Source organism: Ahaetulla prasina, chromosome 7 (assembly GCF_028640845.1).
Source record: "Ahaetulla prasina isolate Xishuangbanna chromosome 7, ASM2864084v1, whole genome shotgun sequence".
NCBI classification, from domain to species: Eukaryota; Metazoa; Chordata; class Lepidosauria; order Squamata; family Colubridae; genus Ahaetulla; species Ahaetulla prasina.
The window spans coordinates 33,179,318-33,467,675 of record NC_080545.1 but is presented as its reverse complement, the minus strand read 5'-3'; positions in this window follow the sequence as shown (position 1 = coordinate 33,467,675).

Here is a 288,358-nt window from a genome sequence, read left to right as displayed (position 1 = left end):
AACATATCTCTTTATTCGCGCGGGGCTGGCTTGAATGGAATTTTAAATTCAAATTTTTAGCAATTTTAATGGGGTTTTTGGTTTTATGGTAAATTTCTTAAATTTTTTCAGGCTCATTTAATAAGTTTTTAACTGATTTTAACTTTGTATATTGTATATTGTTCTTTGTTGGTTTTATTTTGCCTGTACACCGCCCTGAGTCCTTCGGGAGAAGGGCGGTATAAGAATCGAATAAATAAAAATAAATAAATAAAATAACAGAACCCATAGAAATGATAATGGGAGACCATCGAGAGATCCTAAACTTTATAGTAGCCCCAGGGATGGACCAACCCCTGTTGCTAGGGTTGTCATGGCTACGGAAGAGGAACCCCCATATCAACTGGAGGACGGGAGTTTTACGTTTCCGCTCTAGGACACTAAGAGGGGAGAAACGGGAAGCCAAAAGGGATCTACCGTGGCCATGTTCCAAGATACGATGGGGGCAATGATCGAACGGATAGAAGGGGAGGAAAGGATACCTAAGGAATATTGGAATTTGCGAGAAGTCTTTAGTGAGAAAGCATCAGATGTTCTACCTCCCCATAGGCCTATTGACTGTGCAATAGACATCCTTCCAGGGGTAAAGCTTCCAAAACCAAAGACTTACCCCATGACCCAAAAGGAATTGGGGAAGCTACGTAAATTCATAGACAAAAACTTAGAGCGGGGGTTTATCCAACTGGCTAGGCCTCGTGTGGCTGCACCAGTGAAGTTCCGAGAAAAGAAAGATGGCTCTTTTCGTCTGATAGTTGACTATAGGAATCTTAACGCCGTGTGCGCCGAAAACGTATACCCCATGCCGCTCATGAAAGACATGTTAGCACATCTAGCAAAAGGAAAATTTTTCACCAAATTAGACCTACGAGAGGCTTACTACAGAGTTCGTATAAAGGTGGGGGACGAATGGAAAACTGCTTTCAATTGCCCACTAGGGTGTTTTCAGTTTCGAGTTTTACCATTTGGACTGCAGGGAGCACCTGCAGTTTTCATGCAACTGATAAATGAAATACTCCATCAACATTTGTTTAAAGGAGTTCTAGTCTACCTTGACGATATACTTATCTATACAGAAACAATGGAAGAACATATTAAACTAGTAAGAGCAGGTCTTAAAAAGTTATTATCTGCAGAACTTTATTGCAAACTATCCAAATGTGATTTCCATCAAACTAAAATAGACTACTTAGGGTATTGCATATCGGCGGATGGACTAGAAATGGACCCAGAGAAAGTGAAAACTGTCTTAGAATGGGCCCCCCCACGCACATGCAAACAGTTGCAAAGTTTCTTGGGATATGTAAACTTTTATCGTCAATTCATCCCTTCCTTTGCTCAAATTGCTTTGCCTATCACCAACCTCTTAACAACTAAAGGAGATACAAAACCCAAACCATCATTACTTCTTGAATGGACAATGGAATGTCAAGCAGCGTTTGAGAAATTAAAAAGATTGTTTGCCGCTGAACCTATCTTAAAACACCCAGACATGGATGTTCCTTTTGTGATACAAGCTGATGCAAGTGATGTAGCAGTCGGTGCCGTTTTACTCCAAAACAATTCCGATGGTAAACTACAACCCTGTGCTTTCACTTCTCGAAAATTAACTGAAACGGAAAGACGATGGGCTATTTGGGAAAAAGAAGCATTCACTGTCCACTGGGCTCTTTGCACATGGAGACAATTCTTAGAGGGTTCTAATCATCCTTTTGAAGTTTGGACTGATCACAAAAATTTAGAAGCACTAAAAACTCCTAGAAGACTTTCTCCCAAACAAACCCGGTGGGCTCAATATTTTAATCAATTAAAGATAATCAATTTATCTTCTCCTTACATTACATTCCTGGAGGGAAAAACTTTTTGGCAGATGCTCTCTCACGTTTGCCCCAATACAATGGTACTCGTTCCGAGGTGGTTCGGCCAATACTTCCCATTCAACAGTTAGCAGCTCCAGCTATAACCCGAAGCCATACCAAGACCGAATCATCCCTACCAGATGAACTAACTAACTTGTTTAAGGAAGCTTTGAAAACTGATGACTGGTTCTTAACACATTCGCATGAATGCATACTCCGTGATGGACTAGCTTGGATAGGACCGAAACTGTATGTTCCTTTATCACTTAGAGAAACCATCCTACAACGATGCCATGATGCCAAAATGGCAGGACATTTTGGACTTGTAAAAACCCTACATCTTCTTAAAAGACAATTTCGGTGGCCAAGTCTGAAAAAAGACATTCAATCATATATCTCAAGTTGCCCTACTTGCGCATCATCTAAAAAGCCTCCAGGAAAACCCCCTGGACTCCTTCAAAAAGTAGCCCGACCAGGAGCTCCATGGAAAGAAATATCCATGGATTTCATAGTAGAACTACCCGAAAGTGCTGGCAATACTGTGATTTGGGTAGTGACAGACCTTTTCTCCAAACAAGTTCATTTTATTCCATGTTCAAAGATACCCTCCTCAAAGACTCTAGCAAAGTTGTTTGTGCAACACATTTATAGACTACACGGTGTCCCTGATCGCATCATCTCAGATCGCGGAGTTCAATTCACTTCTCAATTTTGGAAAGAATCATATCTTTCCTAGATATGATCAGAGGTAGCCTGACAGTTAACCTGGGCGATGACTGAGCCGGTATAAGCTTCATTCTGTTGTGTTTCACCATGAATCATTGCATGGGTTGTTGGGTGCACTCAGTTGTGCTCCTTGGCCTAGACCTCCCTGGCATGGTTGGACCTGCTGGTAGTTTACACTACCACCAGCACAGGTCTCAGCTTCATTGGAGCAGTTAAGCCCCCCGCCACGTCAAGGTGGCACCCATATATATATATATATATATATATATATATATATATATATATATATATATATATATATATATATATATATATGATAAATAATATTTATACATAAAATCATCATCATCATCATCATCATCATCTGTGCCACTTCCTCTTCTATTTGAAACTCATCTTCATATTGCTCACCCTGGGGTTTTCCCTAAGAGAGATTTCTTTTGGAAATGGGGCACTGGATGGGTTGTTGGGATTTTGGAATCCCAGGGAATTTCCTCTACAATCTCACCTGAACTGTCCAGTGGTGGGTTGCTACCAGTTTGCACCGGTTAGGGAGAACCGGGAGTAAAAAAAATGTAGTCACTTGCAGAACTGGTAGTAATGGCTGGCTGGCCACACCCCTGAACCAGTCACTGGTCGCTTGCCCCAGCCGCCATTTTCATTGCCTCCATGTTCTTGCAAATCCAATGGGATGCACATGCGCAAAGAACATGGCGGTGATGGCAGCAGCTTTTTCTGTTGGTACTTTTTGGCAGCCTGCGGAGAAAGCTGCTTTGCAGCAGTGGCTGAAAACTCTGATCAGTTTCCCAGGACCGCTGGGAAGGGTGCATGGAAGGCAGGCAAACATGTTGGGGGCCCCCGGCTGTCGGAAAGGCAGCTAACAGCCTATTCCCTTCCCTGCAGCCCTAACATGTTTGCCTGCTTGCCGATGCCTGCCATGTCAAAAGCCGCACAGGAAAACCCCTGGGATGGTCCGTTGCAGATGCTGCTACCTGCCATGGCAAAAGCCATGCAGGAATAGTCCCTGGGAACCAGGACGCCCCACCACTGCTGCCCCTACTGCTGCTACCATCACCCTGCAGGAAAAGTCCCCGGGGTCCGGGACGCCCTGCCGTCGCTGCGGCCACCGCTGCCGCTTGCTGTGGCAAAAGCTGCACATCCTGAAGTTCCTGTTTCAGCTGCTGCTGCTGCCACAGCCTGAAGCTCCCATTTTGGCCCCCACCTGAAGCTCCCATTCTGGGTGCCATCACTGCTACTAGACACTTTCTCTCAGGCCCCCTAATCTCACTCTCCTAGACTTTGAAGGAGGGAGGGAGGGAGAGGGAGAGAGAAAGAGAGAAAGAGAGGGAGGGAGGGAGGGAGGGAGGGAAGGAAGGAAGGAAGGAAGGAAGGAAAGAGGAAATGAGTGAAAGAGGAAAAAGAAAGAAAGATGAAAGGAGAGACAAGAAAGAAAGAAAGAGAAAGAAAAAAGAAAGAAAGAAAGAAAGAAAGAAAGAAAGAAAGAAGGAAAGAAAGAGGAAGGGAGAGAGAAAGAGAAAAATAATGAAAGAAAAAGAAAGAAAAAGAGAAAGAAAGGAGAGACAAGAAAAGAAAGAAAAGAAAGAAAGAAAGAAAGAAAGAAAGACAAAGAGAAAAGAGAAAGAAAGGAGAGACAAAGAGAGAAAGAAAAGAAGGAAGAGAGAGAAAGAGAGAAAGAAAAGAAAGAAAGAAAGAAAAGAAAGAAAAGAAAGAAAGAAAGAGAAAGAAAGGAGAGACAAGAAAAAGAAAGAAAGAAAGAAAGAGAAAGAAAGAAAGAGACAAAGAAAGAAAGAAGGAAAGAGGGAGAGAGAAAAAAAGAAAGAATGAAAGAAAAAGAGGAAGAGGAAGAGGAAGAGGAAGGGAGAGACAAGAAAAAGATAAAGAAAGAAGAAAGAGAAAGGAAGGAAGGGGGAGGGGGGGGAGAGAGAGAAGGAAGAGAAAGGAAGGACCACAAACCCTGGCACTAGACGTGGCTTCAGAAGACACTTTGAAACAAGACAGCAATCTAGGGCTGGAAGGGACCTTAGAGGTCATCTAATCCAACCTCCTGCTCCAGCAGGAAACCTTACATTGTCTGGATTATTTTGGTGCCTCTAACATAGAGGAAAATTGCCAGAAAGAAGGAGTTTACTAGGACAAGGCTGCCATGCATGACCAGAATTGAGCCCAAAATTTTGATTGCTAAGCAAGAATGTTGTTAAGTGAGTTTCACCACATTTTACTCAATCCATGATTTCTCCTGGCTCTAACAGTCACGTGCAAGTTATGGAATAACATCTGAAGGTATGTGTAATGTTTTAAATGTACAGAAGTTATAGTTAAATGTGTGGCAGAAAGTGGATTCTGGGTGTGTTTTTCCAAATGTAGTAAGTGAGGTTGAATGTGTATAGTTTTAGAAGAGGTATGTGTGTGTTTGTTTGTGTGTGTACATACAGTATATATATAGTAGATAATGTATCTTTTTGTGTGCCTATACACACTATACTATGTAATATGTATGTACACATATGGCATATGTACATAGGATTTAATAGTATATTTTGGATGTTCAGTACTAGTAAATAAATAGACAGGGAAATTGTATCTCGTTGAGACCTTTGAGGCAAGGAGAGGTCAGGCACCCTAACCTTTGACATGAGTGACATCAAGTTGGCCACACCCACCCAGTCACACGATTACCCAGCTACGCCCACCCAGTCACATGACCAGCAAGCCACGCCCACCCAGTCACATGACCTGCAAGCCATGCCCACTTTCACATGACCATCAATTACGCCCACAAAATAAGCCACGCCCACAGAACTGGTAGTAAAAAAAATTAGAACCCACCCCTGGAACTGTCCTTCCCTACCACACCTGTGACAATGCCAGCATCTTCCCTTAGGGCCAGCCTTCCTCTACATACCACTGGCATTTCGGCCATCTGTCAAAAGATCAGTGGTTTGATGTGCTTCCTATTGTTGTTCAGGTTGCTGCAAATGCCTGCAGATCTTCTCTTCGCTCTGCTCTCCTTCTGTCCCTTTCCTTTTCCTTCTCCAGTTCTTTCCTTTCCTTCTCTTCCTCTTTTAATTTCTCTCTTTGGTCAAAGATGAAGTTTGTGATTCTGTGCAACTCTGAAACTTCCAAAGTGGACCAATTTTAGATGATCCTGTGAAAATGCCCTCTGATATTGCCAGTCGACTGGTTGTCAAAGGCAACAGGGAGGTTCCTCTGGTCCTTGGGGCAATTTAAATCTAAATGGGAATATACCATCCCTGCCTCTAGGAGTTGGACCCAGAAGGCATTGGGTGTTTCTTTTTCCCTCTGAGTGGTCTGTTGGAATTCTGACTAATCAAGGCATTTCCTTCCTATCTCTTGTGAGGCTTCTAACAAATTGTCTTTTGCATGATTATATTTCTCCCAGTGATTGGTGTTCTGGATAGTTTAGTGGCCAGGTGACTTTCACAGGGGCTCTTTGCCCTGACATTATGATTATTGATCACCTGGCAACCTCCTCTGTTTCTTCAAACATTTTCAGTAACTTGCCTTTTGTGTGGAATATGTGCAGTAGCTGGGTCCTAATTCTCCACGATGGATTGCGACTATATAATTGATTTTAAGGTCAGTATCACTGCTTCAGGATCTGACCTAAAGGAGGGACTTCCCCTTTCCAAATAACTAGATTGGACAGGGAGAAGGATGTATGGATCAAAATGTACTCCAACTGGCCCCTCCTCCACCCAGTTATGGGCTTGCTCAGTAGGGGGATCAACAGTTTTGACTCTTGCTTATCAGGAGAGGGAGGGGGATCAGTGCTGACTTGGGGTTTCTTTTGAACTAGATCCTTTGATTTGGAGAGCTCAGCCCAGCAAATAAGGTATTTAGACTGGTTTTAACTTGGGTCTAAATGCCTTTAGTATATGATAATTGAAAGTACCACTTTCAAGCCATATTTGTTTCCTGGTTTCATCCCTAAGCGAAGTCCTCTCCTTACAAACTTCCTTGCTTGTTTTTCCTTCATACTATCCAGGACAGGCAACCTCCTCTTGTCCCAGGCATTGAGCAAGTCTCCTAGAGGGGATCCTACCAAGACCCTCAAGCTAGAGCTTCCCCTAATTCTGAATGTAGGGGTTCAATTGGCTCTGTGTCTCCCTTGTGGCCAAGCTTCCTTACAAGCTTCTTGTAAGCTGAAGCTCAGAAAAAGCTCAGCTTTGCTGCTGAGCTAGTCTTGAAGTACCCAAACCCACATGAGTCTTTTGTGATCCAGGTGGATCCCAGCAATGTGGCAGTAGGGACGGTTTTACTCAAGAGGAACAAAAAGGGAAAGAATAGAATAGAATAGAATAGAATTTTTTATTGGCCAAGTGTGATTGGACACACAAGGAATTTGTCTTGGTGCATATGCTCTTAGTGTACATAAAAGAAAAGATACGTTCATCAAGGTACAACATTTACAACACAATTGATGGTCAATATATCAATATAAATCATAAGTTGCAACCATATACCTGCATGTCTCACAAGTTGTCTGATAGTGAGAGGTGGGCCTCTCAGATGGTGGGCCATCTGGGAGAAAGAGACTTACATGGTCTGGTGGGCTCTTCTCACCTAGAGGGAGTTCTTAGAGGGCAGTAAGATTCTATTTGAAGTGTGGATGGACCACAAGAACCTGAAGGCATTAAAGGCCCCAAGGAAGCTATCCGCTAAGTAGGTCTGATGGGCTCAGTATTTTAACTGCTTCAATTTCACCCTTCCCTACTTGCTGGGTGGGAAGAATTTCTTAGCCGATGCCCTCTATCACATGCCCCAGTACAGAAGTACCTGAGAGGAGGTAATTAACTCTATTATCCCATCCAGGCAGCTCGCAGTGCCAGCACTCGTGAGGCAGCAGAGAACAGTTTCCCTGCAGTCAGCTGGGGACCCAGTGATACAGCCACTGAAATACACCTTGAGGATGAATGAATGGTTCCAGAGCTATAAAGGTGACCTATTGATGAAGGATGGCTTGGTGTGGAAGGGCAGTAAAGTGTACATCCCAGCCAGCCAGAGTACCTTGATCCTGCAGAGAAGCCATGATGCAAAATTTGGGTTTGTAAAGACCCTTCACCTGGTAAAGAGACAGTTCTGATGGCCAAAGATGAAAAAGGACATAGAAGCCTATGTGGCAAGTTGTCCTGTGTGTACCTCAATGAAATGCTTACCTGGGAAGCCTCTAGGCTTGCTATGGTTGGTAGCCAATCCAGCTAGCCCATGGGAAGAGATATCCATGGACTTTATTGTGGAGTTGCCTGAGAGTACAGGGAACACAGTAATTTGGACTGTCATCAACCTGTTCTCAAAGCAAGCACACTTTGTGGTATGTCCAAAGATTCCTTCAGCCCAGGCCATAGCTGAGATGTTTGTGCAACACATTTACGCTCCTAATGTTAAAGCAGGGAGGTTAGATAAGAAGTTTCACAATAGGTACCCTCAACAGCTCCAATAAGAAATGCAGCAGTAGTTGGGTTGTAAGTAATAATGTGTATGTATCTTTATTGTTGTTTCAGCTTTACCCTTCTTCTGGAAGGTCAGCATGTCAAGACTGAGTTGAACTTTCACCTATGTTCCACATTGAAGTGTTCTACAAGAAGATGACAAAGAATAGGGAGTGGTGGATTGGAATTGGACTTCCTGTGAGACATTGGTTTCCCCCCACCCCAAGGACACCCAGAGCAGATGTCCCAGCATGGCCAGCCAATTCCCATAACAAAATGAACAGAAGAGATTGGTGGACATAATGGACTGTGGGTGTCCTGTGGGGAAAGGGGGAAATGAACTATGCATGCTTTTGAGCAAGAAGCCCAGAACTGATTTTACTTCTTCTGTGCCAATGTGGATTTATTCAGTAAAGTTTGTACGCTTGGTAAAATAATGTCTCGGGAGTATTTTTTTTTTCTGGATTCTCCAACTGTTATCAGAATGAAACCATTTCTGTACATCTTCACAGATGTTGTCTAAGCATACAAAAGAAAACCTTGATGAGCCTGAAGTGTCTTGGAATAAAGAGTTTTGGACTGATGAAACAAAATGGAACTGTTTAATCAAAACCCCAAAGGATATATTTGAAGAAAAAAAGATGAAGCATTTTAAGAAAATAATACCTTGATAACTATTAAGCAGAGGATGGTTTTTTTATGCATAGAGGTTATATGGCACCAGTGGTGGGGGAAATATCATATAAGTGGACTGGAGAATTCATTCAATTAAATGTCATCATAGACTAGAAGTCAATGTCCCACAGTTGGTAAAGAAATTGAAAGAGGTTTTCAATAAGACAATGATCTGAAAAACAATTCCAAATCAACTATGAAGATTACAGGAAAGAGAGATAAAGATTTTGAGTGGCCTTCACAATTCTCAGAATTGAATCTTATTGAAAATCTTTGGGCTTACCTCCAACATGCAGTGTATTCAAGAAGATTTAACAATATTCTGAGCTGGAAAACTTCTGCAAGGGACCAGAGAAAAATACTCAGAAAGCAAGAATACAACTGGCTGTAAGATTTATTTGGAAGCTGTTATTTCTGGAGGTACAAAGTATTGATTGATTTATTTATTTATTTATTTATTTTATCACATTTATATACCGCCCTATCTCCCAGGGGACTCAGGGCGGTTCACAGGCAAGTAAAAAGCACATATAAATACAGACTAAAAGGTGTCCAAATTTTTTGCATGTGTCATGTTCAATGTTCTCTTGTGTATTTTGAATCTGAATACAACACTAATAATGTATTCACAGATGCAGAAAGATCCTGTTTTTAACTTTGTTCCAAGAAAACTTCAACAAAATGGCTTTTTTAGCAAGACCTTGAATTTTTTGTTTGTTTTAGTGACCTCATATTGATGTTGATACCAACTATTCTAATCCCTTGATATAATGATGTTGTTTGCCTAATCTGGTAGTTATATTGTTATTGATGTTATTATTTTAATTCTTGTTCTAATAAATATTTCTAGTATTTGTAATATATTATGTGACAATTAGAGACACATGAATTATGTAATTAATACTTCTGATTTGGGAATAATAGATATTAGGTGACTCCATGCATTAATTTATTGTTATCTTGTTGGATTGGATCTTTTAAAAAAATCTGTTCCAGATTTGTTTTAGTTTGTTTCTCTCATATTGCTAAAGCAGGCATGTAGACACATGCAGAAGCATTACTCCAAATTGTTGACAGATGCCTTCCCTTTCCATAGACCAACATTACAGAATGAACAAAGAACCTCCAAATCTCTTTGGAATTTAGGAAAGTCATCAAGACCTGCTTGTCCCAAGATGCTTTTGAGAATGGTTCCCTGGAACATTATGACTGTGAGGTTGCCCTAATTAATTCATGAACCTTGAGCCAATGCTTTACGAGTTGACAACGACTTTATATTGGGAAACATTTAAGAATTGTTTAATTATCATTAGTGATTATGATTGGTATTGTTTTAACCCTGGATAAGGAATGGAGAATACCCCACTCAGGCAGTCAGAAAGCTTGAATAATTAATTGCTAATTGAAATCCAGCTATTATTATTATTTTATTTACACAAAATGACAGTATACACACCAAACGAGATACCTATGCTGGATTTTGTATCACAGATCACTAGTCAAACACTTCCCAAGCGTTTAGGACTGTGTGATGTATCGGCGAATTATGCGAGCAGATCCCAGTAAGGTGGCCTTCTGCAGCTGACCAATGGTGATCTTGTCAGTGCCAATTGCTTTTAAGTGCTTGCCTAGGTCTTTAGGCACAGCTCCCAGTGTGCTGAGTACCACTGGAACCACCTGCACTGGTTTATGCCAGAGTCTCTGCAATCTGATTCCCAAATCTTGATATCTGGTGACTTTTTCAAGTTGTTTCTCATCGATTCTGCTGTCACCAGATATAGCAATGTCGACTATCTTTTTTCTTTTCCACATTCATTATTAATCATGATATCTGGGGTATTATTATTATTATTATTATTATTATTATTATTATTATTATTATTATTATTATTATTATTATTATTATTATTATTATTATTATTGCCAGCTAGAACCAATTTGCTACATGATGAATGCCTCTTCATTGAAGGACGTGGGCCATGATCTACCATGCTGATCCAGTGCAAGTTAGCTGATAGATGTTTTCTGACTTCCCAGTCTAGAACTGAGAAGGAGTGACTGGCCAGATTTTGTGGCTAAGGTGGTAGTAGAACCTGGGTCTCTCCGATTCTAGTTTCCATCTTAGGTTTACTACATCAGCTCCCAAATGCCCAGTTATATTTCCATAGAAATAGATAGTATATGTAGTAACCATAATCTTTCTGCAATTTCATACGTACACAATTTAGCAACACAAATCAATCATGTTGTCGAATTAGAACAACATCTAAGGTTTCTGACATAATGAGATAATCACTGCAAATGAGTTACATTCCTGCTTACGTTCTTCTCTGATATATATGAATATTTGTATATGTATGTGGGAAAAATATTTTGCATGTGGGTGGAGACACATGGCACACTTATATATGTGTTTTCCAGAAGAAAGGGTAACCTACAAAGCATTTGCTTTTATGAACCTATAAAAGCAATTCAAACCAAGCAAAAATGTATTTTTGCCATTCCACAATTTAACAGACTTTGCTCTTATGATTTTGGCATATATTCTAAATGTGCCATTAGTAGTGAATTTAGGAAAATTACCTGAAGCTGTGTGCTTTTATTCTCTGGTCAGTCTTGCCCCTTTTGTCTGAACCGTGTGCTCCTGTGGAGGATAAAGCTGAGAAAACACATAATGTATTCAGCTTTGGTATAATTATATACTTTCCGAGAAATGTACATTCTAAGATTACCCTCATATGCATTTAAATCAAAGCATTAAGCTGCTAATATTTTGCTTTCAGACTGAGCTTTAGAATGGATGCATCATCCAGTCTGTCATTCAGAATAAAAATAGAATAACAGAGTTGGAAGGGACCTTGTAGGTCATCTAGTCCAGTGGTGACCAACTGGTGGTCCGTGGACCGCTGGTGATCCGCGAGAAAATTTTGGTGGTCCATGGAGAAATTTTCGCACCTGAACGGCTGCCCCAGGGGGGCGGGATGCAGGTTCAGCTGCCTTTGGGACCGGCCATGTGGGAGGTGGAAATTTGTGCACAAAAAGACAAAACAACAACAACCCAGCACCATTATTTCATTCCTCGTCATCCAGAATGAAATAATGGTGCTATTGCAGCAGCAGGGGAGGGGACGGTACAAACGAGCCGAAGTCCTTGAGCTCTCACAACTTCTGAAGGCAAGCTGCTCTATTGGTTGATTATTCTCACTGTCAGAAAAATTATCCTTATTTCTAGGTTGAATTTCTTCCTGATAAGTTTCCATCCATTATTCCTTGTCTAGCCTTCAGATGCTTTGTAAAATAGGTCGACCCTTTCGTCTCTGTGACAGCCCCTCAAATTTTGGAACACTGCTATCATGTCTACCTTGGTCTCACAAAACTAACCATGCCCAGTTCCTATAACCGTTCTCCATATGTTTTAGCCTCCAGTCCCCTAATCATCTTTGTTGCTCTTCTCTGCACTCTTTCTAGGGTCTGACATCTTTTTTATAGTGTGATAACCAAAACCATTGTGTTACTACACCAAAACTGCAGTATTCTAGGTGTGGTCTTACTAAGGCTTTATAGAAGACCTCACATGTTCTTGATTGAATCCCTCTGTTTATGCAATTTAGGATTGCATTGGCTTTTTGGGCTGTCACTATACACTATGGGCTCATATTTAACTGGTTGTCCACTAAGACTCCAATATTCCTCTAACAATTACTGCTATTAAGCTTGGTTAATCCCACTCTATATGAGTACTTTTGATTTTTCTTTCTAAGTGTGAGACTTTACTTTTCTCTACATTAAATTTCATTTTGTTAGTTAGGGCCCAGTGTTCAAGTTAGGGCTCAGTGTTCAAATCTGTCAGAATTGATTTGGATCTTGAGCCTATCATCTATTTTATTTATTTATTTATTTATTTTGTCACAAAATTATATACAAGCACATATATTGAAAGGAAACAATATGACAGGAACGGTAGGCACTTTAGTATCATCTGCAAATTTGGTAAATTCCCCTTCTATTCCCTCATCTAAATTGTTTATGAAGATATTGAAGAGTACTGAGCCTAAGACAGAACCTTGTGGTATTACACTGCTTACTTCCCTCCATGTAGAAATAGTACCATTAAGGACTATACATTAAATACGGTTTGTCAGCCAGGTAAAAATCCATCTGATGGTGATACTATCTAATCCCACTTTTTTGTAATTTACCAAGAAGTAGGTTGTAGTCTACCTTGAATGCCTTGCTGAAGTCTAAGTATACTATGTCCACAGCATTTTGCTGGTCTACTAATTGTCATTATGTCAAAATATGAAATAAGTTTGGTTTGGCATGATCTGTTTTTAACAAACACATGCTGACTTCTAGTTATTATTTTACTCGTTTCTAGATATTTGCAGATCTGTTTTTTTATTATCTTTTCCAGTATCTTCCTCGGGTATTGATGTTAGGCTGATTGGTCTGTAGTTTCCTGAGTCTGGCTTTTTTTTCTTCCTTTTTTGAAAATGGGAACCACATCAGCTCTTTTCCAATCCTCTGGTAGTTTCCCAGTACTCCAGGATTTTTGAAAGATATGGTACAGTGATTCTGACAAATTCTTCTTTGTTCAGTCCTTGGTAAAACATGACATTCTCTAATTTAGATTCTAAATATACACATATATATACCCATATATACACTTAGACATACACATACATACATTCATGATTCTGAAACATTGGCCTCTGAAGAAATGTGAAGATTTGAATGTTTGAATTTCCAGAAAGTTAGTACTATTAGTTACTTCAACAAAAATTGTAAGAACCATGTTGTATCTTAGATAAACATAATTTATAATGAGATAATATTACATGAAAAAGATATATTGATTTTTTAATAAATATTTTTTCTATGGGAGAAAGAATCCTGTGAGTTAACCAGCCTGTCCAAGCAATCCTATAATCCATCATTATTTGCTTACACTGATCACCACTGACCAGCATGTAACCAGTTTTGTCATGCCCCTGTTGGAGCCTGAATCTGTGGAGGAAGAAGAGCTGGAACTGGAGCTGACCGAGATTGAGGGGGCAGCTTCGTTAGCTTCAGAGGAAAATGGGAAGGAGCAGGCTGAGTCAGGCCAGGGCCTTTCAGGATTGGAATGGCTTGTAGGCAGGGAGGAAGTGGGGAAGGATGACTAAGTGGGGAAGAGAGGCTAAGCAGTGAACATAAGACACAGAGCTCAGGCGATGAGCAAGGATCGCCCCCTCCTGATCCTCGAGTATAGAGAGTGGAGAGAAGGCGAGAACAGCGCAGACTGACCTGACTACTCGGGAGGAGAGCACCCCATCCCTCTTTACAAGACATACCTGGGGACTGAGGAGATGCTCTGGGGAGGGGCATTTGTTGAGAACAAATGCTGAATTCATGGAATCTTGAGTGCTGATGTTTGAACTTTCCTGGATTCCTTGCATTCTTTCGGGCTTTCTGGATTAATTGCCTTGTTCCTTTGCTTCCTTGACTTGCCCTGCTGGACTTCTTGCTTTGCAGCTGTGGTGCTCACAATGGGGATGGACTATTTGCAGCCAGAGGGCTGCTGAAGGGGTAGGGGTGTGTGTGTGTGTGTGTGTGTGTGTGTGTGTGTGTGTGATCACTTTGCTCTGGGACTAGGCTGAAAAGTGGGAGCGTTTGGGGAAATTGGAGCAATAAAGGGGTGGCTTGAACTACCAGCTGCCTGGGTTACCTCTGTGCCATGCCCTAGGTCATCACAAGTTTCATCCTTACTGGAATTCCTCAGACACGGATAGCCAGATGTTTTTTTTAGGTTTGGACAACTAACACCCAAAGAGCCCTCGTAAGGATGAAATTGGTTATGTGATGGCTCCTGAAAATTTCACACAAAGTATACACTGTGCACTATACACTATACATCTTGTAGATGTTGGAAGACTTTATAACTCTGTATGTAGGGGCCTGACATAATGCAACATCTATATATTCTTCTCTACTCTGAGGACAGGGAAAATGTATATACCATTATGGTAGCTTCTATCACTATTTTTATATGTTAGAGAAATATGCCAAAAGAAATAGTCAAGACTTTCCCCAAACAGTACTTCTCCAAAATCTACTGGAAAATAATGGTGGGAACAATCAACTTCTTTAGAGAATCAAACATTCCTAGATACCTTCTGGAGAGAATGATTTCAGAGAAAGGTCAATATCAAAGTTAGATGTGGACAGCTCTCTGGCTACATTTGCTCCTGGGCCAGATATTTCCACTTCTGGAATGGACAAATGAGCAACATGGGCCAATGTTCTGACTTGATAGCCAAGTCCCTTGTCATCTGATAAAATATAAATTATTCCTTTTGTTTCTTCTCCTTGTTTTTAGTCTGGCCAAACAAGACTTTGTTGCTTTGCCATTTAATTGCCTTCTGGCTTTCTTATATCCCTGAGGAAAATATTTGGTCTAATAAGCAGGAAGAATCCTGGCATTTTTCTCCCTCTATTTCTCATTATAGTTTTTAGCCCAGGTCTTGTAGTTCCAGAGGATTGTTGATAGAGAAAACAGTTTGTTTGATTTTGCCATTTTTGTACTACACATCTTGCCCTGCTGAATTGACTAGGTGTACACTTATATTCTGTTAAACTTAATGAGCTTTCAGCAATTAATAACCCTCTTAAACAGAAACAAAACAATTCCAGCCAAGAATAATATAATAGCATTATCATTTACAAGTTTTTTTTAATTTATCACGTGTACATAACTCTGGAAATGAGCTATTGATGGAAATATTAGCATTTTTTGCTTCTGATTAGAAATGCAGAGAAATCCAGAAATATTCTCCACTCTGTCTGGCAAGCCAATATATGCAACTGCTTCTTCCAGATTATCTATCACTAAAAGCACCTCACTTGTGCATTACTTTGATAGGATTACAGGTAAGCACATTTTTATTTATAGTTGCTAATCAAAAATACAGAAATCACGATTAGTTAAATTACATACGTATTTTGCATATTTGTATTTTGCTCTTTCTTCTCTATCTTATCTTGGAGGAAAAATAAAATATCTACATAACTAAAGACCATTTCTCATTAGTACTTTGATACAATGTCTTGTCTAGAATCCCTTTATCTGACATATTTTCTTCCTGCTCAGATAAAACTTTGAAATGATTACATTTCACTGCACATTGGTTGACTGGATAATTTGAACATCAAAGGAAACTTTCATTTAATTTCAGCCCATAAAGTTGTCTTTTGCTTTATTAACTTTCGATCAATAAACAAGCAATTTGGAAATGTAATCAGGAAATGCTTCCAATGGCTGACAATGTATCAAAGCCACTGCTTGAAGGCAAGAATGAGCTGTAACAAGCAGTTTATTACCAGTAGCTGTTACTGACATTAGTCAAAACCAAGAAAGATAAAATGGAATAAGAAATGTAATGCTGGAAGAGCCTTGGGCGCTCTGTTCCCGTCTTCCTTTTGAAAATTGCAAGCCTGTCTTTGATATGATAACAAATATAAACTGTTTAAAAACACCAAATATAGAAAAACTCAGAGTAGACAGTCATGGCATTAATATATTCTAAAGTGACATACAAATAGTGCAACATCTAGTGGGTGCATGTTATGGAAATGTTTTCAATTGAATTTAGAAATGGAGAGTAAATAGAAAGTTTTGATTTTTTAGAAAATATAATCAGGCACTTGCTCTCATATTCATATTCATTTAATCCTGTTTAAAGCTGCAAGTTTTCAATTGGGTCTGCAATTTGAAGCTGCAGAAAAATACATTAGACTTTAATGAATGAGCATAATTTGTACAGGAATATTTGGGAAGGACAAATTCAAGAAATAGTGTACCAGCTTTGTGAATAGTGTAGAAGCTTTGGTTCGATTGCCAATTAGAAGTTATGACAAATGGTGTTTCTTCTTTCCTCTTCTTTTGGTAATAGAAGAGGCAATGACAGTTAAAAAAATTGAGTTGATGGGTGTGACCATGCAATCAAAGTCCACCCCTTTTTTCTATACATCTCAAGGAACTGCCTTCCAGCTAAATAATGCAGAAGTGACCATTTTTGGGATACTCACATAGATGCCCCTGGTTAATAGGATATGTATAGGTTAGCCATTAATCTAAACATACTTAAAGTTACTGATGGTTAGAAGCAAATGTTTCCACTAATCATTTAAAATATTCTGTACTATTCCTAGTACTGCTGCATTGTTACCCTTTTTACAAATTTATATTCTTACAGCATAGCTTTGAGCCTATGCTTCTAATCATCAGAAAAATCTTAGAATGATGGCAGGTCACATTTAAGCTTGCTTTTTAGGCAAGAAGGCCACAGTGGTTGGGCTAAGGAGCTTTCATCACACATCTGTAGGAACAACCTTTTCTGGTTTTAAGAGAGGGAAGGACATTTATCTTCTTCTTCTTCTTCTTCTTCTTCTTCTTCTTCTTCTTCTTCTTCTTCTTCTTCTTCTTCCTCTTCCTCTTCCTCTTCCTCTTCCTCCTCCTCCTCCTCCTCCTCCTCCTCCTCCTCCTCCTCCTCCTCCTCCTCCTCCTCCTCCTCCTCCTCCTCCTCCTCCTCCTCCTCCTCCTCCTCCTCCTCCTCCTCTTCTTCTTCTTCTTCTTCTTCTTCTTCTTCTTCTTCTTCTTCTTCTTCTTCTTCTTCTTCTTCTTCTTCTTCTTCTTCTTCTTCTTCTTCTTCTTCTTCTCATGGAAGACTAATTTAAATTTGATTAAATTTTATTTTAGAGAACCAGTTAAGACAACAGGCTAGAATTCATGAGACTATGAGTTCTAGTCCCACTTTAGGCTCAAAGTCAATGGGCTAGTTCCTTTCTCTCAGCCCTAGGAAGGAGGCAAGAACAAACCAGTTATAAAATCCTGCCAAGAAAACGACAAGGACTGTCCAAGCAATTGACAGGACTTAATAGGACTTAAGTTTTTACAAAAGTATCATATTTTTTCATAATCATTGTGATTCAAATGTGATCTTCAGCTATATTTTTCAGAGAATCCTCAATATGAGAGAATGGCAGCTAGGTAGAAGAGAAAATATAGAAATATAGCTAATTTAATATATCATTTATTATATATCAAAAATCTTTTGTTTTCATGTATTTTTATCCAGATACATACCCTGGTATGAAGAGACAACTCTGTCTCACACATTGAACTTTAAATGGTTAATTTTATTCATGTATTATAATTGCTGTACTTTGTGGTTTTATGGCTTTTATTTGGAAAGAGGTATTTTCCTATTGTTTATAATAACACACACACACACACACACACACACACACACACACACACACACACTTCTTTTTACTAAAACTATAGACATTTCTAAAATTCTGTTTTCACTTTGTCATTATGGGGTACTGAGTGCAGATTAATGAGAAAAAAATGAATTTCATCATCTGTGGAATCAGGCTGCAGCATAACAAAGTTGACAATAGTCAAGGGGATCCGAATACAGTTTATTATTTTATTATTCATTTACTGAATGTTATTTCTCATAAAAATGAATGAATATATTGTAACTTTATTGAATCTGATACCCATGAAACAGGAGGTAAACCTGAGTATATAAAAATGGATTTTAAAATCTGGGTAAGAAAGAGCTGCTTAAAACCTCCATGTCATATGAAAGATAATGTTATTTTTATCAAGAATAATTTACCTGCTTTTTTACCTAGTCAAAAACCACCATTTTAAAAGTCAAGGGAATTCCCAGCCATTTGCATTAACAAAAATGAAAAGCAATTCTTCAATGGAAATCCTTCTCATGTGCAGAATGGAAGAATAATGTGGTGCAGCACAATATGTAACCTTTGGAAATAGGTCATCTCTGTGAAGTGAATGTGGAAGTATATTTATCAATGAAATAAAAATGCAGAGTTTTGGAGATGGGAAGATGGAAGCTGTGTCTGTAATAACTGCCTTTCTATCCTTCCCAATTTCTCTGTCACTAAAGATTATGGCAATTATATACCACTAAAACTCTCATGTCTGTAATCTTTAACTAGACAAAATGGTACATTGTAGGGCAATAGTTTTTCAATCAAGGTACCACAAATGAACTAATTTACAGAATATCAGGTTCCATTACTCCCATGGGAATGAAATTTTGAAAAGTTCCTCACTGCACGGCAGCTGTTCAGCATTGCTGCTGCTATGACCTCATTTGCACCTTTCCATAAATCATTGGGGAACCCTGGGAAGCTGCAGGGAGAAAGTCAATGGGGAACCTTACAGGGAAAGGTGTAGGATGCTCAGGTAAGTCTCCCACATTTGTGTAATCTCCATCAATCCCTCTACACTCACTTATATGTCTAAAAGGATGACCCATTGGATTATAAATTGTCTAGTTGTATCACAAAGTCTCTCATGTTCTTCGGCACCATTGCTGCTTTTCTTCTCTTGTGGCTTCAAGTCCCTGCTCTCATCCGTACTTCTACCATTAAAGCTCTTAAAATGTTTTTTCAACTTCTCTTTTTAATTTTGCACCTATTGATCCTGAATAAAGTCCTCCGCAGTGTTCTGACTTTGCTCTGCTCATTCTCTATGGTTTGTGATTTCAAGCCCATTAATCTTTTTCTCATTCCCCATGTCTTTCTAACTATGTTCTCCTTTGTGGTACCACCAGCATTTTCAGACTTTTAAATTTTCTCTCCCTTTTTCAAATTTTACTTTTTCTGATGGTTTTTAACTTTTCTGTGCCTAAGACTTCATTCTAGTACTAACATTTTTTTCTTCCTCAGGACCAAAATGGCTTATTAAAATGGATGCAAAAACATGTGACTCTCAATAAAAGAGAATATTAGTAGCTCAGGGTTGAACTGTGGTGTCTTTCATTGTTTTCTAGATATTTCATTACCCAGCTAGTCAACATCAGTGAAGAAGGGAATGGGGTTTGATCTCTGATTATACACAAATGGTTGCCTGGTCAGTGTTGGTGGGAATGTTTCTTATTAGGCTGTTTGTTGTTAATCTAATATTAATTTTGCTTAATCTCTGCTTGTCTGACTGTTGATTGCTGACCAGAAGTTTCTTTTCAGTGGTGTGTAGTTGTGCCTGTTGATAGCTGATTTGTCTGAGTGCCAGGCCCTCTAGTGTTTTGGACTTAGCTTGATCTAGGTTGCTCACAGTTTCACAACTGAAACTATGGTAAAGTCTGTCCATGTGTTGTGAAATTAAGGAGTTTTCATCATGACTTCTGTCTGGTAGTTGGAATTCATGGATGTGCTCCACTAGTCTTCTGTCTGCTTGTTCTACATAGTGGTTGCACAATCCTTACACTGTATGTTGTAGATGGCTCCTGTTTTTCCTTCTAGGGCCACTGGATCTTTTGGTTTACTTAAGTTGTTTTGGTTCATTTTAATGGTTTGTGTGCTACATTGATGCCATATGATGCCATTCTTAGTCTGCTGGTTGTTTCTGAGATGTATGGCCATGTTATCATTTTCTCTATCCTTTACCCTGGGCTCTGTGGCTCAGACTGGTAAGACAGTCTGTTATTAACAGCAGCTGCCTGCAATTACTGCAGGTTCAAGCCCCACCAGGCCCAAGGTTGACTCAGCCTTCCATCCTTTATAAGGTAGGTAAAATAAGGACCCAGATTGTTGGGGGCAATAAGTTGACTTTGTATATAATATAGAAATGGATGAAGACTATTGCTTGACATAGTGTAAGCCGCCCTGAGTCTTCGGAGAAGGGCAGGATATAAATGCAAATAAGTTAAGTTTTCACAGCTTGTGTTGGACATTCATGTGCCTGACCACATTCATGTGCCTGACCACTGAACTCACTTTAGCACAACTAACTCAACCTGTGAAAAAGATACACAGCAATATATCAAAAACATCTCAGAAATAAATACAGACTATTACATTCCCACTTTCATGGCACAGAACTGGGTTATTTGTGTAATAGCCTGTGTAGAACTTAAAAAAGAATGCCTCTTGTATCACAGTGCCTGCTTCTTGGAAAAGCATATTCCCTCAAGAAGGGCCCTGACAAATGTTAGTCATTTGTAAAGCCTTGAAACATTGTCTTTCCCCTGGATATTGAGTCAAAAAATTATATGAGGCCATCCTGGAATAATTCCAAATTGCCTCAGTTATGCTATACCAAGGGGATTTTTTGTATTATTATGGGTATTTTGTTTTATGTTTTTAACTATAGGTAAGCCACAAAGAGTTGCTCCTGCTTATGTGGTAAAATAAACAAAAACTAAATAAATTGCAGATCAGTTGAAAAAAAATACTTCGTAGCAAAGCTTTGCTTCAACAAAACATGTTTTTCCCAAAGCTTTTACATAATCTTAACTCAAGATTCTGAATGTTTATTATGCAAGAGACTACCCAAAGTTCCCTTAATTGTTTTCCCATACTTTATCTTAACGTATAAAACAAGACATTTTGTAAAAATTTACCATGAAATAAAATGCTTTATTTTTAAAATAAATTTGTAGAAAACAAGAATGAAATATTAGAACTACATTTAAGTAACATTGGAAGGACTATTTGTCATTATGGCAGCAACAACAGCTTAAAGTAATTGCTTTGGTTCATTCTGTGAGGATGGAACTGATCTGTGGCTTAAGATGATCCTATATAAAATTATGAAGAACCACATAAGTGTGGTTTTACAAGGATACCCTAAAATCTAGGTAAACTCCATTCTTATGTTGAAAATCTGTGTAGACTTTGAAACTGATATCTTGACATCTGTTTTGAGTATGCACAGGTGTTTTCAGTTTGAAATAGGGCCTTTCTGAAGTTTCTGAAATGTGTCAGAACCCTTCCAATTAAATCAAGACAGCCCATGTGAAATTCAAAAATTACTGACTTGAATATTGAACTCAAAACTGAATATCTCCACTTTTGCAAACTTCAACTTGTGTCCCACCTATAGTATGAAATCTCCTACCAAGTTATGTAACATGCCATTTCAGGCCCTAAATATTCACAGAAGGATGTAGCTCTGGCAATGTATTTCATTTTATTTTTATTTATTTATTTATTTATTAAATTTTTATACCGCCCTTCTCCCGAAGGACTCAGGGCGGTGTACAGCCAAAATAAAAACAAAATATATACAATTTAAAACAACATTTAAAAAGAGCAAATTTTAAAGGCTGATTATTAAAATTAAAATTTAAAAATTTAAAAATATTAAGAATACCCAATTAAAATTCATCACTAATTATGCCAGTCCCGCTTTAATGAATAAATATGTTTTGAGCTCACGACGGAAGGTCCGAAGATCAAGCACTTGACGCAGGCCAGGGGAAAGTTCGTTCCAGAACGTCACTGCCCCTACAGAGAAGGCCCTACTCCTGGGGGCCGCCAGCCGACACTGTTTGGCGGACGGCACCCTGAGGAGACCTTCTCTGTGAGGCGTCTGGTCGGTGGGAGGCAAAGGGTAACAGCAGGCGGTCTCGTAAGTACCGGGTCCTAAGCCATGGGCGCTTTAAAGATAGTTACCAAAATCTTGAAGCGCACCCGAAGACCACAGGAAGCCAGTGCAAGCTACGGAGCAGCGATGTCACGTGGGAGCCACGAGCGGCTCCGTTACTACTCGCAGCCGCATTCTGGACTAACTGGAGCCTCCGGGTGCACCTCAAGGGCAGCCCCATGTAGAAACATTGCAATAATCCAGCCTAGGCGTAACCAGGCGTGGTGACCGTGCATAAGGCATCCCGGTCAAGGAAGGGGCGCAACTGGCGAACCAAGCGAACTTGGTAAAGGCCCTCCTGGCGGCCGCCAGGTGTTCATCAAAAGACAGCCGTCCATCCAGGAGGACGCCCAAGTTGCGAACCACCTCCTTTGGGGCCACTAACTCGCCCCCAACAGTCAGCTGCGGATGCAGCTGACTGTACCAGGATGCCGGCATCCACAGCCACTCCGTCTTGGAGGGATTGAGCTTGAGTCTGTTTCTCCCCATCCAGACCCGTACAGCTTCCAGACACCGGGACAGCACTTCGACCGCTTCGTTCGTTTAGAATGAGGATAATGAGGTTGTTCTTACTCCAGAACAATAGCAGCTTAGTGAATGAACATAGATTATGAGAAGTCCGAGCTGGTTAATACTATGTTTTTCATAAATCTTGGGGAGACAAGGTTGTATTCAAACAGCTTTTTGAGAGATGGAGGAAAGTTCATGTAGGTGATACAAAAAGATTCCTTAGGGATTACATTACAGTTTCCATGTATTTCCCTTTAAAAACACCAGGAAAATATGCTGCTAATTTTAAGCAATTGTAGTTTGAAGCATTTCTGGAATGTTCAAAAAGTGGTTGTTAGATCCGATGATATGATAGAAGAGACGGACACAGCTCTTTCAGTAACAACAGCTCTTTAATAGTACAACCCAACAACTTGCTTGTCTGGCAGTGTCCTCTTTTATAGGACAGGTGGTTTAATCAATGAGTATTTTCCTGCTGTTTTGGAAGACCTGAGTGAAGCCTATAGCTCATTCCTTATATGGCCCATAACAGTGGTTTCAGGTCCACCCTATGGCTTCAGGATGCTGATAATTGTAGAGCTTCAAAAAGATTGTGTTAGTGTTTCTTACTGTAACCTTGGCTATGTATCACTAGAGAACTGTTACTGGTTAGTAAGTGGAATGGGCTCAGCAAGATTTCCAAGAACAAATATACAGAACTGAATAATTATAGAAAGGCAGGGCTGGGGGAGTGGTTTATCCTTTTAAATACCCAGACAAGAATGAGATTCTAGATCCAAATGTTTCCAGAAGAAAAGCTTTGTTTAGAAAACATAATGGCTTTTTAACTTTTTCTCCTTGTTATGGTCACAGCATGCTTGATCTCTTGAAGGATCAATTTGCTTCCCTTTCTAAACAGAAAATAACAAAGCCATTTGCCTTGCCTCTCTTTTTTGCAGTTTCTGTACTTTTTTGCATACACCATGAGCAAAGCAAAGCAAAGGCACCATTCAGGGATAGTTAATAATCTTCCTCTGCAGAGTGAACTTCAGCAGGTACCAGTATGCTGATTGCTAACATTCACCTTGTTTGGGTCAGCAGTCACATTTACTTAGAGAAGCTATTTTAGATTGTAGCTGTCAACAGCATGAGATTAGCAGTTTCCAGAGATTCTCCATTAAATTAAATCAGCATAAAAATGTTTTAGATTGGTAGCAATTCCATGTGATCATCAAATCTCAGGAGATCTCTGCAATCTCCAAGACAGCTGAAAACTCAATATCAGGAGACCTTTAATGTTATTAAATAAAAGGCTGTGGGTCAGTCATGCTTAGGATATTTCAATATCATGTCTTGATTTAAGATATAAACATGTTCTGTAGCACATGTTGAAAAAAGTACAAAAAGATAATAAATGGAAATCCCAAAAGTGCCTTTTCAAATGGCAACTGAGCTTTCTTTGTTTTTCCTTGAAGACATTTCGCTTCTCATCCAAGAAGCTTTTTCAGTTCTGACTAAATGATGGAGAATTCCATATTTTTTTCTGTAATTCTTTTAACATGTGTTATAGAACATGATTATCAGACATGATATTGAAATATCCTAAGCATGACTGACCAACAACCTTTTATTTAATAACATTAAAGTCTCCTGAGATTGATATGTCAGCTGTCTTGAAGATTGTGGAGATCTCCTGAGATTTGATGATCACATGGAATTGCTACCAAGAAGCTTCTTCAGTTCTGACTGAATGGTGGAGAATGTTCTTCTTCTTCATTATTTAGTCAGAACTGAAGAAGTTTGTTAGATGAGAAATGAAATGTCTTCAAGGAAAAACAAAGAAAGTCCAGTTGCATTTTGAAAAATCACTTTTGGGACAACCATGATGTGAGTGATTGGGAATCTCATAGACATTTAATAAATGGAAAGTGCTTTTCAAAGTAAGCAGCCATAAATAAATTTTAAAATAAATATATTGACTTTAATATTAGCAAAAAGTATGTTTCACAAAGTTTGAATTCAATAGGTTGATGTACCAAATAATTGTACAAAATGTGATCCAAGAGTAAGTAAATCGATGTGGTCATCCAATAAATAGCTTTGTCATCTAGGCAAAAATAACATTTTATAATCAGTAGCTATGAAGTAAACATAAGGATAACATCTTCAATCAGAATAGATCTGGAAGGGACCTTGGAGGTCTTCTAGTCCATCTCCCTACTCAAGCAGGAGACCTATACCATTTCAGGTAGGTGTTTGTCCAATCTTTTCTTAAAAACTTGCAGTGATGAAGCACCTACAACTTCTGAAGGCAAGTTGTTCCACTGGTTAATTGTCCTCACTAATAGGAACATTCTCCTTAATTCCAAGTTACTTCTCTCCATTATTAATTTCCATCCATTGTTTCTTGTCTTGTCTTCTACCACTTTGGAAAATAAGTTGACTCCTTCTTCTTCGTGGCAGCCCCTCAAATACTGGAATACTGCTATCATGTCACGCCTAGTCTTTCTTTTCTCTAGACTGGCCATACCCAATTCCTGCAACAGTTCTTCATATGTTTTTGTCTCCAGGCTCTTAATCATCTTAGTTGCTATTCTTTGCACTTTTTTCAAAGCCTCAACCTCTCTTTTGTAAGGTGGTGACCAAACTGGATGCAGTGTTCCAGGTATGGTCTTACTAAGGATTTATGAAGTGGTACAAATACTTCACATGATTTGATTCTATGCCTCTGTTTATACAATCAAGGATTGTATTAGCTTTTTTGGCTGCTGCCACATACTGCTGGCTCATGTTTAAGTGATCATCCACTGGGATTCCAAGGTCCCTCTCATAGTTACAGTTTTTAAGCCAGTTTTCACCTAATCTATACTTGTACCCTTGGATTTTCCTCCCTAGGTGAAGTATTAGTACATGAAGACAGATATGATATAGTTGTCATTATTGAAACTTGGTTGGGAAATTGTTTACATTTTAGACCAAGCCAAATCCAAAAATACTAGGGAATTCCTAGAAGCTTGACATTCAGAAATGCATTCTATTTAAACCAGTATGGTAAGGCATAATTTAACATGAATGGTAAATCATAGTATTGTACAACCATCCCTTGGCATCAAAGTAGCATAATCTATAGTTGTTGAATAAAGTGTATGAATGTTTCAGCTGATTCTGGGACTATTATTTAAGAGTATGGTAAATCATGTAGGACTCTCATGTCAGAGTATCAAGTGATATGCAGATGAGTGTCTATGCAAATACAGTGCATGTAACATCAGATTTTGCTGTTAGTACCTTCTTTTCGTTCTCCCATCAATTCTCCTATTTCATCTTTCAAATACATATGTGACATACAGACACAAATATAAATACTTCATTCTTATATCAAAAGAAGCCATGGAAGCATACAAGGGATGGCCTCGAGGTAACATAATCTGTATATGTGTGTGTGTGTGTGTGTGTGTGCGCGTACACACACACGCATTTATATGAATAAGTCCTAAAAAGCATGAGAGAATGACTTCCTGTCACTCTACCTAAAGCACCCTCAAAAGCATGACAAGTTCATCCCCCAGTAATAAAAAAAAAAACCCTTTTGAAAACATCATGCCCAGTCTGAACATTTCATTTCTCTAGTCTCCTGTTTATAACAGTTAGGACCCATTATTTATCAAAAGCAGCAAGAGGGTAACAACAACATTTTTTAAAAAAATGCCAGCAACCAGTTTTAAAAGTAAATTTTTCTTTGTTTCTCTCATTTTCTGTCTGTCTTCAAGTACACCTTTCCAGCTCATTACTGCAAATCATTTGAATTCCAGCACACAATGTAACCTGAACTGTAATCTGATTACTTTATGGAGGAATTAATATGTATATTTAATGTAGAAGGGTTTTAATCTTGATGAAAATAATCCTAAGAAACTGTGATAGGGCTGCTCACATGTCTGGCAGATATGCCAGTAACATGCTAATAAATGACAGTTGATTTATGCATCTGGATTCTTTTATTTATAAAAATAGCAAGTGGACTGATTTTTGATATTAATAATACAAGTGAATCCACTTTGATTAGACTTCTGTGGAGAGCTGCACATATTCAGCATTACAATTAAATCTTATGATGTGGAATGGGAATGACATGCTAATGAAGCAAGTCAGTGAGCCTGAACCAAGAATGTCCAACATCATTATGGGATATCTTAGATGAAAAGTAATTATAAGAGGAGCACTGAAATGTCATTAAAAATCTTCAGTAAGAGATTTAACTTGCTATTTCTTACTAATGTTGGATTTTTCTTTTCTCTCTCTTAAAAAACCCCCAGCATAACTGAACACAAAGTTCCTTTTCAGAATTTACAGAAAGGGGTTTAAATCGGTCTGGTTTTAAGAAAAAGATATAATCTAGTGTCCTAATTTAATTTGGTACATCAAAATTCAATGGTGGGATTTAATTGAAATCTCTTTTTAATAATTTCAGATGAATTAGCAATTAGGACTTGATCCGATTTCCATGAGATTTATCAAAATTGAGAGGAAGCCCTTGAAATTTTTTATTCTGTTCACTCCATTAGCACAATACATTTCGTCTAAGAGACTGTCAGTTGGTAGAATGCGGTTCTTGTTTATTTATGAGAATTTGGTTCAAGACAGTTCAAAAGAGGTAACCTTATGCATATTCATTATGGACTAACTCATAATACATGAATCAAGAAAAGGTTTCAGAGCTTAGATTTCTGAGTTTAGATTTCTCTTTGTTTCCAAAGAAGTTTACAACTCTGACAATGCCATAGTTTTTGATCCTTTTTTTCTACTTAATTTGACTGTACATAGCATCTTCAACAGGATGAAAACAATTTGCAAGGAATAAACATAATGGCTGCAGTGTAGTACATAATTATACCCACTTCCATGCATTATATAATGTAATTGTACATTACTATGTGTTAAATATTATCCAGTATTGCTGTTTATTATATCAAGCTACCAGAGTCCAATAGAAATGAGGCTCTTAAATGACTAACCTATGACATAATATAATAGTATGTGCAGCCCAAGGTAAGCTTATTGCTTTTACATTATTACCATATTTTGAATAGTTAAGCATGGAAGGGGAAAGATATATAACTTCTCCTTTCCAAACGCCAACACTCCTGAATAGCTTGATAGTTAATGCCAGTTATGGAAAAAAAAAAATAGAAAGCTAGTAGTTACATAGCACCAGACTCTTCCATCACTGCTGCCAGATCATCCTACTTGTAAGATTACAAAAAGGGAAATAGAAAATTGGCAATAGTATCCACCAGTTGGGCCAAAAATATGTATTGTGAAATGAAAGTCAGACCTGGGGAGACCAAGAATTATATACTATACCAGCTTCCCCAAATCTAAGGTAAACAGATCAGTTTCCATGTTAATTTTCATGTTGATTATGTCAAAGATGAAGAGCAGTTCAGAGTCAAAGTGAATAAAATCAATACTAATTTAATAAAATTAATAGAATTAAAGACTTTAAGGTTTAGAAAAAACATTGACTGGTTATCTAGTCCAAGTCAAACAAAAGTTCAAATTCTAAAAGGAAGAGTTTATCCACACAACTTCCTCTGTGTTTTGCCAAGCCAAATTTTAAAGACATCCTGAACTTTGTGAGTCAATTGATGTGGTATTCACTATCTTGTGACACTCTTGAATACCAATTTCCATATATGACAATATTGTATTTGTGCATACTTAAGAGTGGCTGCTGCTAGAAATTCTACTTTACAAACTTTATATTACAAAGGTTGACAATTCATTGTAAATTGTTTCCAATCATATACAATGAATTGTACTAAGAATAAAGCTGGTACAAGCTGGTGTAGCTTCATAATATCACAGATAATCAATCCTAATTATCCTGTAATTCTATTTATTTATTTCTAAATTTTAAATCCCTAGCTAAAACAAGTGTAAACAAATATAAAAAGGCAACATAATTAGTAACACAATAAAAAGGAAAAAAATTGAAAAATATGAGCATATCACTTGTATATCTCAATATATCAATTATTAAAATACATAAACATTTCAAATTTAAAAGAAAATTATTCCAGTGCATTATATTTTCATTAGTTGAAAAAACTGGCTTTTTAAAAATAGATAACATATACATCTTTTTTTTTTAATTTGCATTTATATCCCGCCCTTCTTTGAAGACTCAGGGCGGCTTACACTATGTTAGCAATAGTCTTCATCCTATTTGTATATTTATATACAAAGTCAACTTATTGCCCCCAACAATCTGGGTCCTCATCTTTGGAATTTAGACCCATTTTCACTTATTTTTTAGTGTAATACAGTACTTAACCTTAAATTGGCAGAATAGAAAAGCAAGTTATAAATCATTATATATTTAATCAAATTACCGTATATACTCGAGTATAAGCCGAGTTTTTCAGCACGTTTTTTGTGCTGAAAAACGTCCCCTCGGCTTATACTCGAGTATATACGGCTTATACTCGAGTTTTTTTTTTCTTCTTCACATTATACCGGATGGTGCAAACTTGGCGGGCTTTGCATTAGCGGGAAGCCCTGCCGGTGCAGTGAGAGGCGGGCGGGGAGCCGCCAGCCTTCTCGGCTGAGGGAGGGAGGCTTTCCCTGACCGGTAGCTGCCTCATTTCCCTCCCTCGGCTTATACTCGAGTCCCCAGTTTACCCCAGTTTTTTGGGGTAAAATTGGGGACCTCGGCTTATACTCGGATCGGCTTATATTCGAGTATATACGGTATATATATATCTATATCTATATATCTATATATCTATATATCTATATATCTATATATCTATATATCTATATAATATAATATATAATATTATATATATGTTGGCCTTTGGTTATTCGGGTTTTCTCCCGCGTAAAATTGGAAGTGTCTTGGCGACGTTTCGACGAAGTCTCATTCGTCATCTTCAGGCTTCAGCTTCGTGCTTCTGGGAGCAATGTGTGATTGCAGCTGTTTCTTCCTTTTTAACTGCTAGTGGGCGTTTGAACTGATTGGGTGGGAGCTTGGCTGTGCTCTGATTGGATGGGGATTTTTTTGTGCTCTCATTGGCTGGGGGTGTGTCCTGTTTGGGTGGGGGCTTGGTTGTGCTCAGATTTGTCTGAGTTGCAGGGGGATTTGAGCTGGTGAGCTGCATTGCTGTTGTTTGGCTTCGTGTTCGTGGTTGTGCTACATCTTCATAGTGGGTGTCTGTCTGCTGCATGTATGGATTGGAGGGGTTTGAAATGGCTAATGTTGCAGCTGCGGTCTGGCTTCTGGTCCTTGGTCGTGCTTCATGATCAGTGTGGGTTTGGGTCTGCTTTCTGGGTGGATGTGTGGTGGTGACATCCTGTGTGGACCTCATGAGTGTGGGTCTGGTGTCATTCCTCATGTTAGGGACTCGTTTGTCAATAAGGGCGGGTTTCCAAATGGCTGGTAGGCGGGAGGTATCATCTCGTTTGTTCATGCTGTGTGGGCGTTTTTCTATCTCGATGGCTTCTCTGATTATTCTGTTGTTAAAATGTTCCGTTTTGGCGATAGTTCTGGTCTTTTTAAAGTCAATATCGTGTCCTGTGGCTTTAAGGTGTTGGACCAGGGAAGAAGTTGGTTCCTCTTTTTTGACTGAGTTCTTGTGTTCTTCAATGCGTGCACTTATTCTTCTGTTGGTTTGTCCAATGTATGTGTATGTGTATGTATGTATGTGTACAATGTATGTGGTATCTGAGTTCTTGTGAAGATATATATATATATATATATAGGTCTTTGGTTGTTCGGGTTTTCTCCCTGTAAAATTGGAAGTGTCTTGGCGACATTTCGACGAAGTCTCATTCGTCATCTTCAGGCTTCAGCTTCGTGCTTCTGGGAGCAATGTGTGATCGCAGCTGTTTCTTCCTTTTAACTGCTAGTGGGGGTTTGAACTGATTGGGTGGGAGCTTGGCTGTGCTCTGATTGGATGGGGTTTTTTCTGTGCTCTGATTGGCTGGGGGTGTGTCGTGTGTTGGTGGGGGCTTGTTTGTGCTCAGTCTAATCTGTGCTGCAGGGGGATTTGAGCTGGTGAGCTGCATAGCTGTTGTTTGGCTTTGTGGTCGTGCTACATCTTCATAGTGGGTGTCAGTCTGCTGCATGTATGGATTGGAGGGGTTTGAAATGGCTAATGTTGCAGCTGCGGTCTGGCTTCTGGTCCTTGGTCGTGCTTCATGATCAGTGTGGGTTTGGGTCTGCTTTCTGGGTGGATGTGCGGTGGTGACATCCTGTGTGGACCTTGTGAGTGTGGGTCTGGTGTCATTCCTCGTGTTAGGGACTCGTTTGTCAATAAGGCGGGTTTCCAAATGGCTGGTAGGCGGAGGTGTCATCTCGCTTTGTTCATGCTGTGTGGGCGTTTATCTCAATGGCTTCTCTGATTATTCTGTTGTTAAAGTGTTCAGTTTTGGCGATAGTTCTGGTCTTTTAAAGTCAATATCATGTCCTGTGACTTTAAAGTGTTGGACCAGGAAGAAGTTGGTTCCTCTTTTGAATGAGTTCTTGTGTTCTTCAATGCACTTATTCTTCTGTTGGTTTGTCCAATGTATGTGGTGGGGCAGGCGGTGCATGGGATTTCATATACTCCTTGATTTTCTAACTCAATTTTGTCTTTGGGGTTTCTTAGGATGGTGGATATTTTTCTGTTTGTGCAGAATGCTGTCTTGATGTTGTGTTTGTGGAGGATCTTGCTGATTCTGTCTGTGGTGCCTTTTATATATGGGAGGAGGGCTGTGCCGTTTTCTTGTTCTCTGTCTTGGATTTTAGTGGGGGGTTCTTTTGGATTAGCTTGGTAATCTTATTTGTTTGGAATCCATTGGATGTTAGTACGTTAGTGAGAGTGTCTAGTTCGGGTTTTAGGTGTTGTTCATCAGCTAAGCATTTTGTTCTGGAGATGAGTGTCTTGGCTACGGAGTTGATCTGTGCTGGGTGGTGGTGTGAGAGTGCGTGCAGATAGCGGTTTGTGTGTGTTTTCTTCTGGTAGATGGTGTGTCCTAGGGAGCCATTGGGTTTTCTGTAGACTAAGACATCCAGGAAGGGAAGTTGGTTATTAACTTCTGTTTCCATGGTGAACTGTATTTTGGGGTGTAGGCTATTGAGGTGTGTGAGGAAGTTGTCAAGTTTTTCTTTCCCGTGTGGCCAAATTATGAAGGTGTCGTCTACATATCTGAGCCAGAGTTTGGGTTTGTGATCAGATTTTTCTAGAGCTTGGGTTTCAAAGTGTTCCATGTAGAGATTGGCAATGACAGGTGAGAGGGGTGATCCCATGGGTGCTCCTTCTACTTGTTTGTATTTTTGTCCATTGTAGATGAAGTATGTGTTGGATAGGCAGTGGTTGGTCAGATCTAGGATGTGCTTGGGGGGGTTATATTTGTTTTGGATAGCTGTCAAGGCTTCTTTGATTGGCACTTGGGTGAAGAGGGATATGACATCCCTCTTCACCCAAGTGACATATATCCCACTTCACCCAAGTGACATATATATATATGATTTTAAGTAAAATTTTCTGTAAGTCCACTCAAAAGAAGGACTTAATGTGAGTAAAAGATGCCAACCCTTTGAATGGAAAATTAACAATTTAAGTTTTTATTGCTTTTTAAATACATGTGCACACATATACACAGACACAAGTATAAAATAATGTTATTTATATTATGCTCCTTGCAGTTTTGATTGCACAACACTAGAAAAGTAGGTTTAATTCAGCCAATAAAAAAACAAAAAACAAAAAAAATGAGAATTTAAGTATAAATACAAATTTGGAAAAATCAATCAATGGAATAAGAAAAACAAAAGCAAAATCATTCCTTATGCTTACACATAACTTTACCAATGAAAGTAATCCACCCATCGAAAATAAGGGATATATTTTATTTTCATGGTCACTTGAACAAGGTTTCCTTTTCAGTGTTTAGTTATTAGGATTTTATATTGGAATACAGGTGTAGTCAAGAAGCTTCGATTTCCCCATTTGTTAGGTCTTCCTAAAGCTCAGTAGAGGCTGACAGCAAACAAAAGTATTATGAAGACTTTATTTTTATTATCTACCTCCACCATTGCCTGTCATTTTTTGTCGATGACAGTCTCCCATAAAGGAAGCAAGAAGAGATTGACAAGGTATTTTCCATTTCAGAGTGCCCTGAAGAAAAGCAGTTTGCAAAAATCATAATCTTGGATCCCAACTGTTCTCACATTCCTTGACTTCTTCTCTCCCACCATGTCATTAAATATAGGAATGCCATGGAAGCTTAGCTCTGTCTGCACCACCAGAACCCACCAGTCTATAGGTGTAAAGTGTGAAATGATCCTCAAGGCAGACAAAAGTTATTTAACTAACAGTCCACAAGCTGGTAGGCAGAAAGATATGATATCCTTTGGACTGATTTCTGAAGAACAAAAAAAAAGAAGGCATAAGATATCGGAAGAGTTGGATAAACCAATAAGGATTAATTTCAGAAGATGTTATATACAGTTCAATATTTTATTAGTAACAATTTTATAGAATTTAAAATAAATTAGAATTTAAAATAACAAGTTTTCATATCCAATGATCTAAGTGCCAAAGCCCACTGCAACTACATCACAAAAAGGGCTTTAAGAGTTGTAAACCTAATCTTACTGTTCTGTTTCCCTTCCCCCAATACTCCCAGCAAAGAGTCAGTCAGAGGCCTCCTTTTCTGATTTATTTACATATATATAAATGTCCTGGCTACGTCTACCCACGGGCCTGCCAAGTTTCTGGAGATAACAAGGAAATTACAGATAAGGCCAGAATTACTCACGAATATATTCTTCCCTCCGTTGATACAGATTGCCCGCCCAAATTCATTACTTTGTCCAAGACAAAAAACCAGGAAGTCCCGCCTCCTATTTATAGTCTCTGCAGATGTCACTGCATGACAATTATGACTTGGCTTTGTCCCAACTCTTCCGCTGCTGCGCACGCCGATCACGTCTACGTAACCTTGCGTCACTCCAAAACTGTTCTTGGGGCGTTGCCAAATCAGAAGGAGGCTCCATGGAATCAGGCTTTGCCGGCCCCTCCTCCTCCCTTTGAGTGGGTGCCAGGGAGGGAAAGGGCTCAAGAGAAGCAGGGCTGGCCAGGTCTTCTCCCTCACTTTCTGAATCATCCGAGTCCAGGAGTCCGGGTCCAGGAACCTGGGTCACAACACTTACCTAGCTTCTTCTCCAGAAACACTACACTACTAACCAGAGCTTATAAAACATTTGCTAAACCAATTCTTGAATACAGCTTGCCTGTCTGGAACCCATATCACATTTCAGACATCAATACAATTGAACGTGTCCAGAAATATTTTACAAGAAGAGTTCTCCACTCCTCTGAATACAACAAAATACCTTATGCCACCAGACTTGAAATCTTGGGTTTAGAAAACTTAGAACTCTGCCGCCTTCAACATGACCTGTGTTTAAGTCATCGAATCATCTATTGCAATGTCCTTCCTGTTAAAGATTACTTCAGCTTCAATCACAACAATACAAGAGCAAACAATAGATTTAAACTTAATATTAACCGCTTCAATCTTGATTGCAGAAAATATGACTTCTTGATTGCAGAAAATATGAGAATTGTTAATGCTTGGAACACACTACCTGACTCTGTGGTCTCTTCTCAAAATCCCCAAAGCTTTAACCAAAAACTGTCTATTATTGACCTCACCCCATTCCTAAGAGGTCTGTAAGGGGCGTGCATAAGAGCACAAACGTGCCTACCGTTCCTGTCCTATTGTTTCCTTTCATTATATCCAATTAATATAGTTATTACATACTTATGCTTATATATATATGCTTATATATTATATAGTTATTTTCATGCTTATGCTTATATATACTGTTGTGACAAAATAAATAAATAAATAAATAAATAAATAAATAAATAAAATTGATGTAGATTTATATGAAAATTCATATAAAACTACATCAATTGCAGTTTATCTCCTATAAAGAAATAAGCTTTCTTTAAGCCTTTGGAAGGGCTGAAAATTAATGAATTCTGTTTGTGTGCAGTCAGCCCTGCAGTGGCACTGTAATTTTAAATGGATTTGATCTATTGCTTCCTGTAGCACTAGAAATGGTGCTGATAGGTATAAGATAGATCAGTGCATATTGCAATATAATGGGGCACTATTAATAAAGTAGTTAAGATAAAAGAAACAAACTTTAATGCTGAATTCAGTCAACTACTGTCCGAAAACTGCTTAAAAATAGCTTGAGTTTGGTGTTTTATAGTTCATATGCAACTATGTATAACACAGTAGAGGGGAATTGGGGAAAATGATGAGTTGTGAAAGTGTGTTTGTCAGATCCCTAATGTGATACTGCCATTCAAACAGAGGGGAGGGGGGGAAATGGAGATAAGCTGTATTTTTATAACCTTTTTCCTGGCTCTAAGCACCCTGCAGTATTCTTTTTATTTTTATTTATTTATTTTATTTGTCACAAAAGTATATATAAGCATAAGCATGAAATAACTATACGATATATAAGCATAAATATAATCATAAGTATGTAATGACTATATGAAATTGGATACAATCAAAAGGAACATTAGGACAGGAACGGTAGGCATGTTGGTGCTCTTATGCACGCCCCTTACAGACCTCTTAGGAATGGGGTGAGGTCACCTTCTTTGGAATGTAATAAAGAGGAAGGGCCATGTGGATTTTTTCAGTTTGCTGAAAGTGGAAGAAGATCCTGGGAACGGCTCCTTATCTGTTTCTCAAGATGGCCGTTACAATAAGCATCTTCATACCTGTGGATTGGCTAATTCCACATTCGGAGGGGAGGAAGGGATTCTAAAGCCATAATTCTAACTATGTAGTTTGGGAGGTAATTTAGAGTCTGCTTCACTTGTTCTGCTATAATTTCTTCTCAATAAAAGGTTCCTTTTGAAATACCATGTTTTAAGAGTCTATACTTTCTTGGGAAAGGCGGAGAGATAGGTCTTTACAGTATTTGACTGTAGAAGAGTTAATTTGAAGCAATGATATGTAGATGTGGATGGTGAGGACAAAATTCTTTTAGAGAATTTTGGAGAAGACGCCTAGAGAGTTCTTGGAGGTCCAGCCGTTCAGAGGCTGATCGGACACTAGTTAGATCCTATACTAGGACCTACCTAGTGGCACTGAGGGAAGCGAGGCATTGCTACGCCTCCTCCCTCATTGCGTCGGCAGATAACCGCCCAGCTGCCCTGTTTCGGGTGACCCGCTCCCTCCTTCACCAGGGGGAGCGAGATGACCCGTTGCAGGGACGTGCTGAGGAGTTTAACGGTTATCTATACGATAAAATCGTTCAGCTTCGGGATGGTCTGGACCAAAATTGTGGCGATTCGGACGGGGCGTCTGAGGGCGGTCTTGGTGATATTGTCTGGGATGAGTTTGACCCTGTGGCTCCCGAGGACATGGACAGGTTGCTGGGTAGATTGAATGCCACCACGTGTTTACTGGACCCGTGCCCCTCCTGGCTGGTGCTGGCCACTCAGGAGGTGACACGAGGCTGGCTCCAGGTGATTACGAGCGCTTCCTTGTTGGAAGGAGTCTTTCCTGCCGCCTTGAAAGAGGCGGTGGTGAGGCCCCTCCTCAAGAAGCCTTCCTGACCCGCTGTTTTAGGTAATTATCGTCCGGTCTCAACCCGCTTGCGGCGAAGGTTGTAGAGAGTATGGTGGCATACCAGTTTCTGCACCTGGAGGAAACTGTCTATCTAGACCTGCTCCAGTCCGGCTTCCGGCCCGGTTACAGCACTGAGACGGCTTTGGTCGCGTTGGTGGATGATCTCTGAGGCCAGGGATAGGGGTTGTTCCTCTGCCCTGGTCCTATTAGACCTCTCAGCGGCTTTTGATACCATCGACCATGGTATCCTGCTGCGCCGGTTGGAGGGATTGGGAGTGAGAGGCACCGCTTATCGGTGGTTCTCCTCCTATCTCTCCGACTGGTCGCAGACGGTGTTGACGGGGGCAGAGGTCACCCGCGCGCCTCACTTGTGGGTGCCGCAGGGTCGATTCTTCGCCTTCTGTTCAACATCTATATGAAGCCGCTGGGTGAGATCATCAGTGGCTTCGTGTGAGGTACCAGCTGTACGCTGATGACACCCAGCTGTACTTTTCCACACCGGGCCACCCCAATGAAGCTATCAAGTGTTGTCCCGGTGTTTGGAAGCCGACGGGTCTGGATGGGGAGAAACAGGCTCAAGCTCAATCCTCCAAGACGGAGTGGCTGTGGATGCCGGCATCCCGCACAGTCAGCTGAGTCCACGGCTGACTGTTGGGAGCGAGTCATTGGCCCGATGGAGAGGTGCGCAACTTGGGCGTTCTACTGGATGAACGGCTGGCTTTGGAAGACCACCTGACGGCCGTCTCCAGGAGAGCTTTCCACCAGGTTCGCCTGGTGCGCCAGTTGCGTCCCTTCCTAGACCGGGATGCCTTGTGCACAGTCACTCACGCCCTCGTGACGTCTCGTCTGGATTACTGCAATGCTCTCTACATGGGGCTCCCCTTGAGGGGCATCCGGAGGCTTCAGTTAGTCCAGAATGCGGCTGCGCGGGTGATAGAGGGAGCCCCTCGTGGCTCCCGCGTGACACCTATCCTGCGCAGACTGCACTGGCTACCTGTGGCCTTCCGGGTGCGCTTCAAGGTTTTGGTGAACGTCTTCAAAGCGCTCCATGGCATAGGGCCGGGCTATTTACGGGACCGCCTACTGCTACCGAATACCTCTCACCAACCCGTGCGCTCTCACAGAGAGGGACTCCTCAGGGTGCCATCGGCGCGACAGTGTCGTCTGGCGACGCCCAGGGGAAGGGCCTTCTCTGTGGGGGCTCCCGCCCTCTGGAACGAACTCCCCCCAGGACTCCGTCAACTTCCGGACCTCTGAACCTTTCGTCACGAGCTTAAAACTCACTTATTCATCTGCGCAGGACTGGGTTAGTTTTTTAAATTTATGGGTTTTTAATGGGTTTTTTATTATTTATCCTAAATTTTTAATCTCGGCCAATTGAATAAGTTTTTTAATTGTATTTTAATTGTATTTATATTGTAATATTATTGTGTATTTTTATCTGGCTGTGAACCGCCCTGAGTCCTTCGGGAGAAGGGCGGTATAGAAATTTAAATAATAAATAAATTAAATAATAAGAAGTATTTATTCATTCATTCATTCATTTATTTATTTATTTAAATTTTTATACCGCCCTTCTCCCGAAGGACTCAGGGCGGTGTACAGCCAAAGATAAAAACAATAAAGTATACAAAGTTAAAATATCAATTTAAAATACATATTCAATAATGGCCGAATTAAAACCGTCAATTGACCCAACCTAAAATACCCCATTAAAATTACAAAAAATTAAAATTTAAAAAATTTAAAAAAATTAAAAATCAGGCCAGTCTATTGCAGAGTTGGGGATGAACTACATTGCTTCTGGCTATTATTTAATGTTTATAAATATTTTTACTTTGCACCTTCGGTTATGGGAAAATAGCAGCCCTGCAGATATTGCTAAAAACTCCCACAAAACCTAGTTAGCATAGCCAATGGCCAGAGAATATGTAGACGTGCACTCAATGCTATCTCATGATGCTTTTAGAATACAGGATGCTCTACAGAGCAATATCAGCAAGATTACAAACTAAATTTGGACAGGCAATAAAGGCAACAAAATAAGATTCCCCATTCTTGGTTTACAAGTCTACTATGCAATACCATGGGTGCTTCTTGAACAAACATGTGAGCTGCAACTAACTATACTTGTAGTTACACAACAACTTTCACAGCTTGGTCCAATGCACTTTGTTACAAGTAGCTCTCAATGTGTCTCACTTCCATGAGTGTAGGACATAATACCTTTGACAATGGATGCATATAAAGCAAAATGTTCATAATTCAATACCAACATACTTGGGTTGTTAAATTCCATGTGGCTGATAAGGAATTGGGAAAGGGAAGTAAAATAGAATAGACCTGGAAGGGACCTTGGATATCTTCTAGTCCAGCCTCCTGCTCAAGCAGGAGTTCCAATACCATTTCAGACAAGTGGCTGTCCAGTCTCTTCTTAAAAACCTCCAGTGACGAAGAGCCAACAATTTCTGTTCCACTGGTTAATAATAATAATAATAATAATAATAATAACAATAACAATAACAATAACAATAATAATAATAATAATAATAATAATAATAATAATAATAATAATAATAATAATAATAATAATGTTTTAATTTGTATACTGCCCTTCTCCCGAAGGACTCAGGGCGGTGAACAGGCAAATAAAATACAAACAGAAACATACACCATAATTAAAACAACCCTTAAAAAACTGATTCAAATTTGCCAAAAAATTTAAAATAACATTACTCCCCATAAAAATTACAAAATTTAAAACCCACAATTAAAATTTAAAATTTAGAATTTAAAATCAAGCCAGTCCAGCCAAACGGAATAAATAGGTTTTAAGTTCGCGGCGAAAGGTCCCAAGGTCAGGTAGTTGTCAAAGCCCGGGGGGAAGCTCGTTCCACAGGGTAGGAGCCCCCACAGAGAAGGCCCTCCCCCAGGGGCCGCCAGTCCACATTGTTTGGCTGATGGCACCCTTAGGAGTCCCTCTCTGTGGGAACGCACCGGACGCTGGGAGATAGAGGCCGGCAGTAGACGGTCCCGTAAGTAGCCCGGTCCTAAGCCATGGAGCCATGGAGCGCTTTAAAGGTGGTAACCAATACCTTGAAGTGCACCCGGAAAACAACAGGTAGCCAGTGCAGTCTGCGCAGGATAGGTGTTACGTGGGAGCGCCGAACCGCTCCCTCAATAACCCGCGCAGCCGCATTCTGGACTAGCTGAAGTCTCCGGGTGCTCTTCAAGGGAAGCCCCATGTAGAGAGTATTGCAGTAGTCCAGACGAGAGGTAACGAGAGCATGAGTGACCGTGCATAGGGCATCCCGGTCCAGGAAGGGACGCAACTGGCGGATCAGGCAAACCTGATAAAAAGCTCTCCTGGAGACGGTCGTCAAATGATCTTCAAAGGACAACCAACCATCCAGGAGCACGCCCAAGTTGCGTACCTTCTCCATCGGGGCCAACGACTCACCCCCGATAGACAGCCGCATCTGCAGCTGACTGTACCGAGGTGCCGGCATCCACAGCCACTCCGTCTTGGAGGGATTAAGTTTGAGCCTGTTCCTCCCCATCCAGACCCGTACGGCTTCCAAACACCGGGACAGCACTTCGACAGCTTCACTGGGGTGGCCCGGGGTGGAAAAGTACAGCTGAGTATCATCAGCGTACAGTTGGTATCTCACCCCAAAGCCACTGATGATCTCACCCAGCGGCTTCATATAGATGTTGAACAGGAGGGGTGAGAAAATCGATCCCACACATGAGGCACCTCGGAGTCGATCTCTGCCCCCCTGTCAACACCGTCTGCGTCCGGTCAGAGAGGTAGGAGGAGAACCACCGATAAACGGTGCCTCCCACTCCCAACCCCTCCAACCGGCGCAGCAGGATACCATGGTCGATGGTATCAAAAGCCGCTGAGAGGTCTAATAGGACCAGGGCAGAGGAATAACCCCTATCCCTGGCCCTCCAGAGATCATCCACCAGCGCGACCAAAGCTGTCTCCGTACTGTATCCGGGCCGAAAGCCGGACTGGAACGGGTCTAGATAGACAGCTTCATCCAGGTACTGGGGTAGCTGACATGCCACCACACTCTCTACAACCTTCGCCGTAAAGCGAAGATTGGAGACTGGCCGATAATTCCCTAAAACAGTTAATTGTTCTCACTGATTTAATTGTTGGTTAATGGTTAATTGTTCTCACTGATAGGAATGTTCTCCTTAATTCCAGGTTGCTTCTCTCCTTGATTAGTTTCCAAACATTCTCTCTTGTCCTACCGTCTGGTGCTTTGGAGAATTATTTGACTCTCTTTTCTTTGTGGCAGCCCCTCAAATATTAGAATACTGCTATCGTATCACCCCTAGTTCTTCTTTTCTCTACTAACCAAACCCAAATCCTGCAACCAAGTGGTGAAATGCCACTAGTTCACACCAGTTCAGGCAAACTGGTAGTGATAAAAAAAACTGGTTCAGGCAAACTGGTAGTAAAAAAAAGCTACCGGTTTCTCCGAACTGGTATTTCTGATGATCAGCTGTGCCAGACAATTTAAAATCGCTAGAAAGCAGGAAATTCTGCTTTCTAGTGAATCTAAATCACAGGGCACAGCTGATCCCCCTCACTGTTCTACTTACCTTCCCAAGCCTCCTTTTTCCGCTGTTTGGCATGTAGTGTACATGCGCACATTCACATGCACTCAGTGCATGCTTGGCACACATTGCGCATGTGCAGCCAGCGAACCGGTGGCAAACCGGTTCAGATTTTACCACTGCTGCAACCGTTCTCCATATATTTTAGTCTCCAGGCCTTTGATCATTTTAGTTGCTCTTCTCTGAACTTGTTGTGCCTCGCTCGCTCCCCCTGCCGCAGCCGGGCCCCTCTTATCTCCTGCCGGACGCTGATAGTGCGGAAGAATGTCCTGGCATGCCTCCAGCCCCCAGCCCTGGCACCATGGCCAGACAGGCCGAGCAAGACGAATGGCCTGACGTGCCTCCAGCCCCCAGTCCTGGCACCATGCCCAGACAAACGGAGCAACTAAACCCCTCCCCCACAGCATGTGAGCCTGAAGAATGTGAAGCCAATCATGAGCTAAGATTACCAACAGCTGGAGGCCAGAGAGATCCTCACTTCCAGAGAATAGAGAGGCGACGTCAGCAAAAGGAAGGGAGGGGCAGGCCTGGATAAGTGCTGAGTCATGGAGCCACACCCCATGGCCTATATAAAGGATCTGCTTTCTGGCATTCTCTGAGTCAGGCAAAGTCTAACTTGGATTGCTGAAGTCACACCTTGGATTCCTGCCTGCCCTGAGGACTCTGATAGGACTTTGGCAGAGCTGCAGAGGCACGCTTGATACGGACTTCTCCGACCCGGCCGTCAGAGGAGGAGTGGGACACGACAGAACTTTTTCCAAAGTCTCAACATCTTTTTTGTAGTGTGGTGACCAAAATTGGTTGCAGTATTCCAGGGTTACTAAGGTTTTATACAGTGGTACTAACATTTCACGTGATTTTGATTTTTTGCCCCTGTTTATACAACTCAGGATTGTATTAGCTTTTCTGGCTGCTGCTGCACATTTCTGACTCATATTTAAGTGATCATCCACTAGCACACCAAGGTCCTTCTCACTGTAACTGTTTTTGAGCCAGGTTTCGCCAAATCTGTACTTGTACCTTTGTTTTTTCCTGCCTAAATCTAAAACTTTTAACAAACCTGTGCTGGCTACTAGTTATAATTTTATTTGTTTCTATATGTTCACAGATTTGTTTTTTATTATCTTTTCCAGGATCTTCCCAAGTATTGATGTTAGGCTGCTTGGTCTGTAGTTTCCTGGGTCTGTTTTTTTCTTTGTTTCTTGAAGAAGAGAAACACATTAGCCCTTTTCCAATGCTCAGGTACTTCCCCGATGCTCCAGAGTTTTTGAAAGATTTGGTACAATGGTTCTGAGATACATTTGCCAGCTCCTTAAGAATTCTGGGATGTAATCTGTCAGGTCCAAGTAACTTATATTCCTCAAAATCAGATAGGTGTTCTCTTACCATTTTCTTGCTTGTTTTAATTTTTATATCTACTCTGTCTTTTGGGGTAGGTTGGGCTATAGTTTCTTTTTGTGTGAAGACTGATCAAAGAATGAGTTAAACACCTCAGTTTTCTCTCTACTGCTGTTACTTCCTTGCCATCTTCTCTCTTTAGTGGACTGACTTTTTCCTTGTTATTTATATGTTGAAAGTAACTTTTTTATTATCTTTGACTTTTGTTGCAAGTCTTTGTTCATTCCGAGCCTTTGTTTTCCTGACTTCATCTTTGCAGGTTCTGTCTATCTGTTGATATTCTACCTTAGTTATGTGTTCCTCTTTCCATTTTTTTGTACGTCTCCTCTTTATCTTTGTTTACCAGAGAGATATTTGTGCAGCCATGCTGGTTTCTTCTTGAATTCCTTGGTTTTTTTCAGTGGTATTATGCTGGACTGAGCTTTTATGATCGCATTTTTCAGAGTTTCCCATGCTTCTTAAGTTGTTTTCCCCTTTAGGATTTTCATCCATGGAATCTTTCCTTGGCTTTCTCTGAATTTGTTAAAATTGGCTCTTTTAAAGTTTAAGACACTGGTTGGGTTATGTTTTATTGTTTGTGTTTGCATTATATTGAATTCCAGTATGATGTGGTCACTCTTGCCCAAGGTTCCGGCAACTTCAACTCCCTCTATCACTTCCTCTTTATTAGTAAGAATTAGGTCCAGTATAGTTTTTCTTCTAGTTCCCTCCTCTACCTTTCGGATGACAAAGTTGTCAGCTAGGTTGGTTAGGAAGTGGTGGGATTCAGCCAGTTCGCACCAGTTCTAGTGAACTGGTAGTTAACTTTCTGAGCAGTTCGGCAAACCAGCTGTTGGAAGAAATCTCCTTCCAACTTGCCTTTCATTTTTCCCACTTAACGGGATTAATCCTGTCAGGAAGGCAGGAAGGAGGCATTCTGGTGTCCCTGTGTATTGTTTCTAACCTGCTTAAGTGTTTTCCAAAACTGCCTCTGGGTTAAGCTTTGTAAACAGCTTTTAATGATTCTAGGCAGTATGCCCAGACTTTCTATAGCCTAAGTTTCTCTGGAGTTATTTTTTCTTTGCTGGTACTTTTATTCTGGGGCTTGGGAGGAAGGACTGGTTGGATTAAGAGCTATTTACGTAAGGGTTGGCATAGCCATAGAAGAAATAGCTGGATGCAAGCTTGGCACTCTGTCTGATTTTTTTATTGCCTTTCTGGAGGCATGCGATCTTTCTTTAAATCTGGATGATTTCTTTAGGATATCTTATGAGGTGTGTGAGACCACCTGGTATCTTTAAGTGGTGCAAATGGATCAAAGGATTGCTTCTCCTGGGTGGGAAAGGGTGCTTTGTTAGTTCACTAAGCACAGGAGTCTCTTGTCTTTGGGGATTCTTCAGTCATCCAGGTCATGGTTGTCCCAAAGGTGCCTTTTTCAAGAGACAACTGGACTTTCTTAGTTTCCAGAAAGTTCAGTTGCCTCTTGAAAAAGCACCTTTGTGACAGGAGTCTCTTGCATTTCTTTGGAGTGGCCAAGGCATATGATTGCTCACTGATAGTAAGTAGATCCTCCTTCCAATTTGTTTTAGTTTTCTCTTGTGATAATAAGGCTTAATAACATGGCACCAATTGTAGAAAGTTAGCACCCATCCCTCACCTAGAAGAATGAAATATTTTGAGAAATATTAAAAAGGAAGAATACATTTCCCTGGATGAGAAATGGAGAAACATGTTTTCTTAGCGGGAGAAAGCAGTCCCCACCTTCCTTAATAGCCCAAAGCTGATGTCAGCACTTAAGAGATAAAGAGATAGGTAGCTTTATTCATAGGCAAAAATTCCCTGCAGCAAAGGCAGAATGGCATTAGCCCTCACTCAAGATCCAAAAGAAGGAGGAAAGACACAATAGGAATTGCTTAATCCCCTTTCAGGACACAAGCTTCTTCATTACATCATCTCAGGGCGATGTGGTTTTGCTTCATAATTAAAACATCTTTCCAATCAGCCTCCATATTTCCAGTGCCTTTCTCCCAGCTTGGAACTGAACCAGATGGATAATTCTTCCAACACAGGCTTCAAGTTTATGTAGATATCTGTGGCATGTACTAATTTTATTATCTTCCTGACAAGCTTGAGAGGGCAAAGACTTGAACCTGGGCGCCCTATATACTTTATTAATTTGCCTCTTTAGCTTGGCATTTTGTAGCCCAAATATGCCCACTTTCTGGAGAGCTTAAATGACCTCTCTGCTAAAGGCTTTCACTTTATGAGCAAGAGTTGGCTGCTGGTAGTTATCACTGCATTTTAACTATTTTAATTCCTCAAGGTGCTCTGGCACCCTGCCTGATTTGTAACTCTGGGTTGCAGGTGAAAAGGAAAGTATTCAGACAGAATGGTTTAGGTTTCCATGATAGCTGTGGCTGTCATTGATCTTCAGTGTGTATTCCCCCATTTCTAATCTAATGATTGGTATTTAGGGCAGCTTTTTGCAAGCAAAGAAGCTTTTTGTATTTTTGTACAGGTAATCCTTGACTTACAATAGTTTATTTAGTGACCATTCAAAGTTACAATGGCACTGAAAAAATAATAATTTATGACTGTTTTTCACACTCATGACCACACTTATGACCATTGCAGTATCCCCACAGCCACAAGAGGCAGGGCAAGGCGAAGTGATGTTGAGTTGGCCATGCCCACCCAGTCACATGACCACACAACCATGCCTATCCAGCCTGTCATTAGGGCAGAGAACCAGTTATTAACTTATTTGAATCCCACCACTGATTAGGAATCTGTTTTATCTCCCACTTGCTGCATAGTTTGTCTCCCAGTTGATATCAGGGTAGTTAAAGTCTCCCATTACTACTGTAGTATGTTTCCTACATACATTTGTTAACTGATTGGCAAAAAGTTCATCTATTTCTTCTGATTGGTGGGGTTGCCTGTAATATATACCTTTGGCAATGTCACTTTTTCCCCCTTTTATATTGACCCATATACATTCTAGATTGTTTTTTTCTTTGATCATGTGCTTTTCTGTAGCTATATACATATAGATCTCTTACATATAGTGCAACTCCATCTCCACTTTTTGTAGATCTGTTTCTTTTGAACAATTTGTATCCATACATCCATACATTCCAGTCATGGGTTTCATCCTACCAGATTGAATGGCAACTATGTCATACCTTCCCTCGTATACTGTTGCTTCTAATTCACCCTGCTTGTTCCCCAAGCTTTGAGCATTTTTATATAAGCATTTAAAACTTTTATGCTCATCTGTGAGTATGTTTTCTACATGAGCTGTGGTGGTGCAGTGGTTAGAATGCAGGAGTGCAGGTTATTTCTGCTGACTGCTCGCTGCCCACAATTTGGCAGTTCAAATCTCACCAGGTTCAAGGTTGACTCAGCCTCCCATCCTTCTGAGGATCCAGATTATTGGGGCCAATATGCTGTAAACCACTTAGAGAGGGCTGTAAAACGCTGTTGAGCTGTATATAAGTCTAAGTGCTATTGTTATTTATATCTCCTACTTGTTGTTTGAGTTTTTCTTTTTTCTCATCACTCCATACCTCATTGTTTTCTCGGGATTTATGATTGGTTTTGTGTTTTGATATTCTGAAGATTGGTCATCCTCCCCACCTCAATTTTAATTTAAAATCCTTCTGATGAGTTGGGCCAGTCTTTTTCTGACTACATTTTCCCCTGTTTTTGTGAGATGCAGCCCATCCCTTGCCAAGAGTCCTTCGTGTAGGTAATGCAGACCATGGTCTAGGAAACCAAAATTCTCTTGGTGACACCAACCCTTTAGCCAGTGGTTTATTTCTATAATTCTTTTTTTCGCAAATGGGTATTTGTATTAGTATTACTCATATAACCCAATTTGACATGATTCCACATTAGGTTGCATCAAATTGTTAGCTAAGTTACCAGTTTTTGCACATTCACGTGTTAGGCACACATTAGCTTTCTGATAAAAAGTATCAGATATTGTTCTGAACAGTTTTGATTAAGATAGCATCCCCATTTCAATACATCTGGTCTCACCATAGCAAAGCCATAGAATCCTCTTTCATATCATAACCACTGGATCCAAAAGGGAATAGGTCAGTTATTATTGGAATCAGTAGAATCATTTCTTTTCATTTTAATAGATCTGGACTATACTGCAGATTTATTAACATAACACATTTAATGAATAAAAGAAATAACTTCATGACATAAATTTCTATAATGAAAATTATCACTAAGATACTGACATAGTTCTACAGGGTTCTAGGTGGGTATGTAAGTAAAAAAACACATCTATCCTTATATTAATCAATTCCCATTGTTCTTGCCTGCTTTAACAAAAGGCAATCAAGTGGTAAGGCCCAAAGGCTCAAAATTATATTTAAGTATTAATACTTAAGCATTTATTTATTAGCATAATATGAAATAGCTCCTAAATTCAGTGTTAACATTTCATGGGAATATCAGCATAGTTATCTTGATATTCTATCGATATAAAATTCAGACAAAAGCCCTACTGAGTTAGTGGCGCTAACACCAACATTTATATGGATGGGATTGTAGCCTAAACTAGAGACATGTTTGGGGAATGTTTTTTTTTCTTCAATTTGGTACCCAAGTAACAAAAACTTAACAATGATAATGGAATATAATAGAAATCTATAATTCTCATGAATGAGCTGAAAGATTTCTAAGAAGAACATGATTAAAATTTAGAATAATTGTGTGTGTGTTTTGTGGGTGGGGGGAGAGAGAAAGAGGGGGGGACGACAACATATTTTAAAACTAATCATTCCTTAATTTTCATGTTGAAATTCTATTTCCTATTAATTTGCAAATGTAAAATATGAATTTGTAATTTCTGCAAGCATCATTTTGTCAGTAATGTGAGCAATTAACATTTCACACTGAACTAATAAAATCAGTTTAAATGATATATGATCCATTTATGTTCAACACTGAGTTTGCTTTATCAGAAGGAATTATAAAGGTACAAAGAATTCTTTAAAATGCTTTTCCCATTTTAACAGCTATCTGGATAGCAGCAGAACCTGAAGCAGCTGCATAAATCACACACTGTTTCCAGATTAGGTGCCTAAGAGCTGAGTCATGGAGTATAGGTGCAGAGAGAAGCAAAATTTAGTGGATAAATATGATGGTTTGCATGTTGCATTCCAGGTTTGTCCTCCAGGATCTCTGGTTAGAAGAAACAGAGAGCAAATGACAACCACCAAGCAAATGAGCTTCTATTTGGTTAAATTATCAAATTGCCTGAATGGATATGGGGCAGCCTCTTATTCACACTTAATAATGTTAAGTGTAACATTTCCTATACATTATAGGCAAGAAAGCTTCAACACTTTTGACAAAAGTTCGTCAATGGTTTTTTCAGACTTGTCCCAATTTGATCTCTTAAGAAAGAAAGACCCTTGGCTACATTTGGTTGAAGCAAAATATTCTTTTACTAAGAAATGTTGACTGCAGTAAAGTCAGGTGAGCTCTGGGTTTCCCATGCCCAAAAGATACAGAAAGGTTTCCCCTCATCCCAGCCCTCCTTTCGTGACCAGTCTGCCTTTAGCCAATCAGAACTCACTGAGATGTTTTGGGGGAATCCACATACTTTCTCAGGGCGGTTGGCCTTGGATGCTGGTACAAACTGGTTCCAAGCTTCTCTGGTCTTTATCACCTGTCATTCCCCCCCTCCCTATTTTCCTTCACACAGCTTTATTGCCCATCTAACATCCCCTGACACTAGTCTTTGATGGCAGGGTGCCTGTGAGGCACCAAGCTGAGCTTGAAAGACCTGATAGGTTTTCTGATTTTCATTTTTTCAGACAACTTCAGAACTATTACAGCTTGTCAGCTGCCAGCAGAGCTAGCAGCAAAGTCACACAAGGAGGAGGTTGAGGGACAGCCTGGGCCAGCTTCGGAGCCTTTGGAAGGTTCTGATAAGGAAACAGCATCAGAGACAGAGGCAGAGTTGGGGCCTTCCATTCTCCCCCAGGTGGAGAGGCAGCTGTCTTTGGGGCCTGAGCTCAGTGAGGGTGAGGAACACATGAGGTCAGATGTGCATATGCATAGAGAGGAAAGGAGAGGAGAGTAAAGGAAAGCAATAAGCTGGCTCTCAGGGAAAAGCAGATGTAGACACTAGGCAGCCCCACTCTGGCTGGGAAATAAATAGTAGGGGTTTGGGAGTGTCCGGTTGTCACAGACAATTGTTTGTTTTCTATTATATAGCAAGCAATTCAGATTCCTTAGCCAGAACCAGGTTTGTTGGGACTAATTACATTTGTTTTTTGTTTATCTGCATGAATAAAAGACTGTTCCTGCCCTTTGAAAAGGGGTTTGTTTTATTCGCGAGTAAGTGACTTATCATTGGTTGCAAAGGCTGGGCCAGAACAAGAACTGACTCAGGGTATAGCTAGAATGCTAAATAATACAGCAGATAGAGTGGGAAACTGACCCTTCAAAATATGGCAGTGTATCCTGTCCAAATATTTAGATAAATTTCCAGTTATTCCACCACTATGCGTAAGGTGAAGACTAAGGGATTCTAGGAAATGCAACATATACAGGAACCAAAACAAAAGCTTGTGCACCATTGTATCATTAATTCCCATTGATTTCAATGTGCTTAATCTCTCTTCCATATAATAAAAGAGAATGAAATATATGCACACTATAACTTTTATTTGGTTTTACTTAAATGTACAGTAGTATCAAAAGATCAGCGGCTTTTACAGGCATGGATAAGAAACAGTTGAATTCTGAATGCCAAGCAAATACAGGCTACTTCGGAAATTATAGTTTTAGATGGAAAATCTAAAGAAACTAAGTTAAATTGACAACTTTCACAATCCTGCAAAAAAGAGACAGAGTACATGTCTGCAATTGCTATTTCAGTTGTTTATGTTCTATGCTCCTGCCACCTTTCTCTAAGACAGTATAATTTTTTTTTTTGTTTAGACTGAAACACTTTGCAAGATGTTCAGTCCAGACTGTAGGCTACAATGTTCTTCCATTGCACAATACCAATTTAATTGTGGTTTTAATATTTTTAATTTTGTGACCCACCAGTGTAATAAATTTGAGATAGGTGTCCACATAAATCAAATAAATAAATCCCATTGCTTGTGCCTTTCCACCAGGAAACCAGTAACTAAAAACTTTTCTTTCTATAAGTAGGGTATACTTGAAGAGAGAGATGGGAAATTCTTGTATGTGAAATGTGTTGTTTATATTTATTTAATTCAACAATTTTAAAAGCATTAAAGCACAAAATAATGAAAGTAAAACAGCTTATTTTTAAACAAATATTTCTTACTTGCTCTTTCTTTTTTTTTAAGATCTGACCTTAACACCAATCCTATAATAGGAAAATGGCTATAACTCTTGTCTTGTAAATAGAAGTCTTAAACTTAGTAGCAGTGGTGTGCAGCATTACCATTTTTCCAGCCACTCCTAAAAACCTACCTAGCCTAAGGGTTGACAGTGAGGAGGGCCAAAAGCAAATCAGAGAGGGGTGTGAGAGGGGGAATGTCCATAGGGAAATTATCTGCTAAATATATGCGAGTTGCCATGTAAAGTATGTCCACTAATGCAAAGGACATGTTTGAAAGAGCACATTATAAGCACCATCTATGAAAATAGCACCTGATTAGAACGATTTAGTGATTTGATGCCATATAATTACAGACAATCCATATTCTATGGTACATAAAAATCTGAACAATTATTTCTCTGTGCATTCAGTAATAATGTGGTATCTAAAGCAACACATACATTTAGCCATCTTATTACAAGTTAAGGATAAAATAAAATTGAAAAAGTGGAGTACCACAGTGATACAAAGATTGTAGTTATTCACAAAAATGAGATAAATATGAGTCTCTACTCTGTTGGAAAAAAGAGCAGTTGAAGAGAATGCTTCAGTGATTCACTGTTTTTGAAAACAATAAGCAAAACAATTTTTTTAAAAAAACTTTCAAAGCGATGCCTACAAGTCTGTCTGAACTCAGGTCAAGCACCAGTGATAAAGACTTAAAACTTTGGCACTATCAGTTTAAATGAATAAAGTTTCCAAGTAAAAGAGAAATAACAATCTGGAATAAAATTGGAATACTAGAAAATCACATTTAATTTGAAGATTCTTTACTCTCCAAGCACTGGACCCACCACACTATAGCACATCTGTACAAGATACTTTATTGAAACACATGGTTTCCCCAACACAGGCTATTGCTCTGATCAACTCCATTCTTCTAGGACTTTGCAAGGTGATCTTGTCACATGGATATGTCTTCAATATTCAGTCCTTTAATACTTACCGTTTTAATACTCATTTCAAACAAGATTCTCAAAGTCTTTAACCTACAACCTTTTCTTTTCCCAAACGTTCTTGCATTAGTTGAGATGAGGTACTGTTTCAGTGTCATTGCTCCTTTTCTAGTTGCTACTGAAGTCCAGACAAAGCCCCAAGCTCCATGCAGGATTCCAACCAAGATACGCTGCTTACTGTAGCTTATAGTTCTGGCAGTTGAATGAAAGTCGTCTTGTCTGCTTATAAGAATCTGCAAGTGTCACCTCCACTTCCTGCCTGTAAGCCATTGACTTTTCTCTTTCCTGCTGTATACACCCCTTTCCCCACTCTGTCTTAGTATTTGCTTCTGTAACAAAAGACTGGGTGAAGTAAGGCTGCTTCTAGATGTCACCACATTCTTGAAAACATCAGATTGTGATTCAGTTAGCCAGGCTGTTTGATCATTGGCTTGAATGCCTGTGAGAACAGTTTGGAAGGAATGGATGAAGGTTTGAGGGGTGGGTGAGAGGGGATAGACTTGTCTGTGTGACTACAGCTGCTTTCCAAATGAACACATAGCCACCCTGATTTCAATCCTTCACATTGATGTATGTCAAATATGCTACCTCTTTAAAATCAATAGTATTGTGATTGTTCTGGGCAAGTTTACAGAGTCTGTTCAGACAACCAAGCTTTTCAGTTCCAAGTCATAGATATAAACAGAAGCCATGATGTTGAAAATACAATTTTCACTAAAGTAATATTCTAAATAGGACCCTTAAGGCTAGCTATGTACTGGCATTGCCTATTAATATTGTAGAAAGTTGCCAAAACTGGATATAAAGAATTATTTCCATATTTAAAAAGTGTATTCTGCTTCTGTGCCAGATATTCTCTACTTGCTAAACTGTTTTACTAGATAAATCCCAAATCTTTCTCCCGAATGTATGTTGACCTGCACATCCTCTTGGAAAAACAAAAGCATCCTGTCTGTTCAATTACGACACTGCAAGATCTCATTCAAGCTTTTATATGAAGATTTTCAATAGCTACTATTTGCTTTCCACACAATTCTTTGGAGTCTAACCATTATGAATCTTAATCCTGAGCCTATTTTTAATAAGGATTTAGACATAACAGAAGTGCATTGCTGCAGAAATGATATAAGGAAACTATATCTCAACAGCATTTATGAAAAATAAGTCCACCATTGTGCCAGACTTTATAGCATTCATACCTTTATAATGGTCTGGTGACCATTATACTGTAGCCTTGTTACCTGTAACTTCATTTCCATCTATAAATTTGTGATATCATCAGTATTTCTAAATATGAAATATTTAGATTACGCTGAAATATTCAATGGAAAAGAAATGACAGTCATCTTATTGTCAAAGAAAAATATTAGGCAAATTAACTGATAGCATATGGGTATATTTAAAGTGCTAAGATTATAGGCAGAAAAAAATGGAATTGGATTTAAAAGCATTAGCATTTCCTTGTGCTTGGAGTTTTATAAGTATCAAAAGAGAAACAGCAAGTCCAGACTAGGGAGGTAACAATTGTTTCAAAGATCACAAAAATACATTGAAAAATACCTGCATTGGTCAGAGATTGGGAGCATAATTATGATATTTTAGATTCCAGATTTAAAATATCTCTTATCTTCCATCTTCTTTAATTAGGGAGAGTTAATAAGCAAGCCACACCCACAGAACTGGTAGTGAAAAAATTTGAATCCCACCACTAGTTTTAAGCAGCATCTTATGTTATAGAATTATAGAATTATAGAATTATAATTATAATTATAGAATTATAATTATAATTATAGAATTAGAAAATTATAGGGACACGGTGGCTTAGTGGCTAAGACACTGAGCTTGTCAATCAAAAGGTCAGCAGTTCAGTGGTTCGAATTCCTAGCGCCGCATAACGGGGTGAGCTCCCATTACTTGTCCCAGCTTCTGCCAACCTAGCAGTTCGAAAGCACGTAAAAAATGCAAGTAGAAAAATAGGGACCACCTTTGGTGGGAAGGAAACAGCTTTGAGTGCGCCTTTGGTGTTGAGTCATGCCGGCCACATGACCACGGAGATGTCTTCAGACAGCGCTGGCTCTTCGGCTTTGAAATGGAGATGAGCACTGCCCCCTAGAGTTGGGAATGACTAGCACATATGTGCCAGGGGAACCTTTACCATTTTATAGAAAATTATAAAAATTTCTGATCAGTTCTCAACTGTAACTATTAAATAGCTCTTTCTGGATGATCATAGAAATTAGTGATATGTAACAAAATCGCAAAGCAATTATAAAAGGAATCAGTGGATGCTAGCATATGGAATAGTAAGAAAACCAGATCAATCATTTGGTAACATCAGAATTTCCACTAAACTCTCTTCAGACCAAGACTGAAAAGTCTTTGATTAATTAAAGAAGAAGAGTGGTTCTGGCAGGAGACAGGAGAGATAAGCTACAACGTGAAAAGAGTGAAGGGGTGGCAAGAAGAGAAGAGTTTATGGTGCTGATAAAGGGGTACAGTCACCAAAAGGGTCACATTCACATCTAAGATTGTTAGAAAGTATAAAAGAGGAGATGGTTCCCAAAAACATAACAATCCCAGAGGAAGAAACAGAAGCCTATTGAAAGAGTTATATCTTTTAAATGGTCTCACAGTAAATGGAATACCCCATGTTTAAAGGCTTTGAGGGCTTATAATAATCTTCTAGCAAAATAAATAACGGGGCATTTCCATGTTAAAGACATAACCCTATACAGAAACATCACTCCTTACACATATAGGCAGAGGTTTAGGACTTATATATACAGTGTATGACAAATGTGAAGGGATTTGTGAATTATAGCAGGATTGGAAGACTTAGGCAGGAAATGGTTGAAGCCAGATGAAAGGAGCAAAGAAAAAGTGGTAGAGGAAGTAACTTTAAAACAGTTTCTACAGGAACTCCCTACCAAAGTGAAAACAAGAACACGACCCAAAAACAGATCAAAGGGCAGCTGAGGATTAACTGGCAGAAACAAGGTCAGAAGATATTAGAAAGGAAGATGCAGAAAGAGAAAAGAGAATAAGAAATCCTAGAAGAATAGAATAGAATAGAATAGAATAGAATAGAATAGAATAGAATAGAATAGAATAGAATAGAATAGAATAGAACAGAACCTTGGAGGTCTTCTAGTCCAGCCCCCTGCTCAAGCAGGTGAACCTATATCATTTCAGATAAGTGACTGTCTAGTCTCTTCTTAAAAACTTCCGGTGATAGAGTGCCCACAATTTCTGAAGGCAAGCTGTTCCACTGGTTAATTGTCCTCACTGTTAGGAAGTTTCTCCTTAATTCCAGGTTGCTTCTCTCTTTGATTAGTTTCCAACCAGGGGTGGGTTCTAATTTTTTTTACTACCGGTTCTGTGGGCATGGCTTGATGGTCATGTGACACTGGATGTGGACTGGCAGTCATGTGACTGGGTGGGCGTGGCCAATAACAATAAATAATAAAAATAATAAACAAAGTATACAAAACAATAAGAGGTACCAAAAACCAACTTTCACACTTTACACACACACAACATAACAGAACTGACTCACCCACAATGTAAAAGCAGCTGCACTTCACCCAAAATGGCCTCTACAACAAGCAGGAACTTCACACAGCCACAAAAAGCTCAAAAATCAACTTTCACACTTTACACACACACAACATAACAGAACTGACTCACCCACAATGTAAAAGCAGCTGCACTTCACCCAAAATGGCCTCTACAACAAGCAGGAACTTCACACAGCCACAAAAAGCTCAAAAATCAACTTTCACACTTTACACACACACACACACACACACACACACACACACACACACACACACACCACAACACAACTGATTCACACAATGTAAAAGCAACTGCACTTCACCCAAAATGGCCCCTGCAACAAGCAGGAACCTCACACAGCCACAAAAAGCTCAAAAACCAACTTTCACACTTTACACACACATAACACAACACAATACAACTGACTCTCTCTCTCTCTCACACACACACACACACACAATGCCACATACAGCTTTGTGAGATTTTGTGTGTTTGTGTAGTTAGAGTGAAACACTACAGAAACACACCAAATCTCAGAAAGCTGCACAAATATTTTATTTTATTATTTTATTTTATTTATATTTTTTAGATCAGGGGTCTCCAACCTTAGTAACTTTAAGGTTTGTGGACTTCAACTCCCAGAGTTCCTCAGCCAGGAAAGCTGGCTGGGAGTTTAAGTCCACAAGCCTTAAAGTTACTAAGGTTGGAGACCCCTGTTTTAGATAAAAGCAGCTAAATTTAAAACTTCCTTAACTTTAAATTGCTGTCTAAAAAAACCCAACTCCTAAAAAAAAACCAATTAACTATTTTTTAATAGTTTACTTACCCAATTGAGGCAGGCAGATTGAGTTGCTCACCAAGGAGATGGATTGCAGGCAGGCAGATTCAGTTGCTAGCTGAAGCAACTGATTGCAGCAGTCGAAGCCGATTGCAAGCCTAAAAGAAGCAGCAATTAGGTAAGTGAGGAGGGGGCGATTGGGTGGGCATGGGCGGGGCTGTTGTAAGAGGTTGTAAAAAAGTGATTTTAAAAGCCTGTGATGATGAGGCAACTCATCTGGGATCGCCAGAGGAAAAAAAGATTTTAAACTTGGAACTCCGTCGCCTTTGACAGGACCTGGGTTTAACTCACAGAATCATTTATTGTAATGTCCTTCCTGTTAAAGACTACTTCAGCTTCAACTGCAATAATACAAGAGCTACCAATAGATTTAAACTTAATGTCAACCGCTCCAATTTGGACTGCAGAAAATATGACTTCTGTAACAGAGTTATCTGTGCTTGGAATGCATTACCTGAGTCTGTGGTCTCTTCTCATAACCCCAAAAGCTTTAACCAAAAACTATCTACTGTTGACCTCACCCCATTCCTAAGAGGACTTTAAGTGGAGTGCATAAGAGCACAAACGTGCCTACCGTTCCTGTCCTATTGTTTCTTTTCCTATATATATATATATATATATGCTTATACGTCCTTGTTTCTCCTCATATATATGTTTATATATTATATAATCTTTTTGTGTGATGCTTGTGTATATTGTTATGACAAAATAAAATAAATAAATAAATAAAAAGGCTGCTCTGACAATCCTAGCTGAAGTTGCCTATTCACAGCCCAGAACTTCTTAAAAGGATTGTTTTAACAACCTCTTTGGCTGAAGAGCTTGTAGAAAACATGTTTTTTAAAGGTTCTGGTGATCAGGCTACTCAGCTGGGATTGCCAGAAGAGCCTTTTAAAACCTTTTGTTTTTACAACCTCTTCGGTCAAGGGAACCGGTTTGGGGGCGTGGCCAGCTGGGCTTCGTTACCGGTTCTGCGAACTTGGCCAGATTTTTGCAAACAGTTCTTGTGAACTGGTCCAAACTGGTAGCAACCCACTACTGTTTCCAACCATTGTTTTTTGTCCTGCCCTCTGGTGCTTTGGAGAACAATTTGACCCCCTCTTCTTTGTGGCAGCTCCTCAAATACTGGATTACTGCTAATGTTACCCCTAATTCTTCTTTTCTTTAGACTAGCCAAACCTCAAATCTGTAGACATTCTTTGTATGGTTTAGTCTCCAGGCCTTTGATCATCTTAGTTGCTCTTCTCTGAACTTTTTCCAAAGTCTCAACATCTTTTTTGTAGTGTGGTGACCAAAATTGGTTGCAATATTCCAGGTATGGTCTTACTAAGGTTTTATAACTAATACTTCATGTGATCTTGATTATATGCCTCTTTTGATGCAACCCAGGATTGTATTAGGGTTTTTTTGGTGGCTGCTGCACACTGCTGGCTCATATTCAAGTGATCATCCACTGGGACTCCAACGTCCCTTTTACAGTTCCCTTTTTTGGTCTCACCTAATCTGTACTTATACCTTTGATTTTTCCTGACTAAATATAAAACTTTGTTTTTCTCCACATTAAAATTCATTTTGCTGGATAGGGCCCATTGTTTAAGTTTGCCAAGATCTTTTTGGATCATGAACTTGTCTTCTGGTGTGTTGGCTATTCCTACCAGTTTAATATCATCTGCAAATTTGATGAGTTCCCCTTCTATCCCTTCATCTAAGTCATTAATGAAGATATTGAAGAGTATTGGGCCTAAGACAGAGCCTTCTGGTACCCCACTGATACATACAACTCCATGTGGATGTTGTACCATTAAGAACTACTCATTGAATATGGTTTGTCAGCCAGCTACAAATCCATCTAGTGCTGATGCTGTCTGTCCCACATTTTTCTAGCTTAGAAAAAAGTTTTCTGATCCAGAAAACTGGAACTCCAAGGAGCTGGAAGGGATAAAGGTGACAGAAGTTTTTTTACTGCCTTTAGTTCCTGCCAAAATGAAAGGAGGGGATTGGGAAGTCAAAGAGAGACCCATAGTTGTTACAACTGTGAGAAATTTTGACATTTGTCACAAGATTGTAAAAAACAAAAATTCCCAACAAAAATGGGAATTCCTGAAAAAAGAATGCAAGTGTAAGGTCTTGCCTCTCCAATCTTCCCAAGAAAGCAGGACCCTTGAAAGTTGTTCCAAAAAATAAACCTTTTATTGAAAGGTTTGTGATAACAAGAGATCTAGGCAAGCACTGAAGCTTCTCACTTAAAACCAGCTATTTAAAGCAATGCTAACCAAACCCCTCCAACACTACATTATTGCAGGGAAACGGAAACAGAAACTTCATATACTGTAGAGATTAACACAGTAATGCAGAAAACAGACACAGAAACTTCATATACAGATCACTCCATTCCTACCCCCTTCCTCCCACCAAAATGCCAGCCCTGTAGAAATATCTAGGACCTGACATTAAGCCTCTTTAGGGATAAAAGTTATGATCCCACCAAAAGTTAATGAAGTCACTTTTAGAGGCTTAGTAGATACTGGGAGTAGATGAATGTTAGTACATCCTCATTTAGAAAAAAAAGTATCTAAGGGGAAAGAGCCTTTTACAAGTATGTTTGGGCAGATTGGAATGGTCCCATCAGTTAAAGTCAGAGTACAGGCAAAGGGAAATGAACAGGTAATGATGGTAGGAACTTTGTGTTAGATTTTGTATTGGAATGGAAGAAATGCAGAGTGATCTTCAATAAAGCTCTTTATTCAATACAAGAAACAACCAGCAAAAGCTCTGGCTGACTGCTCCTTTTATAGAGAGTTGTCAGCCAGGCAACCAATTAATTTAAACCAATTCTCCTGCTTAAACAGCAGACCTGATTGAAGATTTCAGCTCTCAGTTTCAGTAACTAGTTACAATAAGTAACACCCCTCCCCACCAAGACAAGACATTATTCTTTCTAACAACGTAATCACATAGGTAGGTGGGGCAGCAGTGTGTCCATCCCGACCTGCGCAGTTCATTTGGAGCAGTGTTTTGACCAGGCAGGTTGACTGCTGCTGCTGCTCCTGGATTGCTTGCGGCCTCATCAGGTACTCAGCCTCTAGCATCTCTGGCATGGGTGGAACCAATTCTACAGGGACTTCGCACTGACGGGATCCCTGTTGTCCAGGTACCCATGTAGTGTCATCATCTCAGTTTGTCACTGGTTCTGATCTTTACATGTCTCTGATGGCGAGTTGGTTTCAGCTGGAGTCCTCTCTGGCTGACAGTAGACAGAGGTGCCCAAATGGCCGTGCACTTGGTCAATGTGCTGACACCAGATGCAGCCATCCTCCAGCTCTATTCTGTATGACTGCAGTCCAGTGACTGCTACAATTTGGCCAGGAATCCAGAGGGCATCCCCAGCATAGTTGTGGGTGTAGACTATACCTCCCACAGAAAATGACCAGAGTTGGCTGGTTGAGTCGGTGTATGTGTGTCTCTCTGAAGAATATTCAGGGTGTAGCCAGTCTAGATCCATTCATAGATAGCAGCCCATTAAAAGTTTGGTTGGACTCCAGTTAGTCGTGGCACTGGGTGTAACGTGCTAGACTAACAAATATTTGGCACTTTGAGCTTGCCAGTCCCCAGGGCCCATTTGAGCAAGTGTCTCTTCGGCTGATTGCACCATTCTCTCTGCCTGTTCATTACTTGTTGGGTGGAACGGTGCAAGCAGGGCATGGTGGATGCCGTGACTTGCCAGGAATGTCTCAAACTAGTTGGCTGTGAATTGTGGTCCGTTATCAGATGCCAGGACGTCTGGCAGTCTGTGGGACATGAACATGTGATGAGTGACAATGGTCTGTGCCTCTGCTGTGGCATTGTCAACAGGCAATTGTTGACCTGTGTGGACAAGGTCCAGCTTCGTGAAAACCTTTCCTACTCCCAGGGAGTGCAATAGGTGTTGCATGACTGGCACTGGATAAGCATTCTGCTGTAGTGCTTTGTTTATTCCACGCAAATAGACACTGAGGCATCTGGCTTGACAGGCGTCACTATGGGTATCTTCTATTTGGCATGGTTGACGGGTTCCAAGATTCCTTGAGCAATTAGTTTGTCTAATTGCTTGTCAATCTTGGAATGTTGAGCAAAAATTGAATGGCTGATGGAGTGAGAAGAGCTATGGCAATCTCAAAAATGTCTGGGCCACAGTAGCTAAGGAAAAATACTCTCTTCCAATTGTCCAAAATGCTACTGAAATTGTTGGCTTCGAGGAAACACTCAAATCACACTATACAAGAGTCCCACATCTCTGAGACTGGGTTGAATGGGGAGAATGGCATTAGTGCAGCCATTTCTAGAATACCAATGTGAGCCAGGCAATCTGAAGCTGGTGCGTCGATCATTGAAAAATGGTGCTGCAGTGAATGATAAATCATCTCCAGCATTCAGCTCTTTGAGGTGATCAGCTCTTTTTTGGTCTTAATTCCCATTCGATCCCACCTTCGTCGCCAGTGTTAGATTTTGGGTTGGAATGGGAGAGACGCAGAGTGATCCTCAGTAAAGCTCTTTATTCAATACAAGAAACAACCAGCAAAAGCTCTGGCTGACCATGTTACTTTCATAGAGAGCTTTCAGCCAGACAACCAATCAATTTAAAGCAATTCTCCCACTTAAACAGTGGACCTGAGTGAAGACTTCAGCTCTTGGTTTCAGTAACTAATTACAATAAATAACACCTTGTATCTCCCTCAACACCTGAAGCTGTAAAAGAGGAAGTAAAGAAGATGATTTATGGTAGGAGTAATCCTTAATTTACCATGTAACCTGAAGATTAGAACAGATTTTCCACTTCCTGGGGGTTGGACTGAAGGAAAGAAGAGTTCAAGAAGGAAATGAAGATAGTGGGAGTAATCACAAGAATCCAATCTAAGGAAATAAAGTTCTATAGAGAGAGTGTTTTTAATCCCTATTCCATTCTGTAGTATAGCTATGAACACTGTAATCCCTTTGTCATGACCTAGTAAAGGAAAAGGGTATATTCTAGTTGTCTGTCTAAAGCAGTTCTATAAAGAAATGTGATGGCCAAAAGAAAAACAGAGGAACTGGTTAAGATTTTTAGTAGGATAGGCATACCAAATGAGATCAGATTAAGGATCCAATTTCCAAACAACACTGCTAAAATATTTATATGCAGATATGAATAAAAGGGTTGCATACCTTATAGTCCACAAGCAGATTCTTATGGAGACAATGAACCAGACCCTAAAAGCTGTGCTTAAAAAATATACCAAGCCAAGCCTCAAAACATTGGTATACATGGCTGCCTATTGTTTCTGGATAGGGAAATTCCCCAGAGAGCCTTGAGACTCAGTGTCAGCCTCCACTCCAATCTTCATATCTCTTTGTACTCCTTATATTCCGTTGTTAGATAGCATAGGATTTTATTTCTAATGTAAATAGCTCTTGGATTCAAGTTAAGTAGAGAGGGCCCTTTAAGAGTGTCAGTCTGACATAATTAAGGGGGGAGGGAAGATTAATGTTTTGAATTCAACAGGAATGTTTGAGTGCGAACTCTAACGGACATTGCATTCCTGATATGATTGACAGCCAGAGACCTGCGGAAGAAGATTACCACGGGACCCCGGGAAGGAGCTGGCATTGGACCAGACTTGATGACCTCTTGGGGAAGAGGAGGGAGAAATAGGGGGGATATAGATTGTTAGCCATATTTTGTCTCAGATTCAACTTAATACTGCTGCAATCAAGATGTACCTAGTAAAAGTACTTTTCTTTATTTTCAAATGAAGTCAAGGTGTATTCTTTCCTAGATAAAATCAGAGGCAGCCTGACAGTAAGTTGAATCTCACAGCATGTCGACCAACTAGGATTTTAACCAAAATACCGAGGGGGTTGACAGAAAAAAATTGATGGGAAGCCAGCCGACTGCTGAACTGGGGGAGGTGTCCGGAAGATTTCCTTCTGACAGTTTTAACCCTGAACTGGAGGATTGCAGAGCCCGGTGGATGGAGCAATTACAGCTGGAAGAAAAAGGGTGGAAACCAGACCCTGAAGGGTTTCCTTCTGGAGTGACTAAAAGGAAAAAAAAGGGGAAAGTAAGACTTTCAGACTGGAAGGAAGAACAGGAGATCAGAGACAAGCTACAGTTGGACGAGGCATTGCGTCTTTACCGTGAGGTGAAAGTAAGGCAAGCAGCACGCCAAAGGTATGAATCTCCTGTTCGGTCCTCCAGGGGGGAGGGAGAAGAGGAAGAAGAAATTACCAGGGGATCAACTGGGGAAATTCCCAATGCATAGAGATTTTGGAACAACCAGAGCCAGAAATCCCGTTCCCAGAGGCAGAGGAGTCGTATGGAGGGCGAACGCCACCTATTGGCCAAGCAAAGTCACGCAGAGAAAGGGAAAAACCTAAAATCCCCCCCATATCAGGGAAATTTGATGGAAATGCCAAGGAGCTAGGGCTGTTCCTGGCGTTAGTGAATAACCATATGATGGACTGGGGGGAAGATTATTGGTCACAGGCAGCACAAGTTAGAGCTGTGACCCAAAACCTAACAGGAAGAGCAGCTGCATGGTTTGTGTCACTATATACCAACCACTCCTCCTTGCTGCAAAACTGCGAGCATTTTATGACTGCACTGAGGAGGAGGTTCGAGGACCCCCTGGCAGAGCAGAAGGCCAAAGGCCGGATGAAACCCATCAGGCAAGGGAGGAGACCGGTGGCTGATTACAGCCACAAGTTCAGTGATTTGGTTCCCCTGATGAGAGGATGGTCGGAGGTGACCCTTGTGGACATCTACAAAGATGGACTGAATGGAGATCTCTATGAGTTGTGCCGGGCACGGGCCTCTCCAACCACGTTGTACAGCTGGTACACCCTGGCAGCAGAGATGGAAATCGAGCTAGCGAAGGATCGTGGCAGAAGAGAGTGCAATGGAAGGCCATACCCTGCCCATGCTCCTAGAGGCCTCCCTAAGGACGCTCTTACGTCGGAGAGTGGGAGGCGACACTCGACTGCGTGCTACAGATGTGGAAAAGAAGGCCACCGAGCAGCCGACTGTCGGGTGAAGCTGGTGCCTAAGTCGACCCCTGGTGGTGAAAAAGAACCAGTGAAACCAGCTGCTAAGGCACGAAAGCCGGCAAAGGTGGGAGAAGGCGCCGCCAAGAAGGCCACTCCCATCAGGGAGGAGCGTGAAACGCTGACCGAATTCGATGACAGCAAAACCACGTCAGAGTCCGATGAAGATCTTCTGGTGAGTTGGACACGGGGTCCCTTGGACATTCCAGTCAAACTGCATGTCCCCTCTTCGGGTAATAAGGGGGAAATGCTAGCGCTACTAGACCGGTCTGACATAATTAAGGGGATAGGGAAGATTAATGTTTTGAATTCAACAGGAATGTTTGAGTGTGAACTCTAACGGACATTGCATTCCTGATATGATTGACAGCCAGAGACCTGCGGAAGAAGATTACCACGGGACCCCGGGAAGGAGCTGGCATTGGACCAGACTTGATGACCTCTTAGGGAAGAGGAGGGAGAAATAGGGGGGATATAGATTGTTAGCCATATTTTGTCTCAGATTCAACTTAATACTGCTGCAATCAAGATGTACCTAGTAAAAGTACTTTTCTTTATTTTCAAATGAAGTCAAGGTGTATTCTTTCCTAGATATAATCGGAGGCAGCCTGACATTCAGTCCTTTTGAGTTACTTTATGAGAGACAATTTCAAATGCTTTAAGACATTATTAAGAAAGGCTGGTTTGAAAACATAGAAGGACCTAAGAACTTAATCTAATATATATTAATGGAGACGAATATGTTAAAAACCCTAGGACATATTGCCCAGGAACATTTAAGGATAGCCAGAGAACCCCAGAAAGAACATTATGATGAAGATTTAAAGACAAAGCAATTGAATATAGGATAACAAGTTCTGTTATTATTGTCTACTAAAAAAAAGCAAATTGCAGGCTAAGTAGCATAGTAGAACTCACAAGAAGTAGTTGTAGCAGTGGGGAAGAATGGAGTAGTGATGAGTAATGAGTAGTAGTTTGGAATGCTTGTGTGTGCATTGTGTTCTTGGCTCTTTTGTGTTTGGAGTCCATTAAATTGGGTATAGTTAAAAGAAGCTGTGACAGTGACTGAATTCAAAATGCACTTTTATTAGGAGATTCTTGGTTTTCAGTAGAATGTTCCATATCAGTTTTCAGTAGAATGTTCCATATCCATTATCTCAAACAAAGAATATCAAGTCTATCGATCAGATTGTGAAAACCGAAGAGGTGGTGGAGTGGCTATCTTTTACAAAAAGTCACTGAATCTAAAAAATATCCAAGTAGCACATAAACTTTCACTTCCTGAAACTATTGTATGTGACCTATCCCTTAACACTACTCTTCGATTCTTACTATGCTACAGAGCCCCTGACTATGACATTGCTCATGCAAATATGTTAACCTCACTGCTAACATGGGCTACCTCTTGCCCATATCCTCTCATCTTCCTGGGTGACCAAAATCTACCTCTCATTAACTGGATAACTAATGAATGTACAACTGACCCAATCCATACTACACTATACAACGCTGTTACAAACCTAGGTCTTGAACAACTTGTAACTAACAATACAAGACTCAACAACTGCCTTGATCTCATCTTCTGCAACAACTCAAATTTAATTTACGGACTACAAATTAAAGAATCTTTTTCCAACAGTGACCACTGCATGATTGATTTATGTCTCAATATACGTCCATACTTAAATTGTCATAACAATAGTATTCCCAACTACAACTTCAAAAAAGCCAATTACAACCTTATAAACAACGATCTTTCATTTCTGGACTGGCAAAATCTGTTTGCAACCTGCATAACCGCTGAAGACCACTATAGAGTCTTCCTACTTGAAATCAATAAAGTCATTAAACTATATGTACCACAAATGACCACCATGACCAGGAAAAGCAAACTACCCATATCAATAAAAAAGCTCCAATCAAAAAAAAAAAATCCCTCTGGAAAAGAAACAAAAAAGGCTATGTTGCAAATTTCAAAATCCGCTACAGAAATATATGCAACCAAATAAAAACTGAATGCACAAATTACCACACCAAACAAGAAGAGAACCTTCTGCACACAATTCCAATCGTGCCTTTTATAATTTTGTTAACAATAAACTTAAAGACTCAAGATCCATCCCACCACTAAAAGATTCTAACAACAAAGAATGCAATGACGAAACAGTTAAAGCAAATCTCTTCAACATTTTCTTTGGCTCAGTTTTTGTTAACTCCGATAACACATATCCGACATTCCACAAATGTACCAGCAATGATTATGATGACTTAACTCATATAGATTTCACAGAAAAGCTCTTCATAACTTAAAACCATCGCTATCTATTGGACCTGATGGACTATGTACATACTTCTTAAAAAAACTTTCCATTAATATAGCAGAACCCCTAAGCATTATCTTTGATAAAGCTTTCACTACTAGTTCCCTTCCCAAACTTTGGTCACTCGCCACTATCTTCAAAAAAGGAGACCCCAGCTTAGTCGAAAATTACAGACCGATCTCTCTGTGCTGTGTCACCTGCAAAGTCATAGAATCAATCATCAACCAATCCATTACCTCACACTTAGAAACTAACAACCTACTCTCCAATAAAAAATTTGGTTTCAGGAAAAAATTATCATGTAACTTACAACTTCTTCACTGTAAAAACATATGGACTACAAATCTTGATCAAGGCAAAACAATAGATGCAATCTACATAGTCTTCTGCAAAGCTTTTGACTCAGTAGTACACGATAAACTTCTCCTAAAACTAAAATCCTATGGCATCTCAGGACCCCTTCACAAATGGATATCTGCTTTTCTGTCTAACAGACAAGTGGTCAAAATTGGCAATGCTCTATCAAATCCTGTTCCTGTCAAGAGTGGCGTTCCTCAAGGCAGCGTCCTTGGACCAACACTCTTCATACTATACATTAATGATCTTTGTGACCATATCTCAAGTAATTGTGTTCTCTTTGCTGATGATGTCAAACTATTTAACACCACAGACAATACATCTATCATTCAAAAAGACCTTGATCATCTAACCGCTTGGTCTAAAACTTGGCAACTCCAAATCTCAACCAGCAAATGCTCAGTCTTACATATAGGAAAAAAGAACCCAAACACTAAGTACATACTAGATAGACATTACCTTACAGATGACCCCCATCCCGTTAAAGTCCTTGGAGTTTTCATGTCAAATGATCTAAGTGCCAAAGCCCACTGCAACTACATAGCAAAAAAAGCTCTAAGAGTTGTAGACCTAATCTTGCGTAGCTTCTTTTCCAAGAACACCACACTACTAACCAGAGCATATAAAACATTTGCTAGACCAATTCTAGAATACAGCTCGCCTGTTTGGAACCCTCACCACATCTTTGACATCAATACAATTGAACGTGTCCAGAAATATTTGACAAGAAGAGTTCTCCATTCCTCTGAAAACAACAAAATACCTTATCCCACCAGACTTGAAATCCTAGGCTTAGAAAACTTGGAACTCCGTTGCCTTCGACAAGACCTAAGTTTAACTCACAGAATCATCTATTGTAATGTCCTTCCTGTTAAAGACTACTTCAGCTTTATTTGCAATAATACTAGAGCAACCAATAGATTTAAACTTAATGTCAACCGCTTTAATCTAGACTGCAGAAAATATGACTTCTGTAACAGAGTTATCTGTGCTTGGAATACTTTACCTGACTCTGTGGTCTCTTCCCATAATCCTAAAAGCTTTAACCAAAAACTCTCTACTATTGACCTCACCCCATTCCTAAGAGGACCATAAGGGGCGTGCATAAGCGCACAAACGTGCCTACCGTTCCTGTCCTATTGTTTTTCTTTTCTTCTTCCTATATACATATATGCTTATACCTCCTTATATTTACTCATATATGTGTTTATATATTATATAATCTTTGTGTATGATATCTACATATATTGTTGTGACAAAATAAATAAATAAATAAATCTTGTGACTACTTCATTTCTGTTTCATTATATTTGTTTATCCAATTTCTAGATTTTTCAAATCTGAAAACAGCAGTTTCATGACATTCAAAAAGTAAAATATGATGTAAGGTAGCTAGAGCATAATCTCTGCTCAAATGTTTTCCATGGTGCTGTGCCTCTTTTACTTTTCAAACCAGCATTCTTTGTTGTATGATAACATTCAGATGAGCAGTCACAGCTGCCTAACTTTGCCACAAGTTCCTTGCCATTTTTGTGGCTATAAACACAAAAAAGGTAGAATAAAGTCTAAAACAACCTTATTATACTTTTAAGAATTATGAAAAGTGGGGGCAGGAAACCCAAATTAAACAAAAGAAAAAAAAGAAAAGAAAAATATTTCATGTACGTGTGAGGTTGCTTCATTCATTTCGCAAAATCACCTGCGTGACTGGAGAGTTTTTCTTCCAAAAAAGTGGATTGCAGCTCTTCTAAAAAGTTGCAGTCCCAGGTTGATTTTCTTGATTCAAATGGTGCTGCTTCCAATGTATTCTCTCTTCTCCATGGAGTTGCTCTTTGTTCCTCTGTCAGGCTGAACTAGCCCAAGTTATCTCTTCCCCTCCCTTCCAAAGAATGCTTCATTCCCAATTCTGTTACAGCAGCAAGTGTCAATTCCATCCCACAGTTTCATTTTCTGTGACATGTCTGTCGTAAAGAAGAACCTTTCCAAACCCCATTTTGGAAACCCCATGTCCAAAGGAGAACAGGAAAAAATGTAGTCGTTGTCGTCGTCATCATCATCATCATCATCATCATCATCATCATCATCATCATCATCATCATCATCATCCACTGACAATCCAAACTGCCAACTTTGCAATGACAAAGTTGAAACTGTTTCACATTTAATATGTTAGCGCAGCAAAATTGCACAAACTGATTACAAAGCTAGACATGATCGAGTTGCTAAATTAATCCACTGTTCATTATGTAAAAAATATGACTTACCTGTATCCGAAAAGTCATGGGAACATAAAATGGAAAAAGTTGTCGAAAATGAGACGGTGAAGATCTTGTGGGACTTTCAAATAGAGATGGATTGTCATTTGGAACACAACACACCAGATATCACAGTTGTCAAAAACCAAACTGTTTGATTTATTGATATCACTGTACCGGGAGACACCAGAATCAAAGAAAAAGAACTGGGGAAAAATCAGGAAATATTGTGACCCGGCCATTGAAACTATGTAAGTATGGATGAAACATGTAACAGTGATACCCATTGTCATCGGGGCACTTGGTACCATGTCCAAGAATTTTATAAGATACATCAAGAAATTGCAGCTTCTTGCAATAACACCAGCGGAACTGCAAAAAACCTGTGCTACCTAGAACATCGTACATCTTAAGAAGGTACTTGGTTGATACCTAAATGCTGGCAGCAACCCATATTATTATTATTATTATTATTATTATTATTATTATTATTATTATTATTATTATTATTATTATTATTATTATTATTAATAATAATAATAATAATTGAATTTTTATACCGCCCTTCTCCCGAAGGACTCAGGGCGGTGTACAGCCGGAGATAAAATACAAAATATGTACAATTAAAACAAATTAAAACATATCAAAATTACAAAATCAACCATAAGCACCAGTCAATGGTATTTGTAATGCCTTTTTGAATGTTCAGTTGACTGAGTTTCATGTTTAATGAATAAAGTAAATAATAATAATAATTACATGGATAGATTACAAGAAGGCATTTGACTCATTACCCCACAGCTGAATTAACATCTATCTGGAAAACTTTGAAATCAGCAAAAATATTTGTACATTTTTGAAAGCAAATATGCAAAAATGAAAAACAGTTCTAACTTCAAATGGGAAGAACATTGGTGAAGTCAACATCAGATGAGGAATCTTCCAAGGGGACTCTCTTTTGCCACTACTGTTCAATATCACATTAAACTCACCAGATTTGCATCTCACTCCTCTCCCTGAGGTTAAGATTAACCTTTTTCCTTCCTGTATGGCCAGACTAGGAAAGATTATCCCACCAAAGAACACACCAGCTGGCCTGGTTGCTCAGTGCTGTTGTCACTACAGACTTTGGCTTCAGATATTAAGCTCAACTTTCCAGCAGCTCACTTCTCTGTCTATTTCTTCTCACGCCCCATCTATAGTGTCCCTTGTGTAGAGGTGAACCAGCAAATTTTTCTTCCAACAATTTGGCAACCATGAAGAGACTCCTAGCTAACCCAGCCACTGAAGTGGGTCTGGAAGATTCACCACCCTGCCAGCAACAGATCCTTTTGTCTGTGGGTAAACTCCACAGACCTTGCCTGGTTGGGACATGGTAGTAAAGGGAGATTTTGAGTTTTGCACTCAACAACTGCCTGGAAAGGGGGTAAATACTGCTTAAATTGTAATTTTAAGATCCTGAAGAGTGAAAGCTAGCGTGAGTGTATGCATGTAAGGAGCTTCTCCTCTCTGACCACAGCTGGATCCTGCTATCTTCATACCTTTCCCAGCCACCCCCAGATTCACTGTTAGTTTCACCGGACCATGGCTGGCAAATTCTCACAAGCAAGGGGGGTTGACCGGAGTGCAGGATCTTCATGAGGAGGAAAGCTGGGCAGGTAACAAAAAGAAGAAGGCACAGTATAACAGTAAAGCAGGATCCCGCTAGAGATTAATAAGCAAAGCCCTGTGGAAGGAGGTGCCGGTACTCAACTGCTGAGAGAGAGCAACAGGTCCTCCCAGACTCTCTGGTCTGAAAACAATGTGGCAAAGAAGGCTGTGGAAGGAAGTGCCCATATTCACCTGGAGGGGCAAGAGGAAAGGGAGAAGTGAGGAAAGATGGGGGGGGGGGAGAAAAAGAAGTATTGACTTCCAACTCTCCAATTCCAAGTCATTCTATAAAGATGTAATCTGTAAAACCCAAAGTCAGAGTTACATTATTTTCCACATCAAGCACGAAATTCAGAATCAGTTTCCATATGGAAACAAAAGTACTTATGTTTCTTTTCTTTAATCAAAGTAGTCAATTTTGCCATTTCATCCAACTTCTGCAACTATTCTTCCATGGTAGGAATCGAGGTGTCCTTCCATTTTTGCGCATACAATAGTCTTGCTGCTGTCAATATATATAGCAGGGGTGTCAAACTCGATTTCATTGAGGGCCACATCAGGTTGTGTTTGACCTCAGGGGGCAAGGGTGGGCATGGCCAAGGTGGGCATGACCAGCTTGACATCACTCGTTTCGGGGGCAACTGTGGTGGCCACAATGCTCTGCCAGCAAAAACAGGCTCCTGAGCTCCATTTTTGGCTGCAACAGCCTCCTGCAACAGTACCAGAGAAAATGGAGCTCAGGAGGGCCGCTGGTAGAGGCACCATGGGCCAGTTTTCAGTTTCTAGGGCAGCTCTGTGAGCCAGATCTAAGCATCCCGCAGACCAGATCTGGCCCCTGGGCCTTGAGTTTGATATCCCTGATAATAGTAACAAAGTTCCAATTTTTTTCTCCAGTTCTTTTTCCATTAGACTCCAAAGGAAAAGTTCTGGTTTCATTTTTATCTCCATTTTCAGAACTTTCTATATTAAAATACAATTCACACTCCAAAATTTTTTGCTTTATCACATGTCCACCATAGATGATTAAAAAGTCCCTTCTTTATTTTTACACTTCCAACATTCATGTGACATGCCTTTATACATCTTGGATAACTTATCTGACATTAAATACCAATGATACATCATCTTATAGAAATTCTCTTTTAGATTATAATTTAATGTAAATTTTAAACCCTTCATCCACATATTTTCCCATTGTTCAAGTATCACATTATATCCAAAATTCCTTGCCCACTGAATCATACAATGTTTTACATGTTCATTTTCCAAATTCAATTTCAATAACGTTTTATAAATCTTAGCAATAATATGTTCATTGTTGCCATATAATAAAAGTTCCAATTCATTTTTAACAAAGTCACTTTTTATTCACTTTGAACCTTTCTTTCACTTGCTGATAAGTAAACCAGTGGCAAATTTAACCTTCTAATTGAAATTCTTCCCTCTGCTTTAGTATTGGGTCACCAGAATTAAAAGATAAAATTTTACCATATGTCAGCCAATCTGCCTTTGCCACCATATCTTTTCTAAAAAAAGCTTCCTGTGATGACACTCAAAGAAGCAGCTTTGTAGAGAGCCTTGTTTTATATTTATTCCAAACTCTTAGTATAGCACATCTAACAAAATGCTTATTAAAATCAACATTAACTTTTCTTTTGTCATACCATAAGTAACCGTGCCAGCCAATTCATGGCCCTCTAATTCGAGTAGCCTCTTGTTCTGGAAACTCACCCATTCTTTTGCCCAGGTCAAACAGCATGCATCAAAATACAGTTTCATATCTGGTAGACCCAACCCCCCTTTTTTCTTGGCATCTTGCAATAGCTTATATCTAATTCTTGTTTTCTTCCTTGCTATCTGAACTTAGAGATATCCTTCTGGCATTGTTTAAATGGGTTGTCAGTTTTGACTATTGGTAATATCTAAAATTTAAAAAAAGCATTTTTGGTAAAACATTCATCTTGATTACAGAGATTCTTCCCAGTAGTGATAAATATCCCATCTTTGTAAATCTTGTTTAATATCCCTCCAAAGAGGAACGTAGTTTTATATTTGTATTTGTCAACATAACCCCTAAATATTTCAACTTTTTCTCAATCCTAAAACCTGACTTTTTATTCAATATATCACTATCCTAAGAAGCCATATTCTTAATCAGCATTATTATTTTCTGCTTATATGTTTTGAAACCTTCCAAAGCCCTAAATTCATTCAGTTTCCTCAAAAGTTCTATATTATTTTTTGGATCTTATAGAAATATAACCAAATCATAAGTGAAAGCTCTCAATTTATAAACTTCTTTTTTAATACTTATACCCCTTATTTTGTCATCCTGTCTAATATCTCTATTTAAGACTTCCAAAACCAAAATAAACAGCAGAAGGGACAAAGGGCATCCTTGTCTTGTACCCTTTTGAATTTTACATGAATTAGTTAAATCACCATTTATGACAATTTTTGCATTCTGTGATGTGTAGGTAGCTTTAATTCCTTGAATAAAACTTACTCCAAAGTCCACTTCTTCCAGCACCTTAAACATAAAGCCCCAATTCTGGTTGTCAAAAGCCTTTTCAGCATCTAAAAAAATTAAGGTAGCCTATTTCTCATTATGATATTGTAAATATTCAATAATATTTAAGACAGTCCTCACATTATCTCTTAGCTGTCTTTTTGGCAGAAAGCCTGCTTGGTCTTCATGTATATATATATATATATATATACCTGTAAAATCTTCTTTAGTCTTCATGCCAAAATAATGGCAAAGAGTTTATAGTCTTTATTTAGTAATGAAATTGGTCTTAATTCATTGCCTTTATAACATCTTGACCCTCCTTTGGGAGCAACAAAATATTGGCTTTTTCCATGTCTGGGGTATATCCCTCCCCCATAGTATATCATTCATTGTGTCTTTTAGTAGTTGAAGAAGTTCATCCTCGAAACATTTATAGTATTGGCTTGTAAGACCCTCTGTACCTGGGGCTTTGCCCAGCCTCATTTTTTAAATAGCTTCTGATATCTCAGAAGCTGTTATTGGGTCATTCATAGGTTGTCTCTGGGTTTGTGATAATTTAGGTAACTGTCATTTTAAAGATATTCATTTATTTATAATATATCAATCTCCTTTTTTAATAGAAATTTGAATAAAAATTATGACAGGACTTTTTAATGAGTTCATTTTCTGTTATTATATTATTTCTTTCACAAATTTTTCCAATTATTGCTTTTCTCTTTCTTTTCATAATTTATTTTTTCTATTTTTTTATTTATTCAAAAAGTTTTACAAAAATTTCCCCCCCACCCCCCTCCCCCCCCGACTTCCCGGAACGAACACAAGGTATAGTTAAAAATAAAACAAACATATGCTAAAAAATTTTCATCCCAACTTAATTATACCCCTACAATCATCAATTCCTAACTTCCCCCGAAAACAATCAAAAATAATACATCATAATCATTCAAAAACAGTCTGATAACTCTTAGTCTGATATCTACGTTGAATATAGTCAATCCATTTTTTCCATTCCTTTAAGTATCTTTCTTGCGTATTGTCTTTCAAAAAGGCTGATATCTTCGCCATCTCAGCCAAATTGGCAACTTTCAATATCCATTCTTCTATTGTAGGTACTTCTTTTTTCTTCCAGTATTGTCCTATTAGTAATCTTGCTGCTGTTATTAGATTTAAAATCAATTTAGTCTCAATTACTGTACAATCCGTAATAATTCCCAACAAAAAAAATTGCGGCAGGAACTTTATCTTCTTTTTCAAAACATTTTGTAAGATCCACCAAATTTTTATCCAAAAGGCCTTTATATCCTTACAAGTCCACCAAATGTGAAAATATGTAGCGTCATCACAATTACATCTCCAACATTTTGCTTGCATATCTGGATACATACACGATAATTTTTTAGGATCTAAATGCCATCTATAAAACATTTTATAAAAAATTTTCCTCAGATTCTGTGCATCTCTTTATATGCTCCTGAGACTGATTTCTAATTTGCTTTACCAAATTTCCCTATATACCAACTGCTCTATACCAATTTTCTGATCTTCCTTCCATCTAGCACGTAGTTGCTCATATTGAAACCAAGTATAATTTTTCCCTTCCTCTTTTAATACGTGCAGAGATTTAAATTGCAAATTACCTCTTTCAGTATACAAAAGATCTTTATATGTAATCATTTCCTGATTCTGTTCTATATTTATATTCTCTATTGTATGTCTAGGACTTGCCCATATAGGAACCTTATAATTTAGTTTATAAGAGTATTTTTTCCAAACACGCAGAAGAGCAGTTCTTAGCACATGATTTTTAAAGGCCTTATCCACTTTTTTGTCATAAATTAAATATGCATGCCATCCATATAGCAAGTCATAACCTTCTATATTCAAAATTCTTTCCTCCGTTAATTTCTTTTCATAATTTATATGCTAACTAACTGTCTGGTTTGTTAGCAAATTCAAAATGTCTTTGTTTTGCATAGTTCAATTTTGTTTCTATTTCTTGTACAGTTAAGATAGATAATTGTTGCCATAACAGTTTAATATAGTGTAGAATTTTAGTGTCCATCGGTGTCTTTTGCAACTGGATTTCTTTCTATCTAATTTTGTCCAATATTTTTGAGTCTTTTCCTGGGATTTTTTTTTCTCTCTAAGCGATTGTACTGTATGAAATAGTCCCTCATAACTACTTTACCAGCATCCCATACTGTCGTTAAGCTTGTCCCTTTTCCCAGATTATTCACAAAGTATTCCCACAATTTCTTTTTGCAGTCTTTTACAGTCCTTTCCTTTTGCAAAATAACTTCATCATTATAGTCTCCATTTGAAACTCAAGCTCTTTCCTCTTAAAACCAAAAGTACCAGATTATGGTCTGAGAAATATTTGGGCAGAGTGTCTACTTTCAGAATTTTATTTGCAAGATTTTTATATATCCTTGAAAAAGATTTATGTCTTTCAGAGAAGAAGGTATATTCTCTGGCGTTTCTATTTTTATATCTCCACAAGTCTATTAATGCTAGATTGTCCATCACCTCAAAAAAGGTCTTAGACAATTTACCTTTTGATGGTTTAACCCCTTTGGTGGATGTTCTATCCAAAGCTGGTGTAATCGTTCCATTCCAGTCCCCCAATATAAACCAGTTACCATATGAGAAAGGCAGTAACTGGTCCAATAAATGATCAAAAAATGTGCTTCTATCATCATTTGGCCTTTACATGCCTACCACTATTCATTTTATCCCACTAGGTTCTATTACCACTGCTATAAATCTACCATGATCATCTGCTATAAGTAGCTTAGGTTTAAATTGGGGTTTTATACATAAAACAACTCCATTAATCTTTTTATACCAGTTGATATAAACTCCTCTTCTAATCATTTGTTTATCAAATATTTCTTGTCTTGTTTCTTAATATGTGTGTCAGATATGCCTCCATTCAGTACATTTTCATAGAGAAAGGTACTTTTACTGAGCATGAACTGAATACAATCAAAGAAAAGCAAGGCCTGAAGCAATAGGCGTGAAAATCACATATAGGAAACATCCCCAAAATCCTCCCCCCAGGGTCCAGCCAGGATTATCCAATCCACATTCTTCCAGGGGGTCATGTGGGGTGCAGCTTCAGAGGGCCCCATCCTTCTGGTATGCCCAGATGGTTGACCTTGACTGGTAATCAGCATGCCTCCCAGCTGCAGAGAAAACACTGAGGGAAAGTTCCTCCAATTTTCTCCCTGTTACAAGACATCTCCACCAGCTTGCTTCCCCCCTCCTCCATAACCAAGGCAACTCCCCCTTCCCCCTGTTACAATGGCAGCCTTAGCAAGCAAAGCAAACAATCAATAAGAAGCGGAGGCTGACAAAGTATTTCTTGAAGACAGACTATATCCAAATTAAGTTTTCTAAAATAGTAAAATATTTTTTTACTCTTCAATGGAGCATCTTTATGCACCATAATGGATTCCTGTACAACTACCTTCACCACTTCTTCTTTGTTTCTTTTTCTCGCTGCCACATTTCTTCAATGCCAACTTGCACAACCACTTTTTTTAAAATCTTGGTCGGTCATTAACTTCTTTTCTATATTTCTCCACATGGATCAGGGATTAATTTATATCTGATCAAAAAATCCTTAGCTTTTTCTATGGAATTCAGCTTAAATGTTTGCTCATGGTGGGTAAGTATCATCTCCTCCAATCTATCCCAATGAAATAAGATTTTTCTCTGCTTGAGGATATCAGTAATTTCTCAAAATTATAACTGGAATTTCCTTGAAAACAATAATATCTCTATTTTCCACTTTCAACCTGTACTTAAAATGGGAATCCAGAACCAGACCCCTTGCTATTTTTCTTGCAAAGTGAACTAGAACATCCCTTGATAGCTTTCTTGTGGTGGCAAATCTGGAGTTTATTCTTTACGTCTAGGTCAAAATCCATTTCCCCTTCCCCTTTATTAGTTAGCTGAGCCAAGGCCTTCACCATCTTTGATCTGATATCTTCTCCTGGTTATTCAGGTATTCCATGAAATCTTAATTGAAATTCTTTAATCCAAGCTTCCGTATCTGAACGTACTTCCCAGTTCTGAAGTTCCAACTGTTTGGGCTATAGCAAACCAGGATTTTTGCTTAACAACAAAGACAACAACAATTTGTTTAACCACAGCAGTATTTGCTTAGTGACCATTGTAACAATGTTCATAAAATGGTTGAATGGTCCTGTTTGACAATTGTCTCATTATGTGACCATCAGAGGGAGGTTGTGTGAAGGATATATGATCTTCTGTACAGTGCAATTTTAGGTACAGACATACTACATCATCCAAGGATGGCCGTGATGGTCGTAAGTCAAGGACTGCCATCAAATTGGAAAACAGTACAGAAAATGATTAAGAAGTTGAGAAAGACTCCTCCTAGAGCATTTTTTACAATGGCAGATGAATTGAGCTTGGAGAAGAAGATATCCAAAAGAAAAGCAGTACACAATTGGTACTGCTTTTCAAACAGACACCTGTGGTGGTCAAGAATAGATATGATGTAGATGTCAACAGAATTAATATCTAAAATACACAAGATTGATATAGAAACAAATACATTGGCAGACCACAATCCAATAATAATGACATGGAAGGGGCAGAGGAAAAGAATAAGATGGTCATTGAATCAACAACTATTAAATGAAAAGAAATTTCAGCAGTATATGGAAAAAAATTGACCTATTTCTTTTTTTAAAAAAAGAGGATACATCATTACAAAATGTATGTAATATCAGCAAAGCGTATATTTGAGGACTGACAATGACTTATCTAGGAAAACAGAATAAACAGAATAGACAAATATAAAAGAAACTGGAAGAAGAGTATAAGAAGTTGGAGATGGAACTACAGAAAAATCCACATGATAAAAAGACTAAGAATTTATGCAAAAACATAAAATGAATTTAATGGAAAATGAAGATTTGGTGAATAAAATAAAATCAACAAAGCAAAACTTTTTTGAAAATGCAACTAAACCATGATGATGGTTGGCATATAAAATGAAAAAAGAGAAAGAAAAGAAGTTAATAAACCAACTAATAGATCAAGATGGGAATATATGCTACCAAAATGAGGAAAAGAAAAAAGTAATTGAGAAATATTACAAATGACTATACCAGCAAGAGACAATTGCGGAGGGAAAGATAGAACAATATCTAGAAAAAGCTGGAATACCCAAGATTCCTGAAAAATTTAAAAAGTTATTTGAAGAAAGAATAACAATGATGGAACTAATAGAGGGAATTAAGAGACAAAAGAATGGTAAAATACCAGGACCAGATGGATTACCAGCAGAGTTATACAAAATGTTGCAAGATGTATTAAGTAATGTAATGTTGCAGGTATTTAACGACTTATTATTAGAAGCTAAGATCCCGGACTCATGGATGGAGGAATACATAACTCTTATACCGAAAGAAGAATCAGATCTTCAACACATAAAGAATTACAGACCAATTTCCCTATTAAATGCGGATTACAAAATTTTTGCATCAGTCATGGCTGAAAGACTAAAGAGACTGCTAAATGAATTTATACACACAGATCAGAATGGTTTTTTACCTAAAAGGCAGATTAGAGACAATATGAGAATTATATTGAATACATTGAAATACTATGAAGCGTATCCAGAGAAACAAATGGCATTGTTATTTTTGGATGCACAGAAATCATTTGATAATGTGAATTGACAATTTATGATAACACAATTGTAAATGATGGACTTTGGGGATAGGTTTCTAAATAGAATAGAATAGAATAGAATTTATTGGCCAAGTGTGATTGGACACACAAGGAATTTGTCTTGGTGCATATGCTCTCAGTGTACATAAAAGAAAAGATACGTTCATCAAGATACAACATTTACAACACAATTGATGGTCAATATATCAATATAAATCATAAGGATTGCCAGCAAAAAGTTATAGTCATACAGTCATAAGTGGAAAGAGATTGGTGATGGGAACTATGAAACGATTAATAGTAGTGCAGATTCAGTAAAAAGTCTGACAGTGTTGAGGGAATTATTTGTTTAGCAGAGTGATGGCCTTCGGGAAAAAACTGTTCTTGTGTCTAGTTGTTCTGGTGTGCAGTGCTCTATAGCGTCGTTTTGAGGGTAGGAGTTGAAACAGTTTATGTCCAGGATGCGAGGGATCTGCAAATATTTTCACGGCCCTCTTCTTGATTCGTGCAGTATGCAGGTCCTCAATGGAAGGCAGGTTGGTAGCAATTATTTTTCCTGCAGTTCTAATTATCCTCTGAAGTCTGTGTTTTTCTTGTTGGGTTGCAGAACTGAACCAGACAGTTATAGAGGTGCAAATGACAAACTCAATAATTCCTCTGTAGAACTGGATCAGCAGCTCCTTGGGCAGTTTGAGCTTATAAATCCTTATGATTTATATTGATATATTGATCATCAATTGTGTTGTAAATGTTGTACCTTGATGAACGTATCTTTTCTTTTATGTCCCCTGAGAGCATATGCACCAAGACAAATTCCTTGTGTGTCCAATCACACTTGGCCAATAAAATTCTATTCTATTCTATTACTGAGTTGTCGCAGAAAGAACATTCTTTGTTGTCCTTTTTTAATGATGTTTTTGATGTTAGCTGTCCATTTGAGATCTTGCGTTATGATAGAATCCAGAAATTTGAAGGTTTCTACTGTTGATACTGTGTTGTCAAGTATTGTGAGAGGTGGAAGTATGGAAGGGTTTCTCCTAAAGTCTACCACCATTTCTACGGTTTTGAGTGTGCTCAGTTCCAGATTGTTTTGGTTGCACCACAAGGCTAGTCGTTCGACCTCTTGTCTATATGCGGATTTGTCATTGTCTCGAATGAGACCAATCAGTGTTGTGTCATCTGCGAACTTCAGTAGCTTAACAGATGGATCATTGGAGATGCAGTCATTGGTATACAGAGAGAAGAGAAGTGGGGAGAGCACACAGCCTTGGGGGGGCCCTGTGCTAATTGTACAGGTATTTGATGTGATCTTGCTTAGCTTCACCTGCTGCTTCCTGTTTGTTAGGAAGCTTGTGATCCACTTACAAGTCTGTTCCGGTACCTGTAGCTGGTTTAGCTTAGTTAGAAGAATGTCTGGAATGATGGTATTGAATGCTGAACTAAAGTCTACAAAAAGGACCCTTGCATAGGTCTTTGGAGACTCAAGATGTTGTAGGATGTAGTGCAGAGCCATATTAACAGCATCATCTGTTGATCTATTTGCTCGGTATGCAAATTGCAAGGGGTCTAACAGCGGATCCGTGATGGTTTTCAGGTAGGAAAGCACTAGCCTTTCAAAGGTTTTCATGACTACAGATGTTAAAGCAACTGGTCTGTAGTCATTCAGTTCCTTGATGGTGGGCTTCTTCGGCACTGGGATGATGGTAGAGCGTTTGAAGCAAGAAGGAACATAACACATCTCTAGTGATTTATTGAAAATATGGGTGAAGATGGGGGCCAATTGGTCAGCACAGACTTTTAAGCAAGAAGGAGTTATCTTGTCTGGGCCTGGAGCTTTTCCTGGCTTTTGTCTGTGAAATAGGTCCTGCACTTCCTTTTCTGTGATCACTAGGGGTTGTGAACCCAATGAAATGGGGTCAGTTGTAGGAGGCTTGGCTGTTGGTGTGTCTGAGATGGGGGTTGTGGAGATAGGTGGCTGTAGTTTCCTTTCAAACCTGCAGTAAAACTCATTCAGGTAATCTGCCAGTTGTTGATTACCTTCAGCCTGGGAAGGAGGTTTGCCATAGCCGGTGATATTTTTAAGAGTTTTCCACATGTTTGCTGGTTCATTTGCTGACAACTGATTCTTTAGCTTTTCAGAGTAGCTTCTTTTTGCTGCTCTGGTCTCCCTTGTTAGTGCATTTCTGGTCTGTGGTCAAAATATGGTCAAAACTATATACAAAGGACAATCGGCAAAGTAAATGATGAAATGAGAGAAATAGTGGATATTAGAAAAGGAACCAGACAAGATAAATCAAATTGAAAAAGACTTGGAGAAATTTGCAATTATCATTAATGGAAAGGATAAAAGGATAGTGTTAAATAAGATGAATATATTACCAAGAATCTTATTTCTCTTCCAAACGATACCAATACAGATCGAGAAAAAGTACTTTGAAAATTTGAATAGGACAATGTGGAAATATATATGGCAAGAGAAAAAAGCAAGAATCAATATAAAAATGTTACAAGATTCTAGAATTAGAGGTGGGTTTGGACTTCCAAATTGGGAACTGTATTACCAAGTGGCAGTGCTAACATGGATTAAAGAATGGATCTTATTGAGAAATACAAGACTATTGACTTTGGAGGGACATTTGCAATTAGGTTGGCACACTCTCTTATGATATGGGAAAAACAGAATACATGGATACTTCCAGAGACATTATGTAAGAAATGGTTTATTAACAGTGTGGGAGAGAGTGAAAGAAAAACATTATATGGAATACCAATGTGGCTTTCAACGATGGAAGCTTTGACACATCCAAATATTATTAATATGAAAAATATTGTTAGTTATAAGGATATTTTAACAGAAAAGGGAGAACTAAAACAAAAACAAGGGTTGGAAAAGCAAGGGATTGAGACAAATTGGTTTACATGATTGCAAATACAATCAAGATATGAAAAAGATCTTAAATAGTATGGTTTTAATATGGGTAAATCAGAATGGGATGAGATATTGATGGGAACAGATGAAAAAATGATTAAGAAATTATATAAGTATCTACTGCAAATAGATACTTCAAAGATGAAGAAGTAAAAGAAACGATAGTGTGGGCAAAATATTTTGGCTATACAAATGAATTAGAGAAATGGCAACAAACTATGGGAAAGGAATTATAAATTAACAATGGCAACAGCATATAAAGAAAATTTATATAAAATGTTTTATAGATGGCATATGCCACCAGAAAGGTTAGCAAAACTATTTAAAGACAAATCAGCTAAATGTTGAAAATGTCATCAGTCACCGGAATCATATTATCATATGTGGTGGTCATGTAAGGAAGCAAAGAATTATTGGGTTAAAATACAAACATGGTTAGAAGGAATGCTACACCAGTGTATAGAGTTAAGACCAGAGACATTTTTATTGGGAATTTTACTGGAGAAATATGGCAAAGAAGATACATATTTGATTAATTAGCGTTTGAACTGACCACCTCTTTCCCCCGTCCCCAAGAGATCCCTTTGGCTTCTGAGGAGCTGCTCATGAAACTGTTTGACTAGTCTGTCAGCTTTTACATTCCAGCTTTTTACCCATGTGGCTTCAGAGAGGGGCTATCCCTTCCACTGTACTAAGTATTGTAGCCTCCCTTGAATCTAAGATTTTCTTCACTTTGTAATGCATCTCCCCTTGCACTATAATTGGTTTGAGGGCTGGTCTGTCTACTGGTCTCAGCTGGGAGCCTACCACTGGCTTCAGCAAGCTGCTGTAAAAAAACAGATGCACTTTCCCTAGTAGTCAGGAAAGCTTCAGCTGTACTGTAACCAGATTAATCATTTTCACTGGTCCTATGAATTTTGGTCCCATTTTCTTGCAGGGGAGTTTCAGCCTTAAGTATTTGGTTGAGAGGTACACTTTGCTCCCTACATGGAAAGGCTTTGGAGGCCCCTCGATGCTTATTGGATTGCACTTTATGGGTTTTTGCCACTTCCCGAAGGCCCATTTTGTATTTTCTGAGGCTTTCTTTAGGGACTCCATCCATTCGGTTAGTGACATGGATGAGGGTGGCTCCTTAGGGAGTTCAGGCATGGGGACAAATTCCATGCCAGTGGTGACCTGGAAAAGGGGCAAACTGGTGCATAGTAGCACTATGCACCATGTTGTTCTATGCCACCTCAGCAAAAGGCAGAAATTCTGCCTGGTTGGGCTGTTGATAGTATACATGCCACCCCAAATATTGCTCTACCATTGCATTCACGTGTGCCATGGCCCTGTTAGTGCTTGAATGGAATGCCAAACTGAGTCCTTGTCCATGTAAATAGACTTTACAAATTGCCTCCAGAACTGTGAACTGGACCCCTCTGTCAGAGAGAATTCTTTGGGGAACACAGTGCAGTCTATAGAGGTGCTTTACAAATAGTTTAGCTAGCTCGTGGGTTGATGGAAGACCTGAGCAAGCTATAAAATGGCTTTTTTGGAGAACAGGTCTATTACAGTCCAAATGACCGGAGGCTTACCTGGTCTCTTCTTGATGGCTGTGCATGTTGCACAGCTTTTGACATAGTTTTCAGTGTTTTTTTTCATCTTTGGCCACCAAAATTGCCTTCTTGCCAGGTGTCTTTAAGTAGCCGAAGTGCCCCACCTGCTTGGAATCATGGCTTCTTTGGAGTATTTTAGAGTATTTTGGGGAGTGCAGGCTATTGGGGATGTTTAATTTAGAACCCTTCCACACTAGCCCAGCTCTGAGGTTTAGCAACCCTGTGTTGTCTTTGTAATCAAAGGTTGTTTGAAAGTTTGTTTTTTAGCTTTTGGGTTAGGGCTTCATCATCTCCAGCTCTTTGACATTGCACTTGCCTACAGGTGGTGGCTTGAGAGGCCTGCTTGGGGGGTGGGGGAAGCATGGCATGGATCATCTCCTCACATTTGCTGTTGTATTGAAGCTTTCATGACAGTGTGTCTGCTAGAAGGTTTTTCCCTCCAGAGATATAGTTCAGTGTAAAATTGAAATGATTGAAATATTGTGCCCACTGGACTTGTTTCGGGGAAAGTTTCCATGGGGTACTAAGCACCTCCAAGTTTTTGTAATCTGTCCATACCTCAAATGGGACTTGCTTTGTGGAGTCCCAGATCTCTTGGAGGGGGATCGGAAGGAAGAGGCACTCTGCAGTGTAGCTCTGGGCAGTGGTAGAGAAAGTGAGTGACAGGAAAGCCTCAGAGAAGCTGATTGGGGGAAGGAGATAGCCTGTAATGGAGGCTGCAAGGAAGTAACAGTAGACAGTTGGACAATGATAGCGGTGGAATAGCAGGACAACGGCAAGACTGATCTGGTTAAAAGTGCTTTTGGCAACTTTGAAAGAGTGATCCAGGGTGTAAGATCGACTCGGAAGATTTCTAAGAAAGAAGAGAACGAAAGGCCCCAGGAAGGAAGAGGACACATGCAGCCTCCTCCAAAAGATAGTGGCAAAAGGCAAGTTTGGGCATAAAAGATATTGCTGCATTTTGACAGATTGGATTGGCAGAGAAGGACTAAAGGATTAAAGAGTTTCTTTTTCTGATTGCTACTAATTTGGAAGTAAAATAGATGATTAGGAGGCAGAGACTTAGAGTAAAGAGCTGATAAATTGAGGTTACTGACAGCATGAAGAGACTCTAAATGCTGATATAAATATAAAAGGAGGCAAGGGAGATGTCTGATGGCTAAGAAGGAAATAGGAAGTCCTATGGAAAAGAAGGTATAAGAAGGACTAAAAAAATTATATTTAAGAAAGAAGGAAAAAAAACATGGGAAATAATTTGTTACTAATTAATTTATAAGTTATAGTGAATATAATTGTGGTTGTGGTTGTATTTATAACTTCATAGTTTAGTATTTAAATATAAATTGGAAATTGTCCTTATCATTACTCTCATTAACTATTGATATTATTGATATTATTAATGCTATAAATGATGACTCATATATGTTATTGCTAATGAATTCTTGATATTGATTTATGTGTTAGATTGATAATTTTGAACTATGGATTGATATAAGTATTTAGAAATTATAAGTTATTGACTTTAGTGTGTTAAGAGTGTGTACAACAGATATAAAATTAGAATAGAATAGAATAGAATTTTTTATTGGCCAAGTGTGATTGGACACACAAGGAATTTGTCTTGCTGCATATGCTCTCAGTGTACATAAAAGAAAAGGTACCTTCATCAAGGTACAACATTTACAACACAAATGAATGTGTTAAGAAAATTAAGAAAATAGACTTGGAGATAAATTAGAAAGGAATAAATTAAGTGATAGTTAGGTTGTGCTGGAGGGAAACAAGAGGATTGTAAATAAGTGGAGAGGTTGGTTTAAGTTGATTGCAGAGATGACAAGTATACCTAACTTAATGAGGATTGGTACAGGAAAGAGGCAGGTAGCCCAAACTATGACAATGGAATTGAGTCCAGCAAGGCAAAGATCCATAGAAGAAATGATGCAAAGGGATGAAATGATGCAAATTCATTTAAGGATTTACAATTAATGCTGCAATCCATGCAGGATGTAATGTTGAAAAATCATGAAGACTTGAAAATAGAGATAGGAGAAGTGAGGAGTGATACCAGAGAACTTAAAGAAAAGATAAAATCGATAGATGGTAAATTTGAATGCTTCCAACAGCAAATTATGAAAAATGAGCAAAAGTTACGAGAGATGGAAGAAAGAATAGGAAGGGAAGAAAACCGCATAGATGAAATGAACATGAAATTAATACAAGGTAATAAAGATCTTGAAATTATGGTTATCCAGTTAGAAATGGAAAAAGCAGCCCACTATTTACGATTCCAGAATGTGAAGGAAAATAAAGGTGAATATTTACCAGAAATAATGGCAGACCTGCTGGCAGGAGCCCTAGGAATTGGCAAAGAGGAAATGGCAAATGAAATGGATGAAATCTATAGAATCCACACCAATTATGCGCGGAGGCATAATTTACCGAAGGAAGTACATATTAGATTTGTAAAAAAGTCGATTCGTGATGATATATTGCATAGGACAAGGGATGATCCGCTGGAGTACAGAGGGAGACATTTGGTGGTTCTCAAGCAAGTTCCTGGGAGAGTGAGAGAACTTAGAAGACCCTACCCAATTCTAACTTTTAAATTAACACGATTAAATATTAATTTTTGATGGCTGATACCAGAAGGTATCATAGTAACATGCAGGAAAAAAGATTTAGGCTTGATACAATAGACAAAGTGGAAGAATTCTATAGGCAAAATTTTGGCAGTGATGATGAAATAGAGGGAAGAGAATTAAGATAAGAGGGTGAATAAAAAGAACAGACATTGGAAGTGACAGAAGATCCAATAAAAGAAAGAGAAGATGGGAAGAAAGAAAGAACGATACAGAAAGATATGATGAAAGCAAACACAAAGAATACAAAGAACTTAGACAGATGAGGGTGCCAAGATCCTGAGAGAAGTAGAGATGTACAAGAGGAAATAATGCTTCCAACATTAAATGTTAATGGCTTAAATGCTCCCACTAAGAAGAAAAACTACTTCAAAAAATTGAGTAAGATGCATTTAGATATAATAGTGTTGCAGGAAACACATAAAGAAGTCATATCAACATGTACTAAACATGTACTAAACATGTACTAAAACATCCTAAGCTGGGGAATATGTTTACAGCTCTATCTCAACAAAAGAAAAGGGGAATTGCAATATATATTAAGGAAGGAATTTTAGCTAAGCAGATTTAGTACTGCTTTACTAAGCAGTAAAGATGAGAAGGGCAGAATATTAATAATAGAGATAATATTAAATTGGAAGAAAGTGATTCTGGTGGGACTATATGCGCTGAATGAGTGCCAAATGATATTATATAAAAATAATATAATAAATAAAAATAATAAAAATAATAATTTATAAATTATTTGTAAAATTTGTACATTTTGTACATTTGTAAAAAATTTGTAAAAAAAATAATTTGTAAAGATGAGAAGGGCAGAATATTAATAATAGAGATAATATTAAATGGGAAGAAAGTGATTCTGGTGGGACTATATGCGCTGAATGAATGCCAAATGAAATTATATAAAAATTACATAATATGTTTGGCGAATTGGAATATGACAATATCTGCATAGGTGGGGATTTCAACGCAATAGTAGATAGAGAATTAGATCATAAGAGTGACAAAATGAGGAAAAGTATTAGAATGATATTGCCCAACATGTTTTTTTTTTTTAAATGGTGGAGGAGCTATGTATTAAAGATAGTTGGAGAGAAAGGAATGGGAAAGAGAAACAATACACATATTATTCGGGCGGACATAGTACGTGGTCCAGGATCAACATAGCATGGGTATCAATAGAACTCGATTTGGAAATTGAGGAAATTAAAATCAATATAAATTCATGGGCAGATCATAACTCTATTGGAATCAAATGGAAAGGACAAAAGAAGATTAAAAGATGGACTCTGATTCAATTTTGAATCAGAATGAGTTTAAATTGAGAATGGATGAACAAATGGGCTTATTCTTCCAAGATAACAAGAAAGAAGACATAAACAACCAAAATCTCTGGGATACTGCAAAAGCATTTATGAGAGGAGTTGTGATAGCATATATGGTCAAGGAAAATAAACAACAACAAAAAAACAAAGACAAAAAAGTCTAGAAGAAGAATTGAGTAGAGTAGAGATGGAATTACAAAAAGAGCCACAAAAACAAGAGCTGAAACAGTAAATGGGAAAATTAAACATAAATTAAATATTATTGAGAAGGAGGGGTTGGCCCAGCAAATAAACTGTATTAAACAATTTTTTTTGAAAATGTAAATAAGCCAGGGTGGTGGCTGGTGTACAGATTGCAGAAACAGAGGGATACAAAATGGATTAATAAATTACACAATGATGAGGGCAAATTAATATATCAAAATGAAGGGAAGAGAAATGTAGCCTATGAGTTCTTTAAAAAATTGTATGAGGATAAGGAAAAGATAGGGGAAGATAAGATCTGGCAATATTTTCAGAAAACAGGATTGCCCAAAGTCCCAGTTCAATGGTTAACTTGGTCAAGGTTTGAATCCTCCCCCTCCCATTTTTATAGTTTAGTGATGAGGAATGCGATCTCAGCAAATTAGAACTGTAAGTAAAAGTTTGCAAACCCTAAGAAGCTTTGAAGCTTTCTGTGAGTGCGAGGGGCTTGCCAGTCTAAAATGGCTTTGACTTTTCCAGGATCCATCTCCATGCTTTCACTAGATACCCAATACCCCAGGTCTAGGCGGGATTGGTAGAATTCACATTTGGAAAGCTTGGCATATAGTTTGGCCGCCAAGAGTTTTTTTAGCACCTGACATACTAGTTTAATGTGTTCTTCTAGGGTTTCAGTAAAAATGAGAATACACAAGGACCTCATGTAACACCTCATAGATTAATTGCATAAACACAGCAGGAGCTCTTTGGAGACCAAATGGCATTACTTTAAATTGGAAACTTCCTAGGGGACAATTGAACGGAGTTTTCCACTCATCTATTTCCCTAATCTGCACTCGGTAGTACGTCTGTTGTAGATCTAGCTTAGTAAAAACCTTTAATTTTGCTAGGTGGGCTAGCAGATCCTTCATGAGGGGGAGTGGGTACATATTTTCCATGTAAACAGTGTTAATTCCCCTAAAATCTATGCATAATCTTATCGACCCGTCCTTTTTCTCTTTGAATAGAATCAAGGCAGCTACTCTTGATTTTGCTGGTTGTATGAATCCCCTCACTAAGTTCATGTTGATGTACTCTGTTAGCTCTCTCATTTTTTGGGGGGTCATGGAGTACATTTTTGGCAGGTAATGTGTTTCCCTGAAAATAAGACCTTGTCTTATAGTTTTTTGAACCCTGAAATAAGCGCTTGGCCTTATTGCCATGCGCCCAAAAGCCCAATTGGGCTTATTATCAGGGGATGTTTTATTTTGGGGAAAACAGGGTAGTTTCACCCCAGGCATGAATTCAATGGCACAGTTGGTGGGGCAATGGGGTGTGAGACAGCACTCAAGGGCATCCTGATTGGTGTCACAATATGGCTGGCTGGTTCTCATAACAAAATAAACAGAAGTGATTGGTGGACGTAATGGATTGTGGGTGGCCCGTTAGGAAAGGGAGAATGAAGTATACATGCTTTTGCATGGGAAGCCAGAGCTGGTTTCACTTCTGTGCCAATGTGGATTTATTCAGTAAAGTTTATACTCTTGGTAAAATAATGTCCAAGAGTTTCTTTTTCTGGATTTGCCATCTTGACCATTGAGACACCAGGCTATGGAAATCTTGGATATACTCCACCACTTGCCTTGCTGCAGGGAGCAGATACTGGTTTCTGCATGCCGGGCTGCTATGGGGTCTTCGAATCTGTCCTGCAACATCTGCATGAAAGTGTCCAGATCTTGCAGTTCTGGAGCCCACTCATTGTGGAGAGACACCAGCCAGTCTGCTGCATCCCCCTCCAGGTTTGATTTAATGGCATTGACCTGGCATGCTCATCCAGGTACATACTCTATGGCACTTCATGTAGTTCCAGACTTGGGTTGCCCATCGAGCCGGACTGCTAGGGGAGGTGGTGGTTGGTCCTCTTGCACTAGGATGAATGCAGGTGGCCAATCCCACTGATGCCAGGGTGCCTGATCGGGGATACCCACTGCTGCTGTGTGTGCTGGCCCCTACCCTCCCAGTGGGATGGTGGCTGGGATGGAAGCTTTTTTCTTTTGGTGGGGGGGGGGCTCCCACAGCACCAGGTGGGGTTGGCACCATTGGCTGCAGGAAGGAGGAGATGGTATCTGGGTCTTGTCCTGACTCCCATGACCACCACCGCCGTCAGTGAGGTGGCTCCTCAGGTCTCCAGCCCACTGAATTCTCCCTGAGCTGCTCTAATGACAGACTGTGAGCTACAGCTGAGAATTTCCACTCATCTGGATCATCCCTCTCAGCTGCTCAGCTAGCCTTCCACTTGCTCCTCAATCACCATGACTCCAAGGGGGATCAGTTGATCCTCTGCTTCTGCTGCCTTCCCCATGTGGCTCACTTATGGCCCTTGGGGTATGAATAGAGTCCTTCCATCACTACTGGAAGTTCTGGTTTAATGTCAACTGTCCAGCTGTCAAAACCAGAAAGAGAAACAATTGGGACATTATTTTACCAAGTATAAACTTTACTGAATAAATCCACATTGGCATAGAAGAAGTGAAACCAGCTCTGAGCTTCCCACTCAAAAGTACACATAGTTCATTTTCCCTTTTCTCCATGGGCCACCAGTTCATTACGTCCACCAATCACTTCTGTTCATTTTGTTATGGGAATTAGCTGACCACGCTGAGACATCTGCTCGGGGTGCCCTTAACTGTTCTTAAACTCCCTGGGATATAAAAAAAATAGTCACTTATTGCCAAATGAACCAGTGTATAGACATCATAATTACGTTTCTGAGCAGGGCATCTCACAGTTATGAGGTTCTATATCTTCTATCTAATTGTCACTGACTCTTATGGAGGATTCGTTGAAAGATCTCTGAAGATCACACTTGAATCATGATAATTAAATATAAAAAATGACTATTTTAATCTCTTTTTTGGTGCTTTCAGTTCAGTGTTGAATCCTGGCAACTTGGAAAGATTTCAAAGTGATTTATCATTGCTTCCTTCCTAGGGATAAGAGAGTGTGATTGGCCCAAGATCACCAGCTGGTTTGGTATCTAAGAATGGTCTCCTGCTTTCTAGCCCAATGTTTTAATCACTACTCCAATGATCAAGCCTTGCCTAGATCAGGTTAAATTGTTAAAGGGAAAGTTTTTTGTCCATTGTATGGACAGATTTGTCTGTAGTCCAATTTGGCCAGTACAAAAATAGTTGATTAAAGTAGTGGCTTTGGAAAATACTGGTTCAATCTTGACTGCTTTAAATAGACAGATGGGGAGGAAATTAGGATTCTTATCTGAAAAAGAAACAATTCAGCAAAGAAAATGTCCCTGTTAGCAGTTCTTTGAAGCACAAAGTGATTCAAATAGCAAATGGCATAGTTAATTTGTTTTATCTTTTAAAAAAAAGTAATATATTTTCACAAACGAATGATAATCTTCCAACTGAATTATTTGGGGTTCAGCTTTTGGTTTTTTTTTGGGTTTTTTTTGTTTAAAAAAGTTTTATTTTAACGTTCTTATCCAATAACATATCCCATCAATCATCTTTGTACATTAACTATCAATCCCTTTTCTACCCCTCCCCCTTTCTTCCCCTTCCTCCCCCCATCCCCCGGGACTTCCGAGAACCGAATACAGGGTATAAAACTAACAACAAAAATTAAAATATAATACAAATCATAATCCATAATCATTCCTTAAAACCTCCACTCCCCTTCCAGAGACAAAGAAGATACTTTTCTTCCAATCCATTATATATCAGACCATTCCACTCCTAGAGTTCTCAGAAATTTCCGTTTGAATTAGTGTTTGTTCTTGAATAAAGTACATAGTTTTTAATATCCAACCTTCATCAATCAATATCAAAACAACGTTCCATCTTCCAATATTCACCAAGGGTTCTTCTAAAATGTCTTTCTTCCTTAAGCAGTCTCTCAAGAATAGTTCATATTTCCAACTTAATTTCTTTAATTTTCCTGTCCAACCTTCAAGGGTAAACAATAGTCCATCTTTTCACATCTTTAACATTTATATACAACAAATAATATTACAAATATCCAATATATCAATTGTAATAATTAAAATCTTCACTTTACCTTACTTATATCAAATAACATTATTAAAATTACACCTATAACTTATCCAAAATATATCTATTATAACAATTACATTCTAATTAGCCATATAACAACATTACATCCATCTCTTAAATATAATATTTAATCCAAATTCCTAAATTTTACTATCTATCCTCCAAAGTTAAACAATATTCCATCTTCCTATTCCTTTATACCTTAAATATATCAAATAGTACCCCTAAAATTACACATTTATATCCACAATAAATCATTTACAAAAATTAACCATAATCATATATAATAAAGTTAAACATTCTCCCTCTCCTTCTTCTGTCTTACATTTTGCACCATCTATTCACCATTCAACTTAACATCTATTAATAAAGAATTCCCAATCTTTAATACATTAGTATAAAAATCTCGTGCTTTACAAATTGTATTGATAAAATACTTTTCTTCCTTTATAATTCACTGTTAAACCAGCTGGAACCTCCCATCTAAAATATATCTGATGTTTCTTAAACTCATCCACCAAAAAAGCAAATTCTTTTCTCTTTCTTAACATTTTAGGAGGAATTTCCTTCATCATTATTATATCTTGTCCTAATATTTGAAATTTATTTTATAAAATGCTTGCAAAATTCCATACCTAATCTTCTTATTTGTAAAATAAATAACCACATCTCTCGGTAAACACTTCTGCCTTGCCCACCAAGAATTAACACGATAAATTTTTTCAATATTAACTTCAAAATCTTCTGGTTCCACTCCCTCTATCTGAGCAAAGGCCTGAATAAAAATCTCTTTCAAATTTTCTTCCTTACACTCTTAATCCTCTCACCCTTATAGCATATTCCATTAATTTATATTGTAATATAACCCTTTCTTCATCTGCCTTATCAACCTTAACCTGAATATCGTCTATTTTATTTTCTAAATTCAGATTAATTTGAACTTCATCTATTTCCCTTTGCAAATCTAAATTAATTTGGTTAATTTCATCCAGTCTTTCTTCTGTCTGTGTGCTAGATAACAATAATGGGGTAATAGATTCCTTTAATTTTTCCATCTCCCTCCTCTGCTCTTCCACCAGATCTTTAAATTCCAGTATTTCTTTCTCCATTTCATTAAATTTTTGATCTATTTCTGAAAGATGAGCTTCCATGAGCTCCTGTAAAAAATTCCTTAGACTTTCTTTAATATCTTCTCTCAATTTCCGTACCTGAAGTGAAGAAATTTCCAATATTTTAGAATCTCTTTGCTTAAAGGCCATTTTTAAACTAAGTAATATCAAGAAGAAGAAAAAAAGGAATAAAAAGAAGAAAAAAATCAATAAACTTTTCTTCTTAAACACTATAAGAAAAAGATAATAAAAAAAAGAGATTTTAAAAAAGAAAGAATTCCATTTAAAAAATAAATTAAAAAAAATCTTGTTATATTCTTCTTAAAGGTTCCACGCCAGCAATTGTAATCAGCATTTCCTTAGCTTTCGCTTATCTTAGCTTTCACTTTCAAGAACGCCATCTTCCATCATCTCCACTCTTAAATACAAATACCTTCTCTGTCGGGGAGTTAAAGTCATCTTACAATCAAATGCCAGCTCTCCTATTTTCGGCTCTTTCCGTGTTGGCAATCTATCAATAATCCTTTTCAGTCACGGAGATGGACGCTGCGTTTTGTTCTGCTTTTGCAGAAGCGTTCTGGATTCTGGAGCTTTTTTCGAGCTATAGAAGGAGCGTTCCCAGCAAACCACCAGAAATCATTCTGGGGCCTTTCTTGGGGGCTCTACTTCAGCTCAAATGCTCATCTCTCCCTTTTTGCCCGAGGGCAGAGATTTACGAGCTGTTGACAGCAGATTAACGCTGTCTAAACAGCTCTACAGAATCACACAGAACTGGCGGACTGAAATCGCCCGCCATTAACGAAGCGGAGCCACCCGGAAGCCGGGGTTCAGCTTTTGTTGTTCTTTCTCTCCACCATTCTTTTTCAAAGAGCAGATTGAAGCATTCAATTCAGGAGCAATTTTTCATGTCAAAATCTCTGTTAATTGTCTTATTGAATATGGCTATGAGGCATAAGCCATTTTTACTTAATTGAACCCTAAGCATCCATTTTTTAAAAATAAAAAATAAATATCTCCTGTGACTGTTTAGCTACCAAATGACATTATTGTTAATAATTTCATTGTGGTAGCTCTGCAATTAAAGAAGACATATCAGCCTTTCTTCATGAAAATGTAGGTATGTTTTAGACCTACTAAATTGCCACTATCATTGCCTTCTTTTGAAATAATGGTTTCCCATCTTTAAAATAATTCTTTCCCTACCTGTTTCTACCATCTTTTTCTTTACATAAAAATGATAGTTTTATAATATTAGGTCTTTCCTCATTCATATAGATCTATACGAAATCTATATGAAAACTAACACTAGTTTTCAATTGCTTTTATGATCCACAGGCTAAACAGAAGTGTGTATGTATTTGTATGTGAGTTTGTGTGTATGTGTGTGTGTGTGTGTGTGTGTGTGTGTGTGTGTGTGTGTATGTATACGTGACAGACAGACAGACAGACACACCATATTTTGCAGAGTATAAGACACACTTTTTTCCCTCCTAAAAGAGGTTGAAAATTTGGGTGTGTCTTATACTCTGAATGTAACCCGCCCATCCACTGGCCCCCATCCTTCGGCCTCCGTGCATCCTCTTCCTAGTTGCCGAGATTGCCACCGACAATGGCTTGTGTTTTTGAGCTCCATGCATCATGTTTTCAGTCTCCAAATGCTCCGTTTGAGAGCCATTCAAGGCTGCGAGGATTGCCAATGTACATCGCCACCAATCACTGCCCAAAAATGCAATTCGTTTGGAGGCTGAAAATACGACACATGGTACACAAAATGGCTACCTGGAACAGCTGCTGCCTTCTCTTACCCCTTCCGCACTTTGCCTACTATAGTCACTGGAGCTCCCTCTGATGATCAGCTGTGCTTGTGAAGCTGTTTTTCAGCCCCAACGTGAGTGAAGCAATCTTCTGTGCTTTGCCTGCTTTTCTAATTGCCACTCCCTCCCACCATCAGCTGTGCTTTAGAAGCTGTTTTTTTAGCCCCAACCAGCCCCAACCTCAAAACCAGCAAGTGAACTAATGTGCTGAAGCTGACCAGGCTAAGGACTAACCAGATGAATACCTGGTGGGCAGATTTCCCCCCCCTTATTTTCCTCCCCAAAAACTAAGGTACTTCTCTCTGGTGTGTCTTATCCTCTGAAAAAGATGTTATTCACATTTATATATAACATAAATGTATATATAACATTTTATGATCCATTCCTAGTTTGGTCTTTCTTGTACTTTGCTGTATCTTCTTGGGAATGGGAGGGGGAGGAATGAGCCTGGGGCCATCTGTTTTATCTCAGATCTGAGGAGTTAAGTATGTGGCACCTGAGAATGATTTCTTATTGCCTTCTCAACTTGAGGTTCTCACAACAATTTCACACTTGGAGATTGGCTTGTGTCAGACTGGATACAGTGGAGAGGTTTCTACAACTTTTAACCTAACATTTTCACACGGGAACTTCAGATCCTGTCTATTCTCCTTGCTATCATTATCTCTCAATAATTTTGTGTGTGTGTGAAATGCTGCCTGTTTCAAGAGTTCTGCTTTCTTGAGGGGATAGGAGAGGCAAGACTTACATTAGGCAGGATCTGCAAAGTGGTCAACCCAAGTAGGGAACTTGCCCTACCGAGGGGACCTTGCATAAATGTCTAATCAAAGAAGTGAGCACAGAGACACTGAATGCTGGGGAGAAACCTCAACCTGATGCAGCCTCTGGTGGATGGATGGAGGAATGGGCTACCTGGAAGACCTTGTGAACCTGAGATGGTCTGACAGTGTGGGGAAGAAGGAAGACTGGGAAGGGAGGACCAAGGGAGTCACCCTCATCTGAGGCAGCTGACAGCATGGTATGAGGCATGAGGTGGAAGCCCTGTATGATGATGGTGACCCCAGATGAGGAGCCGGACTGTGTGGACTGCCTGATGAAGCACACCATGTGCTTCATGCTGGAGGCTTTTTAGAACCTGAAAACTTGAGAAGCCATGGCCCACATGAAAGGAGGCAATGAAGGGCATGGGGAAGCCACTGGAGGAAGGGGGGACTCCCCTATACTAGGGACATCTGTGAATGCCACCAAGACTGTGGATGGAGCAGATACCATCCCTGCCAATCCTTCTCGCAGAGACCCAGGTGGCACGAACTTCCCAAGGGCTGGGACTGGAGGAGCCCCACAGCTGGCCATCAAATTTGATGTAGACTCCCAGCAGTTGGGATTCTTCTTTGCCCATGTCCTTGCCTACATGCAGGAATATCAGCAAGACTTCCCTACTGAAGGGGCCAGAGTCAGGGTCATCACCCTGGCTCTGGAAGGGGACACAGCCCAATGGATGGTGACCCTCCACAATGCGAACATCCTGGAACTCCAGAACTTCAACCACTTTATGACAGCCCTGAGACAGAGATTTGAAGATCCCCTGGTGATTGCAAAGCCAGAGATCACATCAAAACCATAAGAGAGGGTTGCCTCCCAGTAACTGAATACACTGAGGAATTCCAAGACTTGGCTTGCTGCATGGACTGGTCAGAGGACATCCTAGAGACCTGCTTCAAGGATGGGCTGAACGACAAGCTGTACCATGCCTACATTGCCTGTGGAACACTGAACTGCATTAATGACTTGTACATCCTTGCGGAGGAAGTCAAGATCGACCAGACGAGTAACCAGTACCAATCCAGATGAGCCTGGAAACGATCCCTACTAGAAGGGAAGAGAGAGTCCACCAAGCCCCAAAGAGCCCCCCAATGCTTGACTGCCTGCTTGTAAGCCGCCCTGAGTCTTCGGAGAAGGGCGGGGTATAAATGTAAACAAAAAAAAAAAAAGTGTGGCAAAGAGGGCCATTGAACTGCAAAGTGCTGCATGAGGACCCCAGCTAGGAAGGGGCGTCTCTGCCAGGACAGAAATTAGCCAGGCCCATACAGCACACCAGAGACATGGCCCTGAAGAGCACTGAAGTCGTGGAGTTCTGTCCATCCCCAAAAAGTGGAGGGGGAATTCTGTCTCCATTGGAAAAAGACCCAGGGCCTTTTTTCAATTTTTAATGGTTTGGGATTAAACTATTTAGGGCTATTTAAAAAATGTTCATTCTGATAGTGTTTCCCATCTATTTTATATTGTTGTGTCCACTTGGAGTTTTTTCTATTGACTTTATTTTTCATTTTTTTGTTTTATTATATAAAATGCAAAGAAAAAAAGTAGAAATAGGAAATTAAGGGTACAAAAAAGAATGGGGGAAAGGGGGTGTGAAGTACAAGGGGAAAAAGGCATTGACTTCCAACTCTTCTTAGCACAGTATGAGATAAAACACTCCAACTTCAACTTTTTGCTTTTACACATTAATACATAACTAGCCATTTCTGTTAACAATAAATCTTTCTATAAATAAACCAAAGTCAAAGTTTCATATTTTTTTTCATCACAAGCACCAAATCCAGAGGTGATATCCAAATGAAAAAATATTTCCCACTTTGAATAAAATAATCAATTTAACCATTCCTGTTTTATCTCCTTGCTATGGAAATAATTGCTATTTGCACCTAATAAACTTTGTGAACTGTCACCATTTTTATTAACAAGATTCATTGTATTCTTTCAAATCTTTTGACCTTACTGGGGAAAAAAACTTCACCTTTTTTTAAAGTGCTAAACATTTTTAAACATTATTTTTAAGTCAGAACTTTCTAATGCATCTTTTTCTCTGACTTCTTGACATACAAGCTTTAAATTTCAGTATTAAATTACATACCTCCCTCCAAACTACCCTTATAGAATATTTTTTTCCTTTATAAACATCCATCTTAACCTGGAGAGTTTTTCTTTAAACTGGTACATCATTTTCTTTAACTTTCTCTTAATACAAATATTCTCAAATACATTTTCAATCACATTTGCCTATTTTAAGAATTATGTAAGCATTACACACACACACACACACACACACACACACACACTATGTTTCCTTAAAAATATGACCTAACCCAAAAATAAGTCCTAGCCTGATTTTTTGGGTAGCCCTAATATACAACCTACCCCCAAAATAAGCCCTAGTGGAGGAGGTAGGCATGGCAAGCACAGGAGGCAGCCCTTCCATTCCCCAGTCACCTCATGGCTACTGGGCCCCTGGCAAGCACAGGAGGCAGCCCTTCCATTCCCCAATCACCTCATGGCTACTGGGCCCCTTAACCGCAGCCCACGGATCAGCTGATACAGAAAGGGCCAGGAGTTCTGTCTCTCTGGGTGCCTGGCAGTGGGGAGGCTTCAGGACAGTGCCCTTCCAGCACCCGCTGCCCTGGCAAAGGTAAAGCAGAAGCAGGTGGGGGCCATGCAGGGCTACTTCAATGGCCTCCCCAGCCCCTGCACTACTCGGGGGCAGCCCATACATGAGGTGTGACTACAGGTTGAACTTGGCATTTCGCCTTCCTGCCTTTTGCGAACTTTTGGCTGCATCCAAAGAAAGCAGAAGCAGCAGAGACCCTGGCTTGTTTTTCTCCCCCAAACTCAGCCATGAAGTTTGTCATACCAGTGCAGCCTCTTGGAGCAGGACCCTGCAAGGCTTGTTGTGGCATTGCACAAGTGAACGGCAGCACCATCGCAAACTTCATCACACAGGTGCAGCTGGTGTCCTGCCACTTGTAGCTGCAACGGTATGTCAAACCTCGCGGTGGTGCCACCTCTCATGTGTGCAGCAGCACAACAAGCCTTGCAGCATCCTGCTCCAAGGGGCTGCATTGGCACAATGAATCTCACAAAGACTCATTTCTGGTAGAGTTTAGGGGAGAGAAAGAAGGACCAGGGTCTCTGCTTCTTCTTCTGAAAATATCTGAGAATTCAACCAGAGAGAAGGGGTACGGATTTATTTATTATTTATTTATTCGAATTTTTATACTGCCCTATCTCCCGAAGGACTCAGGGCGGTGTACAGCCAAATAAAAACATAAGAATAATACAAATAAAAGCAACAATTAAAAAACTTATTAATTAGGCTGAAATTAAAATATCACTAAAATAATATAAAACCCCATTAAAACTAAATTTAAAACTAAAAACCCTAGGCTAGCCCTGCGCAAATAAATAGATGTGTCTTAAGCTCGCGGCGGAAGGTTCGGAGGTCGGGAAGTTGGCGCAGCCCTGGGGGAAGCTCGTTCCAGAGGGTGGAAGCCCCCACAGAGAAAGCCCTTCCTCTGGGTGTTGCCAGTCGGCACTGCCTGGTGGACGGCACCCTAAGGAGTCCCTCTCTGTGAGAGCGTACGGGTCGGTGGGAGGCAATCGGTGGCAGTAGGCGGTCCCGTAAGTAACCCGGCCCTATGCCATGGAGCGCTTTAAAGTTAGTAACCAAAACCTTGAAGCGCACCCGAAAGGCCACAGGTAGCCAGTGCAGTCTGCGCAGGATTCGTGTAACATGGGAGCCACGAGGGGCTCCCTCTATCACCCGTGCAGCTGCATTCTGAACCAACTGCAGCCTCCGGATGCCCTTCAAGGGGAGCCCCATGTAGAGAGCGTTGCAGTAATCCAAGCGAGATGTCACAAGCGCATGAGTGACCGTGCATAAGGCATCCCGGTCTAGGAAGGGGCGCAACTGGCGGACCAGGCGAACCTGGTAAAAAGCTCTCCTGGAGATGGCCGTCAAATGAACTTCAAAAGACAGCCGTCCATCCAGGAGAACGCCCAAGTTGCGCACCCTTTCCATCAGGGCCAATAACTCGCCCCCAACAGTCAGCTGTGGGTGCAGCTGACTGTACTGGGGTGCCGGCATCCACAGCCACTCTGTCTTGGAGGGATTGAGCTTGAGCCTGTTTCTCCCCATCCAGACCCGTACGGCTTCCAGACACCGGGACAGAACTTTGATAGCTTCGTTGGGATGGCCCGGGGTGGAAAAGTACAGCTGAGTGTCATCCGCGTACAGATGGTACCTCACCCCAAAGCCACTGATGATCTCACCCAGCGGCTTCATATAGATGTTGAACAGGAGGGGCGAGAGAATCGACCTCTGTGGCACCCCACAAGTGAGGTGCATCGGGGCTGACCTCTGCCCCCCTGCCAACACCGTCTGCGACCGATCGGAGAGATAGGAGGAGAACCACCGATAAACAGTGCCTCCCACTCCCAATCCCTCCAATTGGTGCAGCAGGATACCATGGTCGATGGTATCAAAAGCCGCTGAGAGGTCTAATAGGACCAGGGCAGAGGAATAACCCCTATCCCTGGCCCTCCAGAGATCATCAACCAACGCGACCAAAGTCGTCTCCGTGCTATATCCGGGTCGAAAGCCGGACTGGAACGGGTCTAGATAGACAGTTTCATCCAGGTACCGGGGAAGTTGACATGCCACCACACTCTCTACAACCTTCGCCACAAAGAGAAGGTTGGAGACCGGACGATAATTACCTAAAACAGCCAGGTCCAGGGAAGGCTTCTTGAGGAGGGGTCTCACTACCGCCTCTTTTAAGGCGGCAGGGACGACCCCCTCCAACAATGAAGCATTTATAATACCCCGGAGCCAGCCTCGTGTCACTTCCTGTGTGGCCAGCACCAACCAGGAGGGGCACGGGTCCAGTAAACATGTGGTGGCATTCAACCTCCCCAGTAACCATTTCTATGCCTTCCTTCACAGGAGGTCGCTTCACACCTGTGACATCGGAAGGAGCCCTGTGAGGGGATGCCACCACCACCCACAGAGACATAGAGACAAATAGAGTGAAGTTCATTGAAGATGCTCCATCTCCGGCCAGCCCACAAGACGCTCAAACCTGAGGATGAATCAGATGCTTTGCTGGAGAAACTGCCCCATGCCAGCTCAGGCTTCCTAAATCTCTTGCTCCCCAGGTAATCTCCCTTGTGAAGAAAGTCCAACCCAATGCAAACACATCTCCACTTCTCTCTAGTTGGATTCTCATATATTTTCAAGCTAAACACTGCTGAGAGAGGGAAGTATCTCTTCCTCTCCCTTGCCAAACTTTGTGTGTAGGCATAAAGTTTCACAAAGCTACTTATTATGTGACTGCTGGCTCCCTCGCCTTGTGCTTTTTATACACATACCAACATACCCACCCTACCTGGGGCTGCTGTTTCCCCCTCTCAAGACTCCATTTCTGAGGAAAGAAAAGTGCTAGGGTAGCACTGGACTTTCCCCCCGCCATGGCTCCTCTCAGCCTCAACTTTGTTCCTGAAAGCCTGTGGGCCACTTCTCTGGTTGAGCTCTGCCAAAGCCTGGTTCTGGGGGAGAGCTGAAGCGGGGCTGAGGGCAAGGGGTGAGGTAAAACTGATCACTTACCCTTTGCCTTTTCTCCCAAAAGCGCTCCTCAAGCATAGTCACTTCTGCAGTAGGAGACCTGGCCCATGCTGGTCTTCCAAAGGGTACTGTAGCAATAGTTACTGGTATCCACATTTTTTTTACTGTGATTTCATCATGACCCATGTGGGCCAATACTGTCTTAAAAGTTAACATTTCAGAAATGTTACTGTAGCTGTGGCGGAAAGGATGATGTGCAGGAAAATCTCTCCCCCCACCTGCAGATCATTCTTTCAAAGAGGAGCCCTGCACAGACACACATCCAAAAATGCTCCCGCCCTGGCTTCAGAGCCTCCAGTCTTGCAATCCTGTGCAGGGAAGGCAGAGGTTTGCTCTGAAGCTGCAGCAGAGTGTTGCACAAGGAGACCTCCGCAGCTACAGTAACATTTTTGAAATATTAACTTGCAACACCATACTGGGCCATGTGGGTCAGGATGAAATAACGGTAAAAAAATTGTGGATAGCTGCTGCTAAAGTACCCTTCGGAAGGCCAGTGAGAGGCACGAAGTGCATGGGGCACGTCACTTGGCCTCCTGCTGCTTTTGTGGCTGCATTCAGCTACAAAAGCAGCCATGATTGCTGGAGGCAGTGGCTAGAGTGGCACCCACAAGGCAGCTGTTCCAGCTCTTCTGTGACCATCACCGTTAGGTAAGAAGGGAGCAATGTGTATGCGGTGCGTTGCTTGGCAGCTGCGGCCTGATAGGCACCTGCAAATCAATTGTTTCATGGATGGTGGTGGGATGGCTTGCTGTGACCCTTAGGGAAGCTAGCATGAGGGGCTGCTTGCCCCACCCCCCACCTTATACAGGTAGAAGGGGAAAAATAAGACTTCCCCAAAAATAAGCCTAGCTCTTATTTTGGAGGTCAAAAGAAAATAAAATCTGATCTTATCTTTGGGGAAACACAGTGTGCGTGTGTGCGTGTACTGTGTTTCATCGAAAATAAGGCCGGGTCTTATTTTCTTTTGACCCTCGAAAAAACAGCTAGGGCTTATTTTTGTCTTAATTTCTCTTCCCCCCCTCAACTTAGGAGGGAAGGAGGGAAGTAGGAGGCAGGGGTGGGGCGAGTGGCCCTTTGTGCCAGCTTCGCAAAGGGTTGCAGCAGGCCATTCCACCATCTACAAAACAGATGCTCTGTGGGTGCCACTCAGGCCTGTGCCTCCAACATGTGGCCGTTTGCAGCCACAAAAATGGCAGGAGGCCAAGCGATGCAACCCTTGCGCCCTCCTTACTTAACAGTGTGATGGTCGCAGCAAGACATCCCACTTTCCATGAAGCAGCTGCTTTGCGGATGCCACTCAGGCTGCCTCCTCCAGCAAGCGTGGCCTCTTTTGCAGCTGCAAAAGTGTCAGGAGGCCAAGTGACACACCTGACACGTCACTTGGTTCCTTGTTGCTTGCCGTGCAGACAACATGAGGTGAGGTGAGGCCATGGGAGGGAAAGGGTGGGGGAGGAACATGCCCCACATGCCCTTACCTAACAGTTGCACCTGCCATCCACACGGAAGAGCCTCGCGGTGGCATGTCCCACAACCCTAACCACCATGCCCCTTCTATTAATGGCAGCCACAAAAAGAGCGGTAGGCCCAGCAATGCACCTTGCACACTTCTTACCTAATGGTGTGATGGTCGCAGCAGGCTATCCTACTGTCCACAAAGCAGCTTCTTTGCAGGTGCTGCTCAGGCCAGTTTTGCAGCTGCAAATATGTGTGTGTGTGTGTATTTCTGACCTAGGCTTCCTGAGACAGTAAAAAGCACATGATTAGTCCCCAAACCCCTCTTTTTATTTTAACGGCTGTGAATTCTGTTCATTCACAGCGCCTAATGAGTGACAAATAATTTGTAAAAAGTCTGACAGAAGTCTGCCACAGTCCTTTAGGATAAGCCTGATAAGCACCCAGCTTTATCTCCCTTGATATGCTGCCAAAGACCTAATTGGCAATTAGCTTTACAAGGCCACATGGAGCACAGAGTCAAAATGGAGCTTCAAAATTTAAACTGACCGGCACAAACAAAGCCTCATGTACCTTTGCTCCTCCTTTATGTCTTATGGGAGGGGCCAATTATCTCCAAGTCCTACTCCCGAGTTTTCTCTTTTGTCTTAACTGTTCTTTCTTTCTGGCAGTTCTGTGCATGCATGCACTAGGAATAGGCTCCCCCTGTTCCTCTGCCTCATTGATGTCTGACTCTGGAGGCTCCAAAGGCAGCACATAACTCCCAGATGGCCCTGGCCTCCTCTCTGTCTCTGATGCAGAGACTTCATCTGAGCTTTCCCAAACTCCAGAACTGGCCCATGTTTCTCCCCAACCTCCTCAGTGTCTGACTCTGCTGCCAGCTCCACAGGCCACCACACACACACACACACAAGTAATTTGAGAGAATTTTTTTATCAACCTTGGAGCACAGCTGGTTAACAAATTGAAGGATTTTATTTAAAGACCTTTCAAATATATCTCTAATACTTTGCTCCACCATCTTGGCTTCCTCTTTAATCAGGATCAGAAAAGTTTAGGCACCCACAGCAAAGAAGACCAAGTTACAAGTTACTACAATAATGAACTAAAGTCACAACCTTCACTCTTTATGTTTCTCCATCAGCTTTTTTCTCTCTCCACACTTCCCCATTTGGCTTGCCTTAGCAACATTCTTCCCTGTTATTTAACACAAAAAAGAAATCCCTAAAATGGTGCAAGTCTTCAAAAAGACATAGCAAGTTTCACAGCTATGTCTTTTTGAAGACTTGTGACATTTAGGGATTTCATTTTTTGTGTTAAATAACAGGGAAGAATATTGCTAAAAAGAGCCTCTTTTTAACTCGACTTAAAAAAAATTAATAGTCCTTGAAGGAGATTAAGAAGAAAAAGACACTATTTACTGTCCATTTGAAAGGTGAATATCAAAACGGTGACTTCTTCAACCCTGAACAGATTGTAGCCTCTCCCCCAGCTTTTGGCATGCAGATAGCTTCGGAGTCAAACTCAAGCCATTTCAGCTATATTTGGAGGATTCTGAGTAGAAGTTTTGACTCTCCCTGACCAGGTGGGTCATAAAAACTGAAGGAATGTCAGCCCCTTCAGTAAAAGCTGGAGAGCTACAACCCAGGGAAAAACTCTTCAGAGATCTCTCCCTAAGTATGTATTTCAGTTGGCCATCTTGGCGGAAGTTATTCTAGTACTTTTTTATTGTTACTTAGTGCATTTGCAGCATCTATAGCATAGCTCTTGGAATTAGAAAATGATTACTATTTTGATTTTTTAACGCTGTATTGTCTACAAAGATTAACAATTCATTGTAAGATTCAGCCTAAGAATATTTCTAGCACTGAAAAGAAAATGAAATAAGAGTGAAATTTCAAAAGTTCAATTCAGGAATCTAACATTTAGCAACATACATGAATTCATAGAAATGATTCATCCTAAGCACCTAGGAAATTAGATCACAGAAAAACATAACTAGGCTCTTTACTTTGCTAAAAAATTAGAAGAAAAGGAAGTAATTGTGTATATGTAAATTGAAAGAACTTGTACTTAAGAAAAAGAATTAAAAAGTAGATGAAGATATGGGAAAAGAAGTTCTTTTTGACCAATCTACTAAGCTGTAGTTTACTGAATTAACTCAATCCAGAGAGAATTTGAGATAGAGAAAATCAGGCCTAGAGTACTGTTGTACCCAAAAAACAGAATGAAAATAGGAGAAGCTCACAGGAAATATCTGAATTTGGGAAATAATAAAATACAAGAATTAAAATAATCATTTATTGCTAAGTTATAACTGAGAGCCAGTTAGGCGCAGTAGTTAAGGCACAAGGCTACAGACTGGAAGATTGTGAGTTCTAGTCCTTCCCTGGGGACAAAGTGAACTTGGCTAGTCACTTTCTCTTAGTCCTGGGAAGGAGGCAATGGCAATCGACTTACCAAAAAACTGTAGGGATTTGTCCAGGCAGTCTCTGAGAATTGAATGTAAGGGTGGAGTGGGGGAAGCTATAATTATGAATACACATTATGATTACTGCCCATGAAATGTCAGGAAATAAATTAATGTAGAGCCAGGAAAGTTTTTTGTCTTCCTCTTCATTTTCTAATTCATGTTATGATGACATCATGCTGTAACAATCACTAAAGTAGCATTTTGCTAATATTTTAATATCTTTAAAAAATAACAAGTGTTTTAACACCAATTAATTAATCAGATACCTTGATTTAAAAAATATTAGACAGGTTATACAAAGTTGTTTTTGAAACAATATTAATAAATAGAAGTATAAATGGTATATGGACTCATAAATTATGTAAGAACGAGATATGGTTGTTCTTTGCTAAATATCTAGTGTGGAAACAAGCTAGGTGATATTTCTACCATCATAATTTTAGCAATTAGTCTTATGGTTGCAAAACAGTAAATAACATGTTTAAGAATTATTTTTTTCCAGTCAATAGAGTCAAATGGTCAATAGAGCAACAAACAAAAGGGATGTAAATAATATATAAATGGTAATGTGGTCCATCAGAAGAACAGAGCCACCCAGAGTTGCCCTTTGGTAAGATGGGCAGCCAATAATTTTAACAAACATACAAACACACAAACAAACACCCTGAGGGTGACATGTGTAGCCATATTTTATTGTAGCCTTTGTCTATTTTTTCTTAATTTTTTAGGTTTGCAAGTAAAGGAATTTAATGGTACTTCAGGCTTGCCATTCTCTAACTGTTGAAAGGGGGGTTATAGAGATAAAGGGGGAATTTATGTCTAGGCGGCATTCCTTCCTGTGGGAACAGAGAAGATGCCTGCAGCTGGAGGAAGGTGGAATTTGGAATCACTGGACTGATGGATTGAGAATTGATTGGAGATTGTGACTCAGGGGGAAAGTTTCAAACTTTTGCTTTTTATTGGGTGTAATTCCGGATCCTGGCCAGAGTCGGAATTACACAAAGTCTTTGCCAATTTGATATGTTCCTAATAAACAGACTTTAATGGAAAATGGATGCCTTGGAATTTATTTCAAGGGGACATATTACTTGGAAGCTTGACAAAGAAACATATATCAGTGACTTTTCTTTCAACTTTAATTCCTCAGTCATTTTTCTAGATGCCTTCTGGTTTATCAGAACATGAAGCAAAATTAAACTTCTTTTTTCAGTATTAGGGGTTATAGGAATTTGATTTGATAATGAGTTTGTCTTGGCCTATTACACTGGTGGCGAACCTTTTACTCAACGAATGCCAAACAGATACATGCTTTGTGTGCTTCATGTGTGCGTATGCCATCTGCATTAACGCGTGGCTCCTCCCCATGTGTTGCACGTGCAACTGCACTATCTGCGCATATGCATGGCTTTCGCACACATACCCTGCGCACTGTGCATGCAACTACACCATCTGTGTATGCACATGGCTTTCACGTGGCTCTCCTGTGCACTGTGCATGCAATTGCACCATCTGCACATGCACACAGTTTTTGTCCATGAAATGTACATGTGTAGATGCCACTTAAGCATATGCATGCTGACCAAAAGTCAGAAAGGGTTATGTAAACTCATGTTTGAATGTCAATCTTTCTAGCTAGCCAATAAGCCTTGCTGAATATCACTCAGCTTGGTTTCTTGTCATTAAAAGCTTCTGCTTTGTTATTTAATTATTTCTTCAAATGCTGATCATTGCATCCTGGCTGGAAGAACTTCAACAGGGGAGTATTTCTTCCCAACAGTGGTGTAAAAAGCTTAAAATAACCCTTCCCCTTTAAGAAAGTCAACAAAAGAAAAAAAAACTCCGAGAAGCTCCGGAACTGGAAGTATTGCCAAGAATGTAATAAGGGTTAACGGAGAGGCAGTTTCTGTAAGCAGCGCAATAAAGATTAGACTAGAAAACAAAACAGAAAGTTGTAATTCCTTACAACTTTACACTTTACATTACTTTACATTCTCACTCACAGAGTTCTTATGGGGAGAAACAGAAGGAGGAAACATTGTGCATGCTGTTTTAAGCACCTGAATGAAAGGCAGGATGTAAATTGTAATAGAAGGAGTCCCAGACAGTTAATTCTTACAGTCCTACGCTTCAAGACCTTTTATGTATCAAATTGTAATTGAATAATTTTGGGGGAATTAAAACTAAGGACAGTAGTCTTTAGCATTTTAAGCTGTAAACTCTATTTATTTCATGGACTTACAGCAAATGTTAATATAAATTATACTATTAAAAATGAAACTAAAAGTTGGTCATAATTACTGCAGTTTCTTTGCTTCTCCAGTGCCTTATATGGATCAGCTTTCATGAGGATATTTTATATTCTTGTCAGACTCATACTACACATGACATAAATCAAATATATTACTATATATATTTTATCCTTTTCAACTTTTCTTTTAAGTGCAATGTTCACCCAGACTAGTCTTCAAGAGAACACAGGAAAGAATGGGTAAAAATCATTTCTTATCATTTCTGATTCTCTGTTTCCAGATCACTTTCTTCCCTTGTGGCTTTGGTTCTCAAGTGAGAAAAAGACAAGCAGGCTTTGTTATTAAGTTGCACAGAAAGTACCTCCGCCCATATCAGCTTTTTTTAAAAAATCTTTCTCATAGCTAGCTAGATTTTCAGCTCTGGAAAATGTTTTCTGAGTGTTAAATGGTGGGTGTAAACAGCTGAAACATGAACATTTAATATAATAATGTTTATCTCGTAAGCTTGTTTTTGTGAGAGAATTAAGCATTATTATGTTCACATCCAAAGCTTACTAAGTAGGGGAAAGGATTCAACAAGCAAATACACACATTTCAGAAAGATATTCATGATTTTCCGTTTCTGAGAAAGTGGAGGAAAAAAATAAAATAAACACTGCAAGTGTTAGCAAGTACTAAGCAGCAACAAGAGCAAACAGAATGGGACTTTTAGGTTCCTACCATTGGCCGTGCCTGCTTCTCCTTCTGGGTTCTGCCTCCACATTATTATCCACAAACTTTTCTCCTCAGCTGGCCCACCCCCAATCTTTTGCCCTGGCACATGGGCCTTGGCCTCTCTATTCCAGGCCCTTATATCACCAAAATATGCTTCACCCTGGGATTTTGGGTGCATGGGACAGTTTGCCACCAGCCAATTGGCTTGTTGCCAGAAGTCACAGCACAATCAATGTGGGGCTGGGAAGCTTTGGGGGAGGTGCTGCTGCCAAATGGCCTCAGGTGCTTGTTAGGAGAAGGAAAGAGTGGGGTGGAAGCTCTCCTGTACCTGATTGTGCCTCCCTGACACCGAATGGGAAGAGAAGAGGGGGAGGGAGAAAGAAAGAAAGAAAGAAAGAAAGAAGGAAGGAAGGAAGGAAGGAAGGAAGGAAGGAAGGAAGGGGAGAGAGAAGAGAAGAGAAAAAGGAAGAAAGATAGAAAGTAAGAAGGAGGGAGGGAGGGAGGGAGGGAGGGAGGGAGGAGGGAGAAAAAAGGAAGCACCACAAACCCTGGCACTAGATATAGTTTCAGGGTGGAAGGGACCCCAAAGTTCATTTAATCCAACCCCCTGCTCCAGCAGGAGACCTTATAACAGAGAGAAAAATTCCCAGAACAGGGAAGGAGTTTACTAGGACAAGGCTGCCATGCAGAGGAAGGAAGAGATAGCCTTCAACTTACGACCATAATTGAACCCAAAATTTTGGTTGCTAAACAAGCACATTATTAAAGTGAGTTTCAACGCATTTTAACTCAATCCATCCTCCAACAATGGATGTCAATCACTGTGTACCAGATTGAGAATTTCAGAGCAAAGATGATTGACACACTTGTAAGGGAAGGGTAAAGGTACCACTTGACTTACTGTATGTCCACCATTGAGCCTTGAGTCTCCGTTGCTAAGTTCAGTGAGCTTGGACCCATTTTATGAGCTTTCTTGACACCGCTGTTAAGTGGATCATTGTGTCAGCTTTGGAAGCCATACTAGGCCAAAGGCTTCTGTGCTGCCACTTTCTCCTGTGTGGGAAAGTAGGATAAGGGGGGAGTTGGTAGAAAGGGCCATTAGACATAATACCATTCTTCCTGCCGGTCAAGATCAGGCCAAAACTGCATCTGGAGAAGGAGTGGTAGGAGTGATGCCTCAAGATGGGACGGTTGATGATTGGAGCACGTGATCAGCAGAGGAGTTAAGGGGTGGTGGTCTGGAGTTTTGTACTATTGAGGAAAAACCCGGACCTCCAGATTCGGAGTTTATCCAGCTGTGCCAGTTTACCTATGCTAGTAAAAGAGCTTTGAAAGATGTTTGCCTCGGAGTCTTTTCTGCAGGAGGAGGTTTTCTGGAACATTGACATTACTCCAAATCTCTCTAGAGCATAGCGGCACCCCCAAGTGGGGGCCGTCAGGGGTTCTGGGCCCCAGCATCTACCAAAACCCTTGGGTGGTGTGAAAACTCAGTGAAGATGGAAAGGAAGGAAGAAGTACTGGAGTGGGCAGTGGGGACAGACCACAAGAACCTCGAGGCCCTAAAGACCCCTCGGAAGCTTTCCGCCAGATAGGTTCGATGGGCTCAATACTTCAAATGATTTAACTTCAACCTCAAATACATCCCGGGGGGGGGGGGAACCTACTAGCTGATGCCCTATCGAGGAAACTGCAGTTTGACAGCCAGTGAGAAGAAGTAGTTCACGCTATGATCTCTGAAACCCAGCTAGCAGGCCAAGCTCATACTCGGATGCGACCATGCCATAGTTCCGACCTTTCAGGAAATAGATGGATGGCAAAACTGAAATCAGCTCTCTAAACTGATGCCTGGTTCAAGGAGAACCTGACGGACCTGACCCTAAGAGATGGACTAGCTTGGAAGGGGAGTAAAGTTTATGTGCCCACCAGTATGCGATTCACTGTACTGCAGTGGAGTCATGATTCTCGACTGGCGGGCCATATTGATTTTTTGAAAACCCTCCATTTAGCTAGAAGACAATTCTAGCTAAAGGGTGAAACAAGGTATAGAGGACTATGTTAAAAGCTGCGCCACCTGTATCACCATGAGATCCAGACCAGGGAAGGCCCCTGGACTTCTCCAGACCATGGCTGAGACCTCGAAGCCCTGGGAGAAGATTGCTATGGATTTCATCGTCGAGCTCCCTGTCAGCGGAGGGAATAGAGTGATTTGGATGGTCGTGGATTTATTTTCCAAACAAGCCCATTTCACTGCCTGCAGAGGGCTACCTTTGGCCCAGAAGCTGGCTAAACTGTTCGTGAGACATATTTACAGGCTACATGGAGTTCCAAAGAGAATAATATCAGATCGCGGAGTCCAGTTTACTGCTAAATTCCTGAGATCCATTGGGTCATCCCAGGGACTTAGCTCTGCCTACCATCTGACCACTAACGGGGCCGTTGAAAAACTGAACGCGATGGTGGAACAGTACATTAGGTGCTATGTAAACTACCAGCAAGAGAACTGGGTGGAGTTGTTACCGTTTGCAGAAGTGGCATATAATAATGCAGTACACAGAAGCACAGGGTTAACTCCTTTTCAGATAACCACGGGCATGGATTTTGTGCAAATGCCCGAGCTGCCTATAGAGCCTCCCACTTCCATGTCCCTGAAAGAATGGATGAATTCATTGAAAAGGGGGTGGGAGGACACCAAGAAAGCTTTGGCTGAATCGGCAGAGAAATATAAAGCCCAGGCCAATAAACACCGATCCATTCAACCCCCTTTCTGGGTAGGAGATAGAATGTATTTGTCAACCAAATACCTAAGATTGAGGTTGCCTAGTAAAAAATTTGGCCCCAAATTTATAGGTCCTTTCCCTATAGTAAAGGTAATTAATCCGGTGACTGTCCAACTTAGCCTACCTCAAATATTAGGGAAAGTGCACCCAGTGTTTCATAGTAGCTTATTGAAACTAGCTAGGGGGTCTTAACTTGAGGCCCTTACCAGCTGCTCCCCCCTCCTTTGGTAATCCAGGGGGTAGATCTCTCCAGGGGGTTTGCTCTTAAGAGCAAATTTTTCTGGATTTGAGGTCCCACCAAACCTCATTATACTCCGACTTCAAACGTGCTCCTGCTTTTTCAGGAAAAGGGAGTAGGAGTCACTTCTGCTCAAAAGGACTTGTCAAATTGATTGATTTTCTAAGCAGATGGGGATTTCACAAGCGTTCGATCTTTGAAGTAGAAACAACACGCAAGTATACTGACTCCCCCTTTTGAAATTTGAAACTTCTCTTTGTCTCTGATTAATTGACTTTTAAAATGGCGTCTGAAAACGAAAGTGAATTCTTTAGTACAACAAAGTAGCGTTATTTGTGGATTGTTATAAATGGAGCTCTCCTATACTGAAAGGAGTAAAGTTTTTAAGTTTAAATTCTTGATTCTTTTGAAGACAGAATGGCGGCTAAACCTTTAAAGCCTTCTGGAAGAAGGGGATCTGAAGCAAATCTTGAGGATATATTGAAAGAACAATTAAAACTTTCTGAAGATAGGCAAAAAGAGATGGTGGAAAAATTTAATGCAAAAATAAGAGAAGATATTATGATGGCTGTTCAAGGTTTGAGTAAAAAAATTGAGGGATTGGAAGAAGAGATGCAACAGATCTCTCAGTCAAATAAGCACTTAGGAGACAAAATGCAAGGTGTTCAGAAAAAAGTGGATCAAAATGAAGATCAGGTTGTGATATTGCAATACAAATTTATGGAAGGAGCTCTTAGAATCCGCAGTATGCAGGAACAGAGAGGAGAGGATCTAAGAAAAATCATATCAGAAGCATTGGCTGAATTTATTGAAGTGGAACCCCAAGAGGTAGCTTACCAAATTGATAAAATATATAGAGTTAATTCCTCGGGACATTGTGGTTTATTTTGTGAAAAGAACTATGAGAAATCAGATTTTGCAAGTTGCATATCAGACAACTTTGAAAATTGGAGAACAGGAGCTGAAGATCCTGAAAGAGATTCCTTCCAAGATGTTAAGAGATAGGAAGGAATTTGTTTTTTTTACACAAGAACTTAAAAAACACCAGATTCAATTCAGATGGGAGGTGCCAGTTGGTCTGACAGTATTTTATCAAGGAAGGAGATATAGAATTGACACTGTTTTAAAGGCAAAGGATTTTCTTTCTACAGTTTTGAAAGTTGAAATAGAAGTGATAGAAAAACTTCAAGAGATCCAAGAAGGCGTGGTGATCCAAGAGGCTTCATTGCTGCCAGCATCAGAGGAACCACAAGAGCAAAGAGGAGCTCTTAAGCGTAAAGAAGAGCAACAGCTTCAAAGTAAAAGTCAGGAACCCAGTATGGAAGCTGTGGGAGGAGCTAGACAGAAGATACCGGAGGAGGATCTTCTGTTGTCTGCTTCAAAGCTTCAGGAGGCCAGTAATGGCAAATAGAATTTTGTCATGGAATGTTAATGGTTTGAATTCAGCTCAGAAAAGAAGGAAAATATTTCATTACTTGAAACAATTTAAAAATGATGTGATTTGCCTGCAAGAGACACATATCAAATTATCAGACCAAAAATACTTAATAAACTCAAAATTAGGTAAACATTTTGTTGCATCAGCTTTGGATAAGAAGCAAAATGGAATCGTTGTATATATCAGGAAGGATATACCAGCTAAGTTAATTGAGGCAGATATTCAAGGAAGATTTATTGCTATTGAACTGGTGATAGATGCAAAAAAGACTTTGCAGATAGGTATTTATGCACCTAATCAGCAACAAGAAAAGTTTTATAAAATGTTACACGAGAGGTTGACCCTCTGGGATTACAGTTTGTTTATTTTATTAGGAGACTGGAATGGAGTAATTGATACAAGAAATGATAAGAGAACCTCTTCTAAGAAGATACCTATACATGCAAAATTACCAAAATCCTTTTTTGAAATGATGGAAGACTTTGAGTTTAGAGATATATGGAGGTTACGGAATCCAGATGAGAGAGATTTTACTTTTTTTCCCGATAGGCATAAATCTTTTTCACGTATTGACTTTATCTTAATTTCTAATGACTTGCTTTCTAGGGTGAAGAAAATGAAGATATTTCCGAGGTGTTTAACTGACCATAGCCCAGTATGGATGGAATTATTACAAGGGAAAAAAGGTGGTAGAACATGGAGGCTAAATGAAAATTTGTTTAGATATGAGGATAATGTAAATCAATGTAAGAAATAGATGAAGGAATTTTTTGATTTTAATATGCACAAGGAGACACCGATAGGAACTGTGTGGGAGGCGAGTAAAGCTTTTATTAGAGCAACATTGATATATTTGGACAATAGGCAGAGGAATAATAAACAAAGGCAGCGTAGGTACTTTGAAGAAGAAATTCAAAAGAAACAACAATTATTAATTCAAAACCCACAAGATCACAAACTTAAAGAGGCTATAAGAATATTACAGAGTCAATTTAATATGTTAATGGCAGACCAGGTGGCAACGAATATACAATATGCTAAACATAATACCTTCTGTAATGCAAATAAACCTGGGAGGTGGCTAGCATATAACTTAAGGAAAAAACAGAAAGCACATGTCATACAAAAAATAGAATATAAAGGTAAAGAGATATATCAACAGGATAAAATTAAAAAGGCCTTCTCAGAATTTTACACTACTCTATATGCAAAAGATAAAATATCGAATAGGGACATTTATGATTATTTGAAAGATTATAAAGTTAATACTCTAATATTAGAACAAAGGGAGGAGTTGAATCGGCCGATAGCTACTGGAGAAATAGTGGAGGCAATTAAACAATTAAAAATGGGGAAAAACCCCGGTACAGATGGTCTTACAGCAAGTTATTATAAAAAACTACAGGATGAAATACTAGGCCCACTTAAAGAATTATTTAATCAGATACAACTAGGAGGGGGAATACCCCCGTCATGGAAAACATCTTTTATTTCACTGATACCAAAAGAGGAGCAAGATTGCTCTAAACCCAGTAATTACAGGCCGATCTCACTTTTAAATAATAATTAAATAATGTTAGTTGTTATTTGTACAACTAACAAATAGATTAATGTTAGTTGTACAACAAAGAATTCATACTGATCAATCTGGTTTTATAAAAGGGAGGCAAATGAGGAATAATGTCAGACAGATTATTAATATATTGGAATATTTGGAAAAGAAGAATACTTCAGCAGCACTTATTTTTTTGGATGCGGAGAAGGCCTTTGATCGATTGCATTGGGATTTTTTATTTAAATTAATAGAGAAAATGCAATTTGGAGATTGTTTTGTTAGAATAATTAAAGCGATTTATGGAGAGCAAACAGCTCAGATTATAATAAATGGTAGTTTGACAGAAGTTATTAAGATTGCGAAAGGAACGAGACAGGGATGTCCCTTATCACCACTATTGTTTGTTTTGACTCTGGAACCATTATTGGATAAAATACGAGAGTTAACGAAAATAGAGGGAATTAAAATTAGACAATATGAGTACAAAGTTAGAGCTTTTGCAGACGACGTAGTGGTTACTTTAACAAATCCTATAAATTCAAGTAGATCTTTGTTGGAAACAATTAATAAATATGGAAAGGTATCAGAATTTAAAATAAATCAGAATAAAACAAAAGTGATAATCAAAAATATGTCTAAACAACAAAAACAAAAATTAGAGGAAATAACAGGATTTGAGGTGGTAAAAAGGTTAAATACTTAGGGGTTTATATTAGTTCATCGAACAAGAAACTGTATAAGAATAATTCTGACTTGCTATGGCAAAAAGTTCAGAATGATATGAGTGTCTGAAAAAAATTGCAGTTATCGTTATTGGGGAGGATTGCGGCTATCAAAATGAATGTGTTACCTAGATTTTTGTTTCTGTTCCAGATGATACCAATAATTAAGAAAGATAAAAATTTGGAGGATTGGCAGATTGGGATTAATAAATTTATAAGGAAGGTAAAAAGGCGAGGGTTAAAATGAAAATAATTCAGGACTCACGGGAAAGAGATGGCCAAAAAATGCCTAATTTTAAACTATATTATGAAGCAGTAGCCCTTTCAGTAATAAGTGACTGGTTTAATTTAACAGAGGAAAGAATTTTGAATATAGAAGGTTATGACTTGTTATATGGATGGCATGCGTATTTATTTTATGAAAAAAAAAGTGGATAGGGCTTTTAAGAATCATGTGTTGAGAAGTGCTCTTTTGCGGGTTTGGAAAAAATATTCTTATAAACTAGACTATAAGATTCCTATATGGGCGAGCCCCAGACATGCAATAGAGAATATAAATATAGAACAGAAACAGGAAATGATTACTTATAAAGAACTTTTGTATGCTGAAGGAGGTAGATTGCAATTAAAATCATTACAGGTATTAAATGAAGAAGGGAGGAATTATACTTGGTTTCAATATGGGCAAATAAGTGCTAGATGGAAAGAAGATCAAAAAATTGGTATAATGCAAAGGGAGGAAAATTTAATAAAGCAAATTAGAAATCAGACCCAGGAGCATATAAAGAGATTGTATAATGTGTTGCTTGAAATAGATTCGGAAAAGGATTTGGTAAAGGACTGTATGATAAAATGGGCACAGAATATTCAGGAACCAATAATGTTGGAAACATGGGAGAAAATCTGGGTTAGAAATGTTAAGTTTACACAAGCACAGAATTTAAGGGAAAATTTTTATAAGATGTTTTATAGATGGCACTTAGATCCCAAAAATATCAGGATCAAGTATGTATCCTGATATCCAAGCGAAATGTTGGAGGTGTGACTGTGATGACGCTACATATTTTCATATTTGGTGGACTTGCAAGAAAATTAAGGCCTTTTGGATAAGAATTTGGTGGATTATTCAAAATGTCCTGAAGAAGAAGATAAAGTTCCTGCCTCAATTTTTCCTTTTGGGAATTATAACGGATTGTACAGGGATTGAGACTAAATTGATTCTGAATTTAATAACAGCAGCAAGGCTGTTGATTGGACAATATTGGAAGAAAAAAGAGTTACCTACAATAGAAGAACGGATATTGAAAGTTACTAATTTGGCTGAGATGGCTAAAATCTCAGCTTTTTTGAAAGACAATACGCAGGAAAGATATTTAATTGAATGGAAAAAATGGATTGATTATTTACAAAATAGATATCAGATTAAGAAATATCAGATTGCCTTTGAATAATTAGGAAGTATTATTTTATGTAATGGGGGGTTGGGAAATGAAAAGATTTGGATGAGGTTAATTGGATTAGAAGGGAAAATTTTACTCTATGTTTGGTTTATGTATAACAATACCTTGTGATTGACCCGGGAAGCCGGGGGGGGGGGGAGGGGGAAGGGAGGGGGGAAGGGAGTTTTGTGGGTGGGAGGGGGGAAAGGGGGAAAATGTTTTTGTTTGTTAAAACTTTTTCAATAAAAAACAAAAATAAAAAAACAACCATTTAAATATGAGCCAGCAGTGTGCAGCAGCTGCCAAAAAAGCCAAGTTCTAAGCTGCATAAACAGAGGGATAGAATCAAGGTCACGTGAAGTGTTAATACCACTTTATAATGCCTTGGTAAGGCCACACTTGGAATACTGCATTCAGTTTTGGTCATTGTGATGTAAAAAAGATGCTGAGACTCTAGAAAGAGTGCAGAGAAGAGCAACAGAGATGATTAGGGGACTAGATGCTAAAAGATATAAAGAACAGTTGCTGGAATTGCATATGTCTGGTTTAATAAAAAGAAGAACTAGGGATGACATGATAGCAGTGTTCCAATATCTCAGGGGTTGCCACAAAGAAGAGGGAGTCAAGCTATTCTCCAAAGCACCTGAGGGTAGGACAAGAAGCAATGGGTTGAAACTAATCAAGGAGAGAAGCAACTTACAACTAAGGAGAAATTTCCTGACAGTTAGAACAATTAATCAGTGGAACAACTTGCCTCCAGAAGTTGTGAATACTCCAAAACTGGGAGTTTTTAAGAAGGTGTTAGATAACCATTTGTCTGAAGTGGTGTAGGGTTTCCTGCCTAAGCAGGAGGTTGGACTAGAAGACCTCCAAGGTCCCTTCCAACTCTGTTGTATTGTTTACATTGCATTGCATTGCATTGCATTGCATTGCATTGCATTGCATTGCATTGCATTGCATTGTATTGTATTGTATTGTATTATATGCTCTAAATTTGTTTCACATCGTAGTATCATTATTAGGACCCTAGCAAGCAAGTCTCAAACTGTTCATATTCATTGTAAGGATTTATTCAAAATAGTAGAACTTAAAAGAACTTTTTTTATATATTTTTTTCTTTTCTTATATACAGTACATGTTGTTAATGTACATTCTCTTATCCATACATAATCATACATTTTTTTCTAAAGCAAGCACAAAAATAAACACTTTAATTCTGTTTGGGGCTGCTCTTCTACCCTTTCTTTTTCTTCATTTCACAGCACACCTTCCTCTCTTCTTTTCCTTCCCTCCCTCCTCACCTTTCCTACCTTTTTCCTCCTCCTCTCCTTCTTCTTTCCTACTTCCACTTCCTCTCCGCCACTCCTCTCTTCTTTCCTTCCTTTCTTACCTTCTCTCCTACTCTTATCCCCATCCTATCCTCCTCTCCTTCCCCTTTATTCCATCCCTCTCTCTCCCTCACCTCCTCTATCTTACCCTCTGTTCCTCTCTTCTTTCTTTCTTCTTTGTTGTGTAATATTTCCCTTATTTGGTAACCGAGCAACTCCAATTTTCTAATACTGTCAGGCTGCCTCTGATTATATTTAGGAAAGAATACACCTTGACTTCATTTGAAAATAAAGAAAAGTACTTTTACTAAATACATCCAGACAACATAACTTCTCTACGCATGCGCGGAAATGGCGGCGATCTGAGAATCATGCAGGCGGTGGGTCGGCGTTTTTTCTAGCCGCGATGCCTCGGGGCGGTTTTTCAAGCTATCTGGGCCCGCCGCCCCGCAGAACATCTTTCCGGCAGCCGAAATGAGATCTTTGGGTCTTGTTAGACCCTCGGCTGCCGGGAACGGGGCTGGAGAGGCGGACGAGCGGCGGACGGTTGCCGGCGGCAACCTCTATTCCTCTGCCCTGGTCCTATTAGACCTCTCAGCAGCGTTCGATACCATCGACCATGGTATCTTGCTGCGCCGGTTGGGGGGATTGGGAGTGGGAGGCACCGTATATCGGTGGTTCTCCTCCTATCTCTCCAACCGGTCGCAGACGGTGTTGACAGGGGGGCAGAGGTCGACCGCGAGGGGCCTCACTTGTGGGGTCCCTCAGAGGTCGATTCTCTCGCCCCTTCTGTTCAACATCTACATGAAGCCGTTGGGTGAGATCATCAGTGGTTTCGGGGTGAGATACCAGCAGTACACTGATGACACCCAGCTGTACTTTTCCACCCCGGACCACCCCAATGAAGTTGTTGAAGTGCTGTCCCGGTGCTTGGAAGCCGTACGGGTCTGGATGGGGAGAAACAGGCTCAAGCTTAATCCCTCCAAGACGGAGTGGCTGTGGATGCCGGCACCCCGATTCAGTCAGCTGCAGCCGCAGCTGGCTGTTGGAGGCGAGTTATTGGCCCCAAAGGATAGGGTGCACAACTTAGGTGTCCTCCTGGACGATCGGCTGTCGTTTGAAGATCATTTGACGGCCGTCTCCAGGGGGGCCTTCCACCAGGTCCGCCTGGTCCGGCAGTTGCGCCCCTTCCTTGATCGGGATGCCTTATGCACGGTCACTCATGCGCTCGTTACCTCTCGCTTGGATTACTGTAATGCTCTCTACATGGGGCTCCCCTTGAAGTGCGCTCGGAGGCTTCAGTTAGTCCAGAATGCAGCTGTGCGGGTTATAGAGGGAGCTACACGTAGCTCCCATGTAACACCGATCCTGCGCAGGCTGCACTGGCTGCCCGTGGCTTTCCGAGTGCACTTTAAGGTGTTGGTTATGACCTTTAAAGCGCTCCATGGCTTAGGACCTGGGTACTTACGGGACCGCCTGCTGCTACCACACGCCTCCCACCGACCCGTACGCTCCCATAGAGAGGGACTTCTCAGGGTGCCGTCCGCCAAACAATGCCGGCTGGCGGCCCCCAGGGGAAGGGCCTTCTCTGTGGGGGCGCCCACACTCTGGAATGAGCTTCCCCTGGGTCTACGTCAAATACCTGACCTTCGGACATTTCGTCGCGAACTAAAAACACATCTCTTTATCCGCGCGGGGCTGGCTTAAATTAGTTTTAAGGGGAAATTTTATTAATTTTAAATGGGGTTTTTTTAGTATGAAAATTTTTAATCTCAGGCTAATTTAAATAAGTTTTTTAAATGGTATTTTAATCTGTATATTGTATTGTTTTATTTTTGCCTGTACACCGCCCTGAGTCCTTCGGGAGAAGGGCGGTATAAAAATTAAATAAATAATAAATAATAATAATAATAATAACAGCAATGTAAAGTTGGATCTGAGACAGAATATGGCTAACATCCCAAATCCCTTCGTTAGTCCCTCCTTCCCACAAAAGGTCAGGCAGGTCTGGTCCAATGCCAGCTCCTTCTCGACCCCCGTGGTAATCTTCTTCCGAAGGTCTCTGGCAGTTTATTATCTCAGGAATGCAGGGTTCGTTGGAAAGCCCGCGCGTCTGGCGTTTATGCTGATTCAAACATTTGCTGCCCCCTCCCCTCCTTTTATGTCTGACGAGACTCTTAAAGGGCCCTCTTCTGTTAATCTGAATAGGATAGTATACATCTTAGGTTCATGGCTATTTTACATTAACATACTGACACTGCATCTAATTGCACACATATAACACAATTAGAGTGAAGCTTGGAGTGGAGGCTGACAAATACTTTCTTTTTTCCCCATTTTTTTTTCCATTTTAACCCAATCTATCATTTCATAATTGTACATTTATATTTATAATCTTCTTTCCTTCCCTCCCCCAACCCCCTTTTCTATTTACTCTGGTGACATCTGGAATACCACTCTTCTTTTACTTTGAGAAGCCAATGTTGTATACAACATTCCTAATTTTGCTCACTCCAGAAATTTTTTATGTTGTTTTCTAATATGGACTTCTTGTAAGCATATTATTTCTAATTTTAACTTCTCTAATTTATTAAATATCTTCCTTCTTTTTATTGCCAAATTTAGTCCATTTATAGTGAGGGATATTACTTTAATTTCTTCCTCCATTTCTTATTTATTTACTTGTGCTGTTGATCTAGTCACTCTTATCTCTCTTTGTTCTTTAATTTCTTTTGCTCTTGCTCCCTCCCTTATCGCTCTCTCTTCTTGTTCTCTAGTCATCTGTCTTGACTGTTCTTTCTTTTCGACCTGTTGTCCATCTCCTTTTTCATCCCTCAATTTCTCTTGTTCTTGAATACCTATGTATTGTTCATAAAATAACTCTGCTTTTTCTATTGAGTCTAGTCTATGTCTTTGCTCTTGCCAGTTCACCAATATTCCTTCTGGAATCAGCCATCTAAAATTTATTCCTCTTTTTATCAAACACTTTGTAAGAAATTGATATTCTCTTCTCAGGTCTCTCACTCTTCTTGGAATTTGTTTCAGTGCCACACTTCTCTCCCTTTATGTTTTATCGTTGTATTTCTCATCATTTGCAGTATCTCTGTTCTTAATTTTTTTTTGTAAATCTAACGTGAATTTCTCTGGGCAAATAATTTCTTATCGCATATCTTGTATATACTTTGTATATCGCATCAATTCCATTTAAAATTACTTCTTTACTTTCTTCCATTACTACTACTAATATTTCTGCAATCTGATAGGTTTTCTCCCTTTTCCTGCTCAATATTTTGGAATCTTAAATAATAATCAGTTTTATCTACTTCGAGGGATATAATTGTTTTTTCCAGATTTCTATCAATGGTCTATAGTCCATCTCTTCAATTTTTTTCTCCATTGCCTCTGATTTTTCTTCCATTAACTGCAATTGTTGTTCATTTTTCCCTATCATCTCTTTAACTTCTTTCAATTCTCCTTCCATTTTTTCCATGTTTCATTCCATTTTTTCTGTTCTTCCATCCATCTTATCTATTCTTGACTTAAGGTCTTCATGTATATTCTGTAGCATGTTTTTTATATCCATGTTAGTTTTCTCTTGCTGTGATATGGTTTTTGTCATCTTTGTAGATACTGATGGTGATGATAAGTGTTGTGTTGTTTTCTTTGCCTTTTCCATCTTGTCTCTTCAGATCACACCACCCAATTTATAATCCAAATAGTCCAATTCTCCAATTTCAGCTATTTCTTTGTTCAAATTCCAAACTCAAATTCCAAATTTGTTCCCCAAATCACCAATCTCTTCAGGTTCTTGTTACCTTAATCCATTTGTATTTAAAGAAAGTTGACCATCTAGGGCAAAGAAAAAAACCAAGATATTCAAAACTAATCAGCAGCCACCCAATAAGCCAAAAAGGGGCAGAAAGAAAAAAAAAGTAGAAAAATATTTCAAAATAGAAAAAAGGAAAAGCCAAATCAAGAGAACAATAAAAATTCACCAATTAAAAAATTTCAAGATATCCAATCATTCAATAAAAATAGGGCATGTGTAAAATGTCTTCTCCATAGAAAAGTTTCAAAAATGGAAAAAGGAGAGAAAAAAAGGATCCAAAAGAAAAGAACGGTCCAGAAAAAAAGCAACAGAATATCACTATTCCAAAATCTTCCAATGTTTATAAATCCTTCAATCGAGAGAGAAAAGAAAAAAAACCAAGGGAAAAAAAAACACAAAGCAGAAAGCTCACTCCAAATAATTTACAAAAACTTTCATTCTTCTTTTTCCCTGTCTCCTGTTATTAAAATCACAAGATCACTTCTTATCAAAAACTTCTTGCTATTTTCCAAAACATTGTCCAAGGTCATTCTTCCTTCCTTCCCTATTCAAAATATCTATTGGATTTCTTTGTCACAACTAGATGGCCCTGTAGTTCACTTAAAATGCCTTTAAATATAACAATAAATTGTTCTTTTGATTTTACTCTTGCAGCTCAAAAAACTTATTTTCCAGAAAATAATTCATTAATCATGCAAAATTTCTTTGTCCAATCTGCTTTCAATCCATTGAATCAGATGATCACCTTGCTTTTTTCCCTTTCCTTCTTCTGTGTGGCTGCCCCAGCTTTTGGCAGCTCCTGTGGCTGCCTTCCTTTGTGCTGGATCAGAGGCTGTTACAGGCACTTCAGGGGATTTGTGATTCCCCTGTTTGCACTTGCTATGGTCCCTGGAGACTCCCTCAATCAGCTAGGATTCGGTGTCTTTCTGGAGCCCCAGAATTTGCCGTTCTGCTGTGATGCTGGTCACACCCCCTCCAACATGAAAGAACTTGAACAGCTTATCAATAAAACTCTTTTTATGACCCTGTAATCTCTTAATTCGAGATGGACTGTTTACTGGCTGGATGCCTTTCCAGACACCACATGGAGCTTCCAGCAGACATTTTTTCTTTGCTCCCTAGGAGAGAAATATCTGCCACTACTTAGGATTGAACTCTCAACCTTCTGAGTGGAAGATGAATATCTTCAGCACTAGGCCACCATGCTGCTCTTGAGCAGCCTATCAATAACCATGACAAAAGAAGACTGGTCATAATGAGACAGCTGGAAATAATTGTCCACATGGGATCTTATAGAAGAGACATTTAAGAAGAGTGTGATTGGACTTATACCAATGGACAATTGAGAAGACCTTAAGGTTGATTATCCAATATCTTGCTTGTTGGAACATCTGTTTATAATCTAATAGGAGCACTTTGCAACCCATAGGAAGAGAAAAAGGGAAGGGCTGTAAATATGTAAAAAAAAATTAAGCAAGATAGGAATTTAGGCTTGATTAATCTGAAGATGAATTTTTGATCCTTTTGCTGTGGTTTATATTTACAGTTTTTGGAGTAAACCAGGCCTGATTGCAAAAGAGAGGTATAATGTTTCTCCAGAGAAGCTAGTATAAAGCAACAAGAAAAGATGGACCATTCCCATCCTAATGACCAATAGTATCTTATAGCATTAACAATTATCATTATACTCGTATATAAATAATGAAGTCAGACTGTATATCACCACAATAGTTAGATGATGCTACAATATATTATAAATTATGGGAAAGTGAAAACAGAGCTAGTGAGAAAATAGTTTAGGCTGTCAGTGGGGTCACTTATACTTGGATCATGCTGAGTTAATTAAGAAAGTTTTCACTAATTGATATATATCATCACACACATACATACACACATCATTAGATAAAATAGGGTGACCTGAAGTAAATGATCAGATGCTAGCAGGAATTACGTAGAAGGAGGCTATAAAAGAATTGTGTCACTTTCAAATATTCCATTTTAGATGGTAGTCAGTTTTTTGTTTACTACCAAATGTTGGGAATCACGGTAAGGATGAAGAATCTAATCAGGGATGGAATTCACTTGGACTTCCGGTTGATGTTATGGTAATATCAGACACAGAGGAATGGGTCTCCATGTTCCCTGTGCTGAGTTCTTCCTGTTTGTGGGCTCTGGAGAGAGCCTAAGCTGCCCTGAAGAGCGGGGTGAAGCATAGGGGGATGTCTTGTGAGGCCAGGGAGAATCGCAGTTCTCCTGTCTAGCCTGGGGGCTTTTTTCCCTCTCAGCCACAGCAAGAAGAAGCAGCAGCCTAAAGATGACCACTACAAAGCTGGGACAACCAATAAATCACAGCTAAGACTGTTGCAGGAGAGAAGAAGGTGAGCCATGGTAGAACTGGGGAAGAGGATTTTTCTTTTACCTTAAATTTAACTCCAATGAGTAATCCAGAATAATTGGCTCCAAATCAGCTGTTTAAGCAGCGGCTAGGCACTCGGAAAAAGTACCAGACCACCTAACAAGAAGTGAAGTGTTGGAGAGAAAATAATAAACTTTGAAACTTTGAAATATATAGAAAATTAAACCTTTAAGCTGGGAAGGCATGGTACTGGGAAGGTATTTTTTATGCTGGAATCATTTAAAACTTACGTTGTTACAACTGTGTTACAACTAAAAATATGCTGGAAACATGATTATACTGAAATTCAAGCTGAGAGTGCCACCTGCTGACGAAAGAGAGGTGAAATTAACTTACCTTTGCTACTGGTTCGCTACTGCACACATTCATTATGCTCATGCACACCTCCTCCACACATGCACAGAGCCTTCTGCGCATGCACAGAGGGTCATAAATGATGATGACGTCCAGGCAGGTGGGTAGAGCCTCCCGCCGCCGGAGCTACTGGTTTGCCAGAGCTGGATAGAACCATTTGAATTTCACCACTTTTTTTTTTTTGCATTTATATCCCACCCTTCTCCGAAGGCTCAGGGCGGCTTACACTATGTTAGCAATAGTCTTCATCCTATTTGTATATTTATATACAAAGTCATCTTATTGCCCCCAACAGTCTGGGTCCTCATTTTACCTACCTTATAAAGGATGGAAGGCTGAGTCAACCTTGGGCCTGGTGGGACTAGAACCTGCAGTAATTGCAGGCAGCTGTGTTAATAACAGACTGTCTTACCAGTCTGAGCTACAGAGGCCCTGTATCACTGGGAGGATACCACTGAATCTATTTTTTTTAAATTTGAATTTAATGATGTACCTAGCAAAGTATTTCCTCGAAGACACCTGGGCTGAGCTAACAAATTTGCTGTCTAATAATAAATAACCCTAAATTTATATTGGGGGAATTATAAATGATTTTCCTTGCCATCTTTGCATCTATGTAACATTACATGGGAAAACTTTAAAAAAAACCTGTAATTTTTCAGTGGGAAGAAGATTTCTTCACCATAGTTATTTCAAAAATCTCTGATCATAATTAGGATCCAATCCATGGAATACATTCATTGTTAAGGTGGGCAAACAATAGCTAGATGTGCTTTGTTAACAGGCAAACTAGGCTTTGCACTGTTAAATTATTTAGATCTGCAAAGAAGTCTGCATCTATGTCATCTCAGCCTTAAAATCAGTCTGTTTCATTTTTAGCCTTATATTGTGCAACCCTTCTGTTAGTTATACTAGGCATGCTTGTGAGCTAACACAAGCCCCTCAACTATCTTATGGCACTGAAAATTCTGCCTCGAGTTTCTGAGAGCTCTAAAATGACTGCAGGGACCTCAGTTTCTTCAGACCAGCATGTAAGTTTACTTGCCTAGACAAATAAGAGCAGAACCTGGCAGTTAAACTTGCAGATAAAAGCAGCAAATATAAAGCAAAATGGGTTTTCTGCTTTTGCAATAAATTATGCTCTCAGTCTTTATAACAAATACAAGAAATATATGACCAGGGGGAAAAAAAGAGTAAGATCTGTTGTTAGGGAAAATTTTAAATTCCAGAACAGATGCAACACAAATCAGATTGCAACCCATTTATGTTCTCCGTATTTTCAGATTCTACTAATATTCATTGTGAAAGTTGACTAAAGATGAAGAAACCATAGTATCATTTTGAGTTCTTACATGCTCCATTTTCATTACTGCCATAAAGATGTAAACTATTCAAATGTCTGTTGAAAGATGACAATATCTTCCCATTTTTATGGGAAAGATGGCACTAACTTCCCTTTCTTTTTCTCCTGTTTGGATACAACAAATTATTTGGAGGTATTTAATAATAACCATAATTATACATAATGATCATGTGCCTGATCCTAGTGTAGTTCTGTAATATCAATGAAATCACAGCAGTTTATAAATGCAAGATCCTAATACACCTGGAAGATAAAAATCTGGACACATTCTTTGATAACTTTCCTGTCATGATGAATCATTTTTTCTAATAAGGCTGATATATAATTTAATCAAGAACTCAATTGTTAGAGTGCTTTCAATGTCATCAAATCTATAAATGAGTTTTTTAGATTAAATAGGTAGGAAGGCAGAGATCTGAAGTGGGAAGGAGGAAGACAAGGACAGTAAGTTGGCTATACGGAGGGGGACAAAAATAGGAATACAATAGAGAGAAAAAAGAGAGAGTGGCAGAGGATAAACAAAAGCAGATAAATAGCAGCAGAAAGAATTATAGTTTGGAGGACTTGGTAGCTCTTCAATGGTTTCCCAACGTGGGATCGGGAGGGTGCCAAACCTGACCTTCTGCAAACTGCATCACTGGAATATCAACTGTCTTCTTTTTAGCTTGGTGTCTTAATGAAGAAATGAGCCATACAGATGAAATAAAGGCCATCAAAATATAAATCTAGTGGGTGTAGGGAACCTTAAATTGCGTCCATTCCCATCAGTCTTTCTCTGCAAATGTTCCCTCTGCATTCTCATTACCTTGATGGGTATAAAGTTAGGATCGTTCATTTGTCAAGAACAGTTAGTTAGGATCAGGAAAGCTACAGGATAGCAATTCAGGTGATATTTGGAAGAAAGGGACCGGATCACAACAGACCTACTTTGTTCCGACCATGAATCTAACTTAGTTCACTGTTTTCATTGTGAATGAGCTCAGGAGATACTGCTGGGTATTTTTGTTATATTTTCAAATTAGCATCATCATACATTTCATTCAGAAATGCCTGTGTGTTGCACACACACAACTATTGAGGGATGTTTGTGTTTGGGTGCTTGCAAACTAACAAATATGGATACAGAGGTCTACTGCTCAGAAAGAACTGGGATTAAAAGCCATTATGTTTTGGTTCTGGTCTCTTTTGATTAATAAATGTGATGTTACTTTGTTCATTCGCAGCAGGGATTCTTCATTGAATAAACATTTCATTTTGCCATGGAAACCCTTGTACAACTTTAATGCTGCATTTTTCTTCCTGTTTTTTAAAAAGATAATTATTACAACTAGCTGGCATTTCCTTAGAATGTAGAAATCTTCCATGCTGATTTAAATATTTGATACTCCTTTAGCTTTTAATTAGCATTTCTCATATCTTTCTTATTGCTCAGCTCTTCAATAACAGCTGGGTGAGCTCTGCTGTTTGATGGTTTAGAGGGTGCAAGAGAATCTTTCCAAGTGGTTTTTGTAGTCAAACCAATAGGCAATGGTCCAGTACTATCAATATCAGACACTATTTTAGAGCCTTCTTCATTTGCAATGTTAGAATTAAGTCAAGCAGATTCATTCATTCATTCATTCATTCATTCCCACTTTTGCAGGTCTCTGTCTGCTTACATCTATCCATCCTTTAAATGCTACATTTTCTATGAGGGGCCAAGGCATACAGCAGAGTTTGTCCTGTAGATTAGTGATTACCTCTCTCCTCAGAAAAAGATAGATTCTGTATTATTTTAAAGCTAGGTTATATAACAAGTTTTTCTTCATTATGTAGGTGGCTTCACAACAATTTTTTTATATACTTTGGGAAGCTGAGACATTTTGATGATAACCTATCGTAGATAGACTTTGGGTTTATCAGAGACTCCGGCCATCAGCTGCAATGTAGGTAATTCTAAATATATTTAGTTAGCTGTTGGTATAAGTGGGTTGGTAAATTTTTGGTGGATCAAAAATACCCAGTGCTGTAGGGTATTTTTCTTTCTTTCATTCAATTGTGTTGAATTCTTGGACACTGCTTGGATAAGTGCTGGCAATTTTCTTAGCAAGGTTTTCTTCAGAAGATGTTTGCCATTGCCTTCTTCCTAAGGCTGAGGAGAAATGACTGGTCCAAAGTTTTCCAGTTGGCTTTGTGTCTAGGGCATCACTAGAACTCAAGTTTCCCAGTTTCTAGATTTATGCCTTAATTACTATACTAAACTTTAGGGATACATTAATTTGCATGATAATTTTTTCTTCTCTTTTTTTTTGAGGAGGGAATATTTTTGCTTTTTTATTTTAAATAATGTTAGGTTATTTTAAAACTGGGTCGGCGGGGGGGCGGTGTCTTCAAGTCATTGTTGACTCCTGGTGATTTTCAATATTTTCTGTCTCACTGTGATTAAAATGATATTACTTATTTTCTACAATTGTGACTAAAAGACACAGAAAGGCCTCATCCCCACTTTAATTTTGGGGCAAGTTATATAAAAACTGAATCTAGAAAAATCAAATGATGTAGATGAAGAGCAGAACAGAGCTGAAAAAGCTTCTTGGGTGAGAAATGAAACGTCTTCAAAGAAAAACCAAAAAGTCCAGTTGCCTCTTGAAAAAGCACTTTTGGGACAAACATGACCTGGATGTCTGAGAATCTCCGTAGACAGATCTAGATGAATATGTGAATGAGTGTGTAAATCATGTCAATGTAGTGGTATGAGCATGAGAATAAAATAATAAGCAGGAACGCTGGTAATTGATAAAGATAAAATGTTTGGTTTAAAAAGAAGGGATTCTTTCTCCTGGAACAAGGGAGACTCTTGTTCCAGGAGAAACTTCTTCTGCACTTACAGAAACAATATCCATCAAAACCATCCTTCCACTAATATTTCAGAAAATCTTCGATTCTCTAGAATCAGAAAAATGCTTAATTTGGGTGGAGTCTTACAAGAAAAAATGGAGAATACTTAGAACAAAACCTTTTCTCTAGATTCTACAGGTCTTTGTATTTTTTTAGGATTTGTAAAGGTACAAATAGGGCTCATCCTTCAGTCTTCCTAACTGTGCCTTTAAGATATTGACTAACCATTCTTTAAGGACATGACATAATCTTCATCTTAACTTCATCCCATAGCTGAAACTGCAAAATATATATTTAACAAATCTAATATTAAAAAATTGTGTTCCCATCTCCTGCCAAAAGAAAATATGTTAAATGTATTGCTTCAATGGTCCCTGTGGTAATGATGTGTCAGGATCCAGAACCTGCCTATGTCCTACTGGTTACTCTTCAGCATATCAGTGGACCTTTCTTCCTTGTCACTAATGATTTCCCTGCATGGTCACTTTGGCATCGGCACAGGAATGATCAAATGCCAAGGTGCTGCTGTCCATCCCTCCATGTTAGTGTAAATGATTTTTGGATACTTCTCCTCTCAGTAAGAACTCTTCCCCCCAATTTTCTCTCTTAACTTGTCAGCATTAAAACTCTCAGGACAGCACCACAAAATGGCCTCATCAGCAAGCCGGAACAGAGGTTGGCTGTTCAAAATTTGATTATAAATCATGGTGCAATATTTTGGGGCCACATTATAGACTAGAGAAAAGCATGTTAAACTGGCTAACTGGACAGGTCACAATATTGTTAATATTATTTATACTTTTCAAGCTGCGTGTAGAACATAGAGAAGTTTGTTGAAAGATATTCTAAATCAGGAATCTCAAATTTATGGCCTGTGGATTGTGATGTTGATATCCACATCATTCTGCATCATCACATCCGCCTTACTCACACACAGCAGGAGAAAGATAGCAACAACTTGCTGATCCTTTGGCTGGCAAGAAAGCAAATCATGCAGGGCTCTCAAAAATATGTCTCTGGAGAGGGCAGGCTGAGGAGAAGCTATATATTATAATAGCAGGGGTCTGTCCTGCTAAGGCTTTAACATTAAAAGCACAGGTTGCCCCAGGTAGTCCAGCTGAAGGATGATTCCACACCTAATCTCACACCAAAGCACTGTCATATCCAGGACCTATTTAGTCACCACTGAGTCATGGAATAAAACTTTTCCCTAAAATCAGAGCAAAAATAAACTTGTGATTATGATTGAAACAGATTTCTGCTCTGGTTATATTTTCTTATACCTCCACACACTTTTCTTTACTTTTTGGGCCATTTCTTGTCTATACAAATCCTTACTGCTGCCTCATTTTCTGATTGTGATAAAAAGCAAGTATTTTGTCTAAGGAAACCATAAGGCAATCTGATGAAGAAACAGCTTTGCACAGGGTGGTGGTGCTAGGTTGGTATTCCCAAACCAGCTTGGCAAGTTGCTTCTTCTACTCCTACCTACTTCCCACACAGAACCATCTAGAACCCAGCTTTAATGTCAATAGAAATCCCCAAACATCATTGGACAGCTATCACTTAAATTGCTTAGATACACTACTGTGGAAGCACAGCTTTCAGGCTTAAGAACAATTTTCACATGTTCCTTTCATCCTCTAGCTGCTACTTGTCACAGCAGAGTTCAAAATGTCCATTTTAAAAGAAATAAATACTTCTTTGATGCTTTTTCTTGAGAGTTAATGTTGTTGTTCTTAGTTGTGAAGTCATATCCGACCCATTGCAACTCCATGGACAACGTTCCTCCAGGCCTTCCTATCCTCTACCATCCTCTGGAGTCCATTTAAGCTCACCCCTACTGCTTCAGTGACTCCATCCAGCCACCTCATTCTCTGTTGTCCCCTTCGTCTTTTGCCCTCAATCTTTCCCAACATTAGGCTCTTCTCCAGTGAGTCCTTCCTTCTCATTAGGTGACCAAAGTATTTCAGTTTCATCTTCATGATCTGACCTTCTAAAGAGCAGTCAGGGTTGATCTCCTCTAGGACTGACTTGCTTGTTCACCTTGCAGTCCAAGGGACTCGCAGGAGTCTTCTCAAGCACCAGAGTTGAAAGGCCTCAATTCTTTGGTGCTCAGCCTTTCTTATGGTCCAAATTTCACAGCCATACATTGCAACTGGGAAAACCATAGCCTTGACTATACGCCCTTTTGTTGGCAGGGTGATGTCCCTGCTTTTTAGTACGCGTCTTTTAATTTCTTGGCTGCAGTCCCATCTGTGGTGATCTTGGAGCCCAGAAAAATAAAATCTGTCTTTAGCTCCATTTCTTCCCCATCTATCTGCCAGGAATTGAGAGGGCCAGATGCCATGATCTTAGTTTTCTTAATGTTGAGTTTCAAGCCAACTTTTCACTCTCCTCCTTCAACCGCATCAAGAGGCTTTTTAATTCCTCTTTGCTTTCTGCCATTAGAGTGGTATCATCTGCATATCTGAGGTTGATATTTCTCCCAGCAATCTTAATTCCAACTTTTGATTCACCCAGGCCCGCCTTTCTCATTGTGTGCTCTGCATATAAGTTAAATAGGCAGGGTGATAGTATACAGCCTTGCCAGACTCCTTTCTCAATTTTGAACCAATCAGTGGATCCATGTCTAGTTCTCACTGTTGCTTCTTGATCCACCTACAGGTTTCTCAAGAGACAAATAAGATGGTCTGGTACTCCCATCTCTTTAAGAACTTGCCACAATTTGTTGTGATCCACACAATCAAAGGCTTTAGCATAGTCAATGAAACAGAAGAAAATGTTTTTCCGGAACTCCCTAGCTTTCTCCATGATCCAGCATATATTGGCAATTTGATCTCTAGTTCCTCTGCCTCTTCAAAATCCTGCCTGTACTTCTGGTAGTTCTCGATCCACATACTGCTGGAGCCTAGCTTGTAGGATTTTAAGCATAACCTTACTAGCATGTGAAATGATGTTGTGTCTTGTCCGCTCTCACCGCAGCTGGGGTCTGCTTATCTGCTCCCGAACACGGAGGAATGTATGCCTCCCGGCCCCAGTTCTGGCTCCATGCCCAAGCAGGCTGCAGAGGAGGGAGCATCCCCCGGCCCCAGCCCTGGCTCCATGCCCAAGCAGGCTGCAGAGGAGGGAGCATCCCCCGGCCCCAGCCCTGGCTCCATGCCCAGGCAAACGGAGCAGCTAGACCCCTCCCCCTCCTCCACAGCATGTGAGCCTGAGGAAAGTTTACTTCCAACAACAGCTGATTGGAGTGACCCTCGCATCAGAAGATTGGATAGGCGGAGGCAACAGAAGGAAGGGAGGGGCAGGCCTTAATGAGTGCTGAGTCATGGAGCCACACCCCATGGCCTATATAAAGGATCTGCTTTCTGGCAGTCTCTGAATCAGGCAAAGTCGAACTTATCTTGCTGAAGTCACTTACTGGTCTCCTGCCTGCTCTGAGGACTTTGCTAGGACTTTGGGCAGAGCTGCAGAGGCAAGCCTGATTCGGATTTCCCTGACCCGGCCGTCAGCGGAGGAGTGGGACACGACAAATGAGTGCAATGGTGCGATAGTTAGAACATTCTTTGGCATTGCCTTTCTTTGGAATTGGAATGTAAACTGACCTTTTCCAATTCTGTGGCCACTGCTGAATTTTTCAAATTTGCTGACAAATTGAGTATAGCACTTTTACTGCATTGTCTTTTAAGATTTTGAATAGCTCAGCTGGAATACTAGCTCCACTAGCTTTGTTGTTGCTCAGATTTCCTAAGGCCCATTTGACTTCACATTCTAGGACAGGAGTCACCAACCTTTCGGACCTCAGGGACCATAATTCATAATTTTAAATCCTGCGGACCACTAATATGATCTGCCTAATGACCAGCTGGGTGGGCATGACAAGGTGGTCATGTGACTGGGTGGGTGTGTCCAACTCTGTGTCACTCACGTTGAGGGGCACCTTGCCAGCCTCTACTCGCCCCTCCCCTCCCAGCCACTCCTTGCCTGCCCGCCTGGGCTCCTTAGGGCCACAACAGGAAGCAGTTGCTGAAGCTAAGCAGCCACCATGAGAAAGAAAACAGTTCAAATTGGATCTGACCAAGAAGGAGGCTCAGCAGAAGCACCTCACTGAGGACTAGGAGCATAGGCTTTCCAAGGAGAGGGAAGACCTGCAGGAGTGCAAGGCCTGGAGGCTCAGCAGACTGAGATGGTCAGCCAGTTCCAGGTCATGATGCAGTCCCACTGGAACAAGGCCCTCCGGCTCTTTGACACCAGCACAACTTTCCTCCAGCCTTTGCTCACCAGGCTGAAGCAGACCCTGAGTCAGAATTTCTGCCCATCTCCAACCCACACAAAAAGACCCCAAAGGGGAAGACTCTCTACAGCAACACAAACGTTCATTGCATGTATCCATCCAAGGGGCTGTAGTTTGAGGATCCCTGATTTAGTGCAATATAAAAAATGCAAATAATTTTTCTGGGAACCACCAAAATTTTGTCACAGACCACCAGTTGGTGACCACTGTTCTAGGATGTCTGGCTCTAGGTCAGTGACCACCCCATCATGGTTATCAGGGATGTTAAGCTCATTCTTAAATATTCTAGCTATTCTCTGGAATTCTGCATTCAACTGGGTGTATCTTTCTCTTTCTCCCTTGCCTTTTGCTTCCCTTCTTTCCTCAGCTATTTGCAAAGCTTCCTCAAACAACCATTTTGCTTTCTTGCCTTTCTATTTCTTTGGGATGTTTTTAGTTGCTACCTCTTGTACAATGTTGCAAACCTCCATCCATAGTTCTTCAGGCACTCTGTCTATCAGATATAATTCCTTAAATCTATTTGTTACCTTTATCATCAGGGATATGATTTAGTTCATACCTGAGTGGCCTGGAGCTTTTTCCTACTTTCTTCAATTTAAGCCTAAATTTTGCAAGGAGAAGCTCATGATCTGAGCTACAGTCAGCTCCTGGTCTTGTTTTTACTGACTGTATAGAGCTTCTCCATCTTTGGCTGCAGAGCCAAATCAATCTGATTTCTGTGTTGACCATCTGGTGATGTCCATGTGTAGAGTCGTCTCTTGGGTTGTTGGAAAAAAGTGTTTGCTATGATCATTGTATTCTCTTGACAAAATTTTACCAGCCTGTGCCCTGCTTCATCTGTACTCCAAGGCCAAACTTGCCTGTTATTTTGGTTATCTTTTGGCTTCCTACTTTAGCATTCCAATCCCCCATGATGATAAGGACATCATTTTTTGGTGTTGATTCTATAAAGTGCTATAGGTCTTCATAGAACCAGTCAATTTCATCTTCTTCAGCACCAGTGGTTGGGGCATAGACTTGGACTACTGTGATATTGAATGGTTTGCCTTGGATTCAAACTGAGATCATTCTGCCATTTTTGGGATTGTATCCCAGTATTGCTTTTCCTACTCTTTTATTGATTATGAAGGCTAATCCATTTTTTCTGAGGGATTCTTGCCTGCAGTAGTATACCTGATGGTCATCTGAATTAAATTCACCCATTCCTGTCCATTTTAGTTCACTGATTCCTAAGATGTCAATGTTTAGTCTCTTGTTTGACCACGTCCAGCTTTCCTTGATTCATGGATCTTACATTCCAGGTTCCTATAGGGAAAAAATCTTTACAGCATCGGACTTTCCTTTCACCACCAGAAGCATCTACAGCTGAGCATCCTTTCAGCTTTGGCCCAGTCGCTTCACTCTTCCTGGCGCTATTAATACTAGCCCTCTGCTCTTCCCCAGTAGCATATTGGACACCTTCCGACCTGAGGGGCTCATCTTCCGGCATCATATCTTTTTTCCTTTTTGTACTGTCCATGGGGTTTTCATGGCAAAGATACTGGAGTGGGTTGCCATTTCCTTCTCCAGTGGATCACTTTTTGTCAGAACTCTCTGCTATGACCTATCTGTCTTGGGTATCCCTGCATGACATAGCTCATAGCTTCATTGAGTTATGCAAGCCCCTTCACCATGACAAGGCAGTAATCCATGAAGGGGTGAGAGTTAATGGTTGGAGCATTTCTAGAAAAGCCAAATCAAGTTTGCAATATTGACTATCCTATGTCTTACAGTGTTTGTTTTTGCAAATTCTGGAATGAATAGTGTTGATGTATAGTGTCTTAATAATTAATTAGATTCATTACAATCTAGGATCAGGCCTAAAACAAACTTGTTCACGTCCTAGGTGGATGTTTTATTCAATGAAACAATCTCAAGGCTGTAATGGTTATTGGGCCATCATCACACCAAAATTGATATTCCATACTTGGATGTTATGAATTTCAGCAACATCTTGTTAACATACAGCAAGCAACAAAAGTCAGCTTATTTCACAGTATTACTTGGCTTGGAGTGCAAGTTTCATTACAGCTTTTAAGTATCCTATCATTTTTAGTCACCTCTGATGTTCCCTTATGATTGCTTTATATATAGAAATGTATTTGTTTATTTCTGAAATTTAGAGGCTGTCTGATTCTAAAATTACTGAGCGGTTTACATAATATAATAAAAACAAGAAAAAATAGCAAGAAATACTCACAAACACATTCTCTCTAACAAACAAAAGTCACTAAGAGGGCTCCACAAAGATCATATCCTGAGTTTTAAAACCTTGTGGAATGTGATTAAGGTGAGAATGACATGGATCTCAGTGGGGTGGGGTGGAAGTCTTCTTCCAGAGGGCAGCACTGCAACAGATAAGGCATGCTTCTGGGTTCCAATAGATGATATTGATTGAGGGTCCCCCAGAATGCACCTAATGATTATTTTTTAAAAAATATAACCTAATTTAAACCAAAATAAAAGCATAGCATGTAAAACATACATAACAAATAAAAGCAATAACAATACACAGTATTTCTACAATCAAAATAAAACTAGCCATCAAATCCCAAAATCAAAGTTTTATTTCTATCCTTTTTGAGCAAAAGTCCAAAAGTGATTTCCAAATGGAAACGAAGCTGGAAAATTTTTGTTTTTCATCAGTATTGCTTTCTCAGCCAGCTCCATTAATTTTACCATCCATTTTTCCCTTGTATAAATTTGCATATTTTCCCACCTCTGTGCATGTAGAAGTTTCTTCTTAGTTCTAAGTTGCTTCTTTCTTTGATCAGTTTCCACCCATTGCTTGTTGTTCTACCCTCAGGTGCTTTGGGGAGTCGGGCTGTTCTCCAAAGCACCTCAGGGTAGAACAAGAAGCAATGGGTGGAAACTGATCAAAGAAAGAAGCAACTTAGAACTAAGGAGAAATTTCCTGACAGTTAGAACAATTAATATTTATTTATTTATTTATTTATTTATTTAATCGTATTTATATACCGCCCTATCTCCCAAGGGACTCAGGGCGGTTTACAGGCACTAAAAACAGATAAATACAATATAAATACAATATAAAACATTTAAAAAACTTATTCTAAAGCCCGTCCAATTAAAAATAGAAATAAAACCCAATTTAAAACCCAAAATTTAAAATCTAGCTCAGTCCTGCACAATTAAATAAGTATGTTTTAAGCCCGCGGCGGAAGGTCCGAAGGTCCGAAAGCTGACGAAGTCCGGGGGGTAGATCGTTCCAGAGGGTGGGAGCCCCACAGAAGGCCCTTCCTGGGCGTCGCCAGCCGACATTGCCTCGCTGACGGCACCCTGAGGAGACCCTCTGTGAGAGCGCACGGACGGTGGGAGGTATTCGGTCGCAGTAGGCGGTCCCGTAAATAACCCGCCCAATGCCATGGAGCGCTTTAAAGGTGGTCACCAAAACCTTGAAGCGCACCGGAAGGCCACAGGAAGCCAGTGCAGACTGCGCAGGATAGGTGTCATATGGGAGCCACGAGGGCTCCATCTATCACCCGCGCAGCTGCATTCTGACTAACTGTAGCCTCCGGATGCCCCTCAAGGGAGCCCCATGTAGAGAGCATTGCAGTAATCCAGGCGAGGCGTCACGAGTGCGTGAGTAACCGTGGATAGGGCATCCCGGTCCAGAAAGGCGCAACTGGCGTACCAGGCGAACCTGGTAGAACGCTCTCCTGGAGGCGGCCGTCAAATGCTCTTCTAGAGACAGCCGTTCATCCAGGAGGGCGCCTAAGTTGCGGACCCTCTCCATCGGGGCCAATGACTCGCCACCGATGTTCAGCCGCGGATTTAGCTGACTGTGCGGGATGCGGCATCCACAGCCACTCTGTCTTGGCGGGATTGAGCTTGAGCCTGTTTCTCCCCATCCAGACCCGTCGGCCTCCAGACACCGGGACAGCACTTCGATAGCTTCGTTGGGGTGGTTCGGTGTAGAAAAGTACAGCTGAGTATCATCCGCATACAGCTGATACTTCACACCGAAACCACTGATGATCTCACCCAGCGGTTTCATGTAGATGTTAAACAGAAGGGGTGAGAGAATCGACCCCTGCGGCACCCCACAAGTGAGGCGCCTCGGGGACGACCTCTGCCCCCCTGTCAACACCGACTGCGACCGGTCGGAGAGATAGGAGGAGAACCACCGATAAACGGTGCCTCCCACTCCCAATCCCCCCAACCGGCGCAGCAGGATACCATGGTCGATGGTATCGAAAGCCGCTGAGAGGTCTAATAGGACCAGGGCAGAGGAACAACCCCTATCCCTGGCCCTCCAGAGATCATCTACCAACGCGACCAAAGCCGTCTCCGTGCTGTAACCGGGTCGGAAACCGGACTGGAACAGGTCTAGATAGACAGTTTCATCCAGGTGCAAGGGAAGCTGATATGCCACCATACTCTCTACAACCTTCGCCGCAGCGAAGGTTGGAGACCGACGATAATTACCTAAAACAGCCGGGTCCAGGAAGGCTTCTAAGGAGGGCCTCACCACCGCCTCTTTCAAGGCGGCCGGAAGACACCCTCCACCAAAGAAGCGATCGTAATCGCCTGGAGCCAGCCTCGTGTCACCTCCCGGTGGCCAGCACCAGCCAGGAGGGGCACGGGTCCAGTAAACACGTGGTGGCATTCAGCCTACCCAGCAACCTGTCCATGTCCTCGGGAGCCACAGGGTCAAACTCATCCCAAATAATGTCGCCAAGACCACCCTCGAGCGTCTCACCCGCATCACCGCAATCTTGGTCCAGACCATCCCGAAGCTGAACGATTTTATCGTATAGATAACCGTTAAACTCCTCAGCCCGTCCTGCAACGGGTCATCCCGCTCCCCTGATGAAGGAGGGAGCGAGTCACCAAACAGGGCGGCTGGGCGGTTATCTGCCGATGCAATGAGGAGGCGAGCTACGCCTCACTTCCTCAATGCCACTAGGTAAGTCCTAGTATAGGACTTCACTAGTGTCCGATCAGCTTCCGAACGGCTAGACCTCCAGGAACTCTCTAGGCGTCTTCTCCGGCGCTTCATCCCCCTCAGCTCCTCGGAGAACCAAGGAGCCGGTTGGGCCCTGCGCCGGGTCAGAGGCCGCAAAGGCACGACTCGGTCTAAGGCCCCCGCCGCGGCCCGTTCCCAGGCCGCCACAAGTTCCTCGGCCGAGCCGTGAGCCAGACCCTCAGGAAATGGCCCAAGCTCCGTCCGGAACCCATCCGGGTCCATCAGGCGCCTGGGACGGAACCAACGTATCGGCTCTGTCTCCCTGCGGTGGTGAATGGCGGTCAGAAAGTCCAGGCGAAGAAGAGAGTGATCTGACCATGACAAAGGTTCAGTGACTATTTCCTTTAAGTCCAGATCTCTCAACCACTGACCAGAGAGAAAAATCAGGTCCAGAGTGCCACCCCCAATGTGAGTAGGGCCATCAATTACCTGGGTCAGGTCCAAGGCCGTCATGGAAGCCGTGAACTCCCGAGCCGCTGTCGATGACGGGCCGGAAGATGGCAAGTTAAAGTCCCCCATGACTAAAAGTCTGGGGGTCTCAACTGCCACCCCGGCCAGCACCTCCAGGAGCTCGGGCAGGGCAGCTGTCACGTAGCAAGGAGCCAGGTACGCGATCAGCAAACCCATCTGACACCTATGACCCCATCTCACAAAGAGGGATTCGCACCCGGCAATCTGAGGCACAGTGGAATAAGTGGAACGACTTGCCTTCAAAAGCTGTGAATGCTCCAACACTGGAAATTTTTAAGAAAACGTTGGATAACCATCTGACAGAGATGGTGTAGGGTTTCCTGCCTGGGCAGGGGATTGGACTAGAAGGCCTCCAAGGTCCCTTCCAACTCTGTTGTTATGTTATGTTATGTTATGATAGAAGTCTTGTTGCTATTATCTATATAAGACCAACACCCCATATTTCTTTTCAATCTGTGTATCCACAATATTTAAAAGAAAATCTTCGGGTTTTATTTGCACATCATTTTTTAATATCACCATGAATCAAAGTACAGATTTCCTAGCATTCTTACAACTCAAAGATGATAAAAGATACTTTCACATTGACCCATTCACATTGTATTTTCAGCTCTTTTTTGATATTCCCTTATACATCTTTAATAATTTATCAAGTGTTAAATACCAATAATATATCATTTTATAAAAATTCCTTTCAAATTGTAAGTCATCATAAACTTTAGTCCTTTACTCCAAATGTTTTCTCATTGATCAAGCATAATATTATATCTGAAGTGTTTTGCAATTGTTAATGTATTCTCCTTATTAATTTTCAATAGTAATTTATGATATCATGATCAAAGATTGACAGTTAACAAATGTACAGCCCATTGAAAAACATTAGACACCTTCCTAGAAAGCTGATATTATATTTTAAAAAAACTTCAACCCAATAGAAAGTTCTCCTGCACATCTCTTATTGAGCTTTATGAAACCATGTACAGTAAGAGCAGTGCCTTGCTTTGTACAACTCCACTTCTTTTGTACAAAAGAATTGGTGGTTCCATCTGCTCAAGATATTTTTTTATGAATTGAGGAGTTTGTCTTATTATGGATCAATCTCAAATGATTAACATCATCCAATAACATGAATTCATTATAAGAATAATCTCACACACAGAGGAGAAAAAAGTGACAGCAAGGATGGGATTTTTAGAATTGGACATGTTAATCTTTGCAGCAGGTCTGGTATTTACCAGGTCTGGTATTTACCAGCCTCTGGTAGCTCAGACTGCTAAGACAGTCTGTTATTAACACAGCTGCTTGCAATTACGACAGGTTCAAGTCCCACCAGGCCCAAGGTTGACTCAGCCTTCCATCCTTTATAAGGTAGGTAAAATGAGGACCCAGATTGTTGGGGGCAATAAGTTGACTTTGTATATAATATACAAATGGATGAAGACTATTGCTTAACATAGTGTAAGCCACCCTGAGTCTTCGGAGAAGGGCGGGATATAAATGCAAATAAAAAAAAAGTCTAGCTTCTTTGTTTTCAGAATAAACCACAAAATGAAAAAAGCAGCAACTTCTAGCAGAGGCAAGACTGAAATTTTGGAAATTCTATCAGCTTCCTTTTCCTGATGCATAAATAATACAGAATACCATTGTTCACAATCTTTCTTGATTTAAGCAATGCTGCTGATTCAGTATGCATAGCATAGCATAGCATAGCATAGCATAGCATAGCATAGCATAGCATAGCATAGCATAGCATAGCATAGCATAGCATAGCATAGCATAGCATAGCATAGCATAGAAACTATTAGCATTTGATCCCAGTCTATCTTCTTTGTCATGTATCATGGTTAATAAATACCAGTGCAACACTAGGTGGTTAATTTTTAGGTAATTGTTCAGATACTGAAAGACTGAAAACATAGCCATCTCAAATGGAAAAATCAATGGCCACTTAAAGAGATAATGGGGAACATTGAATTCAACATGCTCTAACATCTTTTTGATTATGGAACTATAGAAAAAGTCTGTGACATACTGAAACGAAATGATATGAAAATTAGAGAATTATTTCTATGTGAAATAGCTACAGAGGAACCATTTTATTTGCCTAGTTAACTTACTAGCTCTGGGAAAGCTTGAAAATATATGATGCACACCATGAAAAATGGATTTATGAAATTATAGTTGTATTCTAATTATTCATTTTAGGAAGTGGTTTGGATGAAGTGGTAAATGATCCTAAACCTCTCTGTCTCAATAAGAAAAACCCCTCAGCAAGTGATCTGTTGAAGGCTGTTGGTCGCTAGTGCAGAAATAGTCACTTTTCTAAATGCTAGATACGAATGAATTCAATAAAAAAAGAGATAATGACAGAATTATAAAAGTAACATTCCTTATATAATGGATTTTCCATTCCAATATTTCTTCACTATAATCTATTAAAATTATGCAAAAAATTATTATTTAAGTCATAGTAGGGAATTCATTAGAAGATTAATAGTTCTGGTTTACCAATTCGCTTACCAAGTCACTTAATTATTTAGTTCATTAATTCTGTAAATGTCAAGCTTGCCATGAACTCTGGTAATCTGCATAAGTAAGGTAATAGTTCCACCAGCAATCACAGTCACACAGGAATTTGGTGTCATTTAAAGATTCCAAATAAGAAGAAAAATTTGTGTTATGTGTGTGTATATATCAATAAGGAGCTCCATTATGAAAGAAATGGAATTTTCTTCTCAGCCTTTTCTGCTTCAAAGAAAAACTAAGGGCAAAGGGAAAAAATATACAAATAAAGGGTGATAATAAGTAGGATTCTAGATTTTAGGGATCAAAGCAACCCAGGAATAGGAAATGATAAGGAATGATTCCTCATGCAAGTCAGTAATTTTATATTTCATAGTTAATGAGTAACTCTTTTGACGTTGTTGTATGAATGTCATTATTTGCTCCAGAATGTATAAAGTGGCTTTGCTAAATGGGACCTTGGAAGCTTGCCCTGAGTTTGGCTTAATGCACCTAGTCCGACAACAATATGTATTCATTTAGGACATTATGGGAAGGCAGTTGACGGCTGACAGAATCACTGCAGTGGAACTGCACATGGAATAGGCCAGTCTTCAATTGGGAACTATGCAGATAAATTGGATTCCAGATCTACATCTAGAGCAGGGCTATCAAACTTGCAGCCTGAGGGCTGAATGTGTCATGCTCTGGCCATGCCCACGCATGGTTTAGCGAAGGAGAAAAAACTCCCAATACGTCACATGACACGTGATGATATCAGTTTGACAACCCTGATCTAGTGGATACCAGTTTGGAGAAAGCTATGATGAGACATTTGGAGATCCAAATACCAGGTGGTCATGAATAGCAATATGTAATAAGACAAATTTAAATATATTATTATTGTTGTTGTTGTTGTTAGTTGCGAAGTCATGTCCAACCCATTGCAACATCATGGACAATGTTTCTCCAGGCTTTCCTGTCCTCTACCATCCTCTGGAGTCCATTTAAGCTCACACCTACAGCTTCAGTGACTCCATCCAGCCACCTCATTCTCTGTCGTTCCTTTCTTCTTTTGCCCTCAATCTTTCCCAGCATTAGGCTCTTCTCCAGTGAGTCCTTCCTTCTCATTAGGTGGCCAAAGTATTTGAGTTTCATCTTCAGGACCTGGCCTTCTAAAGAGCAGTCAGGATTGACCTCCTGTAGGACTGACCGGTTTAATCACCTTGCAGTTCCAAGGGACTTGCAGGCATCTTGCAAGGGCGGACGGGCGAAGGGCGGACGGCGGATGGCGGTGGCCATTTTGGCTGGGCGGGGCGCGGAACGGCACCCGCTGAGAAGAGCCTGCCGAGAAGAGCTGAGTCGGACCGCGGCTCGCCCAGACCTACCGCCCCGTAGATCATCCTCCCGACAGCTGGAGGGAGACCTTTGGGTCTCGTTAGACCCCCGGCTGCTGGGAACGGGGTTGGAATGTCGAGCGAGCAGCGGACGGATGGCAGCGGCCATTTTGGCTGGGTGTGGCGCGGAGTGGCGCCCGCTGAGAGGAGTTAGGCCGGTTCGCGGTTCGCTACCAGGTGGCCGCATGAGTCACCAGCGGCCAATTACCCGGCGCTTTTGGCAGCGTGCCTTGCATCGGCGGAAGCGTCTAGCGGCAAGGATACAATCTGCGGTTTTGACATCAACACCAATGACATCGTTGCCGGCCATTACCATCGGCGGCCATGATCATCTGCGACGAACGGCGGCGGCCATTTTGGAAGGGCGCGGATTGGCGCGCACTAGAAATGGCTGGTTTGCTGCAGCCGGCCATCATGACATCGGCGGCGGGGAGCGGGCTGCTGATCTTTTTAGCAGCTCTGTTAACAGCATTGATACCAACGACCCTTTCGATGGCAGATGGCGGGGTCCATTCTACGCCGGGGGGGGATGGCGCCCTCTGGAAAGAGTTGGACCGGACTGCGGTTTTACTGCTGGACTGTCTGTCATTACCGCGAGTGGCCGGACGGTTTGCCGCATTTTCTTTAGTGGCACGGCTACCGCCGGTTTGGACATGGACTGCTCGGGCAGGCGGAACTTTGACTTTAGTTGACGGGTGATACCATGGGCAGAATCCACCAGCCCAACTTCCATCCTTTATTCCATCAGACTGTTGCCGTACCAGCCTTTTGCCATGGTCTGTAACTATTCGGGTTCTGCCTGTTGTCCGCGATACCATCTATCGACCTGGGATTTCCCTTTTTTTCCCGCTGTCATTTACATCTTAATCGCATGAAATATACGTCTGCCGAACTTCTTCGACTGCGAGGTTCCTCCGCCTCGCAGGAATGGCCCTCTGGGTTATCGAGGGCCGGCCTTAATGAGGGGTCTTGGGACCCGGAGAGGTGGCATGCGAGGAAGAAGAATTTGTGGGGCTTTGTATATAGGTTTTTTAATAAGGGTTTTTTAAAGGGGGGGAGGGTAGTGTCGGGTGGGGGGAAGAACCCGTCGGGGAGGGCAGGTCTAGTCCCGGAAACTGTTCCCGGCATTTATCCATTAGGTCCGAGGGAGGGGGGTGAGGGGTACGTTCCAGAGGTGGAAGTTGGTTCCATCTGTACGGTAAGTGGGAGGGGCAGATATGGCGGAAGCAAGGGGCCATATCGCTTTCTGGGAGCTCATGCTCGCTGTTTAAAAGCGATCACGTGCTCCGGCCCCCCAGTCTTTTCCCGTTCCCCGGTAGGTCAGGATCCTCAGAGCCTGGGCCTCCGGTTGATGTTATGTAATGCCCGGTCCGTGGTTAATAAAGCCCCCCTGATTTGTGACTTTATTCAGGGGGAATCCACGGACTTTATGGGCATTACGGAGACCTGGTTGGGCGCAGAAGGGGGTGTGCCCCTAGTTGAACTGTGCCCTCCAGGTTTCCGAGCATTCCATCAACCGAGGGCCCAGGGTAGGGGTGGAGGGGTGGCGGTTGTTATGAAAGAGGGTCTGGAGCCGAGAGAGACCACTGTTCCTCAGATAGCCGGCTGCGAATCCCTTCTTGTGAAGTGGGGCCATAAGAATCAGATGGGTCTGTTGATCGCGTACCTGGCTCCTTGCTTCCGCCCTGCCTGAGCTGCTGGAGGTGCTAGCCGGGGTGGCGGTGGAGATCCCCAGACTCTTGGTCATGGGTGACTTCAACTTGCCATCGGCCGGCTTGTCGTCGACAGTGGTTCAGGAGTTCCAGGCTTCCATGACGGCCTTGGACCTGGTTCAAATAACTGATGGCCCTACCCACATGGGGGGATCCGCGCTGGACCTGATTTATATCTCTGGACAGTGGTTTAATGATCTGGTAGTAAGAGATTTAGTGATGTTACCGGTGTCATGGTCAGATCATTTTCTCCTCCGCCTAGACTTTCAGACCGCTACTCACCACCGCAGGGAGACGGAACCAATACGTTGGTTCCGTCCCAGGTGCCTGATGGACCCTGAGAGGTTCCAGATGGAGCTTGGGCCGTTTCCTGAGGATCTTGCCCACGGCACGACCGAAGAACTAGTTGCGGCCTGGGAACAGGCCGCGGCTGGGGCTTTGGACCGTGTCATGCCTTTGCGGCCTCTGACCCGGCGCAGATCTCAATTAGCTCCTTGGTTCTCTGAGGAGCTGAGAGAGATGAAATGCCGGAGAAGACGCCTAGAGAGCGTTTGGAGGTCCAGCCGTTCCGAAGCTGATCGGACACTAGTTAGGTCTTTTTCAAAGACCTACCTAGTGGCACTGAGGGTGGCGAGGCGCTCCTACGCTTCCTCCCTCATTGCGTCGGCAGATAACCGCCCGGCCGCCCTGTTTCGGGTAACCCGTTCCCTCCTTCACCAGGGGGAGCGGGATGACCCCTTACAGGGACGTGCCGAGGAGTTTAACGGTTATCTATACGATAAAATCGCTCAGCTCCGGGATAGCTTGGACCAAGATTGCGATGATCCAGATGAGATGACTGAGGCGCGTCTTGTTGATACCGTTTGGGATGAGTTCCATTCTGTGACTCCCGAGGACGTGGACAGGCTGCTGGGGAGGCTGCATGCCACTACATGTTTACTGGACCCGTGCTCCTCCTGGCTGGTGCTGGCCACTCAGGAGGTGACACGAGGCTGGCTCCAGGGGATTATAAATGCTTCTTTGATGGAGGGGATCTTCCCCGCCGCCTTGAAAGAGGCGGTGGTGAGACCCCTCCTCAAGAAGCCTTCCCTGGACCCAGCTATTTTGGGTAATTACCGTCCAGTCTCCAACCTTCGCTTTATCGCGAAGGTTGTAGAGAGTGTGGTGGCGTGGCAGTTTCCTCAGTACCTGGAGGAAGCTGTCTATCTAGACCCGTTCCAGTCCGGCTTCCGGCCCGGGCATAGCACGGAGACAGCTTTGGTCGATGACCTCTGGAGGGCCAGGGACAGGGGTTGCTCCTCTGCCTTGGTCCTGTTAGATCTCTCATCGGCTTTTGATACCATCGACCATGGTATCTTGCTGCGCCGGTTGGAGGGGTTGGGAGTGGGAGGCACCGTTTATCGGTGGTTCTCCTCCTACCTCTCTGACCGGTCGCAGACGGTGTTGACAGGAGGGCAGAGATCGACCGCGAGGCACCTCACTTGTGGGGTGCCTCAGGGGTCGATTCTCTCGCCTCTCCTGTTCAACATCTATATGAAGCCCTTGGGTGAGGTCATCAGTGGCTTTGGGGTGAGCTATCATCTGTACGCTGATGATACTCAGCTGTACTTCTCCACCCCAGGCCACCCCAGCGAAGCTGTCGAAGTGCTGTCCCGTTGTCTGGAGGCTGTACGGGTCTGGATGGGGAGAAACAGACTCAGACTCAATCCATCCAAGACGGAGTGGCTGTGGATGCCGGCATCTCGGTACAGTCAGCTGCAACTGCAGCTGACTGTTGGGGGTGAGTCATTGGCCCCGACGGAAAGGGTGCGCAACTTGGGCGTTCTCCTGGATGGACGGCTGTCGTTTGAAGACCATGTGGCGCCGTCTCCAGGAGAGCTTTTTACCAGGTCCGCCTGGTTCGCCAGTTGCGCCCCTTTCTGGACCGGGATGCCTTATGCACGGTCACTCATGCTCTCGTCACTTCTCGCCTGGATTATTGCAATGCTCTCTACATGGGGCTACCCCTGAGGTGCACCCGGAGACTTCAGCTAGTCCAGAATGCAGCTGCGCGGGTGATTGAGGAGCACCACGTTGCTCCCGGTAACACCACTCCTGCGCAGTCTGCACTGGCTACCTGTGGTCTTCGGTGCGCTTCAAGGTTCTGGTTACCACCTTTAAAGCGCTCCATGGCTTAGGGCCCGGGTACTTATGGGACCGCCTGCTGTTACCTTATGCCTCCCATCGGCCGTACGCTCTCACAGAGAGGGTCTTCTCAGGGGGCCGGCCGCCCAGCAATGCCGGCTGGCGGCCCCAGGACGGGCCTTCTGTTGGAGCACCTACTCTGGAACGACCTTCCCCCCGGTTTGCGCCAAATATCTGACCTTCGGACCTTTCGTCGGGAATTAAAAACTCATTTATTCATTCAAGCGGGACTGGACTGATTTTTTAGATTTTTTAAATTTCTAAATTTTAAATTTTAAATTTTTAAATCTTCTGTAATTTTATATGGGGTATTTTAGGTTGGTCAATTTGACGGTTTTAATTCGGCCACTATTGAATAGGTATTTTAAATTGATTTTTAACTTTGTATACTTATTGCTTTTTATCTTGGCTGTACACCGCCCTGAGTCCTTCAGGAGAAGGGCGGTATAAAAGTTTAATTAATAAATAAATAAATAAATCTTCTCCAGGACCATAGTTCAAATTCTTTGGCGCTCAGCCTTTCTTATGCTTCAACTTTCACAGCCATACATTGCAACTGGGAAAACCATGCGCACTTTGGTTGGCAGGGTGATGTCTCTGCTTTTTAGTATGCTGTCTGGATTTGACATAGCTTTCCTCCCCCGGAACAAACATCCTTTTTTTTAAAAAAAAAAGGTTTTTTTATTTTTAACAACAAACAAACATAAAAACATTTTCAATCCAAATACAGTGTGTCGGTGGGCAGATTATACATCTTTTTGTGCAATTTCAACATATACATATCGTAAATTTATCTAATCTTACTTTATGCCAATCTTATCTTGTTACAATATTCATCCCATCTTCTTAAATCAATTTAATTTGAAATTTCCCTTCATAATAGCCTTTCTCAAATCTTTTTCACTGTATCTTCCCTTCTAACCATTGATAAAATAAGTCCCATATCTTGTAATATTGTTTATCTTCCTGTTATCTAATTTCAAATGTCAATTTACTCATTTCTGCATTCCATTATTTTTTGAATAATTTCATCTTGCATAGGTAATCTCTCATTTTTCCAATTTTTAGCAAACACAATCCTAGCTGCTGTTACAACATTCACAATCAAATATCTCAATTTTCTGCTATATATTTCAGGTATAATCCCCAGTTGAAAAATTTCTGATTTAAAGTCTATATGCTTTTTAATCATTTTTTCCAACCATGTGTGTATTTTAGTCCAGTATCTTTTAGCTTCCACGCATGTCCACCACACATTATACAAATTCTCTTTATAAGCAGTAGCCCTTGTCATTTTATAATTTGTGTCCACAATTTTTGCCATACCTCTAAATCAATTCCATTACCAAAATTCTTTCCCCACGCAATCATCGTCTCTTTAACTAGGAACAAGCATCTTTTAATTTCTTGGCTGCAGTCCCCATCTGTGGTGATCTTGGAGCCCAGGAAAATAAAATCTGTCACTACCTCCATTTCTTCCCCATCTATTTGCCGGGATTCGACAGGGCTGAATGCCATGATCTTAGTTTTCTTAATGTTGAGTTTCAAGCCAACTTTTGCACTCTCCTTCTTCACCCTCATCAAGAGACTCTTTAGTTCCTCTTCACTTTCTGCCATTAAAGTGGTATCATCTGCATATCTGAGATTGTTGATATTTCTCCTGGCAATCTTAATTCCAACTTTTGATTCATCTAGCCCGCCTTTCTCATGATGTGCTCTGCATATAAGTTAAATAGGCAGAATGACAGTATACAGCCTTGCCAAACTCCTTTCCCAGTTTTGAACCAATCAGTGGTTCTGTGTCCAGTTCTCACTGTTGCTTCTTATATAGGTTTCTCAAGAGACAAATAAGATGGTCTGGTACTCCCATTCCTTTAAGAACTTGCCACAATTGTGATCCACACAATCAAAGGCTTTAGCATAGTCAAGGAAGCAGAAGTAGATGTTTTTCTGGAATTCCCTAGCTTTCTTCATGATCCAGCGTATGTTGGCAATTTGATCTTTAATTCCTCTGCCTCTTCAAAATCCTGCCTGTAGTTTTCTAGCTTGTAGGATTTTAAGCATAACCTTACTAGCATCTGAAATGAGTGCAATGGTGCGATTGTTTGAACATTTTTTGGCATTGCCTTTCTTTGGAATTGGAATGTAAACTGACCTTTTCCAATCCTGTGGCCACTGCTGAGTTTTCCAAATTTGCTGACAAATTGAGTATAGCACTTTTACTGCATCGTCTTTTAAGATTTTGAATAGCTCAGCTGGAATACTAGCTCCACTAGCTTTGTTGTTGCTCAGATTTCCTAAGGCCCATTTGACTTCACATTCTAGGATATCTGGCTCAAGGTCAGTGACTACCCCATCGTGGTTATCAGGGATTTTAAATTCATTCTTGCATAGTTCTTCTGTGTAATTTTGTCACTTCTTCTTAATCTCTTCTGCCTCTGTTAGGTCCCTGCCATTTTGGTCCTTTATCATGTCCATTTTTATATGAAATGTTCCCTTCATATCTCCAATTTTCTTGAAGAGATCTCTGGTCATTCCTATTCTATTGTTTTCATTTATTTCTTTGCACTGTTCATTTAAAAATGCATTCTTCTCTCTTCTAACTATTCTCTGGAATTCTGCATTCAACTGGGTGTATCTTTCTCCCTTGCCTTTCACTTCGCTTCTTCCCTCAGCTATTTGCAAAGCTTCCTCAGACAGCCATTTTGCTTTTTTGCTTTTCTTTTTCTTTGGGATAGTTTTACTTGCTACCTCTTGTACAATCTTGTGAGCCTCCTTCAGGCACCCTGTCTATCAGATCTAATTCCTTAAATCTATTTGTCACCTTTACTGTATATTCATCAGGTATATGATTTAGTGGCCTAGTGCTTTTCCCTACTTTCTTCAATTTAAGCCTAAATTTTGCAAGGAGAAACTCATGATCTGAGCTACAGTCAGCTCCTGGTCTTGTTTTTACTGACTGTATAGAGCTTCTCCATCTTTGGCTGCAGAGCCAAATCAGTCAATCTGATTTCTGTGTTGACCGTCTGGTGATGTCCATGTGTAGAGTCGTCTCTTGGGTTGTTGGAAAAGAGTGTTTGCTATGATCATTGTATTCTCTTGACAAAATTCTACCAGCCTGTGCCCTGCTTCATCTGTACTCCAAGGCCAAACTTGCCTGTTATTTTGGTTATCATTTGGCTTCCTATTTTAGCATTCCAATCCCCCATGATGATAAGAACATCAATTTTTGGTGTTGATTCTATAAGGTGCTGTAGGGCTTCATAGAGGTCAATTTCATCCTCTTGTATCCAAGTATTGCTTTTCCTACTCTTTTATTGACTATGAAGGCTACTCCATTTCTTCTGAGGGATTCTTGCCTGCAGTAGTATACCTGATGGTCATCTGAATTAAATTCACCCATTCCTGTCCATTTTAGTTTGCTGATTCCTAAGATGTCAATGTTCAGTCTTGTCATCTCTTGTTTGACCTCCTCCAGCTTTCCTTGATTCATGGATCTTACATTCCAGGTTCCTATGGAGAAAAGATCTTTACAGCATCAGACTTTCCTTTCACCACCAGATGCATCCACAGCTGAGCATCCTTTCAGCTTTGGCCCAGTCGCTTCACTCTTCCTGGCGCTACTAATACTAGCCCTCTGCTCTTCCCCAGAAGCATATTGGACACCTTGCGACCTCATCTTCCAGCGTCATATCTTTTTTCCTTTTTGTACTGTCCATGGCAGTACAAGTTTTCATGGCAAAGATACTGGAGTGAGTTGACATTTTCTTCTCCAGTGGATCACGTTTTGTCAGAGCTCTCTGCTATGACCTGTCCAACTTGGGTGGCCCTACATGGCATAGCTCATAGCTTCATTGAGCTATGCAAGCCCCTTGCATAGCCCATGACAAGGCAGTAATTGATGAAGGAGATATATATTATTAATATTATACAAAAGTCAGGCTTATAACTATTTAAAACATTTGCTATAAAAATCACATTGTCTTTATTTAATAGCACTATGGAGGAAATTTTTGCTACGTTTTGCTACAGCTCAAGCAAAACCTGCTAATCTCCAAAGGAGAGCCATCATTTCTGTTTTTAATAGGTATACGCCCTAATAGTTTTCTTTTTCAAAACTAGTTCTAAATACGTACAGCAGAACAAGATGGGCAATGAAATAACTAGTGAGAAATAGTCTCTCACCTGCCAGCCTCACTGGAAGTCGCAATCATGAGTAGCTGATGTCATTTATGACCTAGATATCCCTATTAGTGCTGATTGGAAAGATATCAGACATTGCTCACATCTAACCAACATTTTTATTACTGCATATAATTGGGTAACTTTGTTGTTAACAATGGCAATTAGAATAATCTATGCAGAAATATTGAATGTCTTCTTCTTGGAAGTCAATGGAGCTCTCAAAATATTCCCAAAGCAAAAATACCTGGTGAATATCCACAGTGGTAAATGTGTAAATATTCACAAAACATGTACTGTGAATCAATAAAAATGTTCTGTTGGAAAATATTTCATTTGCTTTAATAGGCAAAGTTTATCTGGGAATTTGAAAAACCCAATGTGTAAAGGCTTTATAGAGGAAAGTGTACAGTGGTGGAAACGGGGATATCAGAAACCCTGATGGATAGTTTAATATCTCCATTACTAAGGGCTATTTGGACAGAATAAGTAACAATGATCTCTGCCAAATTATAGATACACCTTTAAAGGAATTATCAAAGGTCATCTTGATTTTGCTCATATCCCAAAGAAGAAATGGGAAGAATCATGGGAAGAACATGGCCAGGGCTCGACAGTAGCTTTTTTTAAAAAAAATAAGGTGCAATAAAATATTGCTTAAGTGTTCCATTAATCATCATTACAACAGATTCAACTCTAGGGTGCGTTTTCAAATACAGCATTCCTAATTTGTTAAAATTCAAAACCGCACCATACAGATAAAATTACTTATATTACTTTATTAAAATAGCTAATCCCCATAGCATTTTTCTAGAGAAACATTTCATTATCAAATTTCCTATTGAAAACCTGACAGATTACATAAAATGATTCTTATTTACATCAGACTAATGATTTTGCATTACTCACACATAAGTTTAATGATGCTGGGCTAATGCCAAATAGGCCTGTGGTTAGCTACATAGTTGTCAAATTTTATTGAATTTTTTCCTGTATTTATAAGAGGGAAAACTCTTTCAGAAGTATCTCTTTTTACATATAAAGCCTTCTACCTATTTAGTAAGCTTGAATGAAGAACATCAGTGGTTGGTCATTATGTCCCATGTAAAATAATTTGAAGGTCTGTGATGCATGTCAAATAAGTAAGGCCTTCTTAAATAATTTTTATTGTGAAAAGATATTCTTCCATTAAGAATTCTATGCACCGTTAAAATCCCGGGAGGAAAGTGAAATCCTCGTGAAACAAAATGGACTCTATCATCTTTAAGGACAATGAGAAGCAAACCCTTCTGATGCCAGCATCTCCCTTTAATCTCTCATGCCAATCAAAAAGGTACATCATTATAAGACTCTCTTCCATCTTGATTAGAATTGCAAGCAAATTCCATAAAACCTGGGATGGAAGAATGGGCCTCTGCAAAGGGGGGTCCTTGCCTTGCTGGATAAAATGTAATCCTTGGATTCTCAGTTTCTTTTGAAAAAGAGCCCATTTGGTTTCTTTAAAAAAGGTGGCGGTGCTCTTCATTCATTTAGCCAAAGAATGAACAGTTTTAATAATGACTGAGATATACCTTATGTGTCAAAAGTTTTTGATTTTTTCTTTTGGGAAGAAGTGTTCCTAAAGAAATTCTGTTGGGATGGCCACCATTGACTGTGTCTATCCAAAGGGGAAGAGCAAAGACAGGAGTTTGTAAGGACAGACATTTTTAAAATTTGTAATTTTTCAGAACTTATAAAAAGGCTAGCCTGTCAAATTATGTAGATCAAATCTATCTTAATGTTGGCAAAATCAGGATAGTAGTTAAGAAACTGTCCAGTATGACAGGCTACAAGATGATCCAACATTATTAATCCCATTTGTGTAGCAGACATGACAGCTGACATTTACATGGACCTCTGCAGTGAGGCAAGTGAGGGCAAATGATAAAAAGAGTATAATATCATATTGATGATGCAAACACTGTAACTTATGTATGTGTGTGACAGATGTCAGGACTGTTGTTTCTTATACTATTTATTGCTTAGAGTGGGACACTAAGACATGAACAATATGAAGAAAGCAGCACAAAGTATTGTTGTCATGGAATGCGACTGTGCTGCTCACCTAATGGTGTAGAGAAAGATGGAAATTAGATGGCTCACTGTTAACCTGCACATATGAATGAATATTGTATTTTCCCATCAAACTAGTATTTACATGGTTCCCAGTGGCTAGATCAGCCCCACCCAACCTGGTACCTATGTATGGCCATGCTGACTGGCACTTCCCAGAATTGCAAATGCAATTAAGAAAAGTTGAACTGGGCTGCCTTGCTTCATCTATTTGCCATCGTGAAAACTTAGATTTGACAACACATACGCACACACACAAATATATACACAATATAAGTGTGTCATAATAAGAATCATAATCATAGCTTTAATGAGTTACTTAAGGTCAGGGGTAAAGACTATTATTTTGCAAAATTCACCATTCTCAGTTTTGGTTTATTTTTTTAATAAAGAGACATTAAATAGAGCTTGCGCAGTTTTTCAGGTACTTGGAGTGCCTGCCACATTAATAGCCATATTGCATTGAATGGGCTTTACTTCTAGATTAATAAATGCCAGAGGGATCGAAGAACTGAGCACAATGTTATTTAATCATAGAAGATTTTGCAATACAGACATCTTAAAAGTATCTATATTAAGAGAAGAAAACTCTCTTAGCTCTATATTGTAATTTCAGATTGATTCAACTCATTTCCATTCATGTTGAAGGACTGAAGAAATATTGAATTTTTTTTAAACTAGCCCACTATTTAGCAATTGTTTCATTACGATGAAACATATTGAAATCAGGTGAGTCATTATGAGCTGTTGTGGAGCATTTTATTGCAATGGATCTATTCTGTAAAATCTTTTCTTAATCTTCATAATGGTGGCTCAAGGACAATGTTAATAACAATTCTATAGAAAGACCTTTTACTAACTTACTCCATTTTCCACTGAAGTGTCAATTAATATTTTTGGCAATCCAAAGGACAACATTTCAGAAATAAAGCAAATGCCAATAAATATTTACATTAAGTGTGAGAAAAATTCCAAGGATAAGATTGTTTTATAATGTGAAGAGAGAATATCAGAAGGAAAAGAAGGATGCGTGGATGTAACATATTTGTGAATTCTGGAATAAGCAAGTTTTAAGCCAGTGTTCTCTTTAATTATTGTCTGAGTTTCACATAAAGTCTGCTTCATCAACTGGATAAATATTTGACTGCTGTTCAATAAATTGCATTAGTTTACTTTAACTGTATGCTCAGCCTTATTCAGGCATCCTACATTAGGCAATGTACTGTGTAATGCATCTCTGCAGGTGACCAGAGCTATTCTCTGTATGAGGTAAATTAAAACTCATATTTTAAAAATTAAACATTCTTGCACTTCATGATTTCAATATTTAATTATAACCTGTGTCAGGGCCTAATCTCTGACTGAGTCAGGCATGAAATTAATCAAAAAAAGGCAAAAGCTTAGCAATCCTTCTACACTGTAAAAATAATGTAATTTTAATGGCAGCTCTGTAATTCTCAGAGGAAGAATTGAGGATGGAAGAGATGGTAACTGATAGCAATTGCCATAGGCTGTGTGAACCCACAAATAAGTGACCTAATATCGTGGTTACTGTGGCAAGAGTAGAAGTATTATTGGAGCATCTGAAGATAAGAAGGAGAGGTGACAGCAGTCCAATGACAAATGTTTTAAGAAAAGCTTTAAATACATTGTCAAGGGAAAAATAAATACACATATTTAAAAATCTATATTTCATTGCAATTGTTATGTTTTGCTACAGTAATTTCAGCAGGACTTGAAAAAAACAAATGAATTGAAATGGAGAAAATGAGAATTGAAGGGATTTGTTTTTCCTAATTCATTACTACCCAGAGCAGAATGTAATAACTACAACAATTATGTCAATTATTATTTGGTAAGCTTCTTTGATACGCTTTCTTTCCTACTGAAGGCATAATTGTTACAGAAAACAATGCTCTACTATAAAAGATAGAGATTTTAGGAGCAGAGAGAGATGGAGCAGTTCAAACATTGCATGTAGCTATTTGATCCTATTGTCTATTTTAGAACTGATTTCTTGATGAAAACTGAATAATTGCCACAACTGATGACTATCTCTTGTAAGCTTTGGTGAGAACAGAAGTCGGGGCTCTTGTGTACTGATAAATAACTTGCTTTTTCACATACAATTTGATGAATTTACAATCTAAAATCAATGTTGTGCTGGCATGAACTTAAGAACATCAGTTCATAAAATAATAATTTTAGATTTAACCTTGAAATGCTTCCTAAAGCTATATTTACTAACAGAGTGATTTCCTAAATGTCCAATGGAGGTGCAGTGGCTCAGCAGTTAAAGATACTGAGCTTGTCAGCTGGAAAGCTGACAGCTTGGGTTTGAGACCTTAGCACTATGCAACAGGGTGAGTTCTTGTTACTCACCCCAGCTCTTGCCCACCTAGCAGTTCTATAACATGCAAAAGCAAGTAGATAAATAGGTAACACTTCAGTGGAAAGGTGTCAGATCTGCCCCAGTTTGATCCCTTAGAGAAGAAAAACTCTCAACTTCATTTGGTTGAAATGAAAAGTAATTTTACTAAAAGATGCTGGTGGCCATAAAGTCAGCTGGTTGCCATAAAGGCAGAATCTGAGTTTCCTACACATCAATTTAAAACTATTTATTTCATTCCCAACTCTCCTCATGACCAGTCGAAACCTAGTCAATGCAATGCCACCGAGATTATTTTTTGAAATGCTGAGGTGTTTAGGCTAGTAACTTTCCACACTCAGGGCAAATGGCCTTGAAGATTCCTGGCACAAACTGGATCTTCTTTTCTTCAGCTGTCATTTCCCCCTCCTGAATTCCCACACTAAATGCATACAGGTTTATTGCCCATTTGTTTCCCCATCCTCCCCCCTACTTCTTCTATAGTTGGACACCAGTAAGGTGTCAAGCCGAAGATGGTGGATCTGACATGCCACCTCCCTTTTAACATGGAAGTTAGTCTTGAAGAGGAGAGAAAGGAAGGGTGGGAAGAACAGAAAACTTATAGTTAGGAAGTGCGTCACTTTGGTTTGTCAGGATATTGTTTGTGGAAATGTTTTATGAATTTGGTCACTTTAATGTGCTTGGCATCCACCCATCTGGTTTGGAGGGAGGGAAGTCTTTCCACTCAAGTAGTAGAGTTTCCCTCAGTGTCTACAGGAGTCTAATATGTCTTTAACTTCAAAATGTTGTTCATCATCAATCATGAGACATTCAGGTGGTGGTGGTGGTGGTGGCTGTAGTGCGGAGAAGATTTCTGACTTAAGGGGTAAAAAATTGAGTGAATCTGTTGAAGAGATTTTGGCCATTCAAATTCAACAGAGTTAATAATTCTCTTAATTAGGGACCAATTGGGAAGGGATCAACATATTTGGATCCCAATTTTTTAGAGGGTTGTCTGGATTGCAAGTATTTGGTGGACAGGTAAATGCAATCTCCTATTTTAAAGTCTTTTAGCTTCATGCATTTTTTATCTGCTTGTTTTATAAATATATAAATGCCTCATCTAGCATTTTCCTCACCACCAGCCAAGTGTTCTGTAGTTGAGTAATCCGTTCTTTCAAAGATGTAATTGGAAGGGTGGCTATGGGCAGCTCAGGCATGGATGTAAAGTCCTGCCCCATAGCTATCTTTTTTATATATATAAAGTTTTCTATTTTTTCTTTTCTTATACACATGTTATAAGTGTACATTCTCTTGTCCATAAATAATCATACATATTTTCTCTGAAGAAAGCACAAAGATAAAACATTTTAATTGCATTTGGAGTTACTCTTCTATCCTTTCTTTCCCTTCATTTCACAACAAACCTTCTTCTCCTCCTTTCCCTCCCTCCTTGCCTCTCCTACCTTCTTCCTCCTCCTCTCCCTCCTCCTTCCTACTTTCACTTCCTCTCCCCCACTCCTCTCTCTTTCCCTCCTTTCTCACCTTCTCCCCTACTCTTCTCCCCTATCCTATCTTCCTCTCCTTCCCCTTCCCTCCATCCTTCTCTCTCCTTCACCTCTTCTATCTTATCCTTTGTTCCTCTCTTCTTTCTTTCTTCTTTGTTGTGTAGTATTTCCCTTGTTTGGTAACCGAGCAACTCCAATTTTCCAATATTATATACTTTCTTTTCAGTTTCTTTTCTATTTTACCCAATCTATCATTTCATAATTGTACATTTATATTTATAATCTTCTTACCCCCCCCCATCCCCCTTTTCCATTTACTCTGGTGATATCTGGATTTCCATTTCTTATTTGTCATTTCCCTCATTTAATTTTCCATTATTAACATTGTTTATCTATCTATCATCTTTTAGTCATATCTCTTTTCTAACCATACATAGAATCTTTCCCATGTCTTGAAATACACTGATTCCTCTTTATCTTTTATTCTATTAATCTATTCATTCCCACACAGTCTAAAATCTTTTTTATTACTTCACCTTCTGACAGGATTCTCTCTATCTTCCAATTTTGTGCAAAAACAATTCTTGCTGCTGTTATTATGTGTATAATTAAATAAATATCTTCTTTACTATATCGCTCTGGCAAAATACCCAATAAGAAAATCTCTGGCTTTAATTCTATGGATTTTTGTAGCATTTCCTTTAACCATGTCTGTATTTGGAACCAATAGTTTTTTGCTTCTCTACATGTCCGCCATATATGGTAATATGATCCCGGCAAATGCGAGCATTTCCAACATTTAGCTGATTTATCTTTAAACATTTTTGCTAGCCTTTCTGGTGGAATGTGCCATCTATAAAATATTTTATATAAATTTTCTTTATATGCAGTTGCCATTGTCAATTTATAATTGCTTTCCCACAATTGTTGCCATTTTTCTAATTCTATTGCATAACCAAAAAAAATTTGCCCATGTAATCATTGTCTCTTTTACTTCTTCATCTTCTAAACTAACTTGCAATAAGTAATTTATACAATCTTTTAATCATTTTTTCATCCTTTCCAGTTGATATCTGATCCAACTCTGATTCCCCAAATTAAAACCATATTGCTTCAAATCTTTATCATATCTTGATTATATTTGCAATCTTGTGTACCAGTCCATCTCAATCCCTTGTTTTCCTAAGTCTTGCTTCTGTTTTAACTCTCCCTTCTCAGTTAAAATGTCTTTATAATGTACAATGTTGTTCATGTTAATCATATTCAGATGTGTCAATGCTTCTATTGTTGAAAGCCACATTGGTATTTTCATATAATATTTTTCTTTCACTCTCTCCCATACTGATAACAAACCATTTCTTATACAATGTCTCTGGAAATATCCATGTATCCTATTTTTGCCATACCATAAGAAGCATGTGAACCTAGTTGCAAATCATTTCCTTCCAAAGTCAATAGCCTTGTATTTCTCAATAAAGTCCATTCTTTAACCCAGGTTAATGATGCTGCTTGATGGTAAAGTTCCCAGTTTGGTAGACCAAATCCTCCTCTAGTCTTAGAGTCTTGAAACAATTTGATGTTAATTCTTGCTTTTTTTCCTTGCCATATATATTTCCACATCATTTTATTCAAACTCTTAAAATATTTCTTTTCCAGTTTTATTGGAATTGTTTGAAAGAAAAACAAGATTCTTGGCAGTATATTTATTTTAATTGACGCTATTCTTCCCATTAACGATAATTGCAGATTTTTCCAAATCTATTTCAGTTTGGTTCCTCAGTTTGTAATAGTTATCTTCCTTCAATGTAAGGAAGTTAATTGAATGCTCAGATACCTCACTGCATTTTGAAGTTAATTGAATGCTCAGATAATTCACTGCACTACTCAGATAATTCACTGCATCTTGAAGTTAATTGAATGCTCAGATACCTCACTGTCTTCACTATTTGAATATCTAGATTTTGCCTTAGTTGCTTCTTTTGTTTTCCTCTCATATTTTTAACTATAATTTTGGTTTTGTCTTTATTTATTTTCAATCAAGCTACTTCTCCATATTTCTATATTTGTAGCATTAACTTTAAGCCCGTTCCATTGGTTCTTCCTTAATGAATGCTAAATCATCCACAAATGCTTGTAGCTTATATTCTTCTCTTTTAATTTTCATTCCTTTTTTTTCTTTATCTTGTCTTATTTTTCTATTTAGAACTTCTAACATCAAAATGAATAACAATGGAGATAATGGACATCCTTGTCTAGTTCCTTTTCTGATATCTACTTTTTCTGTCATTTCACCATTTATTGCCTTTGCCGATTGGTCTTTATATATGGTCTTAACCATGTTTACAAATCTATCCCCAAAGTCCATCTTTTGTAATTGTGTGGTCATAAATTACCAATTCACATTATCAAATGCCTTCTGCACATCTAAAAATAGCAACACAATTTGTTTTTCTGAATGAGCTTCATAATATTCCAATGTATCCAATATAATTCATATATTATCTCTAATTTGTCTTTTAGGCAAAAAACCGTTTTGGTCTGAATGTATAAATTCATTCAGCAACCTCTTCAAACTTTCTGCCATAACTGATGCAAATATTTTATAATCTGTGTTTAGTAGTGAAATTGGTCTATAATTCTTTATTTGTTGCAGGTCTGATTTTTCTTTTGGTATAAGAGTTATATATGCCTCCATCCATGACTTCGGAGCCTTGGCTTCTATTAATAAATTATTAAATACTTGTACCATTTTATCGCCTAATACATCTTGCAATTCTTTATATAATATTTATATAATATATATAACTTTTCTTCTGCGCATGCGCGTTATGGCGGCTTCCTGAATATCTTGTGGAGTCGGTGGCTGGAAGTCCTTGGCCACGATGCCGTTCAGCCGCTCGCCCAGCTGCCTGTCTTCAGGCTCCGGTCGTGTCATCTTCTCGGCCACCGGGAGCGAGGTCCTCGGGCCTCTTTGAACTCTCGGCTGCCGAGTACGGAGCCGGAGCCGGAGTTTGTCTTCCGGCAGCGAACGGCGGCGGCCATGTTGGGGGGGGTTGAACAGCGGCTGGAAGTCCTCGGCTACGATGCCGTTCAGCCGCTCGCCCAGCTGCTTGTCTTCGGGCCCCGGTCTTGTCATCTTCTCGGCCACCGAGAGCGAGGTCTTCAGGCCTCATTGAACCCTCGGCTGCCGAGCACGGAACCGGAGTTTGCCCTTAGGCAGCGAACGGCGGCGGCCATATTGGGTCCAGAGGATAATCTGCCGACTTAGGGGTGGAGGCACGGACGGCGTACATCTCGATGGCTAAGGACGGACATTTTGCCACGACTTTTGGGACTATCTCTCCATGAGATATTCATTTGCCGAACTACTACGACTGCGAGGTTCCCCCGCCTCACAGGAATGGCCCTCCAAGCTATCGAGGGCTTACCTTAACGAAGGGTCTTGGGACCCAGAGAGGTGGCATGCGGCTAAGAAGAATTTGTGGGGTTTTTTAAATAGTTTTTTAAATAAGGGTTTTTAAGGGGAGGGATTTGACGGTGGGGGAGGACCCGCCGGGAGGGATCCAGCCCTGTGCTAGTTCGCGACATTACGCCATCTTGTCTGAAGGCAGGGGAGGACGCTCCAGGTTTAGAGGGTTGTTCGATCTGTACGGTAAGTGGAGAGGCAGATATGGCGGGGAGGGGCCGATCGAGTTATGGGGGCACGTGCTCGATGTCTGAGAGCGATCACGTGCTCCGCCCTCAGTCCCTACCTGCCTCGGTGGCCATGATCTCAGAGCTTGGACCTTCGGCTGATGTTATGTAATGCCCGGTCCGTGGTTAATAAGGCTCCCTGATTTGTGACCTTATTCAGGGGGTCCATGGACCTCATGGGCATTACGGAGACCTGGTTGGGCCCTGAGGGGGTCCCCTTGTTGAGATGTGCCTCCAGGCTTCCGAGCATTTCATCAGCCGAGAGTCCAAGGTAGGGGTGGGGTGGCGGTTGTTATTAAGGAAGATCTAGAGCCGAGGGAGACCACTGTTCCTCAGATTGCCGGCTGCGAATCCTCTGTGTGCGCTGGGGCTATAGGAATCAGTTGGGCTTGGTGATCGCACCTGGCTCCTTGCTGCGTGACCACAGCCCTGCCCGAGCTGTTGGAGGTACTGGCTGCTGTGGCGGTTGAGACCCCCAAACTTATAGTTATGGGGGATTTCAACTTGCCATCAGTTGGCCTGTCATCGACGGCAGCTCGGGGGGTCCAGGCTTCCATGGCGGCCCTGGGCCTGGTTCGGGGAAATGGTGGCCCTACGCACACAGGGGGAGGCATGCTAGATCTGATTTATATCTCTGGACAGTGGTTAAATGATCTGGTATTAGATGATTTAGTAACAGAACCAATGTCATGGTCGGATCATTTTCTCCTTCGCCTAGACTTCCGAACCGCTATTCACCACCGCAGGGAGACGGAACCTATACGGTGGTTCCGTCCCAGGCGCCTGATGGACCCTGAGAGGTTCCAGACGGAGCTTGGGCCATTCCCTGAGGATCTGGCCCACGGCACGACTGAGGAACTGGTCGTGGCCTGGGAGCAGGCCGCGCCGGGCCCTGGATCGTGTCGCGCCTTTGCGCCTCTGACCCGCGAGATCTCGTCCGGCCCCTTGGTTCTCCGAGGGGCTGAGGGAGATGAAACGCCGGAGAAGACGCCTAGAGAGCACCTGGAGGTCCAGTCGCTCGGCTGATCGGACACTAGTTAGGACCTATACTAGGACCTACCTAGTGGCAATGAGGGAAGCGAGGCGCCCACGCCCACCCTCATTGCGCCGGCAGATAACCGCCCGGCCCAGCCTGGGTGACCCGCCTCCTACATCAGGAGGTGCGGGATGACCCTTTGCAGGGACGAGCCGAGGAGTTTAGTGGTTATCTATACGATAAAATCGCTCAGCTGAGGGACGGTCTGGACCGAATTTGGGATGATCCAAGCGAGGGAGAGGAGGCACGTCTTGTTGAGCACATTTGGGATGAGTTTGACCCTGTGGCTCCCGAGGACGTGGACAGGTTGTTGGGGAGGCTTCACGGCACGACATGTTTACTGGACCCGTGCCCTTCCTGGCTGGTACTGGCCACCCAGGCGGTGACACGAGGCTGGCTCCAGAGGATTATCAACGCCTCTTTGTTGGATGGGGTTTTCCCTGCCGCCTTGAAAGAGGCGGTGGTGAGACCCCTCCTTAAGAAGCCCTCTTTGGACCCAGCTATTTTGGGTAATTATCGTCCAGTCTCCAACCTTCGCTTTGTTGCGAAGGTTGTAGAGAGTGCCGTGGCGCGACAGCTGCCCCAACACCTGGATGAAGATGTCTATCTAGACCCGTTCCAGTCCGGCTTCCGACCCGGATACAGCACGGAGACAGCTTTGGTCGCATTGGTGGATGATCTCTGGAGGGCCAGGGACAGGGGATATTCCTCTGCCCTGGTCCTATTAGACCTCTCAGCGGCGTTCGGTACCATCGATCATGGTATCCTGCTGCGCCCGTTGGGGGATTGGGAGTGGAGGCACCGATATCGGTGGTTCTCCTCCTATCTCTCCGACCGGTCGCAGACGGTGTTGACAGGGGCAGAGGTCGACCGCGAGGGCCTCACTTGTGGGGTCCCACAGGGGTCGATTCTCTCGCCCCTGCTGTTCAACATCTACATGAAGCCGTTGGGTGAGATCATCAGTGGTTTCGGGGTGAGATACCAGCAGTACGCTGACGACACCCAGCTGTACTTTTCCACCCCGGACCACCCCAATGAAGCTGTAGAAGTGCTGTCCCGGTGCTTGGAGGCTGTACGGGTCTGGATGGGGAGAAACAGGCTCAAGCTTAATCCCTCCAAGACGGAGTGGCTGTGGATGCCGGCACCCCGATTCAGTCAGCTGCAGCCGCGGCTGGCTGTCGGAGGCGAGTTACTGGCCCCAAAGGATAGGGTGCGCAACTTGGGTGTCCTTCTGGATGATCGGCTGTCGTTTGAAGATCATTTGACGGCCGTCTCCAGGAGGGCCTTCCACCAGGTTCGCCTGGTCCGGCAGTTGCGCCCCTTCCTTGATCGGGATGCCTTATGCACAGTCACTCATGCGCTCGTTACCTCTCGCTTGGATTACTGTAATGCTCTCTACATGGGGCTCCCCCTGAAGTGCGCTCGGAGGCTTCAGTTAGTCCAGAATGCAGCTGCGCGGGTGATAGAGGGAGCTACACGTAGCTCCCATGTAACACCGCTCCTGCGCAGACTGCACTGGCTGCCTGTGGCCTTCCGGGTGCACTTTAAGGTGTTGGTTACGACCTTTAAAGCGCTCCATGGCTTAGGACCTGGGTACTTACGGGACCGCCTGCTGTTACCATACGCCTCCCACCGACCCGTACGCTCCCACAGAGAGGGACTTCTCAGGGTGCCGTCCGCCAAACAATGTCGGCTGGCACTCTGGAACGAGCTTCCCCCGGGTTTACGCCAAATACCTGACCTTCGGACATTTCGTCGCGAACTCAAGACTCACCTTTTTATCCGCGCGGGGCTGGCTTAAATTGGGATTTTAATCTTAAATTTAGTAATTTTAAACGGGGTTTTTAGTATGGTAAATTTTAATCATTGGGCTAATTTAAATAAGTTTTTTAAATTGTATTTTAAATTTGTATATTGTATTGCCGGCTTTTTTATTATGCCTGTACACCGCCCTGAGTCCTTCGGGAGAAGGGCGGTATAAAAATCAAATAAAATAAATAAATAAATAAAATAAATTCTACAGGTTGTTCCTCTGCCCTGGTCCTATTAGATCTCTCAGCGGCTTTTGATACCATCGACCATGGTATCCTGCTGCACCGGTTAGGGAGCTTGGGAGTGGGAGGCACCGTTTATCGGTGGTTCTCCTCCTATCTCTCTGAGTGGTCGCAGACGGTGTTGGCAGTGGGGCAGAGATCGACCGCGAGGCCCCTCACATGTGGGGTGCCGCAGGGGTCGATTCTCTCGCCTCTCCTGTTCAACATCTTATATGAAGCCGCTGGGTGAGATCATCAATGGCTTTGGGGTGAGGTAACAACTGTACGCTGACGATACGCAACTGTACTTTTCCAACCCAGGCCATCCCAATGAAGCCATTGAAGTGCTGTCCCAGTGTTTGGAAGCTGTATGGGTCTGGACGGGGAGAAACAGGCTCAAACTCAATCCCTCCAAGACGGAGTGGCTGTGGATGCCGGCACCCCAGTACAGTCAGCTGCAGCCGCGGCTGACTGTTGGGGGCGAATCATTGGCCCCAGTGGAAAGGGTGCACAATTTGGGCGTCCTCCTGGATGGACGGTTGTCCTTCGAAGATCATTTGACGACCGTCGCCAGGAGGGCTTTTTACCAGGTCCACCTGGTCCGCCAGTTGCGCCCCTTCCTTGACCGGGATGCCTTATGCACGGTCACTCATGCTCTGGTTACTCTCGCTTGGACTACTGTAATGCTCTCTACATGGGGCTCCCCTTGAAGAGCACCCGGAGGCTCCAGTTGGTTCAGAATGCAGCTGCGTGGGTGATAATGGGAGCCACACGTTGCTCCCATGTAACACCTCTCCTGCGCAGTCTGCACTGGCTACCTGTGGTCTTTCGGGTGCACTTCAAGGTGTTGGTGACTACCTTTAAAACGCTCCATGGCTTATTTATTTATTTATCAAATTTTTATAAAATTCTTAGGGCCGGGGTACTTACGGGACCGCCTGCTGTTACCGAATACCTCCCACCAACCTGTACGCTCGCACAGAGAGAGACTCCTTCGGGTGCCATCCACCAAGCAATGTCGGCTGGCAGCCCCCAGGGGGAGGGCCTTCTCTGTGGGGGCTCCCACCCTTTGGAACGAACTTCCCCCTGGACTCCGGCAACTGCCAGACCTTCGGACTTTCCACCGCGAGTTGAAGACCTATTTGTTTGTTCGCGCCGGACTGGCATAGGATTTTAATAGGATTTTAATTAGTTTTAATGTTTTAATATTTTATAATTCGGGGTTTTATTTTTAATGTTTTAATTCGGCCATTTGTATAATAAGTTTTTTAATTATGGTTTTATGTGTACATTGCTGTTGTTTTATTATATGTAAACCTTGAGTCCTTCGGGAGAAGGTGTATAAAAATTTAAATAATAATAATAATAATAATAATAATAATAATAATAATAATAATAATAATAATAATAATAATAATAATAATAATAATAATAATAATAATAATAATAATAATAATAATAATACAGGTAATCCATCTGGTCCCCGGGTTTTTCCAGTCATCTGTCTTTTAATCCCCTCTATCAATGCCATTGTTGATATTCTTTCTTCAAGTGCTTTTTTAAATTCTTCTGGTATTTTAGAGATCTTTGCTTTTTCCAAATATTGTTCTATTTTCCCTTCTGGTATCTGCTCTCATTGATATAATTTCTTGTAATATTCCTCAATTATTTTTTTCTTTTCCTCATTTTGATAACATAACTTTTCATCCTCATTTCTGTTCTTTTTCATTGTTCATTTTAAATGCCAACCAACTTCCTGATTTATTTGCATTTTCAAAAAAGTTTTGCTTTGTTAATTTTATTTTCCTTGCCAAATCTTCATTTTCAATTAAGTTCAATTTATGTTTTTTTAAGTCCATTAGGTTTTTAATTTTTTTATCTTGTGGATTTTTTTGCAAATCTTTTTTTGATTTCTTATATTCCTCCTCTATTTTCCTTTGTGTTTGTTTATTCTGTTTATTTCTTTTCCCTGCATAGGTCATTGCCAAGCCTCTTGTATATGTTTTACTGGTATCCCATATGTTTTGCAATGATGTATCTTCTTTTCTATTCTCTATTCTTTTTGAAGAAAAAAGTCAATTCTTTTTCCATGTATTATATAAAGTCTTTCTCATTTAATAAACTTTGATTTAATATCCATCTCATTCTTTTCCTTTGGCCTTTCCATGCCATCATTATCAGATTGTGGTCTGCCAATATATTTGCCTCTATATCAATCTTATCTATCTTAGATATTAAATCTGTGGACATCCACATCATATCTATTCTTGACCATGACATGTGCCTATTTGAATAGAATGTATACTGCTTTTCCTTTGGATTTCTCTTTCTCCAGGCATCTTGTAGACTTAATTCATCTACCATTGTGTAAAATGTTTTCAGAAGTGTCTTCCTTGGTTTTTATTCATTTTATTTATTTATTTATTATTTTATTATTTTATTATTTTATTATTTTATTATTTTATTATTTTATTGTATTTTAATTATTTTATTTTAATTATTTTATTTATTTATTTATTATTTTATTATTTTATTGTATTTTAATTATTTTATTTTAATTATTTTATTTATTTTAATTATTTTATTTTAATTATTTTATTTATTTATTTATTTATTTTAATTATTTTATTTATTTTAATTATTTTATTTTAATTATTTTATTTTAATTATTTTATTTATTTTAATTATTTTATTTTAATTATTTTATTTATTTATTTATTTATTTATTTATTTATTTTATTAAATATCTTCCTTCTGTTTATTGCCGAATTTAATCCATTTATATTCAAAGATAGTACTTTAATTTCTTCCTCCATTTCTTATTTATTTACTTGTGCTGTCGATCTAGTCACTCTTATCTCTCTTTGTTCTTTAATTTCTTTTGCTCTTGCTCCTTCTCTTATTGCTCTCTCTTCTTGTTCTTTAGTCATCTCCCTTGATTGCTCTTTCTTTTCCTCCTGTTGTCCATCTCCCCTTTCATCCCTCAATCTCTCTTGTTCTTGAAAACCTATGTGTTGTTCATAAAATAGCTCTGCTTTTTCTATTGAGTCTAATCTGTATCTTTGTTCTTGCAGTTCACCAATATTCCTTCTGGGATCAGCCATCTAAAATTTATCCCTCTTTTTATCAAACACTTTGTAAGAAATTGGTATTCTTTTCTCACGACTCTTACTCTTCTTGGGATTTGTTTCAGTGCCACCACTTCTCTCCCTTTGTGCTTTATCATTGCATTTCTCATCATTTGCAGTACTCTGTTCTCAAAGGTTTTTTAGTGAATTTTTCTGGGTATGTTATTTCTCATAGCATATCTTGTATGCACTCTGTATATCTCATCAATTCCATTTAAAATTATTTCCTTACTTTCTTCCATTACTACTGCTAATATCTCTGCAATCTTCTCTGGTAGGTTTTCTTCCTTTTCCTCCTCAATATTTTGGAATCTTAAGTAATAGTCAGCTTTATCTACTTCAAGGGATATAATTATTTTTTCCTGATTTCTATCAATGGTTTGATTTCTATCAATCATAAGTCTATAGTCCATCTCTTCAACTTTTTTCTCCATTGCCTCTGATTTTTCTTCCATTAGTTGCAATCATTCATTTTTCCCTATCATCTCTTTAACTTATTTCAATTCTCCTTCCATTTTTTCTAATCCAGTCTTAAGAGCTTCATGTATTTTCTGTAACATGTTTTTTAAGTCCATTTTAATTTTCTCTTGCTGTAAAGTAGTTTTTGTTGTCTTTGTAGATACTGATGGTGATGATAAGTGTTGTGTCTCTTCAAATCACACCATCCAATTTGTAATCCAAATAGTTCAAGTCTCAAATTTCAACTATTTCTTTATTCAGATTCCAAATTCAAATTCCAAATCTGCTCCCAAAACCATCCAACTCTTCAGATTCTTGATACCTTAATCCACTTATGTTTAATCCGTTTTTTAAAAAAGATAGGATGTCTAAATCCAAGCAAAAACAAGATATCCAAAGCAAAGGAAACCAACAACCACCCAAAAAGCCAGAGGAAAAAAGGAAAATTGAAAAAGGAAAAAAAGAAAAAGCCAAATCGAGACAAAAATAAAAATTCACCAATTAAAAAGTTTCAAAATATCCAATCACTCAATATAAATAGAAAAAGTGTAGAATATCTTCTCCCAAGAAAAATTACGAAAATAGAAAAAGAAAAAAAAGAACCAAAGGAAAAATAGAAACTATACCAATCACAAAAAGTTTTAGTCCAGGAGGAAAAAGCCAAAAGGAAAAAAAGAGAAGAAACAAAATATCAATATTCCAAAGTCTTCTAATGCTTTTGAATTCCTCAAACGAGAGGAAAAAGGAAACAAAATGAAACAGACAGCTTAATCCAAATAGTTTACAGAAACTTTTGTTCTTCTTTTTCCCCTCCTCTTGTTACAAAATTACACAACCACTTCTTATCAAAAGCTTCTTGCCATTTTCTAAAACATTGTCCAAGGTAATTCTGCTTTCATCTTCTCCTGTTCAGTTCATAGATCTGTATTTTTATTATTATTTTCCAGAATCTTCCTAGGTATTGATGTTAGACTAATTAATCTGTAGTTTCCTGGATGTGTTTTTTCCCCTTTTTTGAAGATGGGAACCACATCAACTCTTTTCTAATCCAGTCTTAAGAGCTTCATGTATTTTCTGTAACATGTTTTTAAGTCCATTTAATTTTCTCTTGCTGTAAAGTAGTTTTTGTTGTCTTTGTAGATACTGATGGTGATGATAAGTGTTGTGTCTCTTCAGATCCCACCACCCAATTTGTAATCCAAATTGTTCAATTCTCAAATTTTAACTATTTCTTGATTCAAATTCGAAATTTAAATTCCAAATCTGCTCCCAAAACCATCCGGCTCTTCAGGTTCTTGATACCTTAATCCACTTATGTTTAATCCGTTTTTAAAAATTGTAGGATGTCCAAATCAGAACAACAACAAGATATCCAAAGCAAACCAACAACCACCCAGAAGTCTAAAAAAAAGTGGGGGGGAATTGAAAAAGGAGAAAGAAAAAGCCAAATCAAGACGAAGATTAAAAATTCACCAATTAAAAAGTTTCAAAATATCCAATCACTCAATAAAAGTAGAAAAAGTGTATATCGTCTCCCAAGAGAAATTACAGAAATGGAAAAAAAGAACCAAAAGAAAAACCAGAAACCATATCAATCACAAAAATTTTAATCCAGGAGAAAAAGGCCAAAAGGAAAAAAAGAGAAGAAACAAAATATCAATATTCCAAAGTCTTCTAATGCTTTTGAATTCCTCAAACGAGAGGAAAAAGGAAACAAAATGAAACAGACAGCTTAATCCAAATAGTTTACAGAAACTTTTGTTCTTCTTTTTCCCCTCCTCTTGTTACAAAATTACACAACCACTTCTTATCAAAAGCTTCTTGCCATTTTCTAAAACATTGTCCAAGGTAATTCTGCTTTCATCTTCTCCTGTTCAGTTCATAGATCTGTATTTTTATTATTATTTTCCAGAATCTTCCTAGGTATTGATGTTAGACTAATTAATCTGTAGTTTCCTGGATGTGTTTTTTCCCCTTTTTTGAAGATGGGAACCACATCAACTCTTTTCTAATCCTCTGGTAGTTTTCCGGTACTCCAGGATTTTTGAAAGATATTTATCAGAGAGATCTTTATGCAACCACGCTAGTTTCTTCTTAGATTTCTTGTTTTTCTTTTTCAGTGGTATTGTGTTGGACTGGGCTTTTATGATCATATTTTTAAAATGTTTGCCATGCTTCTTGAGTTGTTTTCCCCTTTAGGATTTTTATCTTGTTTTGGGTTAGGTCAATTTCCACCTCCCCCACCAGAATGTACAAGTTATGAAGGGTAGGTGAGGCACACCTGGAGATGGAGATATTTCAGGCCTCATCCACTCAAGGCCATCTTTGAAGCAGCCAATCAGGATTTCTTGCAGCCAGTTGGTGAGCCTGCAAGCCAGGTCATGAAATTCCTGGGTGTATTTGACCATGCCTCTCCATCCCTGCTTCATGGTCTTGATATGATCTCTAGCTTTGTGGTCGGCTAGGAGTCCTCATATTGCTTGTGGAGTGCCACCATTAAACCATTGAAGTTTCCCAGCTCTGTAACATCATCATTGTGAAGGGTGGCCATCCATTGTGCCAGCCTCTTTTAGGGTCATGGTAACACATCTTACTTTGTTGCCTTCCATAGTTCCCTCTGGACCCTGCATGTAGGTCCAAACCTGGGTTAAAAATAACCCCAGTTGCTAGCGATCCCTGTTGGATTTCACATCCAGTGGTGGGGACTTATGACTCCTTCTCACCAGTGCTAACCCTATGGGGAGTCAAGTTGAGCGGTCGCCCCTGATGCTGGGGCCAGGAAGGTTGTCACTGCAACAGAAGTTGATCTGGTGCTGCCAGCTGCAGCAGATATGTTGCCCCATTGGTTGCAGTGGCTGGAGGTAGCTGGTCGTAGCTGGTAGCGGGGTGTGCAACTCAGGTAAGGCCTTCATGCCTTTGAGGTTTTTGTTTTTTTTATTGAAAGAGTTTTAAAAAACAAAAACATTTTTCCCCCTTTTTCCCCCCTCCCTTCCAAAAAAAAAAAAAAACACCTTCCCCCCTCCCTCCCCCCCCCGGCTTCCCGGGTCAATCACAAGGTATTGTTATACATAAACCAAACATAGAATAAAATTTTCACTTCCAATCCAAATAACCACATCCAAAGCTTTTCATCTCCCAACCCCTCCCATTACATAAAATAACTTTCTAATTATTCAAAGGCAATCTGATATTTCTTAATCTGATATCTGTTTTGTAGATAATCAATCCATTTTTCCATTCAATTAAATATCTTTCCTGCGTATTGTCTTTTAAAACGCTGAGATTTTAGCCATCTCAGCCAAATTAATAACTTTCAATATCCATTCTTCTATTGTAGGTATCTCTTCTTCTTCCAGTATTGTCCAATCAACAGTCTTGCTGCTGTTATTAAATTCAGAATCAATTTAGTTTCAATCCCTGTACAATCCGTTATAATTCCCAAAAGGAAAAATTGTGGCAGGAACTTTATCTTCTTCTTCAGTACATTTTGAATAATCCACCAAATTCTTATCCAAAAGACCTTAATTTTCTTGCAAGTCCACCAAATATGAAAATATGTAGCATCATCACAATCACACCTCCAACATTTCGCTTGGATATTAGGATACATACATGATAATTTTTTGTGATCTAAGTGCCATCTATAAAACATCTTATAAAAATTTTCCTTCCAATCCAAATAACCACATCCAAAGCTTTTCATCTTCTCCTGTTCAGTTCATAGATCTGTATTTTTATTATTATTTTCCAGAATCTTCCTAGGTATTGATGTTAGACTAATTAATCTGTAGTTTCCTGGATGTGTTTTTTCCCCTTTTTTGAAGATGGGAACCACATCAACTCTTTTCTAATCCTCTGGTAGTTTTCCGGTACTCCAGGATTTTTGAAAGATATTTATCAGAGAGATCTTTATGCAACCACGCTAGTTTCTTCTTAGATTTCTTGTTTTTCTTTTTCAGTGGTATTGTGTTGGACTGGGCTTTTATGATCATATTTTTAAAATGTTTGCCATGCTTCTTGAGTTGTTTTCCCCTTTAGGATTTTTATCTTGTTTTGGGTTAGGTCAATTTCCACCTCCCCCACCAGAATGTACAAGTTATGAAGGGTAGGTGAGGCACACCTGGAGATGGAGATATTTCAGGCCTCATCCACTCAAGGCCATCTTTGAAGCAGCCAATCAGGATTTCTTGCAGCCAGTTGGTGAGCCTGCAAGCCAGGTCATGAAATTCCTGGGTGTATTTGACCATGCCTCTCCATCCCTGCTTCATGGTCTTGATATGATCTCTAGCTTTGTGGTCGGCTAGGAGTCCTCATATTGCTTGTGGAGTGCCACCATTAAACCATTGAAGTTTCCCAGCTCTGTAACATCATCATTGTGAAGGGTGGCCATCCATTGTGCCGCAGCCTCTTTTAGGGTCATGGTAACACATCTTACTTTGTTGCCTTCCATAGTTCCCTCTGGACCCTGCATGTAGGTCCAAACCTGGGTTAAAAATAACCCCAGTTGCTAGCGATCCCTGTTGGATTTCACATCCAGTGGTGGGGACTTATGACTCCTTCTCACCAGTGCTAACCCTATGGGGAGTCAAGTTGAGCGGTCGCCCCTGATGCTGGGGCCAGGAAGGTTGTCACTGCAACAGAAGTTGATCTGGTGCTGCCAGCTGCAGCAGATATGTTGCCCCATTGGTTGCAGTGGCTGGAGGTAGCTGGTCGTAGCTGGTAGCGGGTTGTGCAACTCAGGTAAGGCCTTCAAGTGCCTTGAGGTTTTTTGTTTTTTTTTATTGAAAGAGTTTTAAAAAACAAAAACATTTTTCCCCCTTTTTTCCCCCTCCCTCCCAAAAAAAACAAAACACCTTCCCCCCTCCCTCCCCCCCCCGGCTTCCCGGGTCAATCACAAGGTATTGTTATACATAAACCAAACATAGAATAAAATTTTCCCTTCCAATCCAAATAACCACATCCAAAGCTTTTCATCTCCCAACCCCCTCCCCATTACATAAAATAACTTTCTAATTATTCAAAGGCAATCTGATATTTCTTAATCTGATATCTGTTTTGTAGATAATCAATCCATTTTTCCATTCAATTAAATATCTTTCCTGCGTATTGTCTTTTAAAACGCTGAGATTTTAGCCATCTCAGCCAAATTAATAACTTTCAATATCCATTCTTCTATTGTAGGTATCTCTTCTTCTTCCAGTATTGTCCAATCAACAGTCTTGCTGCTGTTATTAAATTCAGAATCAATTTAGTCTCAATCCCTGTACAATCCGTTATAATTCCCAAAAGGAAAAATTGTGGCAGGAACTTTATCTTCTTCTTCAGTACATTTTGAATAATCCACCAAATTCTTATCCAAAAGACCTTAATTTTCTTGCAAGTCCACCAAATATGAAAATATGTAGCATCATCACAATCACACCTCCAACATTTCGCTTGGATATTAGGATACATACATGATAATTTTTGGGATCTATGCCATCTATAAAACATCTTATAAAAATTTTCCTTAAATTCTGTGCTTGTGTAAACTTAACATTTCTAACCCAAATTTTCTCCCATGTTTCCAACATTATTGGTTCCTGAATATTCTGTGCCCATTTTATCATACAATCCTTTACCAAATCCTTTTCCGAATCTATTTCAAGCAACACATTATACAATCTCTTTATATGCTCCTGGGTCTGATTTCTAATTTGCTTTATTAAATTTTCCTCCTTTGCATTATACCAATTTTTGATCTTCTTTCCATCTAGCACTTATTTGCCCATATTGAAACCAAGTATAATTCCTCCTTCTTCATTTTAATACCTGTAATGATTTTAATTGCAATCTACCTCCTTCAGCATACAAAAGTTCTTTATAAGTAATCATTTCCTGTTTCTGTTCTATATTTATATTCTCTATTGCATGTCTAGGGCTCGCCCATATAGGAATCTTGTATTCTAATTTATAGGAATATTTTTTCCAGACCCGCAAAAGAGCACTTCTCAACACATGATTCTTAAAAGCCCTATCCACTTTTTTTTTTTTTTTTTTTTATTGAAAGAGTTTTAAAAACAAAACATTTTTCCCCTTTTTCCCCTCCTCCCAAAAACAAAACATTTTCCCTTTTTCCCCTCCTCCCCCGGCTTCCCGGTCAATCACAAGGTATTGTTATACATAAACCAAACATAGAATAAAATTTTCCTTCCAATCCAAATAACCACATCCAAAGCTTTTCATCTCCCAACCCTCCCATTACATAAAATAACTTTCTAATTATTCAAAGGCAATCTGATATTTCTTAATCTGATATCTGTTTTGTAGATAATCAATCCATTTTTCCATTCAATTAAATATCTTTCCTGCGTATTGTCTTTTAAAACGCTGAGATTTTAGCCATCTCAGCCAAATTAATAACTTTCAATATCCATTCTTCTATTGTAGGTATCTCTTCTTCTTCCAGTATTGTCCAATCAACAGTCTTGCTGCTGTTATTAAATTCAGAATCAATTTAGTCTCAATCCCTGTACAATCCGTTATAATTCCCAAAAGGAAAAATTGTGGCAGGAACTTTATCTTCTTCTTCAGTACATTTTGAATAATCCACCAAATTCTTATCCAAAAGACCTTAATTTTCTTGCAAGTCCACCAAATATGAAAATATGTAGCATCATCACAATCACACCTCCAACATTTCGCTTGGATATTAGGATACATACATGATAATTTTTTGGGATCTAAGTGCCATCTATAAAACATCTTATAAAAATTTTCCTTAAATTCTGTGCTTGTGTAAACTTAACATTTCTAACCCAAATTTTCTCCCATGTTTCCAACATTATTGGTTCCTGAATATTCTGTGCCCATTTTATCATACAATCCTTTACCAAATCCTTTTCCGAATCTATTTCAAGCAACACATTATACAATCTCTTTATATGCTCCTGGGTCTGATTTCTAATTTGCTTTATTAAATTTTCCTCCCTTTGCATTATACCAATTTTTTGATCTTCTTTCCATCTAGCACTTATTTGCCCATATTGAAACCAAGTATAATTCCTCCCTTCTTCATTTAATACCTGTAATGATTTTAATTGCAATCTACCTCCTTCAGCATACAAAAGTTCTTTATAAGTAATCATTTCCTGTTTCTGTTCTATATTTATATTCTCTATTGCATGTCTAGGGCTCGCCCATATAGGAATCTTGTATTCTAATTTATAGGAATATTTTTTCCAGACCCGCAAAAGAGCACTTCTCAACACATGATTCTTAAAAGCCCTATCCACTTTTTTTTCATAAAATAAATACGCATGCCATCCATATAACAAGTCATAACCTTCTATATTCAAAATTCTTTCCTCTGTTAAGTTAAACCAGTCACTTATTACTGAAAGGGCTACTGCTTCATAATATAGTTTAAAGTTAGGCATTCTTAAACCACCTCTTTCCCGTGAGTCCTGTATTATTTTCATTTTAACCCTCGCCTTTTTACCCTGCCATATAAATTTGTTAATCCCAATCTGCCAATCTTCCAAATTTTTATCCTTTTTAATTATTGGTATCATCTGGAACAGAAACAAAAATCTAGGTAACACATTCATTTTAATAGCCGCAATCCTTCCCAATAGGGATAACTGCAATTTCTTCCAGCCACTCATATCATTCTGAACTTTTGCCATAGCAAGTCATAATTATTCTTATAAAGTTTCTTGTTCGATGAGCTAATATAGACCCTAAATATTTAACCTTTTTACTACCTCAAATCCTGTCATTTCCTCTAGTTTTTGTTTCTGTTGTATAGACATATTTTTAATTATCACTTTTGTTTTATTCTGATTTATTTTAAATCCTGATACCTTTCCATATTTATCAATTACTTCCAACAAAATCTACTTGAATTTATAGGATTCGTTAACGTAACCACTACATCATCTGCAAAAGCTCTAACTTTATACTCATATTGTCTAATCTTAATTCCTCTATTTTCATTAATTCTCGTATTTTATCTAATAATGGTTCCAGAGTCAAAACAAACAATAATGGTGATAAGGGACATCCCTGTCTTGTTCCTTTCGCAATCTTAATAACTTCTGTCAAACTACCATTTACTATAATCTGTGCTGTTTGCTCTCCATAAATCGCTTTAATTATTCTAATAAAACAGTCTCCAAATTGCATTTTCTCTATTAATTTAAATAAAAAATCCCAATGCAATCGATCAAAGGCTTTCTCTGCATCCAAAAAAATAAGTGCCGCTGAAGTATTCTTCTTTTCCAAATATTCCAATATATTAATAATCTGTCTAACATTATTCCTCATCTGCCTCCCTTTTATAAAACCAGATTGATCAGTATGAATTCTTTGTTGTAAAACTAACATTAATCTATTTGCTATTATTTTTACAAAAATCTTATAATCATTATTTAAAAGTGAAATCGGCCTGTAGTTACCAGGTTTAGAGCAGTCTTGCTCCTCTTTGGTATCAGTGAAATAAAAGATGTTTTCCATGACGGGGTATTCCCACCCTAATTGTATCTGATTAAATAATTCTTTAAGTGGGCCTAATATTTCATCCTGTGTTTTTTATAATAAGTTGCTGTAAGACCATCTGTACCAGGGTTTTCCCATTTTTAATTGTTTAATTGCTCCACTATTTCTCCAGTAGCTATCGGCCGATTCAGCTCCTCCTCTGTTCTAATGTTAGAATATTAACCTTATAATCTTTCAAATAATCATAAATGTCCCTATTCAATATTTTGTCTTTTGCATATAGTGCAGTATAAAATTCTGAGAATGCCTTTTAATTTTATCCTGTTGGTATATCTCTTTACCTTTATATTCTATTTTTTGTATGACACGTGCTTTCTGTTTCTTCCTTAAATTATATGCCAACCATCTCCCAGGTTTATTTGCATTACAAAAGGTATTATGTTTAGCATATTGTATATTCGTTGCCACCTGGTCTGCCATTAACATATTAAATTGACTCTGTAATATTTTTATAGCCTCTTTAAGTTTGTGATCTTGTGGGTTTTGAATTAATAACTGTTGCTTCCTTGAATTTCTTCTTCCAAATACCTACGCTGCCTTTGTTTATTATTCCTTTGCCTATTGTCCAAGTAAATCAATATCCCTCTAATAAACGCTTTGCTCTCCTCCCACACAGTTCCTATAGGTGTCCCTTTGTACATATTAAAATCAAAAAATTCTTTTAACTGTTTCTTACAATAAGTTACATTATCCTCATATCTAAACAGATTTTCATTCAACCTCCATGTTCTACCACCTTTTTTCCCTTGTAATAATTCCATCCATACTGGGCTATGGTCAGTTAAACACCTCGGAAATATCTTCGCTTTCTTCACCCTAGAAAGCAAGTCATTAGAAATTAAAATAAAATCAATACGTGAAAAGATTGATGCCTATCAGAAAAAAGTAAAATCTCTCTCATCTGGATTCCGTAACCTCCATATATCTCTAAACTCAAAGTCTTCCATCATTTCAAAAAGGATTTTGGTAATTTTGCATGTATAGGTATCTTCTTGGAGGAGGTTCTCTTATCCTTCTTGTATCAATTACTCCATTCCAGTCTCCTAATAAAATAAACGAACTATAATCCCAGAGGGTCAACCTCTCATGTAACATTTTGTAAAACTTTTCTTGTTGCTGATTAGGTGCATAAATACCTATCAGCAAAGTCTTTTGCATCTATCACCAGTTCAATAGCAATAAATCTTCCTTGAATATCTGCCTCAATTAACTTAGCTGGTATATCCTTCCTGATATATACAACAATTCCATGCTTCTTTTCCAAAGCTGATGCAACAAAATGGTTACCCAATTTTGAATTAATTAAATATTTTTGGTCTGATAATTTTATATGTGTCTCTTGCAAACAAATCACATCATTTTTAAATTGTTTCAAGTAGTGAAATATTTTCCTTCTTTTCTGAGCTGAATTCAAGCCATTAACATTCCATGACAAGATTCTATTTGCCATTACTGGCCTCCTGAAGCTTTGAAGCAGACAACGGAAGCTCCTCCTCCGGTATCTTCCGTCTAGCTCCTCCCACAGCTTCCATACTGGGATCCTGACTTTTACTTTGAGACTGTTGCTCTTCTTACGCTTAAGGGCCCGTCTTGTCACCCTTTGCTCTTGTGGTTCCTCTAATACTGGCAGCAATAAAGGCTCTTGGATCACCACGCCTTCTTGAGTCTCTTGAAGTTTTTCTATCACTTCTATTTCGACTTTCAAAACTGTAGAAAGAAAATCCTTTGCCTTTAAAACAGTGTCAATTCTATATCTCCTTCCTTGATAGAATACTGTCAGTCCAACTGGCACCTCCCATCTGAATTGAATCTGATGTTTTTTAAGTTCTTGTGTAAAAAAAGCAAATTCCTTCCTGTCTCTTAACATCTTTGAAGGAATCTCTTTCAACACCTTCAACTCCTGTTCTCCAATTTTTAAAGTTGTCTGATATGAAACTTGCAGAATCTGATTTCTCATAGTCCTTTTCACAAAATAAACCACAATGTCCTGAGGAAGCTTTCTCTGTCTTGCAATCCAGGAATTAACTCTATATATTTTATCAATTTGGTAAGCTACCTCTTGGGAGTCCACTTCAATAAATTCAGCCAATGCTTCTGATATAATTTTTCTTAAGTCTTCTCCTCGCTCTTCTTGCATACCACGAATTCTAAGAGCTCCTTCCATAAGTTTATATTGTAATATCACAACCTGATCTTCATTTTGATCCACTTTTTTCTGAACACCTTTCATTTTGTCTTCTAAATGACTGAGAGATCTGTTGCATTTCCACTTCCAATCCTTCAATTTTTTTACTCAGTCCTTGAACTTCCATAAGAATATCTTCTCTTATTTTTGCATTAAAATTCTCCATCATCTCTTTTTGCCTATCTTCAGAAAGTTTTAATTGTTCTTTCAATATTTCCTCAAGACTTGGTTCAGATCCCCTTCTTCCAGAAGGCTTTAAAGGTTTAGCTGCCATTCTGACTTCAAAAGAATCAGGAATTCAAACTTAATAACTCTCCTTTCCTCCTTTCAGTATAAAAAAACTCCGTTTGTAACAATCCACAAATAACGCTGCTTCATCGTACTAAAAATTTTTACTTTCACTTTCAGACGCCATTTTAAAAGTCAATTAATCAAAGACAAAGAAAGGTTTCAAGTTTCAAAAAGGGAGTCGGTACTTGCCGTGCTGATTCTACATCAAAGATCGAACGCTTGTGAAATTCCCGTCTGCTTAGAATATCAATCAATTTAATAAGTCCTTTAGAGCAGAAGCAACATTCCCACTCCTTTTTCCTGATAAAAACAGGAGCGTGCTGAAGTTGGAGGGAGTGGAATTCGGTGGGGTCATAAATCCAGGAAAATTCGCTCTTGAGAGCAAACCCCCTGTCAGACCTGCCACTTTCCCACAACTCTGATAACCTCTTTCACCCAGAGGTTATGCTAAGCTCAGTGAACAGTGATTTTTTTTCTGTTTCACTGACTTTTACAATCTTCTAACACAGAGTGCTCTGTTAGAGCACCCAGCAGGAGGTGACGTCACTGGAGCCTAAGTGCCTTGAGGTTTTGAAAGCCTCCTGCATGATTTTTATGACTTGCTCCATCATCCAGTCAGCCTGGCCATGTTCTCCTCTCATCTCCTCCTATTCCTCCAGTTCTTCCAGCTCCACTTGTTCCCATCGTGGCTGCTGTGGCTTCCGTGGGTGAAAGCACCCCATGGGTCTCTCTTCCCAATCTTCCTTCCTCCCAACACCCAGGGATCACCTGGGTTTCAGTGGCTCACCACAGCTTTCTGCCTCTCCCATCCACTTAGAGAGATCTAGTCCAGAAGGATGTCATGTGCACAATGTCATGTGACCCATCACTTGGTCAGCAATTCCTGCAGTCCTCATTGTCATTGTCAAGTGAGGATCATGGATTATTAAGTGAACACATTGCTGCAACTATCTGCCAGCTTCCAAGAAAGTCAGTGGGGAAGCTGGCAGGAAGTTTGTAAGTCCCAAGTGGCTCACAAGGAGGCTAGCCAGCAGGTAAGTGGCTATTGCAGGGTAGGGAAAAGGTGAGGAAGAGTGTGGGGGGGGGGCAGTGAGGCATTAGGGCAGCCTTCCTTCAGTACAAGTAGCCTCAGAGCCAGGTGTAGCAAAAGAACAACAACATTGCTGTGCCAAAGTCTCAGAGACACTGTGCCTCCCAGCAAATATCCAGAATGGTGACCCCAGTGGAGGGGACACAGGCAAAGACTATGAAGGGCAGCTATGGAGTGGGGGTGGTGAAAGAGCAGTTGCAAATATGGGCTGGCTAAAAAATTTTATCATGTGATTGCAGGGATGCTATGAAAGTCTTAAGTTCAAAGACCAATTGCAAGTCCCTTTTTAAAAAGTACTCTTGTAACTTTAAATGATCACTGGACATTAAGCAAATGGATATTAAGCAAGGACAATTTTTGTAATTTTTGTAGTAAGTTTTTTAAATTAATGTTTTATTCTGTATATATATACGTTTTATATGGCTGTAAACCACCCTGAGTCCCTAGGGAGATAGGGCGGTATAAAAGTGTGAACAAATAAATAAATAAATAATAAAACAATCTGCACTCCAGTCTAACTCCTGGTGACTTCATAGATATATTCATTGTTGTGTCTGCGCCCCCTGAGCCGGGCCCCCTGCCAGAAAGTGACTTGGAAAGTGAGGGGGAAGGGCCATCAGGACTCAGCTCTAGAAGCCAGAGGCAGGCCAGGTGGAGGAGATAACGAGGCCTCCATCCCCTGACTCTTCCCCCACCCAGGCCATGCCTCGAGACCCAGCTGATGGCAATCAGGCCTGGCTGGACCCTAGGTTCCGTAGGCAGGAGAGGCGGGAACAACAGAAGCAGGGGTGGGGCAGGCCTAGGAAGTGCTGAGTCATGGAGCCACACCCCACAGCATATAAAACCAGCGAGGGCTGCTATGCCTCTTCGTAGCAGGCAAATCAACTGCTTAACTAGAGCTGAAGTACTGTTTGTTCCTGGGTGACTCATCGGCATCAAGAGAGATAACAGAGTCACTTGGCAAACACTCGCTAGTTTGCTGCCAGAGCTGATAGTGCCGGCTAATTAAGCCATCGCTCGGACGGAGGCCAGGGGGGACAGAACATTCATGTTCTTTTTTGGCGGTTAACAGAACAACTATTTTTTTCCACTATTTCTCATTTTAACAGTGTAAGCAAACATTTTCCTTGCTTACTGCAGTAAAGGATGTTTGAAGATAATTATCCATTTTTGGAAAAAGGATATTTTTGGACATTACCAATGTACATTTACAATAATAAGTATATTTTTTCACAATAACTAAGGCAATTCAGACTTTTTCCTCCATATTTTCTTCTATTCATCAATAGGAAATGTCAACTGTCCAGTTGGCAAATTCAGAAAAAGGGACTCCTGGGACATCATTTTACCAAGAGGATAAAATTTTACTGAATAAGCCACATTGGCACAGAAAAAGCAAAACCAACTCTGGGTTTCCCACGCAAAAGCAAGGGTAGTTAATTCCCCGTTTTCGTACAGCCACCCACAATCCAAGATGTCCACCAATCACTCCTGTTCGTTTTGTTATGGGAAACAGCCAACCATGCTGGGATATCTGCTCCAGTGTGTCCTTGGGATTTCAGCAATATATTCTGGTGCCGATGAATGCTTGAATACCATTCTCCCTCCCTTGCATTTCATCTACCCCTCCCTCTTATTGTCAATGTGCAAACGAAGGAAGAATGTAGGTGAAAGTGTGAAGTAGTCTTGACATGCTGACAACCCTCCCCCCAAATAAAGGTAGACTTGAAACAATAATAAACATATGCATATTATTACTGCAATACCTATTGGGGCTGCTGAGGGTACTTAGTGTGAAACTTCTTAACCAACCTTGCTGCCCTAACATCTGGAGCAGCCACTCATGCAGCATCTGCTAATGGGTACCGTTTCCACAGTACTAGATATTGTAACTTTACCTTGTGGTATCTGGAATCAAGAATCTTTTTGACCTTATAGTACTCCTTTCCCTTAACTTGAATGGGAGGAGGAGGTAGTTCTCTGACTGGTTTCAACCCAGAGTCTTGAAAGGCCTTTAAAAGACTGCAATGAAATACCAGATGAATCTGCCAGAGGCTTTCTGGCAACTTCAGTTCCATCATCACTGGATTTACAACCCGGTGATTTGGAAATGCTCTATATATTTGGGACCTAGCTTTCTACAAGGTTGCCTCAGGTTCAGATATTCAGATAAGGATACACCTTATCCCCCACTCTAAATTCATTTTGGGAGATAAGCTTTCTCCGATCTGGTTGCCTCTTTTGACTTTCCCTAGCCTTATTCAGTACTTCACACATGACACACCATGTGGTTTTCAAAGTATCCATCCACTCAGCCAATGACTCTGAGGATGGAATTCCCTGTGAGAGCTCTGGAATGAGCACAAACTCAGCCCCTATGGCCACCTTGAAAGGGGTAAAACCTGTGTTACTATGCACTGAGTTGTTATAGAGGCTTTCCAGATAGACGCTTCATGGAGGCATACATGGGGCAACTGGCCAAACAGGTTTCTATGTCCTTTTTCATCTTTGGCCATCAGAATTGTCTCTTTACCAGGTTTTCACAAATCCAAAGTGCCCTGGAATTTTCATGTCATGGGCTCCTCTGCAGGACCAAGCTTCTCTGGCTGGCTGGGATGTACAATTTACCCCTCTTCCATATTAAGTCCGTCTTTAACATCAAATCCTCATGTCTTTGGAACCATTCCCCCCCTCCAAGGCATCTTTCAGCAGCTGCATCAACAGGTCTCCAAATAGCTATAGAGAGACCACTCTGCTGTCTTGTAAGCACTGGCATTGCAAGTTGCCTGCATGGGATGATGGAGTTAACTACTTCCTCTCAGGCACTTCTATAGTGGGGCATATGAGAGGGCATCTGCTAAGAAATTCTTCTCCCGCCTTAATCCTCACTTGGTAATATGCTTCCCACAAGTCCAGCTTAGGAAAAAAAATTCCCTTTAGATAGGTAAGCCAGCACATCCCTCATGAGGGGGAGGGGATGCATATTCTCCATGCAGATACAGCTCAGTTCATGGTAATCCATGCACAAGTCTAAGAGACCCGTCTTTCTTTTTCTTAAAAAGCACAGGGGCAGCCATCCTTGACTTCACTGGCTGGATGAATTCTCTGGCTAAGTTCTTGTCTATAAACCTCTGAAGTTCTTCCATCTCCCTTGAAATCATGGAATATATCTTTGGCTTGTGCAGTTTGGCTCCTGACAACATCTCAATAGCACAATCTATGGGAAGGGAGCACATCTGATTCCCACTTGCTGAATGCCTCTGCTATGTCATGATATTCATTTGGAATGACTGGCTCTAACTCCTCTCTTCACTTTAATGGATTTTCTGACTTCACTTTCACTTTGCTAACCACAGGCTCATGGCAGGCATTCAGTGCTTTTGATAGCTCCTGCTGGCTAGCCACTTTCCTTCTCATTCGCCACTTGTTGCTGTCCCAATCCACTGATGGATTCCATTTCTTCAACCAGGCTAGACCTAGGACCATGGGTTCAGCCATCCCAGGAGCCACAATAAAATGAATAGTCTCTACATGGGTTGGCCCTGAGGCCCACTGGCTCCATTAGACAGGTTGCTGGTACCCATCCTGTCAGGGAACCATCTAACTGGAAAAACACGATGGGCTGCCTTAACTTCCTCAGCCTCAGTCCTAATTTTTCCACTGTCTGAAGGCTAATTAGGCACCGAATGCACCCTGAGTCCAATAAGGCTGTGAGAACCCCCATTACTCTTGAATAAGGCACCAAAATCTCCACCTGGGTCATTATAGGGATGATGGTACCACTTACCATCAGGTCATCTTCCATTTCACTATTGCTTTCATAGAAGACCAAGCCAGGTTTTCCGTGGGTCAGAGTTCTCTCCCCTTTGCTGGATTGAGGAGAGAGCTCCAGAATCTGTTGAGCCACCTGCACTTTCTCTTTTGGCTTCAGGGTTAGTTTTTTCAACTTTGGTTGGGCTGGGGCTTGCAATGCAGATGCCGGCAATGGCGCAAGGCAATCAGCTGCTCAGTTGCCTTCCTTCCCACATTGAAAACATACCCCCAGGCTCCAGTGGGGCTTATTCCCTGTGGCTGGGATTTCACCTTTCACTCCTCAGGGCACTGGACATGTTTCAGGCATTCAGCAGGGCTGGATCTCATGTGCAGTATGTTCCTGGTAATCCCTCAGTTTGAGCTCCACATTTGTGACTAATTGGTACCACATTCAAAGGCTGCAGGTCACACACACACACACACCAGTATAGACAATTGTGATAAGCTCATTCAAATCCTCACAGAATTGGTAGATCATTGTACACTTGGGCCAATCTCTCAGGTTAGTGACCAGTCTGTGAAAATCTTGGATGTGCTCTGCCACTGGCTGCTTGCTTGCCATAGGGAGCAGATATGGGTCTCTGAATTTGAATCTGTCCCACAACACCTGCATGAAAGCATCCAGGTCTTGCAGCTCCAGGAGCCCTTCGTCATGGAGAGACACCAGCCATACCATGGCATTACCTTCCAGGTTAGATGTAATAGCACTGACCCATGTTCATTCATCCAGGTACATTGCTCCATGGCACTCCTGGGTCAGGAAATAGGTCACATTTTCTAGACTGCTGTAATGGCCCTATCGGAGCCTGATTCTACAGAGGGGGACAAGCCGGAGCTGGAGCCAATGGATTGGCCTCAGCAGGGAAGAATGGGGCAGGATGACTGAGAGAGGGAGGAAGAGAGGGAAGATAGTGGAGATGAGGAGAGATGGAGCAAGGACCGCCCCCTCCTTATCCCTGAACATGGAGAGTGGAAAGAAGGCAGGAGCAACGCAGCAGCAGACTCAGGAGGAGAGTACCCCACCCCTCTTCACAAGGCACACCTGGGGACTGAGACTTAAGGAGATGCTGAAGGGAGGGGCGCTTGCCATGAACAAGCACTGAATTCATGGAGTTTTGTGTGCCATTGCCAAGGTCTGCAATTTGCTGGACGTCTTGCCTTATGATTGCCTTGTTCCTTTGTTTTGTTGGACTCATTGCCTTGTTCTTTTGCTTTGTGGACTCATTGTCTTGTTCTTTTGCTTTGTGGACTCATTGCCTTGTTCTTTTGCTTCGTTGGACTCATTGCCTCTTTCCTTTGCTTTGTTGGACTCATTGCCTTGTTCCTTTCCTTTGTTGACTCATTGCCTTGTTCCTTTGCTTTGTTGGACTCATTGCCTCTTTCCTTTGCTTTGTTGAACTCATTGCCTTGTTCCCTTGCCTAGCTGGACTTCTTGCCTTTAAGCCATTGTGCTAACAACATTTTGCTGGACTACTCACAGCTAGAAGTTGCTGGAGGTGTGTGTTAGTGCTTTGCTCTGGGACTTGCCATAAACATGGGAGCATATGGGGGAAATTTATTTTATTTTATTTATTTATTATTTTTGTCACAACATCATATAAAAAGGATTATATAGTATATAGACATATATATGAGTAAATATTAAGAGGTATAAGCATCAATATATATATAGGAAGAAGAAAAGAAAAGAAAAAAACAAAAACAAAAACAAAAACAATAGGACAGGAACGATAGGCACGTTTGTGCGCTTATGCACGCCCCTTATGGTCCTCTTAGGAATGGGGTGAGGTCAATAGTAGAAAGTTTTTGGTTGAAGCTTTTAGGATTATGGGAAGAGACCACAGAGTCAGGTAAAGTATTCCAAGCACTGATGATTCTGTTACAGAAGTCATATTTTCTGCAATCTAGATTAAAGCGGTTAACATTAAGTTTAAATCTGTTGGTTGCTCTTGTATTGTTACAATTAAAGCTGAAGTAGTCTTTAACAGGAAGGACATTACAGTAGATGATTCTATGAGTTAAACTTAGGTCTTGTCGAAGGCGACGGAGTTCCAAGTTTTCTAAGCCTAGGATTTCAAGTCTGGTGGGATAAGGTATTTTGTTGTTTTCAGAGGAATGGAGAACTCTTCTTGTAAAATATTTCTGGACTCGCTCAATTGTATTGATGTCAGAGATGTGGTGAGGGTTCCAAACAGGCGAGCTGTATTCTAGAATTGGTCTAGCAAATGTTTTATATGCTCTGGTTAGTAGTGTAATGTTTTGGAAAAGAAGCTACGAGGATTAGGTTTACAACTCTTAGGGCCTTTTTGCTATGTAGTTACAGTGGGCTTTGACACTTAGATCATTTGACATGAAAACTCCAAGGTCTTTAACGGGTGGGGTCATCTGTAAGGTAATGTCCATCAAGTATGTACTTAGTGTTTGGGTTCTTTTTCCAATATGTAAGACTGAGCATTTGCTGGTTGAGATCTGAGTTGCCAAGTTTTAGACCAAGTGGTTAGATGATCAAGGTCTTTTTGGATGATAGATGCATTGTCTGTGGTGTTAAATAGTTTGACATCGTCAGCAAAGAGAACACAATTACTTGAGATATGGTCACAAAGATCATTAATGTATAGTATGAAGAGTGTTGGTCCAAGGACGCTGCCTTGAGGAACGCCACTCTTGACAGGAACAGGATTTGATAGAGCATTGCCAATTTTGACCACTTGTTGTCTGTTGGACAGAAATGCAGATATCCATTTGTGAAGGGGTCCTGAAATGCCATAGGATTTTAGTTTTAGGAGAAGTTTATCATGTACTACTGAGTCAAAAGCTTTGCAGAAGTCTATGTAGATTGCATCTATTGTTTTGCCTTGATCGAGATTTGTAGTCCATATGTTTTTACAGTGAAGAAGTTGTAAGTCTCATGATAATTTTTTCCTGAAACCAAATTGTTTATTGGAGAGTAAGTTGTTAGTTTCTAAGTGTGAGGTAATGGATTGGTTGATGATTGATTCCATGACTTTGCAGTTGACGCAGCACAGAGAGATCGGTCTGTAATTTTCAACTAAGCTGGGCTCTCCTTTTTTGAAGACAGGGATGATTGTGGCTAGTGACCAAAGTTTGGGAGGGGAACTGGTTGTGAAAGCTTTGTCAAAGATTATGCTTAGGGGTTCTGCTATATTAGTGGAAAGTTTTTTTAAGAAGTATGCGCATAATCCATCAGGTCCAATAGATAGTGATGGTTTCAAGTTATGAAGAGCTTTTTCAACGTTTTCTTCTGTGAAATCTATATGGGTTAAGTCATCATATTCAATGCTAGTGCATTTATGGAATGTCAGATATGTGTTATTGCTGTTAACAAAAACTGAGCCAAAGAAACTGTTGAAGAGGTTAGCTTTAACTGTTTCGTCATTGTATTCTTTGTTGTTAGAATCTTTTAGTGGTGGGATGGATCTTGAGTCTTTAAGTTTATTGTTCACAAAATTATAAAAGGCACGATTGGAATTTGTGCGCAAAAGGTTCTCTTCTTGCTTGGTGTGATAATTTGTGCATTCAGTTTTTATTTGGTTGCATATATTTTTGTAGCGGATTTTGAAATTTGCTACACAGCCTTTTTTGTTTCTTTTCCAGAGGGATTTTTTATTTGATTGAAGCTTTTTTATTGGTATGGGTAGTTTGCTTTTCCTGGTCATGGTGGTCATTTGTGGTACATATAGTTTAATGACTTTATTGATTTCAAGTAGAAAAACTCTATAGTGGTCTTCAGCGGTTGTGCAGGTTGTAAATAGATTTTGCCAGTCCAGAAATGAAAGATCGTTGTTTATAAATTTATAAATTTGGAACAATAAAGGGGAGTTTTAACTATCAGCTGACTGTATTGCCTCCGTGCCTTGCCCCGGGTCATCACAACCACTAGAGGAGGTGACAGTTGGTCCTCTTGCACCAAGATGTATCCAGGTGGCAACCCCACTGCTTCTAGGGGTGCCTGAGTGGGGACCCCAGCTGCTGCTGGGGCTGCGTGTGCTGACCGGTGGGGAGGTGGAAAGGACGGGAGCTGCTATCCCTTGGCAGGGGGCTCCCAGTGCCCCAAGCAGGGTTGGCACCATTGGCTATAGGAAGGGATGAGATGGAGTAGGCAGCAACTTCATGGCATCTGTCCTTGCTCCCATGGCTATTGCCCTCAGTGCAGTGGCTCCCAGACTTCTAGTCCACTTAACTTTTCCCTCAGCTGTTCCATCGATGGATTGTGAACCGCAGCTTGGAACTTCCACTTGGTTGGATCATCCCACTCAGCTGTTTGCCTAGCCTTCCACTTGTCCCCCCGGGGTCACTGTGACTCCAGGGGGATTGATTGATCCTCTGCTTCTGCCACCTTCCCCATGTGGTTTGCACACCAGCCCTTGGGACTCAGATAAGACACACAAGGAATTTCTCTCTGGTGCGTAAGTTCTCAGAATACATACAAAAAACAATTATGTGATCTTATATGATGCTTGTGCAATAGTTTCTTTTTAGAAAGCCAATGTGTGCCTTAAACCACTGCAGTAGTATGACATAAAGAAATAGACTACTATAGCCACCATACTATCTTAGATCCATTCTCATAACAAAGTCTCATTCAGTTTAAAACAAAACAGAAATGTACAAGCTGCACCAAAAAAAAGTATCCTTCTCCCCCCAAAAAACTTTTTTGTGGAGCGAAGAAAAGGAAAGGAAAGTGAGAGTTAAAAAAGCTAAAAACTCAGACAAGCTATTCACAGAAACTAACAGAAATCCCAAATAGCTCAGTTCCCCATTGAGTTGATGGAATACATTAATTTGGGTTTTGCTGATCCTTTAAGTTATGAACTTATTAAGCATTTTTTGCAGTTCTTTTGAATAATTAAATGTTAAATGAAAAATAGGCAGTGGTGGTATTCAGCCAGTTCTATCAGCTTCGGGCAAACTGATAGCGGCAGCTGCTGGAGCCTCCGACCACCCACCCAGATGTCATCATGTCCTGTTTTTGATGCTCTCCGCATGTGCAGAAGGTCCTGCATATGCGAGGAGGTGGCACGTGCACACATATTTGCGAACCGGTACCGAAGGTAAGTGAATACCACCCCTGAAAATAGGTATATACTCAATGTAATGGAATGTATTTATTTTAGCTTTTATTTTGTAAGAAAACAACAACCATCAGTTGTCAAATATAACCATTTGCTGTTAAATTTTAAAAATTTCCAATTATGGAAAATCATGTTGTAGTCTTTTATGCTCTTCTAATAAACATATTGTCTGAGTTCTCACCAAACCTAAAAAGTTAAACAGCTTTTGAAAACCTTTGAGAATTAAAATTTTGACTAGTATCAAAATGGCATCTGTGTAAGGTAAATAAAATCTTAATGGCCAGGAAGAACCAGTGGTTACAGAAAAGGAATAAAGTTGAGCATAATAGAACAAAAGTAATGCACTTTTCATGTTATGGAGCAAAGAAGACGGAGAAAGTTTAATACATCGCAGAATCAAACGTAACTATAATCATAAACTTGGCCTTCCTAAATCAAATGAACTATGATCCAAAGTTTTCACTTCTTATACAACATAGTATTATATTGTATTATATAATGCCAAACTATGAAGAGCCACATACAGAATTCATATACTGGAAAAACTGTTACGTGTTCTAAGAAGAGCAGTGTATCACACTGAATAAGAGAATTTGGCAGATATTCATTGAAAGATATGAAGAACATCTTTCAGCAAATGAACTCATTCTGGAAATTTACTGAAATGAAGAGAAGACATATGCAAACCCCCCCCCAAAAAACCCCCAATAATGGTAGGCTTTACTGTACTTGCTCCATATTAGAAAAAACTCTAATGTTCTATTTCCATTGTTCTCCTTGCAAAGCAGATTTCCCTATCCCAACCATTTCCGTACTATTTCTTATTAAATTTCATCCTGTTTGGGGAGTATTTTGTATCTTCTGTTCACCAGTCAGTGGCACTTCAGATTTGCAATGTACCTGACAAACACTTGTGGTTCTAAGGAATGTATTCAGATCAAAGGAATTTACAGAAATGCTCTAAACTGTGATAGAATATTAGCCTTCTTGGCTAATATTTAATATTTAATTATAATATTAATTTTTTGATGTTGTTTTACTTGTCTATTATATTATACTGTACATCGTCCAGAGCCCTCTTTGAGGGTGATGGGTGGTTTAGAAATATGAAATATAAATAAATATATAAATAAATATCGTTGAAGGGGTTTGCCACGGCTTTCTTTTATTTCCACCTTACACTATAAACCTGGATTTCTTAGTACTGTCTCATTCAAATAACAACCTGGCCCTACCCTGCTTAATTTTTGAAATCAGCCAAACTTGGTTATGTGTAATTGTTTTCCCATTATGTATTATATGACATATTAGAATTCACTGCAATCACATGGGCAGTGATGTTTCAAAATAACAAAGAAAAATCTTTATTTTATGTAAGCTATGATGTCAAATCAAAATTCTGCCAGATGCTTCTGAATAGGCATCACAGCTGATTGGAATGGCTAAAGTATATGTGGTATGCTTATAGATGTCAGACCTCCAAATTCAGAGTTCTTCAATATGAATTCTTCAAAGCATTTTTATTTTCACAGTCATCTGCTGCCATAAGATCCTTCCTAAACATTTTCCGCTGGTATGAATCTTCACTTTGGGTCACTTTCAGGTTTATGTCCTTTCTTATCCTTTGAAATTTTTCTGACTATGTAACCAATCATTGTCGAAACCCAATTCATGCCTAACAGGAAGCTGTGTTGCCACTGTTAGAGAGGCAAATGAAACATTTCATGTGTATTTCATGTTATATATGCTGACTTGTCACACCTCAATCACTAAGCACAAGGTCTTTCCTGAAGACTATGATACCTCAGGAATATTTTCGCATTAAAACAGAAAGATTCACAGCAGTCAAGAAGACTGCCCAGAAGAGTTAATGGTCAGTTATTGTTGCAAGGACAATATATTCTGGGGGAGTTAAATCAGGCTGATGACTTTTAACAGGTCAAACAACTGATTGCAATTTGCAGCCCAGTTTTTCCTTGTCATTAGTTACAAAATTGTATAGTTTAAAAGTCAGTTATCTATGAATGAAGATAACCTTGCATTAATCATAATGCCAAAGCTGAGTGCTATCTCAGTTTGACTTATCATCATATTCTACCATTTTTTTTAAAAAGAACCAGAACTACTTCTTTAACCTTTGTTTCTACCTTTTCTCTAGACTTAAATGCATCATCATTTTAGATAACAGATATTAAACAATATGAATAGTTGCAAAAGAAAAGCAATGTTCTGAGTTATGCAAGTCTCAGTGTTGCCCTTTCCCTGGTGAACACAACTGGACTTAATATATATATACTTGCATGCAAGAGCACTATCCCCCCTTTTTTTCCCTCAGTTTCTAGGTACTAGAAGCAAGATTTTATGAAAACAAACTGACCCAGAAAAAAATCACACACACACACACACACACACACACACACACACAACTGGAGAAAAACTCAGAGGTTTTACTTCTCAGGGAAGTTCATTATGAGCATTTTGCACCATTCTAAGAACAGTTCATAGTCTGATTAAGCTCATACTGGCTGTTTAGAAGAGCTGAATCAAATTTACTATGGTTCTGTTCTGGGGTATTTGAAATTGCTGCAAATTTGGTCTTTTTGCTTGGCTCCGGAAACTTTAAATTAGTACATGTGCCTACTTGTTAGAATTTTTGATACACACAGTCTTCTAGTCCCTGTAGAACAGGCAAAGGAATGGAACAGAACAGAACAGAACAGAACAGAACAGAATAGAATAGAATAGAATAGAATAGAATAGAATAGAATAGAATAGAATAGAATAGAATAGAATAGAATAGAATAGAATAGAATAGAATTCTTTATTGGCCAAGTGTGATTGGACACAAGAAGAAATTTGTCTTTGGTGCATACGCTCTCAGTGTACATAAAAAGACAAGATACAGTCATCAAGAATAACAGGGTACAACACCCAGTGACAGTCATACAATACAATAAGCAATCAAATCATACCAGGAAGCAATCAATATCAATTTAAATTGCAAGGATACAAGCAACAAAGTTACAGTCAGGCAGTCACAAGTGGGAGGAGATGGGTGACAGGAACGATGAGAAGACTAATAGCAATAGTAACGCAGCCTAATGTGAATAGTTTGACAGTGTTGAGGGAATTATTTGTTTAGTAGAGTGATAGCGTTCAGGAAAAAACTGTTCTTGTATCTAGTTGTCTTGGGTGTGCAGTGGTCTATACCATTATTTGAGGGTAGGAGTTGAAACAATTTATGTCCAGGATGTGAGGGATCTGTAAATACGTATTTTCACAGCCCTCTTTTTGACTCATGAAGTATACAGATCCTCAATGGAAGGCAGGTTGGTAGTAATTGTTTTTTCTGCAGCTCTAATTATCCTCTGAAGTCTGTGTCTGTCTTGTTGGGTTGCAGAACCAAACCAGATAGTTATAGAAGTGCAGATGACCGACTCAATAGTTCATCTATAGAACTGTATCAGCAGCTCCTTGGGTAGTTTGAGCTTCCTGAGTTGGCACGGAAACAACATTCTCTGTTGTGCTTTTCTGATGAGGTTTTTGATGTTAGGTGTCCATTTTAGGTCTTGAGATATGCTAGAACTTAGAAATTTGAAGGTCTCTATTGTTGATACTGTGCTGTCTAGTATTTTATTCCAAGGATGGGCGAACATGACATTCTTTGATACTGTTGAACCACAGCTTCCATCCTTTATGGACTTTTTGTACTTGCCATTTATAATTTTGATTAGAAAGAGTAGGCCATGAAAAGAGGATTATTATAATGTAAACTTGGAAGTAGAATAAAAGTTGAATGCATTTATGACTTGTAAAGATGATACCAAGTCATTTCTTAATATTCCTTTGTTTTTTCTATTTCTCTCCTTTTTTATTTCTTCATTCTTGACTTATTTTTATTTTACATCCTTTCTTTTCTTTTTTCTTTAAGCATTTTTATTCTGCAAAAATTCTTAAAATTAAAACTTAAATTATTTAGAAAGTAATTATTAATGAATAAAAATTAATTGAAAAAAAACTACAAATCCCAGTATCCTTCCTATTAGCCACACTGGCAGCAGCTGGGAATTGTAGTTGAGTAACAGATTCTCCATCCTATTTTATCTATACAACCTGGCCCTGATCTGATCCTTTGTTCAATAAATGCCTATAGTTAACTCATGTGCATCTTGATAGTTCTGCTTTGATACCTGGCAGGTATACATGGAAAACAGTTATACCTGTACCCATTCTGGAAATCCATTTGAAGAACTCACAGTATTTCTCATTGATTTTAAATGGGAGTGGTTGTATAAAATGTTGAGGTCTTTTAAATATGTTAAACTGTATTTTAAAGCAAATATTTCCCTTTCCAAATTTCAGATACTTGGAGAGAGATGAAGAACCTATATATTAATCATCAGTTTCTGTCTGCAGAGCTACAGTCCTGTAAGACAGACTTAACCTAACTTGGGCAGTAGGGATATTTAAATTCAGCATCTTGGAAAAACCAGAAGTTCTTTAACCAATCACTATTCATTAAGTTTAACTATTTAAAATTAATGATACTGATGGCTGTTTGGGCGTATTTTTTCTTTTAGAACTGAATTTTACAATTGTGTAATGTATAAAAGCTTCAGTGGACTGCGGGTTAGTAGGAGGTAGAAAGGAAACTACAAGATAATGAAAATCACAATGAAAAAGAAGGTTCATTTGATTTCTGAAGTAAATTAGTAGTACATTAATAATAATACAACCTATGGATCTTTAAGGAAAATTTCTTATGTCATCAGATTTATAAACAAGCACAATTTTAATGTATTGAAAACAGAGTAAATTACGTTGTGTTTTTTAATATATAATAAAACAGATGAAAATGTTGGAAGAAAAATCCAGTCCATTTCCAAGCCAGGAGAAAGATGCTAGAAATTAAATGGAAGTTGGCTGTAGGAAAGAGGTCTCTGTTTATTTGAATGCCAAAAACTGCAGTGACAGCAGCATGTTTCTGGGGTGGCTCACAAAGTGGTATTGAGATAATGTTGGATTGATTTGGAGCTCTGTTATCGGCTGCAGAGGCCTTTCCTGAAGGGACTCTGACAGTGAAACAGAGGCCGGAGGCGACACATGCATCAATCCAGACCTCGTTTCTTGGCTGCAGAGGCCTTTTCAGAAGGGTCCTCTCATTCACACACAGGCATACAGACTCTTTCCTCACTATCCTGGGCTTTAAAAGTTAAAATTTAGATGTACTCACCTCCTTTCCAAGCAGCCATTCATCTCAAAACTCAAAACTCCCTTTACTACCCTTGCTCCAAACAGGCAAGGTCCAGGAAATTCACCCACAGACACACAGGGTCTGCGGAGGCTTACCTGGGGGGCCAGGTCTGTTGGTCCGATTAGCTTGGAGTCCCATCTGGCTCACCAAATTGTTGGAAGAAAAATCCAGCCCAGTTCCAAGCTGGGAGAAAGATAATGGAAGTAAAATAGAGACTAGCTGAAGGAAAGAAGGCTCTGTTTATTTGGATGCCAGAAACTTCAGTGACAGCAGCATGTTTCTGGGGTGGCTGACAAAATGGTGTTGGGATAGGTGTTGGGATAAAGACTCATTCATAGTATTTATCTTAATGTAATAATGAGTTTTATTGTATTATCTATTTATATAAGCTACAAAACCTAGTAAATCCATAGATGTTCATGAACACTCATGCAGAAATAATATTTAACTACAAGAATATTTTATATTCAGGAAGTTATTTGCTGACATTTAATTCTGTGATCCTTTTAGTCCATACAGAATAATTTATACATAAAAATTATAAGTTTTGCAAATTAACTTTTTGAGTATTCCATGACCATAAGCCATAGATTTTGTCAGAAGTGTTCCTGCAATGTTGTTGGTGTGATTTGGTTTATTTTTGCTTGTTTTATTTTGTTTGGTAAAAACAGATTATAAACACTAACTCTCTGACAGAGTCCTTAGTTTGCCTATGAAAACAATATGATGATATATTTGTATATTTCTAGGCTCTCTATACAAAAGTTTGCCTGTGTTAATTATAGCTATTAATTTAAATTCGGGGAGAGTATTAATTATATGATAGGTATTATGGAGCAATTCTTACATAATTCTTACATAATAATGATGTGTCAAAAATGTTTTTAAATTTACAAGATGAAACCAATACATATTTTACTGGTTAAAATGTATTCTCATATCATTCTAAATCACATTATAAATCAGTTGAAGATAAGGAGTGGGTGTTGAACTGTCAAATTTTAGAATAAAAAAAAATGAAAACAAGGTTTTGGAGCTTACAAATTCAGATGGAAAGATTTAATTAGCCACTTTCCACATGCTTCAGTGAGTATGTGAAGTTCTGTCTATCATATATTGATATAGAGCTGAAAATCTGATATATTTTTCCCAATTTCATGTAATTGGATCAGTTCAGCACTAAGATCAGAAAAGGCAAATAATAAATGGGCAATAATTCAGATTTTGATCCTTTTTTTAATAAGTATATAAGGTCATTATGTATAAAAAAGATTCATTGGCTTCTTTTGTTTCACAACCAATTGGCAATGTTATTTGGTACCTTTTATATTACTTTATATTATATATTTATTAATGAGACTTATATCCATTAAATCAATATATGAGTACTCCAGTCAGTTTTCAAAATATAAAATAAATATATATAATTTAAAGCTTAAGATTTTAAAAACCAATATAATAAAAAAATACCTGTTAAAAGTTGATGAAAGAAATATGTTACTGTCAATTTTGGAAAGACTTGGGATAGGGGGCACACTTTGCTAGAGACAACATTTCAAAACTTGGGAACCTCACAAGAGAAGACTTCTTCTACCTACCAACTATAAGAGTCTCTGCTGGGATGGGTATATTTAAAGGGTCTCTGCAGATGATCTAAACAATTGGGCAGACAGGCTCTCCAATTGTCTGGGGTTTAAAGGTTAGCACCAAAACATTATATCATATACAGTTGTTGGTCCTCAAAGTTTTTCACTATATGTATTACTTTATCTCCATTTGTTATACTGTTTAGTAGACTAGTTCATGTATTTTGTACCAAATTCAATTTATGACAGATAAAGTACATTAGGGTAATCAAGATGGAATGTAACAGACAGGGATGATTGTTGCCATTGTGATTGACACAGAAAGGCTCCTAGTTTGTATGTTAGCAATCATTGAGCAACTTCTTCAATTTAATGTAGAAATTAAACAGTACAAAGAACAAGAGATAATCCTATTAGAAACCATAAAACAATGCCCTGTCAAATAGCCCAAGAACCACATTACAGATGTGGCCCAGCAGAAGGACCTAAAGCACTGCAAATTAGGTTTCCAAGGCAAAACTTTGTTACAGGTCTAAAGGATACCATGCTCAGTGTTATTAAAAGCCGTAATATATCCAGATAAAAATGGCAAGACTGCATTTTATAAACTGCATTGGTACCCAGCACTATCTTATTACTCTGGGCTGGAGGAAAATACTATCCTATCTTTGTGCTGCAGGCTATAGAAGTTGGATGTGAGAGATTGAAGCGAAATCCAGATTTGCTGTTTGTACATTGGGGTTATTTGTCAACATCTCCAGAGTTAACTTTGGATAGGTAAACACTATCCTTGATGTAGGATGAAAACAATCTGAGTTCATTTTGGACTCACAGCTCCTATTTGAATAAGATTCAAAGGCTGTGACTAGAAGGGCTTTTGAGATTTAGCTGGTATAGCAATTGTGAATCTACCTGATATAGGGGCACCAATTTATAATAACCTTTTGCATCACTGAACTGGGACACTGTAGCACATTTTACTGTCCTTGAAGACAACTTGGGAACTGCAAGTAGTGTAGAAAGTTTCAGCCGAAATATTCACTGGTTCTCTGTGCTGGGGGTGTATAACAATAGTCTGTGAGTCTTCCTTTGGTTGTCATTTGACTTCCAGGTATAGTTTAATATGTAGGTGTTTGCTTAGAAAAAAATTCAAGGCTGGAACATCATAAGCTTAGAAAGAAAAAATTCCCTTTATTTATTTGCCTCCTTGCTCTTAGCAATTTGATAAACTAGGTTGTTTTTCTAGATGGAAGGCGATGATTATAAATAATAACATCAATTGCCCATACCAGTTAGAGCTTCAACAGTATTAGGCCACAGTCAGTAAGAATGGGATCTCACCGTTCTTCTACTCTGATACGAAGCACAGGAGCCCCCCAGGGTTGTGTGCTAAGCCCTTTCCTTTATTCCTTGTATACACATGACTGCACCCCATTGTATAACATGAACACAATTATTAAATTTGTGGATGACATGACAGTGGTGGGGCTCATTAATAAGAACAATGAGTCTGCTTATAGAAAGGAAGTACAAGGGCTGACATTGTGGTGTAAAGAAAATAATCTTACACTTAATGTTTCAAGAAGTTTAATCAAAAAGCCCTGATGAACTGTCATTACGAGTATATATCTACATAAGACAGGAACCGGAAAATACCTCACAGGAACAGCTGAAGGCAACTCCTAAAAAGGGGGGAAATGCATCTAAGCATAATACTGCCAATACAGCAGACACAACCACTATAACTTCTTCCCTTTTCATATTACATAAAACATTGTAAACTAATAAAACATTATAAAACATTATAAATATTCTAAAATGTTGTAAAAATTCCAGTACATTAAAACCTTACAATACAGCTGTATTGCTGAATTAAAACTATAAATTAAAACTGAATTAAAACTATATTATTAAAAACATAGTACATGAAGAAGACACACTGTAAGAGTTCCGATGATTAAAATATTATAAAACCATATTAAATATTATAAGACATTATAAAAGTTCATGAAGCTATGAGCTATGCCGTGCAGGGACACCCAAGATGGACAGGTCAAAACGTGATCCACTGGAGAAGGAAATGGCAACCCACTCCAATATCTTTGCCATGAAAACCCCATGGACAGTACAAAAGGAAAAAGGATATGACACTGGAAGATGAGCCCCTCAGGTCGGAAGGTGTCCAATAAGCTACTGGGGAAGTGCGGAAGGCTAGTACTAGTAGCGCCAGAAAGAATGAAACGACTGGGCCAAAGCCGAAAGGACGCTCAGCTGTGGATGTATCTTGTGGTGGTGAAAGGAAAATCCGATGCTGTAAAGATTTTTTCTCCATAGGAACCTGGAATGTAAGATCCATGATGAATATATAGTAGAGGTGACAAATAGATTTAAGGAATTAGATCTAATAGACAGAGTGCCTGAAGAACTATGTACGGAGGTTTGCAACATTGTACAAGAGTAACAACTAAAACCATTCCAAAGAAAAAGAAATGCAAGAAAACAAAATGGCTGTCTGAGGAAGCTTTGCAAATAGCTGAGGAAAGAAGAGAAGCGAAAGGCAAGAGAGAAAGAGAAAGATACACCCAGTTAAATGCAGAATTCCAGAGAATAGCTAGAAGAGAGAAGAATGCATTCTTAAATGAACAGTGCAAAGAAATAGAAGAAAACAATAGAATAGGGAAGACCAGAGATCTCTTCAAGAAAAATGGAGATATGAAGGGAACGTTTCATGCAAAGATGGGCATGATCAAGGACCAGAATGGCAGGGACCTAATAGAAGCAGAAGAGATTAAGAAGAGATGGCAAAATTACACAGAAGAACTATACAAGAACGAGCTTAACATCCCTGATAATCACGATGGGGTGGTCACTGACCTTGAGCCAGACTTCCTAGAATGTGAAGTCAAATGGGCCTTAGGAAATCTGAGCAACAACAAAGCTAGTGGAGGAGACAGTATTCCAGCTGAGCTATTCAAAATCTTAAAAAATGACGCAATAAAAGTGCTACACCCAATTTGCCAGCAAATTTGGAAAACTCAACAATGGCCACAGGATTGGAAAAGGTCAGTTTACATTCCAATTCCAAAGAAAGGCAATGGCAAAGAATGTTCAAACTATCGTACCTTTGGACTTATTTCACATGCTAGTAAGGTTACGCTTAAAATCCTACAAGCTAGGCTCCAGCAGTATATGGATCGAGAACTACCAGAAGTACAGGCAGGATTTCGAAGAGGCAAAGGAACTAGAGATCAAATTGCCAACATACGCTGGATCATGGAGAAAGCTAGGGAGTTCCAGAACAATATCTACTTCTGCTTCATTGACTATGCTAAAGCCTTTGATTGTGTGGATCACAACAAATTGTGGCAAGTTCTTTAAGAGATGGGAATACCAGACCATCTTATTTGTCTCTTGAGAAACCTGTATGCGGGTCAAGAAGCAACAATGAGAACTGGACATGGAACCACTGATTGTGTTCTGTTTCCCCCTCCCAACACTTCCAAACAAAAAGTCAGTCAAAGGCCTCCTTAAAGTTTATTTACACTTGGCTGGATTCCTTCTGGCACAGAGATGTTCTGGCCACATTTCCCCACGTGCCTGCCAAAATCCCTGGAGATAACCAGAAAATTATAGATAAAGCACGAGTCACTCACAAACAGATTCTTACATCCAAGGAACAGTTTGCCCGCGCAAATTCACTGCTTTGTCCAACACAAAAAGCCAGGAAGCTCCACCTCCTGCTTTATAGCCCCTGTGGGTGTCATTCTGTGACTCATCATTCCCTGAGCCGGTCCCAAAGCCTCCTCTGCTGCGCATGCCGGTCACATCTGCCCAGTCTCACATCGAGCCAAGATTGTTCTTGGGGCGTTGCCAAATCAGAAGAAGGCCCAGGGGAATCAGGCCTTGCCAGCCCCTCCTCCTCCTCCTGGGTTGGTGCCAGGGAGGGATAGGGCCCAGGGGAAGCAGGCCTTGCCACTCTCCTCCTCACTCTCTGAATCATCCTCCTCCAGGAGTCTGAGTCCGGGAACCTGGGTCACAACAGATTGGTTCAAAATTGGGAAAGGAGTCTGGCAAGGCCGTATACCCGTCTATTTAACTTATATGCAGAGCACATAATGAGAAAGGCGGGGCTAGATGAATCAAAAATTGGAATTAAGATTGCCGGGAGAAATATCAACAACTTCAGATATGCAGATGATACCACTCTAATGGCAGAAAGCGAAAAGGAACTAAAGAGCCTCTTGATGCGGGTGAAGGAGGAGAGTGCAAAAGTTGGCTTGAAACTCAATATTAAGAAAACTAAGATAAATAAATAAATAAATAAATAAATAAGATCATGGCATCGGCCCTCTCAATTCCTGGCAGATAGATGGGGAAGAAATGGAGGTAGTGACAGATTTTATTTCTCTGGGCTCCAAGATCACCGCAGATGGGGACTGCAGCCAAGAAATTAAAAGACGCTTGCTCCTGGGGAGGAAAGCCATGACAAATCTAGACAGCGTACTAAAAAGCAGGGACATCACCCTGCCAACAAAAGTGCATATAGTCAAGGCTATGGCTTTCCCAGTTGCAATGTGTGGCTGTGAAGGCTGGACCATAAGAAAGGCTGAGCACCAAAAAATCGAGGCCTTTGAACTCTGGTGCTGGAGAAGACTCCTGCGAGTCCCTTGGACTGCAAGGCGAACAAACAAGTCAATCTTAGAGGAGGTCAACCCTGACTGCTCTTTAGAAGGCCAGATCCTGAAGATGAAACTGAAATACTTTGGCCACCTAATGAGAAAGAAGGACACACTGGAGAAGAGCCTAAAGCTGGGAAAGATTGAGGGCAAAAGAGGAATGGGACGACAGAGAATGAGGTGGCTGGATGGAGTCACTGAAGCAGTAGGCGTGAGCTTAAATGGACTCCAGAGGATGGTAGAGGATAGGAAGGCCTGGAGGAACATTGTCCATGAGGTCGCGATGAGTCGGACACGATTTCGCAACTAACAACAACAACAAGTAGTAAAGTAGTAGTAGTAGTAGTAGTAGTAGTAGTAGTAGTAGTTGTTATTATTATTATTATTATTATTATTATTATTATTATTATTATTATTATTATTATTGCTGGCAGATTTCATTACATTATAGATTTACTGGCTTATTTCATACAAGACACAGAAATCACATACAGCCATAAAAATGGGTTTCGGTGATATTCCAAAATATGATTTCTTCAGACATTTTTAAAATTCTGTTTTCAATTTGTTGTTATGGAGTACAGAGTGTAGCTGAATGAGAAAAAATTAATTCCAGTAACTGTAGAATCAGGCTGCAGCACAACAAAATTAACAAAAGTGAAAGGGGTCTGAATATTTTCTGAATGATTTATATATATATGAGAAAGAGTGTATTCATATTCATACTCCTAGGCCTACGTGGATTGGGCAGAATTGTGAATTGCCATCTGTCAAATTCTCTAATTCTAAACCAGTTGTAAAATGGCATCTGCATGAATATACAGACACATGAATATGCAACACACAATCTAACTGTGATTATTTGAATATAGAGAGAGAAAGCCAGAAAAGCATTGAATATATATATTCTAATATCAGAACACTGTAACACCAGACAGCTATAATTTATGGTCAATATTTACAAATAAAATAAAATAAAATATTTTAGTGATAGCTTAATTGTGCATGGTTTTTTGGATTAGGAAATAGTCTAAGGCACTAATCACCTACAAATAATGAAGCACTGAATGAGAAAAGCAGCCAAAACCAAAGAATGTTGTGCTTGCTTTCCTGAATTGTAACTAGGCTTTTGTCATAGAAAGAATTGAAGATTTATTCAAAGTTGACAATGAAAGCATAGTAAATACACAGAAGCTACATAATAACCACAAAGTACATCTACTTTATTTAAACACCGGTGTCTGAACTTAGCTTGACATGTCAAGTGAAGAAATAAAACTAAGAAAAACTTCTACAGGTAGATACAATTTCATTGAAATTCTTCAAGTCCTGCCAAAATAAATGTTTATAAAACAATGAAAATAACTGTATAAGCATTACAATGTTTTATTCATTTTCATATTTGTACAGTATATGGAGAGGTTAATCTGGCATTAGAGCTCATCATTAAAAAGCATAGAACCTTGCACACAAGAAAGTCCATCTCGAGTCCCAATATTAAAAATGAGAATGCTTTATCTGTCATTTCAGTTTAATAAAAGCTATGTGGGATGTTGACCAACAAAATTCATAGATGATTTCATCCTACCTACAAATACCTGTTTTCCACTAATGCCAAGAAATGGCACAGTTGTTATTGTTGAATTACAATTCCCAGCACCATTTACATTTGGGCACTGGTGCAATATTTTCCAATACTGCTGTAGTTGAAAGAGCAGAGTTGACAGCAACAGTGCTACTTGGCAGAGTACCTGGGTCTTGCTGAAATTACAATTCTAAGCAGGGTCAGTCAACTTGGATAATAGTGAGGGATGGTGCAACAGTGTGCTATAAATTTTCTTCCTCTACATTAATAGAATTCAAAACATGCCAAACTGCTCTGTGATATTTATGAACCCTTCTGACATACTCCAATTAAATATCTTTACAACAACTTCTATATGTGACTTATGGATTGCAGATATAAGAATACAGGATTCTTGTGTGTTAAATAATCTCCCTGTCTTTTGGATCAAGTAGTCATATTTAAATCAGTATATCATCTCTTAAATGTGCCACAGATATTTTACAGCAGTGTGCTAATCCTAACAGCATAGAAGCCAATGATCTCATAAAAGCATACTTGAGTTAGGAGGAACAGGTTTATTTACATGCTCACTGTTACTGTGCATTCAAGCCTTATATTTTAGATTCATGCAAAAGCTAAAACATTTTTCTTTCTCATGTATCTTTCATATACATTAATGCAATTCAAAATTATTAACATATTACAAATGCTGTACAATACAATCTAAAGTCTTTACTAAATGAGCCTTATTCAAGCTGATAATCTCCAGATATGTGGAGACCACAATTCTCACAATTTCTAATATATATGGTCTGGCTGGGAATTGACGAACTATAGTTCTAACATATCTGCAGGTAAGTTCACGCTAAACTCGGCATTGCTCCAAATAAACAGGATTAAATAATAAGAGAACAATTACAATCTTGATTGTCCAGTGCATGTCTTGATATTTCAGAAGCAGTTTAATGAGAATCAAAAACACTCCATAATGTTTAGCATGCATGAATGCTAGCTACTTTAAGAAAAAATTATATGCGCATGTAATCATCACCGGAGAGGATGAAACAAACTTATATAACACATATTAACTGCAGTGGCTTGTCAGAAATCAGCATCTAGCAATTTGTATTAGTATGGTATAGTATAGTAAAATAAAATAAAGTAAAGTAAAGTAAGGTATTCATATATTTATTTATGCAGACATTATTATTAAGCGTTATCACATAAAAGCACACTTTTGAAAGGATAGAGCCTGAAAAACATGCTTGTTCATTATGACAAATCACCAATAATGAAAATAATTTCACGTTATAAAACCTCATATCAAATTCTAAATCTCTTGCTAAAAGCAACGGTTTAAGCTGAATGAAAAGCCAGAAATGGGCCTTATATTGGTAAAAAACAGGGTGTTTTTTTTAAAAAAGTCAACTAAGAGGAACTTTTGGATACAGAGATAATTGTTTTATCATCTGGATTTATCAGATAGATAGATAGATAGATAGATAGATAGATAGATAGATAGATAGATAGATAGATAGATAGATAGATAGATGGATACTAGTTTAAATAGAATAGAATAGAATAGAATAGAATAGAATAGAATTTTATTGGCCAAGTGTGATTGGACACACAAGGAATTTGTCTTGGTGCATATGCTCTCAGTGTACATAAAAGAAAAGATACGTTCATCAAGGTACAACATTTACAACACAATTGATGATCAATATATCAATATAAATCATAAGGATTGCCAGCAACAAGTTATAGTCATACAGTCATAAGTGGAAAGAGATTGGTGATGGGAACTATGAAACGATTAATAGTAGTGCAGATTCAGTAAATAGTCTGACAGTGTTGAGGGAATTATTTGTTTAGCAGAGTGATGGCCTTGGGAAAAACTGTTTTGTGTCTAGTTGTTCTGGTGTGCAGTGCTCTATAGCGTCGTTTGAGGGTAGGAGTTGAAACAGTTTATGTCCAGGATGCGAGGGATCTGCAAATATTTTCACGGCCCTCTTCTTGATTCGTGCAGTATACAGGTCCTCAATGGAAGGCAAGTTGGTAGCAATTATTTTTTCTGCAGTTCTAATTATCCTCTGAAGTCTGTGTTTTTCTTGTTGGGTTGCAGAACCGAACCAGACAGTTATAGAGGTGCAAATGACAGACTCAATAATTCCTCTGTAGAACTGGATCAGCAGCTCCTTGGGCAGTTTGAGCTTACTGAGTTGTGGCAGAAAGAACATTCTTTGTTGTCCTTTTTAATGATGTTTTGATGTTAGCTGTCCATTTGAGATCTTGCGATATGATAGAACCCAGAAATTTGAAGGTTTCTACTGTTGATACTGTGTTGTCTAGTATTGTGAGAGGTGGAAGTATGGAAGGGTTTTTCCTAAAGTCTACCACCATTTCTACGGTTTTGAGTGTGTTCAGTTCCAGATTGTTTTGGTTGCACCACAAGGCTAGTCCTTCGACCTCTCGTCTATATGCGGATTCGTCATTGTCTCGAATGAGACCAATCACTGTTGTGTCATCTGCGAACTTCAGTAGCTTAACAAATGGATCATTGGAGATGCAGTCATTGGTATACAGAGAGAAGAGAAGTGGGAGAGCACACAGCCTTGGGGGCCCTGTGCTAATTGTACAGGTATTTGATGTGATCTTGCTTAGCTTCACCTGCTGCTTCCTGTTTGTTAGGAAGCTTGTGATCCACTTACAAGTCTGTTCCGGTACCTGTAGCTGGTTTAGCTTAGTTAGAAGAATGTCTGGAATGATGGTATTGAATGCTGAACTAAAGTCTACAAAAAGGACCCTTGCATAGGTCTTTGGAGACTCAAGATGTTGTAGGATGTAGTGCAGAGCCATATTAACAGCATCATCTGTTGATCTATTTGCTCGGTATGCAAATTGCAAGGGGTCTAAAAGCGGATTCGTGATGGTTTTCAGGTAGGAAAGCACTAGCCTTTCAAAGGTTTTCATGACTACAGATGTTAGAGCAACTGGTCTGTAGTCATTTAGTTCCTTGATGGTGGGCTTCTTCGGCACTGGGATGATGGTAGAGCGTTTGAGCAAGAAGGAACATAAATACAAATGTATTTTAAATGATCTCCTCTATGTTCCATTTTTGTCAAATGTACTGATTTAACAGAAATTGAATAATTTTCACTACAAGAATTCACTAAGGGAACCAAATTCTTGAGTGTTGCATGTTGTACAAAAATAACAGATTTTTAGAGTGGGAACTTTTTTACTCACTTCAGAAGCAATTAACTGGTTGCCATACACCTGGAGCTTGTTAATTCTGGTGGAGGCCTTAAAGCTACACTTCACATTTCACTGTAGTATGGTAAGAAATCAAATAAAAGATGGTTTTAAAAATTAGGTAATACTTATTCTATATTTCTGGCAAGAAAAAAATAATTTAAAATTGCTTGCTTACCTTTGGCTATAAAAATCCAATTTCCATATTGAGATGCTGCATATAACATGAATACTTTATTTTACCTTTTTTATTTAATTTCATTATTTCAAGACCTGGTAACAGTTCTCAACAGACAAGGTTTGCATTGAAGATCACCAGGTTCAATTTTCAAAGTTCAGAATGTTAGGATTAGGATTTCTAAGAAAATTGACATGAATTAGACAATGTGAACATTATCTGTGATACTTGTATTACAGGGGTGGGGAAACTTGGTTGATTCCAGAATTCTGGCAGTTGAAGACCACAAGTCATAAAAGGACCAGGTTTCCCCTTGTTGTATTAGAAAGACAAAATACTTTTTTAACAGTAACTTGACATGATATTGGACATATCAATACTGGCATCTAGTAACACCATACCAATTTTTATTTATAATATTCACATGTGCTAAAGCATGATGTAATTGGTTTGATTTTAGTCAGTGGTGAAATGTAAAATGTAAAATTTGTTACTACCGATTCTGTTAGTACCGCTTGGGGGGATAATGTGACTGGGTGGGTGTGGCCAACTTTTTTAAAAAAAACCTTTTAAAAGCATTTTTTCTACAACCTCTTCAGCTGATTCTGCTGAAGAAAAAATGCTTTTAAAAGTAAAAAAGAAAAACCTCTGATGATTGCACGGCTCAGCTGGGCAGAGGGTGGCAGGGATTTTTGCTACTGGTTCTCTGAACCACTCGCTGCTATCACTACCGGATTGGGCTATCCAGTTTGAACCAAGAGCATTTCACCCCTGATTTTATCTTTCTGTGTTGCAGAAATTCAGCCAATTGTAAGCTGTTCAATATACATAGATAAGCAGGCAATGGATTGCCAGGGCTGTCTGTACAATTTGAAATAAAATAGAAAAAATATGAACTCAATCAGAAAAATTTTAAGGCCTTGGTTCGTGTGGCTTCAGAAATTATTGGCACCTGAAAGGATAAATCATTTTATTAATGAAATCAGATTAATAAAAGCAAGTGATTAAGGTAAATAGATAAGTGTTAGAAGAAATTTCCTGTGCTCATTTCCCAGCTGGGAAGCAGTCACCGATGCTGAGAAATAGACATGGAAGTCAGCTGCCAGAAAAGGGATCCTTTTATTCAGAAAGGCAAGAAAAGTAGTGACACAACTCAAGTGTTCCTGGCTTGCAAGCAGATTGGGGATGTGCCTCTGAGTCTTTTATGCTTAATTCCCCTTTGAAGCTCCTGCAGCTTGATGGGTTTATTTGTGTGCCTCTAGTTAAAGTGATTGCACCATGTCCATAGCTCTGGACACCAGGATCCTGTCTTCCTGCCTTAATGGGTTAATCCTCTCCCAGGACCTTTGTCTCTCCTATCCTAGGGGTTAATCTTATCAGGGGGCAGGAAAAAGGGAGTTCTGCTTTTGTCTTGGTGAGTTAATTTTAGCCTGATTCTCCTTATCTTAAGCTTAAGCTTAAGCTTCTCAGCGGGTTTTTTTTTTCTTGACTTTCTTAAAGGGGAAGGATTGTTTTAAGCTTTTTACACCATTGTTGGGAGGAAATACTCCCCTGTTGGAGTTTTTCCAGCCAGGATGCAATGGTCAGCACTTTGAAGAAATAATTGAATAACAAAGCAGAAGCTTTTAATGACAAGGAACCAAGCTGAGTGACATTCAGCAAGGCTTATTGGCTAACTAGAAAGGTTAACATTCAAACGTGAGTTTAGATACCCTTTCTGACTTTTCGTCTAAAATTGGTTTTTGGTGAAGTTTAATTCTGTGCTTGGTGATGAGATAATTTTCTTTATTCAGCTTTGTTTGGAAGGAAAAAAGTTAATCTCTGTTCCTGAAAAGAAGCTGCTTTGGATATCTGACTAGTTCCTGTGTCTATTTCTTCTGGTAATCGGTTTAACAAGCAACAGATATTCTGCTTGCTCCTTTGCTTCATTCTGGAGAACTTAAATGACCTCTCTGCTAAAGGGTTTCACTTTATGAGCAAGAGTTGCCTGCTGATAGTTATCCTTGTATTTTAACTATTTTTATTTGTCAAGGTGTTCTGACACCCTGCCTGATTTGTAACTCCAGTTTGCAGGTATTTCTAATCTAATGATTGGTATTTAGGGCAGCTTTTTGCAAGCAAAGAAGCTTTTTGTATTTTTGTACAGATAATCCTTGACTTACAACAGTTTCAATGGCATTGAAAAAGTGACTTATGACTGTTTTTCACATTTACGACCATTGCAACAAACTGTCATTAGGGCAAAGAAGCTTTGTCACATGACCACCTGGCCACGCCCATCCAGTCACATGAAGCATTCATTGTGAAATGACTGACATGGTTGTTAAGAATGCTGCAACAGGCATAAATGATGTCCAGTCATAAGTGCAAGGACCTGTCAGAAATCACTTTTTTCAGCCCTCTGGGTAGTCCCTATGTGCATAGGGACTACTCAGAAGGCTGAAAAGGTTATTTTTGACCTGTCCTCGCACTTTTGACCAGTCGTCACCCTTACGACTGTCCTCACATTTTACGTTTTTTTACCCTATCTTGTAATCGTGGTGAAGAGAAGCAGTTGTGAAATGAGTGACACAGTTGTCAAGAATGCTGCAATGGGCATAAATGTGAGGATGGTCATAAGTGTAAGAACCAGTCAAAAGTATGAGGACCGGTCAGAAATGACTTTTTTTAGCCCTCTGCGTAGTCCCTATGCACATAGCTACGGCCACCCGGTCACATGACCATTTAGTCACACCCACCCAGTCACATGACCAGCTAGCCACGCCCACCCAGTCACATCACCAAGCCATGCCCCAAAATAAGCCACGTCCACAGAACCAGTTGTTAAAAAATTTGAATCCCACCACTGGTTTCTTGGCACTGTTTTCTGAGGTTTCTGGTGCTGTGAGGTTTCTGGCACCGTCCTTTTGAGGTGTGCTTCCCATATAAGTACTACTTTATTTTTCTTAAATTGTAACTATTAACCTATTGAAATCCACCACTTTTGTTACTGATGCATACTGGATTGTCCTATTGTAAGAATTCAAATGACGTTCTTGCCAAAACGTATCTGAATCTATAAAATTCATCCTATATCAATGATCTTCCTAACAATTATATTGAAAAGAATCAAATGAAGCTGAATATCACTTGATGTCTTTTCCAAAATGATGCATGTTTTTCTATGTGGTTTGTTTTGAAAGATCTTAGCTTGATTCTTGCCTGCAGCCTTGGTTTTTAGGAAAGTAAGTAATGTGGATTTTAGCTTTCAAATGATTGCTCTCATATTATGTCTTTCATTCAGCATAATCTTCTACATCGTGTATAGAAATGTTTCAGTGCTGAGATTGGACTTTCTGAGGTCTTAGTGGACAGTAATGAATACTCTTGAGTACAAATGTACTGTATTTGAACTTTAAGCTTACTTTCTTAGTAACACATTAATTCTGTAAATGTGAATAAAGGAGGTGTAAGGTCTCAGAAATTTCCCTGACCCACTGAGATGCCAAAGAGGGTGAGACTTGAGATGAGGCTTGCAAAAAAGAAGCAGATTTTATTTTTGGTCAGAACAAAATACTGGGTGAAACTATATCCAGAACATACAGATACAATGTATGTATGGAATAGGCACACCTTGGGGAAGCTATGGCACAGAGGAGGTATTCATCTGGTTCTGACCGGTTCTGGAGAACCAGTAGCGGAAATTTTGAGTTCAAAGAACCAGCAAATACCACCTCTGACTGGCCCCGCCCCCATCTATTCGCGGCCTTCAGAGTCCCAGCTGATCGAGTCCCAGCTAATCAGTTGGGTCTTCTTTTGTTGCCCTGCACACAGAGCTGGAAAGCAGGTTAGTGGGGCAGGGAGGGAATGGAGATTTTACAGTATCCTTCCCTTCCCCTGGAGTGTGGTGGGGTAGAAATGGAAATTTTACAGTATCCTTCTCCTGGAGTGAGGTGGAAATGGAAATTTTGCAGTATCCTTCCCCTGCCACACCCAAGCCATGCCCACCAAGCCACACCCACAGAACTGGTAGTAAAACTAAGTACCCAGTTCTGGCCTCCTGGCATTCCTTCCTTTGGCAGAGTAGCAATGAACAGGGGGGTTGAGTGCTTAGCAACAGAGGGGCTAGGTGCTTAGCAACCCCGTTTCTTGAGATATCCACCAGGCATGGAGTTGGACAGAAAAACAGGATAACAGGACAGAAAAATAAGATAACAGATAACAGAAGTTAGATCACTGGTAGAAGCAAATGGCAGAGACAATTTCAATTCTTAGCAAAGTAATTCTTACAGAAGTAAAACAGCAAATTATTATTAAAAGTAAAGGTTCTGCTCACACATATGTGCTAGTCGTTTCTAACTGTAGGGGGCGGTGCTCATCTCGGTTTCTAAGTTGAAGAGCCAGTGCTGTCTAAAGACGTCTCCGTGGTCATGTGGCTGACATGACTAAATGCCAAAGGCGCATGGAACACTGTTACCTTCCCACCAAAGGTGGTCCCTATTTTTCTACTTGCACATTTTACATGCTTTCAAACTGCTAGGTTGGCAGAAGCTGGGACAAGTAAAGAGAGCTCACCCTGTTACACGGCACTAGGGATTTGAACTGCTGGACTGCTGACCTTTTGATCAGCAAGATCAACATCTTAGCCACTGAGCCACCGAGTCCCTTATTATTATGTCCCAGTAATTTGTATTATTATTAATAATAATAATAATAAAAGTTATTATTATGTCACAGGAATTCTACCTATTCTACTATTATTATGTCCCTACACAGGAAAAGCATGAAAAGCAGAGTGTTGGGAATATTTTCCATTTTAATAATAGCAGAAATCTGGGTCATATAATAAGGATGGTCAGAAATTGCATCTCCCATGGGGGAATATTTCTACTTTTTTTCTTCATATCCTGTGGCTTGATATGATTCCATAGTTTGAAACTGACTTTGCTTTAGTTGCCTTCTTCCACTAAACCAATTTTGATCTTGCATTGTTGTTTTTTTTAAAACAGTCTGGACGGACAAGAATATAGAAGGACACTAGAATCCAAAGCCCCTGTACATAGTCACATATCAATTTCATCTGTGCATGCCTATCAGAAAGAAAAGCACTGGGCAATCTGGCAAAATCTGCTTGATCATATGAAGGATGGAGAGGCTGAACTTTGTGTCATGTGACCAATGTCTTGTGGAATGTTTCTCTATTCATGGTGATAGAAGAAATATCCATCTGGTTCAGTTCCAAGCTGGGAGAAAGACACTGGAAATATGAAGGCTGATTGGAAAGATGGTTTAATGATAAACAGAACCATCAGCGTTTATTGTTCTGATGCAGCTGACAAAATTTCACTTCACAGAAGCTAGGGGGTAGAGCTGTTGGCTGTGAGGGAGGAGTGAGTATGAGTACAGAGAAAAAGCAGAGTGAAACTGCTTTCACTACATTTTCACTTCACAGAAGCTAGGGGGTAGAGCTGCTGGCTGTGAGGCGGGAGTCTGAGGGTGAGTATAGAGGAAAAAGGTAGCGGCCCGTGTGCCTAATGGCGCACAAATCATATAACTATAAACCAAAATAGTAATAATATGTTCAGGGTTAGCCCATTTGAGATTGTGATTTTATTCTATTTCAAAATGACTGGCTTATTTCAGTGTAATACTTGTTTTGCAGCTGTCTTTTGCAGTACTCTTTACAAATTTGGGTACTGTCCTCTTTGTAAACAATTTAGTAGTCTACGAAATTAGGTGTCCAATTCAGCCATTCCACTCTATTGAGCTGCCGTGCATCGGTCCCCTCTACCTCAAAGATCCTGCAGGAGAAGAGCAGTATGGACAACCGTAGGATCTGGCAGGGAGAGAGCTGTGAACCATAAACACAAAGCTTTTGCAGTATCCCAGTATAACAGATATAGTACCCTTGCTGACCTTAATAGGGACATTAAAGTGACAGGTCAAGGTAGTTGTGATACTGATATCTCATACAAGCAGGGGATCATGGTCCAAGATGAAGAACTTACTTTGGAAAGGGAAAAGTGTGAATCAGGTATTACACATTGGTCACACAAGAAGAGCACGGTATCCAAAAAGAGAAGCCATTTTCTGATTGGTGACTCAATTGTAAGGGATGTAAATATAGGAAAGGATATGGAGGTTTTGAAAGAGGTCAGGTGTCTGCCAAGTGCTACTGCCAGTAGAGACAAGAGGCGTATTCTTAAGATAGTCAGGAATGCCAGTAAGGATTGTGATGTTCATGCTATTATACATCTTGGCACAAATGATCTGTCCCAAAAGGATGTACTTTCTGTGCAGAATGATTTCCAGAGCTTGGGGTATGAACTTAGTAGTATAGGTTGTGGCTTATCTTTTCAGAGGTTTTACCAGTATATAAGGAACAAAAAGGTAAAGGCCAGCATGTAGTGGAGCTTAATGTGTGGCTAAAGGAGTGGTGTAAAAGGGAAGGCTTTGGTTTTATTAGTCATGATGACTGCAACTGGTCCAATGAAAAACTGTACAAAAGAGATGGATTGCATCCATCAAAGAAAGGGACTGAGTTACTTAGCAATAAATTCACAGATTTTCTGGATAAACATTTAAACTGAACAGTGGGGACAGAGAATTAATTGATAACAGAACATTTCTGTCCCCAGCAATCCAGAATTAATAGGGTTATCAGTGCATGTAACATAGATGTCTGTGTGGGTAAGATTGTCATCCCTGCTATCAAGCGCCATACCACGTGCACTAATCAAACAGGTGGCAAGAACGTAGGGGCAGTCAGGCACAACACAGTTTATGTAGACAGTAAACACAAGGCCAATCAAAATGGACTCAAATGTCTATACACCAATGCACAGAGTATGAGGAATAAACACGGTGAATTAGAAATTCAAGTAAATGAGGGCAGATATGATATTGTTGCCATTATGGAAACTTGGTAGGATGAAACCCACAAATAGAACATACAGCTAGAGGAATATAAATTATTTAAAAGAAATAGACCAAATAAAAGAGGAGGTGGAGTTGCACTATATATAAGAAATAACTACCTCTCTACAGAAATAGAGCATAACAATGATGAAAATTATCTTGAATGCATTTGGGTCAATATTAAAGGGGGGAGGAAATGATATAGAATAGAATAGAATAGAATTTTATTGGCCAAGTGTGATTGGACACACAAGGAATTTGTCTTGGTGCATATGCTCTCAGTGTACATAAAAGAAAAGATACGTTCATCAAGGTACAACATTTACAACACAATTGATGATCAATATATCAATATAAATCATAAGGATTGCCAGCAACAAGTTATAGTCATACAGTCATAAGTGGAAAGAGATTGGTGATGGGAACTATGAAACGATTAATAGTAGTGCAGATTCAGTAAATAGTCTGACAGTGTTGAGGGAATTATTTGTTTAGCAGAGTGATGGCCTTCGGGAAAAAACTGTTCTTGTGTCTAGTTGTTCTGGTGTGCAGTGCTCTATAGCGTCGTTTTGAGGGTAGGAGTTGAAACAGTTTATGTCCAGGATGCGAGGGATCTGCAAATTTTTTCACGGCTCTCTTCTTGATTCGTGCAGTATACAGGTCCTCAATGGAAGGCAAGTTGGTAGCAATTATTTTTTCTGCAGTTCTAATTATCCTCTGAAGTCTGTGTTTTTCTTGTTGGGTTGCAGAACCGAACCAGACAGTTATAGAGGTGCAAATGATAGACTCAATAATTCTTCTGTAGAACTGGATCAGCAGCTCCTTGGGCAGTTTGAGCTTACTGAGTTGGCGCAGAAAGAACATTCTTTGTTGTCCTTTTTTAATGATGCTTTTGATGTTAGCTGTCCATTTGAGATCTTGCGATATGATAGAACCCAGAAATTTGAAGGTTTCTACTGTTGATACTGTGTTGTCAAGTATTGTGAGAGGTGGAAGTATGGAAGGGTTTTTCCTAAAATCTACCACCATTTCTACGGTTTTGAGTGTGTTCAGTTCCAGATTGTTTTGGTTGCACCACAAGGCTAGTCGTTCGACCTCTCGTCTATATGCGGATTCGTCATTGTCTCGAATGAGACCAATCACTGTTGTGTCATCTGCGAACTTCAGTAGCTTAACAAATGGATCATATTGCCATAGGTCTATACTATAGGCCACCCAACCAAACAGAGGAAGTAGATGAACTTTTTGCTAGTCAGCTAACTAAGGTACGTAAAAGCACATCACAGTAGTAATGGGGGATTTTAATTACCCTGACATCAACTGGGAGACAAACTCTGCACCAAGTGGAAGATCCAACAGGTTCCTAACAAACCTAGCAGACAACTTTGTTTCCCAAAAAGTAGAGAAGGGAACAAGGGGTCAGCCATATTGGACTTAATTCTCACTAAGAGAGATGAAGGTGTTGAAGCTACAGGAACCTTGGGGGCAAGTGATCACACAATATTGAAATTCAACATTATGCAAGCACAAGTAATAGAACAAAGTCAGATTTAGACTTTAGGAGAGTCTTAGACTTTAAGAGAGCTAATTTCAATAAACCTAGAGAGAGCTTGAGAAGGATTCCATGGATGAGAATCCTCAAGGGAAAAACAACTCAAGAAGCTTGGGAAATTTTGAAAAGTGAGATTATAAAAGGCCAGTCTAGCACAATACCAATGAAGAAGAAAAATAATAGATCTCAAAAGAAACCAGCATGGATGCATAAAGAACTATCTGACAAATTGAAAGTCAAAAAGGACAAGTATAAAAAGTGGAAAGAGGCACAAATAACTAAGGCAGAATATCAGCAAATAGTCCGAGCCTATAAAGATGAAGTGAGGAAAGCTAAGGCTCACAATGAACAAAGGCTAGCGACAAAAGTAAAAAATAAAAAAAATAAAAAGCTTATTTCAACATGTTAAAAACAAGAAAAAAGTCAAGGAAACAATTGGTTCATTGCTGGGAGAAAGTGGCAAGAAGGTGACAAGCAACAGGGGGAAAGCAGATCTACTTAATCATTTTTTGCATCTGTCTTTACACAAAAAGAAAAACAATCCAACCTATCAAAAACAGCACCACAAAAAACAGATTAGGAACACAAGTTAAAATAGGGAAGAAAATGGTAAGTGAACACCTGTCTACCCTAGACGAGTTCAAATCACCAGGACCGGATGGATTACACCCCAAGGTTCTGAAGGAACTGGCAGACAAGATCTCAGAACCACTGAACTATATCTTTTGAAGATCCTGGAGCACAGGGGAAGTGCCAGAGGACTGGAAAAGAGCTGATGTAGTTTCCATCTTCAAAAAAGAAAAAAAAAACAGATCCAGAAAACTATAGACCTTTCAGCCTGACCTCAATACCAGGGATGATTCTGAAAAAGATAATTAAGCAATGAATCACCAAACACCTAGAAGCAAACAAAGTAATAACCAAAAGCCAACATGGGTTTGTCAAAAACAGATCATGCCAGACTAATCTCATTGCATTCTTTGACAAAGTGACAAAATTAGTAGACCAGAGGAATGCTGTCTATAAAATTTACTTGGATTTCACTAAAGCATTTGATAAAGTAGACCATAACCTACTACTAGATAAAGTAGAAAAATGTGGGTTAGACAGCACCACCACCAGATGGATTCATAACTGGCTGACCAACCGCACTCAACGTGTAATCCTCAATGAAACTACATCCACATGGAGGGAAGTATGCTATGGAATACCCCAAGGCTCTGTTTTAGGCTCAGTACTCTTCAACATCTTCATCAATGACTTGGACGAGGGGATAGATGGGGAACTCATCAAATTTGCAGATGATACCAAGCTGGCAGGAATAGCCAACACTCCAGAAGATAGGCTCAAGATACAGAAGGATCTTGACAGACTTGAACATAGGGCGCTATCTAACAAAATAAAATTCAATAGTGAAAAAAGTAAGGTTCTGCATTTAGGCAAAAAACCCAAAATGCACAGGTACCGTATATGTGTATACGGTATACGGTATACGCTCAATAGTAGTAACTGTGAGAGGGATCTTGGAGTCCTAGTGGACAACCACTTAGATATGAGCCAGCAGTGTGCAGCAGCTGCCAAAAAAGCCAACACAGTTCTGGGCTGCATAAACAGAGGGATAGAATCAAGAACACGTGAACTATACCACTTTATAATGCCTTGGTAAGGCCACACTTGGAATATTGCATTCAGTTTTGGTCGCCACGATGTAAAAAAAATGTTGAGACTCTAGAGAGAGTGCAGAGAAAAGCAACAAAGATGATTATGGGTCTGGAGGCTAAAATATATGAAGAACTGTTGCAGGAACTTGGTATGTCTAGTTTAATGAAAAGAAGGAGTAGGGGAGACATGATAGCAGTGTTCCAATATCTCAGGGGTTGCTACAAAGAAGAGGGTGTCAAACTATTCTCCAAAGCACCTGAGGGTAGAACAAGAAGCAATGGGTGGAAACTGATCAAGGAAAGAAGCAACTAAGGAGAAATTTCCTGACAGTTAGAACAATTAATCAGTGGAACAACTTGCCTGCAGAAGTTGTGAATGCCCAACACTGGAAATTTTTAAGAAAATGTTGGATAACCATTTGTCTGAAATGATGTAGGGTTTCCTGCGTGGGCAGGGGGTTGGACTAGAAGACCTCCAAGATCCCTTCCAACTCTGTTATTATTATTAAATGGAGTTGGGGGGGTTATACCTTCTTTGGGCTTTGTATTTGAGCTTCCTCTTCCTATGCAAGAACATGTCCTTTAACATTCTATTGTCTGTTGTCAGATTCCTATGGGGTCATGTAGGGGTTATGTAGGGGTCATAGCTGACTCTATAGGCAAAAGGGGAAATGCAAATCCTAAGTGTTTGTCTCAGCTAATCTGGTCAGCCTCTGATTTATTGTTTATCTGAGCTCCCAGTTGAAGTTTGGACTGTTCTGGGGTGGTGCAATGAAGGGGCTTGTGTTCTGAAAGGGAGTTGTGCAATTCCTATTGTGTCTAATGACTTTTGTCCTGTGTTGGATCTTGGGTGAGGAGCTGCTTCTAATTCTACCATTCTGTCTTTGTTTCAAAATATCCTGTCTTGAATGGATTACCAAATCTGCATTTCTAAAAGTTGGCCTCAGTTTCTGCTTGGGGCAAGGAAACTGGGGCTGGTTTCCAAATAGGCTGGCCCAATTTTTTTTAATGGGCACAAAATATCTGCTGGGGGCTATTAAGAAAGACTGAGTCTGTTTCCTGCCTCTAAAAAAACATGTTTCTCCATTTTTCATTTAAGGAAATATAATATTCTGCCTTTTTAATATTCCTCAAAATATTTCATTCTTCTGGGAAGGGGTTCCACAATGGGAACCAGTCAGAAATATTGGATTATTTAATAAGAAATGGATCTTGTAAATGGACTTGGGATAAAGAAGTACTTTACCTGATCTTAGCCAAAAGGCTAAGAAACTCATCTATGGACATAATAAAGATTTGATTTGATTTGATTTGATTTGATTGATATGATTTTGGAGTAGTTTCCTTTCTGATCCATGCCATGTGGACTTTTTTTTCAGAAATACATTAGGGGGATATATCAGGCCTTACATAATTTATTTTTATTTTTTTGGCTACACAGCCAGTTAACATAATACTATCACATGATCAGTTCACATTGTGGTAGGCCTGAACATTCTGCCTTTCTCACATGCAATCCAGCCTGTAACAAATGGATTGAAAGTTGATTTTCTTTTCCTTTTTAACAATAGTTTTTACTGAATTTATAACAGTAATACAAAATGAAATTAGAAAAGAAAGGAAAAATATAAGAATAAATAAAAAATATAGAACATAAAAAATAAAGAAAAAATAAAAGGAAAAGATATTTAAAGAAGTGACATCCAGCAGTTCTTTACAGCAATTATAAGCAAGCTTTGATGTTATATTACATAGATCACTAATTTCTATATTTTAACCCTTTTCCATCAGCAAATCTAAAAAATATTAACAATTCTATCCGATTTCAGCAAAAAGCCCTTAAAGTATTCTCACATGCAATCCAGCAATTTTATAAAAATATTTGTTATCCCTGATCAAGAAAATTAATTTATATTTTCTTTTGAACAATATTCTGGCGTTCATAATCTTTAATTTGACATAATAATTTTCTGCTATAGGACATAGTCTCCATCCATCCATCCTTCTTCTGCTCATCCTAGATTCCTTTTAAAAGTTTTAACAGTTCTCCCTTTAAGTCCAATAATAAGTAATAGCCTAGGTCATTTTTCATCTCTTGACTTAATAATTTCCTTTCTATTTTTTCTTTCTATTTTATTTTACACCACTTCTATTTTGTTTTCTAAAACTTCCACTTTGACTTTAATTTGGTTTACCACTTCATTCAGTCATCCTAAAGATTTTTTCAAATTAGTTTCCATCTCATCTTTTGTCTCTTCTCTGGTTTCTTTTTTAAATTATACATTCACCCAAGCAGATACTGATGCTATTATTATAATTATCAATTTCTTTTCTAGTTGGAAGATCTTTAAAAAGTCTCAGATGTACAGTAGTACCTTTATCTATCATTTTTGTCCATTTAATTTATTTTCTAATCATAGCCATTTCATGAATTACACAAAAGTAAAAGGAAGAAATTCTTTTCCCATCCTTATTCTAGCTCTTGAGTGTTTGCTCCCCTCTAAAGTCTGTATTTTTATCATCACATGGCCTGTCTCAAATTTCCTTTATCTTTTTGAAAATTGATCAATCATCTCTTCTCTGAAAGTCTAAATAGTCTGTGTTCCCACAAAGAATAGTACTTCATCATCATCATCATCATCTTCATCATCATAGTTGGAAGGGACCTTAGAGGTTTTCTAGTCTAAGCCCCTGCTCAAGCAGGAGACCTTATACCATTTCAGACAAATTTAAGTCTCTTCTTAAAAATCTCCAGTAATGAAGCACCCACAGCTTCTGAAGACAAGCCGTTCCACTGGTTAATTGTTCTCACTGCTAGGAAATTTCTCCTTAGTTCTACGTTGGTTAATTTTCATCCATTGTTTCTCCTTTTGCCTTCTGGTGCTTTTGAAAATAAGTTGAACCACTCTTCTTTTAAAATGAGTTTCGTGATCTCACCATCCTTGCAGGCTCCAGTGTGGTCTCCTCACAAGAAACAGCTGTCAGCGGCACACGTGGGCAATCTCTCAGCCTCTCCTTGTCCAAAGAGGCTCCATTGGCCCAGACTTATTGGTGTTTGGCCATCTATTGGCCTTTGCTGCAGTGTCATCTCTACTCCTTCAGAGACACCTTAGTCTGCCATTGTCTCACTTAGAAGAAAGTTGATTTTGTTTTCTATGCTGTACCAGACTCTACACAATGTTATTCCTAAAGGTTGTGACCACTTTTTCATCCAATTCTGCTGTCAAAAAATTTTACGGTCAAGAATTTGGCTTAAAATCAACTAATTTTTTAAAGATAATGTGTCCCTGTCCTTAATGGTTGTGCATGTTCTGCTTGAGAAACTGTGATGGGAACAGAAATCTATTTCAGTATCTAAAAAAACAAAACAAAAAAACCCACAACCCTCTAATTATTTGATGTAATATTTTTAGATAATGATAAATTTAAATATTTTTAACAAAATTATGCATTTTGGTCCAAGGCTAAACAATGGAGGTTGCATTGTTCTTCCTTCCTCTCATCCATTCATTCATCTCATTCAAGAACAAAAAATGAGTGAAGTGAAAATCTTTACGACTAACTCATGCTGCAATTTATAACCCATTTCTTCTGGAATACTCCTACTGAAATGCCAGTGAAGCTGGTGAAATTGCTCCATGATTATAATGAAATAATAGGTTATAAATGGAACTGTCATTGAGTCAGTAGCATAAATTCATCATTTACAATATCTACCAAACTTTCTTCCTCTCTTGCTTGCATGTCAGGAAATACCTCTGCTCTGGTTTTCTTTTCACTTGGCAGTTCCAATTACTTCTCTTCTGTTCTGCTATCTTGACAGGGATAGTACTGAATTATTATGTTCTACAACAAAGATTCCTAGATAACAGCAAATTATATGTTCATTTTGATCTAGTGCTTTTCCAGAAATTATTTGAATATTTTCTGTTCATTTGTAGTTTTTAATGGTCATAATCATCATACTTCAGTATTCTCTCATTTCTTTTATCTCTAGATGATCACTTCTTGTTACAAACTTGTCACTATAGCTTATGAAGCTTTCTTGTATCTTTATAGTAAGATTGTGTTGGGATTCTCATTTTAAAAAAAGACAAAAATAAATATTTATCTTGGTAGAATGTTCTTTGATCAGGCATTCTGTCCAATGTAAATGCCTTCTATTAAATGTTCTTAATTTCTTGCACTCCTTAGAAATGTTTTGGCAAGCAATTGAGGTTATATTTTTCCAGGTGTTCTATTATATATAGTATAAAACCAGAGGTGAAATGCTCCCGGTTTGCACTGGCTCGCCCGATTAGGTAGCGATGGCAGCTGCTGGTTTGGAGGACCGGTAGCAAAAATCCCTGGCCCTGCGCCCCTGCCCCCCCCCCCCGAGATGCACCATCAGCAGAGGTTTTTTTTTTAACTTTTAAAAGTTTTTCTTCAGCTGAAACATGCCTTTAAAAGTAAAAAAAAAAAAAACCCTCTGATGATCGCGGGGCTGAGCAGAGATCATCAAAACCCTTTAAAAGTTTTTTTTAAAAAACCCTCTTCAGCCGAAGGGAAAAAAAACCAGAAAAAAACCCGAGGTTTTAAAAGCCTCCTCCGGCAATCCCAGAGGAGTTTCCTGATTCTCACAGGCTTTTAAACTCACTTTTTAACAGCCCCCACTTACAAGAGCCCCCACCCATGCCCAGCCAATTCCCCCTCCTCACTTACCTATAATTACTGCTCTTTCGGGCTGGCAACGCCATGCTTTCTTCAGCTACTGAAGAAAAAAAAAAGCTTGCTTTGACTTCCTGCTTTGCTGGCTGAGGAACTCTGGGATTTGAAGTCCACAATAAAATAAAATAAAATAATAAAATAAAATATTTGTGCAGGTTTCTGAGATTTGGTGTGTTTCTGTAGTGTTTCACTCTAACTACACAAACACACAAAATCTCAGAAAGCTGTATGTGGCATTGTGTGTGTGTGTGTGTGTGAGACAGAGAGAGAGAGAGAGAGTTGTGTGTATGTAAAGTGTGAAAGTTGGTTTTTGAGCTTTTTGTGGCTGTGTGAATTGTGAAGTGTAGCTGTTTTTACATTGTGTGTGAGTCAGTTGTGTTGTGTTGTGTGTGTGTAAAGTGTGAAAGCTGGTTTTTGATACCTCTTATTGTTTTTTATACTATGTTTATTATTTTTATTATTTATTGTTATTGGCCACGCCCACCCAGTCATCTGACCACCAAGCCACACCCACCAATTAAGCCACGCCACAGAACCGGTAGGGAAAATTTTTACATTTCACCCCTGGTATAAAACCATGATTATTTCAAAGGAAACATTGTTTTATTTTAAGATAACACATTTTTACCAGCCGGTACTATTGTGGTGATATATTCAAAGGCTTAAACAAGCATACAAAATACTATAAAATTTATGATATCTTTCTGTGACTAATATACTGGTAATGTCATTGAAGCATTGTAATATCTGGGGAAATATATGTGATATTTAACATGTGTTATAATATGGTTCCAAGGCTATACATCCAAAGTATGCGTGTTTCTGCTTGATGATCATAGTCTCAAATGAGTACAGTAGTCTTTATTTAATCTATGAACACCTAAGTAGTTCTTCTTGCACTCAATGGAACTTTTAGTAACTGCCTCAAAAATCTATAATTCAGAAACATCAATCTTTAGTCTTTTGCTTTGCCTTTCATTGCAGCTTTCATAGCAGCCCATTATTGCTGGAAAAAATACTCCCTTGGTCATACTGATTTTGTTATTTAAAAACATTTTATTTTTTATGATCCTAAATTTGTCAATAAGTTCTTTCCTGGGTTTAATCTCTTTACATCTTTAGCATGCTGCCTATTTTTATTTTTTCTTCCATCAAAGACAACAAAATTATCTACTGCAGGGGTATCAAATTCATGTTGTCACATGATGTATTGTGACTTCCCCCCCTTTGCTAAACCAAGCGTGGGCTTAGGCAATGCATTACGCATCTGGCCCGCGGGCTGCAAGCTGGACACCCTGATCTACTGCCTTCACTTCTTTGCTGTCAATTGCATCTTCAATAGCTTTGGTAACTGATATTTTTAACATTAATGATTTGTTTTACTTTCTTTAATTTCTGTAACAAACTGTTTAAATATTATTAATATATTTATTTTACATTATTAATATTTTCTACTTTACTTCTCTTTTACCACTTCAGGTGTCGAGACACATACAAAGTTCTGGTTCTTGCTCTTCTGGCAGCCTCAACCATTGTTAATTGATTTATAGGGGTTGGAATCTTGTCAATTAGCTATTTATTATCATTATTTGTTACATTTATTTGCTAGCTATCTCACCATGCGACTACCCTAGGTGGCTATGTGGTTATGATTGTGATGTGATTTTGATTGGATGGCCTATGAGTGCAGTACATTAAATTACATTAAATTTATATTACATAGAATATCTATTGTCAGCTACCAAATGGATGTCATATAAATGTATTAATATTTCAGCCAACAACTTTGGTTCTACCTGTAATTTCTTCCAATTCTAAGGTTTCTTCCAACTCTTTTATTCTGTTATGTGGACATTATATACCTTTTGTCACTATTTTTCCTATTTTGAATTACTGTTTCTCCAAATGTTTTTACAGTATCTTTTTGTTCATTGTAAAAGTCCTCTGAAGAACAATAAGGGTTTCTGGCATGCTTGTTAACCTTAATATATTCCACAGTCTGGCATGATCTACACAAAGGCCTTGCTATACTCAGTAAAACGAAGGCCTGATATCCTTCTGAAATTATCTGGCTGTCTCTCTATTGTTTGCTTTATGTTAGTTATCTGATCTCTTATCCTTTTGCCTTTTCTGAAATTTGCCTTTTGATATAACATTTCCCTTTCCATGTATGGCACTATTCTTTCCTTAAGCCAAATTTTGCTTGAGTAATGCAAATGGTGTGTAATTTGTACATTCCCTAGCATCTCCCTTCTTTAATACCGATATTCTCAATCCTTAGGACATACAGTCTTGATCCATATTTATTGACAGGACTCTTAGCAGTAAATCTCTTCTTTATACACTTTAAATAGTTTAGTATTTTATCTGCAAATAATGCTCTTTTTGGTCAGTTGGACTATTGTACCTTATGTTCTACATATGCTATAAGGAATATTTCTGTCATTCTATAATCCAACTTGATTATAGACAATATAAATAATAATATAAATGTAAACAATATAATGATGTCCATTGTAATATTTCTATCATCTTCTAACCTTATTTCCCTCTAATGATGTCCTCCCTGATTAGCTTTGTCCTACTTTAGCTGTAATTTTTTCCCCAATTTTCCTGTCTTTAAAATTATTTCTCATTTCCCTTTTCTTCTTTTCAAATTGTTGACACAGTTGACATAGTGAGCCATCTTTCATTGTTCTTTTTGCTTGAGGTTGAAAGTTGTTGTACACCTTTCTTGTTGCCCAAGGTTTTCATTCTCTAGCTTTCTCTGGGTATCGTATTGTATAATTTTTTATGGTCACAGAATTTAACATGGTAACAGCCAATAAAACAAAATATAACAGTATAGTTTATGGCATATATTTAACACTAATAATTTATAGACACAAGTCACAACCTATAGTTGCAACCTTGCCCTGGTTAACTGGCTTTGTCTTCTCCATTTTATGTTTCCTACCATGTATTATTAAATAGCTGCTACAGCTTGCCATAGAATAGTCACAGTACATTCAATAGTGGCATTATCAGGGATTAGATGTCCTTGTATTTTAACCCCTGGTAGTGTCAGTATTGAACACATTTGGCCAAATTGTGAAAGTTCAACATTCTTCCCATAATAATAATAGTACTGTATTCTGACCTGGGATTTCATTTCATGTGATTTTGGGGATGGTGTTTTAATTGTTTTTTTGCAAAATAGTTATTATATACAGAGAAAATGACTCTTTTAGAAGCAATTCCATCAATTTAATAGAGGCATGGGGTTTTTCATTGCATACATATTCTTCCATACAAATTTAAGGACCTTCACACTTTGCAAAGTTAAATTATTTTCACTGTAGAAATGAATTTATTGTATCTACTGTATGTGTGAAGGATTATGCTTCACTTATAAAAGGGAGGGGTACAAGATGCTGCTACAGATTTCTGAGTCATGGAAAATAGAAAAAAATAAAAAGGAAATTCAACTCAATTCTACCTTGATTGTCTTAAGTATAGCTGAAATGAAGAGGATCTATGAGAGACTTTCAAGTTTGTTTGCAACTTTAAACTAGGCTAGAAAAGAAACAGAAGTCACTCAGAGTCTAGGAATGTACTTTAATATGATTACGATATTTAACCAAATCTTGAAAGGACACAGGATAAAATGGTCTTAGTGCTAATTTTTTAGTCTGCCCAAAGGGCAAAACTGATATTGCATGCATTATTCATAATGCCTAATTCAGCTCATCTTCCATTATATCATTTTTATTTGTGAAATGTCCAGTAGTAATGGAACCTACTTTATCCAGGTTCTCTGCAGGTTATCAAAAGAAATCAAGCAGTTTCCATTTCATATCTAGCCTTGAACTCACATCATAAGGGATTTAGATAATCTGATGGAGTCTTCCGTAATTGCAATTACCATCTTCTCTAGAAAGGGAATTTTGGATATGGGCATAAGTTGTGTAAAACAGCTGGATTGAAAGATAGTACCTTGAGGAGAGAATACAGCACTACCTCATTCAAGGTGACATCATCCCATTCTCAAACCCAGAAGTTCATCCCATCCCAGAAGCTCATATGATCTAGTTCAGAATTCATCCTACAAAGAATATATTCACCTGTTTGCCATCTGAGTGAGTCAACTTAACACTATATAACCCTCCAATATGTCACACTATCTTATAAAAATATTCTAGGATTCTGGAAGAGGGATAACATGACTATTGGGTTGGGTGCATTGATAAGAAAGATTATAAACAGACTTGAAATAAATTCTGCATTTCCTCTCAGTGCTCATGTTGGTTTACATATGATCTCTCTCATATTTACCGGCTGAACAACCATAAGTGATATAGGATGGATCAAAATTACCAATAAGCTCTGTAATCATGGAAGGATCCAAATGCAAATCAAATAGATGACTTTTTAAAAAGGTGAAATGAAGATGAGAACACCTTAATTATTAGCATTATGTAAAATAAACCTTAGTCTAAATGTAACATGGATTACTTTTGCACATATAAATGCTCATTTTGCTATATTATTTTGCAGATTTGAGTGATGAAACTACAATGTTTTCCATTAATCACCTGATGTACAACCTGAGATGGAAGAACTGGTAGGCTAATTACTATACTATTGGAAAAAGCAGACCTAGTTCTAAAGACCTTAGTTTTGAAATGGAAAAAGCAAATATTAGGTGGGAGAAAAAATTATTTTTCCATATTATTATAAGAGAAAGAATGTGCATTGCCCTGATGGTCTTAAGAGACTTGGCAAAAATTTTACAGGACCTGCATAATACAGAAATTCAAAACTGAACCCAACTGGTCTGAGCCACAGATAAGGGCTGTTACTATGATACAATTCTTCCCCCTTGATCTACTAGCTCGCCTTGACTAATGAGGACTGCATCATGGATGCATCTCTCCTTTCACAAACTGTCAAGGCTCTGCTACTTGAGAACCTTGGTCTCCTTAACAACAGCACTAACAATTTAGGATTTCTTTCCTCAAAGGTGTATGAATTATTTTTATAATTATATAATGTTCTGTACACACAGAATTATATAATGTCCCTGTACACACAGAGAGCAAAAGAGAGAACAAGACAAGAAAGCACTAGCAGAGAGAAAGCTGAAATGTTTAAGGGGTTTTAATTGACATTTACACAGTATAGTCTGAACTATTTGCAATTCATCTGTAATCCTGTTAAAGGAGTAATAGCAGTAGACGCAGGCTGCAGATGCTACAGGTAATAGGAGCAAGGATCAGTCATTCGTAGTGTGCTGTTGTAGGTCTATCTGAGATCCTTCAGAGTCTAAGCCAAAAGTTAAACACACTTTTAAATGGGTGACAATGTCCCAATAGTCAACTACTCTTCTGGCAATCTTTGTTAAAGGTAAAGAACTTGAAGCTTTTATATTTCATCCAGATGTCTTCTTCTCAGCTTGAATGTGTTCCTTGATGCATTTCTCTTTGCAGCTTTACAGCTGTATACATCAGAAGGAGTGCACGCATGTGTGTTAGCAGATTGATCCTATCCTCAGTTACAATTGTTGTGGTAGAATAACAGAGAAGAGGCTGGGCAGCTTTTCCCAGTCTGACTCTAAAAACATTTTGATTATAGCTCTGAACATGTATTAGCTTTTGAACAATGAACTGACAATTTTGAGATTAGTGCCAATATATGGTTCCATGTCCTATCTCTGAATCCCAGCACCTACCCTTTCTGTTCTGAAGATGTCTTTCATTTGCTAAATAAGTATTTGGAGGGTTGGTCCTGGTTCAATGCAGTGACACAGCTAATGTATTTTCAATCATGGCTCCTACATTACCTAATAATGGCAAATTCAGCATTATCTCCAGGTGATAGCAGCAGAATGAATATAAATTGTGAATCACTGAAAAAGTTACTGATTATGAAGTTGTTCTCCTTCCTTCAAAGCAGAGTAGAGAATTTTCATTAAGGACAAATCTATTTTCTTAAATGGCAAAGTCAGTAAGCTATAATGGCTGGGTTAAAACCAAACCAAACCTCACATTATGACTACCAGTAGTATGATTTGTGAAACTTGACAAAGTAATACTTGGTTTTTTACTTATCATGTTATATGAAACCAGCCACTCAACTAGTTAGATTTTATTTGATCTATTGTAATAATAATGTAATAATAATAATGTAAAAGGTGATAAAATGCTGTACAATCAGGCCAGAGATGTATTAACAAGGGAGATCAGAGCAGCAAAAAGAAACTACTCTGAAAAGCTAAAGAATCAGTTCTCAACAAATGAACCAGCAAACATGTGGAAAACCCTTAGAAATATCACCGGCTACGGCAAACCTCCTTCCCAGGCTGAAGGAAATCAACAACTGGCAGATGACCTGAACGTGTTTGACTGCAGGTTTGAAAGAAAACTACAGCCACCTATTTCCACAACCCCCATCTCAGACACACCAATAACAGCCAAGCCTCCTACAACTATCCCATCTCATTGGGTTCACAAGCCCTAGTGATCACAGAAAAGGAAGTTCAAGACCTATTTCACAGACAAAAGCCAGGAAAAGCTCCAGGCCCAGACAAGATAACTCCTTCTTGCTTAAAAGTCTGTGCTGACCAATTGGCCTCCATCTTCACCCATATCTTCAGTAAATCACTAGAGATGTGCTATATTCCTTCTTGCTTTAAATGCTCTACTATCATCCCAGTGCTGAAAAAGCCCACCATCAAGGAACTGAATGACTACAGACCAGTTGCTCTAACATCTGTAGTCATGAAAACCTTTGAAAGGCTAGTGCTTTCCTACTTGAAAACCATCACAGATTCGCTGTTAGACTCCTTGCAATTTGCATACAACAGATGATGCTGTTAATATGGCTCTGCATTACATCCTACAACTTCTTCTTCTTTTTTATTTGCATTTATATCCTGCCCTTCTCCGAAGACTCAGGGCGGCTTACACTATGTCAAGCAATAGTCTTCATCCATTTGTATATTATATACAAAGTCAACTTATTGCCCCCAACAATCTGGGTCCTCATTTTACCTACCTTATAAAGGATGGAAGGCTGAGTCAACCTTGGGCCTGGTGGGACTTGAACCTGCAGTAATTGCAAGCAGCTGATGTTAATAACAGACTGTCTTACCAGTCTGAGCCACCAGAGGCCCTTTTGAATCTCCAAAGACCTATGCAAGGGTCTTCTTTGTAGACTTCAGTTCAGCATTCAACAGCATCATTCCAGACACTCTTCTAACTAAGCTAAACTAGCTACAGGTACCTGAACAGACTTGTAAGTGGATCACAAGCTTCCTAACAAACAGGGAGCAGCAGGTGAAGCTAAGCAGAATCACATCAGATACCTGTACAATTAACACAGCCCCCCCACCAGGCTGTGTGCTCTCCCCACTTCTCTTCTTTCTGTATACCAATGACTGCATCTCTAACAATCCATTTGTTAAACTACTGAAGTTCTCAGATGACACAACAGTGATTGTTCTCATTCGAGACAATGATGAATCCACATACAGATGGGAGGTTGAACGACTAGCCTTGTGGTGTGACCGGAACAATCTGGAACTGAACACACTCAAAATTGTAGAAATGGTAGACTTCAGGAGAAACCTTTCCATACTTCCACCTCTTACAATACTAGACAACACAGTATCAACAGTAGAAACCTTCAAATTTCTAGGTTCCACCATATCACAAGATCTAAAATGGACAGCTAACATCAAAAAAGCACAACAAAGAATGTTCTTTCTGCGCCAACTCAGAAAACTCAAAATGCCCAAGGAGCTGCTGATCCAGTTCTACAGAGGAATTATTGTGTCTGTCATCTCTATAACTGTCTGGTTTGGTTCTTCAACCCAACAAGACAGACACAGACTTCAAAGGATAATTAGAACTGCAGAAAAAATAATTGCTATCAACCTGCCTTCCATTGAGGACCTGCATACTGCACAAATCAAAAAGAGGGCTGTGAAAATAATTACAGATCCCTCACATCCTGGACATAAACTGTTTCAACTCCTACCCTCAAAACAACGCTATAGAGCACTGCACACCAGAACAACTAGACACAAGAACAGTTTCTTCCTGAATGCCATCACTCTGCTAAACAAATAATTCCATCAAACTGTTTACTAAATCTGCACTACTATTAATATTCTCATCGTTCCCATCACCCATCTCCTTCTACTTATGACTGTAACTTTGTTACTTATATCCTTATGATTTATACTGATATTGATTTTTTCCTCATTGCTTATTTGTAGCCTATGACTATCATTAAGTGTTGTCTCATTAAGTGTTAAATTTGTACCCTATGACTATCATTAAGTGTTGTAAGTGTTGTACCTTGATGAAGTTATCTTTTCTTTTATGTACTCTGACCATATGCACCAAGACAAATTCCTTGTGTGTCCAATCACACTTGGCCAATAAAAAAATTCTATTCTATTTTATTCTAATTTTGGGCAGTGTTTAGGTAGACACTACCTGAGATATAGGTCAGAGCTGATTCTACTTTCCTTTAAGAATGAATGATCATATGGTCATTTCATGGTCTCCAAATGTATTGAGGTCCTTTTAGAATTCTCAGTAAATATAGCCATACTTGTTGGAGATTGGGTTATCTCTACTGTCAACATTGGAACTATTGAAAACATAGTTCCATAGAGAAAGTCCTAAAATATCCCCTATGGATTTTTTTAGGTTTTAATAGGTGGTTGAGGAAACTACTTCCAGACTCTATGACATTAGAAACTTTTTGTCAAATCCACATACTCATATGAGGGACAAAAATGGGATTGGCTATTGTTATGAATGACCTCCTTTGGAACTTCAGTGATGGCCTAGCTAGGAGAAGTATAAATTGGGGATACTATTTTTATAGGAAGTCTGTTCCGTTGTGAGTGGGTAACACCAGAGAGTTCAGGTAGTCATTAACTTTTGACTGTAATGGAACCTACCCACTATAATCTAAGTCATAATGGTCATAAAGCAGGTTTTCACATGACTGGACCTGTTTTTATAACCTTTTTTGCAGCAGTCAAAAAGTAACCACCATAGTTACAAAGTGAACCTGTTCTGTCCCCCCCCACAACCACAACCAAGAGACATGCGAACTGACTATATCTGCCAGCAATTTACTCCTATGACAGATATCAGTTCTGGCAACGAACCTGCGATTGCCTGCCAAGTTCTCTTATCTCCTCAGACCAGCGCCACTGCAGTTCAGAAATAATCATAAAATCCAGAAGCCAAAGTCTTAGTCTCAAAATATTGCAGCCAAAGTTTCTAAGAGTCAGCTTTTGTCCCTCACAAGAAGCTATAGAGCAGCTACTCCTGCTTTTATACCCTGTGGGGTGTGGCTCCGTGACTCAGCACTCTCTTGGCCTGCCCCACCCCTTCTTTTTTTTTTTATTCAAAAAGTTTTACAAAAAAATTTTTCCCCCCCTTTCCCCCCAACCCCTCTCCGTTCACAAACCCCCTCCCCCCTCCCCCCCTGGCTTCCCGGAACAAACACAAGGTATAGTTAAAAATAAAACAAACATATGCTAAAAATTTTTTTTCCCAAAACTATTATACCAATTCTCCCTCTCTAGCTCTGACTTCCTCCTTACATAACCAAATCCTTCAAAAAATTAACAATAAACAGTAATAAAATATATAAATCAGTAGAACAAATTAATCCTAAAATATTTAAAACCAGCTAAAGCATAAAAATCCAATCCAGTTCAGAGAATATCTCCCTTAAAGCTTCTATAACCATATAACCATATAATTTCCCCAAGTCTTTCTAACATAAGATCTTTCAAGAATATTCTATTTAAAATTCAATACAACAGATTATAAAATTTATAAAATTTCAATAGAGAAAATTACAATATTATTTAATTAATTACAATATCTATTCAACTTTAGTCCTTCCTCATCAAAATCCAGTATATCCAAATATCTAGTCTCTTATAATCACAAATTGTCTTTCGGGGACACTAATATTTTTATTAATATTTTTAAAAAACCTTGTTTCAAAAATAATACTTTTGTCTCTTGCCATTTTTTTTGGTGCATTAATCTCTGTCTTTCCTTCGTTGCTCCTTTTAAAAAGTCAATCACAATATTTCCTAGTAATTCCTTATGTCCAGAAATCCAAAAATTACTGCCGTATATTCCATCAGTCCAAAAGAAGAACTCTTGGGAAACATTAAGCTTGTGAGTCTTTTCCATTTGAGGGACAATCTCCTGTAGCACAAATTCAGGCAGCTCATCCAAACTATTTAAAGAAAACTTCTTTAGATCACCTTGTTTCTTCACGATCAAATCTTCATATTTATCCACTTTTATTTGTATGTCCTCCATTCCATTTTCCGAATAATTGCACTGGTTAATTTGCTCCAAACTCTCATCCAAAACGACCCATTTTTATCAATTTGTATTTTTGAATAATTAAATACATACTTTCTGTGTAGTCCTGTATAAAGTCACGAATCCATTCTTCTGAAAGAACCTCCATAACAAAATTCCTGCTGAGAATCCCCTTGTAAAGTACTTAAACAGCATAATATAATCCAACAGTCCACAGTCAAACACAATAAGATAAAATCTCCATTCAGTTTCGATTCAACAGCAAAGCTCCCTTTGATGTATCGCTCTGCTTTCAGTTTCTCTAAAACGAAACTGAAGGGGGGGCGGAAGTCAGAAAATCAAAAATACTTGCAAACCAATAATTGTTCCTCACACTCGTTCTGCCTGCTTTTCGTATCCACAAAAAGAAATCAATTGCTAGCAGAAGTGAACACCTTCCTCTTTTCCTGCTTTTTCAGGAGCGCAGAGAATACTGGAGGTTGGGGGAGGGGTAAATAAGGGGATTCGACCGTTCAGGACTTTGTATTACAAAAACAAAGCCCCTAGGGGAATCTACCCAATTCCTCCCCCTTGCTCTGTCTCTCTCTTTCAACCAGAGAGAGAAATGAAGCCAGGATCAGTTGTTAAATCCGGCTTTTACCATATTCAATGCGGAGTGCCATAAATTAGCACCCAGCGAGAAAGGTGGCGCCACCCAGAAGCCACCCCACCCCTTCTTTTGTTGTTCTCTCCTCTCCTTTCTGCGATGCCTGGGATTTAACCAGGACTGATTGTCAGCAGCTGAGTCTTGAGGCATTTCCTGGGAGGGGGAAGGTGCAGAAGAAAGAGGCCTCATCATCTCCTCCACCTGGCCTGCCTCTGGAACCTGGAGCGGAGCCAGAGAGGAAGGTCCTGCAGAGGGAAGCCCTGTCGGCTCTTCCCCCTCACTCTCTGAGTCACTCTCTGACAAGAAGCCAGGTTCGGGAGCCAAAGACACAACAGAACCCATTATTACCCATTGAACTCAATGGATAAAGTGAATCCATTGGCAAAATTGAAGTAAATGCCAGGTGTTGGCAAAAACATAAAACACAATCACTTTTCTACAAGATGCTGCAAATGGCTATAAATACAGGTAGGAGGCCAAACACTGACATGCAGTGATGTGACTGCTGGAGTGCTATCATAATTTTGAACTGTTGCTGAGACAACTACCTGTAATAGAGAAATGAGCAGTGAAGTCTATGCTTCTTTCATATGGGGCAGAGCAAGGCTGAATCATTTCCCCCACATTATTTAACATCCACATGAATCAACTGGAGACATCTTACATCAGTTCAGGATGAAGTAGCATTGTTACTGTACTGATATCCAAGTATGTATAATGTCGTGTCCCACTCCTCCGCTGACGGCCGGGTCAGGGAAATCCGAATCAGGTGTGCCTCTGCAGCTCTGCCAAAGTCCTAGCAAAGTCCTCAAGGCAGGCAGGAGACTAGAAAGTGACTTCAGCAAGATATGTTTAGACTTTGCCTGACTCAGAGACTGCCAGAAAGCAGATCCTTTATATAGGCCATGGGGTGTGGCTCCATGACTCAGCACTTATCCAGGCCTGCCCCTCCCTTCCTTCTGACGCCGCCGCCTATCAATTCTTCTGAAGCGAGGGTCACTCCAATCGGCAGCTGTTGGTAATTGACCTTCCTCAGGCTCACATGCTGTGGAGGAGGGGGAGGGGTCTAGTTGCTCCGTTTGCCTGGGCATGGAGCCAGAGCTGGGGGCTGGAGATACTTGCTCTTCTTCAGCCTGTCTGGGCATGGAGCCAGGGCTGGGGCCAGGAGATGCCCCCTCCTCAGCCTGTCTGGGCATGGAGCCAGGGCTGGGGCCGGGAGGCATGCTAGGACATTCTTCAGCGTTCGGAAGCAGATAAGCAGACCCTGGCTGTGGTGAGATTGGGCGAGACACAACATATAGAATCTCCACATAGAATCAAAGAATTAAAATTATAGAGGTCTTTACATGATGTCTGAAGGCTGAAAGGACAAAACAAGTTGAAGTATAATTGTATGATAATAAATCTTGGAAATACATATATACATGCATGTATATATCAAGATCATCTAGGTCCACTAAGATGTGTTTTTACAAATATAACATGGGTCAAGATTGCAAGGATATTTCCTCAAGATTTCATCTGTTTGTGAAGAAAATAGCAGGCAGACTAAAATAAATGATTATTAACTGGTGAATTTAGAACCCATTTCAGCTCTAGTGACTAAATATAGTTAATACATGCAATTCTGCAGTAGAAGCTGCTACTTCTGGGTGGCCAATGCAAGCAGAATTTACCTGTCTGAGGACCATTAACATCACAAGGAGAATGACTGGGTTTTAATAAATCTCTGCCATATATTCAAGCTGAATAAACATCCTTTGTGTATTCCACATCTATCTAATTCATATTGCCAGAAAGCCACTGCAAATATGTCAAAAGGAATAAATATTCTTTAAGGCAATGATAAAAATCTCTCTATATAAAAGCCAAATGCTACTCACTCATCACAAAATCTCCAGAACAGTAAAGCCTACAAACTTGAAATTTGGCACGTATGTTCCCCTTGGCTTCTAGGTGCTTGCTAAGAAAGGATTTTTTGAAATTACCATCAGATCATTAATATTTCATATAAAGTATTATATTTACATGCTCTGATGCTAAGGAGTTAGACATTCTACTCCCCCTCCCCACCTAAAAGGAACTCTGTCCCAACTGCCAGTTGCCTTATATTAACATAATCTGATGCTACCCCTTCGCTAAACTGGGTGTGGGACTGGCCAGCATGTGACTCATCTGGCCTGTGGTCTGAGACATTCTACTCCCCCTCCCCCTCAGTTCCAAATGCCAGTTGCCTTATATTAACACACCCTGATGCTACGGAGTTACACATTCTACATTAAGTTTCAGGCCTTAAGTGTGAATTTATCAAGCCCGAGCACATAGTTTCATAGCAAAGCATGGGCTGTCATGGTTCCAAGTAACACTCCCAATGAAAGAAAACTCCCAGGCTTGAGTTTCCTCAAATTACCTTTTTATTGAAGATGTCATATTGGCGCATCTGGGAAAACCCAAATCTGAACGTTTCCAGGTTTTTCCCACCCAAAAGTAAGTTCAAGTCCCTGCCCAGCACCCACATGTCCATCACATGATCCAATCAGGCACCATCCAAAACTGAAGATCGCCTCAGGGCAGCCAGTCCCCTCATGGCAGCTGCCAGGCACCGTGGCCTTGACTCTCTGAGAAAAGAATGTTATTTTGACTATATATCACCCATACTCTATACAATCCCCCCTCCCAATTTCCCACAGTAGAAAATATGGCAGGCCTGAAGGCCCAACTGTAAAAGATGGCTTCCAGGTCTGACACGGGTATCCAGCTAGTACTATATAATTTTTGGATTAAATAATGAAGCATGACTACAAAACCATATTGGCTGATCTTAACTTCAAATATGACCTGTGTTTTCTATGTCCTGTATAATTATAAACATAATTATAAACAAGATAATTATTATTTGAAAGATAATTATCTTCTAAATAAGTTTTTATTGATAAATACTAATAAAATGAAATATTTTTTTTACCGAACTGAACAATCTTTCATTAAAATATTGTGCATAAATGCACGATAAAAATCATGAAAGACTTTGCAACATTACTGTTCTAAATATTACTGAGGTTATTGTTTTGCTGTTTTTATTTAATGTTTACCAAGAATTTACAATTTTGTAAGCACTGATGTTAAAAGCTTGGCCTATTTCTCCTCTTCAACTAATAGGAATAGGCCCAAAGGAGACAGGAACTAGGAGTGAGGAAGAAACATGAGTTGTTCTTTCATTGGCAGAGGATAAGGCCAAGGTAGTTTTTCACTTCAGTGTCATGTCTGAGAGCAAGGAATTACTTCCCACGATCTTAGATCTCCTGGTGGATGGCAGAAATTATAGCATGTCTCTTTTATTTCATAAACATTGCAACTTCATTGGTTGTACATAAACACTTATAGAGGCACATTTTTTTTGGCAGAGTTCCATTTTAAAACACTTGTGGTTTGAACTCTTCTCTACTAAAAACTAACAGGGTGGAGCTGACCAGTTGTCAGATTTTTCTCTTAGCCTCTGGTGGTCACACAACTATATTCACTGAGAATAGTTATCCCTCAGGCTTGCACTGGCTATATGTGCTTGACTATCCCCAGCCATTACATAAGTTATACCATATATATAGTTGCGAAGAGCTTGTTGTGATTAGATATGTCTCAAGCACTCTGGTCCATACAACTTCCCATGGTTGAACTATTTTAAAATATCCTGGGTTTTTATCTAGGTGCTTCCAGATACAAACTATCATAAACAAAGGGACCTTTTCTTGTACTCTTCAATCTCTTTTCTTCAGATATGTCAGGATAAGACAATATTTTTTCTAATTGGGTATCTTTCTTGGATCTTCTTAGGCTTTGGCATCAACAAGATTCACCTCTTTAAACACACAGACTGAATACAAAATCCCTAGTGGAAGAAGCCTAAAATCTTGTATTTCTCTTTATTGCTTCAAGAGGTATTTGGAAGATTCAGCAATATTGTTATATGTTTCATATGGAACACACCAACATGAAATGAGCTGTCATCCTCATGCATCAGTGAAATAACACTTCTGCCCCTGAAATGAAAGAAAATGATTTGCTTTAGGGACTGGGAACATCTGACTTCCAAATAACATGATGGCTGATCTAATGTGCTTTTAGACACAGCTATCCATAACACAGCTCATTTCTGTACTGCATGTTTTGCCCATTTTGAGAAGGGAGCATTCAGAATTTATCATCAGTACATAGAACAAGAAAATATTGATAGAACTGATAAATATAAACATAACTTGAAAGAATTCCTTGTGGATATATGAAGGAGTGATTTTGCCATCCCTCCAAATGAATGAAATTGATTCCAATTGTTGTTAATAGATAAAAACAGCAGATTGACCTTCCAGTTAATATTCCCTTAATTTGGATATTGTTTATTCTTGCTAAATAATACATGGCAGCATGTTAGTCAAATGGTTTTATCTTACATCTAGATGCTACATAAAGCTCATTTTCTTTTATGTATGTATATATGAGTGAAAAAGGTGGGAAGATTCAGTAAATAACTTCAGAACAATCTAATTTTTAAAAGTATCTGAATAGTTCATAAAATTCCTGCGTTGTTGGTTCAGAGGCATTAATGTTCAGAGGGCTAGAATATTTGAGTACGGTACTAAACAGCTTCTACAATTATCAAATGCCTGAGCAGCATTTAATCACTTTCCAATGCCATAAATTGCCTCATATATTTCCCTCCACCATGAACATTACCCTTTAATCAGACTAGATTAAAAAGTTTTAGAGATATTACATATTTATATATGTAATATATAAATCTCCTTGAACTCGCCTAGATAATAAAAAGGATGAACCAGATGCAATAGTAATGTAAATAATAACATGGGTTATTTATTTAAATAGCTGCCTCAACCGACCTTAGGCTGACTTTAAAAAAAAAAGAGTTTGCCAAATTTCATTAACGTAGCTAGCCTGTTTCAAATCTCCTTTTTATTTATTTATTTATTTATTTATTATTTATTATTTAGATTTTTATACTGCCCTTCTCCCGAAGGACTCAGGGCGGTGTACAGCCAGATTATAAAAAACAATACAATATACAAATTTAAAAAAGAAAGTTAAAATAACATATTCTATAAATGGCCGAAAGTTTAAAACCATCAAATTTAACCCATAAAATTCATAAAAATACCCCAACTAAAATTGTTTAAAATTCAAAAAGTTTAAAAAATTTAGGCCAGTCCCGCTTGGATAAACAAGTGCGTTTTCAATTCACGGCGAAAGGTCCAAAGGTCAGGTAGTTGACGCAAACCAGGGGGAAGTTCATTCCAGAGGGTAGGTGCTCCAACAGAGAAGGCCCTTCCCCTGGGGGCCGCCAGCCGACATTGCTTGGCGGACGGCACCCTGAGAAGACCCTCCCTGTGTGACCGTACGGGTCTGTGGGAGGCATAAGATAACAGCAGGCGGTCCCGTAAGTACCCGGGCTCTAAGCCATGGAGCACTTTAAAGGTGGTAACCAAAACCTTGAAACGCACCCGAAAGACCACAGGTAGCCAGTGCAGACTGCGCAGGAGTGGTGTTACACGGGAGCAACATGTGGCTCCCTCGATCACCCGCGCAGCTGCATTCTGGACCAACTGAAGCCTCCGGGTGCACCTCAAGGGGAGCCCCATGTAGAGAGCATTACAATAATCCAAGCGAGAGGTAACGAGCGCATGAGTGACTGTGCACAGGGCATCCCGATCAAGGAAGGGGCGCAACAATTACAGATTAAGAGCTTTTGCAGATGACTTGGTTGTTACTGTATCTCAACCAATATACTCAGCTACTGGTTTAAAAGATATAATTGGTCAGTATGGCAAAGTATCTGGATTTAAGGTGAATCAGCAAAAGACAAAGATGATAATTAAAAATATGAATATACAACAAAAAGAAGAGTTAGAAAGAACTACAGGGTTTGAAATCGTTAAAAAGGTTAAATATTTAGGAATATATATTACAGCTTCAAATGTCAAATTATACAAAAATAATTATGAGGTATTGTGGCAGAAGGTATGGAAAGAAATGGAGAGTTGGAAGAAGTTACAACTATCCTTGTTGGGAAGAATAGCGGCTATAAAAATGAATGTTTTGCCCAGGTTTCTATTTTTGTTTCAAATGATACCGGTGCTTAAGAATGACACCAAATTACAGGAATGGCAAAAGGGGGTTAATAACTTTGTATGGATGGGCAAAAAGCCAAGAATAAAATTAAAAGTAATGCAGGATATAAGGAAAAGGGGGGGTCTTAAAATGCCTAATTTAAAATTGTATTATGAAGCAGTTGTCTTATCATTAATTACTGATTGGATTAATTTAACTGAGGAAAGAGTTTTGAATATAGAAGGTTATGGTTTGTTATATGGGTGGCATGCCTATTTATTATATGATAAGAAAGTAGATAAAATATTTAAAAATAATATAATTAGAAATGCATTATTGAGGGTTTGGAGGAAATATCAATATAAATTAGATGGAAAGATTCCAATATGGGCAATCCGAGACACATGATAGAAAATATAAATATATATCAAAAGATGGAGGTAGTTACCTATAAAGAACTTCTTTGTATGGAAAAGGGGGAATTACAATTAAAATCTAGAGAAAAGATGGGGGAAGAAGGGAAAAATTATACATGGTTCCAATATGGACAATTACAAGCTAGATGGAAATTAGATCAAAAAATAGGTGTTAAGCAAACTGAGGATAATTTGTTAAAACAAATGAGAGATCAAGGCCAACAGCATATTAAGAGGTTGTATAATGTATTAGTAGAAATAGACTCAGAGACTGAACTGGTTAAGGATTGTATGATTAAGTGGGCACAAAATTTTCAGCAACCAATAATGTTGGAAACTTGGGAAAGAATTTGGGTGAGGAATGTTAAATTTACACAAGCGCAAAATATGAGAGAAAATTTTTATAAGATGTTTTATAGATGGCATTTAGACCCCAAAAAGTTGTCATGTATGTATCCTAATGTACAGGCTAAATGGAGATGCGATTGTGAAGATGCCACTTATTACCATATATGGTGGACTTGTAAAAAAGTTAAAGCATTTGGATTAAAGTATGGTGGATCATGCAGAATATTTTGAAAAGAAGATTAAGTTTACCCTGCAGTTCTTTCTACTAGGAATAATTATGGATTGTACAGGTATAGAGACTAAATTGATTTTGAACTTAATAACAGCCGCAAGACTTTTGATTGCTCAATATTGGAAGAAAGAAGAATTACCTACAATTGAAGAATGGACACTTAAAGTATCAAATCTGGCAGAAATGGCTAAAATCTCTGCTTATTTGAAAGACTATACACAAGAAAATATATTTTAGAATGGAAAATGTGGATTGATTATATTCAAAATAAGTATCAGATAAAAAATATCAAATAGCATATGAGTAAATTTAGGAAATATTTTGTATTAGATATATTTTGAAGGAGAGGAATTGAGAGTGTGATTAAGTGTGGAGTGACTAGAGATTATAATTTAGGAATTATTTTAGATTATGATTGTTAGTTTTGATACCCTGCATTTTGTTCTGGGAAGTCGGGGTGGGGGTGGGGGTAAGGGGAGGGAACTGGGGGTTGAGGTAGAGATGGAGTGATGGTTAATGTACAGGGATTATTGAAGAATTAATGTAGGGTCGGGTCTGCCCAGTTACCATTTTAGAACGGTGGGGAGGGAGAAAAGAGAGAGTAGGAGGTAGGAAAGAGGAGAAGAGGAAGGAAGAGGGGTAGAAGAGGGAAAAGGAGTGTAGGGTGGAGGGAGGAGAGGATGTAGATAAGAGAAGGAGAGGAAGGTTTGGAAAGAAGGTAAAAGAAGGTAGAAGAGGGAAGAAAGTTAAAAAGGGGGGTGGTGACTGGGCAAGCCCGACTAATTGTATATAATTGTACATTGGATGAATTTGATATGATTGTAAAAATAAAACTTTTTTATTAAAAAAAAAAAAAAAAAGGAAGGGGCGCAACTGCCGAACCAGGCGAACCTGGTAAAAAGCTCTCCTGGAGACGGCTGCCAAATGATCTTCAAACGACAGCCGTCCATCCAGGAGAACACCCAAGTTGCGCACCCTTTCTGTTGGGGCCAATGACTCGCCCCCAACAGTCAGCTGCGGTTGCAGCTGACTGTACCGGGGTGCCGGCATCCATAGCCACTCCGTCTTGGAGGGATTGAGCTTGAGTCTGTTTCTCCCCATCCAGCCCCGTACAGCTTCCAGGCACTGGGACAGCACTTCGACAGCTTCGTTGAAGTGGCCTGGGGTGGAAAAGCACAGCTGCGTATCGTCAGCGTACAGCTGGTAACTCACCCCAAAGCCACTGATAATAATAATAATAATAATAATAATAATAATAATAATAATAATAATAATAATAATAATAATAATAATAATAATAATAATAATATTTTAATTTGTATACCGCCCTTCTCCCGAAGGACTCAGGGCGGTGAACAGGCAGATAAAATATAAATACACACAGTAATTAAAAACATCCCTTAAAAAACTAATTCAAATGCCCAAAAATGTTAAAAAACGTACTCCCCCGTAAAATAACAAAATTTAAAAAACCCATCCAGTAAAAATAAAAATCAGGCTAGTCCAGCCATACGAAATAAATAAGTTTTAAGTTTGCAGCGAAAGGTCCTAAGGTCAGGTAATTGTCGAAGTCCGAGGGGAAGTTCGTTCCACAGGGTCGGAGCTCCCACAGAGAGGGCCCCCCCCGGGGGGGCCGCCAGTCGACACTGTTTGGCTGACGGCACCCTGAGGAGTCCCTCTCTGTGGGAGCATACCGGACGATGGGAGATAGAAGCCGGCAGTAGGCGGTCCCGTAGATAGCCCGGTCCTAAGCCATGGAGCGCTTTAAAGGTGGTAACCAATACCTTGATTGACCTCGCCCAATGGCTTCATATAGATGTTGAACAGGAGAGGTGAGAGAATCGACCCCTGAGGCACCCCACAAGTAAGGCGCCTCGCGGTCAATCTCTGCCCTCCTGTCAACACCGTCTGCGACTGGTCAGAGAGATAGGAGGAAAACCACCGATAAACGGTGCCTCCCACTCCCAAGCTCTCCAACCGGTGCAGCAGGATACCATGGTCGATGGTATCAAAAGCCGCTGAGAGATCTAACAGGACCAGGGCAGAGGAACAACCCCTATCCCTGGCCCTCCAGAGGTCATCCACCAACGCGACCAAAGCTGTCTCCGTACTATATCCGGATCGGAAGCCGGACTGGAACGGGTCTAGATAGACAGTTTCATCCAGGTACTGGGGAAGCTGCCATGCCACCACATTCTCTACAACCTTTGCCACAAAGCGAAGGTTGGAGACTGGATGATAATTTCCCAAAATAGCTGGGTCCAGGGAAAGCTTCTTGAGGAGGGGTCTCACCACCGCCTCTTTCAAGGCGGCGGGGAAAACCCCTTCCAACAATGAAGCATTTATAATTCCCCGGAGCCAGCCTTGTGTCACCTCCTGAGTGGCCAGCACCAGCCAGGAGGGACACGGGTCCAGTAAACATGTAGTGGCATGTAACCTCCCCAGTAGCCTGTCCACGTCCTCAAGAGCCACAGAATCAAACTCATCCCAAACAACCTCAACAAGACACGTCTCCGTCATCTCACTTGGATCATCGCAATTTTGGTCCAAACTAGCCCGAAGCTGAACAATTTTATCGTATAGATAACCACTAAACTCCTCGGCACGTCCCTGCAAGGGGTCATCCCGCCCCTCCTGATGTAGGAGAGAGTGGGTCACCCGAAACAGGGCGGCCGGGCGGTTATCTGCCGACGCAATGAGTGTGGAAACATAAGAACGTTTCGCCTCCCTCAGTGCCATTAGGTAGGTCTTCGAAAAAGACCTAACTAGTGTCCAATCAGCCTCCAGGAGAGCTTTTTACCAGATCCGCTTGGTTCGCCAGTTGTGCCCCTTCCTTGACCAGGATGCCTTATGCATGGTCACTCACGCTCTTGTTACTTCTCGTTTGGATTATTGCAATGCTCTCTACATGGGGCTACTCTTGAAGTGCACTCGGAGGCTTCAGTTAGTTCAGAATGCAGCTGCGTGGGTGATCGAGGGAGCCACACGTTGCCTCCAGGTACTCTCTAGGCATCTTCTCCGGCGTTTCATCTCTCTCAGCTCCTCAGAAAACCAAGGGGCCAATTGAGATCTGCGCCGGGTCAGAGGCCGCAAAGGCACGACACAGTCCAAAGCCCCAGCCGCGGCCTGTTCCCAGGCTGCAACTAGTTCTTCGGCCGTGCCATGGGCAAGATCCTCAGGGAATGGCCCAAGCTCTGTCAGGAACCTCTCGGGGTCCATCAGGCGCCTGGGATGGAACCAACGCATCCGTCTCCCTGCGGTCTGAAAGTCTAGGCGAAGAAGAAAATTTTCTACAAGATCTGGAAACATGAGAAATTATACAATATAAAGGATCCTGTTCAGGGTAGGATCCCATTACTAAAGCATCCACAAGTGGTCATCCTCTTTAAACATAGCACTGTTTAACAGCAGTCCACCACTTATTGAGGCAATCAATTCAAATATACAACAGTTCTTCTTTAATGATTTTTCCTGGTTTCCAAGTAAAAACTAATTTGCTTGTGATTTAAAGTTGTTGGGGTATTTTTGTCCTTTTTTCTGTAATAACTATGAACAATTCCCCTGTTCCACCCGCATGTTATACATACAGTCTTTTAAAAATTTGGAAACAGATACTGCATTTCCTTGCAATCTTTTCTTCTCCAGGAAATATACTTTCCAAATATTCCTTACAAGTTTTTACTTTTGGTCCCTTTATCAGTTTGGTGACTTTTTCTATTCATGTTCCACTTTGTTAATATCCTTGCTAAAACATGCTCAAAACTGGATGTAGTATTCTATGATTTAGAGGTTTTTTTTAAGCAATTTAGAATAAAGAGGTATAATGACTTCTTTCGACACTATTCTTAAATAGTTGGAATATAGATTATATTTTCTTTTCCTGCAGTTGCATTCACTGTTAATTCATGTTCATATTGTGATCCACTTAAATATGCTACTCCTTTTTACATTTATTACTGTCCAGCATAGGTATCCAAGTCATTTATGAATACATTAAATAACATATATGCCACAGAACATTTTCCCCAGTTTGATACTACTTATTGGATATGATTGATCAACCAGTTTTGTATTCATTTAGTGATGACAGAATCCAGCCCACATTTTGCCATTATCTCTACACAAATCTCATGGGAATCACTCACAACTTTTTTTTTTTACTTTTCTAAAATACACCTTAAGTTAGTTTCAACATATTTAACTATATCTATGCCATAATGGCTTTGATTCCATATATTATTAATTTTATGGCTTCACTATTGGGGTGAGGGATGGTGGATGAACCAATACACCACTCATAATGATTCAATATAGTCATGACTATTAATTATCGAACTAGGTGGTTATTGAATTGAATTAGTGAAATAGTTAGCTGTTGATCTCAGTTATGACCATATTCATTATTACTGAAATACAAGGAAACATATGTGTACTTGTTTCTTTAATTTTCCAGGAGAAATGTCTACTAGCATTACAGTAATAAAATAATTACATTTTAATTATTTTTAGAACCCTATACCAGGGGACAAAATCATATTCTGCTTTCCTTATTTCTTATCTTAAGCAGAATGGTTTTGGATCCTTTCATATTAATTAGGCAGTAACACTTAGACTGTTGACTGTTTTCAGTAATATGACTGAAAATAAAATGTGTATTTTTCCATGAAGAAATTAATTTCTATGAATAAAATAAGTGGGTCAACGATGTATCTAAATTGAGGGAAGTTTTTCTAATGTAAAAAAGGAGAAAAAACGATGCAACTTCAATATTTCTTTTTATCAACTGAGGACTTTACTGCCCTACAGCCTGATACCATCTCTTAAACAAACTTCAAGGTCATTTCATGACTTTTGTAGAAGGTGTTATTGCCAATTACATAGACACATGACTCATTAAAGCTAAAGCTGGATATAACTTTTGTTACAACAAACCGTTTAACTTTCTTTTCTAAATGCTGTAAAAACTTCTAGCACTCTATTTAATGTATTTATATCCCACTTTTATTATTTTTATAAACAACTCAAGTCAACTAACATTTCTAATACTCCTTCCTCCTTCTTTTCCCCCACAACATCCAGGAAGATGAGTTGGCCCAAGAGAGAGAGAGAGAGAGAATGGCCCAAAGTCAGCCAGCTGGTTATCAGGCCTAAGATGGGATTGGATCTCACTGTCTCCTGGTTTCTAAACCATAGCCTCAATCAAAAAAGAACAAATCAAAATCCCTTCTTTTTCTCTTCCTGATCATTTTTTATTATAACAATTATAATAACATAATAAGTAATATATAATAATCAATAATAAAATAAACAATTATAGAACAGCCATTTTCATGACCATCAAATATTTTACTGAATAATTACAGGGAAGAAGCCCTAAACCCCACTCAGATGTTTATCCTATCTTGAATTCAAAGTGAGTGAAAGAATGGAATGGAACACAGTCTGGCCCTTGACCTGGCCTTTCAACAACCTTAGTGTATTGAGGCAGGAAGTCTGGAGATGAACATGCATTATGAGAAGAACATAGTGAGAAGAACCTGAACCTGAAACAGCAGGATTCTGGATCATTCACAGCTGCCTTGCAAATTCCCCCTGGACTTCATACACATCTCTAATTTCTTTACACTTTCTCTCCATAAGTTTAGGCAGATGTGTAACCAGGACCATAGTCACAGTAAACTTCTATCTACTCTGCAACACATTAGAACATTATATTTTTCATTATAGTACTGGATAATTCTTATATTTCTATAAAAATGAACTTCATGTATTTTACATAAAATATAAAAACTCTCTATTTTGTTACAATTTTATTACATAGGTCTCAAATGAAAAATTTTAGTTATATTTCTTTTATTAGTCTAAATAGACATTGAGGTCAGATTCATTAAAAATTATTCAAAGTGAACTGAAGTTATTTAAAGTACAAAACAGTAGTAAGTTTGTTACTTATAGTATTATAGTATTCAGAAAATATATAAGGCAAAATATTAAATGAGATATCTTGAATTTATCTAATTCTTAATTTATCATGTTTTTAAATCAAATATACTGAATTATGGAACAGAGCAACTAGTGAAAGTGGTGTTTGGTTAAAAAATATATAATAAAGCTCATAAATTGTTGTAACATAATTTGAACCTCCCTCCCTCCCTTCTTCATGCCAAAAACTCTTGAGACATCAGATTCTCCTTTTTAAATACTAAAGTGTAGTTAGAACATTTAATCCAATATATTAAAATGTTCCAAATAAAAACAAAAAACAGAAAAAGGAAATTGAGGCATATGTACAATGTGATAATCTAATATATTAAATTATACTTGTAACCATTTCTTTAATTAACTGTGAATTCTGAAAGTTATCTTTCAGATAGCTTTCCCTATATTACTGATAAACGTAATAATACAACATAGTATTTCCAGTAGTATAGAATTACTTTTCATTAGGAGAAGAGTTTGTTATAATCATAAAACAAGAGGTAAATTTTTAATTGTACTTATAAATGCTGTAAAGACAGATTGAAGCAACTTTGTATTTTTTCCTTTCTTGTCTGTTTCCTTTACTTTTTTCCTTTATCATACTTTTCGTTTCTTTGATTTCTTCCTTCTTCTTATTTTATATTAGTTCATATCTATCTTTTTGAAAATCTTTAATTATATGTATAATATAACTGCCATGGCAAGACGCATAATCAAAGCAGGACAACAGCAGGCATTAAGCACCAGATGCATAGAATTAGGACTCTACTACACTTAGACTGGACCTAAGATATACACTATGCAGAGAGGTCTCAGAGACAATCCAACACATACTAGGAGGGTGAAAGTTGAAGGCAGGGACAGCATACACTGAATGGCACAATCAAATAGCTAGCATTGTGTACAGGAACATCTGCAAGTATACATGCCAGACCCTTCCAAACCCAGATGGAAGGTTCCAATGAAGGATGTGGAGAATAACAGGGATAAGATCCTTTGAGAGTCCCAGTCCAAATGATATGCAGATACTGGACAATCAACCAGACATCATGGTAGTAGATAAGTACCAAAGGCAACAATGGTGATAGATATAGTGGTGCCAACTGATAGCAACATCAGGATGTAGTCAAAGAAGCTGGACAAGTACCAGGGCTTAAAGGAAGAACTAGAGGGGATGTTAAAAGTAAAGGCCAAAATGGTCTCAGTAGTGGTAGGAGCACTCGGGGTGTGACTTCTATGTTGGGAGAGTGGTTCCAACAGATAAAAAAAAAAAATCTCTGTCCAGAAGACTGCTAGGAACATCTAAGATCCTCAAACTCCCAGGCCTCTGATTGAGGATCCAAGATTTAGGAAGACATATACCACCCATAGGCCTGAGAAGAGAATTTCTGTCATTCATTCTTTCTATATCTATCTATCTATCTATCTATCTATCTATCTATCTATCTATCTATCTATCTATCTATCTATCTATCTATCTATCTATCTATCTATCTGTTAAGTTCGGGAAGTAACGAGGCTGGAGACCAGGGTAGTGACAACAGCTCTTTAATATAGGGTGAACCCAGCAACTGGCTGGGAGAAAAACCTCTCCTTTTATACAGTTCTACTGGAGGCTTCGTCCAATCAGCAACGTGCTGATTTCCCGCTCAAATATTTAAAGGCACAAACATGAATACATAACACTCCTCCCCTCCCAGAAAACACTTTGCCTCTATTTACATATTTATTTACATGTTATTTTTCGACGTAGTCACGCAAATAACCTGGGCGTCTCCTAGTTCTTTCTGACCTGCGCGGTTCAGTTCTGGGTGGTGTTTTGAGCTGGTCGGAGGGGCTGTTTTCTCCTCCCAGCTCTTTCTCTGAGCCAACGGGCTCCGGATTATTGGCCGACTCTTTTTCTTGGCCATCCGGCCTTGGATTATTTTTGAAACTGTCCCTGCTGTTTCCTTCGGGAACCTGATGGCGTCGCTGGAACTCTGGGACCTCAGCTAAGTCTTGCGCCTCCCCCGGGTCATTGTCAGCTGTGAATTCAAATTGGTATTGGTCATGATTTGTTTCATTTGGTTCGGTTTGATCAGTTATTCGCTTCCTTATCTGATCTATGTGGCGCCTCCACACTCGGTTGTCTGGTAGCTCTACCACGTACGATTTTGGGCCGGTTATCTTTATTATTTGTCCTGCGAACCAACTAGGGCCGTCCCCATAGTTTCGGGCCCACACCGGTCGCCTATGCTCATTTCCTTGTCTTTCTAGTTCCCCTTGTAACCCTCTGGTGTGTAATGGGGATTCAAACGGTCAAGTGGGCATCGGAGTTTCCGTCCCATTAGTAATTCGGCTGGGCTTTTCCCGGTGGCGTGCTTGGGGTTCTGTGCTGGACGGCTAGGAAAAGTCTATCTTTGTTTGCCAGTCACCTGGCTTGAGCCTGGACAATGCCTCCTTAGCGCTCCGGACGGAACGCTCTGCAAGGCCATTCGACGCAGGGTGGAAAGGCGCAGAGAGGGCATGTCGGATGCCCTCCTCTGCCAGGTATTCTTCAAACTGGGCTGCCGTGGTGAGGCCCATTGTCGGACACCAGAGTGTCCGGCAACCCGTGAGTTGCAAATAGGTGGCGAGGGCTGCGATTACTGCTTCGCCGTAGTGGATTTCATGAGTATGATCTCCAACCATTTAGAGAATGCATCAACAACCACTAGGAACGTTTGGCGTGGAAGGGCCAGCAAAATCAATGTGGATTCTTGACCAGGGCCCTTGGGGCTTTTCCCATTCTCTGACTGGGGCGTTGGGGTAGAGGTCTGGACTCTTGGCAAGCCTGGCATTTCCCTACCCTCTCAGCAATCTCTGCGTCCATGAGTGGCCACCACATAGCTTCTAGCTAACCCTTCATCCTTACGATCCCTGGGTGACCTCGTGGAGGAGGTCCAATACCTTTCCTTAATTTATCAGGAATTATTACACGATCACCCCATAACAGGCACCCCTTGAGCCGAGAGCTCATCTCGTTTTTAACAAATTCTTTGAACTGCTCACCGCGCAGCGGGCCACCCTCTCTGTACCCAACCGAGTACAGTCCTTAACACAATGTCGGTATGATGCCGAGCCACTTCCTTAGATGTGACTGGGCCAGAGTCCAAAGAGTCAATAAGTAGGATGGGCGTCCCGGAGTGGGGTCTTCGGTCGCCCCTGGTAGTGGGCATCGGCTTAGCGTCCGCATGCCCCACTTCTTTTCCTGGTCGATGCTGCAGCTTGTACGAATAAGCGGCTAGAATATAGTCCATCGGGTCAGTCGTGGCGAAAGTGCCACAGGCGTTGGTGATCGCCAGCCAGTATCCCTAGTAGCGGTCTGTGGTCAGTCACGATTTCAAAATTCCGCCCAAAGACATATTCGTGGAATTTTTAACCCCTGACACAATGGCTAGTGCTTCTTTATCTAGCTGGCTGTAGTTTCTCTCTGGGAGGACATCGTTCTAGAGTAAAAGCTATAGGGGCTTCTGTGCCGTTTGGGAGCCTATGGCTGAGTACAGCCCCCACCCCATAAGGGGAGGCATCGCAAACCAACACTAGGGTAGTGAGTTGTGGTATTGGATGAGCAGGCTATCACTTGAGAGCAGGTTCTTTACTGCTTCAAAAGCCCTATTTTCCGACTTTCCCCAAGACCAAACAGTATTTTTTCCTAAGAGCCTATGCAGCGGTTCCATAGCAGTTGCTTTGTTCTTTAAAAGACCGCGTAAAATTCACCAATCCCAGGAATGCCTGCAGCTCTGCTTTGTTTTTGGGCGCTGGAGCCTTCCTAATTGCCTTAACCTTGCTCTCAGTAGGGTGAATTCCTTTCTTGTCTATCCGGTAGCCCAAGAAATCGTGATTCGACCCCTATCTGGCATTTGTTTGCCTTGACTTTTAATCCGGCTGTCCGGAAAATGCCCAAAACCTTTCTTAACCGCTCCCCAATTCCTCCATGTTTTCCCTGAAATTAGGACATCATCAGTAGGGAACTACCCTGGGAGCCCTGCAGTAGTCGTTCCATTAGGTTTTGGAACAGCCCTGGTGCCACACTAACCCCAAATTGCAATCGGGTGCACTTGAAGGCCCCTGTGCGTTACAATCGTTTGGGCTTGGCTGTGCGGGCGTCTACGGGCAGTTGTTGGTAGGCTTGGGCCAAGTCTAACTTTGCAAAGACTTGCCCTTGCCCCAAAGAGTGCAATAAGTGTTGCACCACGGAACCGGTAAGCGCTTTTCTGTAAGGCTTTGTTAAGCGTCGCCTTGTAGTCAGCGCAAATTCTAATTGACCCGTCCGGCTTTATTGGGGTGACGATTGGCGTCTCCCACTTTGCGTGATCGACTGGCACCAAAATCCCTGATTTATGAGCTTGTCCAGCTCCTTATCGATTTTGGTTTTAGGGCAAAGGACTCTCCTCGCCTTAAGCCTAATGGGGCTACCTGGGGTCTAAGTTGAAGGAAATAGGGGTCCCCTTGTACTTGCCCAGGCAGTCCTTGAAGACATCTTGAACTCGTTAAAGAGAATGTCTTTCAGGTTACAGTCACTTCTGTAGATGCCAGTCACTCCCATGCCCAGGGCACGAAACCAGTCTAGTCCCAACAGACTGGGCAGAGTTCCTTCGACGATCGTGATGGGCAGGGTCTTCTTGTGTGGACCGTACTCGACTCGGATGGAGGTGGTCCTCGAACAGGGATGCGATTCCCTGGTAGTCGTGGACTCGTAGCCGTTGTGCTTGCAGGTGGCGCCGCGACAGACGGCAGCGACTTCGCCAAAGTGTCCCAGGACATGATGGTGATCGCTGATCCCGTGTCTACTTCAAGCCGGCACCGTACTCCCTCTATTTTTGGCTTGGTGAAGATCTTCTTCTCCACTCGAGGCGCGCCTATGACCACAGTTGTTTGGTTGAATCCGCCTTTTTGTTTGAGCCAATCGCGGTCGCCTTGCCGATTCCGCGCCTGATTGGCCGATTTGAATTTTCGGCGGAAGGTTGGGCCGCTCGACAAACTTGAGCTAGGTGCCCTTTCTTCCCACACCGCTGGCAGGTCGCGTCTTAAACTTGCAGCGTTGGCGCTGGTGTTGACCACCGCAGCTCCGCATTCATCTCTGTCCCCTTTGTCGCTTTCTCGGTTCGGCAGACCCTTCCTCATCTTCACCGCCGGATTCGGTCTGAACCTCCTCCTGGTGTGCCGGGTTGCCTTCGCGCCGCCTTTGGTGGGACAGGCTTTGCAGTGTCTCCGCCGCTTGGGTGGACATTTCATGTGCTCTGGCTTCGCCCAGAGCAGTGGCCAGCGTTAGGTTGCTCTTTGCCAGCAGCCGCCGCAAACGGATGTCTTTGACCCCTCGGATGAGTTGCTCGAGGAGCACCTCGCCCAGGTCGCGTATCCGCAGTCCTGGACGCTTTTCTTAGGCGGCCATGTAGTCACCGGCGGTTTCGCCTCCATCTGCCTTCGCCTCCGAATTCAAACCGCCGCACGTATTTGGACGGCGCAGCGGCGGTTTTTAGTAAAGTCTGTAGAGTTGGCCATGACACCGACTGCAGCGGCGTTGGCTCTGCCAGGGCTTCCGCGATATCAATGACCTCCGGACCACAGTGGCTTAAGAAATAAGCCCTTTTTCGGTTATCTGGAACTCCTTGCAGTTCGTTGGCTTCTAGAAAGCTTTCGAAACGGGTCATATACGTTCCCCATTTCTCCTTAGCCGGATCAAATGGTGCGGGCGGAGTGTAACTGGCCATCTCCGCTTTTCTGCCCTGAGTTTGCTGGGTTCGGGTCTATCGTGCTTCAGCTCGGTTCTGGTTCTCCTTAGCCTCGAAATCCCACCTTCGTCGCCAATGTTAAGTTCGGGAAGTAACGAGGCTGGAGACCAGGGTAGTGACAACAGCTCTTTAATATAGGGTGAACCCAGCAACTGGCTGGGAGAAAAACCTCTCCTTTTATACAGTTCTACTGGAGGCTTCGTCCAATCAGCAACGTGCTGATTTCCCGCTCAAATATTTAAAGGCACAAACATGAATACATAACACTATCTATCCATCCATCCATCCATCCATCCATCTACTGATCTATCTATCTATCATCTATCTATTACCATCTTCATCTCATTAGGTGTCTTCCTGAGTTTAGTTACTATATTACAAACCATTAGTTCTTTAGATAGCAAAATGTATTTACTTATCGATTTATAAATGTTGGACTAATGATTTTAGCACATTGTCATTAATAAGAGTTCATTTAAGAATTCAGTTAATTTAGTTTCTATGAAGTGAATACTAAATGCTTTCAAATGGTGGTTTTGAGAAGTGACAGCTTCAATTTACTCTTTCCCTAGTTTTAGAGCCTTGAAGATTTTGGTTCTTATATAATTTTGAATCTGTAAATAACTGCATGTAAGTTGTAAGTATCATTCAGACCTATAGAAAGAAACAGTGTTTAACTTGTTGTTATGCAGAAATACTATCAGAAATACTAAAGAATCTTTGAAATGCACTGTACAATTTCTTTTCTTTTTTTAAAGAAATAATTTTTATTGTTATTTCTCTTTTAAAAAACAAAACAAGCACAAACATAAACATATATTTCCTTTTTACAACAGTTTCAAATGTTGTAAATGTTTCAGTGTTCTTCTATCATTTACATTTTTTCCTAACTCTCCTTTACATATGTAGGTCTTTGGTTATTCGGGTTTTCTCCCGCGTAAAATTGGAAGTGTCTTGGCGACGTTTCGACGAAGTCTCATTCGTCATCTTCAGGCTTCAGCTTCGTGCTTCTGGGAGCAATGTGTGATTGCAGCTGTTTCTTCCTTTTTAACTGCTAGTGGGGGTTTGAACTGATTGGGTGGGAGCTTGGCTGTGCTCTGATTGGATGGGGGTTTTTTTGTGCTCTGATTGGCTGGAGGTGTGTCCTGTTTGGGTGGGGGCTTGGTTGTGCTCAGATTAGTCTGAGTTGCAGGGGGATTTGAGCTGGTGAGCTGCACTGCTGCTGTTTGGCTTCGTGTTCGTGGTCGTGCTACATCTTCGTAGTGGGTGTCAGTCTGCTGCATGTATGGATTGGAGGGGTTTGAAATGGCTAATAATGCAGCTGCGGTCTGGCTTTTGGTCCTTGGTCATGCTTCCTGATCAGTGTGGGTTTGGGTCTGCTTTCTGGGTGGTTGTGTGGTGGTGACATCCTGTGTGGACCTCGTGAGTGTGGGTCTGGTGTCATTCCTCGTGTTAAGGACTCGTTTGTCAATAAGGGCGGGTTTCCAAATGGCTGGTAGGCGGGAGGTATCATCTCGTTTGTTCATGCTGTGTGGGCGTTTTTCTATCTACAATATTACATGTGAAGGACTGCATATATTATATATATATATATATATATATATATATATATATATATATATATATATATATATATATATATATATATATATATATATATATATATATATATATATATATATATATATAATATATGCAATCCTTCACACATAATATTGTAACTATATATTATTTCACTAACATTGTCCGCTTTATGACACTTTCCCAATTGTTATTATTTACTGTTTCTACTCCCCAACTACCCCTTCATGGATTACTGCCTTGTCATGGTGAAGGGGCTTGCATTGCTCAATGAAGCTATGAGCTATGCCGTGCAGGAACACCCAAGATGGACAGGTCATAGCAGAGTGTTCTGATAAAAAGTGATCTACTGGAGAAGGAAATGGCAACCCACTCCAGTATCTTTGCCATGAAAACCCCATGGACAGTACAAAAAGGAGAAAAGATATACGCCGGAAGATGAGCCCCTCAAGTTGAAAGGTGTCCAATATGCTACTGGGGAAGAGTGGAGGGCTAGTACTAGTAGCGCCAGAAAGAATGAAGCGACTGGGTCAAAGCCGAAAGGCTGTGGCTGTATCTGGTGGTGAAAGGAAAGTCCAATGCTGTAAAGATTTCTTCTCCATAGGAACCTGGAATGTAAGATCCATGAATCCAAATAAGGTGGACGTGGTCAAACAAGAGATGACAAGACTGAACATTGACATCTTAGGAATCAGCGAACTAAAATGGACAGGAATGGGTGAATTTAATTCAGATGACCATCAGGTATACTACTGCGGGCAAGAATCCCTCAGAAGAAATGGAATAGTCTTCATAATCAATAAAAGAGCAGGAAAAGCAATACTGGGATAAAATGACAGAATGATCTCAGTTGGAATCCAAGGCAAACCATTCAATATCACAGTAGTCCAAGTCTATGCCCCTACCACTGGTGCTGAAGAGGATGAAGGGGTTCTATGAAGCCCTACAGCACCTACCAGAATTAACACCAAAAAATGATGTCTTTATCATCAAGGGAGATTGGAATGGTAAAGTAGGAAGCCAAAAGATAACCGGAATAACAGGCAAGTTTGGCCTTGGAGTACAAAATGAAGCAGGGCACAGGCTGATAGAATTCTGTCAAGATAATACGATGGTCATAGCAAACACTCTTTTCCAACAACCCAAGAGATGAATCTACACATGGACATCACCAGATGGTCAACACAAAAATCTGATTGACTGTGTGCTCTGCAGCCAAAGATGGAGAAGCTCTATACAGTCAGTAAAAACAAGATCAGGAGCTGACTGTGGCTCAGATCATGAGCTTCTTCTTGCAAAATTTAGGCTTAAATTGAAGAAAGTAGGGAAAAGCCCCAGGCCACTCAGGTATGAACTAAATCATATCCCTGATGAATATAAAGTAGAGTTGACAAATAGATTTAAGGAATTAGATCTAATAGATAGAGTGCCTGAAGAACTATAGATGGAGGTTTGCAACATTGTACAAGAAGTAGCAACTAAAAACATCCCAAAGAAAAAGAAAGGCAAGAAAGCAAAATGGCTGTCTGAGGAAGCTTTGCAAATAACTGAGGAAAGAAGGGAAGCGAAAAGCAAGGGAGAAAGAGAAAGATACACCCAGTTGAATGCAGAATTCCAGAAAATAGCTAGAAGAGATAAGAATACATTCTTAAATGAACAATGCAAAGAAATAGAAGAAAACAATAGAATAGGGAGGACCAGAGATCTCTTCAAGAAAATTGGAGATATGAAGGGAACGTTTCATGCAAAGATGGGCATGATAAAGGACCAAAGTGGCAGGTAGCTAACAGAGGCAGAAGAGATTAAGAAGAGGTGTCAAAATTACACAGAAGAACTATCCCTAATAACCACAATGGGGTAGTCACTGACCTTGAGCCAGACATCCTAGAATGTGAAGTCAAATGGGCTTTAGGAAATCTGAGCAACAGCAAAGCTAGTGGAGGAGACAGTATTCCAGCTGAGCTATTCAAAATCTTAAAAGACAATGCAGTAAAAGTGCTAAACTCAATTTGCCAGCAAATTTGGAAAACTGAGCAGTGACCACAGGATTGGAAAAGGTCAGTTTACATTCCAATTCCAAAGAAAGGCAATGCCAAAGAATGTTCAAATTATTGCACCATTGCATTCATTTCACATGCTAGTAAGGTTATGTTCAAAATCCTACAAGCTAGGCTCCAGCAGTATGTGGATTGAGAACTACCATAAGTACAGGCAGGATTTCGAAGAGGCAGAGGAACTAGAGATCAGATTGCCAACATACACTGGATCATGGAGAGAGCTAGGGAGTTATAGAAAACCTCTACTTCTGCTTCTTTGACTATGCTAAAGCCTTTGATTGTGTGGATCACAACAAATTGTGGCAAGTTCTTAAAGAGATGAGTGTACCAGACCATCTTATTTGTCTTTTGAGAAACCTATATGCGGGTCAAGAATCAACAGTGAGAACTGGACATGGAACCACTGATTGGTTCAAAATTGGAAAGGAGTCCGGCAAGGCTGTATACTATCACCTTGCCTATTTAACTTATATGCAGAGTACATCATGAGAAAGACGGGGCTAGATGAATCAAAAGTTGGAATTAAGATTGCCGGAGAAATATCAACAACCTCAGATATGCAGATGATACCACTCTAATGGCAGAAAGCGAAGAGGAATTAAAAAGCCTCTTGATGCAGATGAAGGAGGAGAATGTAAAAGTTGGCTTGAAACTCAACATTAAGAAAACTAAGATCATGGCATCCGGCCCTCTCAATTCCTGGCAGATAGATGGGGAAGAAATGGAGGTAGTGACAGATTTTATTTTCCTGGGCTCCAAGATCACTGCAGATGGGGACTGCAGCCAAGAAATTAAAAGACGCTTGCTCTTGGGGAGGAAAGCTATGGCAAATCTAGACAGCGTACTAAAAAGCAGAGACATCACCCTGCCAACAAAAGTGCATAAAGTCAAGGCTATGGTTTTCCCAGTTGCAATGTATGTCTGTGAAAGTTGGACCATAAGAAAGGCTGAGCGCCAAAGAATTGAGGCCTTTGAACTCTGGTGCTGGAGAAGACTCCTGCGAGTCCCTTGGACTGCAAGGTGAACAAACAAGTCAATCCTAGAGAAGATCAACCCTGACTGCTCTTTAGAAGGCCAGATCCTGAAGATGAAACTGAAATACTTTGGCCACCTAATTAGAAGGAAGGACTCACTGGAGAAGAGCCTAATGCTGGGAAAGATTGAAGGGAAAAGAAGAAGGGGACGACAGAGAATGAGGTGGCTGGATGAAGTCACTGAAGCAGTAGGCATGAGCTTAAATGGACTCCAGAGGATGGTAGAGGATAGGAAGGCCTGGAGGAACGTTGTCCATGGGGTCGCAATGGGTCAGACATGACTTCGCAACTAACAACAACTCCCCAACCAATCGTACCATTTGTTCCATACTAACTAATATTCTGTTTCCTCCTTTTCTTTTATCTCTTTCATTAATTTGTCCATCTCTGCACATTCCAAGATTTTTCTTATCATTTCTTCCTCTTTTGGTATATTGTTGTTTTTCAAATTCTGTGCGTATGTTATCCTTGCTGCTTTTACTATGTGTAGAATTAAGCATTGTATTTCTTTAGTGTATTTCGTAATAAATATTCCCAGTAAGAATAATTCCAGCTTCCAGTCTATGGGTTGCTCAGTTATCTCTTCCAACCATTTTCTAATCTTTAGCCAATATTTCTTTGTGGATGTCAACCATATATGATAATATATTCCATACAACTTATTGCATTTTCAGCAGGTTGGTGAGGTATTTGGATACATCTTGGCAAGCCCGTGGGTCACAATTTCATTCAGTGTGTTCAAAGTTTTACTTTGACCCCTATTTATATTTAACATGATATAATGCAACACATTCTTTCACTACTGCTACAAGGCAGACCAGAAAGGAAGTCCAACCAGACTTTATTGTAAGGTTACATTAACAAAATTTTGCAAGTCTGAAAACAGATTTTCCCTACCCCATCTTCTTTAAAACCCAAGAAATTAGAAAAGTCCCCTCTGAGCCACTTATCCCACCAACACCCCATTTTGGAATAAGTTGTCCTTTATTAACTTTTCCCTTAGCTGCATCTCTTATCTCTATCTCCCAAAGTCATCTCCTCATCCCATTATATCTACTCACGAAGGACTGGTATGCTAAAACCCGTCTATTGCTCTCCATTATTTGCTTGAATAAAAAATTCCATTCTTAGAACTTCTGCAGATTAAGCTCTGGTTCTAATAATTTTTGACACCAGACATTATACTTCCAAGTTTTATGAAAATAAATGAATTAGAAGATGTTTTAGAGTAGAAATGGGGTTCTCTGAATTTTCTTACAAATCTATAGTTGTTTTTGTCTTTTCTGAATTGCTTAGATGGTGTAAACTGAATTTCACTAGGTTGTAGAAGCTTGACAGAACCACTTCTTTGTGCATGTATAGGAACTTCTTTTTATACTGTTAAAGATTTAACTATAGGTTCAACATAGTGGACTCACAATATGCAAAAACATTCTCCTTTTAATTTGTATTCACAGCATACACACTCAAACTTTTCATGAGCTGTTACAAGATATGCACTGAATATATATCAAGAACAGTACATAATATGTAACTAAAAGCATGATAAGTAATTAATCTATCGTGTAGAAAATAATAATATGCTATATTAGTTCAGGATGAACTTTATTATAGATGAATGGATTAAGTATCATATACCACATCTTGCCTGGATTTTTATGGGTTGTTTTTTTCTGATAAGAATAATTTTTTACTCCCAAATAATTCATGGCCAGTCATTGTAGATCTATGGCTTAATATGTACTTGGGAAAGAATAAATGGTCAATTGTTTAATCTATATAATGATGCTAAATCTACATGCAGAGATCATAGCTCAACTAATTTGTTTTGCATTTGCTTCTTTGTGCGGTGTGTGTGTGTAATGCTTGTAATGCTTGTGCTTGTACTTGAACTAAATGATAAATTCTGGAGTGCTTAAAAATTTTGCAAAATTTTTATCAATACTAATAAAAGCATTGAGGCAGCATATGAGGTAGAAGTCATTTTAGCATACCATTCATTATTTGCACAACAGAAATATTTACTATTTTAGAAAGCAGTAGAAAATAGGCTTTTATATGGAAATCATTTTTTTGTGAAAATGTGACAAAAAACCTCTGATATCTATCAACAGATTTATACTTTAATACTGTTGAGCAAATACAGTGATTGCTTATAACCCTCTACAAATATATATAAAATATAGGTTTCAAATAAAACTAGGCTGACATGCCTCTTGCTTATGAAGCAGAATGAAATACTGTAATCTGGAAAAATCTCGTTTTTCTTCTCAGTTGTATATTTCCTATTATATGTACAAATAACACCTGAAAATTACAGTAATTGAAATACACTAATGTGATAAAATTGTTTCCATTTATTCAGTTTGTTTACTCTGTATATCTCATAACACTTTTTGTTCAGCTGATATTACTATTTGCGGATGGTGATTGGTACTTTCCTCATGTGATTCCTCTTCCACCAGCAATTTCATGCTGATGCCATTCAATCTACTTTGCTGGAAATATACTGATAAACAAAGGTTGGTCAGAATCTCTCTAAACCTATTTCTTTTTCATATGTGGGTGTGTATAATTTAAGACAGTATTTTAAGTAGGTGAGCATTATAATTAGGATTTAGTTTATAATGCTCTTAATTGAAAAAAAATAAGTTGCTTTTTTACACAATGTTGTAGTACTTACTAGTGATTGCTAAATGGTTATGTATCAGACTCTTGAGTTACAATGTGACTCTCAGCAGAGCTGACTCCTTTCATCCTTGATACTTAATTTGATCCTTGAATCTTTAGCTATTACTGTAATACTTGGAGATCATGGGTATTATTTAGGTGGGATGTGAGTACAAATTATTTTACATTCTGCTTTATATGCAATTTGGACTAAGTACTCTACTTCTTGCAATTTGCATACCAAGCAAATAGATCAACAGATTATGCTGTTAATATGGCTCTGCACTACATCCTACAACATCTTGAATCTCCAAAGACCTACACAAGGGTCCTCTTTGTAGACTTTAGCTCAGCATTCAACACCATCATTCCAGACACTCTTCTAACTAAGCTAAACCAGCTACAGGTATCTGAACACACTTGTAAGTGGATCATAACTTCTTAACAAACAGGAAGCAGCAGGTAAAGCTAAGCAGAATCACATCAGATACCTGTACAATTAGCACAGCCCCACCCCCAGGCTGTATGCACACCCTACTTCTCTTCTCTCTCTATCATAATACTCATTATTTAAGTATTTGGAAACATTAAAAAAAAATCCCAAATGGCAATGTATTCCGTAAGTGGGAATTTCTGATTTTTACCAATTTAAGCAAGGTAAAAGAATAAGGTAAGAGAGAAGATCCTTTATTTGATCTTAACAAATATGCAAGTTATGATGGGTGAATATGTTCTTTCATATAAAGTTGTTTCAAATGGTTTAAAGCTTCAAAAATAAGTGCCAGCAGTTTGAAGTGGACTAAAAATGTACCTGCAGAGAAAATTGCATATTGGTAATGTTTTTAATCTAAACTTCATAAGACTTCCACCAATAGTTTTATGTAGATGCTGAAAAAACACATGAAGCAATAATATAGGATTTTGTTGGCTAGTAAAGTCAATATGTGGTCTCATGTTTTGAAACTCTGAGACATTCTAGAGTATGATTAAATATTGAATCAGCTTTCGAAACCATACTAGGCCAGAAGCTTCCGTGCTGCCACTTTCTCATGTGTGGGAAAGTAGGGGGGGGGGGCTTTAGTAGGGGGGTTTGTATCTTTAGACATAATAGGATTCTTCCTGTCGGTCAAGGTCAGGCTGATCCTGCATCTGGAGAAGGAGTACTCTGAGTGCTGTCTTGAGATGGGACGGTTGGCAATTGGAGCATGTGATCGACTGTGGAGTGAGGAGATGGTTTTAGAGTTTTTGATTTACTGAGGGAAAACCCGGACCTCTCCGATTTGGGTTTTCCCAGATGTGCCAGTTTACCTATCCTAGTAAATAAAACTTTGAAAGATGCTTGCTTCGGAGTTTTTACTTGGAGTGTTGTTGTTTTTTCTGGAGTGCTGACAGAATGAAGTATTCAAGAACATATCATAAAGCAAAGTTGTTTACTTTCTGTACTTTTTGGAGTATAAGATGCACTTTTCCCCCCAAAAGTGGGTGAAAATTGTGATGTGTCTTATACACTGAATGTTGCCTAATCCCCGCCCACCTGCTGGCCCCCACCCTTTAACCATTTTCGGCCTCCCCGCATTGTGTGTTTTGCCTCCTCATGCCCCATTGTAGACCCATTCCAGGCTGTGGGGATCACCACAGCACATCGCGGCTGATCGCTGCCTCCGCGCATTGCATTTTCAGCCTCTGTACCCATGGCCATTAGGTAGAACTTCCTGAAACGATACTATCACCAAAGACTGCAAGTACTCTGCCTTGTAAACCTAACACAGCCAAGTGGTCCAGAAGGGAATGTTTGTACTGAAAGACACTGACAGATCTCTCACCATTTCTTTTTAACCACTTGAAAGTTAGGGTGGATCGAGCCTTCCTTCCTTCCTTCCTTCCTTCCTTCCTTCCTTCCTTCCTTCCTTCCTTCCTTCCTTCCTTCCTTCCTTCCTTCCTTCCTTCCTTCCCTTTCTGCTCAGTTGAAGGTTCCTTCCTCTTTATATGACTGATCCCTTAGGCAGCATCTTTTCCCTTCATTTCCCAAGGTCATTTCCACAAACAAATCTGTCTACTAAATCTAACTAATACTAATATCCTTAGTTAGTTTGTTTGAGAGGCTAGGTCACAATTTTCACAATGATATAAAGTACAAGATTTGAGTAGCTTAGCTGTAAAAATACTGAATATCTTTTTTTCCTCCCATTTTCTTTTTGTCTTTACTCTGAATATTCAGCAAATAAATAAAAACAGAGGCACAGAAAATAGTTATTGGTTTATTAAATTGTAAGATTTATATAGAAATGACAAAGTAGCTCTTTATTCTGTCATATATTTATTTTTCTGTAATTCTGTGATGAAGGAATGAGTTCAAATATGCACTTAATTAAGTTACATTTCCTTTCAAGAATTCAACTTACAGAAGGCAGTAAATGAGAAATGCATACTCCCTTAGGATAACAAAGCAGAATACAGTTTGTAGCTCAAGATCAATAGATCCCTTAAAAGGCAAATGGCAGAAAATAGCTTAGTTGGTAATATGTTGGCAGTATTCCTATCCTCAAAATAAATATATTTTCTAACCCTTTTTGCTTTTCTTATTGAAGATTTCCTGCTAATTGTACACAATACGGAAAACAGAGTAAATATTAAAAGCCAAATCAATATTTGGGCCAATGTAATTTTTAACATTCTGATACAATGTCTAACATTCCAGTATAAGTAAAACCTCAATTTTTGAGGATAGGGAGACTTAAATAATCCAAATGATTTTTAGATTTAAAGGTTTTTCCCTCTTTCTCTTTCTTCCTGGAGTTCTACTTCAGTCAACAACAAAGATAACCCTTAAGGGTATCATTTTCAGTACCTGTCTTAGGGACACCTGAAGGGACACTTTTTTTTCTTTTTTTGCATTGCTCTGGCAGCAAGGAAGTGTTGGTCAGGGAAAAAGCCATAGTGGGGGTAAACCCAAATTTTAAGGAAGAGCAGCAAGCAGTGTCTGGAATGCTTCACAAAATTCCCAGTGGTGCCTGTTCTTTCCACAGATATATTGCAGTTCAGTGTTTGTGGATAAGGCACTTGCATCCATTTTAACTTCAGAACTTCATGTGGCACTTGCAACCAGATTTATTCCTGGTTGAAATTCTCATATCATGACCTTTCCAATCACCATATGGCTGTTTCTCAAATCTTTCATTCCAAAATAGAATTTAGATGTGATATTGGGTTCAGCTCCCAACATAACAGATCCAGACTGTAATGGAAATGCTACAAACAGCATTGCTGAATAGACAAACTTTTATTTTGTTTTATATGGAACCAAATCCTGATGGTGCCAAAGAACCCACTTTCTTAGACTGTCATAGTCCGCAAGGCACACAATATCTATCCTGAAGTGATTGCACTTGTAGTCAAAGACCAGATCTACAGTTTGAATATAACTTCCACGCAGCATTTTTCCCATTCCCTCCAAAGCATCTTGAAGCCTGTTATACAATTGTCCCACTCCTGCTGATTTTGGAAGTCTGAAACAGGTAGGAATTCTATCTCTCAATTGGTACTTCCTCTAGCTGAACAACCAGTTGGTATAAAATTGCTAATACATTGGTAGTTCATTTTTTCAGGAAACAGTAGCTCACAAATTAACAAAGATTCACCTTTGCTTCACACAGGAAAGAAAAAGTGAAATTGCTAGTTCTTTCCCCTGCACTACTCTGTATTTTCAGGATATGAATACATATGAATACTTGCTGTTTAGTTCATAGAAATTTTTAAGCTCTAAATTCAGTTACAAAATGTTCTATAAATTTCCACTGAATTGAATGATAACTGTGTGATACCATGGTTTTGCAACCAGGTTCTTCTCCCAACAGCTGCAACCAAAGTTGTACATAATTGTTTTTATTTGTGTGTGAGAGAGAAAAAAGGGGGAAAAGAATGAGAGATGGGAAGAAATGAAAGTGTTGTGATGTTGCCCATGGAGTATGCGGGTTTGCCAGAACTAGATCATAATCTTTTGGGGAAGCTGTAACTTGGAATGATTGCTATGTGACTGATTGTTAAGTGAGAATTATCTGTACAATGACTTGATATCTAATAAAGGGGAAAATATGTTTCTGCTCTGGAGCACAGGGATCCAGGATGGTTGCCCTGTGAGCTATGTGTAGGGGAAGTGTAATTTTGCACACATATGCTGTAGAAGTGGAGGATGAGCCCTTCCCATGATATACGAGATAATCCTTGGTTTACTTGGCCTCTCTAATAAAGTAGGAACTGGTTCACCTGGGAACAGCCTTGATCAGCATCACATTCTTTAAGAAGGAAAGATAGTTTAACTGCTTCCTCTCTGCATCCTGGAATGAGAGGACCAGCAAGAAGGGCAGAAGCAATGGGGCATGGTCATCTTCTAGGCAGGACAGTGAATACAATGCACTGGAGCCCCACAGAAGAAACAGGCTGTTATATGGAAAGGGAAGACAAGGGAAGGAGGCAGGAAAGAAGCAAAAAAGCCCTTCCGGATTCTAATTATATTATTTTGGGATGAAGTTAGAGAAATACCAAACTTGAACAAAAACAGTAGCGGGGACTTTCCACTCTGCGAGGTTGCGTCTGGGCCCACCCGATTCACCCAAGAATTGCCTGGTGGAGGAGAGAGGAGAAGGAGGCAGGTTGCTGCAGTCAAAGAGTAGCAACAGCGAGGTGCACGCGGGCGGAGACGAAGAACCGCTTCCCTAAAGTTTTCCTTCCCAAGTGTGTGGAGGGGAGGTGAAAAGAGAGGGAGGGAGGGAGAGGACCAGATGTCCCAAAGTTAATGTCACATTAAAGATACTTTTTGGCAGAGACGATGGTTATTTTCAGCATCTATTTTAGCTCCTTAGGGGCCTGGCTCTGCGCATTTGGGTTCACTTGAAGTCGGTGATCAACATGCGCCTGCCCTTAAGTTGCTGGGGGTGGAGGGATCTTTTTGGCAACAAATATTTTGGCTCCTGTGAGTAAAACGTGGGTGGCTTGACAGGGTGCCTGGCATCCATTTGATATACTCCATTTCTTTATAGTTTCATGGTTGCATGCTACTTTTGCAGAAAGGAGATGGGGCAGCTTTTGCAGGACTCGGCGGAAAGGACTGACATGTCCCAAGTGAGAAAACCTTTTCCTTCGGGACCTGATGGGCCAGAGCGCGCCACTTCGGCAGAAAGCAGCTGCCTGACTTCGCTCCCTTGCGGTGAGTTGCTGGGAAGTTTTCTTAGAAGTATGGTGATCAAAGCATAACTGCGATGCCCAGGTTTGGATTTGCAGTTTTCTGCCCCTTCAAGGCAGGCCTCTGCCCATTCTGCAGAAACTGAAAGATGCTTCTAGCACAAGACAGATTAGTGTTCCACATTTCACTTCTTAACGTGCCTTTTCACTTGCACTTCAAAACCACCATATGCACTTCCCAAAGATTCAAGTTCCTCTGTCGGTCATGTTTTCCTGACCTTTTGATTATTGCGACGCCTCCCACATTCCTAGGCGGGCTGAGGAATGGAGAAGTATGTGAAATTGCACTCTTCTAATTATCTTCTAATTATTGAACGGGCTGGGTGAGAAGTGAGAAGGGCCTCTGGTGGCGCAATAGGCTAATGCAGCCTATTATTAACAGCAACTGCTTGCAATATTGCAGGTTCAAGTCCCACCAGGCCCAAGGTTGACTCAGCCTTCCATCCTTTATAAGGTAGGTAAAATGAGGACCCAGATTGTTGGGGGGCAATAAGTTGACTTTGTATATAGTATACAAATGGATGAAGACTATTGCTTAACACAATGTAAGCCGCCCTGAGTCTTCGGAGAAGGGCGGGATATAAATGCAAAAAAAAAAAAAAAAAAAGTTGTAATAGGCTTGTTTTCTCTCCCTGGCCTTCTTCCTGCAAGTATGTGCTTAGGTAGCTGATCCGGAATACAGTATTGATGCCTTGAAATAAATGTTAGTTTTTGGTTTTCTTTCATTGGGTTAGATAGTACGTTTGTCTGAATAATAAATAGTTGAAGCAAGAAGGATTAAAAAAGGTCCCTATGATAATATTACCCTGGTGATAACCTACAAGTCAAGATAGACTCTTCTGTTAATGAAATCAATAAATCAATCAGAATAGAGGCGGAAGGGACCTCATGCAGGAGACCCGTGATGGCGAACCTATGGCACGCATGCCACAGAGGGCACACATAGTCATATCAGTGGGCACGCCAGGTCAGCTCCGGCCCACATGCGCACGCCAGCCAGCTGATATTCGGGCCTTCTGGGCCCACCAGAAGTAGGGAAACAGGCTGTTTCCTGCCTCCAGAGGGCTTGTGGTGGGTGGAGAAGGCCTGTTTTTCCTTTCTCACCTGGCTCCAGATCCTCTCCGTGCATCTAGGGAGGGTGAAAACAGCCTTCCCCAGGCCCTCTGGAGGCCTAAAATGGCCCATTCCCCAACTTCCAGTTGGACAGTTTTTTGCTGTCCCCAGCCTCCAGCCTCCACTCCTAGAAAGTCTGTGGAGGCTAGGGACAGCAAAAAACGTCACTTCCTGTCCAACCAGAAATTGGCGAACAGGCCGTTTTGCGCCTCTGGAGGGCCTCTGAGGGGGTAGGGAAGGTTGTTTTCGCCCTCCCCAAATGCATAGAGAGGATCTGGAGCCAGGTGAGAAAGAAAAACAGGCCTACCAGGCCATCATGTGCCAGGAGCTGGGGAGAAGGGGGTTGCACGCACATGCGCAGGGCAGGGCACATAGAATTATGAGTGTGGGCACGCGTGCACGTGAACCTTCCCCCCCCCCACCAAATCCTGGCACACAATGGCAAAAAGTTTAGCCATCACTGCCCTATACCATTTCAAACAAATGACTGTCCAGTCTCTTCTTAAAAACCTCCAGTGATGGCAAGATATGGCAACCCACAACATCTGATGGCAAGATATTCCAGTGGTTAATTATCCTCACTGTTAGGAAGTTTTTTCTTAATTCTAGGCTGCTTCTCTCCTTGATTAGTTTCCATCCATTATTTCTTGTCCTGCCCTCTGGTGCTTTCGAAAATAAGTTGATCCCCTCCTCTTTGTGGCAGCCTTTCAAATACTGGAATACTGCTATCATGTCCCCCCAGTCCTTCTTTTCTCTAGCCAAACCCAAATCCTGTAACTGTTATTCATATGTTTATTCTTCAGTTCTTTAATCATCTTAGTTGCTCTTCTCTGCACATTTTCCAAAGTCTCAACATCTTTTTTGTAATGTGGTGACCAAAAATAGATGCAGTATTCTAGCTGTGGCCTTACTAAGGATTTATAAAGCAGTACTAATACTTCACGTGATTTTGATTCTATGCCTCAAACCAAGAATTGTATTAGCTTTTTTGGCTACTGCTGTACACTGCTGACTCATATTTAAGTCATCGTCTCTCTCACAATTACTGTTTTTGAGCCGGGTTCCACCTAATCTATACTTGTACCTTTGGTTTTTCCTGCCTAGGTATAAAACCTTAATTAATTAATTCAGACCGTAATTAAAGTATTATTTTACATATGTTGTTGTTGTGGGTAAAATAAGAAGTGGAAGATGTGTTGGACAGGTTCACTGCATTGGCTTATTTGTAAAAATAATAAATGTGGATACAAATAAATAATACAAATAAAGTTGCTGTAGATCATATATTATATATTAATATAGGTACATATCCTTCAACATGATTCATTTTAGGACTGAAATCTTGCTGTAGATTCTCTTATTAACTGCATTTTGATGGCTATTTACCAGGAACAGGGCCTTTATAGGGATGGCACCAATTTTATAGAATGTGGACCAAAACTTTGTTTGTCTTACATTTAGATTTATATTGGGGGTTTTTTAATACAGGGAAATAGCTTTTGTTATGTTTTTCCCCCCTGCAGCTGTTTCATTGTTTTACAACTTGTATTACTATATCTGATATACTGATTTGATTTTTTCCCCAGCATGTTTTGGCCTGTCTCATTTCATATTTAGCAAATTCTGCAATATGTATTTTCATTATCAAGGATGTTTTTGTGTATTTTAGTATCTTGACTCCTGCATAAATTATAGGTAATCACCAAGGTATGACAGTTCACTTAGTGACCGTTCAAGTTATGACATAGTCCCCTCCCAAGTACTTACGACCCAGTCCCGAAGTTACGAATGTTGCAGCACCATGGCCGTCATTCACTCTTATGAACGACCGCAGAGACTCAGCAACATTCACCCTGCCTATTCCTGCTCCTCCCTCTCCCACACCGGATCTCCACAGAAAGTCTTATTTTTCAAAGATCTAGTTGTTTCCTCTCCAGCCTCTCTGTTTCTTTGCCTGCTCCTAGGGAGAGCAGGACGAGTGCACCCTGCTCAGTTCTCTGACTCAATGAGACTACCTCCCACTTCTAGAGCAACAGGCAGCCTCGGTGAGTTTCCTCCAAAGGCTTCCAGAGTCAGCACAGAAGAGCGTTTTCCCACCAAAGTGAGGCTTTGGGGCACTGAACTTGCATTGCTTCAAGCCTCTCATTGATGTGCAACCACTTTTCCCCTGGAGACTGGAAGCTTCTGGGTGTTTCTGAGAAAAGAAAAAGCATAGTATTTCTGTGTCACCCTATTATGGAACTACAGCCAAACCTTTTCATTGCAGATTTGTATTTTATATACTATTGTCTTCCTCTCATTATTATAATTCTAATAAATATTTAAACAATATTGTAATGATGGAAAAGAATCAGTGATAAGTGACCTGTCCCTTAACATCACACTTCGATTCTTACTATGTTACAGAGCCCCTGACTACGACATCATTCATGCAAACATGTTAACCACACTGCTAACATGAGCTACCTCTTGCCCATATCCTTTCATCTTCCTGGGTGACCTTAATCTACCTGTTATTAACTTGATAACAAATGAATGTACAGCTGAACCCATCCATACTACACTATACAACGCTGTTATAAACCTAGATTTTGAACAGCTAGTAACTAACAATACAAGACTCAACAACTGCCTTGACCTCATCTTTTGCAATAACACAAATTCAATTTATGCACTACAAATAAGAGAACCCTTTTCCAACAGCGACCACAGCATGATAGACTTTTGTCTCAATATACGACCTTACATAAATTGTCATAAATTGTTGCGGCCTGGGAGCGGGCTGCGGCTGGGGCTTTGGACCGTGTCGTGCCTTTGCGGCCTCTGACCCGACGTAGATCTCACTTGGCTCCTTGGTTTTCTGAGGAGCTGAGGGAGATGAAACGCCGGAGAAGACGCCTAGAGAGTACCTGGAGGTCTAGCTGTTCTGAGGCTGATCGGACACTAGTGAGATCTTTTACTAAGACCTACCTAGTGGCAATGAGGGAGGCGAAACGTTCTTACGTTTCCACCCTCATTGCATCGGCAGATAACCGCCCGGCCACCCTGTTCCGTGTGACTCACTCCCTCCTTCATCAGGAGGGGCGGGATGACCCCCTACAGGGACGTGCTGAGGAGTTTAACGGTTATCTATACGATAAAATCGTTCAGCTTCGGGATAGTTTAGACCAAAATTGCGATGATCCAAGTGGGATGGCAGAGGCACGTCTTGTTGAGGTTGTTTGGGATGAGTTTGAGACTGTGGCTCCCAAGGACGTGGACAGGTTACTGGGGAGGCTACATGCGACCACATGTTTACTGGACCCGTGTCCTTCCTGGCTGGTGCTGGCTACTCAGGAAGTGACACGAGGCTGGCTCCAGGGAATTATAAATGCTTCTTTGATGGAAGGGGTTTTCCCCACTGCTTTGAAAGAGGCGGTGGTGAGACCCCTCCTCAAGAAGCCTTCCCTGGACCCAGCTATTTTGGGAAATTACCGTCCAGTCTCCAACCTTCGCTTTGTGGCGAAGGTTGTAGAGAGTGTGGTTGCATGGCAGCTTCCCCGGTACCTGGATGAAGCCGTCTATCTAGATCCGTTCCAGTCCGGCTTCCGGTCCAGTCACAGTACGGAGACAGCTTTGGTCACATTGGTGGATGACCTCTGGAGGGCCAGGGATAGGGGTTGTTCCTCTGCCCTGGTCCTATTAGACCTCTCAGCGGTGTTTGATACCATCGACCATGGTATCCTGCTGCACCGGTTGGAGGGGTTGGGAGTGGGAGGCACCGTTTATCGGTGGTTCTCCTCCTATCTCTCCGACCGGTCGCAGACAGTGTTGACAGGGGGGCAGAGGTCGACTGCGAGACACCTTACTTGTGGGGTGCCTCAGGGGTCGATTCTCTCGCCCCTCCTGTTCAACATCTACATGAAGCCGCTGGGTGAGGTCATCAGTGGTTTCGGGGTGAGTTATCATCTGTACGCTGATGATACTCAGCTGTACTTTTCCATCCCGGACCACCCCAACGAAGCTGTCGAAGTGCTGTCCCGGTGTCTGGAAGCCGTACGGGTCTGGATGGGGAGAAACAGACTCAAGCTCAATCCCTCCAAGACGGAGTGGCTGTGGATGCCAGCACCCCGGCACAGTCAGCTGCAGCCGCAGCTGGCTGTGGGGGCCGAGTTATTGGCCCCAATGGAGAGGGTGCGCAACTTGGGTGTCCTCTTGGATGGGCGACTGTCATTTGACGATCATTTGGCGGCCGTCTCCAAGAGGGCCTTCCACCAAGTACGCTTGGTGCGCCAGTTGCGCCCCTTTCTTGACCGGGATGCCTTATGCACGGTCACTCATGCCCTTGTCACTTCCCGCTTGGACTATTGCAAGCTCTCTACATGGGGCTGCCCTTGAAGTGCACCAGGAGGCTGCAGTTAGTCCAGAATGCAGCTGCGTGGGTAATAGTGGGAGCAACTCGTTGCTCCCATGTAACACCAATCCTGCGTAGTTTGCACTGGCTTCCTGTGGTCTTTCGGGTGTGCTTCAAGATTCTGGTTACCACCTTTAAAGCGCTCCATGGCTTAGGACCCGGGTACTTACGGGACCGCCTGCTGTTACCTTTTGCCTCCCACCGACCCGTACGCTCACACAGAGAGGGCCTTCTCAGGGTGCCGTCCGCCAAGCAATGTCGGCTGGCGGCCCCCAGGGGAAGGGCCTTCTCTGTTGGAGCTCCTACGCTTTGGAATGAACTTCCCCCTGGTTTACGTCAAGTGCCTGATCTTCGGACTGTTCGCCGTGAGCTGAAAACGCACCTATTTATTCAAGCGGGACTGGGTTGAAATTTTATTGGGGTTATTTATATTTTAAGATTTTAAATTGTTTTAATTACTTCGGCCACATTATAATATGTTTTTTTAATTTCTTTTAATGTTTATATAGTATTTTTACTTGGCTGTACACCGCCCTGAGTCCTTCAGGAGAAGGGCGGTATAAAAATCGAAATAAATAAATAATAATAGTATTCCAAACTACAATTTCAAAATAGCCAACTATGACCTTATAAACAATGACCTCTCATCTTTTGACTGGCAAAATCTGTTCTCAACCTGTATCACTGCTGAAGACCACTATGGAATTTTCCTACTTGTAGTCAATAGAGTCATTAAACTCTACACACCACAAACCACCACCAAAAAAAAAACAACAAAACAAAAACAAATTACCCATATCAATAAAAAAGCTGCAATCCAAAAAAAATCCCTCTGGAGAAGAAACAAAATAGAATAGAATAGAATAGAATTTTATTGGCCAAATGTGATTGGACACACAAGGAATTTGTCTTGGTGCATATGCTCTTAGTGTACATAAAAGAAAAGATACGTTCATCAAGGTACACATTTACAACACAAAAAGGGCTATGTAGCAAATTTCAAAAACCGCTACAGAAATATATGCAAACAAATAAAAACTGAATGCACCAATTACCACACCAAGCAAGAAGAAGACCTTCTGCACACAAATTCCAATTGTGCTATCTATAATTTTGTTAACAACAAACTTAAAGACTCGAGATCCATCCCACCACTAAAAGAATCTAACGGCAAAGAATGTAATGATGAAACAGTTAAAGCAAACCTCTTTAACACATTCTTTGGCTCAATCTTTGTTAACAGTAACGGCTCATACGTGACATTCCCCAATCGTACCAACAATGAGTACAATGACCTAACACATATAGACTTCACAGAAGATAATGTTGAAAAAGCTCTTCGCAAACTGAAACCATCCCTATCTATTGGACCTGATGGACTATGTACATACTTCTTAAAAAAACTTTCCACTAATTTAGCAGAACCCCTAAGCAGAATCTTTGAAAAAGCTTTCACGACCAGTTCCCTTCCCAAACTTTGGTCACTAGCCACAGTCATCCCTGTCTTCAAAAAAGGAGACCCCAGCCTAGTTGAAAATTACAGACCAATCTCTCTATGCTGTGTCACCTGCAAAGTAATGGAATCTATCATCAACCAATCCATTATCCTCCACCTAGAAACAAACAATCTACTCTCTAATAAACAATTTGGTTTCAGAAAAAATCTATCATGTAACTTAGAACTTCTTCACTGCAAAAGCATATGGACTACAAATCTTGATCAGGGCAAAGCAATAGATGCAATCTACATAGACTTCTGTAAAGCTTTTGACTCAGTAGTATATGATAAACTTCTCCTAAAACTAAAATCCTATGGCATTTCAGGACCCCTCCACAATTGGATAACAGCTTTCCTATCAAACAGACAACAAGTGGTCAAAATTGGCAATGCTGTATCAAATCCTGTTCCTGTCAAAAGTGGCATTCCCCAAGGTAGCGTTCTTGGACCAACACTCTTCATATTATACATTAATTATACATTAATAAATTATTACCTCCCTCCCAGGCTGAAGGAAATCAACAACTGGCAGATGACCTGAACGTGTTTTACTGCAGGTTTGAAAGGAAACTACAGCCACCTATCTCCATAACCCCCATCTCCCCATCTCCCCCAACAACAGCCAAACCTCCTACCCACCCATTGGGTTCACAACCCCTAGTGGTAACAGAAGAGGAAGTGCAGGACCTATTTCACAGACAAAAGCTAGGAAAAGCTCTGACTACAGACCAGTTGCTTTAACATCTGTAGTCATGAAAGCCTTTGAAAGGCTAGTGCTTTCCTACTTGAAAACCATCACGGATCCGCTGTTAGACTCCTTGCAATTTGCATACTAAGCAAATAGATCAACAGATGATGCTGTTAATATGGCTCTGCACTACACCTTACAACATCTTGAATCTCCAAAGACCTATGTAAAGATCCTCTTTGTAGACTTTAGTTCAGCATTCAATACCATCATTCCAGACATTCTTCTAACTAAGCTAAACCAGCTACAAGTACCTGAACAGACTTGTAAGTGGATCACAAGCTTCCTAACAAACAGGAAGCAGCAGGTAAAGCTAAGCGGGATCACTTCAGATACCTGTACAATTAGCACAGTGGGCCCCCAAGGCTGTGTGCTCTCCCCACTTCTCTTCTCTCTGTATACCAATGACTGCATCTCCAACGATCCATCTGTTAAATTACTGAAGTTCGCAGATGACACAACAGTGATTGGTCTCATTCAAGACAATGACAAATCCGCATATAAATGTGAGGTCGAACGACTAGCCTTGTGGTACGACCGGAACAATCTGGAACTGAACACACTCAAAACTGTAGAAATGGTGGTAGACTTTAGGAGAAACCTGTTATGTCCCACTCCTCCGCTGATGGCCGGGTCAGGGAAATCCGAATCAGGTGTGCCTCTGCAGCTCTGCCAAAGTCCTAGCAAAGTCCTCAGGGCAGGCAGGAGACCAGAAAGTGACTTCAGCAAGATATGTTTAGACTTTGCCTGACTCAGAGAATGCCAGAAAGCAGATCCTTTATATAGGCCATGGGGTGTGGCTCCATGATTCAGCACTTATCCAGGCCTGCCCCTCCCTTCCTTCTGTTGCCTCCGCCTATCAAGTCTTCTGACGCGAGAGTCACTCCAGTCGGCAGCTGTTGGTAATTGACCTCCCTCAGGCTCACATGCTGTGGAGGAGGGGGAGGGGTCTAGTTGCTCTGTTTGCCTGGGCATGGAGCCAGAGCTGGGGGCTGGAGGTATTTCTTCCTCTTCAGCCTGTCTGGGCATGGAGCCAGGGCTGGGGCCGGGAGGCATACTAGAACATTCCTCCGTGTTCAGAAGCAAATAAGAAGACCCCGGCTGAGGTGAGATTGGACGAGACACAACAAAACCCTTCCATACTTCCACCTCTCACAATACTTGAAAACACAGTATCAACAGTAGAAACCTTCAAATTTCTAGATTCTATCATATCGCAAGATCTAAAATGGACAGTTAACATCAAAAACATCATCAAAAAAGGACAACAAAGACTGTTCTTTCTGTGCCAACTCAGAAAGCTCAAACTGCCCAAGGAGCTGCTGATTCAGTTCTACAGAGGAATTATTGAGTCTGTTATTTGCACCTCTATAACTGTCTGGTTCGGTTCTGCAACCCAACAAGAAAGACACAGACTTCAGAAGATAATTAGAACTGCAGAAAAAATAATGGCTACCAACCTGCCTTCCATTGAGGACCTGTATACTGCACGAATCAAGAAGAGGGCCGTGAAAATATTTACAGATTCCTCACATCCTGGACACAAAATGTTTCAACTCCTACCATCAAAATGACGCTACAGAGCATTACACACCAGAACAACTAGATACAAGAATACTTTTTTCCTGAAGGCCATCACTCTGCTAAACAAATAATTCTCTCAACACTGTCAAACTATTTACTAACTCTACACTACTATTAATCTTCTCATCATTTTCATCACCAATCTCTTTCTACTTATGACTATATGACTGTAACTTTTTGTTGCTATCATTAAGGCTTAAATTGCAACCTATGACCATCATTTGTGTTGTAAATGTTGTACCTTTGATGTATTTTTTTTCTTTTTTCTTTTTCTTTTATGTACACTGAGAGCATATGCACCAAAACAAATTCCTTGTGTGTCCAATTACACTTGGCCAATAAAATTCTATTCTGTTCTGTTCTGTTCTGTTCTGTTCTGTTCTTTTCTGTTCTATTCTAATGATCTCTGTGACCATATCACAAGTAATTGTGTTCTCTTTGCTGATGATGTCAAACTATTTAACACCGCCAACAATACAACTACCCTTCAAAAAGACCTTGACTTTGTATCTGAATGGTCTAAAACTTGGCAACTCCAAATCTCAAGCAGCAAATGCTCAGTCTTACATATTGGAAAAAAGAACCTAAACACTAAGTACAAGCTTGATAGACATTATCTTACAGATGACCCCCACCCTGTTAAAGACCTTGGAGTTTTCATATCAAATGATCTAAGTGCCAAAGCCCACTGCAACTACATCGCAAAAAAGGCTCTAAGAGTTGTAAACCTAATCTTGCGTAGCTTCTTTTCCAAAAACACTACACTACTAACCAGAGCATATAAAACATTTGCTAGACCAATTCTTGAATACAGCTCAACTGTCTGGAACCCATACCACATTTCTGACATCAGTACAATTGAACATGTCCAGAAATATTTTACAAGAAGAGTTCTCCACTCCTCTGAATACAACAAAATACCTTATGCCACCAGACTTGAAATCCTGGGTTTAGAAAATTTAGAACTACACCATCTTTGGCATGACTTGAGTTTAACTCGTAGAATCATCTATTACAATGTCCTTCCTGTCGAAGACTACTTCAGCTTCAATTGCAACAATACATGAGCACACAATACACGAGCACAGATTTAAGCTTAATGTTAACCACTCCAGTCTTGATTGCAGAAAATATGACTTCAGTAACAGAATTGTTAATGCCTGAATAAACTACCTGACTCTGTGGTCTCTTCCCAAAATCCCAAAAACTTCAACCAAAAACTGTCTACTCTTGACCTCACCCTATTTCTAAGAGGTCTGTAAGGGCATAAGAGCACAAGAATGCCTACCATTCCTGTCCTATTGTTTCCTTTCGTTATATCCAATTAATACATAGCATAAGCGATTTCAGATTATTTACATATAGGTAAATACTACAGATAGTATAACGTTTTCTCTGATAGACAGGTGATTTGATTGAATTCATGTTCTAACTTTTTGTCCCAGTCCACTAATAATCTCATTGCCTTAGTCTAAACTAGGTCTTAACAATTACCAAAGGAATTACACATCAGCATGCTATTTATCACTAGGTTCTGCAATTGTTTGATACAGTAAGAAGAAGCCACACTACAGTCACCAGATTGAACTGTAGCTAAGTTATTTGTCGGTTTTAAAATTCTGTTCTTGAGAAGATAGTTTCTAATCTCAGTTCTGCATTAGGAAACCATCTGGATATTTGAAAGAGAGCTCTTAAAATACAGTTTATACTTTTTCATAGGTAGCAAATTATTCTTCAAAAAGAAGTCAAGCATTTGTCTTTATGGCAAATTGCTTGACTGCATCAGAAATATAGTTCCTTCCCTATTTTCTATGAAATCTTGGAACTGCTGTTCTCTTTTGGGCTGAGCTTAATTCAGCCCCAAATTAAGTTCAATTAAGCAGTTTTCCCACTGGAAGATTGAAAGACTTCTAGGTATTTGCAACATGCAACCAGTTCAATTCATGGATTTTCTGTGTATCAATTATGAGTCTTATGGCTGGTAGAAAAGATGAAAATTTTTTAAATTGCTGAGTCACCTTGCTGTTCTTGCACTGTTTACAAGGGCCTTAAGCATTCTCCTTAAGTGACTTTGAGTCAGTGGCAGCATTATACATAAAGCAAAATCAGCAGATGCTTTTTTGCCAGGCTGATGCATATTTTATCACTATTTTTGTAAGCATGTTAACAAAAATCGGGCCAGATGATTACATTGTTACTAAACAAAAATGGAGTTATTCACACCTTACTTTATTCAATTTACTTTTGAGATCAAGTTGGAAAGCTGCCCAACATCTTAATTTAGGGCCTAATTTTGCTATACAGTTTATAACTTAACAGTAATAATCTTTTGTTAGTGCTGATCTATGGTGAATTTGCATTCTCCAAACCGGACTAGTTATCTTCAATGATATTTTCCTCCTTAAACTAATAGCACTATTTCCTTCCTACTTGTATAGCATGGAATGGCTAATTATATTTAATAAACAGGTAGATGTGTAATTTGTAAAATCATTTTTTTTGAATTTTTTTTATTTTTTAGACAAACAACTTCTTCAATACAAAACAACTACAATACAATACATCTTCAATACAAATACAAGCAGTGTGTCAGTTGGTTGATTACAAATCTTTTGTGCAGTTTCATCAAATTCATATCTTTTAATTTATCTAATTTCACATTTATCAATCTAATATATATCCAATTGTTTTAATCCATTATTCATTTGTTTAACTATAATTATTTCTTCCCTCACTTAATAAAAAATGTTCTAAATTTTGAATTAATTGTATTACATCGTTTATTTCACCATCTTGAATCAAATCGCTCATATTACATTTTATTTTATCAACAATCCTTACATTATAAAACCTCTATCAAACTTGAGTCAACATATTTTTTATCTAACCATTGATAAAATAAGTCCTATATCTTGTAATATTGTTTATCTTCCTATTTCCTAATTTCAAATGTCAATTTGCTCATTTCAGCACATTCCATTATTTTCTTAATAATTTCATCTTGCGTTGGTATTTTCGTATTTTTCCAATTTTTAGCAAACACAATTCTAGCCGCTGTTAATACATTCACAATCAGATATCTCATTTCTCTATTGTAAGTTTCAGGTATGATTCCCAGTAAAAAAAACCTCTGGTTTAAAATCTATGTGTTTTTTAATCATTTTTTTCCAACCGCGTGTGGATTTTAGTCCAATATTTTTTAGCTTCTACACACGTCCACCACATATGGTAATATAAACCCAGTATCTGATGACATTTCCAACATTTTTCAGATTTGTTCTTGAACATTCATAACATAACATAACATAACATCAGAGTTGGAAGGGACCTTGGAGGCCTTCTAGTCCAACCCCCTGCCCAGGCAGGAAACCCTACACCATCTCAGTCAGATGGTTATCCAACATTTTCTTAAAAATTTCCAGTGTTGGAGCATTCACAACTTCTGAAGGCAAGTCGTTCCACTTATTAATTGTTCTAACTGTCAGGAAATTTCTCCTTAGTTCTGGCTATTCTCGTCGGGGGTAGATGCCATCTGTAAAACATCTTATACAAATTCTCTTTATATGTGGTTGACATTGTCATTTTATAATTATGTAACCACAATTTTTGCCATTTCTCTAAATCAATCCCATGTCCAAAATTTTCCCCCCAATCATTGTTTCTTTAACTTGTTCTTCCAATTTAACCTCTAATAAATAGCCATATAATTTTTTGATTATATTTTCATCAGTACCTGTTAAAATTTTATCTAAGTTAGTCAAGTTGTTATAAAATCCTTCTGTATTGGAATCTTTATCATATCTAGAATGTATTTGCAAATAAGAAAACCAATTAGTAGGATCATTTTTGTTATCAGTTTTTCTGTTATAGCCAATTTAGGATTTATTCCACTGAGCACATCAGCTACATAAAGCAACTTAATGTTTTTAACAACAATTTTATACCATGTTTGATTCAGAATTCTAACCTAATTACACCTTAACCACACTTCTCAATTCTGGTGCAAATTGCTTCAAGGTATTCACACTGGCTTCTCATTAAGAGATCAAGGAGATATCTGTTTCTTAACTGATTCTATTAGAAACATGCTCTACATCACGGGTGTCAAACTCAATCATGTGATGTATTGCAACTTATCGTGATTTTTTTGCCTTTGTGGAGCCAGGGTGGGTGTGGTCTGTGTGTGATTCATTCAGCCCTCGGGCTGCCAGTTTGACACCCTGATCTACATGCTTTCCCAATTGTAGAGAGCTTGCTTGTTAAATTTAATGTAGTTACTATAGGAAAGGTGAGCTCAGAAAGCCACCTTTGAACATCAGATGGAATACAATTGTTTAATCTTCATTCTTCAGTCAACCTGTTTTCATTCATGCCCACTTTCCCTCCATCTAATGTTTTTATGCTTCAGTCACACTAGTAAGCAGTATTTACAGTATTTACTTTTGTTTTCTTAACAACTGTTCAGTTACAAGTTACACATATAAAATCAGACTTGTGTCAATCTAAAGTAACAATTTATTGGGCTGGGGCAACAATTTTCACTTAGTCCAGATCTGCACATTATAACAATTTTAACTCTTTTTTTGGAAGGAGGATGTTGGGATTACAATATTCTGACCTCTGGAACACTATCTTCAGATACTAGTGTTCTGCTACAGCTTTAATTATCACTAGCAATTTGGCTGCTGTTTGCTGGACCTCATTTCTCAAGTCTTTCCAGCTGTTCATTTTGATTCAGCAAAAGAACTGCTGATCATAGTTTGGAATATCTTCAGCTTGGTAGTTCAATCTGGCATTGCATCTTTAATCATCTTGTTTGCAAATGAATGGGTAGAAGTAAACTAATCTTGTTTCTTTAATAAACAGAAACTGAATATGTTCGTACTTTGTCTTTTAATAGATTCAATACTCTCCTTATTGGATTTACACCCCATTTAACTTCTGCACGTCCCGATTGTTTACATGACTTTACAATGATGCCAAGACCAATCAGCTTTTATCTTTAATAGCTCAGTGAAATAAAGTCATTATGATTCAACCGGAAACATTGCGGCGAGACGGATGGGGAAAGTGAGCTCCGCCGAGCTCTGCAAATCCCTGGGCCGATGAACCGCCGTTTGAGGGGTCTTCGAACCAAAGCTGTCCTGTAGGGACGGTGAAGAAGAGGCACCTTGGACGACCGAGAGGAACCGGCAAGTTCCTTGGAGGTCAGAGGAAAACTTTTCGACCCAACAGTGGGGGAGATGGCTATGGCAGTCATCACTAAGCTGGGGCAACAGGACCAGGTTTTTGAGCAGGAGCGGTGATTTGAATGAAATATCAAAGCCGGGTGAGTGAATACCAACTCACAAAGAAGCACTCTAAATTTGATATTTGCAAAAAAAAATTGGTGGAAGGGTGGCTCAATTAAGAAGGACTGTAAACATAGCAAAATAAAAGAAACAGAAGCAGTACCCAAAGACCCGAGAGAAGTTTGACTTTTAAAACTGAAGCAGAGACTCCTTAACAGAAAAGAAAAAAATAAGGAAACCCTTAATTAAAGCTGGAAAATTTGGAGACTTTTAAAACTTGTTACAGACTACAAAAAGGAAAAAAACCAGAGGATTTAAAACTACAACGAGGTGGAATTTCTCTGATTTTCTTTTTCGTCTATGAATTGGAATTAAGCAAATTGGGATATGGATCATAATGGGACTAACTGGAAGAACTAAAAAGTTAAAGCAAAACAAGGCACGGCTTTAAGTAAAGGAAACAAAATGAATACCTTTGCTAATTGTTGATTGAATTGTGGATTGGAAAGTGACACCTTCAGGCAGAAGAGAAAATTACTCTGACTAACATTTGCTGTGGAAAATTTCTTTACTGTAGTGATAAGGCTGGTGAGAACCGAAAGGGAGGATTTTGTCAACAAATTGTTTGACTCTGATAAAAATACCCCCCCCCAAATGGCACAGGGAATAATTGAAATGATGAAAGAGATTCATATGACTTTTAAGCAAGAAATAAAAGAAATAATTACAAGACCTTATGGAAAGCAGGAATCAGAAAAAATAAGAGCTACACCGGAACTGACAGCAAAAAAAGAATCAAAAAAAGCAAGAGAGGGTGTTGGAAGATGAAGAAAAAAATAGTGATGATGAATTATTAAATAATTGTGAAATTTTAAAGCAGTTTAAGGGGAGAGGTGAAGGGATCTCCAGGAAAGGGGAAAATAAAAAGGGAAATAGCACAAAGAAGTTGAGGAAAGTAAATGGAAAAATACTGAAAACAAGAAGGGAAAAAAATAATAAGGAGGGAAGGAAGAGACAAGGAAAGAAAGAAGGGAAGGAAAAAACACAAAGTCAAAGGACTACATAGGGACTAATAGAGAAAAACAAAAAATCGGGGAAAGGAAAAAAAGGAGAATGGATAGAAATATAGGACAAGCAAAGAGAGCAAGGAATTTTAAGGGAAAAAAAGAAAAAGAAGAGAATTGAAATAAATTAAAGGTTGAAATATTAATGAGATGGGAATATATAAATATTAGACTTTTTGAAATGATGAAAATGCTTGAAGGATATTATGTTCTTATTAAGAATAATGTAGAAGCTAATTTGGGGGAAAATAAAATAGAGTTTTGCTTGTTTTTTATTTTCTTTATAGGATTATGGATAACCATTTAAAAACTGTCATTGAAATGTAAAGATATGATTAATGTTGATGTTATGCAGAAGATTGAAAAGAAAGAAACCAGTAAATGGGAATATAAGGGTTTAACATGAAGGGGGGAAAGGTGGGGGGAAAGAGAGGGGTAAATTTGATTAAAGATTAAAATGGGGGATGGAGGGTTAGATTAGATTTTTAAGAGAAATGGGAAATAGGGAAATAAAAAAAAGGGAAGGAAAATATATTGATGAAAGCATATAAGAAGTGTTGGAAAGAACCAGACTGGATATAAACATGTACCTGGCTGATATTCTGTTCAGAAAAGTTATATTGTATGCTGTTGTTTGTGTGTAAAAATAAAAAAATAAAATAAAAAAAGAAATAAAATCATTACAAGGAACTTTACTTGGCTTCACCTAGTTAATTAGCTATTTGAACTTGCTTACAGAAACTGTGGACCAACCTTTTAATTGGCCATACTTTAAAAACAGAAATGCATTTTTATTTTACTAGGCATTAACGTGTTAATTCTGCTTTTTTTGCAGCATTTATTTGGGTGTCCTGATGAAGATACTGAAAGAATAAGGAGTCATTTTTGTAGATTCAGTGAGCCATTGCCACATTAATGTACATGTTATTCCCCATTGTATGTTTGCATTTTCTTTTGGTTTTAATTGGTAAACTAACTGAATTAAAGATGGGATTTATTTATTACATTTATATACTGCCCATCTCACTATTAAGTGTCTCTGGGCAGCTTACTAAAAAAGCAAACAAAGATTTAAAGGTTTCCTCTCTCCAGTTATGACCAACTCAAAGGGATGGTGCTCATCTCTGATTCTCAGCCGAGGGAGCCTGTGTTATCTGAGAGATGCTTCCATCGTCATATGGCCAGATAAAAATACAGAATGCAGTAATTTCCCACTGAAGCCGTACCTATTTATCTACTCACATTTGCATGCTTTCGAACTGCTAGCTTGGCAGGAGCTAGCATATGAAGCATTAATTGTTAAAATGAAGAAAGACTAAAAAAGTTAAAAACCAGAAAGTGATGGGGTTGGATGGGTATGAGAGATTTTCTTCCTATTCCACTAAATACCTCTAGAATGGAACACCAGGTCTTAATAATTACCAAAGGGACATGAGGTTCTAGAGGCAGGATTGTACCTCGAGGAGCATGAGGTACACAGGGCAGGATCCACCCTAGAAAAGGCCTCTCTCTTCAACCCTCCAAGCCAAAATTCCTTGAGATAGGGTCCACAGCATGTTCCTTTTTGCCAGAACAAGTGAAGTGGCCCAATCCCATTGGGGTGAGATGATTCCTGAGGTAACCTGGACCCATGCTATAAAGGTCTTTAAAGGTCTTAACCAACATGTTGAATTGGACTAGGAAGCAAAATGGCGAACAGTGTAACTTGTGCAACAGTGGTGTTACATGGGCCACCTTAGGAGCCTATAAGATTTTAAATGACTACATTCTGCACTAGCTATAGTTTCTGAATATTTTTCAAGGGTGGCCCTGTGTAGAGCAGATTGAAGTAATTCAAACACAAAATGATTAGGTATGAGTGCAGGGACTCATGATCTAGGAAATGGTACAACTGGCACAGAACACATTATTCATTCTCCTAGCTACCACTGTTACTTGCTCTTCAAGCAGGAGTCATGAGTCTAGGACCGTGATGGTGAACCTATGGCATGCAAGGTCAGCTCCAGTGCGCATGTGTGCACTGGCCAGCTGATTTTCGGGCCTTCTGGGCCCACCAGAAGTAGGGAAATAGGCTGTTTCCTGCCTCTGGAGGACCTGGGTGGTGGTGGGGAAAGCCATTTTTCTCTCTCACCTGGCTCCAGAGCCTCTCTAGGAGTCTCTGGAGGCTGGGGACAGCAAAAAAAATCACTTCCTGTCCAACCGGAAGTTGAGAAATGGGCCATTTCTGGGCTCTGGAGGGCCTCCAGAGGGTGGGTGTTAGATATTAACAAGTTATGTAGTTTTCTTTCTGATCTGCTGTTTGAGCAGGAAAGGTTCTCAAACCTGATCGGCTAAGCTCTCTGACAGCTCCCTATAAAAGGACAGGATATCAGAGAGTCTAGCTGTGCTGGATTGTACACAGTTGCTGAATAAAGAGTTTAACAACTTAACTAACAACTTAAACTGGCGACAAGGATGGGATCCGGAGAGGAGAACTAAGCAAAAGGAGCTGACAATGAACAATCCAGCCTGGTGGACGTCGCAGAACAGCGGCCAGTTTGTGTGCCAAATTCGAATGAGAAAAGCAGCAAAACATGTTTGCGTTCCACCTGCCTACGCCCTTTGATCCAGAGAAGGAGAATTGGGTGATCTACATGACCTGGTTTGATTGCTTCATGGAAGCCAATGATCTCCTACGGTTGTTCAACAACCGAAAAAGGGCACTTTTCCTCAGCCATTGTGGCCATGAGGTATTCAACACTGCGGAGTCACTGTCAGAGCCAACACTGGTGCAATCCATATCATGGCAGGTCCTTCAAAACGCCCTGAAGACACATTATTCCCCGGCTCCGTCAAAAGTGGTTAGTTGGTATGAGTTCCCGCATCAGATGCAGAAAAGCGGAAAATCTATAAACCAGTACATGGCAGCGCTCCGAAAAGCCGCTTCCCATTGCAATATCAGAAACTTGGACGATATATTATTAGATCAACTCATTTGTGGGGTGCAAGACCTCCAGCTACAATGATGGCTGTTGGCCAAAACAAACTTGACTCTACAAAACGCCTTGGACGAGGCCAGAGCATCAGAGTCCTCCAATAGAGCAGCTGAATCGCTCCAAAAAATTGCCACAGCCCCTGCAACTGTGAAACCCATGGCCACAGTGCATAAAGGGGACTACCAAGAGACCAAATCTGAAGGGAGCGACAACAAGGTCTACGAAACTGACAGGCGGAGGGTGCAAGGGCAAGAGAGCAAGAAACTTAATAGTGCCAGCTGCAGAAAACAGCACCTGCGAGTCTCCTGCTCCTACCAAGAAGCTGTCTGTAGAAGGTGTGACCGGAAGGGGCACCTAGCAAGAGTCTGCAGAGCACCCCTGCCCAGCAGCCACTGAGAGATGCCAGAAATCACCCTGCTAGAGGCACCGAAGCCATTCAAACAAGACTTGTGGAAGCCTAAGATAAGTACTAAAACAGCAATCCCAGACACCAATCAAAGAAGGATCGGCCAAGCCAGTGCAATCCAGAAAGAAATTAAGTATTTCCATTTAAATTTAGGGGTCACGCTGTGAAATGGAAATAAATACAGGGTCATCCATAACTGTCTTGGCAGGCCTTGAAAAAGGCAGTTCCAAAGCTCAAAAAGCAAGAGCTAATTCGCCAAAGTCTACAGGTAAACGATTACCAGGGAAACCAGATCCCTGTGCTAGGCTGCAGGACCTTCAACATCCGCTACAACAAGTTCCATGGTTGGCTATCCCTAATCATCATAGGTGGAGGCCTTCCAAACCTGCTTGGCTTGGACTGGTTCAGCGCCCTTGGACTGGGGGTCACTGGCATCAACACCATTGCCAGTAATGCTGCAGATGACTTGATCCAGGAGTTCCAGGACCTTTTCAAGCCAGAACTTGGCAAGTATGTGGGCACCCCAATATCCTTTAGTCTGGACCCTAACGTTGCCCCTATTCGGATGAAACCACAATGAGTTCCATTTGCACTACAGCCTAAAATTGACCAGGAACTCAATAAATCAATTAAACAGGGCATATTAGAACCAGTCGGCCATGCAAAATGGGAGACCCCGATAGTGACATCAATAAAGGGGGACGGGTCAGTGTGCATTTGTGCTGATTATAAGTGTACAATCAATAAGGCCCTCCAACAAAGTGCCTACCCTTTGCCGATCGTCCAGCACTTGCTACATTCCCTAGGCCCTGGTGCCATTTCTGCAAAATTAGACCTCACGCAGGCATATCAGCAACTGCCTGTAGGTAGTGCTACCGCCAAGGCGCACACCATCATAATGCACAGGGGGGCATTCAAATGTCACCGCCTCCAATTTGGTGTTAGCGTCACCCCAAGAATATTTCAAAGTATTATGGAGTGACTATTACTAAAAATTCCTGGGGTAGTACCTTATTTTGATGACGTGCTGATAACTGCCAGCACCAAGCAACAATTGGTTTCCTGTCTGTGGGAGGTGCTCACTAAATTCCACGATGCAGGGCTCCACATCAAGGGCAGCAAATGCCAGACTGGAGTCAGGGAAGTTGAATTCTTGGGCTATCGAATCACTGGACAGGGGATTCACCCACCAACAGCAAGATCTGAGCTATTCAAGGGGAGCTACCCACTCCCCAAAATAAGACCAAGCTAGAGGCATTTTTGGGGCTGTTGAACTTCTACGGTGTGTTCCTGAAGAACAAGGCTACAGTGGCTGAGCCACTTCACAAGCTGCTGTCAAAGCATGCTCCATGGGTCTGGGGGAACAGAGAGACTGCCGCTTTCCAGGCTGTCAAGCGGTTACTTTCTGCCAATAGTTTCCTGATACAGTTTAACAAGACCTTGCCAATCGTAGTGGTCTGCGATGCTTCCCCTTTGGGGAAGGGTTGGAACAGTTCTCAGCCACCATCTACTGAACAGTACCGTAGCCACCATCTACCAAATAGTACCAGTAGCCTATTTTTCCAGGACGTTTTCTAGCGCAGAAAGGAACTACAGCCAGCTGGACAGGAAAATGCTGGCTATACGGGCTGAAACGATTCCACGAGTACTTATTTGGGAGGGATTTTGTATTGGTGACTGACCATATGCTGCTCCTGGGGGTGCTGACTGGGGACGATGCGATTCGTGCGGTGGCCCCTCTTTGTCTTGGCCTAGAGCTACAAACGTTTGCACCATCTAGGGTGAACTATGGGACATACTGATGCCCTCAGCTGCTGCCCATTACCAGAACTATTGGACGACCCTACCCTGGGAGACCTGATCTTGCTTATTGACTGCCTCGATTCGGGACATGACTTCTGCTGAAATTACTAAACACTCGGCAAAATTCCCCTTGTTCCGAACCAATTTGAACTGGGTGTGGAGGGGATGGTTGAAAGGCCTGGTGGGTGCCGACTTTGCACCCACCAGGCCATTTTGCGAAAGAAAATGAACTCTCTGCACAGGGTGGGTGCTTGTTATGGGGCCATCGGGTAGTTATAACCCCCAGCCTCCAAGAAGGGGTCTTATGGGCATTACATGAGGGCCATCTGAGGATTGTCTGGATTGCTTAAAGTTTGTATGGTGGCCCAAAATGGACTAGGAGATACAGGAGTCGGTAGCTACCAGGAGTGTGCCAGGAGTCACTGCCTGCACCCCAAAGGCACCAGCCCTAGAATGGGAACGTCCCAGGTCCCCATGGTCTAGAATTCACATAGACTTCGCAGGGCCATTTCACGGCCAAACCTTCCTAGTTGTGGTTGATGCCTACTCGAAGTGGCTAGAAATTATTTTAATAGGCACAACCACTGCCAAAGCGGTGATCAAGTTACTCAGGAAGCTATTTGCCACCCACGGCCTCCTGGACATCTTAGTGTTGGACAATGGGGTGGAATTTACTGCCATGCCATTTGAGGGGTTTTTAGCTGACCAGGGCATTAGGCATGTAATGGTATGGCCAAAAGGATGATGAGGTCTGCTAAGGAGGCATTAGGGTGACTAGGACCAGGTGATTGACAAAGCAGGGTGGACAAGTTCCTCCACTACCAACATATAACCCTCAGTGCACAACAGGAAGGAGCCCGGCTGAACTACTCATGAACTGCCGGCTCCATTCAGTATTAGACTGCCTGCACCCAAATTTTGCCTCTGAAACAAAGAAGAAGCCAACAGGCCACACCAGGTCCTTTAGCATTGGGGACCCAGTGTTCACAAAAAACTTTGCCAATGGACCTATATGGCTACCAGGGACAATTGAGCAAATAACAGGGCCAAAATCATATGTAATCAGGTTAGACGATGGGTGACTATGAAGGCGGTACATAGATTAGATATGCAGTCGCCTCTTCCCTACCACTAACAAATCAGAAAGTAATGAACTAAAATCTACTTCCTCCTTAGCAAACTCAAGCCCGATGGAGATGGAGTATATACCTGAAGAACCGGGAATCCAATGAAGCGAACAGGTTCCAGTCAACCACCAGGCCCTGCCCAAAAACTTCCAGGAGTTTCCATGGGCAGACCAAGAGGCAGCAGCAGGCACTACCTCTCAGGCTGCTGCTGCCACACCTACTGAGCTGTGCAAATCCACAGGGATCTGCTAATGCCCCACCTATTTACATGACTACGTATGTAGATTGGATTGTTCCAACTGAGAAGGGAGGGGTGTTAGATATTAACAAGTTACATAGTTTTCCCTCTGGTCCGCTGTTTGAGCAGGAAAGGTTTTCAAACCTGATTGGCTAAGCCCTCTGACAACTCCGTATAAAAGGACAGGATGTCAGAGAGGCTAGCTGCTGGATTGTACATAGTTGCTGAATAAAGAGCTTAACAACTTAACTAACAACTTAACAGTGGGGAAGGCCATTTTCGCCCATTCCAGACTCAAAGAGAAGCTCTGGAACCAGGTGTGAGAGAAAAATGGGTCTACCAGGCCATCATGTGCCAGGAGCTGGGGGGGGGAATGGAGGGCATTGCATGTATGGGGGTGGGGTGCAGAGAATTATGGGTGTGGGCACATGCAGGCCCCCCCTGCCTCCCCTCCTGACATGCAATGGCAAAAAGGTTAGCCATCACTGGTCTAGGAGAACTTCAAGTTTCACATCAGGTCTAACCTACACACCCATAGCCATTTGGTCTTATCGAGGATTCTTTTACAACTATTAATAATGTCAGCAATTTTTTTTTTTACAACCAGCCATCATGTTAAAATCTGCTTCTCTTAGGTTCCATTTGACCCTTTTGGACCCTGCTCAACTTCTGTTATATTTCTTTTGACTACAATATGGGTGACAGCATCAGGATTGTCTGTCAATGTTTAGTTTCAGTGTATATGAAGTTATATGGCACAATAGCAGAAAATAATATATGTTTGAGAATTGAGCCTTGACCAATAGATAAATTGATGAGTTATTACTTTGGATTACTCCCATTCAGGATGGAGAGGGGCCACTTGTTCGTCTGGCTAAAATGAGAGTCTTATTTCTGTTCTACATTCATATGTTATTAGAATACTATTGTTCTTTTGCTCCAAGATGCTGACTTTGGCCATTCATCAGGATACTTCCCTTGATATGATCTTTATGTTGCCTCACTATTATCTTTCACTACAACATCCTGCTTAACCTTTTTCTTATCCAAGATTGAAATATAGTACCTGTGAATATTCTGGAGATACACATTCAATAAATTTCAAATTGTTTATAGACCCAGATGAGTTTGTAATTATTCAGTTCTGCTAAAAGGCAGTTGCAAGTATTTTATGTATGTTTGCATCAGGGAGCTAGACCAATAATTATATTTCAGTCTACTGAAAACAAGTAAGTGACTCAGGGATTATAAAATTGCTGTCATCTATTACTTAAGCTTAAGACACATCTATTTATCTGTGCAGGACTGGACTAGAATTTTAAATTTTTAAATGTTTAAATTTTAAATCTGGTTTTAAATGGGGTTTTATTATTTATATCTCTATTTTAAATATTCGGCCTATGTAATAAATTTTTTAAATTAATGTTTTACCCTGTATATATATATATATTTTTATATGGCTGTAAACCGCCCTGAGTCCCTAGGGAGATAGGGCGGTATAAAAGTGTGAATAATAAATAAATAAATAATAAATAAATACTAGTTTAAATGTGTCCCCAGTAAATAATGGTTTTTAGTTACCGTATATACTCGAATATAAGCCGATCCGAGTATAAGCCGAGGTCCCCAATTTTACCCCAAAAAACTGGGGTAAACTGGGGACTCGAGTATAAGCCGAGGGAGGGAAATGAGGCAGCTACCGGTCAGGGAAAGCCTCCCTCCCTCAGCCGAGAAGGCTGGCGGCTCCCCCGCCCCGCCCTCTCACTGCACCGGCAGGGCTTCCCCGCGCTAATGCAAAAGCCCGCCAAGTTTGCACCATCCGGTATAATGTGAAAAAAAGAAGAGAAAAAAAAAACTCGAGTATAAGCCGTATATACTCGAGTATAAGCCGAGGGGACGTTTTTCAGCACAAAAAACGTGCTGAAAAACTCGGCTTATACTCGAGTATATACGGTATTTTATAATCTGTGGAGTTTTTGTGACTTTTGTATGCCAGGGCCTTGTCCTTATCTCTTCTGCTTAGATATGTTGTTGTCCCCCTCACTTTTTGGCATTCTCCTCTCTCTTATTTATACTGGGACAACTCTTGGCTAAATTTTTATATAAAAAGTTCATAGTTATTCTTACCTTCAACTTTTCTACCAGTTGATGATTTTTTTCAAAAAGAAAAAATAACAGTATCTCAGTTATGAGAAAGTTTGCTTGGTTAATATTTTCATAATCTTTGTTGTATTTCCTATGGACTTTATTTTCTGTTATGTCTGAGCAGTCATGGAGCATCTCCATTGTCATGACTAAGAACCTGTTTCATATTTAAGCTGTTGGACAATTATTCTAAAACAGAGAATCAGCTTCTAGGAAATGTCACTACTAAACTCAGAAATTTTATTTGGGAAAAATTGTATCCACCTTTACAAAGTTCATTGGTGTTTTTTAATGCCTATGTGAAAGAGATTTAAATTCTTCATGCCAAGTCCATACAGTTGTCAACATAATTTTCTTAAAAAAACCCTTTTTAGTTTGTGGGTCTGGTGTTTTGTCTTTTCTCTTATTAAAAGCAAAATTTATTATGGAGCTTTCTGATCAATACTATGACAACAACTTTCTTCCCAAATTCTGAGGGGAATTTGCTAATTGTAATACATTATTATTTGTATGAACTGTCCTGAGGGCCATTTTCCAAGCTTAATTAAAAATGCTTGCCCTTATCTATAAAACTTACAACGTTTTATAGGCTGATTGAGGGACTGTTGCTTCCCTTATGAATTGGCTTAAAATTTAAGATCTGTATTAAAGCTATTTTAAAGCTAGATTCATCATTAAAAAAGAAATAAATTGTGGGGAACAATAGATCAGGACTTCTCTATGTCAGTGCTAACTGTCAACTCTTCATAGCTATTTTCTTTGTTTACTTTTTGGTGGATTGTTTAAAACATTGTGTTCTGCTTAACTAGCCCATCTATCCTTTCAAGATTTTCACCTGCTTTTTATTTTGGTGGCTGACATATCTGAAGTTTGTTAGATTAGATCTATGGAGATCCATGTTCGACTTTACTCTCAGCTCACTCATTTTGGAGATAAAATAAAGGAAAATCTAAGTCATCTTGAGCTCTTGGGATAATTGTGAGATATAAATCTAATAATAGTTTTAATTGAGCTGCTTGCGTGGGCTTTACCAAAGTTATTATGTAAATAGGTCTGTAAAGTTTAACATGAAAAACAGCTCTTTGCTTTTATAGCTGAGTGAGAGAATTGCCTGCTTTTTTGAGAGAGAGAAGGTGAGTTATATTGCCATATAATTTCACTTCTGAGTCTTAAGTGCTGATTTGAACTGAACTGAAAATTAGTCTGGAGAACTAGAAAAAAGAAGTGGAGGAACGCAATGTTTAAGTTTTTATTTCTTTCTTACCTCTTCATCCACTCATCAGAAGGTGTTCCTGTCTTCTTTGGAAAATAATTGTGTTCCAGATATCATACACTTTCCTTGGACTTTGTAATCTGTTGTCAACTAAAAGTATTCTGCATAATAAATTACTCATTTACCCCAATTTTGGGGAAATTCCTATGTAAGTAGATATAATATTTCTAAAAGAATTTTTTTTTGCATAGCAACTAATAGTAACTAGGGTAAACAATAAAATAACCTGCACAAGCGTTTGACTTCAATATAATCCCATTTTGTACTACTATAGCATGAAAGGAAATGTAAATGTGACATCCTAATTTAAAATAATGATTCTCATTTAACTTATGGGGACAAAACGCCTTTGTTATTTAAAAAAAGACCTGTCCTGAAAATAAGCCCTAGCATGTTTTTATGTGTGTGTCCTACCCCAAAATAAGTCCTACTTAACATCTGTGCAGCCGGCCGCCTGCCCATTCCATCTCAGGGTCCTGCGGCCACATGATGGGGTGGTGGTGGAGCTGCCCCATGCACAGGTTACCTCAGGGCCCCTGCAGCCAGACCATCTATGTCTTGATACCTGCCTTGCAGCAGCAGCAACAACCATGTGCACCAGGAGCCCCATGGCTGCCAGCCCACTTCTTCTGCTTGCTCAAGGTTGCAACAGAGCAGGAGACCAAGTGGTGTGTTGGTGCCATGGCTGTGAGGCGAGGCAGGTGTTGGGGCACGGATCAGTGGTGGCTTGCTCCCAGTTCGCTCTGGTTCTGGAGAGCTGGTAGTAAAAATCTGCTGGCGTTCGGAGAACCAGTAGTAATGGCTGGCTGACCACGCTCCCGAACCGGTTCCCCAATCATCAGAGGTTTTGTTTTTTTACTTTTAAAAGCATCTTTTCTTCAGCCGAAAAATGTGTCTTAAAAGTTAAAAAAAAGCCTGTGATGATCGTGGGGCTGAGCAGGGATCATCAGAACCCTTTAAATGTGCTTTTTTTTTTAAACAGCCTCTTCAGTTTTTGAGCTTTTTGTGGCTGTGTGAGGTTCCTGCTGTTGCAGGGGCCATTTTGGGTGAAGTGCAGCTGCTTTTACATTGTTTTTTTTAATTATTTATTTTCATTTTGTCACAACAGTATACACAAACATCGGTATAAGAAAATCAACACATTATAAAAGAAATATATATATATAAGCAAAAGTATGCAACAACTATGTTAATTTGTTATAATGAAAGGGAACAATAGGACAGGAATGGTAGGCACATTTGTGCTCTTATGCACGCCCCTTATTGTCCTCTTAGGAATGGGGTGAGGTCAATATTAGATAGTTTTGGTTAAAGCTTTGGGGATTTTGGGAAGAGACCACAGAGTCAGGTAGTGCATTCCAGACATTAACATCTCTGTTACTGAAGTCATATTTTTGGGATTTTGAGTAGAGACTATAGAGTCTGGTAATGAGTTCCAAGAGTTTACAACTCTGTTACAGAAGTCATGTTTTCTGCAATCAAGTTTGAAACGGTTGACATTAAGTTTGAATCTATTGTTTGCTCTTGTATTATTGCGATTGAAGCTGAAATAGTCTTTTACAGGAAGGATATTGCAATAGATGATTCTGTGTGTTAAACACAGGTCATGTCGAAGTCAGCGGAGTTCTAAGTTTTCTAATCCCAGGATTTCAAGTCTGGTGGCATAAGGTATTTTTAAAAAGTATGCACATAGTCCATCAGGTCCAATAGATAATGATGGTTTTAGGTTGCGAAGAGCTTTTTCAACATTATCTTCTGTGAAGTCTATATGTGGTAAGTCGTTGTTATCATTTTTTGTACGATTGAGGAATGTCGTAAATGAGCCATCGCTGTTTACAAAGACTGAGCCGAAGAATGTGTTAAAGAGGTTTGCTTTAACTGTTTCATCAGTACATTCTTTGCCGTTTGATTCTTTTAGTGGTGGAATGGATCTTATTTCTTTAAGTTTGTTGTTTACAAATTTATAAAATAAAATGCACGATTGGAATTAGTGCATAGAAGGTCTTCTTCTTGCTTGGTGTAGTAAATGTTACATTCAGTTTTTATTTCATTGCAAATATTTCTGTAGCGGTTTTTGAAGTTTGCTACATAGCCCTTTTTGTTTCTTCTCCAGAGGGATTTTTTTTTGGATTGAAGCTTTTTTATTGATGGGGTAATTTGTTTTTTTTTTATGATTTTGGTGGTGATTTGTGGTACGTATATTTTGATGATTTTATTGATTTCAAGTAGGAATACTTTATAGTGGTCTTCTGCAGTGATACAGGTTGAGAATAAATTTTGCCAGTTAAGAAATGAGAGATAATTGTTTATAAGGTCATAGTTGGCTTTTTTAAAATTGTAGTTTGGAGTACTATTGTTATGACGATTTATGTGAGGGCGTATATTTAGACAAAAGTCTATCATGCAGTGGTCACTGTTGGAAAAGGGTTCTTTTACTTGTAGTCCATAAATTGAGTTCGTGTTGTTACAAAAGATGAGGTCGAGGCAGTTCTTTTTTTTTTTATTCAAAAAGTTTTACAGAAAATTCCCCCCACTTTCCCCCACCTCCCCTCCCCCCTCCCTTCACAACCCCCGACTACCCGGAACGAGCACAAGGTATAGTTAAAAATAAAACAAACATATGCTAAAAAATGTTCGTCCCAACTTAATTATACCCCTATAATTCTCATCAGTTCCTAACTTCCCCCGAAAACAATCAAAAATAATACATCATAATCATTCAAAAGCAGTCTGATAACTCTTAGTCTGATATCTACTTTGAATATAGTCAATCCATTTTTTCCATTCCTTTAAGTATCTTTCTTGCATATTGTCTTTCAAAAAGGCTGATATTTTCGCCATCTCAGCCAAATTGGCAACTTTCAATATCCATTCTTCTATTGTAGGTACTTCTTTTTTCTTCCAATATTGTCCTATTAGTAATCTTGCTGCTGTTATTAGATTTAAAATCAATTTAGTCTCAATTACTGTACAGTCCGTAATAATTCCCAACAGAAAAAATTGCGGCAGGAACTTTATCTTCTTTTTCAAAACATTTTGTAAAATCCACCAAATTTTTATCCAAAAGGCCTTTATATCCTTACAAGTCCACCAAATATGAAAATATGTAGCGTCATCACAATTACATCTCCAACATTTTGCTTGCATATCTGGATACATACACGATAATTTCTTAGGATCTAAATGCCATCTATAAAACATTTTATAAAAAATTTCCTTCAAATTCTGTGCCTGCATGAATTTAACATTTCTAACCCAATTTTTTCCCCAATAATATTGGCTCCTGAAAATTTTGTGCCCACTTTATCATACAGTCCTTTACCAAGTCCCTTTCAGAATCTATTTCAAGTAACACATTATACAATCTCTTTATATGCTCCTGAGACTGATTTCTAATTTGCTTTACCAAATTTCCCTCGTTCTGCTCTATACCAATTTTCTGATCTTCCTTCCATCTAGCACGTAGTTGCTCATATTGAAACCAAGTATAATTTTTCCCTTC